We start from the raw sequence: 286,482 nt of genomic DNA, 5'->3' as shown, positions 1-286,482 counted from the left end.
ATATGAGTTTTCTTTGATTAACATGTCCAACAACTTCCTTGCATTCCTTGCAGCGCTCTTTGAAATTTGAACAAGCAAAGCTCTGTCCCAGCAGCCCCATTAAATTTCCTGGTGGAGAGAGGAGCAGCAGGAATGCAGGCTGGTCAAACAGCCTTTTGATAGACCAGACTTAGCTCAGAAATGCAGAGTGCAAGCTCCAGCCATGTCCCCAGACTGCTCTGGTCTGCCCTTGTCCTGAGGTCCTCCTTGGGAGGACTGTGTGTGACAGCAGACCAGACCCTGGTCCTTCCCTGAGTGGCTGCCCTTCAATTCCAGTCTTGCAGATTGTCATACATACAGAGCTCCAAAATCACACCATCATCCACCACCAGGAAGATATGGGGCATGTCAAGAGCCTAATTCTGAGTTGTCACATTCTGTGTTACCCTTGTGACCAAAACTCTCAGGTGGTTTTTCTGGATTAATACATATTAACCAAGAGCTGTGAATTCCCAGACTCCCCAAGCACTAATTCAGCCTGTAAATGAGCCAGGCAGGGGATCACTGAGACATTACCACAAACACCCTTGGAGTTCTTGCACACCTCATGAGTACAGCTTATCAGTGTCTGTCTTAACTAGGAAGCAGTTATAGGCTGTGAAATTCACATCACATATCCTGTTTCTGAGAAACTGCTCTTGGCCCAGAAGTTAGTTCAAAGGCACTCAACTCTCATGCTTGAAATTCAAGACCACCTCTCTGATTTCCCTCCACCACATGGTGAGAGGATCAAGTTCACCCTTTGCTGGGACTTACTTTTTTTTTTTTTTTTTTAACTGAAAAACCATTTAAAGACTGACATGCTGTTCACAGAGATGTCACAGCTCTGGACTCACTCTGGGCTTGTTGCAAGGAGGCCTAAAGCTTTACAATGCCCAACACCAGTGCAGTCATCTGCTTGAGAGAACTGATATTTATAATAAGTCAGACTCTACTAAAACCAGGAAGACTATTTGTCTAAATAGAAAGGTTTCTGAGAGCACTCAAAGATCACAGTATGAAAATAGAGCACATATCTGAATTAGCTGGGTCACTTATAAGTGGAGCTCAGTGCTGCTGTTTCTTGATGCTTCAGACCCACAGAAACTGCAAGAAATCCCCACAGGTCCCAGTGTGCTCAGACCTAGACCTACCCCAGCTCGCAGCCAGCAATTCTGTGGTGTTTGGAATGGCAGCAGCTCCCACATTTTTGCACTGCAGACCCTCAGTTCAACACCTCGAGCACCAATGGAGACACAGGTGCACACACATCTCTACAGTTCACTATTCATGGGCCTCTTGTGTTCCTCACTGGGGCACTGAGTGATAATTTTACACCTGCTAAGAATTCAACAAGGCATTAATAATCCAAGAGTCACGTGCCCAACTGGCACTCAGAGTTGGGCAAGATAATTATTTACAGTGATGGGCACCATCACTCCCTCTCCCTTTCACCTGAAAGCTTTAAATACACACTTTGGCTGGAAAACCTTGAAAAATTCCAGATTTTTTGAATCAGAACTGAAATCAGAATTGCTTTCATCAGGCAGCATCAAACTAAAAAGGTCATTCAGCAGTCTTGTGTGATTTAATAAATGTATATAATTTAACTGCCTGGGTTTCTTATTCGTGAAGTTAATTGCTGTATTTTAATTTTCTTGCCATTTCTTAACTAAAAGCATTCTTGTTCTTTACGAGTCAGTCAGCAGGTGTACACATAACTTTATGTCAACATCTGATTACTACTTATTGCTCATTTAACTCAGCAAAATATAAAAATTGGACCATGTCTCTAGGAAAATAAATAAAAAGAGAATGTTGTGGAGTTAGAGCAGAGAAGGTTTTTTTTTTTAAATCAAAACAGGAGAGGTTTTCTTGAATATTTTTTCCAAGCACTGTTGTTATAGGTGTTTCCTGAGGAAGTGACGGACTTCCCCCCATTCCATGACTTGCACCCTCGAGTTTCTAATTTTTCTTTTTTTTTCTTTAAGCACAGAGTCCAAGAGGTACAAGCAGGCCAGCACAGTGGACAGTTATTTCACTTTGCTGCTAGAAATGAACTGATAGGAAAAGAACCAGACTTTCTGTACTCCAGTAAGGCAAAGCAGGGCATAGAGGTAGTAGTGTGCCAATTTTAGGCAGATGCCTTGCTAAGCTGTGGCCACCACAAGCCACACAAATCCATCAGTGATGGGCAATCCATGTCAGGTGGAATAGGGAAGGGCAACTCTTTATACTGGCCAGTGATGGACCCAATTCTTCTTTCCTCCACCCCAAGCTGGTGATCCCAACAACTTCGCATCACCTTCCACAGGAGAAGGTTCTGCACCTGACCCACAAACTCCCCCAGCTGAGGCAGAGGGAACTGGATTTCTGCAGTTGGTTTAGTTCTTTTACAGAGAGGAGCAGCTCCTAAAGACAGAGCTTCAGGCGTGTTAAAAGCTTTAGAGAAAGGCAGATTCAGATCAGCAGTGAGCTCTAACCCACATGTGCAGATATGTAGATTATCCTCTAAAATTAACACCGAGGATGGTGCTGGTAGATTTGTAAAAAAAAGGAGAGAAGCCTTAGGCAGCTGTGCTGATGCAGCTATTGCAACTTAGTCACTAAAAAAATTATTATTTGACTTCTCCTTGTGCACATGGATTTAACTCTACAGTATCACACCTCAGAGGAACACGTCAGCTCAGAGGCTTCACTGCATTTCAGGTTCACACAGAAACAGCTTCAGTAGGAGCACAGGCAGATCCAGGGCACAGGCAAAATGTTCCCTCTAGGACTTCATTGCTGTGACATTCTCAGCAGTCACTGTGAATCTGCTGTTGCCTTTCCTCCCCTCATCTTCCTCCTCTTCAAAAACCAGCATGGCCCATTTCCCCTGGCTTTGCAAACACCTCTCCCAGACATTTACAGTGCAATATTTAGCAATGGGAAGTTGCTTCTTTGGCAAGTTTCCAAGCTGCTAAATGAGAAGTGCTGCAGGAAGGCGATGCTTTCTCCCATTGGGTTAACACCCTTCCCCTCAACTGTGCACAAGGGGGCTTGAAGCCAAGTCCTGTTTCTTGGATACTCTGAGTAACAAGAGCTCATAGAAAAGCTATTGCAAGGCATAAACATTGGTTTTCATGCACAGAAGATTCCACTTAGGCCTGATGCAGAGTATGTCCAGGCAGAACACAGGCCCTGGTGCCAGCTTATGCATCCTTAGCTGAGAGCTGTCCTTGGAACAGACCAAAGGAAAGTGTCAACAGTACACAGAAGCACTAAGCTGTACATCAGGGTAGAAAGCAAAACTGATCTCAACTTTGTGTGCAGGCACAAAAACGGGTAGCAAAGCTGCCCTCTGGTTTTACACTGTCACACCTGCTGCCAGTTCAGCACAGTCACTCCAGATTGGCACCACATTCCTGAAAAAAAAACCAATCAAGCCAGCAACCTCCACCTCAGTAGAGGCTGCTAGTTAATCAGGATAGGGGCAGCACATTTTGGGAAACAGACTTCCATGGGCTTTTACCATTGTTCCCTAGCCAGCATTGATCAGAGAACTAAAAAAGGTTGCCAAGTCCTCAAAAGATTTTAGTGTGAGAGATGCAGACCACATGTGCTGGATGGTAAACAGCTCTTGAGGATCAGAATAAAAAGGTCTTTATAGTCCAAGCAAACAAAAGTAAATTCCAGAATCTAAATGAAACAGAACTTTTCAAAAGCCTGAGGCTACCAAGATTTCAGAGCTGAAAGTGTAACCTTGTTTGTTTCTTAGAAAAACCTAAAGCACACCACGTTATCAAGAGAGGTGACCCTGTGCTGTTCCCAGCACAGGGCAGCACTGCCTTTTGATTCTCATCTCATTTCCAAGCACCCATCTGAGCACAGTCAGTCCATGACATTGCCTGAGCCTCCTATAAAAGCTGCATGTAGTTGGTTACTTTGTAAGAGGGTAAGCAGCAGAGAGGAATATTGTCAATAAGGCAAATACCATTTATGCCATTTACTGAATACAGCAATCCAGCCCAAGCCACAGCACCAGAAACACAGAGAAAACCTTGAAATACTTTGCTTTTCTGCTTTAAAAACGTGTGTGCTAAACCAGAGCTGAAAGAAGGAAAGAGTTTACTTTTGGGGATCACAAATCTGAGGACCAACTAAAAGCACACAGATTGGAAAGGAGTGCAATTTAGTCATCACAGACTGGTGCTGCTGGGTATGTAGAATGCTTCCACAAAGACCCTTGGCCCTGTTTCAAGCATCCTCAGAAGCACATCAGTGAAGCTTTGTGCAAAAGACTGCCTAGAATTTTAACCCAGTTGGGAACTGAAGGCTCCTGCAGGATAAATCCTCAGGCAAACGTCCCACTTGGCCCTGGGACACACTGCCTCTGTGAAGGCTGATGAATGCCTGCAGCTTTGAGGTTAGACAGATTTGGTTTATTTAAACTAAAGTTTTGGCTGCTGCAGCATAAACCTACTACTGCTCATGCAGTCCTTGGGCTGTGCAGGGCTGCTTCCCCCACTTGAGCACAACTGCTGCCAGCAGCTGCTCTGCTTCCTCCCAGTGTGTCTGCTCTCTGCAGATGGCTCTGCAGCACCCCTGCCATGGAGCAGGATCAAATGCAGCCTGGCAGCCTCCTCCTAGCCCAAAGCCCTCCTTCCCTGGCCCACTGCTGTGGGTCTTCCCCCCCATCTCAGTTTCTCTCCCAGGGCATTAACCAGCCCCACCCCGCTGGTTCCAGTGAGGCTGCTCTGTTTATCCCAGAGTGAACACACACATCCAATCTGTTCTGCAAGTCTCAAGAGCCCTGGCAAAGCAGGCCTCCATCTGGAGTGTCCATCTTTGCTGCCTTCAGCTCTGGAGGAGCAGAGAAGTGATGACAAACTTGGGCAAAGGAGAGCCAAAAGCATCTGAGTATCTGAATATCACCCCTCCTAGCTACCACACAGGTCAGCAGCCAGCATGTATGACCTGAATCACTTGGCTTCTGGTTTTTTTGGGGGTTTTTAGGTCATTCAGGAAAATTCCTGGGATTTATATATCCAGTCTCTACCAGGGAACTTAGTTTATGTGGGCAGAGTCAGCCAAATCAGGCGCAAGATGAGGCACAGTACATGGGAAAATGCAATGTCAGTAGAGAGGCTGGAAAAGATGTTTTGAGATTAGAGATGCTTTGACACTTGAAGCTCATCCCACCTCACACAATCCACACTGGTACCATGTAGAGAATACAGGGAGAAGGCCATGTCCCTCTCCAAATACTTAACAAATACACAATCCAATGATGAGAGAGTCCACAAATTTGAAAAGCTTGTAAAGCAGCACCAACACTTTAGTTATTTTATGGCCCCATGGGTAAACAGAAGAAGCATGGTTCACCTTGAGCCTCTTTTATTCCCCTTAAGAAATTCTTTCCAGTGCTGTTTTACAGGTTTGCACAGCCTTGCAATGAACAGACACTCCACAGCAAACCAGGCATTTAAAAAACACACTAAGCTACCATGAAGTAAATTACTGCCTTAACAGCCAGGCACCTACAGGTATAATTTGGTTTCATTTGAAGAACAAATTAAAGCAATGTGCATATTAGCTGTGAGTCTGCAAGGGGGCAGAAAAAGACAGCCTGGAAACTTTCCAAAGTGCACAAGATTAAAGAAGCCCTGCCAAAACAGCTCCCAGGAGACAGCAGTCACACCAAGAAGGACCAGCTCCCCGGGAGAGCCAGACCCATACCCAGCTACATCTGCATGCAGGCTCCCATCAGAGGGACGAGGGAAGGCTGCACTTCAACCATGAACTCTGAAACAGGGAAAGATTTGGGTCAACAAGAACTTTGACAGGGACAGAAAAGACCAGGGCAGGGTGAGCAGTTGGATGGATATTGCAGTTGTTGGGTCGTAATGCTCTTTTCCTTCATGCCCTTTTCCTAAAGCCCAGGGGCAGCCATACAGAATTCCCTCTCCCAGTATCAAATCTAGCCCTTCAGTATATTTTAGGGCTTTACTAGTACCTATAACTTGTGTTAAATCCCAGTTCCAAAGGCTTAAGTGGGAAAAACATGACCCCAAAGCACTCACCAGAAGTTTCTTACTACAAAGTACCCCACCACAGTGACAGCATGTCTCAGGCCAGTTTCCTCAGATACACAACTGTTGCTACTGCAGGAATATTTGACTAGATCCAGAGTCTCCTCAAAGGGACAGGGCTTGTTTCCTCACTAGCTTAGCCTCCTCTACCCACCCCTCTTCTGCTTGCCATCTTTTTGCTGCTGCTAAAGAGGAGAGCAAAGGATGAAAACAATCAACCAGCTGAAAGGGAAAATAAGTAACAGCCACACAGGGCTTCAAAGTTAAGCAAGGAAGTAATTAGTGGAGCAGCTGAAAGAGGAAGGCATCAAGAAAAGGCAAAATGGTAAAAAAGTCAGATGAAAGTAGGGAGAGATAATGAAGAGACTATAAGCAGCTTCAAGGCTGGTCTTGGATGTTATCCTCCAGGTATTTTTTTCCACTCTGTCCCTGGAGGAGTGCCTTTCATTCAAACCACTTCAATTTCTGAACTCTGTACTGCTCCCTGTCTAACTGCTGCTTTCCCTCTCCTGACTCTGAAGGCCACTGAAAGTCTCAGCACTCGCCTTCCCCAGACAAAGCACCTGGATTTCAGCTGTGCAAGCCAGTCTGAGTCGGGCAGGGAGTGTTCTCTGAGCAGCCCTGCTCAGTCCTGCCCTGCAGAGCCAGAGGACTCAGATGACTGCCCTGAAGAAGGGCACAGTCAGACCTCTGGAGCAGGGGAACAACTTGACATGAAATCCTGCTGGAACACTGCAGAGGGAGGCTTGGTTGGTGTCAGTTCAGAACATGAGACTGTAATAATATTTGCCCTCGGTTCAACTTCATATACTATGTACAAAAGCCTCTGTTTGAATGAAGGAATGGCCAGGGAAACATGAACTGAGAAGAGCCAAGAAACTCAAAGCAAAGTCCCAACTCTTTTTGTCTGGAAATCTAACTGTTTTGGAAAGAAACAAAAACACACTGAAGGTAGACAAGGAAAGCTCAAAACACATTTCTTTCTGAATTTTCTCAGCTTTCCTTGATGATATTTAAGAAGGAGAGAGCAAGCGCATGTGTGTTCCACAGAAAGAGTTCAAAAATACGCCTTTTTTTTCCTCATTCAGGGAACCAGTCTGGCTGTCAGAGCAGCCTTGGTCTCCTGGATAAATAAAATCAGTGTTTTTTCATAGCCTGCAGGGTGGGAAGTAAAAAAGCAGCAGTCAGGCAATCTAGGCTTCGCCCTGCCCCAGTTTTGACCTAGGACAAACCACTTGCTCACATGGCTTAAGAACAGCAATGAGGGGACATGTGCCACTGCTTTTGCAGCCATCTAAACCACAATGCCTTCACCATTCCCTGACCCACCTTTGCTTTGTACATTTTCAGGGTTGCTGTGCTGCACACTGAATGCCAGGGCCTTTAGTGGCACCAGATCCTGGCACTCCAGGAAAAAAAAAACAAAACTGATTGTCAAGAGAAGAGTAAACCTGGTCCAAGGCTAGAGAGATGTCAGAATATATTAAAGTTTTTCTCCATCCCTCACCTAGACCACATTGCTTTCAGTACAGCATTCACATAACAGCCTTGGCAGTTGTTTCTGCCACTGGCAAGACAGACTGGTCCACTGAGAGATTTTTGAGCCTGTACATACCATTAAATATTTTGGTTTGGTCATATGGATGCTTGTTACCAAAGCTTTCTGGGCAACAAAGACCAGTGCAGCAGTGCTGAAGCAACAATATTTAGGATTTTCCAGTTGACTGTGTTTTTCCAAATATGTTTGAGAAGGTCCAGGCAGGCTTACCTGCCCCAGACACTACCCCCTTTCTCCTTGAGGTGTATTTACCCAGATGGCAGGTGTTTTATATTTCAGAAAACATTCAAGTAGAAAAACATTTTTACAGGCAGGTTCACCTTAGAGGACTTATTTTCTTTCTCCCTTTTTTTGTGGGAATAAAGAGCCTTGCAGCAGACCCTGGAGCTACTCACTAGCTAACCCTGTGAGCACATGAGGCCACGCAGAGCCAAGGCACAGGTGGGGACATCTGTGCTGCCAGGTCCAGGCAGGCAGTGTGCTGGGGCATTTGGCACTGCTAGGCTGGGGCAGGAGGGTGACATTATGGATACCTTGTCTAACAATCCAGATGTGACTTAGATATGCACACATGAAGCAGCTCCTTACAGCTGTAGCTGCTTGGATGATTTAATTCGATTTTTTTTTTTTTAATGCTTAAGGAAAGGTCCTCAGCCTTCTGGCCTCTGGATGGGCTGCAAAGGGCAGGTGACCCGAGTCAGCTGCAGCATCCTGATGGACTCAGTAATGTGTCACCAACCCATGAAGCATCAGCTCTGCCAGACTTCTCCAGACACCTGCTGCTCCCCACAGACAGAGGGAAGAAAGAGCCAGTCCTGAAACAGGCAGAGCTTGAAGCAAATCTGGCCAGGAAAGCCAGTAAAGCCTGAGAATGCTGTGACCTGAAAGGCTACAATGATTCACAACAGCTCCTTTGCTAACTGGGCATCTCCTGCATGAGGCTTTGTCAAAAGCCTGCTGCTCCTTTCAGGAGAGGGAGCCAAACCCCAAGCAGAGTACCAAGGCCAGCAGTGCCAGGCCTGTGCCAAGCAGCCCCAGCATACCTGAGAGCAGTGAGCAGAGCAGGGAAGGTGGCAGCCAGCTTCAGCTGAATCCACAGCACAGCCTGGGAATGCAGGGCAGGGTCAGACACAGCGCAGTCAGCACCAAGCAAGGTCAAGGAACATCCAAGGTCAAGACAAGAACAGTCAATGATTCAGGGACCACATCAACAAAGTCCATGAGCAACCATCCCTACAGCACTGCTTGGAGAGAGGGGAGAGCCTCAGGTCTGAGCTGAACTGGACTCAAGGGCCCACCCCATAGGCAGAGTTTGGGTGGAGACCCCAGGTGAGGCTCCTCAGGGCCATTAGGGACCGTTGATGCCCTCAGGGCTAATGCCCACCTCAGGTGTGGCTAATCAGGGCAGGGACAGCAGCAGTGCAAGAAGGAAAACACAAGGACAAATTTCAGTTCTTGTGATGGCAGTTTGCCTATAAGCTACTGAAGAGGGGTTTCTTTATGTCAGGATGTATGAAAAAGATTTTCTTGTATTAATTAATCCTGCTCTCTGCCAAAGTCTGCTGCAAAAGAGCAGGATGTCCTCTGGAAAAGTGAAACACAGAGAGGTTCCCATGACCCAGCTAGTCCAGCCACCTGAGATCCCAGTCCAGTGCACTGCTACATCACGTTGCCTTTAATTTTATTTACACATTGCTCCCCATTCTTATAAGCCAAGATGTAAAATCTAAAATTGTCTTCTATGTTTGCTGAAGTTTGGAAACTGGAAGCAAGCCCTGTAACTGCAGCCTATGTCTAAAGAGCCAACTCATTTGTCTTGTCAGTAGCTTCTTTCTTTTGATCTCCAGAGCTATTCACAGCTCAATTGCTTTCCAGAGATGACTTGTTGCAGTTTGCTTTGGTTTGAACCAGGCTTTGAAACTAGTGACCAGAATGCACAGCACTTCTGCACAAGATCTTGAGGAAACAGCAGGATAATTTATGAGACAAACTACTAGTATTCAAAGGATAACATCTTTTCAGCAGAAGTCCCTTTTCTTCAAAGGAAAAAATGCATTTTGCTTTGTGAACTTGCGTTTTTATAGATACGCGTACAACAAATATTTATTTTACACCCACCACGCCTGTGGCATGATGTGTGTGTGTAGAAAGGTCAAATGAAAGGAAGAGATGTTGTCTGAAGGTGGCTGCTCCCAGCCCCTGTGCAGTTTAGAGCAGAGCAGACAGCACGCCAGCATCTGACCCAGGAATGGAACCTGTGGGGATGATCTGGCAGCCAGGAGGCTGCAGGGGAAACAAGCTCAGGCAGATAATTAGAAAGACATGAACGGCCTGGAATGGCCTGGATGTCCATGGTCATGATCCCAGTCCCATCCTTCCCTCCACACGTTCCTTGGATCAACTCCCTCACTGGGATCCTCAGGAAAGCTGTGTCTTTACACAAAGTGCCTTCTTCTGTGTGCTAGGACAATGAAAATGGATCACAGCTCTTGCTGGAATCAGTCCTAAGGTGGGAACTCAGCCATTCTGGAGCACAGATGGGGTCAGGTCAGGTTTTTCCCTACAAACAGGAGAAGCCATGTGGTTTTCGTATAATTTGGAACATTTTCTTACAGAATGAAGATTGATTAGATGCCTGGAGTTCCCCAGAAACAATGTTGATAGTGTTAGCAGCCTGCACACCACAAGAACCCATTCATAAAAAAAAAAATCCTTATTTTAAAATTATTTTTTTTAAACTTTATGTTCTTGGAAAAAGAAGCTTATTGAGTAACTATCAGAGTTCCTCTTTCATCACCTTGTCATAAATCCCACAAGCTCTGAATTCTTTTAACAATCTCTCAGTTAAATTATGACCTGCCTATTCTAATAAATAAACCTTTTTTTTCTTTTCCCCCCCCAAAAAAGCTGGAAACATCCAAGGAGTTGCTCCCCCTTGCCCTTGCCCTGAGTTCTACTAATTGAGACATCAAAGCAGATGGAAAATCAAGGCTGTGCCTGTACAATCCCTGGGCATTAACCTTTCTGTTTAGACCATTTGCAAACAGGGCAATTAACTCTTGCCAACATAGATCCCCCTCTGAAGTTTCAGCCATACATTCTTCTATCACTATTTATGTGAAGCATGGAACAGCTGCTGCCTTTCACCCTGAGGTGGCTGTTCCCTGGGGGTAGGTGAAGTGTTCCTGGGTGTATTTTGTGCACACTGACATCCCATCCCAACCCAGTTCCAAACCAAACTCAGGGTGCTGCTATAAGGTGTGGAGGCTTTTTTATCATCTACACCAACACTAACAGATAAATTTGATACTGACAGGTAAATTTGATACTGCAAACTGTCAAGGCTGGAGATGATATTGCTGTAAAAGGTAAACTAAAGAAAAAAACTACCTAAAATTCATAGACCACGAGATTGCACTTAAACAATGATCCCTGGGCAGATAGGAAGCAGTGTCACCTTAACTCCATTGGATTGGGGCTCTGCTTCCTTATGGAGCCCTGCAGATAATTTAAACATTTCAAAGAAACAAAGAACATCTGCATGAGGGCTGTTCTGTGCTCTGCATTTGCCCCACCCTAAACTAAATCAGAAAGCTCGGCTATGGAGCAATGTGTAATTCACACTGTGCCTCGTGGATGTAAACATTTCACTGACATCCTGAGAAAAGATAATGCCAGGCCTCCCAAGGGCCCCCAAGGATCCACAGCATTTTTGTAGCTGGTTGGACACAGTAACATATGTGTACCCATGTTATATGGAGCACACAGGATGCATAAATGAGTGATGCCCTTGGGCAAGAACAAATCAGGTGGTGCTTGTTTTCTCCCTAATTTGCTGGCATCGTTGTTCTGCTGGTGAGCAACCCCAACAAAGCCCCCTGGCACATTTTCACTCATATTTAGCTCAGGCCTCTGAACACTGAACATTCAGGAAGAGAGACTGAAATGGGACCAGGCTTCAATGAAAAGCTGGCCCCTAACACACACACACACACACACACACACACACACACACACACACACACACACACACACACATTTAAGTCCTCTATGCAGTGAACACATGATTGTGCTTAGGACAATATGCTGCTCCCAAAAAGGGTTTGCAGGTTTCCTTGTCGAGGAGGTGGTGGCAAAGTGCCAACAATAGACATGGCTCATAAGCTCCATTTCTCTACAATTCCTGCCTCTCCTTGTCAGACAGGACAGCCCCATTAAACCAGATACCAAATACAACCTTAGAATAACTGAATGTAAGGTGTCCCTGGGTGTCCCAGAGGACCTGGACTGAACACTGTAGATTCAGAAAACATCAGTGGTACAGGACAGAAAAGCATCTTTCCCTCTTGAGGTATAAAATTACTTCACATCCTTGGGCAATGCAGAGTGGAGGTGTGACATGCTGCCAGTCCAGAACGTGTCCCTGATGTCCTTCAGCAGGGTAATTCACAGTAATCCACAGGACATCTAAGCACATCCTGATTCTGCCAAGCACTTTTGGTGTGTGCTTCAGTTCTTCAGTGATGGGTAACCAGTGTGTGATGCTCCCTGCAATATGCGACCACACAAGCATCTGGAACCCAGCTTCTGTGTTTAGAATTAGCCTGTTTGACCAGTGGATGATTAGAAATGACCCCCACATCTGGCAGGAGTCCCCCAAAACCCCACTCTGTCAGGACCTCAGTTCTTCACTGCCCCACATGCTGCTCACATTCAGCCTGCAGTGACCCCCACCCACTGCTGAGACCCAGTCAATTTTGCTGGGTATCCAAGTCCTGGAGAAAGAGCCTGGCCATCACACTCAGCTTGGGAGGCGCAGATGAACACCAGAGCTTCTCTCCAAAGCTTCCTGGCAGGATCTGACTTGGAGCAGACGGAGGGAAAGAAGAAATTTGAAAACACCCTTTCCCCTTTCAGAGCAGTGAGCTGGAAATCAGTCTGCCTGCCAGCTCCTGTGGTGTAGTTGCCAGGCAGTAGTACTGCTCTGCAGGCCAGGATCAACAAACTACACATTTGTATTCTCACCAGGGCCAGCATTATTACTGCCACAACTTAACACCCTTAAACAGGGACTGCTGCAGCTGAGAGAGCTGTCTTGGGAATGAGGAGAATCACAGCAACCAGTTATGAAGGACCCACAGAAAAGAGTCATGGCTACAACCCTCATGGAGAGGGCAAACTCCTTCCTGTTGTGGACAGAAAACAGAGTATCTGATACCCAGATGGATAGAAAAAGATATATAGGAAGGAAATAGAACAACTAGTTGAAATGGAGCCCTTTGGATGGACTTCCTGATCACAGCCAGCAGCATTGCTCCAGCAGGATGCTGTCGCCAGCACTGTGGGAATTAGGACCACAGTCTGTAGGCACGAGCAAGCCCACTGCCACCTGACTAAGGGCCTCTAACTTTCTCCATCTTTCTCCCTCATGTGGCCACTTATACAACCTCAGCAAGTGACCAGTTGTTTGTGTTCAGCCAAGGGTTCATCAGCCAGCAAGCAGTACCAGACACAAGGAAACACTTGTGCCAGTAGAAATAAAACTGAGATGCTGGAAACTCTTTGCTTTTTCCACACACAGATCTGACTCAGGTCATTGTAGAGAGCTGGAGTGAACTCCAGGTGAAAGGGTTTAGACATGGTAATTACAGCATGATATTCCCTGTCAGAATTTCAGAGCGATCCCTTCATGGTGCACAGCGATGGTGAATGGCAGGATAGAGATTCATAATTACCAAGGGTTTTCTTCTCACCCTGGATTCCTCTGAATATCTCAGATCATGGACAGGAGACAAACAAGGAAAAGTGTGAGTTCTGTGCTTTGGACAGTTTTTCTTCCCTTCTGGCACAGCCCCTTTTGCTGGCTCCCAAAACTACTGCTGCAGACAAACTGCATCCTGGAGGGTCCTCTCCATTTCCTAGGACTGAGGATGACAGTCTTACATATTCCAGGAGCTGCTACTGCTGAAAATCTTCTCTAAGAGAAAACCAGATCACCCCTTGAGACAACACCTTCTATCTCAACCTTCCAGGGTTGATGCTTCACAGGAAAATTCTTCACCGAGAGGTCTTAACATTGAGCTTGTGGAACACTATCTTCTCTCTAGTTTATTTCAACAAACAGCTAAAGATTCTCTGGCCAGAGAGGAGACCAGATCATCTCATCACCTCTCTGACAAGCTCATACCAATGTACCATCATGGTGACTGAAAAGCTGTGGATGGCTCCAAATCAGGATTTATTTTTAGGTTTCCAGACTGTGCATGCTCTTGCCAAAAGAGCCTGGTCCAAAGTTTATTCAAGTCCACGATAAAAACGTCTAATGGCGTGAATGACCTTTGGATCAGCTCCAAACACTGTGCACTGATATTAGCACTGGGGCTGGCTGGGGATTCCCTTTGGGAAGGCTGCCCAGTAAAGAGGCAGTTTTCACAAAATTGAAATTTTCAGGGAGAAAAACATCCTGATTTTGAACCTTCTTTCCTTTCACAATAGAGAAATAAAAACACCCCCCCTTTTTTTTTCAATTAAGAAAAGTCAAGAAGAAATATTTTCTTCAGGGCCAGTTGGAACAAAATCAGAAACTATGTTTTGGTTTGAATGGTTCAATAAACCATTAAAACCTCATTTTCCTATAAGAACACAGTCCCAGTGGGCTGTGGTTTAGATGTCTCATCTTTTCTGCAGGCTGTTTCCTCGAGGACTCCATCTGCCATGGTGCAGACACTCTTAAGGTCTGTGAGACATCACAGCAGCTACACATTGTTCCCTGAAAAATACAGGTATTAAGTTACTGCATGAGAGCTGCTAGAAGGAAATCCAATTCAGGGCTGATGTTCAGCATTGAGTAGAGTTAAAGTGAAGCTTTTAGGGTTAATTGAACAAACTAAAGTGAAACACATCAATTTGGAGCATACCAGAACTTTTGATCAAAAAATGTTGGAGCAAAACTTATATCCCTCAGCAAAGCAAGATGTTTTGAAATTTTATCCTATGAAAAATTTGGAAACATGGGTGTTTTATGACAGCCAGAGAGAAAAACAAAGGTTTCAAGAGAGCAAATCTCCCTTTCACTGCACTGCTGTTATTAAGAAAGCAAGAAAGGTGAAGAAGGAAGGAAGATGTGAGAAGCTTATTGCTCTGTAGCTGAAAAGTCCTGCAGAAATGAGCACAAAACAGCCATGCTCTCTGCAACTGCATGCCTTTGTATTTCCAGGATCCTTTCACAGGATGACATGCAGCACACCAGGGAGGAGAGATTAAAGAATCCCCAGCTGATGAGAGAGAGTTTTGAGTAACCATTTCCCTGGGTGCCTCAGCTCCCAATGTGGCAAGAACACATCTCTAGGGCTTTGTAGGCTCTCAGATCTAATTTCACCTTCACTGCATTGTTATCTTTCCTGGAGATGTTCATGGTTCAGCTAAGGGAGGCCAGAATTCATTCCTGTCTCACTTGCCACCCAGCTGACAGGTGGTGTGAAAGTGAAGTGGCATGTGGTGCAAGCACAGGGAAAATCACCTTTTGATCTCACTGAAGGTGGTCCTCAAACCAGGTCATGCTTGAGAGAACTGGCAGGGAAAATAAGGAGAGGCTGGGCTGCAGCTGTTTTGGGGCAGTCTCCAGTACAGAAGAATATGTGCCTTTCTCTCACTGCCAATTTTAGAGCCTTTATAAATACCACACCTAAATAAAATGGAATAAAATAAATGATCCTCTTCAAGCACCCCACGCCCTTTGATCACCCACCCTCAGAACATCCAAAGGCTGCAGAGATGCACGAGGGCAGGAATTATTGGTAAAAATAACCAGTCTAGGGAGGAAAGCAGTTTATGCTGGGTCTGGAGCAGGGATGAGGTTCCACTTCCTTCTAAAAATCAAGTGAACAGTGTCAACCCAGAGCCTGCTCTGCAGCCATCAGTGACTTCCACAGCCCAACTCACAGCCTGCAGCAGCACACACAGAGTCAGGACACGGGTGGGGGAGCAGCCAGCCTGTCCCCTGCCACCTGTCCAGTGACAATATTGCACAACCATCCCATCCCATCCTCACTTGTAAACCTGTCCCTTGATGCACATGGTTTTGTTTGGCCATGAAGCACAAAACTTAATTTTCTGATTATTTGGCAAGATTGTCCTGTGAATGCTTCAGCCTCAGCACAGATTTAGGGCTATTCCCTGGGGTCTTATGCTCACAGACAGATATTTGCCAATTCCCAACACGTCTGGATATTTAGCCACCTTTTCTGAACAAGGTGCTTCAGCAGAGATGAGAAGCAAGACAGATGCAGCACTAATTAGCTCTGAACCAAGTGCAGTTCAACACACAGCTCTTAGAGAAGATAATGCCACTCACCTTTGAACTGGACCGTGCAACCTATAAATGTCAGGTCTGGAATATACACTACAGTGTGCTATTTATAACTGCCTTTTTACTATTGCTATTATTATTGTTATTATTTTCCTTTTTACCTGGGGACTGAATGTTTGGGGACTGTGGCAGGAGAGGTCTGTACATCTGGAAAGCGTCAGATTTAACGCCCAAAGTCATCAGTCCAGGTCAGCTAAAAGTACATGTTTGCTTCCAGCAGCAGCTGTGCAAACTCCTGTTGCCTTGGTTGTGCAGGGCTTATGTAAAGATTCCTCAAAGACAGTGCCCTCTTTGTGAGCCCATAGCTCTGCTGATCCCTGGCAATTCCAACCAGAGTTTCAAAAAGAAATGGGCCTAAAATGGCACTCCCACCGCAAACAGATGTATTTCAGCCTCTGTCTAAGGCAGCATTCATTTCATCATGAAAAGGAAAACACCATAATTTAGGGTCACACGTCTCCTGCCTGTCAGTCAGGTACTGCCAGCTATTTTTACAGCATCCCAGGGTGTTGTGGCAGTCTAGAGAACAAGTGACACACCTTTCCAAAGGCAGTTCAGAACAATACCATCCAGAGAAGCTTTGGGTTTGTCCCTGATTTTTTTTTCCCCTTGAACAGGCTTGAAATAAAATCTCTCTGTATTGCCCATTTTTTTCTACTGCACATTGATTTTCTTTGCTTTCCATTGCTTCATGGACTGGCCCTGCACACTGCAAAATCCACAGTGCAGGTTCAGCATTAGAACTTTTTCCATGGGGCTGTGGCATGTGGGTGGAGCAGATGTAGCATGAGAACAAACTCTCTCACACCAGTGGCCAACAGCTGAACAAAACTACACCTACTGTAAGAGAAGCAAAATTTCACTCATTGACTTCAGGAGCTGTCAGTTGCTTCTGTTTTACACTGAGATTGAAACTGGCCATTTCTTTTAACCTAATAAAAAAAACTATAATTAAAAACAATCCAGTAAAACTACCAGGCATCTGAAAGACACACAGAGAGCATAGAGAAAACAGTTCCAAGCATCCCTGCCTGGTAGCCAAATATTATATCTGCAATGCAAACAGAACAACTCCATATTTACAGTTTGGTGGGAGTTTTGATCAGCTTTAGGGTTCAGACCACTGCTAATTAAAGCCACCAAAAGTCTTTGCATTGACTTTAATGAGCTCTGAGACAAGACTGGAATGTACAGCATTCTATCAAGAATTCAAAGTGGAAAAAACCCAACTCTGGTAAAACTCTTACTTTGGTATGTTTGAAAGTTGAATGCCTGAAGGGACCGTACTGCTCTGGCTGTGCAGTTTCAGCCTGCATGGATAAAAAGCCCTGCTGAGCCCCTCCTGACAGTGCCCGAGTTCCTCACGTGGCAAAGTCTGCTGGCAGGTTCCATTACCATAATTGTGCAACAGTTAATAGTACACTGTGGAGAAAGTGGGCAAGAAAACACAAGGGAGCAAAATCCAGGTGATCAATCATCCTTTTCTCTGACACTGTCTTTACGTGGGTTGTTTTCACCAGGAATATACATCTAGTAATTGCCCAGATTCCTTGTTTTTTCAACATCATTTCTATGGCAAATGCCATTAGTTACTATACTGTGGTGATTTAAAGCTGAGAACGTACTGTGACCTGAATCAAAAGACAGATTAACTTATCTGCTTTAACAAGGAGTTGCTTGAAGTCTTATAGGAAACACTGTACGAACTTACATTTCATACAGGCAGTAATAGCTTTTCCTGTTACTTTTCTATGAGAGAAATACAAAAGGAAATGGAAGCTGGGTGCATAATGGGAACTGCGTAGCAGAGCTTTAAGTCTGCAGGTCATCAATTCAAGGTAATTTAGCTGATGACTCCAGTGGTCTCAGCCCAGCTGCCAGGGGACAGGTGACCACACTTGGCCTTCCACCAATGCTGAAACCTTGATGGCAATTCAGTGAATGCAGAGAGCTTTGACTGTCCAGCCTGGCCAAGCCTGAATCCCGTGTTGGGGGGTTTGGCTCAGCCCCATCTGTTGAGCAGCTGGATACAGCACGGGCAGAACTGACGAGAGGGACCCGGGTCAGTCCCTCTGAGCATCACACCGAGGTCAGGTTCTCTCTGCCTCTGATTATGGAAATCAGAAAAGGCTGAGTGAATTCCAGTGATACAGGCTCACCCCTAGGCAGCCCTGGAGGAGGGCTGTCTGTGAGGGGTCTGCTAAGAGCCTGCTGATGGGGATAAACAAGTAGGAGACTTCAGCAAATGACCTCCAACAACGAATTCACTGAGTTACAGCATCTATGGACCGATATCCTTCAGGAAGGCTCCATTCTCAGCTCCTACTCTTTCACTAGGAGAGATGTTCAGGTTGGTTTTCAGTGGGATATTAGCTTAGACATGGGAACCAAAGACTTTTAACTTGAAAAGTTAGGACAGTGAGTTCTGACTTTCCCCCCCATTTGTGGACTCTCAGCAGCAGCGCAGCTCCTCTACAGTGAATTTAAGCTGACTAGAATTGCTTTTCTTGGTTTTCTTCCACAAGTGACAGGTTGACAGCTACTGCTCTTGGAAGGAGACGGCCTTCCAATCCTCAGGTCACCATATGGTGCCAAATAATTTCTTTCATGTCATACCTGATTTAGAGCAGGAGGAAATAGAGCTAAGAGAACATCTCCCCCATTGTCCATCACGTGTCACTGCGTCATGCCGTTTTCAACGTGCCCCATCCCAACAGGCAATTTGAGAGCTGTTGTTGTCCTTCCAAGCTTTATAAATGTGCTAAATGGGGTGGATAGCTGGAGAAGAAATGTGCCGTTGACTGTTAGACATTACAGGAGGGAATAATGTGTCGTAAATCAAAGAGACACAACACTATCACAACAGGCTAGCCAAGAATACGAACTGTAAGAGTTCTTATAATGACACCTATTTGTTGAGTCAAGAATTTCATCTCTAAGCTGTTCAGTGAGGCTTTACATCTCTGCTCTGGTCCTTTGATTTAAATGATTGCTTACAAGAAAAATCTGAAAAAAAGAGATGTGTTTTATTTTCTAGGGGAGAGTTATCCTCAGTTATCCATGCATCTTCCATTTTAAAAAAATTCCAGAAAATGTTAAGCTATGAAACACTTGCTTTTTCGAAGAGTTTTTAATTCTGCTGATTACCTTTTGGTGTGCTCTTCTTCTTTATTCATGCATGGAACAGAAGCATCCTTCCCAATGTGATATTTTTCCGATATTTTCCCTTGCTTGTCACAGGAGTAAGCAGGCTAGAAAAGCAGAAGTAGGAAGCACAGTGTATGTCTAGAAATCAGGGAGAGTAAACAAACCAGCAGAGAGCCACCTTGTTTCCACTCTGAATGGAGGACTACCTGAAGGAAGCACAATAGATGCATACAGACTGTATTCCACCACTTGGTGTTTCTTCTTCTGCTCCCCTTGCATCTTCTCCAGGCTCTCACTGCTGGTCAACATCCACAGCAGGGAAGGCAAGAACTATGCAGTCTCCCTCCTTTCTTCCTAGCACAGCACTTGGTCCAAATGAACAGGGCAAGTTCATTTGGACCAAGACTCCAATTGGATCGGAAAGAAATCAGCTGCCCTCCATGTGGGGTGTTAATCCAGCCCTGCATTCCCTTTTTGGCAACAGACTTCACAATACCCTCACACCTTTAAGCACCGTGAGGTGCAAGTACAGTTAATCTCCAAATACTTTACTTGCACTATAAAACAAGGCACCAGTCTTAGTCCCATTCTGCAGTTGGACCCAGAGGCATGGTGGACTTGAGCCAAGAGGGGTCTGGAACATCTTGCCACTGCCTCCCAAACAGGCAGCCCATTTGGCCTCTGCTAGCACTGGGCAAAGCCTTAGTCCTTCATTTTTGCTGCCTTATTCCAATCCTGCTGCTGTCCCTCCACAAGCCAGTTTGGTGTGAGAACAGGCCCGTTGGGGCTGCAGAGCATTCCCTAAAAATGGGCAGAAGGGCCATGTAAAAATCAAATCCACATGACTGTAGTTAAAGACAACCAAAGAGAGGGTTGCTCTTCCAAGAAAAACTTTTCCATGTAAAAGAATTCTTAATCTCCCCTTTGACTGTCATTGTTGAAATGATGGCTTCACAGGCTTGAAATTTAAGACCCTATCGGCGTCTTTTCTGTTTGCTGTGATTTATGAATGGTTTCGCTGTTGATTATCCTCCAAGATTACAGCACAGCAGCCCTGACAGACAAGCAGAGGAAATTTCACAGGATAACAGGCAGCTCCTTCTCTCGGGCAGTAAGGCAGGGAGGTGTGTTTTGATTCAGGTCTGTAACAATATCTGGCTGGACACCACAGGCAATTGAATACTCATCATGTGGTACCCTACTCAAAGGCAACCAGGGTCAGCAGAAGTCTTGATAATTTTTCTGTGCTCCAGAGCCTTTGCTCATTCTGTAATACAGTGTTCAGTTGGGGTTTTTTGTCTGGATTGTGGCACAAATCTACACACTGCAGTCAAATATGAAAAGGCAACATTCTCATACAACCCTGTGCATGTTCTTCAAAGATCATCCTTCTTTCCTGCAGTCACAAAGTCTACTGCCTTGTCTGGGAGATGGACCGTCTTTGTTCAAGTCCAGGCTATTCAAAGGAAATTTGCTTCCTTTGATTTATTGCCAAGAACAGGCACTCCTGACCCCAGAAAAGGAGATTCTTGTGCTTTTCATTCCCATTTCCTGCCAGACAGTTTGTTCCAAGTCACTGCTAGGAGGGCTGTTTGTCTGCTGAGGGTAGCAGGGCCAGAGCAGGTGCAGCCATCACTTGAGGGGGCTGTGGCCTTCACTGCAGCAGACAGCCAAGGCTCGGGAGTCGAGGTTGAAAAAATTCCTGATGTAGGGGCTGCCTAAAAATAAACGAGTAGACCTATCAGGAGGTGATTTTATCTCTTGATAAATGGCCTCTGCTTTTCAGGCAGAAAGGTTCCTTTGATTTGAACTCTACCATGCTGCAAAATTAATCATTATTGGCATGTGGTTTCCAGGTCCAGCACTATGGATGTGCTTCCTGCTCTTTGTATCACATCTGGACCTGTGCAGTGAGCAGTGGTTTGCCGCCCTCATGCTTGGAATCATTTTGGGCTGAGGTGAACAACTTGCAGTGTGCCAGGCAAGGGTGGTCTGGGTCTGACAGACCTGGGTCCTGCTCTGTGGTCATATTCCCTTCAGTGATGCTGCTGCTTTGGTGCCTTTTAACACTATTGTCAGGAAGCCATGGCAGAGAGGGAAGGCTGCTCTTCCTTGGAGGGAACCAGAGAGCACTCTTACATCCTACCATGGCCCGAGCCATTCTTACTGGGACTGGAGTTACACTGTGGGTGTTCTCAGGGATCGGGTTCAACAGTGAACCAGAATGGACATTCCTAGCATTCTTCCTGTTTTGCCACCCAGCCTGCTTCAGAAAAAGTCCTGATGTAGGTGTTTGTATCCTGTCTCTTTCTTCCCTCACTGTATTTGTCTTTCAAGCCTGGCAGCAGTGGAAGGAAACTTAGCACGTGATGCTGACTCTCTGCCATGTCTGTGGGATGGCAGATTCCTAAAGTACTCAAATCTAGCTAAGAGAGCAGCTAGGAAAACAGAAGGCAGAGGACTCATAAAAGCATGGAGAGGCTTGAATCCCAGTGGATTTGAGGAAGGATACCAGTTTTTATCCAGGAGCAGGGCTGCTCACATCAGGAGGGCTGTCTGAGTTCCTGCCCCCACTGTCCACACAGTCCCACTCTTATGACCTCCCACCTGTTTCAGGACTGGGCCTGGGATTTTGTGTTTTATAAGAAAGAGATCAATGAAAAAAAAATTTGGAGAAGCTCTGAGAAATGTGTGCTTCAAAAAGCCCTCTAATTGTTGTTGTCAGGATTGCACCACTGCCTGAGAGTAAATCTTAACAGATACAGTCCTGCTGGAATATTCCCTAGTTTTCTGCTACTTGACTCCCTACTACTTACTTGCAGTTTTACACTCACATTCACAGCAAGGCAGGATTTTTCCTTTGGATACAGTGCTGGCAGTGGAGGCCACTCTCCCCGAGGCTGTGCCTTCACACTGCTGCCCTTGTACCACTGTGCTTGCACCTGTTTGTCTCTACTCAGCTGCTTCAGAAAACTCCCCTCCAGACTCTTCCTTCCTCCTTGTCCCACCATGCACACAAGGGCCCAGTTTCCCTTTTCCCAAGCCAAGACACAGGAATGCACCAGTCCCTAGTGATTCCTTCCAGCAAATGAAGAAGTGCAGAACTAAGGAGGGTTTCAGTAAAGCAACACGGCCTCAGGTGAAAAATTTGTTGTTTTTTTCCTTTTCCCATTTGACGGGACACTGTGCAATATTTAAATTCTGTTTCACCAGGCATAATTCTACCACACCATATATATACCTGTGTCTGCACACTGAATCCTTCACTAAGTTTCCATTCAGGCTGATTTTCACTGGCCAAGAGCAAGATACTGTGACTCCAGGAGGACTCTGACCAAAGTCTGAGTCAACCACCAGGACAGGAGCATTTCTTACCACCTGCCTGCCCTATGCTTTGCACAAGAGAGCTCCAACCTGGGGGAGCAACCCACTACTAACTTGAACCAGATTACTAATCATAACCACAACAACAATAATACCACCACAGCTCACACATGGGCTGCAGAACAACAACCACAATAACAATATCAACATTAGGTGTGTGCACAGATGCCTTGCAGAACCAGCAGCAGTTTTGCCATCCATAAATGAAGTCAGCATCCCTACCAGTGCTGGGGGATGCTCAGCAGTGCTTTGTGTCTTCAGCTGTTTGGAGCTCAGTAACTCCTAAACCGAGCTGAACACGTGTTGTACTGAAATCTACCTTTAGAAACATACATTATTTAGGTCCGGGAAAGGTTGGATTGTAGTTTTCTCAAAACAAGAAACAGAAAACCCAGTCTCCTCTTGACTGCTCCCCAAGTTAAAACAGGGCTTTCTAGGACAAAAGGACAGTGCACTCACCCCTGCCCAGTGTCTCTTTGTCCTGCTCCTTTTTTCTCCGAGGAGGAAAGCAGCTCTGAATACACTCCTTCCCCTTGCACACATGGTCTTGAGCCAGTTCAGGAGAGGGACGGGGGAACTGGGCTGCAGGGGAACTGCTGGGCTGAATGCCTGACTTCACAGTGTTAACTGGCCAGAGAATCCTATTACTTGATAGGTAGCAAGCCAGGGACTAATTTATGGAAATTTTGACCTTCAGTCCCCTTTGACATTTTCAGATCAGCCATAGCCTGTGTGAGACATGAGAGCCCTTACAGTAAGGGGCTCTAAATCTGCCTGTGCAGCTGCTGGAGCCGACGAGCGGGTCAGAGGTAAGAATTCACTGAGGTTCGTGTGTGGGCTGCTCGGTGCCTGTTTGACATTTACAAATCAGTGACATTCCTCTGCACAGCTCAGTGCATACAAATCGCTTCAGTCACTCTGAGGAGGGCCCCTCATTTCAGTCAAAGGTGGATTTGGGCATCCTTAGCTTCCCCTTTTGCCTTTAGTAAGAACACATCATGGGATCTGCTCCCTCAGGAGGATGCATTGGGGGCACTTTTAGGTTCAATCCAATTTACAAGGACTTAGCACCATCTTCGTGTTTGGGTGTGCAGCCTTTATCACTAAGTACAGTGTCAGACCCCTCACATTTTCATTCGTTGCTGCAACAAGCATTGTGTTTGTCCATTTTGTAGCACAAACAGACACAATCTCATTTCACTCAGTGCTGGGCCAATACCTCAGACCAAGAGAAGGCCAGTTGGATTTCAACAGCTTCCCATGGAAACCCATTTGCCATGAATAAAGCTACACTGAGCTGAGCCATATGAGTGGGCTTGCCCCAGATTTCTCACAGTCTAGACTCTATGTAGAGAGAAAACATGATGAGAAAAACACAGCCAGGGCTGTGGACAAGGTAACATTAGCCTCAACCGGTTATTGTGCAACAAATGACCATATTGGCTTCAGCCAGCCTGACCTGTTTAACCACTGCTGCTTCTCTGAACCCTGAGGGTTAAGGTGGACTCTTCATTCCCCTCTGTGCTGGCACATGCTGCTCCTCCTGGCTAGAGGCTGTGGTGCTGTGATTTGGGATGTCCTTTCATGGAGTTTACGTTGGTCTTGACCACACAATGGCTGGGATAAGAAGGCCAATTCCTTGCTTGTGGACCAGAAGCTGCGGAGCCAAAGAAAGAGGCGTGAGGGAGGCAGGAGGTGTGAGGGCTGCCATGAGGGGATATGGCGAGTTATTGCACCTTGGTAGCCAAGACTGCCGTGGTGACCTGCTGCCTTGGTGAAGCTGCCTTTTGGCACCTCGAAGCGAAGAGGTGCTTCGAGGTGCCAAAAGGTTCTCAAGAGAAAAGCTTCGAGGTGCCATGGTTCTCAAGAGGAAATTCTCTTCCCTCATGCCCACAAGCCACGACACTGAGGGGAAAGGCTACTTTGGGGGTGTGGGGGTGAAAAAAGGATGATGAAAAGGGTCAGAACTGAGAGGAAAATCAGCTCTGAGTGTGGGAAAACTTAGGACAGAGTGAGGGAATGAGTGGAGAGAAGCTGTGCCCCTGTGCTGGCGTGTTGTATGTGGCGAGGCCCCTTTCCCAGCCTTGGAGAGTGCCGAGATCGAAGAGGGACAAAACGGAGGGGAAAATGGAACATAACTGAGGGAAAACTCGGACAGCAGTAAGGGAATTACCAGAGGGCAGCCACAGCCCACGAGGAGGTGCGTGGGAACATCCCTCTCCCGCCGGCCGTGCGCGGGGGCTGCCCCGTCCCCTCAGGAGGGAGAGGGCGGGCGGGCGGCGCCGAACGCGCTCCGTGCCTGGGAAGCGCCCGAGAACGCGCGGCCGGGACAGAGCTGGGGGGCCGGGGGAAGGGGAGGGCGCTGCCCGGCTCCCTCCCACCCTCTCCGGATAAATGAGCCGCCGGGAGGCGGCGGGCGGCGCAGGCTGTGGACGAGCGCGGCGCATCCCTGTCCCGTCCCCGTCCCGTCCCCCGCCGCGCCCAGCGCTCCCTGCCGGCGGGGCCGCCCCGGGCGCTGCCGCGCGTACTCGGCCGCGTCCCCGCGGGGCTGGGCGGGGGGATCGGGCTTCGCTTCCCTCCCCTGGGAACGCCTGAGGGCGGGGGCGGCGGGGCGGGCAGGGCCAGGGCCGGTGGAGGGGAGGCGGCCGGGACACCCCGGTCTGGCTGATGCTGGCGCTGCCCCGCGCAGCACCGGGCTCCGGCAGGCTGGTAGCGGCGGTCGGGACGCAGGAGGGGCCCCCCGGGCTCCCTTCCCCTTCCCTCCCTCCGCGGCGGGCGGCGCTGGAGGATTTTCTCCCGCCGCGGCCCCCTCGCTGTCCCCCAGACATGGTAGGTCACCTCCAGCTGCAAGGGATGGACGAGAGCCTGAAGGAGAAGAGCCGGGAAGGCTTGCTGGACAGTCCGGACTCGGGGCTGCCCCCCAGCCCCAGCCCCCCCTTCTACTCCCTGTCGCCCGGTGAGGGCCGAGCAGGGGGCAGCGGCGGTGCGGACCCCCCGGCCCCGGGCCACCGGCGAGAAGCCAAGGACGGCAAAGTGGTAAGAGCCAAACCCGGGCACCGGGCTCTGTCCCCTCCGGGCCCCGCGGGGGAAAGGCAGGAGGGCGCCTGTGACCACTGCCCGGGCACCGCTGGGCTGAGTTTCCCCCGCAGTGCCCCTCGCCCGCCGAGGGCACTCCGGGCTGCCCGTGGCGGCTGCGGTCCGGTATTGGCAGCGCCGCTGCTGTGCCAGGCAGCGCTTGGCCCGGTGCCGGGCAGGGGTTTTGGATACACTCACAGAGTGTTGGCAGCTTGGCTGGGTGAACTCTAATAACGGTGGGGGAGTGAAACCCCCGAGTCTGAACCAAGCTCCCCTGCCCACCTTCGGAAGAGAAAAGCGTCGTTGTTTCTCAGTGACACTGCTCTGCCTGGTAGGTACAGGTTGGAGCTGCATCCATCCGGACCGAAGCAGGGGTGTCTGGCTCCCAGCCATCATTACGCCCTGGCATCCCGCATCTGTTTTGTGAGGAGCGTGAAGCCGCGTTTGCTGGAGCCGTGGCTGAAAGAGAGACAAAAGTGCCCTTTAGCTGGGGCAGGGTAGGGATGTGTGTCCGGGGAGATGCTGGGGACAGGGTATGGGAAGGGCTGCGTGCCTCTGCCCTTGCTGGAGCCGGGCTTTGTGGCATGAGCCTGTGTGAGAGGTTTGTCCGCTGGCGGCCGAGCGGAGCGGGGGTAGTGGTTTGTAAGCTCAGACAGCTGGCACAGCGCTGCAGGTCTCGGTCAGCCTGATGCAGCGCCAGTGGAGCACTTGAATGTGGAGTAGGATCTGGGTAGATTTATTATCACTATTATTTTGCTTTATTTGTTTATTTCTATCCCTGAGCTATAAAACCTGTTTTTAAAACACAGCGTTCAGAGCATAAGCAATGGTGGGGGAGGTTTTTAAAGGATAATGAAAGTTCTTCCCCAGGGCTCTTAAAAATTTTTTTTAAACATGTATAAAAGATGTTTGTAGGTGTATTCAACGTGGTTAATTGGCTTACAACTGCAGCACAAATCTTTCCATGAGAAAAATTTATCTACCTCTGGTTTAGTGACAATTTAGACTTCTTTCCCATAGAGACATTTTGCAATGACTCCTCACACCCTCGTGCACTTTCTCAAGTTCTAAGGCCTTTTGAGCATATTACTGAAAACTGCATTTTACTCCTGAACATGCCAAAACCTTCCCCATGAACAATGACTCCTCACAGTGGAGAGGGTGTGAGGGCTTATTATGAAAGTCAAATCTCAAACCTGCTAACGCCGCAGTTCCTAATATGGAGCCTTACCTGCAGATGCCTGGGCGTGTGTGCCATCCCGATGGGAGTGTTTATGTACAAAGTTACCCACACGCCTCTGATTTGGCAGCATCAGGCTTGTTCCTGTGTGTCTGTAAAATAAAATTGGGGAGGAATGTGAGTGAAGGCTGCTGGAGCAAAAAACAGCAGGGGTGAAGGTGTCTGCAAAACTCTGTAATGGGGATATGACAGTCACCATTCCAGTCATATGGCAGTTGGCCACCACACCATCCAAGAAAGTCCTTAGATATCGAAGAAGAAAGAACATGAGAAAATTTATTTCAGTTCATGGGCTGTTGGGATTAAGAGTTTTAGTGCTTGACTCCTACAGGGAAAAAAGTTATTCTTGTGATCTGTATAAGGTAAAGTTTTTCAGTTGTTTTGATCATTAATGAACATTTTAGACACTTCAGAAAAGCTTACACTGTAGATGCTTCCAAATTCTGCATCATATTGCAAGGGCTTCTGCTTAGAGTATGGGTTCCATACATTGGGAATGTATGGAATTCTATGCTCTTAGCAGGTACAGAAGTTTGCAGGGATCCAAATGCTGGAACCAGTTGGACTGTGTTATTTGGAGTGGTGCTGGGCTCTGCTCTTAACTCTGTTTGGATCACTGCAAAATAATGAACTAAATAGGAATTTTCACTCTATTTGACTGCAGAGAGTTTCACTTCCTCTCATTTCCACTGTGCAAATACTGTACTTGCAGCTCATACTAAAGCAGGAAAAATATGAAGAGTATTGCTTGCTTCATACTTCTAAATTGCAGTGTCTAATTAGCTTTAATTTTGCCATTTTACAAGGGCTTGCAGATCTATGAGCAGTTATGCAACCCATGAATGTGCTTCTGTTTAAGTCTATTCCTCTGCTGTTCATCAGAGCATGCAGAATTGGCAAATCAATAATTGCAGCTATTTGCACACCAAGAAATGCTGGTTTTAATCGCCTGTTATATTAGTGGTTGTTTTGCTTATAAACGTGACAGAGCCAGGAACACAACCTGCACTCTTTGTGTTGGAATACTATAAAACCATACATAACTCAGTCACCAACAGCCAAGGTTCTACTATGTACAGTTACAATAAATTGCTGTCAGGTGAAGGAAACAACATTCCAGATCTGAGTGAAGTATTTCATACTATTCTTTGCTGCAGAACTATCAAACCACCACTCTGAACCCAGTTGCATTCTTCTGCAGCCAGCTATTTTGCTCCAACTTCACAAATATGTTACAAAATTTTTCTGCTTTAGGACAGCCCTTCTCATGGAGACTAAAAGGAGATTGCATGCCCTTATCGAAGACTTTCTTGTGTGTAAAATCTGTGTTCTCTCTGCTCTGTGTTATTAACTGTGACTCTGAAAAAGTAAACTCTCTGCTCTTTAATAAGCACAACTTTGTTTCAAAGACAATGCACCATTTATTCACATTTAACCAGCCAGTTTGGGAACAGCTTTGGGATCCAAGAAAATATGAAAGGCAATTTAGGGCCAGAGTCATAAATACCACAAGTTCAACACCATTTAGGGACTTTTTTTTTTTTCATTTTACTTGTAGTGCAGGATAAATTGGCTTTTATTTCTTCAAATAAAATCCATGTAGGGAATTTGTCAAGTGTTTTGTGCTTAAGTGCAAATATCCTAAGGAAAATAGAAGGTGACTTTTACCTAGTTCTGCCTTTTAAATCTGAAACATTATTAAATTGATTCTTATGACTTGGGTTACTGAATTCTCTAGACTGTGTCTGTAAAGCTGGGTCAAAAGGAACAGAAATACAACAAAATAAATCCTAATAATATGCACCAAGATGCAGTTGCTGAAAGCGTAGGGAATGAAATGACATCAAAATACCCATATCTGCTTAGAGTTTTCCCTGTTGTTCTTGCCCTGGGTTACTGATTGGGGCTAGAAGAACTGCTTTTAGACTGTGCTGAAATAAGTGCTTTGTATCCATCACACAACTCCTAATGGATATCAGGGGACATCAAGCTCACATTCATCTGCAGGACTATCCATTGTGGGTTCTTGAAGCAGCAGATTTTATGTTCCTTCCCAATAGTGAAGGGAGCTTTTGCCACTGCAGTGAGTTCCTTTTACCTTGTAAGGTTTAAATATTTGTGCACTCAACCTGCCTCAGTGAGCAATGACTTCTGTGGGACTAAATGCCATTGAATCAGCTGTGGGGATGTAGGGAACTTCTACTCACATTCCGCAGCAAGAATGATTCAGAATCGCTCTTGGGTGGTGGGAGGAGATTCCAGCTTCATCTCAAGTATGGAGAAGGAGACCTTGCCCCTTGGCACAGCCTTCACAGACAGCAGTGGGGTCCCAACAACGTGGTCCAAGTCAGCAATTGTGCCAACCCTGTTGGATTAATGGCTCATATTAAAAAACCCCAAAAGAATATCTCTTCCGGACATGCAGCATTTTGAAGACCCCTTGGGTCACAGAGCCAGCATCTCATCCTGCACTGAAAGGGCTTCAGGAATGGGGCAGTATCTGTAGGGGCTGGGTGAGGAACACGGCCATCAAAGGTTTTCCATATGTAATTTCCATACCTGTCAGCACCTACACTGAAAGCACACGTGAGGGGGAGGCCCAGCACCCCGAGCTGAGGCAGCCTGCAGCCCACACACGAGGCAGGGGACGTGACTCCCTAGGCCCCGTGGGTCCCAGCAGCTCTGGGGAAGCCCCAGGCTGGCGCAGGGAGCAAGGCACCCATCTGGCAGCACAGCAGGGTTTGCCTCAGGGCGTGCTGGCAGCCTGGCATCCTGACCCACTTCTGAGCCACTCCCACAGGACTGGATCCTGCAGGAATTCCCCCAGCTTCAGCTCCACGCCTGTGTCCTCTCCTGGCAAAGGCTAATCCCACCTGGCTGTTCCCTGGCCCTCAGCCCCACCCAGTTCTGGATGTGCACCCGCTCCTCTTCCTCCTTGATGGACAGGGCATGGCTCTGGGCCTCACTTGATTGGCCTCACCTGATGTGACAGATGTCCCTTCTGGGCAGATCAGGGAAACAGGCATTGGGATCTCATCATCTGCTCTGAAAAGCGTGGCTCTGATGAAAGACACTGAGGGTGATGTCTTCTAGCTCTTGAATTTCCATTGTGTCCCTACGTAACCCTGTGGACAATAAGCAAAGTAGCACACATTTCCCACTTGAAATAAAGGAGGGAGATAAGCAGGAAGGATGTAATTCTTTGAAATAATAAACCCCTGCTTTCTACCTGAGCTTTGCATTTTCTGTTATCACCTCCCAATATAATCACATCCGGCTCTGGTATAAATTACTCGTAATGTGCAATACGTGCAGATATTGGGAAAATAAATGGTCTGTTAAACAAATATTGCTTATCTTCTAGAGCGGAGAATGTAGATGTGTGTCAAATAACTCAGCCAGATCTTTCATTATAGCTGTAAATAACAGCTGAGTAAAGTGACATTTTCATGGACCTGACATGTTACCATAGTGGGAAAATGTGGTGAGAGATTTGCTTATGCCCTAGCTCAGTTAGGAGCTGGGAATTTGGGAAGCTGTATCCTGTTTGTAGTCCTGACACTTGGAAAGCTGTTTCCCCTTACAGTCCCTAGAGATCTAATGCCACATCTTAGTGCCTTCCATATAATGACCATAGCAAAAGGAGTCAGTCAGTTCTGGTTCTTTATGCTCTCTGGGGAAAGGTTTTGGGGGTTTATTTACTTCAAGTCATGTTAATTTCCTTTCCTTTTTCTTGCTTTGCTGCCTGGAATTTGGCAGCTAAAGAACAGGCAATGCTGTCGATGGGCTGTAGATTGAATTCCATTCAGCAACCAATTTTATCTGTGTTTATCTATCTGCTACTTGCAGAAAGCAGAGTTTAGCTGCCCAGGCCGTTACATGCCTGAAAGGCATCAGAGTTAAGGCAGAGGGAAAAATGCAGCCAAACAAGAAAGCTCTTCAACTTATTAATACTACTGTAACTCTTTGCTGGTTGACACAAATTATGTACTAGAGAAGAAATAAAAATAAAAGCTCATTTACTGCCTAATATTCACCTTGGATCAAGTTGTAAACATGGGAGTCACTTTTTTGATATCTCCGGTATCTTTCATTTTGTCTTCTCAACCTTCCTTGCCAGACCCCTTCTGTCCTTAAAGATGCCAGGGTTGTGGTGTCTTTTGTGAAGCTGCATCTGGTAAGTGCCAGCACAGCTCCAGTTAGTGGGGACAGATGGACCAGGTCCCCACTGCAGTGTTCCAGCACAGCAACCCTTGGATAGACAGACCTCGACTATGGATCACTCATGGACAGCCTGGTCTGAAGTGATGTGGACTTCTCCTCTTCACCATCAGTGACCCCCAGGAGTGTGCAGCAAGCTCTGCTGCCTGCCAGTCTATCCATAGTGCAGGATAATACAGAAACCTACCTTATTTGTGGAGTGTCCGGAGATCACCAAGTGATTCCTAGAAACGAGCCAGGGGTCCTGATTTTCTCAAGGGAGCTCAGCAGTCCAGTGCTCCTCCTCTTTCAACCATTCCTGTGCAGAAGGAAAAAGAATTGAGTCAGTATTTTTTTGACAGGCAGAACATTTTTGGTTTTTTTCCTTAAAGCAGATTGGAAGGAGTCGGTGTCAAACTCTTGCCAAAAAGCCAGCTTTTGACATGTGCCAAGCATATAACATTTCAGCCCCAAAGACAAATCTTTTGGAAAGCTCATATCCCCTGTTCCTTGCTTCCCAGCTCCAGGTGACTTGCAGGAGCCGACATTTCAGAAGATCACTGGAGGGAAAACAAAATGTCACCTGAGGTGCCTTTCGGTGGCTGCTGTGTGAAACCTGTGGTTGCTGTTTAGTGACCCCTTCAAGCTGTGCAAGCAAATCAGTTGCTGTTTGGTGAGCAGCCTGCAGGATCTTAGAGATCTCTATTTTTAGGCCATGATTTGTAAGTTATTTACATCTTCCATGTGCAGACTTCCAGGTTACTTCAAAGTTTCTGACCTGCAGCAGCCCACAGAAGAGAGATCTGAGTCTGTAGTGGTCTTGACAGGCAGCAGAAATCCTGGCCTTGGCCTGCCAGTGTTCTCAGTTGTTCCAGCTTTCTAAACTAAGCCAAGCCTGCAGGTCTGAAGTTGGTGCTCATCCACAGCCTATGAAATGCCTTTTGCCACCCTTCCCTGCCCAGAGCAAGGTTAACTGTAACCCCCAATGGAAACAGTCTCATCACACCCCCTCCAGCACTAACCTGGAGAACACTCAATCCTGCTCTCACCAAGTTCAGCAGCAGATTTTTGACTCTGATTGATGTCAGTCGTGCACACCAGCACCTCTGTTTCTCTGTGCACACTGGTGTTGTTTCTGCAGCGTGTTCTTGTTTCCTGTTCCCTGCTGTGGGACTTGTGCTCTGCACAGACGGCGATTGCCGCCGTGCCCACGCTCTGACCGAGCAGCACCCCCGGCGCTCGGCGGGCTGGGAGGGCTTTTCCCATGCAAACACTGGGGGCCAGATGCCCCAGCAATGTTCCTGCTAAGCCACAGGAAGGACTTCATAACATCTCCTGCATCCTGGGGATGTTCAGAGCACACTTGGTGTCAGCATTTGTTAGCAAGAAGTGTGAAGGCTTATTTGCCTGGAAGCACTTCTTTGAAACTGCTTCTTTAAAGGAGGGACGTGTATCCCCAGCCTTGTTTCCTTCACCAGTTCAAGCAATCTGCATCCCTGTACAGGTGAACCCCCAAAGGGCAGCCTGCCTGCTGTTCACAAAGCTCATGGGCATGTGCAAATGGTGTTTGACGCCTGCACCCAAAGGAACCTCTTCTTATGTACAGAATGTCTGTAGAAAGAGCTCTGGCCTTGTGCAGACTGTTACAAGCTGGACATCTGCACCCTTGTGAACTGAGGCTTGTCTGATGTAAACAATTCACATTTCAGAAGCAAAGAGCTTTATTTATGACCAGAAAGGCTGCCCTTGCCCTCCCCTGTCAAGAGTGTTGAAAGCAATTCAGGAATGAACTTTGCCTTTTGGCCAGTGTTTGCTAGGGAGGGTGAACATATATTTTTTTTTTCTTTTTTCCCCCTATAACTATGCAGATACTGTTCTGTTTTGACAATGGAACAGTATTCAATCAAAAAGAGGGGTTGGCCATTTTACTTAATAGTACAACTTTACACAGTTGTAAAGTACAGGGAAATTGCAGTATGAAAAGAAGAAACAGCTTTGTGGCTTTGGGACACAGAATTAAATGGCTTGGCAAATTCAGATGGAGCAGTGACATTTTTTGCCTTAGCCTGAGGCAGAAGGCCCAAACCAGTAGAGGAAAGCAGACCTCAGCTAGCCATCTACAGACAGCACAGAGGCTGCCAGCCATCTCCTTTAAAGAGATCCTGTGTCCCTGTGCGTCATAAATATCTGCTGACAGAAAAGTTGTGGCAGAGACTGAAACCTGCAGTGACATTTTTCCAGGAGGGCAGGATTAGGCTGAATTAGCTGCTGGGTTTGGTCCAGGCTCCAGACACAGGATCCCCATATGTGGGAACTGGTGTTTAAGAGCACTCCAGTATAAAATCTAGTGGGATTAGTCATTTCTGTGGTGGGCAGAGGAGCCTAGGCTGGTCTGTGACAATTTGTCAGAGTAAGTTCACAGTGCAGTTAGTCTTAAAAATCCAGTTTTTGGTGTCATGAATTGGAGCCTCTCCATTCGTTATAAAGTGCTGGCTTGCAACTGGCTTCCTGCATTGCAGAGGCCACAAGGTGCCCCAGTGTCTCACCCCACCCTCAGTTTTATGGTTAACAGGAATGTCCTTTGGAGCACAAGAGCCATTTTTGGCACGGAGACTTCGGGAACAGCAAATCTATCACTTCCTCTGCTGGATTGTTTCAAGGGAAACATGATTTTATGTACATATTTGTATGTATATCTATAAAAATACATATACATGTCTCACTTCAGTAAACCTACATCCTTCAAGTCAGCAGCCTTAGGCCCTATCGCTGTCTTAGGTCAGACACGGAGCACTTCTCCATGCTGACACATTTTGAGTTTTTTAAGACTTGTTAATTCCTATCAGTAAAGGCAACATCAGGGCTAAAGAAAACTTGAAAACAATTGCAATTCCTATGAGGAGCAAGAAAGGAAGAAGGAAAGGCAGGGTTAAATTGCAACAAACAGATACTGCAGCAAGAAGTGAGAGAGATGTGGGCACAGTCACGTACCTGGGAGGTGTGCTGGGGCAGAGGGAGGTGTTGGTTGGTGAGGACAGTCCAGGTGTTCTGTTAGGCTGCTCAACTGCCAGCCACAGCACGTTATGAACTGTGCCAGCCCCACCTGTCGTGTTCCAACACTTGCTGTGCTCTCCTTCCCTGCAGATGCCTTACCTGCTCCTGAACCCGTCCATGCCAGAGATAAGGCCTCGAATGTACCCGGTGTTTTTTGGAGAAAGCATTGAGGTCAACCCTGAGCCTGTGCAGGAAATCAGGTACAGATGGGACTGGGTGGGTAGATGGGGATTTCTATCTTTTTGCTGGTGCTTCTGCCAAAAATTAAAATGTATTTACAAATGGGAGTCATGTTTTTTTTGATGGAAAGGGAAGGACAGGTGGGAGGGTAATTCCTGAATTAAAGCCACTGACAGCAGCACAAGCAGAGAGGAGGAGGCAAGATCTGGAGGGAGGTTTTAACAGAAGGCAGCTTTCCTTCCAAGGCCAGCTAAAATCCAAAGCTGTGAGAGAAAACCATTACCATCTGTGGGCTTGATGGCCTCCACTAAGTAATCTGATGGTCTTCGTACTGTTCCCAGATGACTTGTATCTTCAGAAGAAGCAACTCCCTTCTAATTGGCACCTGTTTTTGTTCGCTCTTGCCACAGAGAAACCAGTATTAGACAGCCCACAGAGACTGAATGAGCTCCTCTGTGTGAGGAGATGGTCCCTCAAGCCACTTATGGAGATGTTCTGCCCTCCTGTGGGGCTGGTGCTGTGGCCAATGGATAAATGTTGGTCTTCATTTGCTCTTTTGCTGATGTGGAATCCTGCAAACAGCGGGAGCACTTACACACAGCTTGGGTCAGGGACAGTGGAAGGACTGTAAACCCCCTCAACCTATGCAAAAGTCTCTCTGGAAATGTACCCCAGTAAATCTCTGCTGGCTGAGGAACTGCCAGCGGGCATGTTTTAATGGTGATTACATCGGAGTCTTGTTTTATGTGTGCTGAACGACTTGCTTACACCCTAGCTGTGCAAAATACATTACAGCAGCTCAGATTACACGCGGTGCACAATCAGTCAGCCCCCCTCTGGGTGGAGGTAATGACAAGCACACACCCAGCTTTTAATCTTTTTTACGTGGAACTGCACATTCCTTGGCTGCTGATTGCTGGAGGAGCATTTGGGGAGCAGGGAAGATCAGTGGAAGTCCTGTTCCCCATGGCTAGGGATTCCAGAAAAAGCCCTTTTTCTGGCCTGGTGTCTGCACATCCTTTCTGGATGGCTGCAGAAAAAAAGGCAGGGCCATGGCATCCTACCTGTTGTGGTTCTTCATCTGTTGGCATTTCAGGTGGCCAGTTCTTTTGAGACCAGTGGCTTGGGCAGCCATAGCCCACAATATCCCTTTAGTTTACCTGCTCTTTTAGCATTACTTGGATTTTTTGTAAACTCCAACAAGCATTCTCACCCCTCATCTCCCAGCACTTAGATTTTAGCTGGTTTGGGCATTTTTGTGCAATGATGAAAGAAAAGACAAACAGCCTTGACAGCTCAACAGGTCCATTATAGGGTGTTTGTCTGCATCCAGTGTAGCTCTTAGGGCTGAGCTGAGGCCCCAGTGGGACCCATGGAGAAAACCAGAGGAAGAAGAGTTGTTGCTTGTGGCCTCTGCAGCAAGGTGTTTTCTGCCCTGGTTCTGCTACATTGTGGAAATGCTGAGATGGATTCACAGCAAGGTGGGGTTCCAACAAGATTCCCCAGCAGGACAGAGAGTCCTCTTGGCTTTGGGTTGTAGAGTTGGCACCTCCCCAGTGTCTGTGCAGTAGGAGGTGGTAAATGCTGCCAGCTTCGAAGGGTTAGAGGAGAGTCCTGCCTGTCTTGCCTCCTTTGCTGCCTGGGCAGTGCTCCTGATCCCTTGGTGTCCTCTGCAGGTGCAATTCCGAGGTGAAGTACGACTCGGAGAAGCACTATCGGGACGACATCTTCTACGGCCCCATCCCCACGGTCACCACCTACAGCGAGACCATCATCGCCGCTCCCAACTGCACCTGGCGGAACTACAAGTCCCAGCTGATCTTCGAGCCCCGCCAGAAGCCGGTGAGGTTTCAGAGCACGACCATCATTTTCCCTAAGCGTGCCAAGAACATTTACCGGACCACCCTCAACTACAGCTTGGGCTGTGCCAAGCGCTGGTTTGCTTCCAGCGTGCAGCTGGAACTCTGCGAGGAAACCAGCCCGTGCGTCATGTACAGCGAGACCCTCTGATCCGCCCTGCTCTGGCACCCGCGCAACCCCCGCCGGGCCACGGCCTGCACGGGGCTCTGGCTGGGCCTCGCTCGGTGGCAACTGAATACTCATGGCTGGAGAGCAGCTCTCGAGGCTTGCAGGGCACAGGATGGTTTTGATCAGTGAGAGGCTGGCTTGTATTTTGCGACGTTCCTGACATTCATGATCTGGATTTTATTTTTGGGTTGTTTGTTTTTGTTTTTTTTTTTTCTCCGAGCGTATCTATTTTTGGCTTGTGTTTAGATGAAGTCAAGATGACAAAGGACCCTGTTACCCATTGCAGAATGATGCCTTATGAGCTCTGTAGGTCTTGTCTAGCACATAGGTGAGAGTCATTGTAAGCTTCAGAGCTATTTTGGTCTCTGCAAAGGGAAGACCAACTGCAGAGTCAGCGTCTGTTCGGCCCAGCACACACCAGGCCAGATCTCTTTGAGAGCTGAAATGCAGAGGAGGTGGTTATTTGTACCAGTACATCACAGCTTGCTCCAACAGCTCCTCTCAGTGAGAGCTGCCCTATTACAGCACCGCAGTCACCTCACTTCCTGAGAGGAGTGGAGACTGTCACCTCGAGAAAAAGAGGATTTAAACAGGTCCCCCAGCTCTTGCTGGCAGCTGGATGTTTGTATACCATAGCAAAGCACAGCACAACCAGGAGATGGGAGGAAGGCCTGCTGTGATGCACAGACACATCTTTTGTGAGCCCAGCCAGGAGCAAGCAGGGAGACTGAGGGAAATGAACAGCTGAAGGGCTAGTTTCTAAAAGTCACTGAGAGATTTAGGAGCCCAGCGCCCTTCTAACAAAAGTATTGCCATACCAAGTGTCCCATGCTGTTCACTGCCTCCAACACCTAATTTAAGGGATCTGTATGCACTTGCAGACCTTCTGAGTTTCAGGGTGTGGCTGTATTGCAGAGAGGAGTGTAGAGCAGAAAGGTGCTCCCTGGTTTCTTTGAAGCCAGGGCAGAGTTAACTCACCCTCTCAATAGTTTCCATATTTGTGGCATGGGCAGCTTTTCTGCCTGTAGAGGAGCAGCCAGACTTTCTCAGTGTAGAGCTTGAAAGATTGAAAGAGCCCAAATCCATCTGGGTTTTCCTAACTCAGCCAGGCTGTAGCACTAAAAACAGCAACTTCACAAACAGCTGAACTGTCTCTGCAACAGGACCAAGAAACAGTGAGCAGGAGTCAGTGCAACCATCCTAAGGTAAAACATTCCCCACTCATGAATCCCATCTCCTGGTATATCTTCACTTTGGTCTCTTGCTGAAAATCTGCAAGAGCCTGGATTCCCACAAACATGTAACTTTTGAAAATAGCATGGAATTGTCTCCAAAAATCTTACCAAGAATTTTTGCATGCTGCTCAGGCTTAGAAATAACCACACAGCTCCGGAAATTAATTTCCAGCTTTCTCTCTTCTAAACTTTCCATTTTGTTCCTGACTTGCTGTGAGTCTGATGGAGTTATTTCAGAACACAGCTGAGCAGCCAAGTCAGAAAGCCTATTAACAATGTCAACAAGATGTAGCTGATTGCCCAGAACAGTTGACGCACAAACCCGCTGAGATTTAAAAAAAAAAAGGTCTGAGAAACTTGAAAAAATAATAAAATTAGTGACTTATAAAGATACTTTTTCCATCAGTTTCAAAAAGCAGTTGGTAAATGTGACCAGAACTGTGACCTTTATGAAACAGAGTTCTCTTGTTTAAAATGTAGCACAGTTTTTCCACCAGAGGTAAATATAAAGTCTTTAAATACAAACTTCAATCCTGACAGCTGGAGCATCGTCAGTGCTGAAAGATGTGTGTTATGGCAGTGCTGAACTCTCCCTGTCCACTGGGAGTTAGGACTTGGTAGGAAGAACCCCTCAAAGGATTTCCAAGGCTTCCACCTACTGTTGAATTCTTTACAGCAGCACAAACAAGGACTATATTTGTAAGTGGTCAGATTCTGCTGTCACTGTCTGTCAGCATCAAAGCCTGGAAAAGCAGCATCTGCCTCCAAAGGGATTATTATGCCTGAAGCAACCCTTCTCCCCAGGGCTCCAGCAAACAGGAGAGCTGGCTTGGGCAGCAGGGAGTTGGTGCCTGGATGAACATGGCCCCAGTGCAGTGAGGTTGGTGATGCACTTACTTGCTGGTTCATCTTCAGGTCCATCCTGTTGGCCACGTGCTGCTGCTGAGCCTTGGGAGCAGGGGAGATGCCCCTCTGCCTTCCTGGGGACAATGGAGGCTCTGGAGGGCTGCTGCTGAGCCTTGGGAGCAGGGGAGATGCCCCTCTGCCTTCCTGGGAACACATGGAGGCTCTGGAGGGCTGCTGCTGAGCCTTGGGAGCAGGGGAGATGCCCCTCTGCCTTCCTGGGGACACATGGAGGCTCTGGAGGGCTGCTGCTGAGCCTTGGGAGCAGGGGAGATGCCCCTCTGCCTTCCTGGGGACACATGGAGGGCTCAGTGCCTGCATCCCCAAGAGTCTGTGCCGAGGGGCAGGGTCCCAGGCTGACAGCAGTGCAGTCCAGAGGAAAGGCCATACTCACACCCAGGAGATCCCTGCACGATGACAGAGGGCACTGATGGAGACAGGCTGACCTCAGAGCCAAGGGGATGCCAGACTCTCCCTGTTCTGACCACACATCAGGCTTTACTCCTTTGAACAGCTGGAGTATTCCCCTGCTTCAAGCACAGAGCTGCTGTGCTTGAACATGCTGGTCTTTGAGCAGGACGGTTTTTCCCCAGAAAAGTCCCTTTCATCAGGACTGGCTGCAGGTTTCTGCCCACTCTGTCCACTGGTAGTTCTGTTTCCTAAATATCAGCTGCAACAGTAAGGGAGAATTCAAGGCAAGCCAAAAAAGCCCAGTGTGCAAATACAAATCCAGCAGAGAGACTGAACCTCAACCTGGACTTTCACCACACAGGGAGAGGGGCTGCTGAGGCAAAGTCTCACAGGTGGATGTGACCCCAGGAGGGTGCAGTGGAGGGCTGCATCCTTGGCACTGGAGGGTCCCACACACCCAGCCCAGGCCTCTTTGAAGCTTCATGCTTTGTTTTCTCTGCAAATACACCAGAAGTGACCTAACATGCTCCTGCTCCTTTGAGTTTAAGCAGCTTTTCTGGTTTTGCCATGTTAGGGAAAAAAAAAAAAAAAGATAGAAAGCAGCTTGGGTTTCTAGGCTGCTGAACACACTTTGAGCTGTGTAGCCATGGTGGCTATGGTGGGACTGTCACCCTGGACCACATCCAAACTGGGACATTGCCAAGTGCCTGAGATCTGGAGAAATTTCTGAAAAATCCCTTCTTATATGGTATCTGCCATGGGCCCATCACAAGCTGATTTTCTTCTCAGCAAAAGCTGGTGTTGGAAAGGGACTTTGTTTTTCCTGAGGTCAAGGAAACCACAGAGGGTCAAGTCTTCACCCTTGCCTGGGCTCACACCCCAGCCTGCCTGCCCACTCTGTCCCTGCTGCTCCCATCTCTGTGGCTGGGTTAGGCTGTGGCAGAAAAGCCAAAGTTCATCTTACTCATGACTGGGAAAAGTGATGACTTTTTTTGTTTTGCTTAAACACCAGAAACTGAATTATGTTTTTGTGTTGCCAATGAAGAATCACTTTGGGCAGCCAAGAAGTGCCTTGTGCCATACCTGTAGTGTGTTTGTACATCTCAAAGGAACAATTAGTCCCACTAGGGAGGTGCTTTTCCTTTAAATGGAGTGTTGCTAATGTCAGCCAACAGATGTTTGTTCCTGTATATTTTCTCAAAGATACAAATGATAAATTTAGACCATGGAAATGTGAGTTTCCTTGAATAGCTGGGACTGTGGCTACACTATTTCTCCCCAGGATCCTGATGTGCATGTTGCCCACAGCTCTGCAAGCCTGATGGGTAAAGTCAGACACTGCCTTTATCTTTTTTGATGAGGGGAAGATTGGTTTTTTGCAATATGGAAAGTCCCTATCTCAAAGGTGGGGGGTCTCTCCCATTCATCCCTACGATTCTTTTGCCCTGGAATACAACAGAGTGTGCTCATGTCTGGCCTGCCTGCATTGCTGTCATTGCATTTGGGGCCAAAAAGATGAAACCCTGACCAAATATTAAACTTTTAGAAGCTGTGGAATATGTTGCACAAACTGCAGAGAACAACTTTGACCAAAAGTTTACTGCTTGTCTTTATTGTTTGCCTTTTTTTTTCTTTTTTTGTTTTTCTCCTTCCTAAGCCAGCTCTACTTTCATCAATGTGAAATACAGACAGATCTGCACCCTGGGTGCACACTTTCTGGGACTGTTGAAATGGTGTTTGGGTGTTGATAGCAGTGTTTGAGTGAGCTGCTGGTCAGAGAAGTGAATGCTATTTACTATTTATGTTGAGTGTGTCTTAAAAAAAATGGGAAAGGTCACCAGAGGGCTAATGAGCAAAAAAGACTTTGTAGAGCAAACTGAAGACTAAAGACTGTGTGAGTCTGACATAGAGGTGAATGGTTCTGTGTGTGAACACTGTGATCTAGGATATTTAGCCATTGTGGTTTTAACCTGCCTCTTTTCCTGTAGGAAAAGGCATCTTTGCCTTCTTTAGAGCTGAAGCAAAATCAGATCCATCCTCTGCCACAGTCACTCGGTCCTGCTGAAGCCTGTGAGCATCAGCCTTCCCCAGGCTCAGGAGGTGTTTCTGTGTGCATCAATCAAACAGGCACAGAGCTGTGCCTCTGTGAGATGGGGGAATGCTTTAGAGGGGATGATGGATCTTCTTGTGGGATATTCAGATTTTTATTGCCAGATAAAGTCTGCTCCCTGAGGATCACCTGATCACTCACAAATTGATCTGTTCTAAACATCTCCCCTAAAGCTCTATAACCATTGGATTTTATAAGTCTTGGGAGGCACTAATTCTTTTTCAGATACTGTAATGGCCATCAGAATGAGCAAAGTATCCTATCATGTGAATTGTGACCTGAGGATGGGATTGAAAGGTGTCTGAAGGTTAGAGAAGGAAGAAGAGAACTTATAAGTGGTGGAAATGCATAAGGATGTGTCATATTTTTATTTTTGTAAGTCTGATTCTCTAAGTGCTTGTAAAGTACTTTACTGTTGTATATGTGGTGATGCAGTAGCTCACAATATCCTTTTATTTTTGTATATTCCTTCCTCCACCATAATCCCTTTCTTTTCGACTCATAGAGAGTAATTTAAGAAGACAAAATTTATATGTCATAATAAAATGCTCAAACCCTCTTGCTGATGTGTGCAGAGTTTCCTTCCTCTTCCATATCCCTTGGTGCCTAATGCCCTTTTTCTGTTTCTGGTGTGTTCAGAAATGCCTTTCTGTGGATTTCAGCCCAGCTCCCGTGGATGGGTGGCTGTGGCATAGTCAGTGCTGTGATGTGCAAACCCTGCTCTGTGTGCCCAAGGGAAGCTGAAAAGCTGAGGAGGAACTCTCAGAGGCACTTTTACCTTTCAGGATTTCCCTGGTTGTCAGTTTGACCATTTCTTTGCTCTAAATTTCCCTCTCCAGCTTCATCTTGTACCCAGCTGTGAAACCTTGGTGTTGGATCTAGACAATTCCTCTCCCAGCTTTTCCATGGCCTTCAAGGGCAGGGAGAACCCACACAATGCTTATTTCATATCCAGGTGTCCACATTCCAGGGCACTATTGGGATCCCTCCTATGTCCTGGCTTCCCAAATCCCAGTGGTGGATGAGCTGCCCTGGGGCTGAAACCCCTCCTGGCCATGAAGTGCATTTTAAAGCCATGGCTGTAAATGCCTCAAGCTCACCAGCCAGCCCTTAGTAGAACACTCTTTTGTCTTCCAAGACCCAAGATGTCTGCAGGGAGAATCTGACACTAATCCTTATGGAAAAATCATTGGATTTATAGGGATGAAGTCAATAGGCTTGGATGAAAAGGGCTGTAAAACTCTAAGGAATGGAAAGGAGAAGCAAAGCCATGTTATGCAAGAATTTGCTTCAGCTGCAGCGTAAGTGCCCATGTCCTCATCCCAAGCCTTTGACAGAAATTATGGCTGAACTGCTCCTAGGATGAAGGATGGGAGACAAGCTCATGGCTAAGAACCTGAGGAAACACAACAACTTGGAGAAGGCAGGGGTTGTGCAGGCCGGGTGAGCTCACTGGCTGACACCCAAATGCCAGATGAAGGACATGTGCATCCACTCCTGCTATTTAAATAAAACCATAAAATGTGAGTGCTGTCCAATGAAGATTCCTGAGGTGGCAGCTAAATCCTCAGCAGCAAAAGCAGTATTAGATGCAGGATATGTGTTTTGGCAAGTGTGCTCAGATGAGCTAACCCCTAAGCTAGTGGCTTTTACTGTGCTAGTTGGATGTTGTAAATTTAAGCAGATGATGCTTGGTATTAGTTTTGCTCCTGGGATATTTCAGAGAGTAATTGCACATATCTCTGAGGGATTACAAGGTGCTGAAGTTATAATGGATGGACTTTGAATTTAAACTAGATGCCTTTAGGAACAGAAGGAAAGGTTTAGGCTGGTTTTACAGACAGCAAGAATGCTGAATATGAAATGCCAAAAGCCTCACCTAAAAGAATTTGCTGATTATGGGCAACTACAAATTAAATAATAATAAAACTCCACATGGCTGGGATCCCTATTCCACTCAACAAAGCAGAGCTGTAAGGAAACAAGAGATGCCTTCATCAAATTTCATTCCACAGCTATTTACAGTTAACAAACAATGGAAAGATTTGCTCGAGAAAGACCCTTACCTGATCCTGGAGCAGTAATAACGTCCCCCTGCTGCCAAACCATCAGTCCAAATACCATGTGCAAGACCTTAGGCTGGGTCTTTGCTCTCCATCAGCAGATGGCAATGTCACAGCCTGGACCTGCAGGAGTGGCTTTGGAAGTTCTAGGCAATGCCAAGCAGCTGGAGGTTATATTGTCCTCAAAAATGTCAGGAATCTCTTGCAGTGTGAAGGAGTCACCAGAAGCACGCCTTGAGTGGTGGCCACCTATAGGAACTGTCTCCTCTGGCACAGGACACTGAACTGTCACTTAATCCAGCTCTGTGGGGAGTCTGGAATGGAAGACTGTCAGAGCAGATCCATCTCTGTCCCCTGAGCTGACCCTGTGGCTTCACAACTCTTTCTCCCAGAAACCATTCCAGGATGACTGAATCCACCTGGGATGCTTCAGATGCAGCTCTGCAACCTCCTGGTGTCCTGTGTGGCAGGTTCAGTGCCCCAGGGGCACCTTGGCCTCAGCAGATGAGCCCCCAGGGTGGCTGCATGGGGCCTCTGGATGCTTGGCATGGTGGCAGGACGGTGACTTCCAAGGCTGGCACTGCCAGCTGCCCTCAGCAGTGTCTGCCCAGCCATGGGACGTGGATCCAGTTCTGGTTTCCGTCCCTTTGCCTGCAGGAGCAATTCCCACTGCAGATGCAGCCCCTGCAAATCCTCCACAGCCTGGCAGGAACGTGGCTTGGCCACCACCACACGGCCCAGCCCCAGCTCTGTTTCTAAATCCCCTGGTGTGGTGACACTGCAGAGGAGCAAGGACCTGCCCCAGGGCCGTGCATCTTCTGCCAAAGCACTGAGTCTCCTTCTCCTGGCAGCAAGCCCAGCCACAGCAGGGAAATTAACGCAGGAATGGCTTGTTCTCAAGTAGGATAAAGGGTCCTGGAATTGCTTTTTTGGGGTGTAAGGAGGGAGTTTTATGGGCTCTATTTTCTGCTTCTAATAATGATATTTGATCTAAACAGTTCCACGCCTTGGAGTCCACAGCAGATGGGGAGTTCACATCTACGAGGACGAAAATGCTCATCCTGCCAAGCCTTTGATTCTCATCGTATCCTTCCTACCCTGCAAACAGGCGGACAGCACATTTCTAGCATAAAAATATCCTCCTCTCCAGCTAACCACCTCCAGATTCCCTTCCTGAGCCTGTTCTGAGCCTGGTGATTAGACATTTCTATATACATAAACATTCAGATCATCTCCCCAAGGTTCTTCCTGTCTCACAAGCAAATCCTGAGACCAGCAGCTATTTGCAGCTCCTTGAAATACAAAAGGGCTCCTTCCAAGTTGACTGCCATGGTTGGGGCTCTCCATGCCCCTCTCCCCAGGGCTCCTGGCTGCATCCTCCTATCCCAGGACACTGAAATGCCCATCACTCCTTCTCTGGAGACCAAGCTGCTCCAAACACCCCATGTGTGGCTGCTGTTGATGGTCAAGGGACTGGGAAAGGGCCAAGCCAAGGGACTGTGTAGACTGGGGAATATTTTGGACTGGGGTGCAGCATGGGAGTGCCTGGGCATAGGCACACTTGCAGAGGGAGGTTGCAGACCCACGCCAAAACCCACACAAAGCAGTGGAGGAATGAACAACAGACGCACACGCGTGTGCAAGCTGCTTTCTCTTTGATGGAGGACTGTGGAAACATTACCTTCCCCTGGGGCTTTGCAGTGAAATAACCTGATTATTCATGAACCAGCCAGAATCATCAATCCCTCATTTATCATTTTCAACATAAATAATAAGGGCAGGAGAGGAACACGCCAGCAATAAACTAGTTATAGATGTAGTGTTGAAATCTGCCCATATCCTTTAAATATGCCCCCACTCACTGATAACAAACAGGGATCCAGCCGACTCCTCTCCTGATTCCTGAGCATTGGATTACAAAGGACCCAAGCCAGCACTCAGCTTTGTGTCAGTGAAAGTCCATTTGGCGCTCGCGTGGGCGGCCAGCTAGGAAATGGCAGCAAATTTTAAAAAACCCACATTTGTCTTGCTGACAAATGCCTCCAGGAAATAAAAGCCTTTGTATTCTTCTTTGACCTCTTCCACTCACAGATGGGTTTTGCTGTGCTTCCGACAGCGATTCTTTTTTAGCGCCTGCACTTCCAGGACATTTATTTTATCTGCTGACCAGCACGGCTCGGAGAGGCCACGATGCTCATCATATTATGGGGCTGCTGTGGATGAGGAGGATGGCCTTGGATGGGCAGAGCTGGGATTTTAACTTCAAGTCCAGCTGTGAATGAGACATTTTGGGATGGGAGCATCTCTTGGAGCACCCTTGGCTGGTTGAGCACCAGCTTTACCCTGAGACACATTGACCCAGAGGAGAGAGAGCACCCAGAGCCAGGAAGGTCCCTCAGTGTCTGGGAGAGGAGTTGAGCATCCTTCCAGCTCCAGTGTGAGCCTGTTTCCTAAGTGGACTGAAGCAGGGAATGGAGGAGCAGCCTTTGAGGCTCAGGGTGCTTTGCTGAGCAGAGCTCTGCCCTGAACTCTGCAGACTCTCCTTTCTGAGTCCCCCAGGACTTGTTCTGGCAGCACCAGCCCCGTGTGTGAGCCCAGCCGTGGCTGAGGCGCTCTGGTAATGAGCCACGAGTTCCCAAGGCCCCCGGGCTTGGCAGGGACCCTCTGGAGCCCAGCTCTGCCAATGGGCAGCCCCACTCAGCACTTTTGGGGAAGGTTTCCCTTGCCCTCCCTCTGCCACTCGCTGCACTCCTCCAAGGGTCTCTCCTCTATGTGCATTCTGAAAGAAGAGGGGAGGGAAATCACAGTATGTTTAAACACTGCCTAATGGTGAAAAAGAACATCTGGAGAACAGCCTTGCCCTTCACAGAGAGTCCTCCACCTCCACATCTCCCAACAGGGAACAGATCCAGGAGGAACCCATCAGCTCAGCACTGGGACCAGCTCTCCCTGTGGGTGCCTCTGACCAGGGGGCAGCAGGTACCCAAGGGCCTGGAGATGTGGCTGGCTGATCTCCCACTCACTGCTGGGAGATTTTAGAGAGCAAGGGAAGCTCAGCAAGGGGTGACTCCTTGCTCGTGCCTGTGCCTCCCATGCTGGCCCATCTCCCTCACTCCCCCAGGAAACAAACCTGCTTCATTGGAGCCTGCTTCCACAGTGGCTCTTCCAGCCAACATTAACACACTCTGCTTTACTTCCCAGCATGGCCTGGGGCAGAAAGCAACATCTGAACCTAATAAAAAGGCTGCCCTCCCCCTCAAAGAGACCCAAGAGCAACCTCTGCTATTTGGTTTCCAACCTCTGCTGTTTGGTTTCTCCTTCACCAGTGAATGGAGAAGGCAGCTCCAGTTCAGGGGCTCTGGCTGGCCTGAAGGGAAGCAGGATGTTCTGGCAGCCCATGGAGACTGGTAGCTTAAAAATGAGTCCAGTGGGATGGAGTTAGATGGGCTTCAGTGCTAAGGAGCCAGTTGTGACTTCTCACTAGGGTATAAGGACTTGTTCTTCCCTCGAACAGAATGGTGCTCTTTTTCATTCCAAAAACATGAAAGTTGGAGATGGCTCTAAGCCAAGGTCCAGGATTAACATCTCCATGGGGGAAAGCTCTGTTTTGGTCCAACTGGAATGCAGATCCAGACCTGGCACCCATCTTGAGGCACACACCAACCAGGTTCCTCGTGTCTGACCTCTGGCAGCTGCTTTGCTTTCTGGAAAGGGCTCAGAATGAAACAGCAGCAGAAAATGCTCCTGGGCCTTGGGCAGAGCTGGATCAGAATTTCACAGCTGAAGTCTGGACTTTTGCAAACAAACACCTGAGTCAGTGGAGTCCAAACCTCTTCAGAATCCCAGTCTCACTGGAGCTGATTTGGGGCCCATCAGGCCACACCTGCTGACAGCTGCACAGAGCAGTAGGAGGAACATGTACAATTAGGATGGAGTGTCTTCAACAGCAGCCTCCTGGATGGTGCTGCTTGGTTATTTCCTCTTCATGAAACCTTCCCTTCCTCCTGTGCCACTGGAGGCAGGAGAGGAGCCCCCAGAAGCTCCTGGCACTGCCCCTCTCCCATGGCACAATGTTTTCCACAAATACTGACCTGCAGCCTTATGGAACAGCTGCCTGTAGGTGAGACCTCAGAACAACCCCCAGGGCTGCTGCTGGCTCCATGAGTTTCCATGCTGGCTCCATGAGTTTCCTCAGCATCTGCTCAGGAGCACTGGGGCTGCCATGGCAATTAATAATGACTAATCTAGATGCACCATCGTTAGCATGGCCAGGGTGGCCAGCACCTCCTCTGCCCTGACTTACTTCAGCAAGTATTGCAACAGCCTCCTCCAAGCTGAACATGCATTTAGTCATCAAAGAGATTGCAAATGACTAATAAATATGAAAAGAAGTTGGGGAGCAGCAAAAATTTCTGGACCAAGATCAGTCTGTACTGACAACTGGTGCTTTCCCTAAGCAAAAGTACCCTGCAGAGTTTAAAACAGCATCTGACTTCAAAGCAGACAGCTCTCCAGATGGAGCTTACCACCCCTGCAACACCCTGTGCTCCATCAGGTTCCATGCATTTGCAGAGGGACAGAGGGACTATTTCCAAATAGGGAAACACAGCAGCCTCCTGGAGCAACGTGTGACTGAGGCACTCCCCACCGTGCTGGTGCTGACCCCTGGCAGCACCACGGGCAGCCCTTCCTGCCTCCCATCCTTGGACAAGGGCCAGCAAGGGGAAAGCCTCACCTGTCAGCTGTGTCTGCAGCTGAGATGAACACGGACCCTCCTCGGTGGGATCCAGACACCCTCCTGTACTGGAAGGCAGAGTCAGAAAGTGCTGTGCTTGCAGCACAAGGGTTTCACCTTTCAGCTCTGTTTCAGCAGATTCCCAGTTCAGGGCATGCAGGCAGATGCTGAGAATTTCACAGGGGTGGCTTTGGTCACCCTGGTGCCACCAGGGGAAGGGACCTGCAGCCCTGCAGGGTCTGGCAATGTGCACTGGGGCTGCCCAGGCTTCACCTCCCCAGGCCCCCCTGCATCCCTGCCAGGGGGTTTCTCCACAGCTGGAGAGCTGTGTGTCCATGGATTTCATTTCAGGGGTATTTCTGCAAAGCTGGCTGGTTGGTGTGTTGGTTTATTTGCTCGTGCTGCAGGCTCCCAGCACCTCTGAGCACTTGCCCTTCAGTAACGCCAACACCAACCTCAGATCACTCCAGATACAACTGCTCCAACTCCTGTCCATGGCCAGTGATTTATTACCCCTCCACTGCCTGGAGTCCTGACAAATCCTTTTTGGTAATTGCAGCAGGCCAAAAAATGAGAGGGTAAATAAACCTGACAATTAATTCAGCAGTTACTCACACATGCACATAGTGACACTCATTCCTAAGTCTGTTATGGGCCCAATTCTCCCCAGATGGCACAGAAGCCAGGCAGGGCTCAGCCAGCCTGGGCACCTCTGCCCAGCACCCTCCAGGGTCCCAGGGCTGATAAGAGCCAGGCATCCCACCAAAGGCTGCTCTATTTTCCTTCCAAGTCACTTGCCAGCCTGCCCTGTCTCATCTCCTGCCAAGATCAGCTCTTTAGCCCTCTGCACCATTATCACAGAGCATATATAATTTCATGGCAAATCACAAGAACTGATGCATGGCTGTTTGGATTGCAGTTGTCAGGGGAGTATAAAATGCTTCCTGCTGTGCAGAGCCCAGGAACAGCCTCTGGCCAAGGGCTCGGCTGGGGTGGTGTGTGAGGGCTCTGGGCCACCATCGTGGCAGGGCACAGGGCTGGGTGCTGCCAGCACAGAGGTCTGGCACTCTGCTGGGATTTTTTCCCTTTTAAAAAACAAACCCTGCCCTGCTCATGGCTGGGTACCCCAGCTGCATCCCACTCCCCTCATCACCCACAGGGCAGCTCTGGGAGGGTGCCCAGTGCAGTGTCCTGGGGTGCACAACAAGGACAGCCTCCACCTCGTGCCCTTTTCTCCCTGCTCCTGTCACTCAGACTGGCCTAGCTAAAAAAACCCCAAAACCACAAACATCTTCTTGTTTTAATTCTTTCCAAAAGAAAAAAAATCTCTAATCCTGACTAAACACTGATTTGTCACCAGAAGGTCACAATGCTCCTGCACCTTCTCAAAGGGCAAAGGTATCAGGGGCATCTTTTTTCTTCCCTTTCTCCTCAAAAATTCTTGTCTGCCACTTAAAATATAAGTGAGTGTGGATTGCTGGCTTGTTTTTATTGCTAGTTTTCAAAGCCATCTGCTTTTGTCCCATTTCATTTTCATCTCTTTATGTGAGAGCTTTGCAAGTAGACCTAAAGTTTCCATCATTAAATTCTAAGTGTTGGCCTTGAATTGAGAGTTTTCCCACCTTCCCCTTCTTCAGCATCAGTGTGAATTATTGACCAGGGAGATGGCTGTCAGCCCTTGTCAGCATTTAAACCCTGATGTGAGAGGTTGAACAGCCCAGCTCCTGTTTGTACTGGTTATTAACTTACTCTAATTGCCTTCAGAGTGGCAAAAGCCTTTCCATGAAGGTTTTTCAACAAAATCTCTGGTCTCAAGAGATCTTCAGGCTGATTTTTAAGAGGCAGGAGTATCTGCCTGGTGCATTGCCATGGCAGCTGGTTGCTGCAGGAGCACATGGAGACAGGAGGAGGCAGATTTGGTCAGTGTGGGTACATACCTGGAGGGATTTCAGAGGGTCCAGAGCAATCCAGAGGATCCAGGTCAATCTCAGCAGCACGGACAAAGAAACCTTTTGGATATCCCTTGGGCAGACAAAGCAGTGCTGGCAGAAGGCAGGGGTACACCCTGGCTGAAATGCTCATTGCTGTGCTCAGGAAAACATCATTTGTGTCAGATCCATTTCTGAGCCCCAGGAAAGGCAGCAGAAGGCCCTCAAACCACCTAACAGCCATTCAAGGGACTAAATTGCAGTCAGTCATCACTTAGTGCTTGTGCAGAGCCATCCCCCGGGGCTCAGTGACCCCCACCCATCACTCCCCCCTCAAGCACACCCTCAGCAGTGGAGGTGCTGCCCAGCCTCTGGCATCACTGTGGGAGGGGGACCTGGGCACTCCCCGCTGAAGTTGATCACACCTCATGGGACAGGTGTTGGAGGTAAAGACCCACAAACAGATCCCAGGGCTTCTCAATTAGGTTTTACTTCTTAGCTAGGCAGCCACTCATTAGCCTCCCCCAAAATCTCCTACAGCCCTGGGTGAATGAGACAGGGGTCTAGGGGTGCTCACTGTGCCCTCATACATGGAGAAACTCCTGCTGCCATCACCCCTCGGTCCCCTCAGCCCATCCTACCTTGGACACCCCATCAGTGCCAGCACAGGGGCCCCTTCACCCTCCCACCCCTCACCACGAGCAGCTCACCCTGCCCAGGCCCACACACACCCACAGCAGGAGCCGCTTTCTGCTGCCAAAGAACTTTGGGGTTGGGTTGGGTTGGTTTGTTTGCTCGTTTATTACGCAACCAGCACGGCAGAGCTCGCTCGCTGTGACAGTGAACAAACCCCACCTTGAGCAGAACCACCCCTCCCCTCTGGAGCAAGCTGTGGCATTATTTACACCGGGTGGGTTCTGCACAAGTCCCTCCACAGCAGCTGTGCACAGGCTGGGTACACACAGAGAGATTTCCCCCTCCCAATACAGTTCAAGAGACAAATTGTCCAGTGATTTGTTTGCGTTTGTACAAGTTACAAAGTTGGCAAAAGTTAAGTTTAAACTCTGGGTTTTGGAATAGTTTAAATGTGAGTTTCTCTCACCCTGCTGTGAGATTTTGGGGTGCTTGGGGATGCCCTGGTAGGGAGAACGAGGGCCAGAGGGGGAACACCACAACCTACAGGAGCAGCAGCTCCTCCTTTCCCAGAACCACCCTCCCCTGGGTCCACACCTGAGCAGGTAAAGTGGGGCCACCCCTCTGCAGCCTCCAGGTCCAGGGGGGATCCTCACCAAGCTGCTCTGGCTCTCCTGCCCACACACTGCCAGCTCACTGCTGTGACACAAATTAATTAACCTGCAGCAGGAGGATGCTCTGCTCCTGCACCGCAGCACGGGGGCTCAGAGCTCCCCATGGGAGCTGCTGCTGCTGCTGTAGTGCCCTCCTCAGAGTGCCCCATCCCTGTCCCTGCTGCTGCTGCTGCTGTAGTGCCCTCCTCAGAGTGCCTCCATCCCTGTCCCTGCTGCTGCTGCTGCTGTAGTGCCCTCCTCAGAGTGCCTCCATCCCTGTCCCTGCTGCTGCCAGCAACAGGCAGCTCCAGGAGGGGCTGGGGTGTGTGGGGAGACCCAGCAGTGGAGGCACAGCAAGACAGTGCCAAAACCAAGCAGTGCTGTGGCCAAGTGTGGGGCTGAGCTCTCAGCATGGGGAGATCCCCAAGAATAGGATCCCACTGGAGCAAAACCCACCTGTGCTGGCCTCAGCTGGTCTCCTGCATCCCTGGGCTGCTCCCCCAGGCTGGGGCAGGTGGGATAGGGGTACATGGTGCAGGGTCTGAGCTCCTGCACAGAGCTGGGAAGATCAGCAATGTTGTCATGTTCCCCCTGCAGGAACAATGCCCAAGGATCCCACTGAGCAGGGGGCGAGGCTGCTGGAGCCCTGCAGCGTCTCAGTGTCACCAGTGCCACCCCAGCACCTTCGCGTGCTCCCAGCCCACGCTGCCCTGCCCCGCAGGCGGGTGACATCTCCCCATCCATCCATCCACCCATCAGCACTGAGCCACAAACCCCACAAGGGCTGCAACACCCTCACCAATACCTTAGAACGCTTCTGCCATGCTCGTGGCACAGCCTCAGGTATTGCTGTGCTTTGGGCTCCTGGCCAGCCCCAGCCCCTCACCTTGCACACAGAGAAAACAGTGGGAGGGGGAGGAGAAGAGAAACACGGCTCTGGGGTGGCACTCAAGGGTGGCACAGGCCCTTCCCTGCATCCCACAGCTCCGGTGCTGCCCATGCTGCTGGTGAATGCTGCCCGTGGCCCTCGCTGATGTCCCCACACCTGCCTGCAGGGCTGGCACGGGGTGCCCACGGGGTGAGAGACCCGAATGCCACCGCAGCACCTGCAGCCCTGGCGTGCTGTGCTACCTACCCCTGGTGGGACCCCGAGGCAGCAGCTCCAGTGCCCTCCCTCTGGCCGGGCTCAGCCCTCGCCGGGTCACTGGCAGGGTCTGGTGGCACTGCCAGCTCTGCAGCCACCATCCATCCGCTCACAGCGCCTTCCTGACATCTGCAGACACCAAGCAGCACACAGTATTGCTACTGTGCCAAGTGGGAACTTTATTCTTTGTTGTGGTTGGGGTTTTTTCCGCTATTTTTTCCGAATCAGCTAAGGAGGCGGCTTTGAAGATGGGTCAGATTTGGATAATTCTTTTTTTTTCCCAGCAGAATCTGCAACATTTTAATAGCGTTTTGCCCAGACATCAGCTCTGTGAGTTTGTACAGCTCAGAGCCACAGAGACACCAGCAGCAATAACCTGGGAACGCAAAAACTTTCCACATCGCTTGTGCATTGTCTCGGATTTTTTTCTTAAAAAAAAAAAAAAAAATAAAAGCACAACGGAAAAGACACAAACATTGATGAACATTTAAAAACCTGTACATTGTAAAAAAACAAAACAAAAAAATAAAACCCAACAGGAAAAAAAAACAAACAAAACAAACCCCAAACAAACAACAAACACCATCATTCTCTTGCTTTGAAATCAGAATCAACCTGGGAACGTTGCAGGGGGAAAAGAAAGATCCGTGGGGAAGGTGAGGGCGCCTGAGCCCGCGGGGCTGCCGGAGGCTGCGGGGCTGGGCTGGCCTGGGGCTCCTCTAGCGTATAGAATGCAAAGCATTTATTACATTTTATTTTTTTTTTCTTTTTTTTGCCATTTGTTTTTCCCCCCAGAGCGAGAAAGCAGAAGTGAATGAAAAAAAGTCTAATATTTTTGTTCTTTAACCATGTAACTGCAGATATGAGCCAACATCATGGAATGAAAAAAATAATGTAAAGTAGAGCATTCGTGTGTATCACAAAAATACAATAAAAACTTTTTTTTAACTTTTTTTCCTTTTTTTTTGTTTTTTTTTAAAGTTTCCTGTGAACTCCCTGCCACGCTGGCCTCCTGCCCACTCTGCCCCTGCCCTGGCCAGCTTGGAGGGCTCTGGAGAATCAATGTCTACAACCAGCAAAGGTGTGTGTAACGGGGGGCCCTGCAACCATGGCAAGATTTTTGTTTGGTTTTTTTTTTAAACTAAGTACATACATTCTCCTGACTCCCAGATAACTTTGATGGATCATTGTTACCTTCTTTTTTTTTAAACCCTTCCATACAATGGACAAATGCATCAAAGCCTCCATGTAAGAACAGAACCTCTTTTACAGCATGTAATACTGTGTTTTGTTTAAGTCCTTCCTTGCGTAAAATATTGACATAATTCACTGAAGGTATCAAAAATATACCCTGTAGACCAATACAATTTACAATTGCCTTTTCTCACCATTCAGAAAACAATGCACTTAAAGCAACCGAGCCCTCGGTGGGCAGCGCGTGAGCCAGCCCGGGACGTCCCTGCCTGCTCCGAGGGACCCGGGATTGCTTCCATCGAAGGGACCAGGATTTTTTGTGGGTTTTTTTTTTTAAGAAACAGCTCTTCTCTCCCTCCCCTGCCCGCTCCTCCCAGCCATGTTCCAAGTGTGTCGTGGCGGGGCTGATCCGTCCTGTGACACGGGAATGCCGGGCACCAGCCCTCGGATCAGCCAGGGAACCGACCCGGGGCGCTCCGTCCTGTTTCACTTCTCAACCGTCTTTTTGTGGTTTTTTTAAAATCTTTTCTTTAACCCGCTCAAGGTTTTGCAATTCTGAGGCACATCCCCATGGCCGGGTCCGGGGGAGCATCCCCTGCCCGCTGCCAGCTCCGCAGAACATCCCGCAGCCCCCGTGGGACGGGGCCGGCAGAGCGTCCCAGCGGCCCCGGGACGGACACACGGCCGCTCTCGGTCCCTCTGGAGCACGGGGGACACCGCCCAGCACGGCTGCCAAGATCGAAGATGGGTTCCTTGGGTTTTGTCTCGTTAAGGCTTTTTTCTTTTCTTTATCAGACCGAAGAGGATGCAGAAATTTCCAGATGTTGAGAAAGAAAAAAAAAAATAACCCAAACAAAATTAAAAAAAAAAAAAAGAAAGAAAAAAAAAAAACAAACCAAAACCATCATCCCCACCGATTTGGCTGGTTGGGAGGGAAGGGATAAAAAAAAAAAGAAAAAAAAAAGAAGAGGGAAAAATGAAACAGCTCTGCTCCTGCATCTTCGCTCGTGAGAGCCGGCGGGGCCGGGGTGTGGGCGCTCGCCCCGGGTGTCCCGCTCGCTCCCCGTGCCCCGGGTTTGGTCGCCGTCTCCCTGCCCCTGGCTCCTCTCATTCACTGTCCGAAAGGGTTTCGTACTGGGAGCAGAGCAGGGGCTTGGGCTCCTCGTCCCAGGCGTGGTGCTGGCTGCCGGGGGTGCCCTGTGGCAGCGGGGCGCTGGGCGCTGCCGTCACCACCCCGCTGGGGAGCCGCATGGTCAGCGGGTTGTAGGGGAACGGCGTCGAACCTGCACGGATGGAGGAGGGAGCAGAGTCAGCATCGGGGGTGGCCGTGTCCCCGCTCCCTGCAGCCTCCCCAGGGTGGCACGGCCGCTTCGGGGACCGTCCCCTCCTGCCCTACCTGCGGATGACGGCCTGTCCTCCCAGACGCGGTTGGTGAGGGGAGTCCTGCGGTTGCAGTCGCCCTCCGAGTGCACCGAGGACACCGAGGGCGGCCGCTCGCCCGAGGACAGACCCGGAGCTGGAGACTTGGCCTTGCGGCTGTTGGGTCTGGCAGCGATCTTTGGCTTCCCCCCTCCTCCTGCAAAGAGAGGCACCCGCTGTCACCCGGCTCCTCGTGACAGCACTCAGGGCTTGGGGAAGGGGTGCGGGTTCCCAGCGCTTCCCTTTTAGGAGCTTTGCAAAAATGGCTCGTGGCAGGAGGAAAGCTCACCCCGGGCCGACGGCAGCACGGCGGGGAATGGCGGTGGGGCGGGTGGAGGAGGGTTCTGCTCCCTCCTGGGCTGCTCCACTTTGTGGGTTGATGCCACCGAGTGTCCCGTGGAGGGACGTGGGGCAGGAGAGGCCGAGTGGCTTTGGCCGTTTCCCTGCAGGATCTGCTCCCGGAGCTGGCTCGTGGCTCAGCCCACAAACGCGGCTCACGAACGGCTCCGTGTGCTGCCCCACACACACAGAACCGCCCAGAACTGCGGGGTGCCAGAGCCCTGAGCACACTCCCCGTTCTCATGGTCTGCATGGCCAGGATGGTCTTTCATCCCTCCTTACAGCAGAATCCCTGGGGATGTTTAGTTTTTAAAAGGTTTGAAGCCAAAGGGGCTCTGTGGGGCAGGTGAGCTCAGCTCCCTTAGGGAAGCTCCCCAAGGGGGAGGGATGGATGGGCTCTGCATCCCACCCTGCCATCCAGCAGGCATGGGGAGGCACAGCTGGAAGAAGCTGCTGGTTTCATGCAGGAGCCAGAAAAGCTTTTCTGCAAAAAGCTTTAGAGTGCCTGGTGTTAGCTGACCCAGAGAGGTGTGAGCTGACCTGGAGGAAGGTGCACGTGTGCACCCAGGATCTACTCCTGGGCCAGGGGCTCTGTGCCTGGATTCCCGAGGCTGATCCCTGGCAGTGGTGTCATGCTCTGTGCATGAAGCACTCTGCCCTTGTGTGTGGGGGACAAATGCTTCCCCCATCCATCCCTGGTCCCTCTCCTCCCTCCCTTTCTTAAGGGGGGATTTGTGCAGCCACCCTCTCATCTCTGCTCAAGTCTCCCCAAAGCTGAGCAGACCCTGCCATGGGGCTCTGCAAGCCCCACCAGGGCCTATGGGGCAGCTCATCTCCAGCTCTCCTCTCTTATCATACCTCAGGCATCACTTTTAGCTCCCTTACAATCTCCCTCTTGGTCCAGGCACTCCCAGATCCCATACCCCCATCCCAGGTTGGATTCTGCCCTGACACCCCCAGAGACTGGAGTGAGGTGGAAAATGCTACCCTGCCCTGTGTCCTTTACACCAGCCCTTCTCAGCACCTTCCCCTCTTTTGGCAGCAGTGATCCCACTCGGGGCTTAAAGACAGTTGGGGCTTGCTATTTAAGTTTATGCCTTTTTGATTTTTTGGGTGTGGGGGAGTTCCACCCCCATAAACTTCTCCATTGTGTAAAAAAAATATAGGAAAAGGAGATATTAAAAACCAACAAATAGGGAAAGGAGCAAGTCAGTGGTTTAGAGAAAGCAACAGCACCTTTGGAGACTATTAAATTAACATCAAACAGGATTAATCAGCAGATCCACAAAGCTCAAAGCTGGGGCAGGGAAGGGAAGAGAAGAAAACCAAAATGAACAAAAATGGGGAGGGGAGGAATAAATCCCCCCGTAAAAGGGGAGATAAAAGGGCTGAGAATTAATAACACAGAGAGAGTGAAGGTGGAGAGGGCTGCAGACCTGGCAAGGAGCGCACGTCCTCGTTTCGTCCATCAGCAGGAGTTATGGGCATAGCAGCGGGCAGGCTTGCACTGGCATTCAGAGAGTTAAAAGCATTGGCACTGAGAGGTGAGCGCTCTTCCCACTGCTCGTCATATTTACCCATTAGGGCTTTCCTAATTATTGCCTCCAACCCCATGTTGGTACTGGAATTCTCTTGGACCGACTGGCTCCTACAACTGATTAGCCCTGGGAGATACGGGAGAGGGAGGAGAGAGGGGTCGGGAGATGGGGGGGAGCCAAATGAGAAGAAAGATGGGGGGGACGGGGAAAGGGGGAGAAAGGAGACAAGGGAGAAGGGAAGAAACAAACAGTCAGCACATTCTCGCAAAGCAACAAACTTTGTCATCTTGTTCTTTAAAGCACTGCGATGCACCCGTCCTCCTCCTCCTCCTCCTCCTCCTCCCGCTCCATCCCGCCCCGGGGCTCGGCGGGGGCTGGCGTGGGACGGATGGGACTCACTCTGGGATCTGGGCTTTGGGAAGGTTCCCCGGGGCCAGGGGCTGGGACAAGGGTTTGTCACTGAGCCCCAGGGAGCATCTCCAAGGAGCAGGGGCTGTGATCCCAACCCAGCCAGGCTCGGCATGGGGGCAGGAGGAAAGTAATTTGGATGTGGGGTCCCTATGCACGCATAACAAAAGTCAGTGTGCCAGGAATTTGGAGGCCGGGGCGGTTTCCCATAAAGGAAATCAGGGAAGGAAGAAGGGGTACCCCATAAAAACACTTGATGAGAAAGATGTGCGTGGATTTGGCCCTGGGGTGGTGACAGGATGCAGGCAGCCCCCAGAGCTGCGGGTGTGGGCTGGGCTACATGGGGAGAGGGGAGCGTCCTGCTGTCCCTCCTCCAGCTCTCTGCAAGCCCCCTGCCCCCGCCCCCCTCTCTCCCAGGCCGGGTTCCCTGGGGCCCAGCGCCCCCCGGGCTGTGGGACAGGATGCAGAGGCGAGGTGTGGGGTGAGTCTCAAGCCATGCAGTTATGGAGCAGCACCGCACAGGGACCAGAGGCTCGGCCGCGCCACCGCCATTCCCGGGGTGGCGCTTACAGGGAACAAGCAAGGGCAAAATACAGACACGAAACTGCCAGGCCCCCAGCTGAGCCCATCCTGGGGTGTTTGCTCTGGGATCCCTGCCCCTCTGCTTGGAAAGGGACAGATCCCAGGTTCCCGGAAACCTGGTCTGAATATTTGTCTTGCTGTAAGAACAGGCAGGGTCTTTGCTGGTCCCCTCTAGCCTAAACTGATTCTCAAATCTTGTCTGCCAGGTCCCTTCAGTTCCCACCTGGCTGCACCTGCTCATCCCAAAGGCTGATGCCAGCTCACTTCTTCTCCCACACTCATTTCCCCTGGCAAGCAGTCCTATACCACTGGCCCTCCCACAGCACCAAACCCCTGCCCACAGCACCTCCTGCCCTTGGCTGTGGGAAACCTGCTGTTCTCCTACTTAAAACTAACAACCTGAAGGCATTCCTGCTGTAGGAGAGCATTAATTCTTAATCAATTAAGTAGCAATTAGTATTCCTCAGCGGGGATTCACTCCATCCGTGAGTGCACCCGGACATGTTGCAGGTGGCAACAGGGTGACAGTTTCCCACTGTCATTCCCCCTGGGCTGGTGCTGGGCCTGAGCACTCCTCCAACTCCCAGGAGACACCTCCTCCTGCCCCAGCACCCCTCATGTCCCTTTTGGTCCTCAACATCACCACTTTGCCCAGCACAGGGTGCTGCTCTTGCCCCAGTTTGCTTTTGTAACTGGCTCCTGCATCCTGCCCAGCCCAAAGTGACAGACCCCACTGCCCACCCTCACACTCCCCTTTGCCACAAGGTCCCACCAAGAGCTGGGTGCTCTCTCCAGGCGTGAGGTCCACCTTGGTAAGATGGTTTAACCCTCTGATGGCATCAGATGCCCAACCCTTGCTTGACCTTTAACCTCAAACTCTGCCAGGCTTTCCAAGGAATTACACTGCCCTTTCTCCAACCCAGCTGCAGGGAGTTATGGTGTGTCCCGAGGCTTCTGCATCCCAGCAACTGTTACACTTGGTTTTAAGGGAAAACAGAACAAAGGAGATGCTTAAATCTACTGAGCCTCCTGCTCTCCATAGCTGTAAGCCCTGTGGGAAACGAGGTACAGGTATGTGGGGAGTTACCTGCTCCAGTAATCGCTGGCATGTTGAAAATCTCTGTCCCAGGCTGCCCCACATCTGGAGAAAAACAAAGAAGCCCTTCAGCATGGAGAGCAGCACGTGCAGGTTAGTGGCTGGGAGGACCTGCCATGGCAGCCATGACAAGACTCCCATCCCTGCACAGCACTCTGGACAGCAGCCCAGCTCCCCCAGGCACTGGGGTGGGACTGTGGGTGCTGACTGGGACCAGGAATAACTCCCAGTGCCTTTGGGAGATCCACAGTGGGCACCTTCACCAGGTGGGAAAGGGCAAAACAGCAGAGCCCTGCAAGCCAGGGCAATGTCTTTGTGCTCAGTGCTGGCCACCCTCCCTTCCTGCCTCCTGCCCTTGGGATTACAAACTCCAAGGAGCCAAACCCTCTCTCCTGCCCATGGGATTTTCAAAGGCTCAATGCCCCCTATCCATGGAGCAGGTCTGGGCAGTGGAGAGGGCAAGGAGGAGGAAAAGAAATGTTAAATCAATATTTTCCCTCTTAGCTGAGCTGTTTGACTTGGATATTGCTTTCCTTAGAATAACAGAAATTCTCATCAAATAAGAGGCGTATCCAATTTCTATATATTTTCTCTTGATAAGGGAAAGTGTGGAAGGTCAGGGGGTTCAGCCACACGTCCCCAAAGGGGCATAACAATACTGTTGACTCATGGTAACATCATCCAGGAGACGAGACAGCTTGGTCCCTCTTATCCGATGCAGCTGTTGTAAGATGGATTCAAATTGAATTAGTATTGACTGGATAATGCTGGGCTAAATTAAATTATGATCCTATCTACTCTATTAGCGGTTAATGAACGAACGGGCTGAATTTCTAATCTGAGCCAGCCTGGTTAGTTTTACAGAGCTGCACCAATATTGATGTAGGGCTTAAAGTAAGGTTGGGGGGAGATGCATCTCAAGGAGGAAGGATTCAGCTTGGCTGGCCAGTCATTAAAATATCAATTGCTCTTAAGTGTCCTCCATGCTCAGCTCATTATTTCCTTCCTACTGAGGTTATCTGGTGTGGGTGGGATTGACAGCCTCAGAGCACGGAGACAGAGCTGGGAAGTCTCCCACTGCCCCCCCCAGATACACACAGTCACTGCTGGCACCAGAACAGAGCATTCTAGGAAACATTTGGACCTTGTAGTTCAGAGAATCACAGAATAATCTGAGCTCCAAGAGACCCACAAGGACCATTGAGTCTGACTCTTCAATGCAGACAGAGCTGTCTGGGAGCTCCCAGCCCTTTAACACAGCAGCACCCATTCCCAAATCTCCTGTGCTTCATGTGTCCTCGAGGCTTTTCCTCCCCTGCATTCCCCACAGGTTCTTACTGTACTCCGTCTCGTTTTTGTTGGTCGTGCTGAGCTTCTTGATGATCTCCTGCTTCTTGGACTTTACCATGGCAGAGTTGCTTTCAGTCAGCTTGCTGAAGAAAGCTGGACGCTGAGTGTTGTTTCCTGGGGACTTGGACCCCATCCTGCAGAGAAAAAGACCATTGGAAACCTCTGCAACGTCCACTGCACAAAGTCCTACCTAAAGAGCTTCTCCCCCCAGTGTGACTCTCAGGATCAGGCTGGGAGCTCCTGGGATACTCAGCACCTCCAACCTCTCTCCCTGTCCCAAGGATAAATGCACCCCATGGTACTGAACAGCCGTGACAAATACAGCCCCTGGGACACAGCTTTGGGCAGCAAGGAAAGCAGCCTGGCCAGGCCATGTGTGGGGCCATCCCCCCTCCCCAGCTGCCCCCGGGCCGTACCTCTGGTCCATGGGCTCTCCCTCGCGGAACAGGACGGGGTACGGGGCGCTCTTGGCGTGCTCAGCCTCTCCCGCGCCGTCGGGTGGGGACACGGGCTCGATGCAGCTGTCCGGCCCCCCTGCTGCTGCCTTGGCCTGCTCCGGGGACCTGGGCAGCAAGGGGACACGCCATCAGTGCACTGTGACAGCCCCTGTCCCTGTGCAGCACCTCGGGATTGGGAGGGGAAAGGATTCCTGCAGCACGGGCCACAGGGACAGCGGGGTTTGGGCAGGGAGAGCTGGGCTGAGCCAAGCCCTGGGACTGAACCCCCCAAAGTGGGACAGCTGAGCCACCCCAGCACAGGAGGGACCTGCTCATGGCAGGGACACATGGATGGATGCCTGTGGAGGGCTGTGACAGTAACCTTTTGGAGACACTGCTTTTGATTCTATTTGTGAACACAGCAGAGGCAGAACCTGCCACCTCCCATTCTCCTTGTCAGGGCCACACAGGAGCTGGGTGGCTGCAGGAGGGGCCTGGAGCTGGGGCAGCTTGGGGAGGATCACTACTGGCCCCTGATGCCTGCCTGTGGCCAGAGCTGGGAGACAGCCAAGCTCCAGTCTGCGAGGGATTCCTCACAGCCAGTTCTGGGAATTCACATCTTTGTTCTTTCTGTGGTTTCTCTTTTTTCCCCAGTTTTTTCATCACTGGGTGGTCAGGGCTGGGCTTTTTTCCTTCATGTTGTAAAGCCAAGTCCAGGACCATGCAGAGCTGGGAAGAACAATCCCATTTACTGACAAAGCACCACTCATTCCTGGATACATCTGGGTGGGTGTTTGGGTGGGAAGAAAGACCCATTTTTAATTCCATACAACAGCAATCAGACCTGCCTTGTAGCAGCAAGGGGATTTGAAAGTGACTTTAATACATATACAGGTGGTGCCTGAAATGAACAATGCCAGTTGTCAGGGCACCTGTGTCTAATAAACTGCTGATTCACTTTGAAAGATGAAGATAAAATTAACTTTGAACCAATGGAAAACATGTTGCTTCAGGTTTTTTGGAATCATCTGTGGTCAGGGACTGAGAACAGTGACAGGACAGGAGGCAACAGGCACAAACAAAACACATAAAATTCCATCCCAACACAAGGAAGCTCTTTTTTCCTGTCGAAGTGCTGAAATGCTGGGAACAGGTTGGCCAGAGAGCTGCTGTCTGCAACAGTGGAGATATTCTGAACCCAAGCAGCCAGGAACCAGGGTAACCTGCTCAGGAGAGCACTGCTGGGTGATCTCAAGAGATCCCTTCCCACCTAAACCATCCTGTGACACCGGCCAGATTGGGAAGAGAATTATGCATGGAATCTAAAGATCACCTCTAGGACAACAGGGATGGCAAGAGGCACCACCCCAGGGGAGAGATGCCCAGATGAGAAAGGAGCTGGGCTGGGTAAGCAGGAAATCCCCACAGCACCAAGCCTGGGAGAGCAAAGCCAAACTCCAATCTGCCCTGTGCAACCCCTCATGGCTGTGCCAGGCAGCCAAGGGCACCCACCCGACTTCCCCTGCGCTCCCTGGGTCCGTGTGAGCTCAGGCTGGCCCACGCCCACCCGTGCCAGCCCCTGGGCTCACCTTTTCCCCCCTTCTCCCTGCGGGGAGATGCGTGAGGCCGTGCTGTGCTCCTGCTGCTGCAGGAAGGCCTCGCTGGGCGTGCGGCGCAGGTCCAGCACCGGGCACGCGGCCCCGGGGAACGAGTACAGCGGCGCCTGCAGGTGCGAGTTCAGCTGCTGCGGGTGGTGCCGCGTGTAGTCCTGCGTGATCACCTCCTGCAGGAGAAACCACGGTCAGAAACGGGGCTGGCTTCAACCTCTGTCCTGAGGGTGAGCAGGGGGGAAAGAGGCTGATTTGTCCCCGCAAATGGAACTTCTGCCTCCTGTCTGCAACAGGTTGTTGGGCTTCTTGGGGACACAAATACCTGGGCTGAACACTCGTGATGCCCCCTGCTCTCCAGCCCCCAGCTAGAGGAGCTGAGGTCTCCAGTGTCACTCCCACATCCCCACCAGACATGTTTCACTGAGCTCCTCCCTCCCCCTGGAGCCCCAGCAGGAAGGGGATGGGGTGGATGAGGTTAGTTAGTTACACTGATGTGCTGGGCCAGCGTGACCACGCGCTGGTTCATGCCCTTGATGCTCTGGCTGGACTGCAGGGGCTGGCACTGGGGGCCGTCGGGCTGCCGCAGGTGCTGCAGGTGAGCGGATTCAGGAGCCGAGGCCTTCAGCGAGCCTGGGGGGCACCAAGGAGAGAGCAGGAATGAGATGACATCTGTGTCCCCTTCTCCAAATGCCATCCTAGCACTGGAGCACAGCCAGCCCCTGTTCTCACCTTGCTGCTTCTGCCTCAGGTCATGCTCCCCATGGCCCTTCTCTGTGTCCTGCAGCAGCTTGGCTCCTTTCTCATGGGACAGGCTGGGCGAGCTCACCGGACTCACTGCCTCCATCCGCTCGGGGCTGTAGCCTCCATGAAAGCCTGAAGAAATGAAGGGAGTTAAAACCAGGAGCTCACTTAGCTTTTCCCTAGCTCTGTTGCACCACTGCTTGTGGGTAGAGTCACATGTTCAGCAAAGTGTGGGAAAAAGAGATGAGGGAAGACCTGGCAGGGCCACCTCTGGTGTCCAGATGTGGTGATGGCTGCTGTGAAGAGGTGATGTCTCATTCCTGCAGAACTGGACACTCAGCAGCTCTTGGTGACAGCATGAGATCCAGGGACCAAATCCAACCTCTGCAGGTTCACAGTTTGTTCCCCCATTTTCTCCACCCACTGAAACCCCCACACTATGCCCAGAGAGACAGCGATACCCAGAGAGAGTGGAGGAGGCTGCACAAGAGGTCTCCAATGCATCCACAGTCCTGGAACACACTGCTAGAAGGTGCCAGGACCAGACATGACCGAGGGGTGGGATGGGATGTGGGACAGGAACTCCCAGTGCTGATGGCCAAGGCAGCTGCTGCAACTTAAAGATGGGGTCCCACCAACCTCCCCAAAGGCTGCTTGTTGCTTCTGCATGCTAGTGGGAGCTTGGATGAGTGTTCTGGTTGAAGGTTGGTCCCATCAAGAATGACCCAGACCTTGAAATCCATCCCCCTCCCTGCACTTTCTACTGGAATAACTAATCCTAGTGCTTTTCTCTCTTACACAAGATTCCTCTTAGGTGGTTCCAGTGGTCTGCTCTGGAAATGGCTGCTGAGCATGGTTGGCTGAGTGATCCCACGACAGCCACGGCGCCCACCTTGGGCAGCATCCAGTACCAGTACCCTGAGTGAGGTCACCCTGAACACAAAGACCCCATCCAAGCTGAGACCCACAAAGCCCTCAGAGACCCTGCAGCTCATGAGCAGGGAAGTGCTTGTCTGATGGCCAGCAGCCTTGTCACGCTCACAATCCCAGTTCTCCACTTTGCTCCTTTGATTTATTACCCACAACTGTTCTTTACAGACTGCCTGGGAATTTCTAAGGATGGGGAAATCAAAATTAGCAAATGGCTATTGTCTGTAAAAAGCAATACCAGGAACTGGACAACATTTGCAAAACAGGACTTGGCAACTGGAAAAACTAAAAGAGGGTGGAAGAAGGGAAGATCCTTAAAACGAGCAAAAATAAAAAAGTCTGGAATAACACAATGGCCAGGAAGCAGAGGGACAAGCACACTTGGGGAGCTGATGGAGTCAATATCCAAATGTGCAACTGAAAATAAGAAGTAATGAAATAAAATGGGTGTCAGGCCACAGGTCTCTCACCTCTGCCCTTCAATTTCTGATCATCACTAGTGGGGTGGTTACTCAGCGAGCCTCTTTCTCGCTGGCCCTTATCACAAGGCATTTGGTGCATGATAATCACATCTATGAAGTTGGCCGCTGTCATGGTGCTCTTACCGAGTGCTCGGAGCTCCTGCTCCTGCATGGAGAAGCGTTTACTCTGACTCTTTTCTCTACTGTGCTGCTCGGAGCCCGAGGCTGCATGCTGCTGGTCCAGAGGGTGGTGGTGCTGCTGGCTTTTCCCCTGTCCTCTGCCATAGTGATGAGAGGAGCCAGGTCCGGAGGCGGGCAAAGGTCTCGACTCCATGGCTTTAATGGGCGAAGGCGACTGCTCCAGGTTGGCCCCGCTGGGCAGCTTTGAGGTGTAGACGTTGTTGTCAGTCTGGGCTCGCTCTGCCTTGGCTTCCCTCCCCCTTGAGGACTCTTTCTGCAGGATGGCTGGGTCCAGGGGGGCTGCGTAGCCGTCGGCCGCGCTGAGCGAGGAGCGCAGGCTGGAGGCCGAGGGGAAGGCGGCAGAGCGGATCGGTGACGTGGTAGTGGTGGAGGAGGATCTGCAAGGAAAATGAAGGCAAGGCCAAGGTGAGAGAAGCACGTGGAGAAAGGGAATGCTGTTACCAGAGCCTCAGTGTTCAGCTTTGCCTGGTTGAGCTCCTTCCAGGCCTGCTGAGCATATGGCTGGGCCATGCAGGGCCAGTGAGGAAGGATTGGATGGAGCCTCCACAGTAACTGGCCACAGGGTATTGGGCCTGAATGCATGCATTGACTGGAGAACATAAAACCCATGGACAAGTCCCAGAGACCTTGATAACTCCACCACCAGGCAATCTTCAGCAAGAGGAGTAATACCCATATTTGGGCACAGGTACACTCCTACGTTTTCTCCTGGCAGCAGGAAAAGGAAAAGACTTGGGGCACCAAAATGTGCCTCTCCCCACCACAACTTCCCTGAAAGCCTCAATCCCGCTCCCACTGAGACTGAAGGGAAAACAACTCCCAGTCCTTCCTCTCAGAGGTGCTCATTAATTAAGTGCTGGTGCAGGCAAGCACTGGAAACCATGGTGGGGGGCACGTACCGTAGGACGGAAGGGGTGGGGGTCTCCGAGGAAATGATCTTCATGCCGGTGTTGTGGAGCACGCTGGGGCGCTGCTGGATGGTCTCGTGGGTGCGGGGTGACACGGGAGAGTGCTGGTGGCTGTGAGAGTGGGAGGACGAACGGCTGCTGGGCTGCTCCGTACCTGGGGAGAGCACAAGGAAGGGATTTAGCTCTCTGTCCAACAGCCCTAACCCTACCACCCAGCACAGGTCCCAGGGTGGAGGATGGACTCCCCCCCAGCCTACCTGGTCTCCAGATGGGTGCATGCTCCACTGTGGTGGAGGCTAGGATGGATTTTTCACGCTCCCTCTCTCGTTCCCGCTCCCGCTCCCGTTCCCGTTCGGACACCGACGATCCTGACTGTTTGGTCATGTGCGTGGGCCCTCCTGAAACCCAACCAAGAGGCAGTGAGAGGGCTGCAGACACAGCAATTCTCCCTGGGAATGCTGCCTGCTCTTCACATCGCTGTGTATGCAGAGCAGATAAGGAATGGCTCCATCCAAGGTCACCTGGAGCAGGACAGACGAGGGCAACCAGTGCGACAAAACCCAGACAAATCATGGAATAGCTGTCCTGGTGCTGTCTCCAGGGTATGACCTTCCACAGAACTGTTTTCTTTGGGGAAGAAGGAGGAAAAGCAAGGAAGCCCTCAACAAGCAGGAAGAGAGAGAGGGAGTCAGTCCCTGAGTGAGAATTAATTTGGGGTCTCCCAGTCTGTCCTGGCATGCTGAGCCCATGGCCTTGGATTGGTTATGAGCATCCTCCTCAATCATTTTCCCACTGGAAAAGCAACCTCCAGCATTACCTGGGGAGAGCGGGGAGCTGCTGTGCCGGCTGCCGAAGGTCTGGGGGGGTCCAGGGATGTAGGTGATGCGGTCCATGGTGGTGGCAGAGGTGCCAGGGGTAGGGGGCACGAGGACGGGCAGGTGTGGCACTTGGGACAGGTCGATGATGCCTGCAGAGAGAAGCGAGAGGACTGTCAGGACAACGCTGAGCTGCTGCAAGCTTGGCCGTGCTGGACCTGGCGGTGCCAGCCTGACCCAGCCTCCTTCTCCCCTGCTGCTCCCAAACCCCTGGGCAGTGCTGTGCTGGAGGACCTGCTGCATAGTTGAGGGCGAGGGAGGGCTCCCGGGGTGACAGCCCGCGCAGCATGTCTGCCCGCTGCGCCATGGCCGTGGCTGCGGCGTTGTGGTGCATCTGCTGCGACGTGATGTAGTCGTTGATGATGGTCTGGCGGTTCTCCATGGCCGCCGTGTCCGGGTAGCCCCGGATGAGGTACGGGGGGTACAGGTGTGGGTACGTGGGGCTTGGAGCCAGATGCCTTGGCAGGTAGTAAGCAGCAGCTGGGAGAGAAAATAATGTAGATGTGAAACCCCAGAGATCTCAGGCTTTTGGAGCATAAGGAAAATAAAAAACCGTGCCCCCAGCCCAGCTCCTACTTACAGGAGGCCTTCAACCCCTTCTACTGCTCATAGCCACTTGATGACTCCTAGCTAACTTAACAAACATGGCCCTCCCTCCAACAACAACCCTCATAGCAGAACTAACCATTGTAGTCGTACTTTTCAACTGATCCACCTTCAGAATTATCCTAACAGGAGCTGCAATCCTACTTCCCGCCTCATACACCCTATACATGCTAATAATGACACAACGAGGCACCCTCCCATCCCACATCACATCAGTCCAAAACTCCTCCACACGAGAACATCTCCTCATAGCCCTACATATAATCCCCAAGGTACCTGCTTCCAGCTGGATCCCCCTCGGGATGGCGGCGGGGTCGAAGGGCAGCGGGATGTGCCCTCGGTACAGATCGACGCCGCTGACGCCGCGGAGCAGGTGCTCGTACGGGGAGATGGGGTGGTGGTGGTCGGGCACGGGGGCGTGCGGAGACTTGGAGTTGGTGAGCTCTCTCGATGTGGGGGTGATCTTTCTGTCCTGGGACACCGGCTTCCCAGCAGTGATGCTGCCTGCTGAGAGCAGAAGGAAATGAGTCAGAGACTGAGCACTGCGGCCAAGCCATGTCCCTGAGGGATGCCTCTGGCCAAGCATGTCCCACAGGGACAATCGTAGCTACCCTGAACTTGAGGGGCCTTTCCCTCCTCCCTGCACTGCCATGCCCTGTTACACCATCAAGGTCAGGGTGGGCCAAGTCCCAGTTGCCCCTTGGGAGAGAGGCCTTTCCCAAATCATCCCTTCACCCCAGCACATCCATGCTGGGCAATCTGTGCATTCACCCTGGCCTGCACAAGCCGATGGTGGTGCAGCCTTGCTGCTAGCTCTTCAGCACAAGGAGGTCACTGCTGCTGTTAGTGAGAAGTGTGAACATCTCCCACCTGATGTCCCAAGCACTGCTATTCTGCCCACCTATCGAAAAAGAGTGCTATGGGATGCTGTTGGGACAGGGAGGACACTTTTGAAACACCAATGGCTTCACCAGCCTTGCCTCAAGTCTCCCTTTGGCCACCCTGGTGCAGGTGAGGTGCCCTCACTTCAAGAGTGTGAGCACCCCCAGGAAGGGCACTGAGCCCCAGCTGTCCCTGGCAGCCACCCCAGTGCCATGAGTCAGCCGTGGGTGTGGGGTGCTGGGAAGAACAGGTTCAGCAGGCACCTGCTGGGAATCACTCAGGCAGGTGGGGTCAGCAGCCACCTCCCATGCACCTCACCTGCTTGGCTGTTGGACATTTTACCATCAATAAAAGGTTTGCCAAGTACCTTCGTGCTGCCGTGGGGTGGACTCCCGTGTGGAGACTGGAGACCCTCTGTGCAAGTGGCTGCTGAAGGCCGTGCTGTGCCCTGCCTGGTGGTCCTCATAGCCCAGGGCACTTTGGTGGGGTTTGCCCGGCTCGGGTACAATCACAGGAGCCCCTCTGGCAATGGAGCCACCTGAGTTTGTCACAGGGCTTGGCCTGTTTTTCAGGCTCTCTTCATAAGCTCTTTCCAGATTCCTCGGGTCTTGGATGACATCCAGAGAATGCACAGAGTGAAAAGTCCTGCCGGGGCTGCCGATGATGGAGCGCACATCGTGCTTTTTGGTACTCGAGGAGGAAGAGCCGCTGTCATACTTCAGTGGGGTACCCTGGGGACAGGAGGCAGAGGGGACATCAAAGGGGCCTAGAACAGAAGGAGCCCAGTGACTGCATCCCACTGAGCTCCAACAGGACTCAGGGTGCCTCATTCAGTGGGTCAATACACAAGGGTTTCTCAGTCAAACAGCCAACAGCCGTCGGCAGAGCAGAGATAACCACTCGAGCAGGGCAGGGTGGAGGGCCCATCTTGCATGTCTTGTTGTGCTCCAACAAGATGATGATGATGAGTCACTGCCGAAGGCTGGCTGTGCCCATCACGCCTCTCTCCTACACACACTGTGAAATGGGACAGGACTGCAAGGTGCCATGGGAACCCTGCAAATATTTGGAGACCAACAGGAGATATCATGGCGTGTTTCATCCTAACTACTGGCCCTGCTGGGTTGCCACTTGCCCATGAAGGGAGGAGACCAAGTTTATGTGCACCAGAGTCACAAATGCTGAGGGCACAGAGTTGACTCTGTCCTTGGAAAAGAGGCAAATGTGTCCCCTTTTCTTTACACATGTAGATGGATCATTGCTTTCTTAACGTCCCAGGGGTGCCCTGGGCTTTGTATTTATCTGCAGGGAAGGATTAGAGGATGGTTTGGATTGGAAGGGATCCCTTCAAAGGATGGGGCAGGACAACCTGTACCCAAGCAGAGCGTCAGCTCTTAGCAGTGATGCAACACAAAGGTGTCTCTACTCTCCTTTTACCTTGGGAATGGCTCCCAGGATCTGTGCAAGGGCAGCAGTGTGAGCAGGACTGATCTCATCCAGTGCTCACTCCATACTCACCTGTGTGATGGAGCCTTCCTTCAGAGGTCTGGTCAGAGAGATGTCTGGTGTGCGCCTCAGCTCCTCCCGGGGGATCTCATGGATTGATCTTCCTGCTTCTTTCACTGTGGCTACCAGGTCTTCGTGGGCTGATTTCATTTTCAGAGGAGTCAGATCATGAGATCTGACCTTGTAGGCATCAGATAAGTCCCTTGGTGGAGTGTTTTCCCTCTTGAGCTGTTTGGCTTCTCTTCTGAGGTAGTCCTCATGGGCCTCCACATAGGACCGAGGTATTCCTGCAACCCCCAAGCAGATGATGGATGCAGAGGGTGACTCCCCAGGCAGACCCTGGACTCCCAGTCCCCATGCAGATACTCACTTCTAGGGGGTCTCTAGTTAACACATGTAACTCAGGGACTGGTACCCAACTGAGCCCACAGAGCAGCTATACCACTAATGCAGCTGGTCCACCTCCCATTTACCACCACCTTCTGCACCCATTTCAAACTAATTTCAAGCTGCTTCATGCGAATCACTGACAATTTTGTCCCTGACTTTGGCAGATTTCAGGTTGGTAGAAGCTGAGCAGGACTGAAAATCTCTCTGAGCACAAAGCAGGGGCTGCAAAGATCTGCAGCTGGACCTTGATGTGCCCATCCTTGCTTCCTCCTGTCCCATCCTGATGATGAGCCAAGTGGCCATGCACGTGAGGTGCTTCCCCTGCCCGTGCCCATCTTGTGCTCCCAGGTGTTACCTTGTGTAATCGAGCCTCGCATGTGATGCTGCTCCTTTAGGTTATGGGGACTGTGTCGGTCTGGAGGGATCGCTCGACCCATGAGACCTAGAGAAGAAGAGATCCAAGAGGGAAAGTCAGGCTGTGACACAGCAATTAATTTACCACGAATACACGACAGCGTTACCAGGGATGCCTGGGACAACAAGGATAAATACCAACAATTTCTAAATTATTATTTATTTTTTCCTTTTTTTAAATGTGCTTTTTTCTTTTTTATTCCTGGAGCTGGTCTGTCAGGACAGACACTCAAAGCAAACAGGCCAGTCTACATTCTGTTTTTTTTTCCCATGCTGGTCAGATGCTGTCCTGTTGGGATATCAGCTAACCACTGCCAGAACACTGGCACAGGAAGATGCACCATGCAGACAGGAGACAAGACGAGATCTCCACAGGTCAGTAACATAACCCAGGTGAAAGGTTTCATGCAGACCCACCTTCAATGCTGGTAGATAAGGTATCACGGGCTGATAAGCCCCGGCTGATCCTCCCCTCCATCATATCATAGGTCCGCTTAGTTCCTGTGGTCTCATGGGAAGCTCCCAAGCTCCTGCTGTCTTCTTTGGGACACTGAGAAGCAGCAACTCCACCTGCAGGGGGGAACACCAAGAGGCATGGAAAGTCAGCACGGGCCAGGAGAGGGTGTTTACTGCTGTTTGTGTGCGTTGCTGAGGGGTCAGATCTCATCCCAGCATCAGCCGCCGCTACGCGGTGCCAGAAACATTGCACGCTATTGGCTTCCAGGAAATTCAGCTGGTGTTCTCTCCCCTCCCTGCCTGCCTCAGACTCCAGATCTGTGCCTCCCTCTTGGGTAGGAGCATCCACCCAGTCATGTCCCATTCCCTCCCTCCCTGGTGGGGCCATCCCGTAGGCAGCAGGACAGCCCTGAGCCAGTGGGAGCAGCTGCAGTTCCACTGAACTTGACTCTGTGGGTCTGGGGAGTTTTGGGTTTTTTCCTTGTTTGTTTTGATTTTTGCCAGACACCTACTGTTTGGGATCTTGGCCAGCCTTAACATCTGCCGAGACACTCCCTGGGTGAGAAAATCAGGGAAAACGGAGGAGAAGCGAAGCTGAGCATGATTCCTTTGAAACAGCACTGAGCACACACAGGAACTGGGAGAGATGGTGCAAAGCAGGACTGATGGAGTGAGGGCTAGGATGAGGAGAGACCACTGACTGCCCTCTGATCCAAACCTGGAGCAGGTTCCCTGCAAACAGGCAGTGGACACCCGTCCTGAGCTACAGCCCCACCACCAGCACAGTCCTGCCTGTGCCAGGCAGCATCAGGCCCATCCCGGGCAATGGGCACCCATCATGTGCAGTGAGCTGTGAATTCAGCAGCTTCTGATCCAGCTGAATGCCTTGGGTTTGTGCCATGAGCTCCAAACAGGATGTCAGCTAGGAGAGACAAATGCCTCTGCCCATCATCCCTGGCCAGGCTGCCCTTGCCAAGGATTGCCAGTGCACCAATCCTCCTCTTTGTGGGTAGAGAAGGTGGCTGTACAATTAGAGAAAGCAGGAAAGTTAAAAAACATTCATTCTACTGTGGACAATCAGGAACAAAACTCCTCCTTGGCAAAACCAGTAATTAATAAAATGGGATTATTACAACTTCACACCCACTGTTGGTTTCCGCAATCAGCACCCACTCAATCCACAAAGTGTTTGGGGCTGTGTGTGGGGAAACAAGAGGGGGTCCGTGCCTGAGCCTTTGCTTCAGCTCCATTTGACAGCAGAAATCCGGGGGTGACATTCAGAATCAGCCAAGCACCATGTGGGTGATGTGCCTGCACCCTGTCATCAAGGCACATCTGTTGCCACCAGCCCTTGTGCAGGAGGGGACGCGCTCCCAGGCACCCTTTGTGCCACCGGGAAGCAGGGGGAGGGCGTGAGGGAGAAGAGAGACTACACAGAAAGAAAACCATTCCAAACCCACGTTCCTCGCCTTGCAGAAGCCATCAGCAATCATATGCAGGATGAGAATAACCAATCTAGCACAATTCAGCTCACACATGCTACAGGATCTCGTCTCATTACAGCTCTTTTATTTTAAGCACCCTCATGACACTAAAGAATTTGCAATTTTTTTTCTGCTTGCCAAAATTCATAATCACCAACAGTTTCAGTTTTCTTATTTAATTTTTTTTTTTAACTCTTCTGTTCCTGGGCTGCTCAGCCTCGCTGGGCTCTACAGGGGGAAGGAGAGAGGCAGGGCTGGCAAGGCTGCAGCAGCTCACGGGATCACTTGGGATGTGATAAACGCTACCAAGCATGTAAAAGGCTGCTGGGGAAAGGAAGGAATTAATTCCTCATCTGTGTTCATGGGGGGTAGCGTGAGAGGTGACACAGGCTGCAGCCAGGGAGACTCAGGCTAACACAAACAACAGGGGAGATTTTGGTCTGCAGCCCTCCCTCATTGCGTGGAGCAGGATCCCAGCTCTGGGCATGGGCAGCCCTCACTGCCAGGAGCGCTCCCCATCTGTCCCTGATGGTGCTATTTCTGAGATCAGCCCTGTTCGACCCCCAGCCCGGGCAGAGCTGATTAAAATAGCTTCTTGCACAAACAAGTCCTGAAACACTTCCTGAGTCCTCCCTGGTGCAAGCCTTGCCAACTGTCCCAAAGGGCATCCAGTCAAGTCCTCCTCGGTGACATTTCTTATCTGGGCTAGAGTTGACAGTGGACCCGGGGGGACATGCTGTGAGCCAGTTTCCATGTGGCAGGCAGGAGGCACAGCACAGGGCCCTGTCCTGAAAGGTCCCTGTGGTCCCAGGACACACACAAAGGTGACAACAGCTGGAGCTTGTCCCCATGGCCTGACCTGAACCCTCTGTGCCAGCCCTGGATAAGACAACCCAGCCTGTGATGAAAGGAGCTGCCTGCACTTGTGGCCATGAGGAAAGGGAATTCTGTGGGACACACTGCCTGCAGCACTGCCCACAGGGCTCAGGCTGCCAGGCAGGCTGGAATGGATACTGTGCCCCAGGGAGGGAGGCACAGGGCTCAGCAGCACAGCAGCTTCCCACAGACACCTACTGAAGCAGCTGAGGTTGGGATCAGCTCCTCAGTCATCTCCAAAGTCAAGTGAGAAGGGAGGTGACACATGAGGACAGCCATCCCTGTGCACACCAGAGCACACGCCAGTGCTTGACCCCAAGAGGATTCAGGGCTGCAGCATCTCTAAGTTGGCTCTTCCTGACTACAGATGCAAGCCAGCAGGAGTCCAGCTCCACAAGAGAGATGCCTGACCCAGCACACAGTGAAAGGCAAGAATGGGGCTGTTTCCAGCCTCACTGGAGAGCAACATCTGCTTATCTCCAACGGGAGGCACCAGGACACACAGAGCAGCTTTGATGGGCAAAGCAGGCAGGAGAAGCTGCTGACCACCTGCTGGCACCACTGATGCAGTGAGGCACTGCTGGCAGCTACTGAGGAAAAGCCTTCCCGTGCTGCAGGGGTGCAGCCAACACATCCCCAGACAGGCTCCTTGTGGGATGCAGGAATGGCTTTACCAGCTCCAGCAAAACCCACCAGACACTGGGGCTGGGTCCAGGAGGATTCCTGCAGGGCAGCCTCGTGCTGGAAAAGCCTCAGGGTGCTCAAGTCAATGCAGGTAAATAAACCTTCATTGCCTCCATCTTGCAGGTTGGAGTCCACCTTGACCCAAGAAGAGTTTGGGAGTGCTCTTGTAATGTTTTTCATCAGTCCCCCTCCACTACAGGGTGCTAGGGATGAAGGTAACACCTTCCTATCTGGTCCTCTCCTCTTTCCTGTTTCCCAAAATCATTGCAACCCTGCCTGCCATCTCTAAGACAAGATAATCACATGGGACAGACAGACACAGGGCACCAGGGTGGGAAGGGAGAGAAGCGCTGGAAGCAAAGACAGGAGGCTGGCCCATTGTACTTCATCAGCCTTTCCTCAAATAGCTCCCAAGTCCCAGCCACAGTGGCACAAACCCCTGGCACCTGCCCTAAAAAGGCAGAGAGGATCAGGACTTACCCTCGTAGGACAGCACGTGGCCTTTCTTGCCCTCGTAGATGACATGTCCTTTGGGCACGGCATCCTCCCTCGCCTTCTCTGCTCTGCTGGGGCTGTCTTCTCCGATTATCCTGGTAATGGTTCCTTTGTACAGCACTTCTGCCGGGGTGCCCTTGGAAAGCCACCAAGATCCATATTTAACAGTGTCACAACCAATTAAGCAAACGCTGTGCGGGGACTGGCTGTTCCTCGCGGGAAGCTGAGCGCAGGGAGCGCACCCGGCCTCCGCTTCCTGGCGCAGCCAACAGCCAGGGACTTGCAGCTTAATTATTGATGAGAACGATAACGAGCAGCAGTAAAAAGGTACGTGATCTGTGTGAGGCTGCTGGGAAGAGGCAGGGGATGAGGAGAGCGCAGACCTCCAAAACAGCAACTCTCACCCTGTGTGTTTTGGAGTAAGCTGCCTGGCCTGCTCCCTCTCCCCGGGTTTGGGGGACAGGGCTGGTGCTCCGCTGAGGACACCTTAGTGACAGCAGGCACTGCTCCAGCATTAGCTTTTTCCCTGCAGCCTATTTCCCCAGCTTGGCACAGGAGCCACAGAGATGTCCTGCCCACCCAGGCACATCTGCTGGCAGCAGTGTGACCTTCAGGGAGCTGCCTGTGTGCGGGAGCTGCAGCTGGCAGCGCGCCCGGGCGAGACGGCAGCGACAACGAAACCGGTCCTGCAGCAGGTCAGGGAGCAGAGCCTGCCTCAGATCTCCAACAGGAACAGCAGCAGGCTCCCCACACACACCCAGTGTGAACTGAAACCTCTCCTTCACCACGAGCAGACACAGCTCACAGCACCTGTCCCCCGAATCCCCTTCAAAACACACAGAGCTGATGTCCCTGAGGAGTCGCTGGTGATTAACACCCTTCTGCCACTGCAACCTGTCGGTGCCAGCTGGGAACAGCCACCATGGGGTGACAGCCCCCCTTCCCCATCTCTGGGAAGGCACAGTGATGCTGTCAGAGTGACACTCCTGACTGACACCTGCCTACTCAGCTCATTTAACCCCAGCAAGCCCTGGGACTGATGCCTGGGGGAAGCCTCGGGACACGATGCCCCCGCCAGCTTTGCTGGTGCTTCCCGGTTGTGCCACTCAGGCTCTTTCCCCACCCCTGCCTGGGGGTGCCCCTGCTCTCCACTAAGCTCTCAGAGCAGCAGCAGTCCCCAAAAGCCAGGGCATACCAGCATGTGGGTTCAGTGCTCTGGGCACCCACCCTTGCAGTGGATCTGGGCACCTGCAATGGCTCTCCCAGCCCCAGGTAAGGCACCTCCCTCCACAGATGTGCTCCGAGGGGATGTGAAAGCAAGTGATGACAGATGGCTTCAGAGCAGAGAGCATATATTCAAGATCTGCTTCCTGTGAACTGGATGACTCATCTGAGATCAAGTATCAGCTCTGGTACCAGGAGCTGCTGCCAGAACAGGGGGCTCCTTCTCCCCAGCAGGAGCAGAGGGATGCAGGCTGCTGGGCCAGCAGGAGAGCCAGGCAATGCCCTGGGTCTGGCCCTGGTACCTCAATCCCCAGCCAAACAAAGGAATCTGGATGGATTCATTAGCTGGCTGGATTCATTAACTGGATGCAAAGCAGTATCTCAACAAACTATGCTGATCTCCTCAACTGGCACATGGTACTCAAGGTCCTTCACACCCACCCACTGCTGCCCACAGCTGCTACAGGAGCATCTGAGAGGATGGAGCAAGTGTTTGCTCTGATGGGTTATTTACAGCCCCTGAGCATCCACTCCTGGCAGATGTTGGACACAGGGCACCAGGCAAGCTAAGCCTTTGCTCTGGGCCAGGATTCAGGATCAGGTCCCCAGGGCCAAAGTGAGCATGATCATCCTCCTTGAAGAAGGCAGGCAAAAATTGGAGCCTGAATGTCTTTAAATATCTGAATGATAGCCAGATAAAATCCCCATGGGAAACAGATTTTTATTTTTTTTAATGCTCTCTGCTCTGTTACCAGATGAGCAATAACTCACACTGCAAGAAACTATCGCCCGCTTGCCAGCTGCTCTTCTGAAGATGGATGGTGGAGATTAAGGCCAAAGTATCTTCCTGCTGAAGAGCCTTTGGGCAGGACCCCCAGCACAGCATGCTCAGCCCTGGCAGGAGCTCTTGCTGCCTTACCTGCCCCTCACAGCCTCCTCCCTCCTCCACCTGGCCTGGGCCCTCCACCCATCTCCTTTGCTCGCCTCCACTTTCTTGCCCTGACAAGATGATTTTGCCAGAGCCATTTACAGCTGCTTTTGCCTCTGTTCTTTACAGCTACAAAAGACAAAGCTGGGTTTAAAGGTGCTGTAAGGCTGCACTGCTATTTGTTGGGCTCTGCTCTTCTGCAATCTTCACTCACGGGACACCGCTCGTGCCATCCCGAGTGGGGGCTGCTTGCAGACCTCTCTGAGGGGCTCCATGGGGTGGGAGCACCACAGAGCTGCTGCACAGGCCTGTCCTGCACACCCAGTGTGCCCCACAAACCCCCAGTGCCCATGTCCAGCACCACAGGCTGCAGCTGCCAGCACCCAGGGGTGACAAAGGACTTACATGTGTGATGGAGCCTCGGTAGGTGATGGGTGACTCCGGAGGGGGCCTGGATGTGGGTGTTCCTTTGGTGATGCTTCCTCCCGAGGCAGAGCTGAGGGAAGTACCTGTAGGACACAAAACCTGTGAGCTGGGGGATGGACTTGCTGTTCAGCACAAAACCTGTGGGGCTGAGACTACTGAGTGCAGGATTTGACCCAGTCTCTGTGGTACTGGAGGGGACACCCTCCAAGAGCTGTCAGCGCTCAATCCCAAACCCTGCAGAGCCCTTTGTGCCAAGTCTCTTGAGGCTATCAGCTCCCTGCTGTCTCTGTGGAGGTGCTGGGCAGATTTATGAGCCTGGGAGAAAGCACAGCCTGGCTCAGCCTCTCCTGATGTGATCAGAGCAGATCTGTGGTGAGATGCAGCTCAGGGTGGCTTGAGTTCATTCACACAGATCTGTCCTGGGTTGGAGCCAGCCCACAGCACTCAGGCTCCTGACTTGTCTTACTGGGAGGTTCACAAACCAGAAACCTCTGCATTTATTTTCTTCTGCCTGGTTAATGGGGAAAGAAACCCATCAGGGCTGTATTTAACCAAAATGGGGTCCCTGATCAGCTGGAGCACCAACAACGAAGAGCATGAAAATACCAATTAATGTAATTTAAACAGGTCTCGCTTTGTCTTAAGCAACAGATTTTCAGGTGCCCCTTGAACACAAAACCTCCACCAGAATCAACACCTGAGGCCTCGATGTGGGGAGGTAAAGGGGCAAAGAGACCCCTTTGGCTGGGCACAATTCCAGAAGTCCAACCTGAGATCACTGGGCAGCTGCAGCCAGTGTGGCATCCACCAGGCTTGGCAGTGCCAGCATCCCTCCCTCCCTCCCTCCCCACAGCTGGGGCAGGTGCCCCACTCCGTGTCCTCACCCCGCAGGATGGAGCCCTCCTGGGATGGCTGCAGAACCAGACTTTCTGGCTGGCTGGCCTGGCTTCTAGGAGAAAGTTGTTCCTGCTTTACTCCAGGAAAAGGCACTGGAAAACATTAACCAGGTATCAGCATAGGTGCAGGACACGGGGCCACAGCCCTTGGCTGTGCCAGCCTGGAGGCAGCACCTCCTCAGCACCTTTGCCATTCCCAGCCCCTTGGGATGGGCTTCCCCAGGGTGGTGAATGCACAAATGCCATCCAGCAAAGCCAGATCCTTCACCCTGGCACTGCCCACACCAGGACCAGAGCTGACACTGGAAACCCTGTGCTGGTTTATAACAGTAGGAAACAGAGCTCATATCCCTCCTCCCCAGGCTTGATCCCTCACCCATTCCCTCCTGCTGTTAACAAGAGCTTCCAAATCTGCAGACTAAACACTTTCTTTGCTCACTTCAGGCCATTTACTCTTTATCCTACCAGCCTGAGGAACAACAATATATTTCCTTCCTTCGATCACAGTATTACCTGAAGGGTATTTATAGGCTGGGAAGTGTCCCTGACTGAGCTGTTGCTTTCCTATACTGCAACTGCACAAATTCAGCTCCCTGTGTCTCTGCTCCCCTGATGGACTAATCCTTTCATCCTCTTAGCAGTTCTCTCTGTGCTCCTCCTTTCCCCTGTGCTTCTGGCAAGCTTGCTCCCTCCTGCTTGCAAAACATGTGAGAAAACAACTCCTCTCCCAGTTCCTTACCCAGTTTCTTGGGATCCATGGTCAGTGGCAGGCCCATGGTGATGGAACCAACGGGGACCTTGGCGTGCTCGGGGCTGTAGGGTGTGTGGAGCTGGATGGGCATTCCCTGTGGGGCAAGAGGAGAGGTCAGGAGCAACTGATGGTCCCTGAGAGGCATCTCCACCTCTCACACCTTTCAGTGGCCTACCTGGGAAATGGATCCGACGGATCTCTCCAGCACGGAGGGGTGCTTGGTGGAGGAGATGAGGGGAGGAGGGTTGGAGATGCTGGCTAGTCTCTGCAGCCCTGAGCGAGAGCTTTCATGCAGGTTTAGTGGGATGGGGTGTCCTGTGAGGAGAACACAAATGTCAGTGAGACTGAGGGCAGGCAGAGCAGCTGCAGCCATCAGGGACAGAAGGGCAATGGGAGGGAGCAGGGGCTGGGTGCAGTGACCGGGCTGGCTGTGAGCCTGCACGAGCTCCAAGTCACACAGCCATTTTGGAAAGGACTGGAATAGTTTAAATTACTGCCTTGTCCCCTCTGCAGCCAGAGGATGAGCTGCCCTCCAGAGAGAGAAGGATAAAACCTGTTTGACTTTGCACCCACACTGCTCTGTGACAAACCACATCCCTACACCTGCCCCAGCCAGAGCTGGGAGACACACCTGACCACCCTGAGACCTTTAAAGAGCCCAACCTGTGACAGTGGCTGTAAGCACAGCCTCTGGGCTCAGTCCCAGGTCAGGCAGGGGAGGGCACATGTCACACAGCCAGTGGGTTTTACTTGCCTGGTGGGTTGTACTGGAACAAGTGGGGCTCCGTCTGGGGAGAAGTTTTGATCACATCCCGGGGGTAGGACAGAACAGGGGGCCAGCACGAGGCAGCCACTGACTCAGCACTCAGCTTCTGAACCTCTGCAATGGCTGAGAAATGCACAGACTTCTCTGCAAAGGACACAGAAAGAAACTGCATGGTCAGTGGCCAACATGAGTGAGGGGTCCCTGTGAGCATGGCAGGCAAGCAAGAGCCAGCTCCAAGCATAGGAGATGGCTTCAATTCAGTCCAACTTGGCCATGAGGTGAGGATGAACTCTCCAACCAAGCTACAAGGAAAAAGCTCAGTGTCACTGCCTGGATTTGACAGCACTTATTTTACTCAGATTTAAAGGGCAGTGGGGTGTCTGTTGGTGACTCTGCTGGTGCTCACTGCCCACAGGAAGCTCTGTGGACCTGGTGCCATCCCACCTCACCCAGGAGAGATGGCATTTGACATGCAGAGTCCAGGACTTGGCCATTACTGAATTGCTCCTGGGCAGCTCCTGCCTGTGCCCACAGCTCCACATCATCCCAGCATGGCAGGGCTGGAGGATTAATGATGATGCTGCCAAATCCTTCCCTGAGGTTAAAGCCAAGAAGCAGCAATGTTGGCACTCCTCTGGTGCATGGGGGACATCCAGAGGGTACCAGCTTCCAGGGTGACTACACTGTGGTGTGCAGCTTCCCAAAATTACCCAGTTCCCATCCTGGATACCAGGCTGGGCTCATCCTGGCTATAAAAAGGCCGAAGGGAGGCCAAGGAGAGTTTAATGATGGAGGAGCTGTGCTGGGGACACCTGAACCCTGCCATGTGCTGGAAGATGCTGAGGAAAAGAGAGGCTTCATGTGCACCAGCTCTATGCCAAGTGCATCCTCACGCTTGGCTAAGCAGATGGATGAGACAGCCTTTTCTGGATGGATTAGAGGCAGGTTTGGTAGGATTTGCTTGTGATCAATAAACACTTCATTTTGCACTGCCCTTCCTCCCCAGATCCACCTGTGTAACGTTTGCATTGACCAGAAATTAGAAACTGGGCAGTAAACAATGGCAATCGCAAATGAACCCAGCCTTTAACCATCAATTTTTGATAAAAATAGATGCTGAATCCTGCTAAGCCTAATAATAGGGCAAGTAGATTATCAGAGGCCCAATTTAATGAGGCTTTACTACATTATCGTTATTAATGCTCAGTGTACTCAGAAGCTGGGACATTATTCTTGTCTGCCTCAGTGAGAGAAGAAATCCATTCTGGGCACACAGAGGTGTGCAGGCACTCACACCTCTGCAGCCTGGTGGGACCAGACCTTGGCTGTGGCCTCTCCCATCCCCATTTAGGGTCCCAGAGAGGATCCCTTCATCCTGCCAACAGAGGAGAATCCAGGCACATCCTCCTCACTGATGGAGACTCTCTGGCACACCCACACTCCCTGATGTTCTCCCCTTCAGCTCGGCCCCATTCAGCTCTGCTCATGTGGGGGCAAACAGCGCTGGGATCTCCAGCTGAAGACGTTCCCTGAAGCCAAGGCACTGTCAGCCAAGGCTGTGTGCACCCTGGATGGCTCTCGGAGAGCCTCGTCCTCCTCCCCTCCCCGTGGGAGCCATCCCCTCCCCTGTGAGCCTCTCCAGCCTGTGAAATGTGGCCAGTTCCTAATTGCCCCCGCATTAGAGGGTGGCTATAACTCAGCCAGCTCTTGATAAAATAGCACTTACACGGGGAAGAGAGAGTTCCTATTACCGTTTATCAAGTCCCTGGAATGGGAGCGAAGGAGTCAGAGTTTATATGATCCGTCATCCAAATTAATGCTCTTGGCTCCCCATCGCCTACAGAGGCCAAATGAAACACAACTAAATCAACACCAAACACCCTGCTGGCTCTCCAGCCGCCAGTGATAACCAAAGATATGCCCGACAGCAGCTCAGCACCGGGCAAAGGGATCTGCCTGCCGGTGAGATCCAGGCAGGGCTAGGGCTGCCTGCCTCTGCCCAGCCCCGTGATTAGCAGCTCCTCTTGGAAGGCCAGGCAGGGCTCAGGAAGGTATGGCTGGCTGGCCACCCTCCAAGCTGATAGAGCCCCAGCCAGCAGCTGCGAGGCAGCCAAGGCCTGAGCCAGGATGTGTGCAAGGCTCGGCTTTGAAGCGGATCCAGAGCGGTGAGAAGGATGTTGATCTCCGCAGCGGCTGCAGGAGTTCCAGCTCTCTTATCAAGCCAGGGAGGAACAGGAGTACCTGCTCTGGTGGAGTCAGCCCCTTGCTGAGATGTGGCACAGGGCTGCTTTCCAGAGGGCTCTGCAGGCTGTGCTGGACTCTCCCTTTTAACTCCGAGCCATGTCTGCAGTCTGGATGCTTGCCACTCCACTGGGATGGCTTGGAGAGCAGGGGAGGGAAGGGATGCACACAGATTTGCCAGGAATATCTGGCTATCTCCCTTCTAACCCCTGACCCACAGCCAGGATGTGTTCCAAGAGGCAGAGACAGAACTGAGACAGTGCCTGAGTCCATACTTGTACTGAAACCAGGGCTTTGGGGGAGTTGATTTCTCCCCTTGAGGTGACTCATCACAAACCTGCTGCTTTTCAACAGGGACATGCGCTCCCACTATGAACAGGGGAGACCAGCCTATGTCTCCCTGGGGTCCACATGCATCCCAGACCCACTGTGGCACCCAGCACAGATGCACAGCCACACAGGGCTTGGAGAGCACACAGCTGGAGCCCAAGACCTACTGAGATGTTTGCAGGGATATAGGGAGGCATAATTACTTTCATTAACATGAAATATTCAGAGCTGTACAGAGAAGAGAATAAAGTGCTTCATGTCATTAGTGCTTCTCAGGGAACAAAGCAACAAAAGATCCACCTGGATAACAGATCCTTGTATTTGATAATGGTGCCAGCAGACCACAGAGTGGAGTGGGTGACTTCAACACCTAAAGCCTGCCTTGTACCTCATACCCACTCATCTGCCTCACCTCCTCATCCTCCTGTGGCCAGGAGGAAGCTGGAGCTGCAGCACTGGGACACGGGCAATGCAGAGCTCTGGGCTGGAGTGCTGGCAGTGGCACCCAGCTCACAAGGAAGCTGAGCAGTGCAGCATCAGATGTGCACAGGATTACAGCACAGGAGATCAAACCTGATTACCTGCCATTGGGGAGGAAGAGCTGGAGGGGAACTGCTCCACCTGGGCAGCAAACAGGAGCACAGCAGGATAAGATCTACTGGAAATGGGACTTCACGGGTGGCAACGACTTAGGGGAAACTCCCTTTCTTGCAAGGTGAGCAGTCACCTTCCTTGCTTATATGCAAAACACTCTCAAGGTGTGATGCACACATGGTGCTATTTATTGTTTGAAAAAATTGTGGCCAAGTGCCAACAATGCAAGCAAATCCTTCTGTCCAGAGGAACATGACAGCTTGAGGAATAACTACCTGGCCTGGACTCTGCACAGCAGGCTGCCACAATCCTGGCTGCCCCAGGGTGAACTAGTGCAGTGATTTTCCAGCAAACATCACAGCCAAGTCCAGTGCCTCCTCAGTGCAGTCATATCCACCCTTCTCTTCCATGCACAAGCAGGTGATTTTTGCAGCTGCAGCCACTCCTGTTCAGGATCCAGCACTGGTGGACACTGTACCCACGCAAGCCCAACTTCCCTGACCGTGCCATTGGGGACAGCCTCTCATCTTCCTTAACAACTGAGCCACGGGCAAGCTACAGGGGGCAGGGACACAGACTCTGAACTGGAACAGACTCTAACACTCAGATTAAAAACACATTTAGAGGATGGTTTCATCAGGACTTCCCGTCTCTCCTTAACCTTGATCCCCAGGTGCTCAAGCTAATAATGCTTCAGATGCTCTATGGTGGGAACCTCTGAATTGCTCATTAGGCAGCCAAACCACATCAGAGCTATTCCAGGGAGAAAGCACTGGGAATCTTTACAGGAACCTTTGGACTCCGAGTCACAGTATTAGCATTGATTTTAAATGAAATAATGGTCCCTGCTGTGCATTAAAAGCATTCTTTATAGAAAGCCAGCAAGGTAGAAAAGAGCCATTGTACCCAGAGCCTTGGCATGCCTCCAGGCCCCTCTGCTCTCTGGTGAATGGCAGATGCTAATAAAGGCAATCTTCACCTCCTTGGCGCTCCACACTGCCCGGCGTTTGCTGTGGGCTCAATGAGACATCATGTACTGTCTAATGAACATGGGAAATTAGCCATGCCTCTCTCGTCCTGCCTCAAGATGCTATTAAAGAGCTTTCAGGGGTTGAAACAAGCTTTCACCTAGGAGGGGGAAAGCTGCTGGCTGCGTGCAGCTGCACGCCCCGGGAGCTCCGCGCGGATGAACGCGCGCACAGCCCTACCTTCCTTCTCTCCAACAGCGGGGCTCCGGCTCTTCCCCCTGGGGCTGCTGCTGGGCTGCTGCTGCTCCTTCTCAGCCTGCTGCTGCTGGGACTGTGACAGCTTGCTCGGGGGCATGTCCTCGCGGGCAGACTCGTGGGCTTTTGTGATCTGCTGCTGGTAGAGAGCCAAGGCGTGGGGAGGCACCTGAGGCTTCGCGCTTCCACTCTGCAATACCCCCTCTGAGAAACCTTCTGAAATCTGCAAAGCAGTAAGAGTTGGTTACACTCATCATGTGCTGTTGACATCCGTAACAATCTTGAAGGCATCACGAGTTATGAGAAGCCCCTGCCCCACACTATCATGGCAAGTCTTAGCAGAGACCAAACAGGGCTTCAAAGCTCACTAGCCACAGGAGATTTTAAAAGCCCATGACAAAGAGTACCAGCTCTGTGCTGGTGATACTACAGCAAAGAGTCAGACTTGTTCAAAACCTCTTATCTACAGTTATGTGCTTGTAGCTTTTGCCAGACATTACATTACAGCAGCCACGTCTTAAGCTACGATATGGGAAACTGGAAGAGCATCAGAAATAGGCCCCCCTGATCATGCAAACCCCAAAGCAGGATTTCCTCCCTGCCCACCCTGCATTGCTGCTCCTCCAGTGCTGACCCTGGAGATACCAGGATGCTTCTTCTCACAGCCTAAACACTGTATCAGTACTTTCAATACATGGCTACTGAACAGTCAGAAAGGGGGACCAAGCAAAACTCGTGGGTGAGTAAGGTGATATCCTTCAAGCACAAGATGAAGTGCAGGGCTGGGAAGGTGCACTCCTTTTTAAAGCCATGGGAGGCAGCAGTCATGTGGCAGTGAGAAGCTTTTTCTGTCCAGACCTCCCACGATTTTCTGATAAAAGAGCTCAAGAGACATCCAAATGCTGCTGGCAGAGCTGCTCCAGCAGCTGGGAACACCCTCTGCACAGGGAGCACCTTGCCTGGCTGGGGGCTCACACCGCCCAGGCACAGCTCTCTGTGGACCAGAGGCCATCCCCAGGGATGAGCACATCCTTGCAACCCTGATGCACACCGTGGAGCCCAGTGGGAGAGTGTGCACGAGGCACAGGCTGTGCTCCCAGCCCCTGTCCTCTCCAGCAGGGTACTCACAATGGGAGGGATGGCAGCAGCTCTCTGCTTCAGCTGTTTCAGGTCCAGCGGCTTCTGCGGCGAGGAGTTGAGCCGGGCGTCGCTGGCGGTGTTGAGCAGGCTGGGCCGGGGGGACAGCAACCTGGAACCAAAACAGGACATCAGCCATGGACAGGCTCCATGGCCCTCAGCTCCCCCACAGCCTGCACCCCTGTTCTGTGCTGCCAAACCCAGAGGACATCCTCTGCATCAGAGAGGAGCGTGCTGGACCGCTGCTGGCTGCTGGGAATTTGGGCTCAAAGACAACCCCAAGGGACTACATGTTCAAACAAGACCCTTATGTCCGGCTCAAGAGGCTCTTGAGCCCACTTTCCCTCATCCCCATGCTATTTCTAGCAAAGCTGCTGTTGTCCAGAATAAACCTGAGGGAAAATGGACTCTGGAGCTGGGTGTTATGGAGCGAGGCGACCAGCCTGGATTTCATTTGGACATTATGTTACCCTCCAGAGCTCACACATACACCTCACCAGGGCTTCATGCTCTTCTTCAAGGACTGTCTTTTATCAAGGTGCTAAAGCCAGGGCAAGCCACCATGTGCAGGCAACTCAGGCCCTTGGGTCACTTGAAAGATAAGAGGCTGGATTTGGATGGGATTTGGCACTCAGCAGCTGTGCAGCCCTGCACCCTCACCACTTGCTCTTCCCCTTGGCTGTCTGAGCTGCCTGGTAACACTCAGGCAGCCATGCAGAGCCCCTGTGCAAACATGGGGGGCACCCCCATGGTGCCACCAAAATGGGGTGGGGATGCAGGCGTGCAAAGCCCTTGGGTCAAACCCTCAGCATGTCCAGCTCCTGAGCTCATGCTGAGATCTCAGGGACCACGTCTGCCCAGGCCATCTCTGCTCTCTCTCCCTCCTGACTCCAGTCTGTTGAAGCCAGTTCATAGTTTTCAAGCTTTACAGCTTGATTTGTTTATTTTAGCTGTTATTTCAGTGCTCTCTTCAGCCTATAAATTTCAAGGTCATTCCATGCTCACCCTTGGATGAATAAACAAGCGTGGCGGGGCCGTGTGTGGGGAATAAACTCATCATGGTGCTGGGGCTGCCCCAGCCCTCGCTCTGCACAGTGCCTGGCATCAGAGGGGAAGGGGACCCACCTCCACAGTGGCACCAGGGTTAGGCACTCAGAAAAAACCAACCAAGGGACAGCAAATTTGAAAAAATTCTTCCTTAAATAATCCCAATGATGTCTGCCTGAGGAGCCACATGGGTGTTGTGAAGCTGCACTCCTGGAAGGGTGCAGTGCCCCGAAATCTGCTGAGACACAAGGCTGGGGACAAGGGCACCTAGCACTTGCTCCTGAGACCTTCATCACAGGCTGAGCTGTGGGACTGCCACCCCAGCAGCTGCTTTGTGCACTCGTTGGTGCTTCAAGAGGTACACTGAAGCACCCTTAAAGTCCCTTTAAGCACCCTCAAGATCTTCAGGTTTCCTGAAGCCCTCCAGGATCCTGATGCTTGGGAAGCCAAAGTCAGTATTAAATTCATTAATATGCAAATTGCCTAATTTATTACGTCCCTCCCGGCAGATCTTGCGCCAGACAATGGGATGTCTGTTGGGTGCTTTGCTCTGGAAATCACCGTGTGAACAATTCTTGAACAATTCTTATCCACTTGCTGCCAACCCAGCACCTCCCAAACCCAAGGACCAGCGCCTTAAGATGGCTGATGGCATTGGGAAAGATGGGAAAAGAGTCAGAGCAGGAAGGGGTTGGCAGGCTCACAGCTAAACCTCAGCAGTATGGAAATGTCCCCTCCCAGGCATCAAGCTTTGGGGATGACCATGACACTGCATTTCCCATACTCTTTCTCCTTCTGCCACGGAGACGGATGGGGACTTATTTAACTTCCAGATGATCCAACACCCTGACACATGACCCAGCCAAACATGACTCCACAGCAGTTGTGCAAAGGCAGTGGCTATCAGAGCTCCAAAACGGGTTCCCCTAAGCCAGAGACATGGCTCCAATGTGGCACTGGCCTGGCAGAGTCCCTGCACCTACAGCAGAGCCAGCAATGGGACGTGCAGCACCGGCATGGTCGGTGCAGGTGTCTCCTCACCATGCTGCAGGTCTGCAGTGGTAGCTGTGTGTGGCCTCCCTCACATGTCCCCATCTGGCGTGACCTCCTGCTGAACCACATCTTGGCTGTGCTTGCAGCAGCCCTCCTGCAGCACTCGCTGCATGGAACCACAGACAACCAGCTGCCTCCTTCAGCCTGGATGAGTTAAGGCTGCGCCTCCTCAATCCTGGACATGTCTTTGCTAGCGCGAACTGCAGGAGGACCAAAAAAAGGCTGCCCCTACTCTGAACCCTTCCCTTTCTCACCGCGGGGACACCCCAGCCACCCTCTGTCCTCTTCTGGGAGATGCCGGGGACAGCTTGATGCTTTCACAAGCGCAGGGAAGAGCACCCACGCCCCGCTGGCGCTGGGTGGGTGGGCGAGCATCGGGTGATGCGGTGACGGGGCGGCTCACGCGGCACCACGGCCCCGCTCCGCGCGAGTCACGCTGCGGCAGCGCCAACGCCCGCGGCCCGGCAGCCCCGGGCCCACGGGGAAGGCAAGGGAGCACAGCTACAGCTGGCAAGGCCACCGAGTCCCCACTGGGAGCCAAAAGCTCTGAGCCAGCTGAGGATCAACCCTGTGGGTGCTTCTGGGTTGGGAAGCGCCCGATGCCAGCGTCAGCTGCAGCCTTCCCGTGCCAGCAGGCTCTGCTATCGCCCGCGCCTCATCACCACACCGGCTGAGAGGAGTGGCCCGGGAGCTCGGGACGCCTGTTTGGTGTTTAATATTCCTGGAAGCTGGTAACTGTTTGACAAGCGAGATAGGAGCTGACTCAGCGAGGAGCCGCGATGGAAAAGTTGTTCCCAAGAGGATTTGCTTCTTTGCTTCTCTTTGCTGCTGAGAAGTTGGTGCAAGCCACTGCTGCCCTGCTTTCGGTTGGGTTAATGTTAAACTGGAGGAGGACAGCCCTGTTGGCCTCACTCTCCCTTACTGGGAGGTTTTCTCCTGTCTGGGAAGCTGGGGAGGGTGGGGAGGGGTGGTGCTGGACTCTGGCCATTGCTGGAGAGGAGCACTGCAGCCAAGAGGCCTCAGCCCTGCCACGGGGCTGGCCAGCAGCACCTCCACCACCCCTTGGCACCGCCTGCACTGCTCCAGCTGCTTGGCAGTGAGGGGCTGCACCCCAGAGGATGCTCCCACACCAGCAGCGCTCATCCACTGGCTCCTGCATCAACCACAGGGGAAACACAAGAGGCCATGTGGAGCGGTGGGATGCACACCAGCTCCCTCTGACTTCATCTCATCACTTTGCTCAGTTGCTTTTTCAACAACCCCATCCACAGCGCTGCACACATCCACAGCCTGCCCAGCCTGGCAGCACCCATCTTGCTGCCACATTGCTCCCTGTGAGCCCACAGAAGGCTTGCAAGACACTGGATGCAGGATGTCAGCCTTCAGTCCCTGCCCAGCTCTAAGTCAAGGAGGGACAGCTGTCCCTACATACAATGGCAGGGTGTACACAGGAGTCCCACTTGGCCCAGGAGCCATCATAAAATTCAGTGCTACAAAGCTGTGTGTATTCACATGTATTCTTTAAAAAATGGAAAACCCTCTATCCATGTGTGAGGCTCTTGGGTGGGGAGGGCCCTGTGGGAAAAGCTGGGAGGGGAGCAAGATGTTTCTCCAAGGAGGAGGCCAGTGTTTCTCCTCCCTGTCCCAAGAGCCATCCATGAAGGGGCTGAGGCGCTCTTGGCTGCCAGACCTAGGGGTGGGTGGAGGGCTTGGGACTGCAGTGGCTCAGGTGAAGACCCACTGGCATGGCCCCAGGAAAGCTCACACAGACCACATTCTCCTGCCTTTATGGCCAGGATGGATAATTTGCCCCTACAGATCTCAGCAACACCTCTGCCAGAGGAGCAGCTTGCCCCCTCTTGCAGTAAAAAGGCATCCCTGACGCGACTTTTCTCCTGCCAATGCCAACTGAGACAGAAACCATTCCCAGCCCCGGATGCTGGCAAACCAGCACAACTCCACTGTCCCTGAGAGCACACCCTGCTCCATTGCGTCACCCAGATGGGCAGCTGCCACCAGCAAATGCAGTGGCTCTGCACCCAACATCTGCCCACGTCCATGTCCTAGAAGCACCCGTGCGTTGGGACATCGCACTGCTTGTTGTGTCACAGCCCCTTTGGAAGCAACAGCCAAAGGGCTGGGGGCACATGGGGACACAGCTGGGAAGTCCCTTTGCCTGGGAGAGCACCTGAGCACTGATACTCCCCAGGAGGAGCTCACAAAGGCACCCATGGGCACTGTGACACAATGGAAAAGCTCATCTGGCCCTTGGGTCATGCCCTTGTCCCCTTGTCCCCCGCTCCTACCTGCTCTTGTCCACAGCATCCTGCTCATCCATCTCGTCTGCGCTGCAGGTCGCGCTGGAGTCGCTGTCGGGGTTCACCCCGGGGCCTTTGCTGCCCTTGTGGCTCTCCTTCTTCTCAGCCTTGGGCGTCCCCTCCGTCCCTGCCGTCCCCGCACTGCTGACGCCGCTTTCCACCTTCTTGTCATTCCCCTTGTCCTTCTCCTGGCTCTCTTCGCTCTCCTCCTTCTTCACCTCGCTCTTGCAGGGCTCCTCGCTCGCCTTCTCCTCCGGCTCCTCCGTTTTCACCACGTCCACCACCAGCTCCTCGGGCACCTTCTCCTCGCTGCTGGGAGCCTCGGGAGCCGTCTCCGGCGGGGGGCTGGAGGCAGGAGCGGGGTTGGCAGGGGGAGCAGGGGGAGCGCCGGGGGGCGTTGGAGCCTCTTCCCACTTGACTGCCGGTTCTGTGCCGGCGTCACCTCCCGGCCCGGGTGGTGCCTTGGCCCCGTTTTCGCCTCCTTCTTTGGCTTCGGGCCTTGGCGAGGGAATGCTCTCGGTGTCGGAGCTGTTATTTACTGCAGCTGAGAAAAGGGAAGAAATAAAAATAAGGATCAGCCTGAGATTTTTGCTTCCCATATCGCTGCCTCCACCCCCTCCCCTGGGAAGAGAACGCCCTCGTTCCTCTGAGGGGGAGATGATCCCAGGGCTGGGAGAACTGTGCTGGGATCCCCAGATCCAGAGCCTGCTAAGCAAAGGGCTGTTCTGGGGGCCTCTCTGCTTGCCCAGCACGACTGTTAACCCCCACCCAAACACAAAATCACACGCCCAAAAGCCTGCAGACTAAGCGACTGGGAAGCTGGATGTTAAGGGAAAACCCTGGCTGCTGGTTGGTCTGGCAGGACAAGATCTGCTCCCTTCTTGCCCTCTTACCCATGGCACATGATCAGCTGCCTCAGACCAGGCACCCTACTCGCTGACTTACATCACCTGTCTCCCTGGCTCTGCCACCCCTGGAGCAGCTGGGATCATCCCAAAACACTACACGTGTTTGTTGTTGGTGGCAGAAGAAAGGAGGTCAGGGTCAGCGAAAGGAAAGCGCTGGCAGTGCTGCAGGACAGGTTAATTATTACATGGGAAGGATCATTCCCAGACCTGCCACCAGCAGCCTGATGTGAGCTGGAAGCACAAGCGTCCATGCACTGCTCAGGGTTAGGTGCTGCCAAGAGATTGTTTCTACAGCTGGGGAGAGGATCACTCCCTCCAAGGCTCGGCCGGACAAACATGGCCAGGGCCAGGAACACCAGGAGATTTCCACAGTCCCATCTCAGCGTGTCCCCACCGGACAGGGCTCTCACGCTCATGCCCCAAAGGCTTCCTCACATGCATTCCTTGACCTGCCTCCCTCCACAGCAGCTCAGACAACTTTCAAACGCTGGTGAGAGGAATGCCACAGAGGGACTGTGTCCTAAAAGCTGTACATCGGAGCACATCCATCTGTCCTCAGAGTGAAATCGAACCACACTCATCAGGAATCTCAGTCTTCTCCAATCTTACTCACTTGCAAACAAGAATTGAGGTGTCCCATCACCCAGCCAGGACAAGGCTCACAGTGTGTTTGGCAAAACTCTTCCCAACTGCCACTTGATGCTACTCTGAATGCTGTCCTGAGACACCCAACAGTGGCTCATCCCAAACTCAGCCAAACTCTAGACTACCTTGCATTCCCTCCAGATGCTGAATCCAGAGTCTACACCATAATTCCCATACTAAGTCTTTCCCCCTGTCCCTGGATTGGCCACATGGCCCCTGCAAATGCAGGGTATTGTCTGAGTATCCCCAAATGTCACCCTGGGGCCAGTGCCCATCTCCTGTGTAACACCACCCTGGCACTTCCATGCCCATTACATTTTTCATGCCCCTCATGCTTTTCCACAGCTCTGTAGGGCACCCCAGCAGCAGAGCAAGAGCCGATGCTTGGGGAGTAAGGCTCAGAAGCATGTCAAGAGATCTGTAATCTCAAAATCATGTTGTTTCCTCTCAGGCACTCTTACAAAGAGCGGTAACTACCTTTTACTTTGCTCCTGTGAGTCACGTATCACCTCGCACAAAGATTTACCTGGAATCTGCCTTGTAATGAGTCACTCACAAGGATGATTTGAAAAGATTTCCCATTTCAAGTCCCATTAGCCTGGGTGCTAAGGCCAGGAACCAGTGTGGTGCCAGAGTGCTGGTTAAGTTATTAAATTACTTTGACAGAAGTCAAATGGGCATTGTTGGAAAATTGTGCACATTTTCTCTGAACTCCAAACTGCTGCGCTTTCTAAGCGATAAATAGCTGAAAATTGTCACTTTCAAGTTCTTTCCTTTCTTTGGTATGGCTGGGAGGGAGAAAAACGCTGACTTAAAAGGGAAAGGAGGAGGAAAAGCCCACCAAGGTGCATCAGCCTGGTTGGTGGCAGACCACGGCTTCTCCTGCCTTCTCTCCAGTGCTGGGCTCTGGGAGCTCCACTGCCCAGGAAAGCAGCAGTGCCCTGATGAGATGGGGACAGACCTTGGTGGGTTATCTCTCCTTGAGCCCATGATAAGCTCCAAGAGAGCTCACAGTGGTGGATAAGAGCATGCAGGGACCCTCCTTTGGAGCAAAACACCAAGAAATGTGATTTACAGGAGGTCCTGGGAGCCTGTGTGCTCTTGGAAAGCGCACTGACGGAAATCAGAAACCAAAGGGCTCCCAAAATAGCCATCTGTCCAGACAGACACGGGAGGAGGGCAGTGATCCAGGGCACTCCTTGCAAGCGTGAAATCCAGAGGCATCCAAAATGCCACGAGTGCTGTGAGACACCATCACCTTGGTGTGACTTTGGGGTGACAGACCCCTTGAGAGTGCAATCCCAGAGAGGCCGTGCGCAGTGCCTCTGCCGTGACCAGGCAGCAAAGCCAGAGGAGCTGAGCCCGTTCCCTGCCACAGCCCCCACCTGCCTCACCTTCTGCCTCCTCTGCCATCTCCTCCTCGTTGCCACTCGTCCCTGACACCTCCATCTCCTCGTCCTCAGCTGCGGGAGGGAAGGCGGCTTCTTCGTTCTGAACAGCCGCGCCTTTTTTCTTCTTCCTCTTGGCGTTCCTTTCTTTCTCCTGAAGAAGAGCAACAATGGTGAGAGGCAAAGCCTACGGGGAGTTATGGGACAGCAGAGAGCACTGGTCCTGCCCAGTGGGTCAAGAGGGACACTGCCAGCAACCCCCTGCCCTGGGTAAACCCTCTGAGCACCAGACTTTGGGACCAGGCTCACCTGTTGAACGGCTGGCAGTGCGGTGTCACCTGGCCAAAAACTTTTCACTGCTCTGCAATGGTCAGCCTGGCCCCACAGGGAGCTCCAGCCTCAGTATTCAGGGGAGGAATGGCACAGATACGTGGACAAGGGGCAAGCATGCAGAGGTCACCAGTGCAGGGCTGGCAAGAGCCTGGGGGGTCACATGTCTGCTCATGACACACGTGTGACACGTTGGTCCTGCGCATTTCCAGGCTCTACCGCCAGCTACACAAACATGCGTGGCTGAGACTTGATGCTTATCTGCAGATAACAGAGCTGATGCCCCAGATATGGCCCAGCCAACATTTTCATGCACCTGCTTTCATGACCCCTTTGGCAGGTGCTGCCAAAGAACTTTGACTCCCATGCCAGGGCAGCTGTCACCGGTGGACAGTGGGCAAGCTCAGTGCAGCACGGCATCCCAAAGGTGACTGCCTGGTGTCCTGGCTTGCCCTGAGACAGCCCCAACCCTCCCTCCTGGCTGGAGCACGTGCCACAGCCACGAGGGTGTGGACAGCTGCTCCCTCCTGCAGACCTAAAGGAAAAGTCTCGGCTTTGCTATTGTTTCCTGCTCTTGTTGCTTGAGTAAATATTACCAGTAGGAATAGGCTCATCATCTCCGGCTCTCCCTGCAAACCCCACATGAGTGACGTGTGTAGGACGTTTATTTACATGGATGAAAAGATAAAGCCGTGGTGGAAACGTTAACTTTGCTGCTGGATCTCTGTGCTGGGAAGAGCTGGTCCCCCCCTTCCCCCACCCCCAACTTTTCAATCCTTTAGAAAACTTCCAGATAAAACAAACAAATACAACTGCTTTTTGCTTGGAAACGCTGCTTGCTCAAAATCTATTTTTATCAAACTGGGCAGGAGAGAGGGAAAAGAGGCACTTGAGAAGCGGCTCTGTGCAGGCACAGAGAGGCAGAGGGAGGAACGCCAGGCTCTGTGGTTCCCCTTCTCCAGCCCAGCCCTGTTGGTGGTGTCCTGGTGCTGCCCCGGCAGCGATTCAGCCCCGCACGTTCCTGTGTGAAGCAGCAGTTCCCCATCACGCTGAGGCAGTGACAAAGCGCCGACGTTACTATGGCAAAGACTTCTCTGCCTCTTACTCACGGGTCCGTGACTCAGCCGCGGGCAGGAGCGGGCTCCTCACTGGGAATTAGCTGGGAACCAGCCTCTACCTCAGCACCCTACTTGGCCGGAGCCTGGGGCTCGCAGCTGCTGGCAGAGCAGAGCAGAGCAGAGCAGAGCAGTGAGCGGCCCCAGAGGCACCGTGGGTCCCTCTCCTGGCAAACCCCACTGTTGGGGTTTGGGAAATAATTAAACTGGTATTTAGGGGAAATTATGTGAAATACAGGCAGCAGATCCTGCCTGCATCAAGAGATGTGTTCAAGTCCACCACATTGTCTCTTATCACGCCTACAGTTCCAGACTCCTTGTGCAGTCTTGCTCCTCTACCTTCCACCAGGTATTTCTTGAGGAGCACCCAGGACTTGGTGCTACTCAAGCATTCTGACTCACCAAGACCACTGAGGATATACACTGAGCACAGCAAGAACCCTGCACGAGGGGTCACTCCATGCCTCCTCTTCCTCAATGTCTTTCTGGGCCTTCCCGACAAATCTGGCCTCTCCCTGCACTCATCACCTGATGTGGCAGCAACAACCCAAACAGCTCCCAAACCCTGCTACCAACAGGAACCACCCTGATGGGAACCTCCCATCAGGCTGAGCCTGTCCCAACAGCAGGACCAAGGCAAGTCAGACGCACTCATTCCCAGAAGCAGAGGCCTACAGAGCACACTCCTGAAGCATTTTTGCTGTGCAAAGCCAGCATCATCCAAAAAAGCAAGGAATTAAAGGAATGTTGCTCAGAGGAGGTCCACAGGACTTGGTCTCCAAGCAGGACCAGCCCCAGCCCTGGGGATAACTGGCACAAGTTATCCTCTCTTTCCTGCACAAGCCAAAACAAGCCCAGCAGACCAAAGTGACAGTCACACCAGAGACTGCTCCCAGTGAAGACAGGGCCTATCTCCAGCCACTAGCAGAAGGAGCAGCTCCGAGGACAGCGTGCCTGCCGATGCCCTGCTTTCCTTAAATGCCAAGATTAGCGAGTGCAGTGTGCTGAAGGTCAAGGCTAAGTGACGCTGATGCTGGGACACATCTGAGCGGCGCAGCAGTGAAACCAAGCCAGAACACACAGCAGGGCAGATAAAGCGAAGCCTCAAGGTGGCCTGACCCTGCCCCAGCAGTAACAGGCTGCCTGTCCCAGGGTGCAGCCGGCTGGTTCCGTGCCTGTTTCCCAGCCCACACCGGTCACACAGCTCCTCAGAGCCACCTGCACGCTGCTGAATCCTGCTCTCACACCTACCTGGAAGAGGAGGCTACAATATTAACGAGCCCCATTTGGGAAATGAATGAGATCTGCTAATTAAGTTTACTCTCATTTAGCGTGAGGAGGAAAAGCAGAGCTGCTGCATTTCCCTGCACATGATCAGCAATAGCTGGTGGTGGTGAGGTCAGGGAATAATCTGTGGATGTCATGGCAAAATGATGCCACGCTACTCCACAAGTGCTTCCTCCACAGAGCTCATGGCTGATACTGGCTATAGGATGAGATTTGGAGGCTCAGTTTGCTTGGGATTATATATTTAGGAGTCAGGAAGGAAGGTTCATGGCAATTTAATCTCAGTTGTTCTTTCATTTTATTCAGCTTTCTGGCATCTGCTGTTGCCACAAAACAATAGAGTACAATAAATAACAGCTGAATGTTCATTGTTCTTCTCCACAACCGAATCCCACAGCCTCCAATGCTCGAAAAATAAAATGATGATGCTGATATAAACTGCAAGTGAGAGTGAGCAATTAGACTGGAGAAGTCTAGCGGCTGCCTTGGAGGGACGGATGCAGGGAAAAATGTGGTTCTGCAGAAAAACACTTCCGTGATATAATTTCTGCAACATTAGGGAGCAGAGTAAATGAATACACACCGGCTCCACTGCCAGCAAAGCCGTATGATCTTATTTCAGATTCTCCCCAGTAATGAACAATGATATCTTTCTAATGTAACTTTTTATATTCAGAGGGCTTGATGTACATTTCACAGAATATTTCATTCCAGCCTTTATATGGGTCTGGGGGTCTTTTATATAGTTTGTTTGCTTTGTTTCTAAAAACAATTCGGTGAAACATGGGAACACAGGAGTGTCTCTGTGCATAGAGAATTAATAAAAAAGAATCGCCGATGTCTTCTCTTTCTCTCATTCCTATAGACTGACTAGGATATTAAATTCCTGGGTGAGTCATTGAATGTTTTCCTGTCTTTCTTTTTACTCTTGCTGTAATAGCTTGCTTGGAAAGATTCCTGCATTGAACATTGTCCTTTGCATTTTCAAAGCACCCCTTGGGGGTTTAGCCATGTGAATTCTATTAGCCAGAAACTGGGAACCCCAGGATACTCTACAAATGAAATAATTATAATCTTTAGTGTCTCTTAGCAGTCCAAGCTATCTCCAGAACACCAAACAAGCCCCACTGCATTCACACCCTGCACCACATGCCAGGAAAGAAGCAGCATTAGCCCCATCTGAAGGGGAAACTGAGGCACGGAGAGGTGTACACATCTACTTGCAGTGCTGAGGAAAACCTCTTTCAGAGCCAGGCTTTCCTCACATTGTCCTAAATCTCTGATTTCCTTTGGGGCAAACCAAAGCAGTTTACTGCAGGTAACTGCAGAACCTGCAAGGCACAGACCCGTGTGGCCCAGCTGGGCTCTCTGCTCACCAGGGCGGAACTGCACAGTCTCACCAGAAACAAAGTATTTGCACAGCAATCAGAACTTGCATCCTGGCCAACACAGCCCTGCTCCTTATCTCCCCATGTACCAGCCACGCTCCAGACACTCAGGCAGCAGCTCTGCCTCATCCAGACCTCCCAGGGGGGACAGACGGGTGGACAACCCTTTCCTGTGCCACTCCACAGTCCCCACAGCTTTCACCCAACGTGATGAAGGCCGCCCTGGGCTGTGGGAAGCACCCAAGCCCTTGCTAGGAAATATCCCCAGTGCCCAATGCAGGTTGGGACAGGGCTCTCACCATTTTCAGTTTGTGCTGCTGTAGGATCTCGTCCAAGTTCTGCCTCTTCTTGTAGTTGAAGTAGAAGTTTTTGCACTGCGACACGGTCTTGGAGCCCACCATCCTGGCAATGGCCGACCAGTTCCGCCCATGCTCAAGGAGACCTGCAGGTGGAGGAGGCACAGAGGACAAAGGTTTGACACCAGAAGCACTCACACAAGGGCACCATTATCCACACAGGACGGGAAACCTCCTCCGTGCAAGCCAAACTCCACAGGAACAATGTGCTCACCAGCACCTGTCTGAATGGCTTCTAGACCAGGGGATGACCTATGAGAGCCTGTTTTTCTTTCCAAAGGGGAAAAAGGCGCTGTGCTGACCGTCTCTGGAATAAAACGTGTCCCACAGCCGCGTCTCGGCAGTCACGAGGCCCAGCAGAGCTCCCTGTCCCTTGGGACGGCTGCAGCAGGTGTTGGCACGCCCAGGAGAACTTGGGACAGCTGCTCTCAGCCCTGACCACGAAGCAAAGGCTCTTCCCACCCCAAGGCACACAGCCCTGGTGGGGAAGGGAGGGAAGCCTGGGCAGGTGAGCGGCAGCGTGCTGGCAGGGAAGCCCGGGTGATGTCCCTGGCTGGGAAGAGGTGTGCCAGGGGATTAGTGCTGATCACAGGCTCATGAGCAAAAGCAGCTTCCCAGGTCAGGCATCACACCAAGGGCTGGCAATCCTGGCCAGATGGTGCCACCCGAACGTGGGGCCAACCCAGCAGGGTGGAGGAGGATGAGGAGGAGGAAGGAGACAACCAGCACCCTGTGTCCTTGCCATCTCTGCAGGGATATCTGGGCACCCCTGGCCCTGCAGATGGAGGTAGGAGTTACAACCACAGCCCAGGGATGGGTGCAGTGGCACCCCAGGATCATGGAGGTGACCTGTGAAAGAGCCATCCAGATTTTCCAGACATTTCTTTCTTACTGCCTGCAGTTACTCCTGCTGTTGGCTGGTCCTTCGTGTGGTGTCTTGTGGGGCTGGAGCTGCCACCAGCCTGTGGGACACTGCCAGCCTGGCTTGCTCCCGACTGCCCGTGTGATGCCACTATCATGCCAACAGCTCCTTACCCCTTCCCTGCACCTTGTGAGGGCACAGGATGCAGAGTCTCTAAGTCCAGAGTTACTAAACTGCCACAGAAAGGTAACTTCAAGATGAAAGCCAGCACGGAATGAACCTGCTAAGAACATCTTTCTCCTTTGCTGAGGGACTTTCTGCCCAGAGGCCACCAACCACAGAGCCCTGTGAGGCTGGGAGTGGGCACTGACCACTGGCTCCACATCCAAGCCCCTCCCTGGCTGCTGACACCACAGGGCTTGGGACCATGGTGAGTCCCACACTGGGGCTCCTGGCATGGCTCTGTTCATGCCTGGGAACATTGCAGCTGTGCCCCAGCCCTGCTGCCAGCCTCCTGCCAAGCTGCTGCCATGTGTCAGCCTGGCCCTAAAGTGGCAGCCCAACCTCTGCTTCAACAACAAACCCCAGGGGATGGGCTGATCTCAGCACAGCCACACGCAACCAGGCCCAAAGGACGCACCCCAGGATCTGCTCTGTGAGCCCATGCAAGGGGAGGGCACGGCGTGGGGGCTGAGGGCATGGCTGCCCTCACACCATGTGCCCCCAGAGAGATGAAATCCCCCTTCCCTGCTTCCCAGGTCCTGGAGAAAACCAGCAGCACCCAGCACAGCAGGAGTTAACATCCAGCTGGTGCCTGTATCCTGCCCGTCCCAGCACCAGGCTTATCAAATTGCATGTACGAGGCATCACATGCACTGAGCACCAGAAAGGCCCTGGCAAGCCAAGAAACAAGTTTGAGCTTTAACTCTGCAACTCCCAGCCTCGCTCAGCCAAACCCACGACCTCTGTCACCCCGCTGATGGGCTGGGACTTCTTAAAAAAAATTATAAAAAAAAATCACATCCGGCCACCAATCCTGAGGCAACGAGTGGGGCAAGAGTCCTCCCCCTGCTGTTGCTGAATGCCGCAGGGGAAAACAGGACAGTCCCCAGTGTCACAACCCATCCCCTCTGACACAACCCACTGCTGCCTTCCAAAGCAAACAAGCAGCTCTGTCCCTCTGCTCATCAGCACACTGGTGGCCCAGCACCAAGTGTGACAGCCGGGCCAAGGCTGATTGTGTGCCCCGGACAAAGCTGAAACGAAGACACTGGCAGCGGTGTGGATGTGCCATGAGCACGGGTGCTGTGGCAAGAAAGATGCCAGAAGGCAGGAGCTGGCATGGCAGAGCTCATGGCTGGGGGGGTGATGGATGTCAGCGTGAGTGGTCCCCAGCGTGGTGTGACCTTTACCGGCCACAGGCAATGCCAGCTCCTGGCTGTCCTTGCCCCTGCCCAGGCTGGCTGTGCCCCTGCTCACCAGGACACTGCTGAAGGAGCCTGCAGCAGGGCAGGTGGCCACTGCTTGGGAGGAGGAGGAGGAGGCTGCCTGCAGCCCCTGCCCGCGGGACCAGCAGGGAGCCCCGCCACTCTTCTACATGAAACCAGAGCGAAGCAGCAACACCTGCTTCCCACACTGTAGTTATCTGCACACTCGGGAGGGACCAGCCGAGACACCCCCGGTGAGCTCCCGGCTCTCCAGGCACCCCATCTCCATGAGCTCCTCCAGCAGAGCCACCACTCCCAGAGCCTGCTCCCCCTGCCCCGCACTCCAGCCCGGCACGGCAGCACCAGCCCTTGGTTCCACATCGCAACTGAAACTATGACTAACCGAGTTATCAGATCCTCAGGAAGGCTGAGCTCCTCGGCTCGGGGCGGGGGCTCCGGACGCAGGCTCTGCCGCAGGCACGCAGCCACACACAACCTCGAGGTTAACCCCATCCTTCGGACCCCAACACCCGACTTACGTGCTCCGGCGGGCAGGGAGCACACCCGGAGTGTGCAGCGGGTGGGCTGGGAAGGACACGGCTCTCAGGGCACTTCTTCAAAGCCCCCCCGGGCACGGCAGCCCGCGGCAAAGCGCTGCGAGTGCTCCGCTCGCACCCTCCCCACGCATTTCGCTTTCGCTCCCTCGCAGCAGCCGGAGACAGAGAAGAAAGCAAAGCCGGTTCCTTAAATCCTGGGGGCGAGAGGATTTCAGAGCCATGGGCGGCCGGGAGCGGCGAGCAAACGGGCACCGAGGCTGGAAACCAGGTCACAGGCGGCAGACTCCTGACCCCGATGGCAGAAGTTGGTGGGAACACATGCTCCGGCCCCAGCGCTCTTCCCTTCGGAGCGAACAGCGTTCTCCGCTCTCCTCCGCTCGCCCGCCGGAGCGTTCCAGCCGGCTGCAGCCGCGGTTGTTAAGGTGGATGGAAGCGCCGCCAGTATTTTCTCCCCTACCTCATCTCCTTGCTCAGCAGCTCGGGGCTATAGGGAGACTGTGCAGTTTCAGGAGATGCCCGACGTTGCCAAGAAATAATAATAATTAAAAAAAAAAAAAAAAAAAGGCAGGAGAAAAGCGAAGGGGCGGGAGCGCGGCAGCTCCGCTCCTGCCAGCCCGGGGACGGGGAGCCGGTGCCGTCGGTATGTGGCGGAGCAGCGAGCAAGCTCTAATCTGTTCCTCTGGCTGACCCGGGGCTCGTTGCATCTGAATGTGACCTCTAGACAGAGCATTAATAACGAACGTGGCGCTGACCCAAGCTGACAAGGGGTGCGGCGCTTGGCACCCGCTCCCGCCCTCCCTCGCTCACTTTCTGTCTCCCTCGCTCTCGGCTGAATGTCAGCGGCAGGGGGAGGGATCCAGGAAAACAAAGCTTGGCTAATAGTTTTCTCCGCTCTCAAGTGAATCAAAGGCGCTTTTCTTTGGGGACGTGCGCGCCGGCGAGCCCAGTGCCCAGTGCCGCACCGACGGGGTGCCGTGGAGCCTAGGGACACCTCGGGACCGCAGCCGCTGCCCTGGCACAGCAGGGATGGACGGGCAGAGCTTTGGCACCGGTGTCGCCATGGGCAGACCGGGGCCTCTGCTCCCGTACAGCAAGTGGAGGCTGGAAGGAAGAGGAGCTCGGAGAGCGGGGTACCGTGCTCGGCATCTCGGGGAGCTGTGAAGAAACCCGGAGGGGCAGCGCGGCGGGCGAGGGCTGCGGGCTCGCACCCCCTCGGCTCTCTGCAGCTCGGGGTTTTTACTAGAGACATTCCAAGGCGCTCTGGCACGGCTGCCCAGCTCCACCCTGGGCTTGGTGAGGGCGGGGAGAGCCCGTAAAAGGGTCCCTTAATGGGAGCTCGCATGGATTAACAGAGCAAGGTTATAGGGGAAAAACTAAGTGATATCACTCCCTACGCCTGACGGTACCTGGTGTGATCCTCCAGTACCTCTTGCACCCACACACCCTCTTGGGAGTGAACATGGAGGCAGTTCTGGCTACGGCACCGCCAAAAAGTGCTGCAATTCTGTTCTGGAGAAAGACCAGCCCTACGGAGTCAGTGACACCACCCAAGGCATCCCGAAAGCCTCGGGATGCTTTGCAGAGGCTCAGAGAAGGTGAGTAACTTCTCCTGGGCCATGGGGCCATGGATCAGTGGGCGGCAGAGCCAGGTGCACGCCAGGCTGCTGATGCTGAAGCAGTGTGGAGGGTGTGTGGTGGTGAGCCCACATCCCCAAAGGTGCTGGAGTGCTGCTGGAGGGACCATGGCACAGGCAGCCAGCTCGGGGTGCTCTTGCCACCATGGTGGGTGATGCCCTTCCTTCCTTCAGGTGATGCTGGCACCAGCCTGCTGTGCTCCCAGTGGACCTCTCATTTGGTGGCTGGACACAAGCACACCTCTGATGTGTCCTACAAGGGAGCTTGCAGCTGAACTTCCCAGCACCTTTCACACCCATCATGCCACCTCTGCAGGGACGCAGTGTCACCAAACAAGGTGTGGGTACCTGACCAACAAGGAGTTGGGATCTTGGACCAGCTCAGTTCTAGAGCAATGTCCCCTCTCTGCTGGCCCTGGCTGGGGACCCTCAGCTCCCAGGTCTCCCCTTTGAAATGGATAATTCCTATGCCACTGCATCCACCTGCTGCAAAACCTTGAGCCCTGTGCCCTGATCACAGACCTGCCTGGTTTTACTACTCCTGCCACAGCCTTTCTTTTTTGCTGTGTCCTATCCTTTGACACGAAGGGGACAGGAAGACCCCCTCAGGATGCCCACTCCTGGAGATGTGCCATCCCCTCTGGTCCAGCATGGCAGTGAGTACACATGGAGCAGCCACTGCTGGCAGGCCCAGCTCTCTTCTTTCACCTGGTTCAGATACTATTCCCGCTCCCTTATTGTTGAAAAAATAATACTCAAAATTAAAATGTAGGCAGCAAATTATAGTAATTACCCAGCAGTTCCTCCTGACAGGCCTTTTGTATTCCATTCACTGACACTCACTAAGCAAATCCTCGCAGTTTGCTCCTACACACTCGAGAAACATTCAACCAATGGTGGCAGAAAGTGCAGCTCTGGGGGCACAGGCATGGTCCCGGGGGTGACACCTTGGCTGAAAGGCAGCCAAGCACCAGCCTGGGATGGCAGGGATGGGACTGCAGTCAATCACAGCCTCACTCAGGGCAAGTGTGGCTAATTTAAGCCTTGGACACAGTTGTGCCCTCCTGGCACCCAATCTGCCCCATCCAAATAATTTTCACCACGTTGCTTTGTACAGAGTTCATGACGAACACCAGGCACCCACGGCACTCTGGCTGTGGACACTGGGATGGCCAGGCTGGGCTCTCCTTGCTCTGGACTGCCCTTGCACCCTGCCTGGATACAGGACACCTGAGTGGGAGACCCCAAGGCACTTCTCACCCCAAAGGCCACCAGAAGGACAACGTGCAGTGACGGGCATGGGCTGCAAACCAGTTTCTCCAGCCCACTTTTACTACTATCAGCAGGTTTTTACAGTTGTAAATACCTCTGATGGGAGAAGGGAAGGCTCCAGCATGAGCACAGGGGAGACAAAAGGAGGAAGGTAAGGAGCTGCCAGCTCGCCAGCATCACCCAGCCAGCTCCTGCATTTCAGAGGTGATGCAAGGTGGCTGACTTTATTTTAGTTTTGTAAACAGAACGGGACTGGGGAAAAAATGGTTCAGGTCAGTCCAAAACTCAGATGAATTGCTGGCAGCACTGAAAATAAGCATTCAAAAGAGTGCCTTTGGTATCCAAGGGAATATTTTATATCTACCCAAAAGGAACTATATAGGAGTTTTCATGGGTTATTTAACTCTCTGTCATCAGTATTTTACAATCATGCCTCATCACCTGACTCCATCCCGTGTCTTCAGGGTGGGAAAAGGCATAAAGAGCCCCAGGCTGGCTGTGCCCTGAGGACAAGGAGCACAGAGCCTGGGCAGGGCAAGGGAGGACCTCAGCAAGGACCTGCCACTTGCACCCGCCTCTTTTCAAAGAACAAAACCACTTGTTAGACACCACGGGAAAACCCCGAGCCGGCGACAACAGGTACCAGACTTTAAAGACTAACAAAGGTCATGTGGAAACCTCCCGGTTCACCGAGTTCAGCTCCAGGGCGGCTGCCCTGAACCTCTGGCACCAGTGCTGACACTCGGTGTTTGGGCTGGGGGGGGGACAATAAACCCACCCACTGCCGAGGCTCAGCCACTGCTCAGACCCCCTTCCAGCCCACCCTGAACTCCTGCCTGCGTGGGCTCATCCAGCAGGTCCCCCAAAGGCAGGAACTGCCTCAACATTGCCTTTTAAGGAGCAGCCCCATCCTGCTGCTGAATGCCTCTGCACCCTGCCCGGCAGCAAAGCCGTGGGTGCTGCTGCTTCCCGGCCTGGGAAGGGAAGGGGGAAATCCTCCAGCAACTCCGGGTAAATCAAAACCTCCTGCTTTAAGGATCACAGCAATGGTGCAAGGAGATAATATCAAGAAAAACACATTCCCCCATCGTTATCCCAATCTCTGCACATTTTGACAGACTACTGAATCGAAGTTTATTGCATAATGAAAGTGTCATTAAGCAAGAACTTTCCTCTTGCTGGGTTTTTGTTCCCCTATTTAAGTTTAGTAACACGGTACTCCCCTTCATTGTCTCCCCTGGCAGACACAATCCTGCCTTCTCCTGATTGGAAACTCCCTGTGCAGCTCCGTGACTCTGGAGGAGAGCAGGCAGCTCTGCTGCCTCTCTGTCCCAGGGCTGTTTTCTCTCACCTCCCTGAACACAAATGACATGGAGTTTTATGCCCCACACACGAAACCCAGGCATGGACAGCAGGGCCAGGCTGATCTCCTGGTTGGCAAGTGCTAGGAGCAGAGGTCACTGACTGTCCCCATCTGCCAAAATACCCTGGGGTGGTAGGGCTGACCTTCCCTGGGACTCACATCTTGCTGAACCCCCTAAACCAGCCAGCTACGGGCTCTTACTGGTACCAGTATGGAGGAGGGTGCCTTGGGTGGCCGAGTCCTTATGATGACGAGGACTGTGCCTGTGTCTCTGAGCCCAGCCTGAGCAGATCACCACCCCCTCTGCCCCTGCCCAGGCGTGCTGGCAGCAGCTCTGCCACCGCCTCCTGCAGCCTCTGAGGTTACCTCCGGAGTTTCAGTTGCTGTGAGTCGGAAACCCCCAGCACGCAGGTCCCTGGAAATGCCAGACACAGCCAGTTTGAAGCATTAAAGCGGCTGCTTCCTGGCAGAGGGGAATTTGGCTTTTCTGTAGAAGTCTGGTGTTGCAATCTCAGTTTCCCAGGTTGTAACGAAGGGAGAAACAATCAGCCATTGGGCTTTACACCAGCAAATCTCCCTGCTTCCTCCTGGCCCCTGGGCTGGAATAGTGCTGCATGCTCCCACGCTTCATCCTCCCTTCACACAGGCTTTGGCAGCTGGTGCTGAGACTCCTTAAGCGCACCTCCACCATCCAGCATAAAACAACAAGAGGCACTTTTTAACAACCAGATGCTGATCTCCAAAATAAAGCAGTGCTCGGAAAATATCCCTCCAACGACCCTCCCCTGCCAGCATCTGCTCACCCCATTACCTGGCCCCAGGCCAGTTTCCTTGATTAAAGTCTATCTATTAAGTTTTGTGACTATAGAGAGCCCTGTTCAGCAATGCACAGGATTGGCACTGGGTTGTAAAAGAGGGTTGGAACAGCTTAAAGGCGAGCGAGCCAAGCACTTTGGGATATTCACAGGCAAAGTAATCCAAGTCCACAGCTCCCACCGGCACCTGGGCAGCCGGCGCTCCAGAACATGCAATCACCATCCCAGCAGCAGGTGCATTCTCCAAGCTGAGCTGAACCTGCTAACACGCCTATTTGCCTTTGCCATCCCTGAACAGCACTCATTTCCATTTTAATTTCCCATTTACAATCCTCTCCGGGCCAGGAGAGTCGGCAGCAACGCAAGCGGGATGCACGGGCTGGGGACGTGAGCTCGACAGCCCATCAACAGGACGTGACTTTGGCAAAAAATTAAAGCAGTGAAAGGGCTGGCGCAGGAGCGGCACGAGGAGGGGAAGTGGCAAGAAGGGCTGTGCTACACTCAGCACTTTTTAAAAACGGTCTCAGCAAAGGCTCTGAATCAGCTCCAGGATGTAAAGTCACCGCGCGCTGCCCTGGCTCTCGAGAGCTCCCCAACATGTGCCTGCGCAGTGCTGGGGTTCACTGTCCTCTCCCTGAATCCCAGAGCTGTGAACACAGGCAGACACTTGCTCTGTGCCTTGAACAGATCACACCGAGGCCGTAAAGCTCTGAAGAGTGGGGTGAAACTACACCCCATGCTACAGGCACCAGCAGCTCCAACACTGCAACGGACAACGTGCCTTCCCCATTTCCTACAGCCAGCTCCTGCCTCGGGGGACACACATGGCTCCAGCCACAGCCCAGGCATCCCAGGTGATGGCACAGCTCCTGGGGCTGGAGAAGCTGAGCACACTCCTTGCACCATTCCCTGCCTTCCCCACACTCTCCCTGAGGCACGCTGGGAACAAACCAACAGCAGGAGAGGCAGGATCCGGCCCCACAGCTCAGGATCCACCACACTGCACCAAAGCCAGCAGTCGGATTCTTTCCATCCCCAGTTGCTGGATAAGCTCCAGCATAGCCGATAAAAGAAAGAAAATGAGTGTCTCACCTTTTTTAGCCGTCTCCATCTCCTCTTCGGTCCAGCGAGAGCTTTCATTCATTTCCAGGGAGGCTGGGAAGGAAGAAGGAAAGAGAGCAGTCAGCTGTGAGCAGGAGCCAGCAAGCCCAGTGAGCTCAGAGGAGGTGTCCCAACACCCAAACCCTGTCCCATGCCCTGGCCCCTGGAGGCATGACAAAACCCCAAGCAGTGCAGAAGTGCTCCCACAAGAAAGGCTGTCATGGTGCGGGCTCATGAGGCTTTTCCACACCACAGTACCCCATGCACAACATCCCCTCGGGATGCACCTCAGTGATGCAAAACCTCCACTTTGGGCCTGGAAGCAAAGCCAGATGGCTTGAGAGTGGCAGCAGATTTCCTGCTGATGGTGGCATGCACGCTGGCCCAACAACAGGTACCTAAGATGGAGCTGGCTGGGGCTGCGTGCTTTGGAGGAGGCAGACGCAGGGTGGGACCATCAGAGACGGAGAAACGGCGTCACCTCAGTGGTGACTTTGGCCGACTGCATCTGTCAGGGCTGGCCACTGACAACACAAGGGTGTTGGCTGTGTGACCACGGCCTCCCTCTGTGCCATCCCTGGGCTCTTGGACAGCACCTCCAAGCCACTTCCAGCAGAGTGGGGGCCTATCTGGAGCAGTGCCCATTGAAGGGGACATGCTGCTCCAGCCAGGAGGCTGACAGGGGTGTCAGCATCTCTCCCCAAATCCAAGCAGGTGCTGGGGACACCAAGGTCCTGTATAAAGCCTTCACTATGCACTAGTCCTGCTGGCAGCCTGGCACAGAGCAAACCCTACAATAACAAACTGGGGTGTGAGTCAGAGACAAAAAACAACTCGGTAAGGAAACAGATTTCCGGCTCAGGCTGCCAAGGGGTTATTACTCTAAACAACAGGCAAAGCATTATTTCAACAGTGATGAGAGATGTTTTGACAGTGTCCTTTCAAAATGGAAAACAGGCTGATAGGTTCAGGATAAAGAATACAGGCAAGGAGAGAAAGAAGGATCTTCAAAGAAGCTCTACAAGAAGCTGAGACCCTGTGGGAGGACAGCGTGAGTTGCAATGCCCACAGCAGTGGGCAGAAGAATCTCCTTCAGAGCTGGCTGAGCACGACTGCAGGTGTCACCTCCCGGAAGACAGCACAGGTCACTGCCTCCCCCAGAACCGTGTTGCCCCTGGGACACCAGCCAAGAGGGAGGGAAACTGATACCTCACTGCTTCCCCTTGGCAGCAGGCGCAGCCAGGGCCACAGCGCTCGTTTACGTAAAAGCGAGCGTTCCCAACGCCGTGCAGGCCCTTGGCTCAGCTGGTGATGGCTGTTATTGTATGGTACAGAAATGTCACAGAAATGGCCCGTTTGGTTTGATTAATGGCATCGCCTGAGGTTGTGCAGTTATGAAACAGATGCCCACGGGGAGCTCCGGCACGCTGCAGTTAAACCACAATACGGTTTTGTGCTGGTTTTTAATGTTCAATTGGTATTTAAAATGCAATAACTTTCTTAGCCAACCTAAATTAAAGCGCTATTGGAGAGACATAAAGTGAAATCAATTGCTCAGATATGTCACTGGAATTGATCCATTCCTTTTTCCCAATTTAACATGGTCTAAAGGCTTTCCTCTGTGCTCGCAGTGAAGTTTATCAAGGACTCTGAGATACCAGGATAAAAAATCCCATCTAAGCTACTGGCATTATCTGCTGCTTCTCTGCAGCATTGCTGAACAAGTTGGAGGGAGAGAGCAGGGCTCTGTTGTGCTGGGGACTATTTATATCGCCTGTATGAAAACAGAGCGCTCGCAATCAAGGCTTCAGCCAGTTGTCAGCAGAGAACAGGGAGGCGAAACACCTCCGCGTGATTTATGGCACATGGAACAGCACAAGCAAGAAACTGCAGAGCAAGGAATCCGAGAGGAGTCACCCTGCTTTTATTTTTACCTGCCTTAGGTAGCACAGCAATAATTCTGTATTTTGACAGAGTAGAAAATATAGGAAAATCAGCCAAATTCCTCGATGCATTGGCTTCTGTAAGTCAATACATGAGCCTGCTCCCTGGGGTGGCAACTAGTGATGCTGCAGGTGCCAGAGGCAGATGTGCCCAGTGTGGGGCTGTGGATGCTGCCATGAATTCCCATCTAGCCCAAGGCCAGCATGGCAGCATGGCAGGGCTATGGCCATGCTGTGGGCTGGTGCAGTGCCTGGATGCCATGGTACAGGCAGCACCCTTTGCTGTATCAGGCATGGATGGAAATGGACCAGCCCAATGCCCAAGACCAAGGAAGAGCAGATGCCACAGGATGCAGCTGCTCAGGCTCCAGACAAATTTGAAAACAGAGCAGGTAGGAGAAGCAGCAGAGACTCAGGCAAGCCTGGGAGGGCAGAGCAGGGTCCCATGCAGAGGTTCAGGGGACTAGGAAGCCAGAGTAGCTGCAAAGGGAATCAGCTCCAAGTGTAGGAGGGACAAAACTTTGCCAAAGCACTGCTAAAACTGAAGGCTTCCCTTTTTCTCTTTTGCAACACTTTCCCTCTGAGGCCATAAAACGCACAAACACTCAGCCAGGAAAGCCTGGGCTTGCAAATGCCCCCACTTATCCTGGTGAACCACACTGAGCAATTCACGTGACAGAGACAACCATCACTGCTACTCCCCAGAAAGAAGCATTTCACAAAGGATTTCCCTCTTCTGCGAGCGGGGAGCAGAGCAGGCTGACGTCCCATCCCAGCACAATGGATACCCCAAAAGCCCAGCCCAGGGCAGGGTCCCCTCGTCCCCTACCCAGCTCGGCGCTCTGCTGTGGCGTGGCTGCCTCCTCGTTGTTGGCCTCGTTGGCCATGGAGCGGGTGATGCGGCCCTTGCGCCGGCCCTGGCTGTTGGCGGTTTTGCGGCCCTTGGACGTGACCGTTTCCTTCTCATCGTTGTCTTCTCCGGACGTGTCGTCGTTCTTGTCCCTGCAAAAACAGGGAGAGAAGGAAGAAGAAAAAAAAAAAAAAAAAGTTGTTTGGTTGTTCTGATTTTTAGGTCAAGCAATTAATTCTCTGCACGTGTCTGGGGATTTTTCTTTTTGTTGTTGGTTTTTTAGGGGGGCAGGTCTGCAGTTTTTTTGCAGACGCAGGCTCTTTTCCTGGCTGGGATTGGCAGTGGGGTGATTTGTGGTGGGGTTTTCTTTCTGCAGCTGGCTGCAGCTCCACCACCAAGTGCATGCAGAGACCTGACGGAGACAGGTTTAATACCAGACCATTCAAATTCATCCCTGCCTCCTCCTCATTTATCTTCCTGAAAGGGACCTGCTGGTAAATGTCTTTGCAGCCTAGATATAATGAAGCCAGATGTTCTTTTAAACCAAGTATTAAGCCCATTACAGATAGCGAGCGGTCTGCGTGCCAACCTTCCCCTGCCACGGCGCTGATGCTCGGTGTGAGGGAGGCAGGGCTGGCTGGAGCTCTTCATCTGGGAGTGCTCACGGTGACATCAATAACACCAAAGGTGAAGTGCTGTGCTCCGCTGCCCCCAGATTGCTCCTCCGGCTCCCAGAGGCTCTCGTAACAACAGAACAAGCTGGAGGATCACAGGAGCTTTGCAGATTGATTGGGTTGATATAAAAAACCCCCATATTGTGTTGCTTTCCCAGTTTGGGAGCAGCAGGGAAGAGGAATGAGGAGGAGGATCTGCCTTTTCCTCCCTGCAGAGGAGGTGAGGTGGGCACACACAGTCCTGCACTATGGGGTCAGGCAGCCCTGGACTATGCTGCATCCCATCACCACATTCCACCAGTGCAGCCCCAGCCCACTGGAGCCAGGCAGGGAGGGCTGTCCTTACTTTGTCAGTTCTTCTTTGTCATTTTCTGTTTCCTGCTTGTCTTCCTCCTTCTCTCCCTCCTTCTCTTTTTCTTTCTCTTTTTCATCTTTCTCTTCTTGGCTGCTCCGGGGCATTTGCTGCTGCTGCAAAACAAAGGACACAAAATAAACCAAGCCCTCATTGCTGAGGCGGACACAGGGCAGCACCTGGGCCAACCCAAACAACTGCTGTGAAACAATGCTGGGAGCAAGTGGCCAAGAGGAAAGAGCTGCAGGCAGAGGGTGCAGGCAGGGCACTGCTGGAGGCCACAGGGGCTGAGAGATCTCCTTTCCAGGGAGATCAGAGGTACCTCAGGATCAGGCATAGCAGCTGCACTCTGGCTCCTATTCTAGGCAGTGGGACAGCCCCAGCTGCTCCCCTGGGGTCAGGCAACAAGCAAGGATCTGACGTGGGGGTAAGGCAGGAAGGTGAGAACTACCCTCCTGTTCTGGCTTGGTGATTTGCAGCCATGCATTTTGCTGGAGCATGAAGGAGACAGGGCACCAGTGACACCCCGAGGCTCAGCAATATCAACACTTCTGATCTTTTCCCAAGTGTCTGACACAGCCCATGGGGAATGTTTGTGGCTCTGTAGCACCAAGCAGGGAAGGTGCCCTCTCTGCCCTCTCTTTACCACCTGGCACCTTCAGCAGAGGCCGTGAGCCCAACCACCCCAACGCCTCTGCTGCTGCTCAGGCACCGTGGTACCCCAGGGAGGGACACAGGGATTACTATAGTTCTGGATTTTGTTTCAACAGCTGCAGGAAGGAGGTTGCTGGGGAGGCCTGGTTCCCCTGACCTCCCTCCCCCTCTGGTGACCAGCAAATGAGAGGCGTTGAATAGAGAAGTAGAAATTAGAGACGGAAATGATTTATTAGACCATCCTGCTCCTGGCTAATGCAAGGCTGCTTGCTCCAGGAAACCCACCCAGGCTCACCCGGCCCCTGCCCAGCCTGCAGGGCTTCCACCACCCCCTTGGGAAAGGATTTGGTGATGTAATGGGGAGTAAAATTGCCTTAAAATGGATTTATCAGCAGAAGGTGGCTGGTCTGGCTGGCACGCAGCCATACAGCAAGTACTGATGAGGTGTCCTCACATCCCTTGGGCCAGCAGAGCTGACTGATCCCACTCTGCAGAACTGGGAGGCTGCTTCAAACATGGGCATCCTGCAGCAGCACTGGGTGCAAGCAGAGCTCCTTGACCCCATGGGCTGGTGCTAAAATCAGAAGCGTGGAGCTGTCAAATGGAGCAACTTAACGAGAAAACTGCTGATTCCTTCAGGCCCTGGTTGAACAAAATTCCTTCAAACCCATGCACAGCCATCACTGAAACCCCACTGACTTTCAGTTCCTCCCTGTACAGGGGGAGGCAGCTGTGCCATCAGGACCCTGGCACGCTTGGCCAGCCCCTGGGGCACCTCTGCACACGTGCAGAACACAACTGCAATGCATCAGCTCACACTCCTGCTGCTCTGGGAATTGCTCCGTGGGATGCAAGGCTGGGAGGTCCCAGGGGAGAGGGAGTCAGGGAATAGTTGGGATGAGCACTCAGTTGCTTTTGATTTTCCAAAGTCCACAGATCACTAAGGCTTGGGGAACAGGCTTTCTCATGCAGCAAGTGACCAGGGGAAGTGTCATCCCCAGTTACTGGGCACTGCCCCTGTCAGCCCCCAAACTGGGCGAGAAGGAGGGCAGAGGACAATTGGGAACAGAAGGTGGGGAAGCCTGCACTGGCTGCAGAGGAGCAAAGGGCATCCATCATGTGCATTTCCCCAGCACTGCCCTGAACTCTCTGACTCTGAGTCACTCCATGGTGAACCCTGAGCACGGGTTCAGCCCAGACTGACACCCCTGAGGTGAGGGCTGTGACCTCCAAGGGCTGGGCAGGCAGCAGGACAGGCTCTGCTGCAGCCCAGGCCATCACCACCCATCTGCATTCCCCTCACCAAAGGCTTTGGCAAGGGAGGGGAGCCCATGTGAGTTTCCCAGTATTTCCATCAAGCAACTGCAAATACTTTCCTTTGAGGGATGGGGGAAATCCTGCATCCCAGAAATCCCAGCTCTCCTTCAGATTTAAACCCAGCTGTGATCACACAAGTACCTGCCCCAGCTTCAGGAGTAAGCATCAAAGAAAGGTTCAGCATCATCTTATCCTGTCTCTACACTTGTCTGAACTAGGGGGCTGCCAGCCTGGGCAGCCATGACAGCTTCTCCCCATGGAATAGCAGTGATGCCAAGGAGCTCCCCGTACCAACCTGCAAACACAGGAGCAGGAAGGCAGGGAGAGATGACAGTGACCTTGGTGGCTCATGCAGCAACACAGGTGCTTCCCTGCAGAGGCATCTACCCAGCTTTGGCATGATCAGGATGGGCAAATCCCACTGGGCCACTGCACATCCCTCTCCTCCTGAATGTTTCAAGCTCAGCCTGGTAGGACATCTAATCAAGGTTTCTCCCAGTGCAGAAGCACATCTCAATCCAAGGTTGCCCTCTAGTGATTGCCCTGCTCTGGCCACGGCCGGGTGCCCGATGCCAGGAGCGAGAGCCAGGTGGGAAAAGCACCCTGCACCCAGCAGGACAGACAGGACAGGTCTCACCTGTCAGCCAGGTGAAATACATAAAATGGGCAGCATCATCACCACCAGGCCATGGTGGGAAAACTGACCCAGCTCCACCCAAGGCTGTGCTCATGTCCTCATCTGAGGGAAGGCTCCCAGCCAAATGCTGATCTGAACCCTGGCAAGCCCACAGTGATGGCTTATCTCCTGTACTAGAGGTTGGCTGCAGAGTAGGGCACCTGCCAAACTCCCCAGGAAACGCCTCTGTTCATGAATGTCCCCCTTACATCACACCCAGGGGTACCTGCTGGGCTGGAAGCTGTGGGGCCGTACTGAGCACCCAGCCCTGGGTGGGGAGCGGGCAGCCCGGGGTGCTGAACGAGGCCATTTCAGAGCTCAGCCACAAATGGCACACACAGACAGGAGGATCCCCCAGGGATGGACCACGGCAGCTGCCCCAGCCCATCCTTGCCATGTGCTCTACCCCAAACCCCAGACTGGCACTGGAACCGGCCCATGCCATGGCACAGCGGTGGGAAGGCAGCGCCGGGAGCCCCTGGGCCGGCCGGTCCCGGCGCGCTGCCCCCGCCGTGTGTGGGGAGGCTATTCTTAGTGCTGGACACGGACCAGCTCGGGATGATTCAAGGGACGAGACGCCATCCCAAAGCGTGACGGGCCAGGAAATGCTTCCCCAATTACCAGCTGATGTTTCCCTGTGATTCACACCGCCCAGGCTAGAGGTGGACTGGCAGGTGGGTCAGCCCTCAGCAGAACCCCCAAAGGCCGGCACCAAAACTGCTCAGCTCCCGGCTAGCTTAAACTTAAACCTCTCTCCACCTACAGCTCTGCCATCCTGGGGATGAGGCACGCCACTTCCCAGAGGTAAACCAGGTACGTGCTCCCCACCTTGCACAAGAGGGCGAAGGGATGTGCCCGAGGCCAGGGAAGATGCCTGTGGCAGAGGGCAGGGCTGGCCCACCCTCCCAGGTCAGACGCTCTAAGCCCGGACCGCCCTTCCTCCGCCTCAGCATCGCTGCTGCTTGTTTTTGCTGCCGACGCATCCTGTTTATTTAAAAAGGCCCCGGGACAAAATCGGACGCGGGACGCGTGAGCGAGAGGCCGACCCTGCCCCGAGTCCGGGGGGACCGGCGGCCTCCTCCGCTCGCTGCGCTCCGGCCCGAGCAGCTCGGTAATTACAAACACCTGCTCACCTCTGCCCCGCAGTCCCGCCGGGCCCGGAGCAGCTGGGGCGGCGCAGAGCGCTGCCAGCTCTCCCGGGAACAGCGCGTTCCGGGCCCGGGGCCCGCCGCAGGCACGCATGGGCTCCCGCAGCGCCCGGCTCCCGCTCGCCTGGCACGGCCCGGCCGGCTCCTCCGGGCACGGCACCGCGAGCTCCGCCACCATAGAGCTTCGTATCCAAGCGCACTTTCGGGGCGCGACGGCTTCCAGGTAGGAGCCGCACACGGACGGGCTGACCCTGCTGAGAACGGACCCACTTGCCGCGGGTCCTGACAGCGGGACGTGCTGCGAGAAAGCCCTGGCGAGGAAGAGGTGCAGCTCCTCCCACTCTGTTTACTTCCTCTGCCGAGGCACTGCCTGCTCCTGGAAGCGGGACGGAGGGCAGGAGGAGGTGGGGGAAGCAGCTCCCCACCTTCGCCCTCCCCAGCCCCGCCGGAGACGCCTGAGCCCGTGGCACAGAGACGGCGAAAGCGGCCAGAAAGCCCTCGGCAGCCGGCAGCGCCTCCGAGGCGCCCCGCTCGCACGTTCCCCGGGAGCTCCGGCCCCTCATGTCCCCCCAGTCCCTCATCACTCACCTCCCCGCTCCCCGGCTCCCGCGAGCGGCCGGTCCCCGACAGCCCCATGGGCAGCTCCCGGCCCCTGCTCACCGCCCAGCCATCCGGGCGCGCTGTGCCTTACGTTCTCCGGCTCTGAAGGCTTCCTGACGATTTGCATAGTTAAGCCGTAAACTAACCACAACATTCCTCTTATGATTTTGCAATCTGCTGGAATAACGTGGTCGCTCTAAGTCGAGCGATGAATCATCATCTATAAACCACAGCTCTCGTCACCGGGGCTCTCAGTGCTGGCTGCAGCCTGCGTGATTAATCCGCCAGGATGCCAAGCTTAACCTACAGTGCAGGGCTATTTATTTTCCAAACTTGCAAGCCTCCAGAAAACGACGGCCGCTGCCTTCCCCATCCCCTTTGTGGTGAGATGCCCCAGGCTGTGGCAGGGGACCAGGAACAGGGGGCCTCCCTTGTAGCCCACAGGACATCCCAGCATTAACCACTGGACCGTGCACCTTGCAACTGAGGCACCCACGCCCTCCCCCGGCTCCCCCCTCACTCCTTGTGCCACAGCACCCTCAAAACATGCACCAAAACATCACTTTTGCCAGCAGGGATGAGCTCATCCCTGGCAGTCCAGTTCCTGAATCAGAACTACCAGCTCCTGCCACCCCATCTACACCACTTGCTGCTGGATTTTCTAGTGGGGAACCAGGTAATGGGGTTAGCACCGAGAGAGAGCCTGTCCCGAGCCCAAGTGCCCCTGGGGCTGGCATCTCCTCTCTCCCACACCAGCTTCAAGGCCAGATTAGCTGCATGGGGGATGCCATTTGGTTGCCAGCAGATGCATCATGTCCCCTGCCATCATTAAGTGCCCTGGGCTCTTTCAGGAGATGGAACCACCAGCTCCTGTTTGTTCCTTAAATCGGGAGGGAGCAAGGCTGTGCACCCTGGTGCAGAGGGAGCTGTGCATGCCAGGCTGAGCTGCAAGGCACATGGTTTTGGTGCCACTCAAGCTCGTTCCCAGCTACTGCAGGCAGCGAGCTCCGGGTTTTGTTTAAAGCAGCTCTGCACCCTTGCCACAGTCTCACTGCGGCAGCGCAGGGACTTGTGCCAACCCTCTCCCCAGCATGTCACACCAGAGTCTGTCTTGACAGGGACTTTGGAGGGAGCTGCATCCCACCAGTGTGAGCCCCATACCCTCTGGCAGCTGGGAGCACCCACTCGGCTGTGCCGCCTCTCCCACGTGCAGGGCACCAGCTCTTCACTCCTCCAGCGTGTGACTTCAGATCAATGGCATTTATGATGTTCTCTGGGGCACTCAGCTGCAGAGCAGGCTCAGGCCAAGGTCATTGCACGCAATCAGGGAGTTGCAAATTAAAACCAGCTCGAGATAAGCTGAAGACAAAAGGCCAACACTACGCTAGCCAGGAACGCCTGGGGTTTGCATTGCTGCTTCTCCAGGAGCCCCAGCACAGCTGCCATGGCCATGGGCACGCATGGGTGCCTCCTGGCATCACCCTGAACATCCCACAGGGTCCAGAACTGGCACCACGGGGCAGGATGCTCTGTGCTCTGTGCAGCACAACCAGCAGGCTTGGCACTTGGCTCTTACCCCTATCCCCAGCCCCACAGATTGTCTGCAGGGCATCTTTGCCAGGAACAGGGCTGGCATATCATGCACCTGTAGCTTGGGAACATCCTCTCTCTGCCACCTACATCTGTCTTTCCACCTGCTTTCAAGCTCTGCCTCTGGGCAGGTCACATCAGTGAGAGCCAGGGCAGGGACTTGGCCACAGAGCACCCTCAGCACCAGCCTCCCCGTTAGCCACCACGCTGCCCAGGCACCCAAAGTGCCCATCGAGTTTCCTTCCTTGCCAATGCCACAGCAGAGGCAGAAGCACCCACCTCTGATACAGCCACTGCAAACAGTGCTCCCCACATGTCCCTACCACCTCCCGAGGCAGGCTGGATACACAGCACGGGGAGGATGGCTCAGAAATACATTTGTGTGTCATGTAACTGACTGGCAGGGCCTTCAGCCCCTGCTCCAGTGGTCTGGAACGCCTCAGGGCTGGCTGCCACCCACGGCCACGCAGCCTGGCTTCTCACGGCCGCGCGCGGCACCCTCCGCTCCTGGGAGAAACCACAAAGCAAAACAAGCCCCTGCCAAAACAACAACGGGAGGAAGAGGAATGTCTGCCGGCAACACAGCTTTGATTGCTTGTGTCCCAGGGCTGGGTTTGATGCTGTTGGCTGTGGAAGCAAGTCAAAAAAAAAAAAAAAAAAATCAAAGGGCCAGGCTCAGATTTCATAAGAATGATAGAGAGCATGGGGATCACTTGGTGCGGCTCAAACTGTGACAGCTCTGAGCTGGGCTGCTCCTCTACCAGCAAACAGCCACCTCTGCAACACAGTCAGCACATGGCAGGGATGGAGAACACTGAGGCTGTGCCCACCCAGTGTCCCAGGAGACGTGGACAGGCCCTGTGCACACTCACCAGCACAGCTCTTGGGCACCACAGGCCACAAAACACAGCCAATGCCAGCAGGAAAGCGCTGGCAGCTGCAGCCAGGCTGCCCTGCAATGCCACGGGAAAGCCCTGTGCCATCTCCCAGGCTGCTGGTCCTGGAGCAAGCAGGGTCCTGGGGGCATGCAGCATGTCAGGGACAAGGAGAGGGGCTGGCAATGGGACTGGAGTCATGCTGGACCCTGCATCACTTGCCAGACCACAGGACAAGCATGCCCAAGTGCACTCACCCGAGGGTGGGCTCATCTCGGGCAGCCTGGGAGCCTGCTGGGCACAGGAACCATCCAGGCAGGGCCCTGTGTGGCTCAGCCCAGCATCACTGGCACTGCTGCCCTCCCACCGCTCACTCTGTGATACCACAGAAGCACTGGATTGATTTTTACAGGACCCTGCTCACCAGATCCTTCCTCGCACCACTGAGGGCTTTTCCATAAGAGGAAATGTTTCTTTTCTGGGTCGCTGCTGAGTTTTTAAAAAAGTGATTTGATTGCTTGTGAAGGGAAAAATGACCCGAAGGGAAGAGAGCATAGTGTTTGGAAGCAGTGGAGATGAGCCCCCGCTCTGTCCCAGGCAGGGAACACGTGTTTTCTCTTCCCTGTGGTTTGCTTTGCCCTGCTCCCCCCTGCTCACAGCCCCCCAGCCACACGCCGACCCCTCTCCAAGCCCTGCCAACAGAGGAAGGTGCCAGGTCAGCAGTTTGTGGGATGCAGAGCAGCATCCACACACACCACAAACAACCAGGGGCAAAGCAAGCCCTCTATCCTTGTAGAAGCAGATTTCTGGGATTTTCATCTGTGCCTGCTTCAGGAAGCAATTTAGCAATGACATGACCTATTTCCCATGCATTCCTAGTCAAACCTGGATCACAACAACAGATAAAACAACTCATCCCAAAATCCAACCGCTCCTGTGTCCTGCAGTGAAGATGCTGCAGGTCCCTCGTTGGGACCAGCAAAGCCCAGCCTGGATCCCAGAGCCTGCCCCAGAAGTACTCACGTGGGCAGGGGTGTGGAGGAGCACTCGCTGTGAGGATACATCCACCTGCTGCTGGAGAAACACCAGCCCAAACCTGGGGGCCAGCTGGAATGGGGGTCACCTCACCCAAGTGACTCTTTTGTTACTGCTACCTGCAGATGTGATCAAGAAGCATGGAAGAGCCCAGCTGTGAGGGCCAAAGGGTCCATCAGCAGCCTGTGCCAGTGGCTGTGTGTCCCTGCCTGCTGGTCCCTGTCCCTGCTCTGAGCCCACAACCTTCCCTGCTGTCCCTGCACTGTCACCAGCCCACACGGGGACCTGGGGACCAAGCAGCCACCCTCCTGTGGCAATGCATCCTCTGATTTTTTTCCCAAATATGGCCATGTCATTCTCATTAAATCACCCCCAAAACTGCAGCTGGGATTTCAGGAATGCAAGTTTCCATTGTGTTTGCCCAATTGTGCTGCCTGGAGGGGCGGCAGGGCTGCAGGAAGGCTGCTGCACCCTTGTGATGGGGGAACAGGCACGATGGACCTTACAGGGCACACCTGGGGGAGCAACAGGAGTCCAGACTGAAAGAACAGGTGCCCAGGGGGGGTTATAGAATCAATCTCAACTTGAGCATCACTGTGTGTCACACCTCATCCACCTGCTGGGCAGGCATCCCAACATAACCCTCCCTGGTGACCACAGGTTTAAAGAATGACAGCCTGCACTGAGCACCCAGGGGACAAATACACTGTGAGATGTTTCTTCCTATGAGGCCACACTTGATCAGGACCAGGACCACAGGGTCTGACCAAGTCCAACTTCTCACTGGTCCTGTAGCCTCAGCCTCATTTCCTGGGCCATCAGCAGCCCTGTCACACTGCAGATTTGTCCAGAAAACCAGCCAAATTCAAGCCCTTTTACATCCCAGCAGTGACACTCCACTGGCAGAAGGTGAACCCATGCCCCAAGACTGACATCCCTGGCACCATTCCCAACCAGGCAACCTCCCTCACAGACCGCCCCTGCTCATCCACAGATAATTTCAGTGCTGTTTTAGATACAACGCTCCAGTCAGCACAGCTTTAAGTGCCTGCAGAATAATTTCTTGGTATTTGTGGCACAAAGTTTACTGGCCACATCCAGGGCTGTGTCTGTATGATGTGCTGCATGATTGAACCGGGATTCTGTGACAAGTATACCCCTGAGTCTGGAAGAGAAGTTGTCAAACCCTTTATCACTAATGAGAAGCTGCTCCCTGGACTGATGAAGATCAAATGGTTCCCAGAAACAAGGATCATTCCTCTCATTAGCTGCTGTGGTTACCGGAGTGGGAGCACTTGCACAATTTACAGAGTTAGAACAGTTTGCTGAGCTCTGGATCTGATCCCTGGGGAGGGAGGAGAGGCACTGGCATGGCAAGGCTGGAGCATGGCAGGAGATGTGCTCCTGCACTGGGGACAGGGTGCAGGGAGCCCTGCAGTCGTGGGCAGGCACTATCTGGAATCCCAAACCCTGCCAGCCCCTGCTAGTGTGACAGGGCTGCTGGTGGATAGGGAAACCTGCTTGGCCAGGTTTTTCCTAATGCTCCAGGACCCATGTGATATCAAACCTGGCCAGATCCTGCTGGGACGGTGCTTCTGCCAAAAAAGTAAGCGGGCTGTTTATAAAAAATCTGGGTTGGGGCTGTTTATCCTCGTTGGTGAGGGGAATGGTTTGTGTTTGGGGAGGGCGGGACAGACGGCGGGACGGATAATTCGATTTGGGTTTTGGCAGGGGACAGGGAAGAGGGTGGGCCTGGGAAAGGCCGTCGGGGCTGGCAGGGGACCGCAGTGTCCCAGCCAGGTCACACCGTGGGTCCCCGCCCTGCCGGCACGGCTCTGGCACCGCTCTCAGGGAGGAAGGGGGGTCCGGGCGGCTCCACTCCCCCGGGGCCACGAGTGAGTCCTCGAAAGTGTCGGCACTGAGACACGGCTGGCCAGGGAACGTCTGACAGCACTGCGAGGGCCTGGCGTGACGCTCTGTCCGGCGGCTGCGTCCCTCCACCATGACTTCATCCCCCTCTGAGTCATCCCCAGGGCGGGCAGGCGGCTCCTCCAGCTGCCCATGGTCCTGCTGCCGACAGACTGACCCTACCGACAGACTGACCTATGGTCCCACTGCCGACAGACTGACCCTACCGACAGAATGAACCATGGTCCCACTGCCGACAGACAGACCCTACTGACAGACTGACCCTACTGACAGACTGACCCATGGTCCCACTTCCGACAGACTGACCCTACCGACAGACTGACCTATGGTCCCACTGCCGACAGACTGACCCTACCGACAGACTGACCTATGGTCCCACTGCCGACAGACAGACCCTACCAACAGAATGAACCATGGTCCCACTGCCGACAGACAGACCCTACTGACAGACTGACCCTACTGACAGACTGACCCATGGTCCCACTTCCGACAGACTGACCCTACTGACAGACTGACCCATGGTCCCACTGCCGACAGACTGACCCTACTGACAGACTGACCCATGGTCCCACTGCCGACAGACTGACCCTACCGACAGACTGACCCCACTGACAGACTGACCCATGGTCCTCCTGCCATGACTGACCCTACCGACAGACTGACCCAACATCCCACTGCTGACAGACTGACCCTACCGACAGACTGACCCATCGTTATCCTGCTGAAAGACTGATCCATAGTCCCACTGCCGACAGACTGACCCTACCGACAGACTGACCCTACTGACAGACTGACCCATCAACAGCTTTTCCCAGTGCAATGGTCGCCCACCTGCCCATCACGGCAGTGTGTGGGAGATGATGGCTTTTCTCCCCCAAGGAGTTCACTGGAAGGAAGTGTATCTGGCATGCTGCAGCTGCTACACTACCACAAGGGCAATGTTACTCCAAAATCAATGCAAACTTACTCTGGAATAAAAAAATCTCACACTCCAAATGGAATAATTATGTGGAAGTAGAGTCACTTTCCTTCCAGCCCGGTTTCAGCCCAACACTTGTGTTCCCACAGCCCAGCAGAACAGCTTCCCAAACAATGAAGCACATGGTCAGATTCAGTGTCCCTGTTATAGAATTTAGAGGTTTCACAGAGAGACAATGAAATACCCTGAAGAGCAACTGCCACAGACCTGAGTTGTATGTACATCAACACAAGGGTTTGTCATTACAAGCTCATGCAAATTTATGCTTATCACTGTACACTGACTATTGGATCAGACTATTTTACCACGGCACAAATTCTTTTTTTGTTTTTCAGTGTGAAACGACGAGGAATCTATTTCTCTTCCCGTCAATTCCCCCCCTCACAGGGTTATATTGCCTTTTCATACACAAACACAGGATTATTTTAGAAATATCTTAATCTCAGGAGCCTCAATATCACGCATCATGACCCATTGGATGTGGTACTTCCACTGAGCAGTGCCATGGAAGGCGGAGTGCTGGAGCATCCTGCTCGGAGTGGGCGGCTGCTCCGTTTTCTGACAAACTGGAAGTGGAAGCATGTGAAGTCCCTGCTCTTGGCAGGAGATTTTTAGCAGTAAGTAGCAGCTTTATGAGGAATATCCTTTGCCAGGGGACCATCAGCCAGGGAGCAGTGGGATTCTTATTTTTTAATGGACTTTTAATAAGTAGGCCACAAAGATAGTCTTGACACAGAGAAGCTTTTTTCTCTGTGTAATTATCTCCCCTTCGCTCTCAAGCTCCCTGCAGCCTCCAACAGCAAATAAGACCACCAACCTCTCTGTGAGAAAAGGAGCAAGAAAGCAGCATAGAGCCACTTGAAATGCTCTTTGTAGCAGATCTCATCTGCTCTCCTCTCATCTGATACAAAAAACCAACCTCTCCTCCCCTCCTCTAAATTAATTAAAGCTCAGCTTTTGGTGTTTAACTACTTGAACCTTTACCAGCAGGAAAGTATGTGCTCAGAGCATGGGCAATGCTGGGAACACGATGCCATGCCTCCATGTGCTGCAGGAAGGCTGTCCACAATTCTGTCTCCTCCCTGCACACTGCCCATCCCTGGGTGTCCTCTGTCCTTCATCCTGTCACCATCTCTGGTTGCTGACACTGGGCAGGCAATGCAGAGCTGGCAGTGCCACATCAGCCCAGTGCTGCTGCTCCTCAGTCCCCACTCCTCACCAGGCCACAGGGAAAACAGAATGAGGGACCTGCACAGGGTTCCAAACAATCCAGGACCCCTTGGGAACAAGCAGGGTGCTGGCTGAGCCTTTGGAACAGGTTACTCCCAAATGAGCACTCCTGCAGCACAGGCAGAGTTTGAGCTGCTTCTGAAAAGACTCACAGAGCAAAATGCCTCCAGGAGCATCCCTCCATCCCAGCCAGTATCTGACCTCTCCCATAATGGTCTGTACAGTCACACACTGACCCACTCTGGTGTGTGAAAGCAGATCCCATCAGCACCACAGCCAGGGGAGACCCTGGCTCGTGAAGAGGTGCAAAGGAGATGCCTCACTGTTCCCACCAGCTTTAATAACATATTCATCCCTTTATTACCTGAAAATGCCACCCTAAAACGAGTCTCTCCCCAGCAGAGCCTTCCTCTGCAGCAGCATGCCCTTCCCAAGCCTGCACACAGGCTCTTCCAGCACTCCCCTCGTGCAGTCTTGCAGGAAATGGATGCAAATACTAGAGGTATCACAGCACAAAGTGTGAATTTCAAAACCCCCCAAGATCTCTGTGGGAGAGCTGCTCCAGGCTGAATGCAGCAGCTGCTGTTCTGCACCTCTCTCCTACTGTGAATCATGCAGCCAGTCCTTGGCTCTTAAAGCTTGTCTGAACATCCCACCTTCCACCTGAGCATCCAACAGCAATGGGAAACATTCCCTGTGCCGCTTCCTCCCAGACTCAGGGGGGCTCCTCTTTCAAAATCAACGACGTTCTGGCTGAGGTCTGCTCCAGGGGAGGTGCAAATTGTTCCCTTTGGTGCCATTCCTACTTGCAAAAACAGTCCTACAGGCGATGAAGCAAGTCCCTGCTTCTAGAGGCTGGCACTGAGCAAGGCTCCAAAGGGCAGCACACGTCCCCACTGCTCAGGCTGGATCATGTGGCTTTAAATCATCGTGGGAAATTCTGCAACCAGCGACACTTTGGGTAATTTCAAACCCCAAAACACAAACAGTCCCTGCTGGGTGCAGGAGGGGCAGGTCTGTGGCTGCTGGGGTAGGTAGGCAGATGCAGAGCAAAGCCTCTCACTCTCCACATTTGCTCAATTTAACACTGAAACCAGAATGAGCTGTGCTAAATGTCTCCACCGCTAACAAGAAACAAATGTGGCCTCATGTTCTAGTTGCTGTGATCTAACAAAACAGACCATGGTAAACACTATAAAAATGTACTGGAGGGAACCACCCTGTGTTTGCTGGGAGAGGGACTGGATCATCTAATAGGGCTTTATCCATCTCTAATGTCTCTGAAAAAAAGAAGGGAAAATTGGGCCCTGTCCATGACATTTGTCATGTGCTAGCTATTCTGATGTCTTAATGCTGCAGAAATCAAATTGGAGTGAGGCTACCTATCCACTTCCCAATCAGGATCTAGGCCCAAGTGCTGCTTTTTATGGCCATGCAGCGTGAAGATCTGCTGATGTCAGTGGTGTCACGGGCCAGGCCAGTTTTTCCATCCTTATTCCCACATTATCTGTGGAGACAGTCCCTCTGTGGCTGCCTCACTCTCCTTGTGACATGAATAATCACTCACTTCATGGACCTGGGGATCCACCAGCAGGACCTGCCTCTGGCTGCAAGCATTCATGCGGATGAGGCACCTTCCCAAAAGGTTAGCACTTATCTGTTCCTGGGTATCATGGTATCAGCAGCAACACTGCCAAGGTCATGTCTAGATCTGTATCTTGGCCATGGTAATGGTAAGGGTTGACTCAGTCACCTGTCCCCAGGCACCTCGTGGTGCCCTGGAATCTGCTCTGCCCTTAAACAAAGGCTGAAGGGTCTCCACTAGCTTTAGTGCCACATCTGCCAGCCCCACAGGAGACCCCCAAGGGGATCTCGGACACCCTATGGCACTTCAGGTGGATTCATATGCTTCTGCTCAGATGTCACTCCCATCCAAGTAATTTTCCTCCCACATCTTCACTATAGGAAGAGCCCTGGCAGGCTCTGCAAGGCAGGAGCCCCACCCAGCTCCCAGGAGCCCTGTCACCATTGTCACCTCAGCTGCCATCTCCAGAGGAATGAGACACAGACCCCACCTGGCTCTTGCACAGAGCTCAGGCTGCGTGGGAACCCCATGCTACTGACACAAAGCCAGGTTTTCCATCTCTTTTTTAAAGCATTTCAGATTTGTTTGTTTTTTTTTTTAAAGACACCGTGGCCTTGGCATGGGGATGGACAAACACCAACTACCATTAAACAGCACGTTCTGAAAGAGGACAAACACAACCCACCAAAGCCTGCAAGCATTATCTCCATGTGAGGAGGGGGCAAAGCACCATCTGGGGGGCTCAGACAAAGTGCTGCAGCTCCTTGCTCAGCCTGACAGATGACACTTCCACGCCTCCTCCAGCTCTTACCTGGCTCTTCCCGCGCCGCCGGTAATTCCTCCTCACGAGGTTCTTGTAATTCTCATTCTTCTTGGTCAGGTAGTAATAGAGGACACAGTCAGCCACCGTCTGCAATGACACGGGCACGTCAGGGAACAGAAGGTCCTGGCCTTGTGCGCTGCTGGTGGGGCACAGACTTCCAGGAGCAGCGCTCAGAACCGGTCATCACCAGGTCTCCTGCTGCTCCTGAGCACCTGCAGCCCAACAGCCTCCCCACACCTCCCTCCCTCAGGCTCCCAGAGCACTGGAGAAGGGGACAGTGCTGTCCTAGTAAAAAGGCTCAGCCCTTCCAAGGACAGAGCAGGGCGGTCCCGCAGGCATGCGGGGATGGAGATGGGGTGCTGAGCAGAGATCACCCCGTGCTGGAGGCAAAGCAGGGCTGACCCCAGATGACCGCAGCAACCAGAGGCAGAAGAAGGAGCTGCCTGTCAGCCTCTGTGAGGTTACAGGAGGCACAACCTGCCACAGCACTGTCAGCTGCTGTTATTTCCAGCCGCTAAGCTCGCTGGCTCGAGCGCGCGCCCCTTTGCTGCGGCCAAACCGAGATCCCAGCACTCGGGAGCTGCCATCCCAACTCCAGTGGCTGGCTCCACAAACACCACCACAGACTGGGCACCTCAGGAAAACCAGGAGTCACAGCCAGCACATATCCTGCGCTCCTGAACAGCACAAAGTGTGCCAGGCTGGGAGGAATCCTGTGCTGAACAGGGTGGGCACCTGAACGCCAGCCTTGGGTACACCTTCACATTCAGGATTAGTGGCTTCACGAAGATAAATTATCCCACAGATCCATCATGCCACGAGTCCTCAGGAGCTTGGGGCAGCTGTGTGTGCCCGGGGGCTGTGCTCACCCCATCCCTCTGCAAGGAGTGGAACCATTTGCAAAAACAGATTGCAACTTTTAAAGTGTTAATTGGATCTCTTTCTAATTTAGCCCTGATTATACACACACACACGCGAACACAAAAACTTACAGTCATCTGTTCCAAGGGCTAAGATCACTATTTTTTTATAATGCAATTTAAAAATCTATTAATTCATTACATTGAGCCATACTTTGCATCTCTCTCCAACAGGATAATGGATGTGTTCTGTATCATAATTACAGCCTGATTTACAAACGAGTACAAATAAAATTAGAAGACATTTTACAGCTTGGAACACAGACTGGATTGTGAGCATCATCCAAGTCCCACCACTTTCGGCTTTATCGAGTGAGAAAGGATGAGGAGCTTGGGATCTTACAGCAGCAGCAGCAGCATGAGGGGGCTGCTGGCCTTCCTTGCTCCTTTGGACAGGAAGGTCAAGGTCTTAAAAATTATCTCCCCAGCCTGAGTTACGAAGAATCAGAGAATAATTTAGGCTGGAAGTGACCTCTGCAGGCCACCCCTGAGAGCAGAGTGGTTCCCTCAGAGTGAGTGGACACTGTGTGTATGAAACTCTGCATGAGGTGGCCAGAGGATTCAAATAACTAAAAGGACCAGAGAAGCAGCAGCTTTCAAATGTTTCTTGCTCAGGAGAGCGTTCAAGTGATGGACATAGCTGTGTTTTCAGGCTGGGTCTGTCCAGGATCTGCCCATATGGCCTGTCCCATGGAAGGCACCTGGCCTTGCTCAGAATGGGACAAGAGACTCACTCCTCCCTCAGGTCTTTCTTTTCCTCAAACCTTTCTTCCATCAGCCCAATTAACAACAAAAACAAAAAGTCCAAGCAGCACAACACACGAGGTCTGGGAAAGGTCAGGCAGTTCCTGTGAACAACTCTTCCTAGCACCAAGGGGAGCTGTGTGTTCTTTCAGGACACCCACCAGAACTGCTGCATGAAATGGGACTCGGTGCACCCTCAAAAACCCCTCTCTCCCTGAACAAAGAGACCCCTCCACTCTGTGCCGGGCAGCTGGGTGCCCACCCCCTGTGTGACAGCCTGGCTGGTGCAGAATGCCTCGGGGAGAAGCTGGGAAGCAGCTCCAGGCAGATGACGGGGTGGCTGTGCCGCCCCCGCGCCAGGCTGGCTGCGTTCGCACCTCCCGAGCTCCCGCAGCTGACTCAGCCCTGGCTCTGCAGGGAGCCCGTCTGGACCCTGCCCGGGGCCTGAGCCACCACCACCACCACCACCCACAGGTGCTCAGCATCTGCTGGCAGCTCCAGCACGAGGGATGGCAGGAGAGGCAGCACAGTTCAGGTTAGAGCCAGGCTTACCTTCCTGTCCAGGAAGGATGCGATCAGGCCGAAGTTCTTCGGGTGCTGCATGAACCTGCAGAGCGAGAGGGAGAGGGTTACTGTGGGTGCTTGCTCTGACCCCCTCACAGCTGGGCTGCCATGCCCTGCGTGCCCAGAGCAGCAAGGCCAGCTCCCAGAGGGACTCTGGGCTTTGAGAAAATATTTGTCTGCTGCTCAGCTTCCCAGAAAGACAGGAACTTTAAATTTAGCCCAGTGGGGCTGGGCTGCTTGGGAGCTTCGATGTGCAAATGTTCATCATGGGGTGGGAGAGGGAAGGGGGGCTGGAAGTGCTGGAGAGCTGCTCATCAACCTGCTTGACCCCATGGCCACCCAAGCCTGTACCAAGCGCAGGCACAGAGGGCAGGCACACCTGGCCAAGACCTCAGGATCTGGCAAGAAAAGGGTGAGGAATTGCCAACACACTCCACATCATGGCCATGGGTGGCCCCAGCTCTGAGCAGGACCCCAAGCCCTGCTGGGCTGTTGGGAGCAGCTGCAAAGGACAGGAAGGGAAACACAAACCCCGGGAGGAAGCACAGAGCTGCCACATTGCTGAGTTGCTCAAGAGATCCCCAGTGGCACAGCAGCTCTGACAAACACCACCTCATGCCCAGCAAGTGGAGGAGCTGTCAGCAAGCTCCCCCCTGGCTCTGGCAGCCCGGGAGAGTACACTGCCTGCTCAGGGGAAGCTGTCCCCACTAGCAGAGATGCCTCCTGCAACAAATCCCTGTGCCTGGCTGGTGTGGAAGCACCGAGGGCCAGCAAGCCCTTGGCAGGAGGTGCTGCTGGCAGCACCGTTAACCAATGCACTGCCAAAGCATGGACAGCCCGGTGAGTGGTGACTTTGTGCCAGGAGAGGTGGCCACCAGCACGGGCTCTGCCCCAGGGAGCTGAGCAGGCAGGGAGAAGCACGTTCAGCACATGCACCTCTGCCAGCTCCCAGGAAATGACAGCCCTGGGGAAATGGATCAAGGCAAAAGGTGGGAGAGCTGTGGTGTGGGTGGAACATGGGCAGGACATGGTGAGGAGCTCATGTCTCCAGCCCTGCCAGTGCCTCCCCTGGGGCAACTGGCACAGCGCTCCCCTGCTTTTGCTGCTCTGTCCCAGTGGAGTCAAGGCACTGAGCTGAACTCAGGGAGGGCCTGGCCAACTCCAGCCATGGCAGCAGGACATGGGTGCTGTCACCCACATTGATGCACAACTCCCATATGGTTTGTGTGGCACCGCAAGATCCCTGTCACCATAACTGGTCACCAGAACAAAAAAGAAACCAGAAATGCTAGGGGGGACAAAAAAAAAAAAAAAAAAGGAAGAAAGCAAACCAGACAGGCTGCTCAGACAACCTGGGGTGAGGGCACAGAGCCAGAGCTGGCTCCTCACTCTGCACACAGCACAAACCCAGGGCTGACCACAGGATGGGGTTTTCAATGATGCTAACACACTGCTGGGGCAGTGCAGATAACAATCCACTCCTTTTCATGGGCCAGGCCATAATGAGAGATGGATGCTGCATTCTCACACTGCCCAGCACAACACAGCCTCAATGCCTGAGCAGCACTCTGCTCCTTCACCAGCAAACCACAGCTTCCCTGGGAGTAGGCCAGCAATGGGCTCTCAGCAGAGACCTGAAATCCTGCCCAGAAGCAAATCAAATCAGGTTCTTCCTCATGGTTATGTTCTGACAGCTAAAATAGTTCAGACCTGGAGCTTGTCAGCCTTGCAGTGCCTGCCTGTTTACTCCAAGAGCCCTGCCAACTGGGCTGAACAAAAGGTTGAACCAAGTTTTCCTGGTCTCAGGAGGAGGCCAGCTCAAGGTCACGATCACGGATGACACAACTCCAGTTCACCTTAAAAACCCAGGCCAGAAGCTGCAGCACAGCAGGCAGCTGGGCTTACCAGCACACCAGGCTGGGGGAGAGCTGGGGCAGGGCTCCCTACACCCTCCTGACAGCTCCTGAGTACCAATCTCTCCAAATGAGCTTTGTGAGAGCCCTGAAACCCTGCTGTATTTCTGCCTCAAGCTCTGCATCACCCCCAGTGATGACACAGAATGCACCGTGCACTGCAGGATGCACACACTGGGTGTGGATTCCTCCAGCCCCATTAGACAGGCACAGCCCTGCCATTAGAGACCAAGTAATTAGCCTTTGCGTCATTTGTGGCAAGCCTGGCTGTTTGGAGTGGCACATTTTAAGGCTAATTAGCAATGAGGATTCTCCTCTATCAAAGGCTTGGAGCCGGTTTGCTTGTTTTGTTCTTTTTCGGTCCATCTTGGCAATTAATTATTTCAGCTGCAAACAGGAGTCCTGACGAGCAGGGAGGAGGAGGGATCTTGGACACAGAGAGGCTTCCAGCATGGCTGGAAATCCCTGGAGCCATCCCCTGGTTGTCCAGAGGCCGGATTAAGTGGTAGTGCTGCTCAGGACAATGTGGTCCTGGTGCACCCATGCACCTCCATGTCCCTCAGGCCCACAGCAGGGAGCTCCAGCAGAGCTCATCCCACTGGAAACTGAACTCCAGCTCTGTTTTCACAGCACACTGGGGGCACCAAGGAGACTCCAGTCCTCCATGCAGACACACCTGGGTCCCCACTGGGCTATGGGATACAGGGGAATCTGGATGTGAGACCAAGCTGAGCCCCCATATCTTGGCTGACAGCACAGTGGCACCCAGAGAAGGAATCAGTGACTCCCCAAGTGATCTCACTTGATAGAGCCAAGCTGTTCTCAGGCACTGCTTGCAAACAGGAGAAAGCACCACAGCCAGAGTCTGCACGTGTGTGATGTGGGAACGCATCCATGGAAACAGCAGCCGGTGGCAAATCCTGCAGACAGCAGGATGGAGCACTGAGGGAGAGCACCAGCTGGAAGCTGCAGCCTGAGGGGGTCTACATAAGGGGCTTGGATGCTGACAGCCCCAAAAATCCCCTGGACACACAGTGCCCAAAGGACAGCATGAAAATCCAGAAAGGCAATGTGTATGGAGTGTTGGGTTTCCCTGGTGTTATCTTTAAACTGTCTGATACAATAGGGAGTGCAAAAGGTGAAAAACTTCCTGTTCTCATCCTGCCACAAGCAGCAGCTTTCCCCCCCAACCATAGAGCAAGGCCTGAAGTTTCTGTGCATCACCAGGTTCAAGGTAACACAGCAATTTGGGATGTGTCTGTGGGGACCAGCCAAGCCCTTGGGATATTCCTGCAGGGATCCTACCCACACTCCCCGGGGCTGCACAGACAGAGCTGTGGGGGCTGCACTCACTTTTCCCGGAAGGTTTCCTTCTCCTGCTCGCTCCACATGTTCATCACCTGCCTGTCCTTGTAGACCTTCATGGGGTCATCCATGAGGCCGTTCATGTTGATGAATTTGATGCGCTGCTGGTCGGCATCGTAGAGCATGGGCGGGATGACGGCGAGCTGGCGCATCTGCTTCTCCAGGTTCTTTGGGGAAAGCACACACAACAGTTGGTCAGCACCACAGCCCCGCGGGGACTGCAGGGGACAGATGTTCCAGAGGAAAAGGACAGGAGGAGGAACAGGAGAATTCAAAAGCAAGCACTAGACAGCTTTATTGCCGGAGTAATTGTAAATTAAACGCTGAAAGAGGCTATCGCTGTCAGCCAGGAAACAATTAATCTTTCATTTTGGAATAAAAGGCTTCAAGATCCTGTGTGGAAATGTCTGACTTAAGTGAATCCTGACCATGATGAGAAACAAGTCAAAGCAGCAGTGGCACAGGGAATGCTGATCCCCTCCCAGCCTCCTAAAGTCCCCTTCCAACTGTGAGGGAAGGGGGCCAGCTTTGCAAAGCTTCCTGAAAAGGTGGGCAGAGGCAGACATCATGTTTCCCTTGCACAGGAATTGTTCCAGGAGGTTTCATGTGTCACTGAAATGAGGCTGTCATTCCTTACTGCAACACCCCGGGACATAATCTGATGCCTCTACTCCATCCTATGGAGCACAAAGTTCATCCAAAGCCCCAGCTGCACACCAGGACAGGACAGACTGGGCACACTGGTTTCCTTAAGTATTTGCAACAGAGAGGCCAATGTGATGTCTCATTTGTGCTGTGTTCTGCTCAAATGCCAGGACTGTCCCTTTGGCTGAGCTGCTGGTGATCCCCTGGCACAGGCCACCCCCTTTCAATTGCACCATCAGTCTAAGTCCTCCCTGTCACCTGGGATGTCACTGCTCAAACTCCAACCCTTGACCCAGGAAGGCCAGGTCTCAAGTGCTGCTGTTTCAATTGACAGCCAGATGCTGGTTCCTGGGAGAACAGTCATGGCCAACCCTTCCAAGAAGCTGCTGACTCCAGCCTGCCCAGTGCTGCTCTGCTTCCCTGCGGTGCTGATCAGACCCAACCTCCTCCTCCTCCTCAAGCACATCTCTCTGCACAGATATGGACATTTCAACACGTGATCACCTTCCCCATCCTCACTAGGACACCTCCTGCTTAGAAACTGGCTGCTCCAGATGCCTCCTCATGGTGGGAGGTGAGGGACAGCTCTCAGCTGGAGCATCAACCTGGCTAACTGCAGACTCCCCCTGGTGACAGGAGAAGCCCCTGTGCAGAGCAGAGAGGATGCTGGTGGGAGCTGAGGGCACAGTGCCCCTCAGGGTGCTGAGTGCTGCCACTACACCCCACCAGCCAGACCCCCCTCCTCTCCAGCAATGTGCTGGGGCAGAGCTGGCCCTGCTGCCAGAGATGATCCCCAGCTCTCACCTCCCTGCTCCTTCTGACCCTGTGGAAGAGCTGGAAGCTCCTTAAGGCCTCCTCTGAGACATGCAAAGCAGATTTGGGGCTCAGCAGGAGTCTGTTGGGGTGGAGTTTAGCAGCACACTGTGCAGGGGGATGGAGGGGATCAGCTAACTCTCCTCTTGGCCAGCACCTCTGCAGGGCTGTGAAATTCCACTCTGCTTCCAAGATCCATGTCCTCCACGCTGTCACCTTAACTGGCTCAGAGCAAAGTGCCTGGGATCCCAGAGAGGGATCAGCCGTGGTGCACAGGCAGCAAACATCCCAGCTATTGCTGGGCAAGGGCTGCTCTCCCCTCCCAAACATGATCCATTCACTGCAGCTCGCCTCCGTGCCAAGAGAGTGGAACCCTTGTGAAACCAGATCCAAACGAAGCCGAGGTCACAGGGATGTTTCAAGATGAATGGAGCACTCCCAGAAGATGTGGGCCAACTGGCTCACGTACAAACCATTCATTCCATAGGATTCCCCTGTGTCAAGTCACACAGCCCATTCAAAACAAAACGAAACAGAAAAACCCCTCCACCCAGCAGCCTGGGTGCTGGCTTCCTGCCCCTTCCCCTTCCCATCTTCACTTCCAGGATAAACCACAGCCAGGAGGTGTTTGTGGGGTGCTACCTAGGATGAGCAGCACGCTGGGGTTTCAGGCCCCTAAGAGACATCCAAATGCTGATAAACCAAACCTACTGGCCACGTTTTGCTCCATGTTTTGCTCTGGCAGAACCACTGAACAGCTCCATTACATCTCTCACATAGCTGGGAAAATGCTGATGTGTATTAAATAAACCTCTGACTTTGGATCTCATCCAGAAAATGTCTGGGATCATGGCAACCTCAGTGGGACCTAAAGTTAGTGGGATCTTGCACAGGACTCCACCTGTGGAGACCTGGCAGTCCTGTCTTGGCTTCCTCAGAGAAGACAGAGTGAGGGGTGAAGAGGAGGAGGAAGGGGAAGCTGCTCTCACCTCTTGCTCCGAGAGGCCGTCGATGATTTCGGACACCTCGTGCTCGCTGCGCGCGGCTGACATGGAGAGCCCGCCACTGCCCCTCTGTCCTACCCTGCTGGGAAAGGGCAGTGGCACACTCAGGCACTGATGCTCCACTTCACAAGCAGCAAACCACGTTCAAGAACATTTGACCTCCACAACAGCCATATCCCATAACGTTCCACCCAGGCCACCCCCTCCCACACTGTGGAAAAGGCACCTGCGTTTGGGGCTCACAGGTCAAGAGCACCAAAACCACTTTCCTTACCTGTGTCAACTTCCTGGACTGCTAGAACACAAGGACATTTCACGCCCAACCACGCTCTCCCCCACATTTTCTCCTACTCACCCCACCACAGCAATGGCACAAAGGTGTTGGTGTCAGCACTGAGCCATTAGCACTGTGCCACCACATCTGGTTTGCAAAATGCTGTGGGAAGTTTCAAATCAAACCCATCCACTGACATTTTCCCCTTACAGTAACAGCCACACAACCCAAGGAATTACAACTTTTCTTATTAAGCAGGTAAAAAATTAAAGCTTTTCTCGGTACCATTTTTCCCTTTCTCTTTCAGACAAAATAAAGCCATCAGTTAGGAAGTTTGGACCCACCCAGTTGTTAGTGGGGCACAAGGATGGGATGTTGGCAGAAGGGTTTAGGTTTTCTGCGTATCAGGTGACCCCAGGCAAGGTGCCAGGGCTGAAATGGGAAGGACAAGGAGTTTTCAGCAAAAAGGGTGGAGATCATGAAATCGAGTCTTCTCCTGGCAGAAAACAACATGACCTCAATTGCACTTCCAATGAAGAAAATGGACAAGGGGTGGGAGAGACGGGGGACATCCCTTCCAGTGAGACATTTTGCTCCCTTCATATTGTCTGTGGTCATTTCAACAACCTCTGCAGATGTTTCTGCTCCCATCAAAGCATGTGCATGTAATAAATCATCAACGTGACCAAATGCACCTGCAAGTTTTGTACATCTTAATCTGGGCACAGCAGTGAGGCAGGAATTAGGGCTGTCCCAGCCAGCTGGCCAGCACAGGGGAGCTACCCCTGGCCCTGATATGGCCAGCTGGGAGGTGAGACAGGCAGTCACATTGCTGACATTTTTTGCTCCTTTTGGCTCTGTATTGAGCCACCCTGGGGAAAAAGCAGCAAGGCAGATGATTTGAGCCTTTGAGTTAAAGGACTTAAGCCCTTTGCATTTTCCGAGCTCTGCCACGCTAGCTGGTCCTTTTCTTGGACGTGGTGTGGTGTGATAGCCTTTTGTAATTTAGTTGTTTTCATTACTTAAGGCGAAGGCTTGCTTGTGGTATTGGCCTCACTTTTCCTATCCTTTCGTACTGGGAAGAGTTCATCATAGATAGAAACAGGGGAAAAAGCAGCAAGACTCTCATCTGTCTGCTGCCTTCTGCCTTTGACTGGAGAGGGAGAAAAGGCACCGAGAGCCACCCCAGCCCGCTCCTCCCGCTACCAAACCCACACCCATTCCCAAAGAGAAAAGAAAGGCTGTCTGATACCAGCTCAGCCCCTTCCTACCGCTTCTCCTCTAACCTCTGCATGCGCTCTTGCAGCTCGCGTTGCTTGCGGATCTCCGGGAATTGCTTCTCATAGTATTCCCGCACTTTGCTCTCCTTGGCACGCCGCCGCGGGTTATTCTCGATGCGCTCCACTTTCTTTTCCCAGGCCTCCATCAGCTGGTCATAGCGCTGGCAAAACTTCTGCTCCTGAAAGGGCAGAGGGAGAGAGGGAGCTCAGAGATGTGCCTGGGAAGGGCAACTCCTCCAGGCCTTGCCCTCGATGGCTGCTCAGGCTGAGTGTGAGTCATGTTGCTTAAAGAAATACAATTTATTAGGACATGGACAAGCTCCAGGGCCTGGGGCCAACCCAAGGGTGAATTCTCAAAACAGGCCATCAGGTACCCTCAGGCTCTTTCCTTCCAGACCCAACATGTTTGGTGGCAGCAGGACTCTTACCCAGCGTGGCTCGGCCCACCCCTCACATCTGCACATCTCACTGAGCATCCTCTGGCCCAACAGGTGCTTGGTTCAGCAGCCAAAGGCCCACACCCCAGCAGAGAGCAAGGTGCCTGCCTGAGGCCACTGAGCAAGGAGAGACTGAGACATGGCCTTGGGAGGAGGCACAGGGGGCAGGAGAGCCGGTCTCCATTGTGTGAACAGGGTGTGCAGGGCCATAATTTTGGAGCCACCAGCTCACCATGCTGGGGAGAGCTTGCCATGGTGCCCAAGGCCAGGCACCCCTTCCTACCCACACACACCAGCTCCAGCAGTCACAGCTCTGTGCTGGCAATGATGATGGGATTGGGACCATGGGGCAGCTCCATGCAAGGGCCTGGCTCCCCAAAATCAAGACCCAGGCACCCAGCCCTGGCCCACAGCCATATGGTGTGGTGGCCTGGCCACACACTCAGCTCCTTCACTGTCCTAAAAAGCAAAAGTACTTTTCCTGCTGCTGCTCCTCTTTCTTGGCCCATGTGACAGGACCAACACATCCCCACCAACAGCAAACCCAGGCTCTGCCAAAACATGGCAGTGCAAAGGGTTTCCACACCCTGACCCCCTGGGTGACATCCTCATGGCACACCCACCAGGTCCAGCACTGCACTTCTGACTGGTATTTATGGGACAAGCCTGACAACACTGAAATAAGATTTGCAACACAAATGAGTCTCCTCCCATTACACCCCAAATCTCTTCTCCCTCCTCCAGCCACACTCTTGCTGGAGGAGAACACCCACACACAGGGAAGGTCCCTGGTGGGAAGATCCCTGTCTGGTCCCTGAGAGCCACCACAGTGGCAGCAGTGCCCAGCCTCAGCTGAGAGCAGCTGGGGCACCAGAGGGGTTTTAGGGTTTCAGTTTGTGTCTGACAAATGCCTTCCAAGCCCCAAATCAGGAAGTGAAAGCAGATGTTGCTCTAATGGCAAACCCCAGGTCACTCCTGACCCTGACACCGCTTTCCAGAATGGGTGGCTCAGCACCAGCACACTCAGCACTACAACAGAGACACAGGGAATCCAGATTTCAAAGAAAAAAACTCATCTCTTGCCACCACCGCCCTATGACCAGAAGTCTGAGGCTGCAGGATTTCCCAGAGGCACTTTGTTCTCATCTCGTTTGCTCTTGCCCACAAAGAAAGATTAGGAGAGGTAAAAAAACCCCAAACCATGGGAAATGCACAGCAATCTGCAGCCCATGTCACACCAATCCTGGCACATGGCAATAATCCAAGAACAGCAACACATCTTTGATCTCCTTGGCCTTTTGGAGCACCTCAACAATAATGTGAGGCAGACAGAGCACCTCAAGCCCCAGAGCTGAGCCAGATTAACATTTTCCCCTGCAAATAAATCAATTCCCACTTGCGTGCCTGGAGCCAGGGACTGTCCTGCCCTGCATGGATGCACAGGAGGTGCTGGGGTTCCACCAGGAGCTGAAGGAAACAGCCACAAGATAAAAACAAGGAAGGAGAACAGAAATTAAAATGCCCTGAAAGCCCACATGGGGTATCTCACACTTTGGGCGAGGAGCTACAGGTAACACCAACAGCCTGCGGCAGCTTGGCAGAATCACAGCTGCTGCTTTTCACCTCTCCCAAAGCAATGCCATCAGCCCCCTGAAAACGAGAGCTCCCACCCTGCCAGAAAATCTGCTACATCCTCCTGCTTTCAGAGCATCACATTTGGGAAGAAGCTAAAAATACCCCATGAAGTTTGTGAAGCTGGTGCCCGGCGCTGCCAGCCCGCGGCACGGCCGGGAGAGAGCCCAGCACGAGGGCTCGGGCTGGTGACAAGCCTTGAGGCTTTGAAAGGTTTGTCATTCCCCGTGGGAATGAGCCAGTGCTGGGTCCCACATTGCCACCACCCCAGCAGAGCCACCTGGCACAACCCTGGCTGCTTCACAGCCAGCAGGGCGGCTCTTTTTCCTCCTTTCCTTCTACTCCTTGGAACAACTCGACAAAAGCTTTATCCAGAATTCCTCTTCTAAGGAACTGGCATTTGAAGATGGAAAAAGCAACATCAGTGTCACGCTGCTGATCCCCCAGGAGCTCACACCCTGGCAGCAGGGCAGCAGTACCAAAGCTTCCCCCTGGCACAGCTCTGCCCTCCAGACTATGGCTTCACAATGAACTGGCTGAGCATTTCCTGAACTCCCAACCATGCAAACTTCAGCTGGGCTGGGCTGCAGCATCCCCATCCAGTGCTTTTTTGCTCCAGCTGGGACATACGCTCCCTGCAATCTCCTGCATCCTTCAAAAGCCAAGATTACAGACATCCTACAGCCCTGCAAACTACTCAGATCATCACAGCTCCACCACCAGGAGAAGCTCCTGGTCAGGCACTTCAGGAACAGAAACATCTATTCCTTCTCTGTGCTTCCTCTGAGCAGCTCTAAGCAAGCATGTCCACTCCTGAGCAACCATCTGTGCTGGCTTTTGGCAGGGCTGCCCCCTCCGCTCCCCTCTCCATCACAGCAGTAAGTGACAGCGAGCCCAATGGGACCTGACAGGGATCTAAAAATGGATGGATAGTAACGCTGCCGTAGTAGCTGAAGGCAGCTCGTGGGCTGTGCCAAGCCCCAGCCCTCCCACAGCTCCAGGGAACAGAGCAGCTCTCTGGAGGGAGGAGAAGAGCGAAGGTGACAGGAGGAACCAGCCCAATTCCTCTGCAAGCCCCGTGGTTTTCTTCCCTTGGCTGATGGAGACAAACCTCTCGCACCCAGAACAGCTCCCTTCACCATTCCCTCTCTGCATCATCACCCTGGTGGCAATTAAATGTCTTCTGCTGTGCTGACCTCAGTGCAGGCAGGAGGAAGCCCTGTGGATCCTCTGGGATGGGGCTCTCGGGGCTGGACCCTGCTCTGACCCTGCTCCAGCCAGCCCCAGGCAGCAACAATGCCCCAGAAAGTAAAAGAGCCAGAAAGAAACACTGGCATGTGGATGGGCTTTGCTAAAAATAGGGTCTGCTACAAAATAGGCAGAAAAATAGCTAAGCATACCCATTTTGCAAACAGAATCAGCAAATGTATTCACTTTGCAAATTCAGCAACCGTATGTTGCCTATTTTGTAGAATAGGCAAAATGCTTCCCTAAACTGAAAAATCCCCTTTCAAGGACACTGAATAAACTGGCTGGCAGAAATTCACCTATTTTGCATGACAGGCGACTTTACTGCAAGTCGTATTTTAGGAACTGTGCTCTTGCAGCCTAATTAAACCTTTTCCCCCAGCTCCTTGATATTCACACAGAGCAACTCACTCCAGGTTTAGCACAGTAACCAGCCATTTCCACCAGAAAGCAGTTCCTGGGCACTTCCCTCCTGCTTCCAACAAAATCACGTGGTGCTTTGCAATCCCTTTTTTGAGGAAGGGAATATTGACCCACTTCCCACCATGCAGAGACCTCAGCTGCAGGAGGGGAGGTGCCCAGAGCATCATCCGACTGCCATGCCACATCCTGATGGAGTTGTAAGCCTCGTGGCCTCTTGCCCTGGTAGAAGCTTTATCATGAACAAGTCTAAGTGAACACGTATTTGGACACAAATGGGAGACACAACCATTCTTTGGGAATGCAAGGTCTGTGGCTTTTGGAATGCTGGTAGAAAACAGCATGAAAACAGAAAGCACGAGGAAGGAAAAGAATTATTCAAAATACATTAGAAAATAATGTGAGATCTGCCTTAGAAATGTACGTATTGGAAGTTACTTTTAAAGGTACAGCCTTCAAACCACTTTCCAGGCTTGTTATTTTGAATTTTTCCAACAATTCCTCCCAGTTTTGGCACTTCTGTCCAAAAGCAGCCCTAAAGATGCTGAGAAAACCTACACCATTGCCAATGCAAGACACTAACACTGGCTCTTGAGCTGCCTCAGGACAGAGAACACCAGTCAGGAGACAGTATTTACATTTTCCTTGTGAAATGTGAAGCCCTGTGAGCTGAATCACCCATCACTGAAAGACACTGCAAAATCCACCTGCCTGGTGGGAGCCACTGGTTTTCCTGGCATTTCCCTTTCTGTGCTGGCTTTGCCTTTCAGCTCCTGCTGGGAACCACTGCAAGTGTCAGCACCAAAAATGTACAAATTCTGTGAAACCCACTTGAACTTTCTCCTCTAAGAACTGCAGACTTGGCAACAAATGCCTTTGAAGCCTCATGATCAGCCTTGCCCCTTACCCAACCAGGACCTGTGTCCTTAAAGGTCACTGGAACTCTCTTGCAGGCAACGCTGCCTAGAAACAAACTGGCACGGAGCTTGAATTTTGTTTTTAAGCCACAAATTCCTAGAACATTGCTCTGTGGTCAGCTGGAAGGAGGCAGAGCAGCCTTCAGACCATTTACCCGAAGCAGAGTCAGCTTGTTTCACACCTCTCTTAGGGTTCAATTACTCACAAACCAGACATTTATGCTGTGAATACGCTTTCTGAGATCAGTGATGGGCTCTGCTGTGATTAAGCCATCCCCAAGTGTTTGCTCTGTGGGAGGCACATGCAGAGGGAGGTGCTGCCTGCAGCAGGCTCTGGGACCTCTCCTTCACATGTTATTTTAAGCAGGAGAGATTCCACAGTAATTTAACAGGCAAAGTACAGAGTACCAGCACCTCTCTGCTGGAAATCATCCTTTTCTTTCTCACATAATAAATTACGCTCTTTTATACATAGAAAATAAGGTCTGAGGGAATCACTTACCCACTGTTTGCGCGCATGATTTCTCCTCTTAAAGTATAAAATTAACTTTTTCCGCATTGCCTGGTTTCTGTAAAGAGAGAGAGAAAAAAAAGATGAGATCTGATTAACGAGGCGGCTGAAATACACAGCCTGGCTTTCCCCACTCCCAAAAGAGTGTGCAGCACAGTTTCCACCTTAACTTGGAATTGCATCAACTTGAGAACAGCAAATGCTCTTATCTCAGACCTGGAGCCAGCTTAGAGAAAGACCAACAAACCCTCTGAGACCAGGAACTTCACCCACATCTGTGGGCAAACCAGGACTAAAGTTGAGAACTAAATCAATAAAGTCCCACTGCAAACCTTCCCCGTGTTCTCAGCAGCACACGTGGGCAGACACTCAGCTCTGCATCTATCCATGGGTCAGGCTGGTCCTTCAATGATTTCACACTGTTCTGCAGAACCCCAGTGGGTGCCCAGGAGCTGGGGGGCTCAGGCCAAGCTCTGCATGGCAGGAGGTGGCACCCCCGAGCAGAGACTGGCACACCCCAGTGCCCAGATCAGCAGCGATGGGGATGTCAGAGCACACGCGTTCCCCCAAGGGCCCTGAGGCCCTGATAAGGAGGCAGGATCACAGCAGGGCTTGCAGCACTTATCTCCTGACCTCTTGCTTCCTTGGAGCTGTGCCCGACAGAGCTGCAAACAACCAGCCAGGAGAGTTCAGCCACTTGCAGAATTAGGACCTCAAGGGGGAATCCGGCCACCACAACCCCAACCATCCCGGTCTCTGCCCAGACATCCCCTCACTTTCTTCTTCTTTCTACTTTCTAAAGGCAGCGTGAAAGAACTGCTCAAAGAGAAGTAGCACAGGAGCAGAACAGTGCTGAAAAGGCTGCAGGAACTCCCAGAGCCTGCATGAGCCCCAGAGCTGAGCTCCTGTGGCTGTTCCTGTTGCTAATATTCACAGCAATAAAATCTCTAGGTAAAAGGTAGAGACCAGGGGCAAAGGAGTTTCCTTAAGTCTTTTATCCCGATTAAAGGCAGAGCTGCAGTGTGTAATTACTGATCAGGAGCTTAGCAGTCTCATGTAGGCATGTTCTGTGGGATTTAGCCGAATGAAGAGACACCCTTGCTGCTTCCTCATTCCCCTCCTGTGTGGCTAGCAGGAAGGGAAAAGCCACCCTCCTGCCCTTGTCAATCCCTCAGCATAATGAGCAGCAAAAAGGATTGTTTGGGAAGGGGCAGAGGGCCCAGATCACCTAGAGAGAACTGGGGACAGTCCTGGCTAAGTTTAGGAATGGAGAACATTGCAGAAAGCATCAACATTTTTCCCTTTTCAAACTCTGTTCTTGCTACACCACTGAACCATGCATGGGCACTCACAGGAATGACAGTGACCCCACAGCAAGGGCTGCCCTGGGAACCACAGCTCCCTCCAGCACTGGTTTGCCAGCCCCAGCTCTCCACACGCTCCTGCATCCCTTCACAGCACACACTGTGAGCTTTCCTCCACTTCCCCAGCACCGTGTGGTGCCTCAGAGGGCAGCAAACCCTCCCACAGAGACCCAGCCAGACAGATTTCCTTCCAAGGTTCAGCTCTTTGCGAGGCTCACTGTGCCCAACAAACACGTTCCTGTTTGTTTGTTTATTCCTGATCCTAATGGAAGCTCCAGCACAAGGGAACCTTTGGGGTAGTGCTAATGATGATCCTGTGCGAGATGGGTCCTGGATTGTCCCTTGGGGCCAGCCCAGCTAAATCAAGCCCTGCCCTCCCCATGGGTGACATCCAGGGGCATCCTGGGGTTCTGACACGCTGCTGCTGCTGCTGGATCTGCTGCACAAGTTCTTAGAAAACAGGAGAGCAAATGCAGGAAATCAGCAGCTCTTACGCAGCTGATGGGTTGCCTTGAGTTGTGCATCATGGCTGACCTTGAAAGTGCGAATACAGGCAAAGGCTTAATGGCTCTGCAGCTGCAAAAATCAGAAATGCCTTGAAAGCCAGTGTATGTTTACCACCACCAAGGCTGAAGTAATCAAAGAGTGAAAGGATTACAACAACAACAAACCCCCTCATGCCCTGAATGTTTTTGCCACTTTATCTTTTCGTTTTGTTTTGTTTTTGCATAAGGTCAACCTTTCAAAGGTTAATACAATCTTGGTAAATATAAATAGGCTTCACAGTTTATCTTGCTACACGTACTGCTGTTACTTAGAAACCATTTGCAGCGAGGTTAATTCGGGCCATGTGTCTCCCAAGCACACGCTGTGCTCCCTGGGCAAATCAGCCAGCCCAGCACGACTGCTGTGCACAGGGAGGAAGGTGAGGGCTGTCTGCTGGGAGCTGGGCATGGAAACAACCACTGAGGAGTGGCACATGGCAAGGGCTGCTCCTGCAAGGTGCCAGCCCTCCTCCCTTCTCCTCCTCCCCTGCCCGAGTCCTGCGGTTTGCTGGGGAAAGCATCAAGGATGGAGACCTGAACTGCATGGGGGTGAAGAAATCAGGCAGCTCCCAGGCAGGAGGAATGGGTGCTCCTTAGATAAAGCAACAGTGACTCTTGTGGGCAGTTGAAAGTATTGCTGGGCTGGCCTGTCACACCACACCGGGTGGGGAGGACGTGTGAGCTCCCTGCCTTATCCTCAGCAGTGTCCCTAAGGAATGGGCAGGCTGGGACAGACACAGAACCCCCCAGCTTCTGGTGAGCTGGTGTTCAGAGGCTGCCAGATGGCACATCCCCATCCTTGTGGTCAACAATTCATCTGTGGATGGAGCCCATCTCCACTCCTGACCTCCCTGTGCTGCAGAACTCATCCTCTTCTCCCTGCCCCACTGACTGGTGAGCCCCACAGAGGAGCACAGCTCTCAGAGCCAGTCCCCAAACCACCAGGTGAAACCCATCTCCCACTGCCAGCACAGCAAAGCCAGCCCTGGGGCAGGCAGCTGCTTCCACCTTCACTGGCTTGGCCCAAGGTTGCTTTTGTTTGGTGTCTTTCACAATGGAGCCAGTCAAGGAGAGAACCTGAACCTCTGACTTTTGAGCCACCTGGCCCAGGTCCACACGGGTCCTTCCTGGGGCTGATGTTAAAAGGATGTGGGTGCACGCATGCGTGTCAGGGCTGCTGTGTACCCACGTGGGGAGCTGCCAAAGCCCTGGAAAAGGCTCTCAAAGGACACAAAGAGCTGATGCACGGCAGCACACCTGGCCAAGCCTGGGGAGACCTTCAACTGGTGCGAGACGAGATGAAAGGAAGTTTGCTATTTGAGCAAAGCTAATCAGGGGTATTTAATTACACAGGAACGTCTTTCATCAGCCAGAGCAAACAAAGTAGGGACAAAACTCAAAGAGTGATGGGAAGGAGGCAGCGAGCAGCTGGCAAAGCCATTGTACAGCAAGATGGATCACACAGGCAAGGGTAGGAAACCGAGGAAGCTCCAGCCAAACAAAGCACAGGGAGATGAGAGATCTCCAAACCAGGAGACCTGAGGAGCACAGCAAGAACACTCTCCTAGAGGCAATGGAGACCCAAACAGCTCTGTCCTCCCCTCTTCCACGCCTGCTCGTGTGCAGGGTGGTGCCAGGATCCCCAGCTGCAGCTCAGGGCAGTCACTGGCTCCCTGCAGGCACAGGACTCCCACGGCGAGGGCAGGGAGCAGCTCACCCTGCTCACAGGTCACTGCACTCATTCCCTGCTTGCTCTGAAATGGCTGCAGCCACGGCTCCAGCTGCTAACACACTGTAACCCACTAACCCCAAGGCAGGGCACGCTGCTGGAAAGCCAGCTGTTCAGAGCAGCTCCTTGCAATATTTAGAAACACTTTCTGGGGAAGAAAAGCAAAGCAGATCTTTAGTTATTTACCCCAGAGCCCCTGGGCACCGGGATGGACTAAACCCCCAGCACCATCAGTGCCTCTGAGGGTGAAGTGGCAGAGGTTTGTAACTCTGGATGTACCAGGAGGCTGCTGGTGCCCAGAAACACCTCTGCCATGCCCTGAAGCCCAAACTGACAACACAAGCCCAAGTGCTGCAAGTTACTCCCCCCCCCAAACCAGTATTGGCTTTTTACTGGCAAGAGGAAGAAGCAGAAGGTAGCAGTGTGTGTCTCCATCATTTAGTAATTCATCACTAGGTAATCTGCTGCCTTGGTGCATGCCAATAGAGAATAAAAGAGATGAGAAACCTTGAATGGGATGAGCAGGGAGCTGCTAGGTGAATTTCTAATGAGGAAAATGTCTACAAGCACTAATAAAAAGACCTAAAGAGAATGCATTAGTAATGACAGGGTTTGAAAGAACATTTGTGTTACATGTCAGGCTTCAACTATGAATTTAGAGGCAATCCAGTGCTACTAAATCCCCTAAACAGCAAGTAATGAAAAGATGACTTAAATTTCCCAATGTGAAAAGTGATTTGGAAAGCCACAGTTTGAGATTTTCAGAAGACAGCTGTTCTGCTCTTTTGGGGGGGCACTTAGAAAACAAAAAGAGATTCAGAAGCCCTGAAACCTCTGTGAAAATCCTGACTTCAGATTTGGATTCTGCAGAGGCAGGTTTCCTGCCCTCTCCCCAAGAAGCTCTCAGCTGCAGACAGGAACCCAGATGTGCAAATATTAACAGTGCACTCAGCTCTGCTGCTGCTGGATCTGGGCACGTGAGAAAACCCAAATCACAACAAGCTCTCCATCTGCTTTAACTGTACATTCAGAGAGGTTCTCCAACACCTCTCTAAGCGTCTTGAGGGGGACACAGCCTGGTTTCACCCCAGCATTCCTGAATTTCAGTGTAAAGCAAGGAGAAGTTCTTGAAGGGGAGGCTTAAAGCAAACCCTGTGAACAGCACCTTGCATGCACTTACTCTGGGCTATTCCCTTTGCTTTTTGTCTGCTTTTTCAAGGCTCAGGGAAGCTCACATTTTGCTTTCAGATACAAGTCTCACAGAATATGATGGCAAGATGACTGCTTTGGGGAGGGGGAGGAGAGTCCTGCCGGGTGTTTTTCATGGCTGACCGAGCAGGAATCTCCTGCCTAGAGAGGAAGGCCCCCTTGGAGAATATCTCTTCAGACAGACAGCAGGTAATTGATCCTGCTCATGTGAACAACATCTTGTCATTTTTCAAACGCTTGGAGGAAAGAAGGTTAATATCTCTGGAGCCTGAGCCTGGGGAATGCGCAGAGTCACTGCAGTGGCAGGGTGGGAAGGGCAGCTCTCATCCTTGTACAAACCAGCTGGCAAAGCCCTGAAATAAAGACCTTGACCAGAGGCACTGGCGCTTCACTGGTGCACCAACATATTCTGCATTTGTTGTATTTCATCAAGATGTAGGAAAATGGTCTTTTGTAGCCTTCTCAACTGATGCAGAATCACTCGAGTGGTTTCCAGCTGTGCTCAGGGCTGTGATGCATCTTGGATAAACTTTTCAGTCTGCTGCAAAGCCAAAAAATTCTCACCTTGAAAAACCACAGGGGCAAAGCTCACCCCATCCCTATGAAATGAGGGCACTAAATGCCCTCTTGCCCTCCTCTTTCTTCATGAGGGGGTTGCAGAGCCCTTCTCTCCAACAATGCAGGAATTGAAAACAGAAAGGACACGGTCCCATCAAAGGTAGGTCAAGGCTTTGGAACAAACCACTCAAGGGTGCCTTGGATCCCACAGCAGATGTAGCATACAAAATTAACCATGTTTGCTCGAAGCCTGCACTCACAGGTGAACCAAAGGGACCGTGCAGGCGAGGAACGGAGCACAGCCAGGCAGCTAAATAGGACTTAAAAGCTTTTGAAGCTGCAAACACTGGAATGAACTGGGGCATGAAATTAATTTTAACTGCACTGAATAGGAGACAGGCCATAAAACTCCATGAATATAAGAGACCGGTAACATTTCAGTAAGAGTAGAAATTCTCCCGGTAAGTCCCCAGCCAGCTCTATTAGCATACGTGACTCATCCCAGCTGAAAAGCAAAGCAAACAAGAAGGGAGAATTAAATGAGTGTTGCAAGGCACAGAGTATAGCTGTGGAGAAATCGAGGAATCCTGGCTTTCTGATATTCAAATGCCTTCCCACTGACACTTGCAAACATTCAACTGAGAATAAAAAATTCACACTAAGAAGCATTTAAAAACAAAGCAAACAAAAAAAAGCTATCAAAGGTATTTGTGACAATACAGCCTGGCCATTTTGTGCCCATGAGACTCCAAACCAGCTTCACATAGGGGCAGTTCAACACAGCCAGGATGCAGTGAGGATTTGTGGACAGAATCACAACCCAGATGATTTTCCAGCAATCTGCCAAAAGGCTTTTTCATCATGGTTAAATCTGCATAGGGCGAAGCTGTTCTGGAGAATCTGCATCCAATTACACCTTGGCAGAATATAACCTGTGGTGTCCTGGCAGCTGTCCTGATGTTCTAATGCATCTGGCTGGTATCTCCCAGCACCCTGAGGATTTACTCCATCCTCTATGGAAACAGCCTCCTCCAGGCTATGGAGCAGAAGCTGCTCTTCTGGAGCAGAAAGGCACAAAGATATTAAGAACAAGGAAAAGACAAAAAATATCTTCAAATTCAGCTTGTGGAAAAATTGTAGATCAGATGTGAACATCCAAGCATAACTCAGTCAAAACAGAGGAGTCTGATATCTTTTGCTCTTGGTCAAAGGACCCTGAATCATTTGTTTGGAAGAATCACCAAAATCTTGATTTTCTATCTTCCTCCCAAGCATCAAAATGTCCTTTAAGGTGCAGCATGGACAGGGAGATGGGAGAAAAAACACACAGATTTCTCTGTGTGTCCACCAACAAGTAGCAAAGTGCAGACCAGACCCAAGGACCTCCAAGACAGACCCACAGCCAAAACCAGGCAACATCTGGAGCCCAGATTGCTCAGGGGCCTTTCACTGACCCAGATCTGTGACTGTGCTCGACTGGCATCAATAACCAGCTGAAGGTAGCTAATTGCCAGGTTTCTGGAAGGAGGAGACGGAGGCTTTTCATTAAAATGTGTGGTTTCCTTCCCGTATTTTTGCAGCATTAATCACAGCGAACATTAACCCCAAGCCTGCCTGTTCCAACCTCTCCTTGGTGTGTCCCTGCCACAGCTACAGCCACGTGGGGATAGTCACTGTCTGGGGTGGGGATAACCCTGCAGAGGCAGGGATGGAAGGGAACATCTGCCCTGCTGCCTGGTTTGATGGGGCTTCACCTCTCACCAACAGTTTTACTCCTGACCTGCGCAGTCAGTTCCCTCTTGTTTGTGCCCGTCTTTCAGGCAGCAACCCAGGACAGGAAATGGTTTAAATCACAGGAAAATGTGATCACAAACCCACAAATATTGGCAGGGGAGTGGAGAGTGGGTGAAGTATCTGCATCTACTTTTAACTCGTTCTTTCAAGGACAACACTAGCGATCAGCTTGAAATTGCCACCTTCAGCACCTGCCCTGGGATGGCTGTGGGGCCCCTCAAGGCATCCCCGAGAGCTGGTGACTTCCACAGCCCATCAGAGCTGGGGGTGAGCATGACCAGCAATGCACAGAGCACATCCTGGGGCCACACAAGAGGGGCTATCACTCATCAGCCTCCTGAACTGACAGGGACCCCCCAGAAGCGACAGGGACACCCTGAATTGACAGGGACCCCCTGAACTGACAGGGAGCCCCTGAACTGACAGGGACCCCCTGAACTGACAGGGACATCCTGAACTGACAGGGAGCCCCTGAACTGACAGGGACATCCTGAACTGACAGGGACACCCTATGCCCTGTGGGAACTGAGGGGCTGGGGGTGACACTGGGCTGGAAGGTTCTGCAGGGAGTGCACTGCTGGGATGGCACAGGAAGCTCTGGGTGGAGCAGGAACAGAGCAGGGCCTGGCAGTGAGCAGCAGGGTCACATCACCAAACCCTCCTCCCTGCAGCCCTTGGGGACAGAGAGCCCCTAAACATTGCCACCTCCTGCCATGCTCCCCTAGAGCAAAGGTACGGGAACTCTTCCCTTATAAACCCCCGGGATCAATTAACATACCGCTGAAAAGCAAGAGATTATTAACTTTTGTTAATAGATTATTAAAGATGATTATCACCAGCTGACCGAGCTGGTACCAAAATAGACTCGCTGCAGGCAGCTCAGAGCAATCATCAGTTCATTCAAGGCAGATAAAAAGTTTCAGATCTGGTTTGACTATTTAAATTTCTAACAATAATCACAATTATCGCTATTCTCATTAGCTGTTATAGTTCTTCTATGTTCAGGAAGTCACTGTGGTTATTAAACACATGCTGATGATTAAATCATGTATTGAGGTGATAAGTCAAATTAGATGATTGCTAAGTCTCAGTAAGTATCTTTGAAATAACCAGTTGTTATTAGACATTCAAGAGGTCCTTCATGAAAATCTAATTGTAATTGCAACTTTTCATTTTACCTCATCTTTCTTGCATGCAAACACACACACACACACAGGCAGCTGATTTCATATTTCAGTACAGGAGAAACACAGAAGAAAGCACTTAAGGTAAGTGTTGTCTGGGAAAACATCAAGGACCCACATCCACCCCACCCTGAGAAAAATCAAACAGCACCTTCAGCATCCACCTTCAGCTACAGCTCCTGACTGCTGAGCTCCTGGAGCCGGTTTGTGCTTCAGGCACGCAGAGCAGCTCCAACAGGATGCTCACAATTCCTCAGCAGCTTTAACTGGGGTCTGGGAGCAAGCTGGCACCCCTCCTGCTCCACACCACTGCCCAACCTGACATTTCAAACAGCTTCATCGCCACATACTTACATTTTAATGTTCTCATGGTACTGCCTGGTGTCTGAAGGCTGGTTGTATAACGGCTGAAACAAATAAGAGAAACGAAGGCATAAATGGTACGGTCTGACATTTAGGAACTTAAACCCATCAGCAGCGCCGCTGCCTCGGTGCAGACACCCAGCCCGTGTCCCAGCCCCTCTCCCGGCCGTACTGGAGGCTGCTGGCTGCCGGCAGCGCCGCTCGAGTCCCGCTGCATCCCGGTGCATCCCGGCGGAGCCCGGGGGAGGGAGCGCGGGCAGTGCCCGGGCTGGGCTCGGATCAGCGCGGCGGGGACGCGCTGTTATTCACCGATTAAAAAACGCACTGCGCCTCGCAACATATGACACGGGGGAGGCGAGGGGAAAGCGGGGCTCGGCGAGCGGGGAGAGACAGTCTGTGAGCTGCGAGTTGTTATGTCTACGCGCTAAAAGCCTGCCTGAGCCCGCCCAGCGAGCCAGGCACAGGCAACTGCGGGCAGGACAAGACTTTGCCCCTGGGGCTTCCAGCGTTGCCAGGTCCCCCAGCACACCTGAGTACAGCGATGCTCATCTGGCCATCAGATCTGTGCTTTCCCCAGGGTTGCTCTGCACCCCACACCCTCAGTGGGGATATGGCAGGCAGCTCCATGCGGAGTCAGGAGAGTTGGATCCATCCCTGGTCACTGCCCTGCCACCTCTGCCTTCCCAGGGATTTATCCTTGGGAATCTGGAGGGTCCCACCTCTGGAAGGGAGAGATGCCAGAGACCAGGCTCAATCCCACCCAGCTCAGCACACACTCCAGGGGCTGCCACCGATTGTGTCCATATCAGCAGGACGACAGGGTGCTCAGGATTAAGCCCTTCAACACTTCTATTCATTGTCTTAAGCTGCTGTGAACATGTCCAAGACTGGGATAACCAAAAGCTTGCCACAGCCCAACCATCACCTAAAGAGCACAGCTCAGGTCTGACCACAAAAACATCACCCAGTACTGAAGCAGTTCATCCACAAACCTTCCCCAAACCAGCTGTGAGCATCTCACATCTGTGACCAGCACAGGCAGAGGGACATGGGATGGCCTGGTTGAAGGTAGCATCCTGACCATGGATACACACACCAGCTCACCCTCCTCCTGTGGTTGATAGGGCTGAGGCTGTGCTCTGGGTCTACCCGATTTCACCCCAGATTAAACACAGGAAAAGAGCAAAACATGTGCTGAGCATCTGCTCAACCAGGTGAGCAGCACTGGAGGCGACAGGACGCGTAAACAAAGATGGGTCCTTTTCCCCTCCAGTTTGAAGAAGGTGTTACTCCCACATCCTCTGTGCTATCTCCCTATCACCATCACAGGTGCTTGGCACAGAAGCTTGTTTTTCCACACAGCCTGTTTCTACTTCTCTTTAAAACACAGATTCTGCTTCACCACTCTGCTGCCACACAGGACAGCCACATCAATCCTCACAGAACAGAGACTGGGTGTAGCTATCCCTACTCCATCACCAGCAGGCCATCAGCTTCTCTTTCTGGCTGCCCTTGGACGTGTCCCTCTCCTGTGTGAAAGCACACGTAATCCTGGGCAGCAGGGGCAGGCAGAGGCACGTAATCCCCAGGCAGACAGGCACAGGAGATGAACCCCCGTGTTCCAGGAGTGCTGACAGCCATCCACACACCCATCACCTGGAGAGGGGGTGAGGGCTGCAAGCCTGCCAGGGGACACCTGCCAGGGGACACCTGGCCACCGTGTGCTGGCAGAGCCAGGGCAGACGAGAGGGATGAGCAGATCCTGGTGAAGAAGACATTCTCAGTGGTATCCCTTCCCCAGGGGTGCTTCTATCAGGAATCCTCTCAGATCTGCTGGTGTGCTCCAGGCTCAGAGCTGGCTGTGCACTTCATGCTTGGAAAGCTCAGAGGAACACAGACATCCGTCTCATCACGTAGCTCCAGAGGCAGGAGAAACAGCCACAGCTCCAGAGCATCACATCCTCAGTCACCCTGGAAAGCTGGGAGGCTTTGACCAGTGACTGTCTTCTGGAAGAGGACTGCAGGAACTGGAAATACTGAAGAATGATCATCTCTCTTCCCTCCTTGATCATAAATATCAAAGCAAAGAAGCTTCCATGTCGCAGGTGACACAGACCTTCCTCCTGGGAGAAGCAGTGCAATTAACATTTTGGTTTGGACCTGGGTTGGAAAATGCTCATGTGCACATGAACATCACAGATGCCCTGATGCCAACCAGCTGACCAAAAGCTAATGACTCCTCTCAACTACAACCTATAAATGATATGAACACTTAAAGAGTCTTAGCTAGAAAACTTAAGTGTCAGCAGGCAAGAGCACATAATTTTAAAAGAAATGTCCAAACACTCAGAAATATGAAATTCTGGGACCAGAACCCAAGATCCACATGACACCAGCACCTCAAAGAGATTTCTATCTGCAAAATAGCCTCAGCAGTGGAGGAAACCCAGGAGACAAGTTCTACTCACCCACAGAGAACTTACAGACTAAATACTTAAAGAAACTTTATTCTCAGCAGGGCAGGGACTGAGAAACAGCATCTTCCCTCCGAGCCACCAACAACTCCTAATTCAACCTTTCTCAGTAAGTAAGCAGAAGTACAGCTCACAGGTCAGATAGGTAAGGTGATGTTCAAAACACACCCAGTGTTCCTCCAGGGTTAGGAACATGTAATACATTTCTCTGGAGAATGACATTTTAGAAAAACATAATTGCAATGCAAAGCTATTACTGGAAAAGCCTTGTATTTACTGAAAGCTCTTTAGAAATAAACCAGAAAGGTCTCAATTGCTTTCTAGACACTGCAGGGTTCAGATTATGCATCTCAAAACCATTTCTCCCGGGGAAAACATGCAGACATTTTTTAAATGGTACCACTACACTGCAGGGATGACATGAGCAGAGCCCTGGTTTACTGAGTCACAACCTCCTCCTGACCCAGACAGGAGCACCAGCTTCCCAGGACCCAAACTGGATCCCTGCCTCCCAGAAATCCTTGGCCTCCTGCTCCTGCCTGCCAGCACATCAGTACTGATGCCATGCCTGACCAATTCCCACCACAAGCTCCCATCCCACCCCATGAGCTCCAGCATGCTGCTCATTCCTGAGCCAGCGTGCATCCAGCACCACCACTGCTCCAAAGGCACCCACCAGAGCCCTCTGAACAGCCAGAACAGGACATCCCAGCAGAGCTGACAGCAACACACAGCCCTGCTGGTGACAGCCACACCTCTCCCTGCACAGACTGGATTGGCACCAGGATGCTCAACCTCCCTGCAGGAGACCCATGGGCTGGGGCAGCTCCAAGGCTGGAGCATGTGGTGTGTGTGACATGGTGGGGCAGGCATGAGCATCAGGCACAGCATGCTCTTCTTCCTGGAGCTGCTTCCTTTCCAGCTCAGAAGAAGCTGTGACCATTCATCTTGTCTCTCGTAGGCTGTTGGCAGGCCCTGGGCACTGCTGTGCCCAACACAGCGTGAGGGCTGGGCCATAGGAAGTGCCTCTCCCATGGCAGATGGACCAGACAAGTCTGCAGGATGCACACAGAGCCCAGCTGGGTTCTCTCAGTGAGGTTTCCCCTTTTTCCCTGTGCTCTGATGAGTAAGGCACAGAGACAGAGGAAAGGTTTGCACTGGGCTCTGTTACAGCCCCCACCGTGCAGTGTCAACACCCAGGGAGAAAACATCAACAAAATAAAAAAGGGAAAAACAGAGTGAAGAAAAAAAAAACAAAGAAAGGAGGAGGAAGAAAAGGAAATGCAACATCTTTTGGATGAGGAAGCACCAACCCTGGGCACTGCCAATCTTCAGAGCAGAAAGAGCAAAGGGTTTGACCCTGGTGACTCAGAGGAATAATTATGAGTGTTACCTCCTCAGCAAGGAAGTGGGCTTTGTCACGTGTGACCTCTCCCTTATGCACAGGGGAAGACAGCAATTAGTGCCACCCCCACAAGGCAAGTGCAAATTACAGCTGTGGAAGCCTGAGCTGCCTGCTCCCATCTCCTACAGACTCCATCCACTGCACCCCAGGCTGGTGCAAAGCAGGGGATTGCCTGTCAGACTGGCTCTGATCCTTCCAGCAGCATCACTGCCAGTGCACCTTCCCCAGGCACCTTTCTCCAGGACTCAGCCCCAGGGGTTGTTTCCAGCTGCCCCTCCAGCAGTCAGTCCTTTGACTACAGATGGATTTTTCCAGATGAGGGAGAAGCCCCAAACTGACAATCTGTCCTAAGCTGTTTTCTCAGCTTCCCTGTACATGAGGGGGAGTGCAATAGGAAGTGTGCAAGTCCTGATACCTGCGGGTTGTGGCAGCTCACAGAGCACCCTTGAGCATCCCCCTCCATTTTCAGTGGGTGGGACAGAGGCGAGTCCAAGCACCCATCCCTCCACACAGCACTCGAGGCTGGCTGAGAGGCAGCAGCCCCGCAGTGCTGGTGCTGTGTCTGCCACCAGCAGACGAAGCCTCAGCATCCCCAGTGGAGGCAGAATGCGCCAGAGCCCCTTCCACCCTCCAGCTCCACTGCAGCGTGGGAGGAGGGAGCCAAAGGGTTAAACCTCTGCGAGGAGGGCTCTGTGTATGTGTCTGCCTGCGTTTCAGGACTCGTCTCAGTCACTTCGCTTCCTGCTTTGGTGCTGTGCCAGCGAGAGCTCCGGGCCGGCAGCGCGTTTCCTTGCGACAGACACACGGACAGCGATCGCTCCGGGCTGGCCCGGGAGCCACTCCCCGACACGGGCAACACTCACCAGCTCCACCTGCGGACCCAGCCCTTCCAGGATCCGGTGGGCAGCCTCCGCCTTCTTCTGCAGGGAGGAAAAGGGACAGGAAGAAAAAAGTTACTTGTGCCATCGGTTACAAGTCGTGGCTCTCTGCTCAAACCACTCCTCAAACCTCCACGGAGCCGGCACAAATCCCATCCCTGCCTGAGAGAAAAGGTTCAGAAGCTCAGCCTCTGGACCGGCACTCGGGTTATCATGGCTTTAAAGGATCCGGGCCGTGCCCAGGAGTGACCCGGATCCCTGACCCGTCCTGTGCCAGGCGGGGGGACTGTGCCCGGTACCTCTGCGCCGCTGCCCTGCCAGGAGGAGCAGCAGGAGGAGGAGGAGGAGGAGGAGGAGGGCGGGCAGACCGGCACGCACGCAGAGATGATGCCCTTTCTAGGATTCATCTCTTGACGAGCATGTGATCATTAGAGTGGAGCTGCCCTTGGCTCCTCGTCGTGCTCTCGCTTCCCTCCCCTCCCTGCCGCAGAGCAGCCCTTCCTCGTCCCCTCCCGCCCCCGGCCAGGCTACCTAGTGCTTATTAAAGGCACAAAAACCACCCAGGAACACGTGTCAGGGGCTGTGCAGTGCTTACTAATTAAACAGGCCTGAAAAAAAGACATGGGTTGGCTGTAGCAGGAGTCTAAATAAAAGATGACATTTTCAGTAAAACAGCACTTCCTTGCAGAGCCCAGGCTGTTCAGGGGGGTTACTGACAGTCCAATAAATCCAGATCACTGCGTGCTGCTGACACCAGGGGCTGAGCTGCTCAAGCCAAGTACCTGACAGTGATGGGGATGAGGAGATGGATTTTCAGAGGCTCAGATAAAACAGGTAGTTTTAGCTATTTGGGGGTAAGGGAGAGAGAAAATCCCTGTTTAGCTGCCTAAAACAGGGAGCTAAGCCCCAGGCCTGGGGAGTAGGGGTGGGCAGGGGTCTGGGCTCCTGGCAGAACCAGTGGGGCTTGGCAAACCCTGGGGAAACATTCCAGGGAAAAGGGTCCAGCTCACGTAGCTCTCCAGCATCAGGCACCTCTCACACTGTCTCAGGGCAGGATGAGTTTCCCAAGGATTGTCTCACCAAAGGCTGGCACAGAGCCCTGCTGCTTTGCCCCCGCATCCACCCCCGTGGAGAGTTTCCAAAAGTCTCATCCATCCCCCCGCTGCTGGCTGGTCCCCAAAATCACTGATGCAGCTGTAGGTGTGCAGACTCCTCACTGGAGCCTTGTGCACCCACACAGAGTCTGATTTGCACACGAGAACTTTGGAAGAGTCACTCCCTCCAAGCAGCTGTGGGAGTCACCCTGCCCATGGTGGGGCTCAGGCAAATGGCCCTGGCCAAACCCAGCCCGGTCCCAGCTGCAAAGCCTGCAGCAGGTGCCTCACCACAGCAGGACCAGGAGAGCTCCCAGTTCCTGTATCTGCTGTACACAAAGCTTTTGTGCAATTTAGAAGTGACTTCAAGGGTGCTAAGAGAGATGTGACTAATGTGACCGTGCTCTGGCACCATGCCCACACAGGGCAGGCAGCAGCCCTGCTGTCAGTGCATCCTGCCTGGTATCCACAGCATCCCCACAGCAGACCTTGGTGGCCACAGATGTCACCATCACTGCCCACCTGATTCCATTAATGGGAATGAGCCAGGTCTGCCCAGGGACCTGCCCCTTTGAAAAATTCATCACACAACAGAGAACTCTGGGCCAGAGCTTAATATTTTGGTCTTCACGAGCGATAAAATCTGCTGGCCTTGGAGAACATCAGCACTGTGGCATTGGAAAGTCTTACAGAATTAAATCCAGGGGGTAAGATTTTCAGGAGTGGAAGGATCATTAAAACCACTAAAAGCACTCTACATCAGTGGCCAAGAGGATGATTTGGCCCATGCCCTCCTGCCTGCCACTGGTTGCTGTTGAGCAGGAGGCATCAGCTTACCAAAATTTTTTTGATGTGTATCTGGGACAAAAAGCAGCAAACGTATTAATTGCATTCTGCATAATTCTGGGTAGAAGACTGTAGCCTCACTGAAGGCAGACAGTCCCACCATGGGCTGGTGGAAGATGCCCTGGCAGCAAGGATGGCACAGCAAGGGACTGGTGATGCTGTGTACAATGAGATTAACTTTGAGAAAAAGCTGAGTATGTTCAGCTTGCTGCATTTGCCATGTTTAGACAACTTAATGAGACGAGCCAGAGGCAAACCACCACAGGCAGAACATGTGGCAAATCAAGAAGAATGACATAATTTGTCTTGCATTAACCAACTGCAATATACGCGTCTCCAGAACGAAGGATCAGGAGGAGAAGCTATTCCGAGCACGTCATATCTTTGTACGTACACAAAGAAATTCCTCTATCTTGAAAGCTGCCCAATTAACACTTGACACCCACTGTAATTGCTGATGCTCCTTGCTGCCTTTATCAGATCATAGCAGAACCATAACGAGCTGCCTGAAAGGCCTGGCAGACCGAGGTGAGAGCTGGCAGTGGAACTGGGAAGAACATAAAACACCCAGCAGAAGGTCCCCACCACACCAGGGCTCATCTCTAGGGACAGACAGACACAGGGAGGTGTGCTCCTGCCTAGGGACCCAGCAAGCCAGAACCTGACTGGAGAATTTATGCAAAGCTCAAACTGTTCAGGTACAAAGGCAGCCCCCCCAGGCCCTCCCACAGCAGCAGGACCTTTGCTAAAGACCACCAGCAGTCCTGGTAAATCCTTTCCCTTCCAAAGGCATGGCCACCTAGGACTTGGTTCCAATACTGGTTTTGTGAGGAGTACGTTTAGTGATGGACCCTCCAGAAGAAAACCACAGGGTTCATCCTGCATCTGCTGAATGACCCCACCGTGCCTGCATTCCTGTTGTTAACAGAAGGAAATTCATCAAGAAGCAAACCCCAGCCTTCACCTCTAGTGAGATACATGAAGATCCCCAGCACTTGTACAGTCCCTCTGCAGCTCCCCAGCAAACAAGCAAAGATCCCTTTTCTTGATCTGATAGACAATCCTGAAATATTGTCTGAGCAGTGGTGTTCATGAAGGGACCTACACGTGCATTTTTGGAGGGATCAGTGCCTGAAGAAACATGTCTGAACCAAAAACATGGTCACTGCAGGGCCCACGGATTCAGAAGGGAGCCCACAGATGTATCAGGCAGCAGCATTTGCCCCTACAGAATCTGTCTCCCCCTGGGCAGGGGCACAGGCAGGGAAATGGTGCTCTTACCCTGGCTCATGCTCCTCCAAAGGGCCTGGAGCTAAAGAGATCTTCACCAACAGCAAAAACCTCCCTGCAGACTACAAAAAAAAAATCTTCATTCTTGCCTGAAGAGCATTTGGCTTCCAAAGCAAACTCCAGCCCCTTGCTTTTCCTTTGAAGAAACTTAAAATAGGCTTGGGAGGGGAAAGCAGGCAGGAGAGCAACTTCCCGGCCATGTGAGCTCCCGTGGGGATGAGGAGCCAACCCCACGAGGCAGCAGAGCAACCAAAACCAGAGCAGGGAGAGCCTGGGATTTTGCGTGGGCTCTTCTTAAAGCGAAGTTTAAAAATGGAAGAGAAGGAAACACAGGAGTTATTTTGAGAAAGCGGATCTGAAATTAGGAGGCGGCACTTTCTTGGACCGGCTCCAGCCATGGTTCCATGCAGCACAAAGCTGCTGCAGCTGAACCGTGCTCCCGGGGTTATTTATAGCACCCCGTAGGCAGCAGGGCTGGAATGGGAGGGGTTCTGGTTGGGACCAGCCATGTCCTGCACACAGATAAGCAAAGCCCTTCTCCAGAGGCAGGAGACTGCACGCAGGACGGTGCTGGGAAAAGTTCCTGTCCCGGCACCACATCCCCCGGACAGGCAGGGCTGTGGGAGCAGCATGGCAAAGAGGCAGGCTGGAGAGGGATTTGGTTTAAAACAAAGTTCAGGAGAAGTGTGGCTGAAGTCAGCAGAAATCATGGAAACCCTCAGAGACACCTCTGTGCATGCAGCAGAAAGCAAACAGCACGGCCAAAATGTGCTGGGACCAAACCGCAACCTGGCAATGCCCGTTCCATAGGGAAAGATTTTCACTCCTATAACCACAAGCACTATTTTTTTCTGTCCTTTAAACCTCAGCATGCTCTCTCTGAGAGCCAAACCACCCCAGCAATTTGCTGCTCTCCACACAAAGCAGGTGGGATGAGCCCCAGTGCTGCGGAAGGGAAAGCAACACTCCTCCCTCTCCAGCTCCTGCAGCACAGTGCTCTCAGCAGAACAAGCACAAGTGCCCTCCCCTGGGCTCTCTCTGAACACAGATGCCCTGAGCACCAGGGAACCTCAGAGGCATGAGCCCAGCCCCTCTCACCTGGCCCAGGTGATGCTGTCCAGGGGTGCCCGTGGGATGCAGCTGCCCTGCAGGCTCCCCCACCTCCCTGTGCTGAGCTGGAGCCATCTCCCCACCCCACCAGCAGTGACAGAACACTGGTCCCCAAGGCTGGGGCCAGCAGGTGATGCAATGGGGGTTACAGATGACTCATCACAATCAGTAAGAAAACAGACGAAACTGGTGACGTGAGCTGTGTGCTCACACCAGTTCACACCATTCCCCATCCACCCCGCACAGAGTGTGACAAAACCACTCATCTCAGTTCTTTGCTACTCTCTGGCTTTGGCTCATCACTGCCAGACAGTTTCAGTCCTTGGCTTGCTCACACCCCATCCATGGCCAGTGGGGGAGCCCCCAGGCACAGCTGGGTTTCCACTCACACTCTCATCCCACTCTGCTGTCTGCTACAGAGCCCTTCAAACACACACCAAGGTTAAAGTGATGTGCCAGCAAGGTTTTGCCACTGCAAACCATGGCTGAGCATTCCACCACTGCAAAACTGCTGAAAGTGTTCGCATTGCACGGAAAACTTCCAGAAATTCACATTTCACCCCTGCAGCAGTTACAGGAAAGCTCCAGTCACCCAACCCAAGAGCCAGGGCTGTGTTGCATTCTGCCTTCCAGCCTCCAGCAGATTTGGGATCTCTGCAGTTCTCATCACTACTTCCAAGACCTGAAAAAGCAGGACATGGCCTTATCTGGTCTGGGTTAATCACAGACAAATCTTCAAAGTCAATACACCCGTTGGGAACTCCAGATCCTGAAACAGACACCAGGACCTTTAAAAAGCCAAAACAAATGAAAGTTTCCTTAAAATCCAATAAAAAATTATAAGATTTCCCAATGACTCCAGGGTAATTGTTTAAATTTTATCTTTTAAAAAAATCTTGTTATTATGCAGAAATGTCAATAGTATCTGAATTCTTGCCTTTCCAGTTTTCCTCCAGACTTTCCAAAAGCCCATTTTGCATCACCAAGCTCAGATGAGGCAGAATAAAAGTTATTAGAAACAAAAGCAAAACAAATAAGACCCTTTCATCAGCCAAATATGAAAAGCCCCCATCCCAACTACCATGTAAACCAGAATTTGAAAAAAGCCTTGTAGATTAAATGCTCAAAAGCACTTTTACTGTTAAGGTCTTATTTACTGCAGCAGCTCCATGCTGACGAGGCAGGCCCGATTCCTCCCTTTCTCATGTAAATCAGGAGTTCATAGAAAATCAGAGTTCTACAGACATCAAATCCCTGTAGGATCTGAGTCACACTCAGTGTCTGTGAGTGGTTAACAGCAAGATTATATTTTGCAATGCTAAAAACCTTCATTTATTTATTCTCTTATTTATGGATGGGGCATTAATGCTTTATGAAGGTATTTGAGGGTAAACTGATAGCTGGGAACGTGCTCTGCACAGACACAACAGCAGCAGGGGATGGAAAAAGTTCCAAACAGCCCTTTGAATTCCAATTTTACAGCATAATGCTGAATTTATAGATAGATAGCTGTGCCCTTTTGAAGGAACAAGCATCAAGACAGAAAACGAATTAAAATTTAATCTTATTGATTTCCACCAGCTCGATCTCAAGAGCAAGACAGACGCTGCTCCTGCTGCCTGCACTGCATCAAGCCCAGTTTTTCCCAGGGCTGACAGCAGGGCAGGGATGGGCACCCGTGGCTGCTGGCACCCAAACAAGGGGTGGCATGGGGAGACTGGTCCTGCTGTGGTGGGTCACAGCACGAGGTGTCCCCTCCCTGCGCGGTGGCAGAGGACGATGTCACGCCATGTCCCGACGCGACCTCTCCGCCCGCGATAAATGAGAGCAATGTTTCAGAGGAAGCTGACGTGAGCTGCTTTGTCTGCTGGCCTCTGAGCAGCAGTCCCTGCTGGCAGGGACCTCCAACCACCCTCATCTGGCTGGACACAGGCACCTGTGGGCTCCACATCACCACAACGGTCGGAGAGATGGCACAGGTACCTCCTGTGCACACAAGGAGGAATTTTTGGGATGCACAGGTGACTTGGAGGAGAATTCACCCAGCCAAGCCATGGTGGGCTGCTGGGGAGCAGCTCCCTCCAGGACACACTGCCAGCCCTGTATCCCAGGAAAGGCACAGAGCAATGCTGCTCTCCTCCCTGGGCTCAGCAAGGGACTTGGAAATTTCCATTTAAAGCACAAAAACATCTTCAAGCCCAGGTATGTTCAATTGATTTCAAGGGAAGGCAGGTGCAAGGAATCCCGTGAATGCCCAGTGGAATAAAGCTACAGCTAAAAATACACACAGATGATCTGTCCTGGTTGTGGGGATTTGAGATGGAAGAAAGGTAAATTCTGTTGATACAATAACACATCCCAGAGCTGCAAATTAAAGTCCTCAAGGAGGCTGTGTCACACAGTCACCCCTCTGAGGTGCCAGACTCAGCAGAGATCAGCTTTCTTCCACAGGGGAGACACTAAAATCACTCACAGAGTTTAATTTAGGAGATCCCCAATGTCTCCATCACTGTCAGCCTCTGGATTAACCAAGGCATCCATCCCAACCTGATTTTTCCAGGTAGTTCTGTGCCACCCTACCAGCACCCAGCTCCTAGAGGTGCCCCTGAGCACCCTGCAGCCAAAACTGTCCCCTGAGCTTCCCATGGCACTTTTCAAAGGCTCTTGGCAATTTTAGCCCCCATAACTGTTTTCAAACACAATTTTGTTTCTTCAAGGACTGAAGACACTTTTGAAAATATGACTCAAATGCTTCTGTCAATGCTGCCCACTGTCTGTTCTCAGGTTAGTCCACAGACAGTACCAAAAACATTAACTCCCTTTCTCATAATCCTTTCAGAAATGGTACAGTTGACACTTACAGCTGAAATTTTGGCTCAGATACACAAATGTGTGTTTTTCTGTTTTATACTGCAAAGATTTCCCAAAAAGTACATTTTTTGGGTGCAACTTCACAGCCCATCTTTGGACACAAGAGAAAATGGCTTTGGTCAGCACACAGCAGGGCAGAAGGCACCTGGATCTTGAACATCAACTGTTCCTCCACAATCCAAGTCCCCTAAAAACTTCTCAAATGCAACCACAGCCTCATAGTCCAGGATTTGACTGCAGTCAAGAGCAGCTTCTCTCCACTCTTCCCCAGCAGAATTTGTGCAGTCACCTTTTTTTTCTGGAAATCAATTACATGTCCAGCAGAGTGTGGCAAGAGGGGATTGCAGGTCACATTTTCCATAATTATCCTCTCTGACACCGAGGAACTTTTCAAATCATACGCATTAAGTAGGTCACAAGGGGGAACAGCAGCATGATGGGCATTTAGCATCAGAAAACCTGAATTTGGAGAAAATGGGATCCAGCCCAGCGCCACCCTCATCCCAACCCCTCATCCATACTCAGCTCGGTGGTGAGAAAAATATATAGACTTCCCTGATGAACCATAAGCTAAAATTAGAAACCATTCACGCCTGCAAAGCCACAGCTATCGCCAAAGGAAAGTAGGTCACAGAATGGCTGGCTAACTTGATTTTCCGGCTTTTCTAGCTGCCGTGTCCTCAGGTAACCCCTCCTCTCCCATGGCCCGTGCTGGTCCCTCCTTTGTTGGGCTATGACTGCGGGCAGTGTGCGGCTCCGGCAGGGGCTGGCAGGCGCGGTGGGAACGGGCAGGGCAGCGCCCGTGCCCGGGGGAGCACAGAGCCCAGCTTCACACAGAGCCCAGCCAGAGCCAGCAGAAGCCCCTGCACCAAGCTGCTGCCTCCCACCTGCTCGGGGATTGGCACAAGGGCTGGCTTGCTGCCCCTTCCACAGCGTTGCTCTTTAAAGATCGTTTCAGGCTTTGCCAGCACTTCTGGGGTGCTTTCCTTTCTCGCCTCCTCCTGAGGCCTGAATATCCTCTTTTTATTTGCATTTCTTAGCGTGCACTGCCTCCCTCAAGCAAGCCACAAGCCAAGCGATGCGAGTAAATCTGGCTTTCCTTCCCTTTGTGCATGGGCTGGAGCCCTGGCTCAGCCATTACCGACGCTTTTCCCACAAGTAGACCTCCAGGCATCAACTTCACTGCTTTTCCACGGCACAGAAGAGGCAGAAAAGCTTAAAATTTGGCTCAGTGACCTTCATCACTCTAAATCAATACATTTCTATCCGGCTCGCAGTCCTTTGCTGCTGCCAACTCACCTTATAATTAATTGCAAAGCTGCAGGTCAGCACAGGAGTGTCTGAGCCTCTCCCACATTCACAGAGAGATGGAAACACCTGGAGGATCTGCTGCCATCAAACCCATCCTATCACTGACCACCCGCCACTCTTTTCCACCACAATCTCAACTGACTACAATCCCAAGACCCTTCCTCTTCCAGCTTTCCTCCTCCTGGCCCCAAAGGCAGAGCAATCACCGCTAAAATGCACCCCAAACATTCAGAGGGGCTGAAAGCTGAGCCCCTGAATGTTCTTTAGAAGGGCAATTACATCCTGATTCCCGCCCTTGTCACTGGAGCTCTGACTCCTTTCCCCTGCAGCCCCAGCTCAGCCTCTCCCTGCTGTGGTGCAGGAAAGGCTCCTTCCACCCTCAGCCGCCCCAGCAGGCCAGGGATGCTGCCAGTGCTCTGTGGCCCACAGACAGATCCTGTCCTCTCCAAAGGAGGAACCTGCCTGCAGCCTGCTCTGGTTTCTGTCGAGCCAAAGGGAAGGTTCTTGGTTGGAGTCTCCTGCCCACAGATGGGCTCCTCACACACGGCACGCAAGGGAACTGTACAAGAACAGGGAAGAAACATTGTTTGCTCATCCCTGGCAGAATTCAGACATGAACACAGGGCCAGATTTGAATTTAAACAAACATCTGGTGTCCAACATGACCTCTGCTTGCTGGGCACCCACCTGGAATGAGTGCACCCATCACAAAGGCTCATGGTGAAACCCCTGGCACCAAGCTGGCTGAGATCCCCCTCATGCTGACAAAGGGACACACCAGCTCTGAGCACTGTGTGTGACAGTGTCCCAGGTGTTATGGCCATGGATTCTCCGGGATAAATGCAGAACTCCATGCCTGCCCTGCACAGTCTCTGCCATCACCCAAGGGACAGGGCAGAAATGCCAAGGGACCACCCTGAGTGGTGGTGAGGCGTGGAGAGCAGAGCCTGTCTGCTGTGAGAAGGTGGTGGGAGGGAATGTGTCACCCTTCTGCGGGCAGGGGCAGAGACAAGAGGTGACAGAGCAGGACAGGGGGTTGGCAGGACACCCAGCCCTGAGCTCCAGCTAATGGGGACTGCCACAGTTCAGGCTGCTGGGGATGTGAGGGCTGAAGAGCACCTTTCCCTCCTGCCTCACCACCATCACTCATTTCTTCCCCTTGTAATGTGGTTCAGCTACACAAGAGCGTCCAAGGAGGATGGGGCTCAAGTGAACAGGAATAAAAACATTTGAGAGCTCACTTTTTTTGAGCCTCCCCCTTGCACAGGAGGCACAAGCCATTGAGCCCAGGACCCCCAGAGAGGGCCCTTGGTGGTGAGAATGGCTTTGAGAACACACTGCCCCCAAAGCCCAGGGCTGTGCAGCCATCACCAGCTGGTGCTTGCTAATGCTTCAAACACATCGACCTCAGCCTTCACCCACTCACACAACAGACCGTGCCAGCTCTGGCTTTCCTACTGCTCAGGGAGAGCAGCAGATGGAAAAAGGAAAACCAGGAAAATTGCACTGCCTGGGAGCGCAGGGTAGGCGATTTTTTTTTTTCTTTTTAGGAGTCAGGCACCTGGATTTCTGCAGCTCCCAGTGAAATCGCAGGCCTCGCAATTCAAAATAATTAGCGACTGGTAGTTTTCCTTTTATGCAAAATCATCCTTTTTATCCAACACCTAAATGAAAATGAATATGCTTGATTATCTACCAAAGGGCCCAATTTCTGAGCATCGCTCCAATGCACACAGCAAAATTCATCCCTCCTCGGGCTGCTACTACAGGCAAGGGCTGATAAATGAGCGGTCAAGGCAGAGATCCAGAGCCAGGGATGCCAGCCTGACCTTTGCTAATGCTATTTACAGCATCAAATATCCACAAATCCAGCCATGGCTGCATCCACATCCTTGCTGCTCCAGCCTGGGGGGCTTAGGGACAGCCAGGAGAGCTCACAGCTGGCCTGCCAGTATTAGAGCAGCACAGATGTCACCCTCCATCCATGCAGCCCACCCACCACGTCAAAGCCCACCCCTTGAGGCAGCTTTCAAGCTGGTTCACTCCCAAAGGAGAGGATGAAGCAAACTGTTTAACAGAGAGGAGTCTGAAGCATCTCTAAGGCTGATGACAGGAAACCCCCCCAGGCAGGTTCTTCAGCAGACATTAGTGCTCATCTGCACCATCCTGACAGGGCTCCATCCATCCCACTCCCACAGCCTCCACCCCAAAGGTAACATCCAGGAAAACCCCCCACCTGGTCCTCACCAACCTCCCCCATCCCTGGCCACAGTGACATGGCACAATCTCACGTTTGTCCCTCCACCACCTCCAGACTCACCCTGTTCTCGTCGTAGATGATCTGCACCAAGCTGCGATGTTTGGACTCAATAGGAGGGGGAGAGATGGGTTTTTCAGGCTCTGGTGGTTTGGCTGCTTCTTCCTCCAACTGTTGCTGTGGAAGGAGAGGGGGGAGGAGGAGGGTGAGTCACAGCAAGGAACGCAGCCGTCCCTGTCCACACGAGACTCTCTGTGGTGCCCTGAGCGAGGCAGAAAGCGCCATGGCAGGAGAGTTCCAGCCAGCCAGGGGCTGGGGAGGCAGGGGAGAGGGAGGAGAGCTCAGAGCAGCCCTGGCCACGCAGGCGCAGCGCTGCCTGCCCCAGGCACCGGCCCTGTGCTCGTGGCTCGGCGTGCTTGGGGTATGGAGGATGAGGACCTGCCTCAAAGGAGCCTCCTGGAACGGGCCCGAGGCTAGAAATAACGATTTTAACTGGGAACACTTAAATGAAACCACAGCTCCAGCCCGGCTCCTTGCTGCTACCTGCCTCTGGAGCTGCTGCTGCGTGCAGGGAGAGGTGGAGGAGCCAGGGCTGAGGTGATGAGCAAGGCTGCTCTCCACCCTCAGCTTCACCTTCCAATGGAGTGGTCAGAGGACATGCCTTGGGATGACTGTGCTCCATTAAATGACTCGTGCACCAGCCACCCCTGCGCTTTGCGATATCACCTGGTCAGCAGCCAAACCTGACATTCTACCTGCAACCCGTGAGGTGGGAGGAGACATCCCAGCCCTTCCCATAAGTTTGAGGAACTGCTCAGCTGAAAGAGGAAATCCCAGATTGCTCCAGGCTCCTCCTGGGGCCAGCCTGTGAGGAGGGAGAGCTGCGGAGGGAGAGCGCAGCCGTGCGCGGCAGCTGCGGGGCAGCACAGGCACGGGAGAGGGAGCGCCTGTCAAAAACACTGAGGGTGTTTTCCCTGCTAGGCTCTCAATCTCCAAATCTTTGCTGTTGTTTCTTCCCTGCAGCTAAAGCATCCCCTGCTGAAGCATGAGGAAAATCCAGCGAGTCTCGTACTAGGGAGAAAATGCAGCTGGGACTTGGCTTGCACCAGAGCCCAGCAGTGATTTCCCAGAGACGCTGGTGGCTGTGGCCTGGGAAGCAGGTGAGCATCTCTTCCTCCTCCCCATCACCTCTGCTCCTGCTGATGACACCTTTAGCACACCAGGGCAGGAGGATACACTTGGGATGAGCCCAAGAAAGCACTTAAGCACCCAGACAGGTCGAATGGATTGGCTGAGAAAACTCACACTCCTAAAATTGTGTTTCAGTGGATGAAGCTCCCCATGCTGTGGACACCATCTCCCCACAGGTAGACACCTCTCCCCATAGAGGGAGAAGGAGCAGTATAGGGAACACCAAGATACAGCCAAAAAGGCTGCTGCTGCCAGCCAGAGTGGGGAGCAGGCTCTGGCAGTGCAGGACAGCCTGTGTCCCAAAAATTGGCATCACCAATGGCTTTAGAGTTACTCCAGTCACCAGTGAGAGCAGCCAGGAACTGCCCAGCTTGAACCATCTGCAGCCTGGAGGGGGACGAACCCTTCCCAGCACTGCAGGGATCTGTCCCTTCCTGCCTGCAAGCAGCCACACCACGGTGGCACTCTGAAGGCTCCAAGCACAGGAACAGCCCTCTGCTGTTCCCAACCATGGCCACACCTCAGGCAGCACAGGGGACACACCAAACCACAGCACAGGGGACAAGAGCTCCCCGAGGAGCCACTGCTGAAACCATGGGCTGCAAAGCTGTATTTGGCACAGAAGCAGCACTTCCAGGACCTGCCAGCTCTTCCCTGGTGTCCTCCTAAGGCACCCTATCACACATGCTAATTCCCATGTGATAAACTCCAAAAACTCCAAAGAACAAGCCAGCAAAAAGGATCAGATACATCTACTTCTCTTGGGGAAAATATTTGTGTTAAAAAAAAAAAAAAGTCAAAGCATCCAAAACTTGGCTACATCGTTCTGGAAACCCACAAAAATTCTGCCAAGTGGTCGGGTGTGCAGCAAGGGATTTCAGAGGAGAGGGTTTGACGGCCTATCAGGAAACGAAAGTTTGCCACTAAGTGGAGGCTCATTAAAAACAGCTCATTAGAAGAAAAAATACAAATCTAATTATAGCTGAAATACAGTAGAGAATTCAACCCTACTTGCTGTGGTGTAGCACTGCATGGATGTTAAAGGGCCAGATGCTGGGGTGAGGATGTGAGGAGGGGCTGGAGGCAGCACACCTGACTGCAGCCTCCACAGCTCCTCCTGGGAGCCGTGGGAAATGGCAAAGCAAAATAGGTCAGGGTTCCCAGACAGGGACAAAATGGATTTCTTAAAGGTCTGCCACAAAAGCCAGGCTGGGACTGTGACCTTTACAGGGAGAGAGCGGGATGGGAGATGAGTCCTGACAGCTGCACACTGCCTCCCTCACCCAGCAGTGGCTGCCCAAGACCTCCCTCCTCTCCCCAAAGGGAGAGGGATGCAAGGTGCCACCATTAGCCACAGCACCCACAGGGCAACCCATTCCCAAGTGGAAGAGGTGCCCCCTCCAGGAGAGACCCTTTGGCTGGACCATGTGCTCCAAAGGGACACTGCAGGCTGCAGCACTGGTGGGAAGGTGGGTGATACTTCAGGAAGGCCCCATCCCTGCAGGTACCAGCTCCATGCTGCAGACACCTGCCTGGTGAAGGTTGGTGTCTGCCCTCACTCGGGCGCTGGGATGCTTCACCTGCCCGGGCAGAGCAGAGCATTCCAGCCACAGGGCAGCTCTGAAAACCACCTTCAAAGAGAGCACGGAGGAAACTCAGCCCGATGGAAGGGGAAAGCCTGGAGCTCTTCCAGCCAGCAGCTCCACCTCCATCACCAGGTGGGAGTGTTGTACTCCCGGAGAGCCCTTGGCTGAGCTCAGCGCCCAGGGAGGCTCAGGCGCCGCTGCAGAGAGCAGCCCAGCAGTTTATTTCTCCTTCAGATCCCGGTGCTGCTGCCAGGAATAAATGCATAAGGATTATCCTTCCCGTCAGGAAGAGGGGGAGAGAGGACTCGGAGAGATTTGAGCGCATATGGCGCATGAATGAGCGGGGGAAGGCTGACGGAGGTGGCCTCCTGCCAGGGGTGTGCAGGGTTTGGGGAAGGTTTCTCAGCTTTGCTTCTTGCAAAGTCCAGGCAGAGCCTTCCCTGCCATTTTTGGAACAACCAGAAAGAGAGAGATGGTGGATTGTGGTTGGTTGGGATTTTTATTATTTTTTTTTTCCTTGCACAGCCTTTCCATACAAGTGTGTTTAATTACCCTGAGAAGGCCTCCCAAAGACAGAGGGGAAAGGCATTAGGATATTCTGGCTGCATGTGATTTCTCCCCTGCTCCACTGACGCTCCTGCAGGAGCAGTTTCTGTTCCAGGCTCGCTGCTTTCCCTCACTCGTGCTCCTGCACTGACAGCTCAGATGCACAGATGCACAAAACGTTCCTGGAGCATCTCAGACAGGACCCCCTGCTCCAAAATCACTTCTTCCCAGATGTGCTAGCTCTGCTGGAGGACTGGGATAGGGAAGGAGGCCATAGTGGGGGGGGTCAGTTTTGCTACCATATAACTCTGCCACCATGTGCCAAAAATTAAAAAAAAAAATAGAATAAAAGGAAGGGAGGGGACACTTTTACTGCCAACAGCCACTTTCACCTTCTTCCCCATTTAACAGAGCATTTTTTGTGGGCAGGAAGAATCATAAAATTTGTTCCTAGGGAAGAAATAAAGCAACTGAGCTGCCAACAATAAAAACCCCATTTCCTCACAGAAAGACAGTTTGATTTTAAGGGCGAGGAGCATATGCTGCTCCTGTCAGCACCAGCAGCAGCTCCTCAGCATCCCTGAGAAGTCAGGCAGTGGATCATCAGAGCTGTCACTCCTCCCAGCTGCCATGACAGGGACCCTCCCTGCCCTGCCCACTGGGACAGCCTTTTTCCAGAGCAGGAAATTACTGTGGTGGGCATCGCTTTCCTCAAATGTGAGTACGACACATGGACCAGCAGCCAGGTGTCCTCTCCAGGTGGGAGAGGGAAAGGGCTGCCTTCACCCCAAAACCAGCAAGAGGAACCTCTGTGGTTTCCATGGCTCCAGATGTTCCTCTGGGTCCCATGGAGCTGGCACACAGGGCTCTGCCTCACACACCCAGCACAGCTGCTTCTGCTCAGACACCTCTGCAGCAACACATGCCAAAAAAGGGTCCTTGGCATTAATTAAACCATATTGTTTGAAAACAAAATGAAAATATTCCTGCTTTGTCTTGCAGGACAGAAAGGAACTGTGTTTGGGATGGGAAAATACAGATCTGATGGGGAAGAGCAAGTGCATGTTCATTCTAAGGAGCTTCAACAAACAGCCCAAGTAGAGGTTCTGCTCCATTCCCAAATTCCAATGCAGCTACAACCCCTTGGGAAAGGTCATTTCTCTTGGGCAGTTTGGGACTAGCAGCCATCAGGGAGTTCAGAAACTCATCCCAAGCAAAGAAAATAAAACAGCCAGAAAAAGAAGAGGCGGTGATTTGCTTTAAAAAGTGAAAGCCTTTAAGTCTGTGGTTTTTTTCGCAGATGTCCCTGAAGGTTTTGTCATATTAATCTCTTAATGGGTTTATGGTAATTATGTACAGGCCAACACTGAGTGGGCCATCCTTTTGCTGGGGAGGGCTCCTGTGCAGGCTAGGAAGATCAGATTCAAATCCCTGCTCAAGCACAGCCCTGACTGAAGCTGGATCAGCTGCTGCTCAAGGCTGCAGAGCTGGCAAGCCCCAGAGGAAGGGGACTGGATGCACTGGAAGGGCCATTTGGTCATTAGAGCAATGTTTAAACAGCCCAGTACTGAATACTGGCAGCAACAGCAGCACTGGGGAGACACAATTGCTGGAAAGGAGAAATAAAGGACTCTGTGCTGCACTGGGCTGTCCAGATGACTCGGACAAGCCAGGCTGTGCTTCCAGCTCTGCTCTTCACCACTTGCACATTCACTGCCAAGGCACTGAGGACACATTTTTCTCTCTTTTAGGTTCTCTGACATGCAAAGAGCTACGAGCTGGGTTTCCAAAGCATTGTGTGACCAGCAGCTCCAGACTGCAGGCACAGCAGCCACCAGCCGTGTCACAGCAGGGACACAGATGATCCTGTGCGCTGGCACTGCCACTTCCCCTCCTGTGGCCACGCAGGGCCAAGGACAGGGCCTGTGGCAGCATGCAGAAGCGAGGACACGTGTTCCCCTCCAGACCACAGCCTCCTACCTGCTTCTTCTTCAGCTTGGAGATCTGCTGCTCCACCATGGTGATCTCGCGGTCCACGCGGTCCATGTTCTGGATCAGCTCCTCCTTGGAGAGCCGGGCTGGCAGCAGCTCCAGCTCGGCCTCGCCGTGGGCAGGGCTCACGGGGGACACGGGCTCCAGCTTGCCAGGCAGGCCACGCTCCTGGCAAGGGTAAAACAACCAGATCAGCTCTCTCCCAGGAGACTCCGGATCCTTCTCTCATCCTCCCACAGCTCCCTGGCCCATTCCCAGCCTCCTGAGATGCACAGAACCCTCTAAAAAACCTGCTAGACGAGGGAGTACCAGCTGTCAGATCACATCACCACAGGGCTCCACCACCTCCAGCAGTTCCAAAGAGAACCAGGTTATTCTCCCAGGGACACGACAGCAGCTCTTCCTCCTGACAAAGCCTCAGAGGCTCACACTAACCTTGAGTGCTGCTCACGTTCTTACAGGATCAATAAACCATCCATATTCAGGAGCTCCCAGCATCACTGTCCCTTCAGAGGGCTCAAGGCTACACCTTCTCTCAAGGCAAAAATGAGACACCACAATCACATCCTCCTTGTGGCACAGAGACAAGAGCAGCATGAACCATGCTGAAGGAGAAGGGGCTATGAGGGCAGCCCGTGGGAGGAAAGAAGGCTCCTAGCTCCTTAGCTCCTTCATGGCTATCTTTCTCCATCTCTTCCCAAACCCTGGGGATACTGTGAGTGTTGCATGTTGAATACATCCATCCAAATATGGAGAAAAAGGGGAGAGGTGAGTCAAGATAAAAACAGACCAAACTGACATTTTTCAAATTCCAGGTGAAGAGGCTCTCAGCTCAACAAGACCCTTCAAGTCAGAGAGACTGGAGAGATCAGCAAAATCTCCATGGCCATGGCAGGGAGCAGCAATAATGACCCAGGGCTGAGGGAAAAGACACTGAAACATCCAGCTTTGCCCCTAGCTGTGCAACAGCTTTGCTGAGCCCAAGTAGCTGGTATGGCATAGCATGCACAGGCACAGTGCCTCAGGTATGGCAGAGCATCCACAGCCACAGTGCCTCAGGGATGGCAGAGCATGCACAGCCACAGTGCCTCAGGTATGGCAGAGCATGCACAGCCACAGTGCCTCAGGGATGGCAGAGCATGCACAGCCACAGTGCCTCAGGTATGGCACAGCATGCACAGGCACAGTGCCTCAGGGATGGCAGAGCATCCACAGCCACAGTGCCTCAGGTATGGCAGAGCATGCACAGGCACAGTGCCTCAGGTATGGCAGAGCATGCACAGGCACAGTGCCTCAGGTATGGCAGAGCATGCACAGGCACAGTGCCTCAGGTATGGCAGAGCATGAACAGCCACAGTGCCTCAGGTATGGCAGAGCATCCACAGGCACAGTGCCTCAGGTATGGCAGAGCATGCACAGGCACAGTGCCTCAGGGATGGCAGAGCATGCACAGGCACAGTGCCTCAGGTATGGCAGAGCATCCACAGCCACAGTGCCTCTCCTGGGTCACCCTTCCCTCTGCAGCTCCCAGCAAAGCAGCACAGTTCTGCTATCCAAGCTGCCTGGAGGAGCCTGCCCACCACAGGTGAGCACACCTGGGATGAGACAGGTGTTTAACAGCCACTGGCCACACAGATGGGATCACAGCACACCACCAGCCTACCCTGACCCAGGACACTCCTCTCTGGCAGCCACCCAGAGCCTTAATTAAAAGTTTATCTATTCATTTGCTTAGTGAGTGGATGGATTTCTTTTCCTGGAGGGGGAGAAGAGTGGCTCCACTGGTAACCCTAAACCAGTGCCAGGCTGGGCAGGCAGCACAGGGCAGCTGCTGGGAGGGGAGGGAGGGATGGGGGAGGCAAACAGGGCAAGGAGCTCACACAACTCTGCCACCTTCATCACTGCAGCCCTTAGAAAGCCAACACTGCTCTGTGCTCTCACTGTCCTGCCTCAGCCCATCCACCCCAGGAGCACAAAGGCACCACAAAGGCTAAGCTGGTTGGATCCAGCATCCATTCAGAAGAGAAGCTAGAAGGACATGAGAGCTTTCTGGAGAATCCTGAAGAGAAGATCCCATCTTGTTTTACTTTCCCAGCATTAGACATCAAAAATGGTCAGTCTGCTGACATGGGAAGGCTTTGTCTTCTCCACAACTGGGTTTTTTTTGTGGTTTTGGTTTTTTGTCAAGTCAAGAGGAGCAGGACAACCACAAGAAGCAAAAGATAAATTAGCTGTTCATGAAATCTTGTTCAGATTAAGGCACAGGAAAGGGAAGTGGCAGTGGGTAGGTTTTTCTAAAGGAAAGGAAGCTACCTGCCAAAAATGCAGGAGAGAAAGGCTCCTCACTGTGCACATGAAACAAATGATACTTTCTCTTGTCTGCCAACGTGCAGGACAGGGCATCTGTAAACTCCTACTTGGAACAAAACACCTTGGGAACCTGGGTCCTGATACATTTTTATCTTTTTACCTTGCAGAATCTGAATCAAAAGAGCAGCAAAGCTGAGTAAGGGGAATAGCTGCAAGTCACAGCACAAACATTAACATCATCATCATCATCTGGTATTAGGAGATGATTACAGCAATAGAGAGAGGCAATGTCCTTGGTCCTCACATACTGGGCACTGTCATGTCACAAGCACCTCTCGAAATCAACAAAATGACAAGCAGCAAAAAGAATGAAAAACCAAAACTAAAGGCAAAAAAACCCAAAACATCTCATCTGTGCAGTGCTGACATCCAAAAAGCAGAGCTCATGGATTTATGCAAGGCATAAAGAAGCCCTTATAAATCACAAAAGTAGCTTGAAAAGAGGTGTGCAAAGACCAGAGTCTGCTCAGAGCACGGGGAAGACCCCAATGGTCAGAGATTTTCAACCAGTGCTCTGCTTCCTACAGCTCTCAAGAAACCCTCAAAATATATTCCCTTGCTCTAGACAGTGTCATACCCTGAGCAAGTGCAGTGTGAAATGTGAAATTCTCCTTATTAACGTGAAGTCACAGACTTCCCAACCAGCAAGAGCCAGGAGAGGTGGAATAAATCTGCTGGAGGGAAGAAAACAATTACTGCATTACTCAAGTTGATATTTTCTCAGTAATTATACTGTTTCCATGTGATTTGTTTTTACACATGGCTAACAGCTACTGCAGCTCCTGTTTATCCCTGGCCTTGTTTTGTGATTTATATGATAACAAGGGTGGGTGTGAGGGGGGCAGAGGTTGCACAAACCTCCCTGCAGCAAGAGGAGGTGCTGGCACTGAAGAAAACAATTATCACTGAGGAGGTTGTCAAAGAGCAAGGCCAGACTTTGGGGTCGGTTTCTTCTACATGCTTAGGAATAAAAATTCCCAACACAGCTAACGGAGCAAGCCTGCTATTCACTATTAAGCGGTGACTTTAAAAACATGCAAGAAAGAGAGGAAGGAAAAGGATAAGCCAACTGCCTACTGAGGCCTTGAAGAGCAACAAGTCTCCAGGTAAATGTGATGTTCTTGCCTTCAGACACACCAACATCTGGCCCACAGGAAAAAATTACACTGGGAACCCCAAGTGTGGTCCCAGGACACACTGGGACCTGCCCCAGCCCATCTCCACCTGCTTATTTTGCATTACTGACCCAGCTTGAGATACTCACAGAGAAGTCATGTGAGGTGGAGGGATTTAAAAACACATTTGTGCCCCACTTGAGCTCAGCACCTACAGCTGGATGCAGCCCAGCCTTCCTGCAGGGTCATTTTCTCAGCTGCTTCCCACCCTCAGGAGACAGCACATGGGTAGCTCTGCTCCATCTGCACCTAAATCTCACTGCAAAGTGCATTTTGACCTTGCTGATCCCTTGGCTGCATCAGCTGCCTCTTCAGAACCCCCCAGTGGAGCTTCCAAAGCTCCAGAGCCCAGCAGTGTGTCCCAGGAGAACAGAGCTGCCTGCCTGGATGAGCCTCAGGATCTCAGCACACGGTGTTTGCCCTACATATCATCCTCACCGAGCCCAGGTCTCTCTCTGCCTCCCTAATCCACATCATTAGTGATGTTCCCCCAAGCCCAGGACAGAGATTTAGGGATGCCAACATCATCTCTTCCACAGCCTGTTCACTTTCTAATTATCAGCCAGCAGCAGCATTTCCTGCTGCAGCACCAGGAGGGATTAAGAGGTGTTATCTCCAACTCCTGCCCACTCACACATCTCCTGTCCTCACGGGCTGGAGGAGATTGCCAAAGCAGGGAGGACAGGCTGGGGCCACTCCATTTGTGCTCAAATCAATCCCCAAAAAAAAAAACCTCACATGAACCTGGGGATCTCCCTGTGGGGATGGCTCCACCACCTGAGGCTCCCATGGCAGCACTGAGCAGAGAACATTCCAGCACTGCCCCGGCCAACACCCCTCCCAAAGCCCCATCCCTGTGGGGCTGCAGAGCCAGCAGCTCATCCTCCCTGTCCAGGAGCCCAGGCATGAGCAGCATCACACTCTGAGCCCCCAGGGCTTCCCACACTCCCTGGGATGAGAACCAAGCAGGAAAGCAACGCCCCAGTCAGGTTTTTAGGTAAAAACACACATATAAAACTCCTAAGTGAGCCAAATACAGACTAAAGGAATTTGGTTTTTTAATTGGAAAAGTGTCCAACACATTCTGACATATCTTAAGCTCCAGCATGACAGCACTGACAGAGGGAAAAAGTTATGGAGCTGAAAATTAATGTCTCCTTTCCCTGGGGAGGTGCACGAGCACAAAAAGTCAGGGAGTCTGAGCAGTGAAAAGTACATCGAGTTACTGCAATTCTTTTGTTCCTGGCCATCTGCTGTGCTAACGGCTCTTTCTGCAGCCTGGCCCTCCAAAGGAGTTGAATTCTTAAATTCTGCTGGGCTCTTGCTGGGCTGCCAGAATGGGATGGAGACCTGAGTGTGCTCTGGGGAGCACCTGGGTGTTCCCCTGCAAGGCCAAGCCCAAGGGATGCCAGGTGTGGGACCAGGGCATCATCATCCTCCTTCCTCCATCCCCACTCTCCATGGCACGGGCAAAACAGAGATCTCTCTCACTCACTATGTGCTCTCATGGGAATTCATGGAGCTGGAGACCAAGGAGCTGTCTGAAGACAAAGCCAGGTTGTTGTTTTTTTTTAAATTTATTTTTTTTAAATAGATCTGACTTTACGAGCAGGCCCACGAAATTCCTTTCCTCCGTAACCCAGCTGAATTCCACGCAGACAGAGCAGAAAACATCCCAACAATTTCTAAAGCTTGCACGAAAGTAGGTCAAAAAACTTCCCCCAATGTTTCAACAGCTTGAAGCAATTTAATTGCAAAACCAGTACCAAATGCTGACCCCTCCCTCCCTGCCTCCCCTCCCCGGCAGATTTACGAGGGTGGTAAAACCTTGCCAGCCAGAGCCTCAGTAAATGCAGTAACCAAAGCCTCGTATCTGGTTTTACAAAACTTGCTCATGCTCTCAAGAGCTGCTCCGTGGTGCTCAGTGAGCAGCTGCTGCCTCTGGATCCCACACTGCAGAATTCCACAGCAGCACCACCAAACCAACACCCTCAGGGGCAGCCTGAAATAACGGGGCAAATTCGGAAATCCTGACTCAGGCAAACTCCCAGAGCCGCCGAAGGCATTACCCGACAAATGGATGCTGTGCCTCTCATTCCCTTCCTGAGCCCCCCCATTAGTGGATAATAATTGCACTGAATGCCAGCGCTCCCCACTGACTTACAGGAGTGATGAATTCTCACCTACCCATCTACTCATTACCACGAGCAGCTAATTGCTCCACCTCTCATTAAGGATTCCCCAACACGGCCTATTCTGCATCCCTGATTTTCAGCTGACTTTGAGTTTGTTCAAAGAGTAACTGTCTGGACTGAAATTTTCCATGCTGAATATCGGCTTTAGGCACTTCTACTCTTCTTTCTTTTTTTTTTTTTTTCCTAAACAGGGAATCTCAGCCAAAACAACTCTGTCACTTCCAAGAACAAGTTTACAAGAAAATATGTCTTTCTGCAACATTCAGAAAAGATTCTGGGAACTTTTTCTTTGAGCATCTTCAGTACAGTTGATACATCTGGTAAGACTCTCTGCCAGCGATTTGCCTTTTGTTAGCACTGAATAAGTGTCCAAGTCAAAGGAAAAAAATTAATAAAAATCTCATCTTGGTGCTTGCCTTAGGGGAATGACTTGGAACTGAGCAGGCAAGCAGAGTGAGGTCCTGGTTCTGGGAAGCTGCAGGAAAGGTATTGCACTTTTACAAAGGGAAGGAAAAGGCTGAGATGGAAGAGATGCTGGCACGTGTGGAGCATTCCAGGCCAACAGCAAGTGCCCCAGAAGAGCAGTGAATAAATGCATGGTTTGGGCAGGTACAGAGAGCCTGAGCCACCCAGCAGATGAGAGGATGGAGCAGTGCAGCCAGTGACCCCCTCAGCTCAAGGCAGAGCCTGTCCCAGGCTCCATCAGAGACAGGGGCAGCTACAGCAAACACAGGGCCCTGCTGCTCCCAGCAGACAGGGGAGGACAAGTTAAACCCAGACCCTTCCACTCCTCCATCTGCAGCTTTAATGCTCTTTCTGTAATTTGTTCAGCCAGCAGCCACCCGTGCTGACACTGCACACATGAGCTCACGTTTAAAAGCTCCTAAAAAGGACCAAAGTGTGATTGCATGACGTGCCAAGGCAGGGGAGGAAATTTTTAATTGCCCAATTTGGCACTCAGCCAGGCAGTGGGGTCACCCCCGGCTGCAGAACAGCATTTTAAAGGTAATGGGGAGCTCATGGCTCCTCCTTGCTGGGGCTCAAACCTCCCCTGCACCCCCTGGGGTCAGCCCATTTTGGGCAGCTTTCACAGCAATCTCTGAATCACCACCAGAGCCTCTTTCTGCATTTCTATTTGTGCCTGCTGCTCAGGGAGTTTCTTTAGGGAGGCAGGCACAATCCCCAAACCTCCTCTGGCAGCCCAGGAAGGACCTTGTCACCCACCCCAACAAACCTCAGGGGAATGAACACTCACTCCATGCCTTTAAAAGCTTTAGTCTCCCTTTTTTTTCTTTTTTTTTTTGTTTTTCAATACCACCCATCCTCTTTCAATTACCACATGCAGTAAAGCAAGTTCTGAGTCTTCCCAGCACTTCAACCAGGCAGAGATGAAGCATCAAGGTCCATGTTAATCCCAGCAAGCAAGTTCCCTATGAGAGAAGGTGCTGGAATAGTCCCTGCCAAATCCCAGCTGCTCCTCAAGCAGGTAGAAAGTCCTCCAGGCCTAGGTGCCATGTGAAGAGCAAGCTCAAGTGTTGTAAAAATGGCTTCTGCAGAATAAAATTCCCTTTTTATACCCATGCAATACTCCAGTGAACAGCACAAATGCCACTGCACTGCTGGGACAGTGACATCCACACCCATCAGTCCTGCACAAGTGGGAGCTGGGCACTACATCCCATCAAAAAATACAATTTCACACCAGCTGGAAAAGCTGCATCAGCCAAAACAGCAGGCAGGCAACCAGCAAGCAGGACTGCAGCCACAGCAAACCTCCTCCTGTGCTGCCAGGAGCTCCAGAACACAGACAGGACAGCAAACCTCCTCCTGCTCTGCTCCCAGGAGCTCCACAGCATGGACAGGACAGCAAACCTCCTCCTGCCCTGCTCCCAGGAGCTCCACAGCACAGACAGGACAGCAAACCTCCTCCTGCTCTGCTCCCAGGAGCTCCAGAACACAGACAGGACAGCAAACCTCCTCCTGCTCTGCTCCCAGGAGCTCCAGAACACAGACAGGACAGCAAACCTCCTCCTGCTCTGCTCCCAGGAGCTCCACAGCATGGACAGGACAGCAAACCTCCTCCTGCCCTGCTCCCAGGAGCTCCACAGCATGGACAGGACAGCAAACCTCCTCCTGCTCTGCTCCCAGGAGCTCCAGAACACAGACAGGACAGCAAACCTCCTCCTGCCCTGCTCCCAGGAGGACTGACAGGGTGGGCTGTGCCCCAGGAAGCTCCAGCTCCTTCCTTCACTGGGTGATGCCAGGTGCATCCTCCAGCACATGGGCAAAGATGGGGGGAGGAGGAGGGAAAATCCACCACGGCAGCTTCTCCAAACCTCACTGATTTAAAAATAAAAAATTGAGGGGAAATGAAAAGACAAAAGCCCTTCTCAGCCTGGTGTTATCAAGCAGAGGAAATGAGACTTCTAAAGCTCCCATTCAGAGAGGAGTGGGGGAGAGAAATCCCACTCCAGACGCACTTGAACGAACAGCTTTTGAAATGGAAATGTTGCTCTTCAGAAACATTTAAATTTCCTCCTATTGCCAGGGAGGAGGCAGGAGGCCGAGCAGGAGCAGGGACTCCTCAGGCACACACATCCCAGCGGGATCCACACAGGGCAGCCCTGGGAAGCAGGGTTTGCCTGGGAGTTAATCAGGATGGCACACAACATCAATATTGGGAAGTTGGCTTGAAGGGGAATCAAATTTAGAGGGTTTGATTGAAGACAGCTCTGTTTAACCACTACTGCTGCAAGTGAGATACACTTAAAGGCAGCTCACACTCCCTCTCTCACAACCATCACCCAAAATTATTTTCCCCAAATCCCAGAGACTGAGCTGCCTACCAAGGAGGAGACTGACTGATGTGAAAAGGAAATGCAAACAAGATCTAAAATGGTTTGAGCAGCAGCTGAGGGACAACCCAGACCTCCTCTTGCATGCAAGAGCCATTGCACCAAGCCAGGCTTCCCCAAGTCTCCCAAGACTCACGGCACAGGATGGTGAGTCCCAGGATGATGTCCTGGATGATGTCCAGCCCCAGCAACTCCCACTCCAACTGTGTCACCTCCCCAAACTGAAGTAACTGCTCCAACGGAACCCAGAGAGCTGTGCCTGCCAGCTGCATGTCAGTGCCTCACTCCAGTGTCCTCAGGGCCACCAAGGCTGGCTGTGCTCTCAGGTGTTTGCAGCAGGACATCAAATCCCTCTCAGCTGTAAAAACCATGAGGGACACAGTGGGGACAACAGCTCTGCTGCCTCTCCACTGCCTGAGGACTCCCCCAAGGCTGCACAGAGCACATCCAAACATCCCAAACACCCCACAAGCAGCTCTGGGACACACAGAGGCAGGGATGTGGGACACAGCCCCAGCACCCCGGCAGGCTGGGTGCTGACAGGAGCACGGGTGGTGCACACACTGTCAGCTGCACCCTCCATCAGAGCTCAATGCTTCATTGTTCTAATAATTGTGCAGACACGTGGAAGGGGCTGCCTCGACACTGGCCACTTGTTTGAGGAGCGTTTTGCTTGTTTGAGGAGGCATTTCCTTTGCTGCTCTGCCTGGTTTTCCATCAGGAGGTGGCATCCTGCAGTGCCAGCCATCCCCAGCCCATGGGGCAGGACGGTGGGAGGAAACACAGCAGGATCTGCTGCTCCAGATCTCAGCTGGCAGCCAAGCCCTGCACCTCAACAAGCCCAGGAAAACACACAATATAAATCTTAACATGAGAGTTTTGGGTTTATGTGGAGATTTTTATGCCATAATAACCCAGCCCCCATTCAGCAGCAGAGATGGGCTCAGGGTTGGGAGCATCAGGGTGTCTCAAATGTGCCACACCTTCAGCATCACTGAGCTCTGCCATCAGAGCAAGACTGACCATGGAAAAACCAAATACCACAAGAGCACGGGACAGAGCAGTTCCCAAAGGCTCAGAGCAGAAACACCACTCGTACCTGTGAATGGCTGTGGGAGCTGCTCCAACCACAAACCTCTCCCAGCCTGTTCCTGCAGCAAACCCTGAAGCACCTCTGCTTCCCCAGACCAGGGAATTACACAGAAACCTGAACATCTCAGCTCCCATAGCAAGAATAAGCCCACAGTGAATTTGTTATTATCTGTTAGCAAAGCAGCAGCTTCCCACCAAGGCTGGAATTTCCATCTTGGTTTGGCAGGCACAGGGCTGTGAAATGATTACTGTGTTTACTTTTCCTTTGCTAACTATAAAATCCCATTCCACTGCCCTGCCAAGAATGACTGAAGCTAATAAAATTCAGGCATTTGGAAGAAAGCAATAATAAACCTCCCTTTTGGGGCCTTTATGATGAAATTTCCCCACTCCAATCAGCGATTATGCTGCATTCATGAACACTAGTGATGTCTCCAAGTGCACCCAGATTGACTCAAATCAATATTTAGCTTTGCTCGAGACTGGGAGTCTTTCTCCTTGTGGCAGCTGAAGGCAGAATCACTGAACAAGGCTGGAAGAAGCCTTTGAAAAAACAGCTTACAAGAATAGGAGGCAGCATACATAAATATATAGATATATAAAAAAGTAGGCTTTTCATTTACCTAAAAACCTACAGAAAATATACACACGTGATTTCACAAATTTACAAATCTCTCTCCAAATATATTGAAAGCCTTTCATAGAATGCACTGTATATATTTATATACACATACCTGCCTATTCTTTGGGAGTTTTTAGTGTTTGAAAGCCTGCAATGTTCCTGTGTTTACATCTGCCACTCTGTCTGCTGCCGAGGCAGAAACACATTAGCTGCTGGGGGCAATCTGTTCTACATCATACCTGAGATGGCTGGCATGAAATAAAATAACACAGACCTGGAAACCAGCTTGAAATAAAAGCCTGTGCTTGGTTTGGTCACGTAACCACGTGGGACAGCTTGATCTGCACGAGGCAATGGCTCTTTTTTAAGCAGTCATGGGAACAGCAGCATCCAAAGTGGAGATCAGAAGGCAGAAAGGATCACTGCTGCTCCTCAGGGAATGGCACAGGAGGAGAGAAATCAGCCCCTGTTGGGGCAGTGACCAGAGTCAAGCCTAGGGAGCGTTACTGTGCAGGCAGAGGAGGGGATGCAGTGCTGTGGCAGCAGAGAAACCCACTGTGGGCATGTGCTGGAGCAGGATGGCTCTGCAGCCCTGGGAGAATCCCTCAGCATGCAGCAGAGGACTGGGAAACACCACAAGCACTGCCCATCTCCTCCTCTCCTGCTTGGCACTGCCAGAGGACAGTGCTTCCTCCTCCCAGGCGCAGCACTAAGGCCAGATGAAGGCAAGCAGAACCTGGGCACAACACTGGCACCTGCAGAAAATGCTCTGTCAGAGCACTGAGATGACCAAAGAGCAACCAGACAGAGGTCAGGACTGCAAGGAGGTGGCTCAGGTCATTTCATCCCACATTCAGGTCATTTCATCCCACTAATTCCTACTTTTGCTCCACCAAACCTGGGGTAGGACAGAGCACACGAGCCAGCTCTGCTGCTGGGTAAAAGCCCATTTCCAAGGACAGAGGAACAGGCTCCACTGTGCTCTCGCTCCTTATCCTCCTGGAAAAAGGTGCCAAGAATTACAATTACATTTTTCGAGAGCGGCAGAACAAGCCAAGGGCCTGTCAGCTTGTCCTAAAACAACCCCTCTCTGCTCCCTGAGCACGCAGCCAGCATTCCTGACACACAGCAGCGTCCAGCGCCCCCCAGCCCCCCCATGCAGCACGGGGGAGCCAAAAAACCCTCAATGTGCTCTGCCTAAAACACGGCCAAGGAGCTTTTCTGCTTAAAAAGCAAGTTTAGGTCCAAAAAGAAAGGAGGTTTTCAGCGAGTGATTTTAACTAGGCCCTTTGGCACTCGGCAGTTCCTCTCTTGTTATGGATGCTGAGGGTGTTGTTAGGAGATGAAGCTCCACGAAGCACGAACGTGAAGTCACAGAGCTTTAGCAAGGGCTGTTGCCATGTTCAATATGTTATTACAGCTCCATCACCACAGGCACAAAGAGCAGCACCTCATCTCTGCCAAATCCATCTCTGAAATCACTCCCCCACTCCATCCCCTCCAGCGGCGGCAGGCAAACACCATTGATTGCTGTTGCATCTCCTCCTCAGCTTCCAACCCATGCTGGGAAGGAAGGTAGGAGCATGAAATGCTCTCCCCTCCTCAAAACACAGCACCCAGAATCAGTCTGAGGGGTGTCACAACTCACTGGCTTTCATTGTGTGAGTCAGGACTGCTGATGGGCTGCACTGCCCAGCCAGGGAGGAGTACACAGTGCCAAAAATGTGCTCGGTGCTGTACGTCCATGGAAAAATCACCCAAGTTGCTCCCAGGAAGACCCTTGGGCAGGAAGGGTATGCAGGATGCTGAACAAGGAGGGAGGAGCAGTTCATCTGTAAGATGTATGTGCTTGCAAATTGGTAACAACCTCCTGCTGCTTGGGCACCTGCACTAGCTGGACAGATCCCACACAATCCATCCCAGAGTGTGCCTGGATCTGGTGGGAGCTGGAGCAATGCTCCCTGCCTAGCAGCTCCCACATCCCCACCCAGAAAATGAGGGAAAAGAAGAAAACAGATCAGGAAGAGACTGCAAGGGGGAAAAAACCAGCTGGGATGTCCTTCTTGCTATCAGGACCAAACTCTTCCCTTTCATTGCAGGAGAGGGGCTCTTTTTAACACACATGAACACAACCAGTTGAGCAGAGGCAAAAATGGTGGCTGGCACACCCATCCTCATGCTCTGGAGACCAACATCAGTTCCTGCCATACCAACACTATTTCCTAAGTCTCACCTGAGGACTGGTAAAATAGCAAACTAGCTCTCCTCTCTCCTGCATCTCCAGGACAAACCAGGGCACATTAGAATTCTTGCTATCAGATAAAATAGATGCAAACAGCATGTACAAACACTTCCTAGATGGAGAAGAAAAGTGCCCATGAATGCACACAGCACACCCAGCTCAGCACACTGCCTACTGCAAGCACAGAGCCAGAAATATTTCTTCCAATTACAGGGGTGAGGCACACAAAGTCAGGGGACTTTCTTTCCCTCCAGCAGATCAGGTGAGATGTGGCACTGAGCGAGCCTTGTAATATTGACTGAGTGGAACAGAAAAGTCCAATTATGCAAATGATGAAGCAGGTTCCTGAGAAGCAGCCAGCCTTATCACACCGTCCTTCGCCACCGCTGTGGCTTGAAAGGCAATTTAAAAGGTTGTTTGGGATGTCAATCACCACAAACGAGCTGAAGAAGTGTGAAACAACCTCTGCTTGAGGCACCATCAGTTCTCCTGTTGGTTTTCCAGCTGCACTGAGCCTTGGCCCTTCTGCCTGTGGGCACTGCAGGCTGCGGCAGTCAGGGCAGGGGAGAGCCAGGCAGCTCAGGGAAGGGTCAGAGGTTTTTACATCCTGCCTCTGGAATGTCTCTGCAGCCACTGAGGGCTTTTCCTGCCATACCCGCGTCTCTCAGACCACAGTCCAGTTATTTGGCCACAGGAGCTTCAGCTGAGAAATGGAATAAAACCAGTGGTCTGGCAATCATGGTGCTCCTTTCCTTCGCCCCTCAGCCCAGGTCCAGATGGAGGAGCCAAACATCTCACAAGGACTATGCAACGCCCAAAAGCATCTGTTTCTCAAATGAAACCAGCACAAATCCATGCAGAGGACAGAGATTCCAGATACAACACTCCTCAGGCTGTTCCCTTGGCTTCCACACCGGTGCATGGCACGGGCTGCTGACCACCCCCTGCAGCCATCCTGGCACAGTGGGCAATGGGATGGACTGCCAGGCATGCCAGGAGAGCCACTCTGCTTGCACACCACAGGCACACACTCCCAAAAATGTGTGTTCACATGCAGCTGAGCAGGGCTTGACACACTGACACTCATCCCATCCTCCCATAATTTGGAAATTATCTTCAGAGCAGGGAGGAAAGCAGGGGGGGAAATCCAGCCAGAAGTGTTTGGGCTGTGGCAACGTGAACAACGCAAATATTTCAGCTTTTAAATATGTTTGGAATGACAGAGAATGCCAACACGTCCCTCATCTTCCCAGAAATAGCTTTGAATCATTGCTCCCCTAACGTAAATTCCCCACCCCACCAAATAGGTTTTTTTTTTTTTTGCGACCAGATTTTTATCAGGCACAAGTTGACAGTGTGAGCAAGCACATGGCAGATGGGTGGGTGTCAAACACGTCACAGGAGGATCCTCCTGACTCCACAAGCCCAGCTCCACTCGAGCTGCTGGGCTCCACAACCCCACGCCACTCGCTCCTGATGGACACCCAGTCCCCCTGGCTCAGCTTCAGAGGGAGAGCCCAGCTGCAAGGAGAGTTAACAAGAACTGCTGTGCTCTGCAGGGGAAGGAGGACAAAAGCAGGAAAGACGTAGGTGTGTTTGTACCCGCTAGAATTGTTTCATTTCACTGCTCAGATCTGAGGTTAGAGCTACTTCTGCAGAAGTCCACTCCTCCAAGAAGTGGTGGGGAGGCCACACAGCCTGTGGAGAACCCCACAGCCCCCAGGACAAGAAATTCTTTTCATGGCAGAGTGTTTGAGGAATTTCATTTCCCACAAGGCTGGTCAAGCCAGGCACCAGTACAGGTCTCTGCATCCCACTTGGGTTCTGGATAACTGGGATGGAGCTGGATGGAGCTGGGATGGATAACAGGGGGCTGGCAGCATTGGTGTGTCTGTCCCCTGTGCATTGGTGCTACCACATCTCCACAGGATCCCTCTGCCTGGGCATCCTGCAGGGCAGCCAGCCCCTCCCCACCAGATGTGGGCACAGCTGGCCAAGGCAGCATCTCCCCCTCTCCCAGCAGAGATGCAGGGCTGGGGAAGCCAGAGCCGCGCTGTCTCCCGATCCCTGCCCTCAGACATTCCGCAAAAGCCCAAGAAACAAACCCAGAGCTCTTTTGCTCCAGTGAGAAACAACCTCCCGTGGGGAAGGGAGAGCCCAGAGTGATCCCTGCTGCAATCTCAGAGGCTATGGCAGGACACACACCCAGGGACGGCTGACGCTTGCAGCTTGTTCCATTCTCCAGCCCCTGTGCGCTATTGTTCCACGGCAATAAATCACGCGGGGAGGCGCTGGAATTCCGGGCTGTTTCCTCCAGCAGGGAGCCTGGGGTGCCGGAACCGAGCTGTGCCTGCCGATTCCCCCGGCGGGCGAGCGCCGTGCTGAGCCCTGCACTCACTCCCACGCATCCCGTCGGAGCAGCAGCGGCTCCCCCGGTTCAAAGCAGGGCTGCGTCCGCCCCCTCCGCTCCCTTCCCCCAGCCCGGCATTACTCAATCAGAGATTATGCTTTTGCCAGTTACCTCCAAGCCAACTGGGGCCTCTGCCAAGGTCAACACAAGTTCCAGCCAGTTTCATTAATAACTGCGAGACCAACCCACTGGAAACTCTGAGAGGTTAATCCCAGCAACAGATCGATGTTCCCATAACAAAGGCACGGAGCAGAAACGCAACTGGTGATTTACCAGCCAGCCCAGCTATCTGTGCTGGCAGCTGCGGCACTGCTCCTCCGAACCCTGCTGCCAGAGACCTGAGCCTGCTGCTGCTCCTCTGCCCTGGTGCATTTGCAAGGGATGGAGCAGCTTCCAGGGACCAGCGGTGCCGAGGCTCCGGGCAGGGAAGGAGGAGGAAGCCGAGCTCCAGAAAGGCTTTTCTGCTGTCCTTGGTGCCCTGCCAGCCTGTGGCCAGGGCAGGAGTTAGCAGGCTGGCCAAGAGCCTTTTCCATCCCACAGCCTGTCTTCCAGGAGTTCATTGTAAATTGGGCTCTGGAATGGGCAGCCAGTGTGAAATTTGGCATGTACGCTACTGGCTTCAATGCATCATTAAAAAGGTATTTCAAATGTGTTAATTCCTCCTTTTTCAATTAATTGCTTTTAAAGCTGCATTGATATGCATGAAAGCAAAATACCCTCTGCCCTAATTTCTCTTTTGCCATACCTATTTCCTGACCTTAGCTCTGTCTTTTCCAAGACTACCCCCCCACACACATACTTTTCTTATTCCATTTTTCAGTCCGTAACAAAACAAAAATGCTCATGCAGAAAGGGAAGAAATTAAAACCTCTGCACAATGTAGAGTCCGACTCTTAACGACACATGGCTTCTTAATTGCCTTTTTCCATCCACAGTTGTTAATTATTTTACAAAAGAGGGAAGTGGCATTGTCCCTGTACAGATGGGGAAATCTGAGACAGAGAAAGGGGAAGAGACTTACCCAGTGACCAGCAGGCTGCCAGGGCAGATGGCAGCAAGGTTCAGGTTTCCTAAGCCTCCACCCAGCCCCATTCCCGTGGGATTACATGGCTCCCTGTCAGTGAATTCCTGCTGGAGCAATAGGCCACTCATAAGTGCAGCCAGCCAGCCCTTGCAAGGGGAATAAATGCAGATCACAACTGACTCACATCCTATAGGAAGGAGCAGCAAACCACGTACGTGGTGGGAGAGCAGCCTTAAAAATGGGAAGAACAGTGAAAGCACAAGAGGAATAAGAAAAGATGGCAGGGGAGAGGCAGGATGAAGCTCCAGCTCTGGAGAGGGGAGAGCAGGCACCGATTGACCAGATGTGCCATGCTCACCATCCCTGTGAGGCAGGATCACGGGCAGCACGTGTGGGCAGGGACAGGGATTGTGCTCATCACCACTGGCCTGCTCTGGGGCTGGCTGCTGTTACCTCAGGGAGGTCCATGACTTTACTGGAAAGAAAGCAGAATCCACCAAGGGTCCTGGGAACCAGCTCCTGCTTCTCTGCCAAGAAAACACCTGGTAAGGCCACATCATAGCAGCTTTTCCAGTGAATCCCACATCCAGGCTTGCAGTGACTGAAAAAACAGCCCTGCTTTAGCTGTTCTGGTTACTGTCAGCCAGATAAAGGGAGAACCTTCCTGGGGAAAAGCATCAGCCCCAGCTGGCACAGAGGGCACAGGGAGGTTTCATTTCTCCCCAGAGCCCTCCAGGCCATCCAGCAGCAGGAGCCCAGGACCACAGCATAACACACAACATAACGCACAACAGCAGGGAAAAAGATGTTGAAGTGGGGTAAAGTAGGCAAGAAAACAACTTTCTGCCTCCAGCTTGAAAAGAAACACCAGTGTTTGAGGATATGAGCAGTGCGAGGTTCATAAGGAAAGGTAATATCTTTTACTTGTCCAAGTGAGATTTAGCTGAAAGCTGCTGCTTTCGAAAGGCACGCTGCCCAAAAGTGTGTCTGTTTTCTGCAGGGAAAATGCACTGATCCAAGAGCTTCTCCTTACAGCCTTGCCTGGAGTGAGGCTGCAGTGATACTGAACGGGGCTTAAGGGGCCCAGCTCTCCTCCTGTTTGGGTGAGGTAGATGAGGAACAAAGGACATGAGAAATCCATTTCTCTTCAGGGGAGGAAAAACTCTGAAGCCTGTTACCAGCAGTTGCCCCACCAATTGTTCTGTCTGCGTTCAGAGCACGGATTATGGCTCTAAAGAAAGGCCCTGGGAATGTGCAGGAACAGTACTGACTTCTCTCCCCTGGGCTGAAGGTTGGTAAATCCAGTTATCAGTGGTTATCAGGGATGTGCTAAAATTATATCCCATCACAGACCAGATTCTGCATCTCGGTTCAAGGGCTGCTCTGAAACCAGGAGAAACCAAGAGGTATCCACTGCCTGGGAGCAACTTCCATTACATCCACATCCCCTGGGACAGCCAGGCTGGCGCCCAGAGCGTGTAACCAAACCCCTGCCCTTTTTATTGAGGGCTTTGTGGAGCTCTTACTGTGCAGAAACGAGCTCAGTCTGCAAAATCACCATGAAGACCAGTCCTAGCACTATTACCCCAGTGAGTAAATGGAGCTCCTCCCCAGGCAGTGACTGCAACAATGAGGAATGGGGTAACGGGTAAGGGAACAACTCCTGGGATCCTCTGCCTAAACAAGCAGCAGTGTTTAGCAATAGTGGCCTCACGTGGTGCATCTCACCCAAAGAGCTCACCCAGCTGCCAGAGCTGCCCTAGATAAAGTATTGAGTGACTTCATCAGACACTGAGTCAGCAGCACAGACAGAACAGCAAATATCTCTCTCCAGCTCTGGTCACTGGGACACCCGTCCTGCCACCATGTGTGTGCCACTGCTCCCTCAGCACAGAGACTCTCAGCAAGGTCCTTATCATCTGTCCTAGGTGCTGAGCTCAGCTGTGGCTGGCCTGGTGTGGGTGTAGGAAGGGCTCTCCCTGTGCCCACAGCCCAGATCTGCCAGTGCCCAGAGCTGTGCCCAAAGGGCAGCCTCAGCTCTCTGCATTTCCCCTGGACCCGCAGCCAGAGCAGCTCCTCCAGCATGCTGAGGCTCAGAGCAATGCACACACTGGCTTCAGGAGCTTTTCCACCACCTTAATGTCCACCAGCAGTTTATAGACTAGTCTGAGGACAGATGCTCAGGACTAACACCAAAGAACTGCTATTAACCCAATTTTCCAGCTGCAAAGGCTGATACATCCTGTGTCCCAGACCTGCCTTCTGCTCCCAGCCACTTGAACAGCACTGAGATCACCCAGTCTTGCAGTGAGCTCCATCAAATCCACTCTGGAAGCAGCTTCTGCTAGTTTAGAGTACCTAATCCCAGCTCCACTCAGGCTCTCACCAGTCAAGGACACCGCATTTTCTTCTTCCTTCCAGACTCTAAAAGTACAAATGGCTCCACTAAAAGCATAATCTTGTCTTGCTGAATTGCATCTCAGCTCTCTCTCTCTTTCACCAACCAATGTTTTAAGTCCCATAAAATGCATGTACTTCTTGGAAACATACCACAGACTGAGAAGCAAATGCAGCCCCTGAGCTGATGAACTAATTCCTCAAGAGCAGCTCTGCCTATTAGAAACAAATAGCTGAGACAAACCATGGTTTTCTGGTGAGAGGCAGAACAAAACTGCTGGTGGGAATAATGTGAAGACAGAAAAGTCAACCTGGTTTTCTCGTGTCTTTGGAGAGGGCTATTTTTTGTTTTGGGGACAACAGTGGCATCAGCCACCCAAACAACATCCCCTGAGGATGCTTCAGAGCCTTCAGGCCCCCCTTGGCATCTGAACTACTCCAAAGTTAAACATCTTCTCATTAAAGAGAGGTCAGAGGGATCTCAAGTAAAGTCCACCAGTACTGCATGGATAAAAAAGTATCTGGATATCCCAGCATTCCCAAGGAAGAGCTTTCTTGTCTGTGTGTTCTTTCAATCAGCTCCCACAGGGATACAGCAAACCATCCCCATCTTCCTGGCTATGAATGTGACTTCCCTTCCTTTCCCTTCACTGAGGGCTTGGGCAGCCCCCAAGCCCAGCCTGCAGAGCTGCACCAAGCATCAGAGCCCCCAACACACTGATCCAGCAAGGCTTTCCTGCCAACCAGGAGCACGTCCACACTGGAGGTAAAATCAAATACAATTTACCCCAAGAGAAGATGAAAGTAAATCCAAACAGGCACACAAGCAAGGGATTTCTCCTTGCAACATTTATTCCATGCACAGAGGGGACAATTGTAAGTAAACGATTTGCTTTGTTAAATGAGACTGGGACAAGAGAGGCTTTCCTGGGGAAGATTATATTAAAGAACCACCAGAAACCGATTCCAGCCCTTCAAACACCAATATTAAATAAAGAGACGTGATAAATGAGAAGCATCAAGTAAAAATCAAATCAAGGCAGCATATCCAGAAAAGCCAGATATGACCATCCTTAATTCAGCCTACAGGAACTTCCAAATTGTTCTGGTGCATCTAATAGCCCAGTGAAAAGAGCTCATCACTGTAACAGTCATGGGGAAAGCTGATATGCTTCCATCCCCCCAAAATGCTCATCCCACCTCAGGGAAAAGCATCCAGTACCTCCAAGCACTGCTCAATGCATTGGGAACCACGATCTGCACTGAGCACAGCAGTTCCACTGCCTGCTCCTCCATGGCTAGACAGCAGGGATTTATTTTCTCAGGATGGGGGAGGAAAGGAACCAACCACATGTAGCTGCACGCTCACCCCACCTCAGGGAAAAGCATCCAGTACCTCCAAGCACTGCTGGACACATTGGGAATCGTGATCTGCACTGAACTCAGCAGCAGCTCAGAGCCTCAAAGGCAGCTCTGCACAAGCCCAAAACGCAGGCCCCACAGGCAGCACAGGTCCCCAGCCCCTTACCTTGGAGAGGTCCTCGGTGCCCTGCTGGCCCTGGCTGAGGAGAGGCGAGTGCCGCAGCAGCGGCTCCTGCAGCAGCTCCAGGCGGGGCCTCTTGCTCTCCATGAACTCCAAGTCCGATGGCTTGGTCAGGTCAGAGAGATAGGAATGGCCCTCGGCTCTCAGGTGCAGCTCCTGAGATCTGGGGACAAAGGGAAAGCAGCCTTTAGACAAGAAACCACCTCTGCTCTCCCCTGCTCCACGACTGCAAACCGTTCGAGGAGGACAGGGCTCAGTTTTCCAGAAGGATCCATGTGGGGAGGCCAGCTGGCCCTGCACTCCAACATCTCGGGTCCCTGCAGACCCACAGGCACAGCCCCAGAGCTGGCTGCTGGGCACGGTGCATGTGCTGGAGCAGGAGCACCAGCCCCCTCCAAGGCCAAGGGGCCACCCTGCTATCCCCAGCACCGCTGCTGTGCCACCTGGAAAGCCCCACTGTCACCTCCTGTGCCACCAGTGCAGTGGGTGGCTGTCCCTACACCGGGAAAAAGCGAGTACGGCTGCAGGTCTGAGCCCTGACACACAGCTGGGCTGGTCAGAAAAAGGCAAAGCTTGGCAAGGCCTCAAATCCACCCCATAAATCCTCCAAGACCAGGCAGAGCCCCCTTCTGCCGCATTTGGCTTACTTAGTCAAAGGTACCTGCCTGAGTGTTTATATTTAGTGTCTTCTATAGGAATACCAAGGATTATATGCTGGGGAAAAAATGCCTACTCCTCTGTGGCTAGACAGCAGGGATTTATTTTTCCAGGATGGGGGAGGAAAGAAACCAGGCACATGTAGTTGCACGTCTCTGACACAGAGCTGGCAGGCTGTACGGGCACATTATCCAGTGATAGCAGCTGCACCAACGACTCACATCGAGCTCAAACACCTTTTACCTGCTAAATATGATGCACCTGGTGATACCTGGAGAGTGGGCTTGGTTTTGGGGTTTTTTTTTAACAAATGTTGAACTTTTTTTGTACTTCTGTGTTCCTCAGCAGGATTCTTTTGTGGGAATTGTAAAGGGATCCTACAAAAATACATTAAACCTTTTATTATGCCCTAGGATTAGCTTTGCTGCAGCAGCTCCAAGGCTGTGTTTTTAACACTTCAGGCAGAAGTGTCCTTTAAAAATAACAAAATGAAGCACAGGAGATTCAAAGCTTCTGAAAAAACATGGTTTTTTTCTTTTCCCCTTAAACATAATTGTTGCAATTCTCCTGAGCAGGTGGTAAAGTGTCTTCCCCAGTTACCAGATACTAACAAACTTAACAGCCTCTGGAACTGCTTGAAGGGAGGGAGAAAGAGCAAGCATAGGAGACAGGAGGTCTTATGCCTTGTTTGCCCCCCACCCACAAGCTGCAACTGCTGCCATTAAAAATCTCAGGGAAGATGGCACAAAGGGAAGGATCCAGAGTGCCCTGAAGCCAGCAGCTGTAATGGCTCTGGCTCACATCCAGGGAGAGGATTTTGTAGAAATCCACAGTCTCAGAGCTGCCACCCTGAGCACTGCCCTGTGCCCTCCCCTGGAGCAGCATGGCCACCTTAACCCAGCCCCAGGGAATCAAGATAAAACTGGGAGGGTTATTTTTTAATTAAACATCAACAGCAGGCACAAAGCACATGCATGCCAAGCTCTGCTGCTGTGGGTTTGGGGTTGGGATCAGGCAGCAGCTTTGCTGCTGACACACAAACAGAATCTGCCTCATCCTCTTCCTCCTGCCCAGCAAAAAGGGGACAGGAGGATGGGGAGGCTCCAGCACTGCCTTTGGTGCTCCAACATCCCAGACAGAATGTAGAGCTCACACAGCAAACCCTGCAGAGCCGAACAGCCCTGAAATCTGGCACTGAAGCGCAGCTCGCTTCACCTGCAAACACTTCCATGCTGAAGGATCCTCAGCTTCTCTCAGCAAGCCCAGAAATCTCTCCTGGCACCTCTCAGGTTTCCTGGTCCCTTCATGCAATCCCTGCCTGCCCACAGCTGCATGCCAGCATTTCAGGCTCTGCTGTAAAACCCACGAACAATAAGCAACTGTTGAGCTGGGCAGGTGCTAAAATATTCCAACACCCAAGGCCCTGCTCTACTGAGGCAATTAAAAATCAGATGTATTTATTTTCCCTTCTTCCCCTTATTAAGGCCATATTTCCAAGAAGCTGCTAATTGACAATGGAAGGCTCCAAGACCTCTGCAGTTGTCAGGAACTCGACACAACTGCTGCACTCAGAAAAAACCCCAAGGATTCTGAAGATAAGAGCACCACTGAGCTTCACAAAGGCAGTTACTCACAGCAAGGCAGGGGCCACGCCAGGGAAAGCAGCTGCAATGTTATAAGGTGCTATTTTATTTCCATTTCCACATCCACTGGAACAGCTATTAACTTTATCCACTGGAATTTCCAGCCGCTCCCGAGATTACTTTGCCCAACACAACCCGCTCAGCCTGTCCTGGCTGCAAACACAAATGCTTTTGCTTGAAGCCTTCACACCTTTCACTCCTCACATCCACACCTGCAGCAAGCTCTTTACAACAGGCTTTTATACAGCACCGACGCTGCTGTCAGTGCAAAAAAAACGACTCTGCCTGAAAAACCCTCCTTTACACCGAGTTTGGGGTTTGCTGCATTTTCCAACTATCTCCCATCCATCTGGTTTATTCCAGGGATTCCTACTTTGCTGAAGGGAAAGAGTGTTTTTAATTGCATGTGAGTTGTGCATAATTAAACGAAGCAAAGCAAATGCCAGCATTAATTATGAAGTGGGACAGGTTAGTCTTCACCTGAGTCCTTCACCACAAACACTGAACACTTCAGAGAAGCAGAGCAGCCTGAGATGTGCTGACACACAAGGCTGGGTGCCCAGGGTTTGCCCAATTTCCAACCACCCCCACACATCTCTGCTCAGGGTAGCTGCAGGTCCAGAAGACCAAGACAACCCAAGAGGAGACCTTTGGTTTATTACTAACCCTCCCAGCTGCAGAGCTGCCTTACTCATCCACCGGGGCTGATCCCTCAGCACACTCTCAGAGGGTGGAAGGAAGGCAGGAGCAGATAAAATCCTACAGCAGTGCAGGGAACTGCAGCTCGCCCCAGCAAGTGTACAACAAGATGGGCTGAAAACACAGGGTTTTGGGTAGATAGGTATCAAGGAATCAAAGAATCCTTAAGGCTGGAAAAGACATCTAAAATCTTTGAGTCCAGTCATTAAGCTGAGAGCTGGGGAGAGAGGATCAGATGAGATATCCTGAGCTGCCCTTGGTTCAGACTTGTAAGAGCAGTCCTGATGAGATCTTACCATGACGGATCTTACCTGTACTTTCCTGAAGCCAAATCACTGGGAAATGGGCAAGCACAAACTTTTCAGGAGGCCAAAGACCCTCCCTCCCCAATAATCCACTGTCTGGCTCCTCAGAGCAGCACAGCCCTCCCCTGGCTCTTCTAACCTTCCCATTTCTCCCTTACCAAGGGGCCAAACAACAAAACCAGCCTGGCAAACTGATTCTCAGTGTTCTCCTGGAACCAGAACCAAGACAAACCATGGCCTTGCTGAGGCTGTTTATTTCCTCCAGCTGAGATGGTTTGGTGGGAAATTGTCTACACAAAAAAAAGTTCTAAAAAAAAGTATCCAACCCCCACAGGTACAGGCAGACAACGAAATGCTTTTGAGAAACAGTAATATAGAAAACCACTGGTGTTGAAGTGAATTATTTATAGCCAATGCTAAGATTTGTCAGAGGTTTCAACAACCCCCTTACAGCTAATGAGAGCCAGAGTGTGAGACTGGGCAAATTGGGACCTGTTAAAGAGAGAAACTGGAGGCTTTGTTGGACCAAACCTGCCACCAGGCACCTACAGAAACATGTCCAGGACCAGCTGATATATTCCCTTTGTCATGTAGGTGGGGAGGCAGATAAACCACGGGAAGAGCTGCATGTCTGGGCGGGAAGATGGAGCTGCTCCCACGCCCTCAGCAAAGTCTGCCAGCAGCAGGACTGAGTCTTCCCAAGGCAAAGGTGTGGGACAGCCTGGAGCAGGATGCTCAGCTCGCCATGTGGCCCAGCTGAAGGACTCCCAGGTCCTCAGGAACTCTGACCAAGCACCCACGTGCATCCTCGGGATGCTCGGGCTGTGCATTCCCACACAAGGGCAGGGAGCAGTGGCTCAGCTGCCCTGCACAACCCCTCAGCCATCTTCTTCCAATCCAACTGCAATTTAGATAAGAGCAGATGCTTTATTTAAAACTTGCATATGAAGATCCCCATACACAGAGCCTGAATTATTCATGGACAGGACCAGCAGAAGCTTTAACACAATAGCACTGCCTCATTCAAGAGGAAGAGAAGGAATATTTGTCTCTCTCCACAAGCTCCCCCACATGCTTTCTCCAGGTATCCAAAACTGCAGCCTGCCAGTAAAGCCCTCTAGGCAGTCCTGGGTGGCTGGAATATCCTGAACCAATGGCTCCAGAGACATCCCATGCCTTTGGCCATCCTCCATGTCCATCCATGGACATGCCAGGCAGCCCACACCAGAGCTTGCAAGGTAAGGCTTGTCCCCAAGTGCCTCCACACCAGCATCTGCCCTCTCCAGATGTTGTTTTCCTGTGTTCAATTATGGGGAAGAAAAAAACTGCAGCTCCTGGTACATCATTTCCAGCGTGAGAGACACAGATAAACGGCTGGGGGGATTTCAGCCGCACCGCCGCTCACTCCTGAGAAAAGGATCACCTTTAAAAATGGAAACTTAATTAAAAACCATAAATAAAACCAAATTGGTCGTGCTGTTACCTTGGGAGCAGCTGGTGCCATTTGGCCCAGCACAGATGAGGACTGAGCGCTGTGTGTGATTTCCAGCACCACACACACTGCCCCAGCCTCCCAGCCCTCCCCGGGCTCCTGGGCCAGCAGGATTAATCCCAACAAGAGGCACAGTGATGCAGCCTGCTCTCCATGTGCCACACTGCACATGGCTACCTCAGATGGCTGCAGAAACACAGCAGCTGTTTAATGTATCCTAAATGTCACCCTGCAGATCCACACTGGGCAAGCTCTTCAGACTCCTTGTGCCTGTTAAGCAGAACGGCTCTGAAAGAGGAGCATGGTCTCCTGAACTGGGAAAATAATCTTCTATGAAAATAGTGACTCATTCTGGATAAAGGTGGAATACACTGTGTTAACACACAGACCATTTATTCCATTTATTTACAGCAACATTTTCTGCCAGAGAAGCAGAGAGAAGTATCCACCCTGGCATTCCTGCATTAATATGGAACCTTGCTCTAAAATCCTAACACATATGAAAAGTTAGAAAAATCCAGTTCCTTCATTTTTCAGATCCCTCACCCTCTGGCACCTGCCATTTAACACTCAACCCAGTTTTTCTCACTTCTTCTGAGGACCAAAATATATATAGAAGAAGGAAAAAAAGCCCTAATCCTTGTCACCTTGCCAGGACATTCCACTGCAAGTATTCATGGTACGACTTGTACCAACAGCAGATCCTGAAATACTTCTCTTCACTCCTGCAGACCAGTTGGCACAACTGAACAAGCTAAGGGGAAGTCTGCAGATCCTTCCAAGAAAAAGCCTGCTACCAAAAAAACCATCATGGAAAGCAGCACATCCCTGCAAAGACAGGCACAGCCAATTTTCCCTGCAGCAAGAGATTCAGAGTGGTTCAGGTTTTCCTTCCTTCTTCCAGCCAGAATTGCTGCACAGGGAGTTCAAATCTTTGCCCAGCCACCAAGGGGTGATGACAACATGGAGAAGGGCAGTCTGGAACTTCCCACCAAGCTTCTTGCTCAGGAAGCCCCAAAATGCAGGCCCATCTCAGCATTCCATTCCTTCCAGCAAGTTACCACTCCACACCTTTTTGCCAACAACTCTCGATTCATCTTTAACACATTGTGCTCATTGTACTTCACCTCTTGTTTCTTTTCCACTGAATCACAACTAACCACCATCCTGGTGCCTACAGCAAAACTGCAGCAGGAGAGACTGAAAATGTGCACAGCTCTAGGAAGACCATCCAAGCAAGCCCAAATGATTTCTGTGGGATTTTGAGCATCCCCAGGGTCAAGCCTCCAATACCACGTGTAAAGACAACCTGCAGAGGCTTTAGAGATCTGTCCAAAGGGAAGGTAAAGCCAAAATAGGGGATAACTTCCCAAAAGCAGCACATGGAGTAAAGTGAATCCCTGCAGTTTCCAGGACAGGAAGGCAAACAGAGCACTCACCAGGCAGGTGGGCTCAGAGGAACTGGGGTCCTGTGGCAGCTGCAGGCAGTGCCCTGGATGAGTGCAAGGCACGGTGGTGATGGCAGGGCAGGGATGTCCACCTGGGGATGCTCCCAGGGCTCAGTGCCCAGCACTGCCAGCCTGCCACATCCCACCTGCAGCAGACTTGCAAGCTGATATCCTTGAGGAGCAGAGAGATCCTGGAACCACAACCAAGAGCAGACAGGCTGCTTCCTCTGAGCAACGGGGGATTGGAAGGGCTCCCCTCTGCTGACACTGCTCCAAGGGGAGGATTGCCACGTGCCCACCATCCCTGAGTGCCAGCTGGGCTGTCAGGCAGGGAACCACAGCAAGGGCTTCCTTTAGGCCCAGCACAGCCCTGTGCTTCCCTCCACTCGCCCCTGTGCCATGCTGGGGATGCTGTTTGCCTTGGGCTCCCTCCTCCCAGCCCCTCATGCCGAGAGCCAGCTGCCTCTGCTCGAAACCATCAATCCCAGCCCAGGAACAAAGCCAAGGCTCTGAGCCTGCCAAGGGGGCTCAGCTGCAGCCACGGCTGCCATCACCACCCTCCCTCAGCCAGCCTCTGCTCTGCACCAGGAGGAGCCACAGCTATTTTTTGGGGAGGGCACCAATGACCAACCCAACCTGCTGCAGGGTCTTGGCCCTGGAACCCTCAGGGCAGTGACCACCACCCAAAGGGTTCCTCTTACAACACAGCAGGAACTGTGTTACAGCAGCTCCTCAGACCACCAGGGTGAACCAGCAAAGCCCCCAGAGAATGGATTTTTAAGTGTAGAGCTTAAAGATGCAGAGAAACAGCAGCTGGCTTTGAAAAACAGATTAAAGTCTCCCTAGCCCCAATGGTACCCAATCTGAATCACCTCAATAACTGATTACATTTAAAATTTCTTTACAATTTCTTCAAACATCCTCCCCTTTTTGCATCCCCAGATGTCCCCACAGATTTTCAATGTGTCTATGTCCCAGCACTCTGGCACAAGATGTCAACTGAACTGAAGCAGTATTTGTAGCTTTACTATGTAGTATAATTTTCTCAAAAGTACTATTTTTTGAATGTTAGGGGGAAAAGGGATTAAATGTAAATTATTAAAAGAGTTTCTTTTTACAGCATGCCAAAACATCACCATTCAGGTTGAAAATGAGGTACCATGGTAAGCATGTGGATGTGTAACATCCCCTGACAACTTTTATTAACATTTACCCACATTCATGTGATTGCCAACATAAAAATTACGTTTGGGATCTTTGAAACATTTGTAAGCCAAGGCAGATGCCTGGGTGACCACACCAGATCAGGCATGTAGTACAGCAGACACCAAGGTTTGCAGTTGGGCTTTTTTTTAGTGATACAGAAAAACCAAGATGCGTTTTTTTAAACAGCATATTACTGGAGAGCAGAACTGCTTCTCCACTTTGCAAACCATCAGTAGTGTGAAAAACAAAAACAGGCAGGAGCATGTTGCTGGGTCCTCTTTACCCATCTCCCCCAAATTTAGCTAAATCTGACCCAATTCCAACTTAACCGTGTTACTCTGTGCTAAGAAATCAAAGCACTGAGAAATCAAAGCGAGCCAAGGCAGTGCAACATGCTGCAATAAATTATGGGTTATCAGAAGTGCCATGACCCTCTGTACGTGCAGGTGCCACAAGAGTAACCCAGAAGGGCACATCCAGATGCAAAATGAACTTTGGAAGGTAATTTTGGCCTCCAAATTCTCACAGGTTTGTTTCTGCTGAGCACCAAGCTGAACCCAACCTAGTAGAAAAAGAGGATGCTGTCTGTATTTATTATGCATCCAGCACCCTGAGCTCTTACTCCTCTCCCCTAACAGTGATGATTTCAGAGAAAGAGATTCATCTCTGACTCTGCACTGGTTTTGTGCTTAGCCTAAGGAATAAGTATTTAAAGAATTGGTTTGTCTGTATCTACTGCAGCAAGGCTCTTATTTCACTTCCAGGCCAGTTTTTTTTCCCCAAACCATAAACATCAAATGCAGAAGAGAAACTATGAGAGAGAGCAGAGTTTTGCATTGAAACAGAGAGTGAGAGTGAGGTCCTTCAAACAAATCAGCTCCTGTGGTTAAAGCATGTACAGCATTCCCAGCCACAGCACTTGCCTGACTTGCACCTAAAAACTCTGCCAGCCTCCCATGAGGCCACGACAGGAAACAGGGACACGGAGAGAGGCACGAAGGGAGCAGAGAGGAAAAAAGCAGCCCAGAGAAAGTTGTGAGGGGAATGCAGAAAGAGAAACAAAAACAATGAAAGCAGGGAGGAAGAGCAGCAGCAGAGGAAGCGGAGATGGGGGAGGAAATGAGCTCTTCTCACTCCTTCCTGCAGCCTCGGGAGCCACAGACCAAACCCAACCACACGGCTTCACTTCCTATGCTGAGAAAGCCAACACAACCAGTCACAGCCACGTGAAGCTCCACAGAAACGAGGGGGTGTTTTTTTTGTTGTTTGTTGTTTTCAAGACTTCTTTACAACGCACGACAGTCCAAGGTAAGGAACCAGAAGGCAGAGGCGCCGCTTGCTTAGCAGAAGGAATCCAAACTGGTGGTCAGTACCCAAAAGCAGCATCCCACTGCCCAGGTGGGTCCCTCCCAGCCCTCCTGCTCCCAGCCCCAAGCCCTGCTGGGTGCAGGCAGGCAGGCTGTACCTTTCATTGCCCGGCTGGAACTCGGAGAGCAGGGACGGCCTCCGGCGCTGCGGCTGCATGATGGAGCCTGGCGGGAGGTGGGAAGCGAAATCCCTGGAATGATGCTGGTACTCCAACAGGGCCACGTCCTGCAGGAACAAAGAGCAGAGATCATCAGCCTGCTGCCAACTCTCAAGCAAACAGAACAACTCAAAAAACCCCATGTAGATGCTCCTCCTCTGAAGGGCCACAAAGCTCAGTGCTTTGCCCTCCCCAGAAGGCTCCCAGTAACTCCCAGTCCCACAACTGGAATGGTGGCTCAGCCCCTTGTTCAATCCAGCCTTTTCCTGAGAAAGGACCCCAGCAAGCCCAGCCCAGCCACTGAGCACCCACACGTGGATTTTTGGCATCCAAGCAATCCTGACGGCAATTGTGAATCCAAGAGTAAGAACAGGTAAGAACAAAATTAAGTCACAGGATACTTTCAGCTTCAATAGCCCACAAAGCAGCATGGAGAGAGAAGAAACAGGGGGGAAAAAAGGACAGAAGAAAAATCACAAATGTTATCTTGAAAATGTTCCTTTAAACACAGCTCCCCTGGGCTGAGCTCAAGGGGTTTGAAAGGACAGTTTGCTACTTATTATGTGTACGTCCCTTTTGTTCCTTGACCCTTGGAGAGTACAGTACAGTATGTTCCTGATTTTAATTAAATAAGAAGCCCTCCTGCTCTGTGCCACAGACCGATTCCAGCAGCAGTATTTTAGGCAGCTACATTCAACTGCTATTTTTTATTTGCAGATAGATACTTGACCAGCAGACTAATCATCTAATTAACTAAGACCTTCAGCAATGGCATAGAAAACCCTGTCACAGAATAACCCTGGTAACACTGACACACATTTACCTTAGAAGAACCAATTCCACCTGGGAGTCTATTTTTGAACAGTTCTCAACTGGAACAAGAAAGAAGCTTTAACTTCCTCAAAAAGATAAAAGGAATTTCAGGGTCTACAGAAAAAAAAATATTAATAAATAATAAATAAGACACCACATGCATGCAGCTGGTGTGGGAAGGGGGGTCTCAACCCCAACAACTGCAACAGGAATTATTTGATCTGATGTAGTGAAGATCAATATGACAGCAACAACCTGAGCCTGGAGGTGCCCTCTCCCAAGCTGGAAGGGAAAAGAGCCTCACAGTGGAGATCATGCTGTCCCCCTGCAAGCTGTGGAGTTGGAGTCAAGGTCCAACATCTTTGACCATCAGAGAGTAAAATGAGAGTTTTTCTGGAAAGCCAGGAAGAAAATCAGAGATTATAAACATTCAGCCTGGGAGAGCCAAGAAAAGCAGATCCCCTACCTCCCATCCAGCCTCTCTTGCACAAAAGCTTGAAAAGGCCAAATAACAAAGAGAGAAGGAAGGGGAATTGTGGTGTCCTATGGCCACCACTTCTCGTGCCTAGAAAGCTGTGCTGGTTTTTGGAACCAAGTTTATTTCTCCCCACTGTCAGGCAATAGAGTGGTGCTGCTCCTTCTCTGTTCTGACCAATGCTGTGAAACACCAGGAAGAAGAGAGTTCTGCCAGCCCCAGCCTGGCCATCCCAGACCCCAGCCTCTAGGCCAAGGGTGTCTGCAGACAGGTTCTTGTGACATTAACAAGGGCATGACTTGGACAGTGCCCACTCATCCTCCCAGGGCTGTCCTGCTGTAAATCCAGGTGTGTGGGGAGGATGCAGCCCCAAAAGCTGCTTTTCCTCCAGCCCTGGAGTCCATCCATGCAGGATGCCAGGGACAGAACACGCCATCACTCCAACCACAGATGGGACAAACACAGACATCTGAGGTGAGGGAGCCCATCAGCTCCTCCAGCCCAGCCAAAGCAGAATCCCTGCCTACAAACAAGCTTCCCCACGTTCACACTTGTCCTGGTTTTAAATTAAAAATAAATATTTAAATAGAAGAGTGATGCAGCTCCTGACATCCACCTACAAAACAAACACATCGTGTCTGGGAAGGCACACCAACAGGCCCAAAACCAGGACCATCACTTTCTGTGGGCGTATAAACAAGAATTACCCGTCTGGGAGGCTCAAAGGCTGTGCCCTTGAGAAAAAAAAAAAAAGGCTCTTGCATGCCCCAAGAACCATCTGTTTTTCCTTTTCCCCTGCCCACACTCAGCTGAGCTTTTGCCTCCTCTAACCCCACCAGAAAATGGCTGGTGGAGCTCAGAACCTGCTGGCATGGCCTGAAGTGACTCTGACCCACTCTGCCTTCCTTACATCCCTGTTGGGTTTTACAAGGAGGAAACAACACCTAAAATTTAGTGAGGAGGATTAAAATTGACAAATTTCTGTGCCCTGTGATGAACTGTTAAGAGGCACCGTGGAAGCCCTGGAAGATGTAGGTGGATTAATTGCTCAGAAAGTTACTCCAGTAGATTGCACTGTGAGCTGTGACAGCGTTTTTCAAATGCAAACACCAGAAAGGTTGATGAGTTGCCTTCAAACTGCCTGGTGGACTTGGCAGTGCTGGGCTGATGGTGGGATTTGATGATTCTATGGGTATTTTCAAATCTAAATGATCCTATGACTCAGCAGTGGCTTCAATTTTCTCTAGCAGAGTTTTAAAGACAGCTGCTGGGAGGCTCCTTGGTGCCAGCACCCCTGCACCTTCCTCACAGACACAGGAGCAGCACCCAGTGGGTGCCACCTGAATTCCCCACCACTGAATCACACTAATGTGGTGTAGCCCTCATGCTGACCTCAAATTTCTAACACCTGCTCATGGGCAACTCCAAGAAACCTGAAATAAAACAACTAAAGAACCCTGCAGCCCCAAACTACGTTTTGCTTCTTTTCCTCTCCATTGTTTTGCTAGGTTGTGCTCAATTCTATTTTTTTGCTCCTCCTCTCCCTCTCTTTGCATCTCTTCCTGCCCTCTGCAAACCTTCCTCCCACCCCACAAATCTGCTGATCTACCAGAGCACCCTCTCCAGACCTTTCAAATCTCCAACTTTCTCCAGTAAGGACTTTCTTTCTTTTACATCAACTTTCCTGTTGTTCCTTGTGGTTCTGGTGCTCCCACATGGATGCACTTTGGGAAGCTGTGCAGATTTCATGAATTCAGTAAATGTCATGACAGAAATCCAGGAAGCAGAAAGACCATGGATAGTCAGGGGCTCTGGCAAATCAGATTTGGGGGAGGAGGCCAGCACTGCCAAGGCCAGACAGACACCAAGAGTGCCACAGCACCACCACAAGCCACCCCAGCAGAGCAGGGCAGCACCAGGCAAACCTTTAGATAAATGAAATGCTAAAGACCCAAAAGTGGCCTCATTAAAACACTTCTTCATGCAGCAGACTGAAGAGGCACTTAGGCCCAGCCTAAGGGACCGAAAGCATCCTTTGCTGCCCACCAGGGAATTTGGACACGTCCCTGCTGCTCCTGTGTGGGGTGCTGGGAGGGAGAGCCAGGGAAAGCACCCTGAGTCTCAAGGCTTCTGTGCTATCCCTTGATTTGGCAGTGCCAAGAACACTATTTCCATCCCCTTCCTGGTAAATCCTCCTACCCCAAATAACCTGAGTCTACCAGGCTCATTTAGATTTGCTAATCAAACTTTCTAAAGCCAGGCTCCTGAACGCAGCATTACAGAAAAGTTCTATGGCAACACACAGAGAAAGCCCAACAGAATGAAAAAGGAAGAAGCCACCCGCCCCCACCTTTTTAAATTATTTTAAAGCTTCCAGCCTGCTGCCTTACCTCCCATCAAGTCTCTAGCAAACTCTTCAGTGCTGTCCCCGACCTCAGGGTAACCCCACACTGAGCCAACAACTGCAGGCAGCCCTTCTGCCTCTCTCGCTTTCTGTTTTGGACACGTGCACTTGCTGGTGTGCTTCATTTCTCCTTCCCTGCCTGCAGCTGCTGGGTCCTGGCTGCCTGATCTCCAGCCAGGAGGATGAAGGGGAGGTCTGGGAGCACCCCCAGGCACTGACCCAGGCGCTAGGAACACCACACTGCAGCCAGCAGCACCTCTGACCCTGCACTCCCAGCTCCAGCACCGAGCACATCCACACAGACAGGGTGTGCACTGACTGCTCCATCCTGATAGCCTTCCCATGGCTGCAAGAATCACCTCCGAGGAGAAGGCCTCAGAGACAGGAGGCCTGCAGAAAGGAAGCCTGGAGCTCTCTTGCAACAGAAAGGCAAATCGCTCCTCCTCTCTTCCTCCCACCCGCAGAAAAACAAGCACAAACACCCAGTGTGGCTTCCTTGGGAAACAGCTCTGGAGCAAACCCATGGAGAAGACCCAGAGCACAGCGGGATGAGAACCTGCAGCCCAGCTCCAGCAGCCCAAAGCACGAGATCCGTCCTCGGCGCTTACCATGTCCTCAACCCGAGAAAGCAGCCGGGAGCTCCCTGCCAAGTTTCGGTGTAAGACAGCTTTGTTTCAAAACCACCGGGGCTTGTTTTGCCGTGAGGCTGAGGAGGAGCAGCCTGGGGTCAGCCACCACATCCGCCAGCTGGGCCGGCTCCCGGCGGAGCGCGGCACCGGCCCCGAATCGCGGCACCGGGCGCGGGCAGCGCCGCACCTGCCCAGCTCACCCCGTGACAGGGCACTGCCCCGCGCTGTCCTCGTCACCTTCACAGCCAGACAAACAGGCCTGGGCACCGCCACGCTCCTCGAGGAGCAAATGCCAGCTCCTCGCCACCTCCACCATGGATTGGGGCTGCTCCTGACAAGCTCACCCAGAACTGCATTGCAAATAGTTTTTATTTTCTAACAATGTGCTGTTTCTGCTTAAATATTCAATGAGGCCAATTAATAACGGTGTGGCACAAACAATGCCAAAACATCCCTGTTTATTTCACTTCCCATGAAGGGGCCCTTATCTAATCTCACAAAGGATGCCTGGTCTGTCCCTGCTGCTCGTGAGCAGCTCGTGTGCCGCTCTGGGAACAGTTAACCACAGGGGAAGTGATGGGTGATGGCACAGGGCTGGTGCCCCCCAGACCGTGGCACTGGTGGCACGTAGAGCCACAGCTGGGACACTTGACAGCTGCTGCTCTGGCATGGCCACGTGGCCCAGAGCAAGACCACAAAGTTTTGGACTGCAAAGCCACCACATCCCCTGGGGATGCACGGGGTTTGTTGAGATTCCTGCAGCCCCAGAATGACACAGCCAGCATGGAGCAGCACATCCCAGCCTGGAACATGCCAGGGCCTCAGATCATCCTGCAGGTAATCTGTGGGGTACACAAAGCAGCACGGCCACCACTCTGGTGGCTTTGTCAGAGACAAGGGATGTCACCCAGCCCTGCTCTGCGCACCCTCAACTTTGGAAAAAGAAGTTCCCTAACATCTCTTTCTGCCAGCAGTGAGTGTGACCTATTTTAGCAATAAAAGGAAAAGTTCTCTGGTGCCTGGATACCTCCTGGCACTAGCAGCACAGCATTTGCTCATCAGACCGAGAAATGCACTTTTTAGCATTCGCCTGAGGAAAATAATTTTTCCCAAAGCCAATTCTCAAAGGTAAGAGGAAGGGGAAACATTTGGGAGAAACCAGGGTGGTAGCAGAGCTGTCACTGCATAAGGTCCAGGCACAGCTCGGGCTGTGAGGGGGCCAGTGTGGCACACAACCCACCACGCTCAGCCTCCCCAGCCCAGAGGAACCATCCCCTGCTGCTGAAAACCTCCTCTGAAGTGCAAAGGAGGTGATTATTGATCCAAACAGGTTGTCCACAAGCACAATGCTGTCTGCCCAACTTCCTCCCCAAAACCCTGTGAGAAGCTCACTGCAGGCTTAAGAAAAAAATACCAACAACATAAAGTAAACAATAACTCCTCCACAATCAGCTCTCCTGCTGAAGATAAGGTCAGTAATAAAAACCTGGCTGAATACATGCATTTTTATCTTGCCTACAGGGATGCAACATGTGCTGAAAAGACAAATGCCCTTATTGTTCCGAGACAGTCTCATTGCCATCCATCTCTCAGAAGCTGCTGACTTGGCCTTTTGTTTTAGGAGGTGACCACAGCGCGCGCGGCCCCTCGTTGGAAGGCACCGATTCCTGCTGCCATCCCTGCACCGGGGCCACGGCTGCTGCCAGCACTGATGGCATCTGTACCAGCTGCACAGCACTGCACCCTTCTCCATGCCCTCTCCCACCTCTCCAGCAAAGCAGGGCTGTCAGCAGTGCCTGGCTGCCCTGTGTGAATGTGCCATTCATGGAGCAGTCACGTCTCGCTGAGGACAGCTCTCAGCTGTTGTGGCTTCCCGGTCATCTGACCGGGGCCGGGTGCTGGAGCCAGCTGCCAGCCCTCTCCCCAGCAGCCAGAGGTGCCCACAGAGCAGCAGCACATCCACTACAGTGCTGCTTTTCAGCCTCTCCCCATCACAAGACTTTTGTCCCAGTCGCATCCAGGCGCCTTTGAGTCGGGAGCGACCCGCCTGCCCTTCCTCCAGCCCCCACGCCTGGTGCTTCCTGAAGCCATCAACACACACCCAGGCTGAGCAGCTCTCTTCACACAACAAACACTAACTTTCTACCACAAAAGGCACCAGGTCATTTAGCTCATCATCGTGTTTCTTCTGTAGCCCTCACCACCTCCTACCACACCTGCTCCCATACAATACCCACAGCATATCTGCAGGTCCAGGTAGGACCCTTTCAGCTTTCCATGTCCCCTACTCCTCCTTACACCTCCACAGCAAATCCTTCACGTGCTCAGTATTTTGAATAAATGCTGTGACAATAACAACCAGCAAAAGTCTCCAGTCTTGCAGAAGGTGCCTCCAGGGGCTGGTGGGGCAGTATGATCAGAGTCAGGCCTGCAGCACAGGAAAAGGCTCCAGAAGTGGCTATAGTGGCTTTGCCAAACCACATAAACAGTGCAAGTTCTTTCTTCCCCTGTGGATTTGCAATCATGAGATCAACCAAAAGCAAAGCATCACCTTCTGCATCAAATCATGTCCAAAAAGAAGATTAGGGAGCAACCACAGAGGTTTACTGTAGTTTGAAGTAAAAGAAGTGTTTTGGATAAAGGCTATATCCTAGAGAAAACAAGATTTAAATACAAAGTGCTGTAAGCCAACTTCTTCCCAGCAATAGGAGGGAGACCCTAGAGCAGGGAATTAGGTGTCCTGTTCTTTCATCTCCATGCTCTCCCAGTCCCAGAGCAGAAAGCCAATTTCCCAAAATCCATCCCTGAGCTGCTCAGAGCTAATGCAATCTGTCACTGCAGAGGTACTCAAGAGAGATAGCACTGAGTTCTCGTGACAGACCTGATCAGAGTCAGTATTTCCAAGGTATGCCTTTTATTTTCAGGTCATTCCTTAAAACATTAGCTGGAGCCCAGCAGGCAGAATGCAGGAGTCCCCTCACTCAGCTGGCAGCAGGAGTTTGTTCTTTGTGCTCAGAGGTGCTGCACCATAAACTCTTCTGTTTCTCCAGTTCCTGGACCACTAACACAGACTGGCAATTTGCTCCCAGGAGACAAAAGTGTGAATAAAACTACTCCAAGGAGAACCACCACAGCAGCAGTCAGGCACAGTGCAGTGCCCCTGTGCAGGCTTACCTGGCGCCACTGTGCCACACCGACCATGTCACCGTGGAGAGCAGCGAGCTCCTGCCATGCCCGGAGCCTCCCAACAGCACCTTCCACAGCAGGACACTGCATTGAACTCGCCCTGCTCCAACTGCTGGGAGGAGGAGTCTGGGCAGGGAACACACTCCATTCCCCCCAGGCCACTTTTTGGCTTCCACACCAAATCAACACGCAAGCTTGCACCAAGCTCTTGTCTCTGGTCCACACAGACAAGGAAGTTATTTATCATGGGCCAAAGCAAACGAGCGATGGGGCTGGGACGCTCCCGCACAAGGGCTGTGTTGAGAATGGGAGCTTAATGAAGGAACTGCTGAGCTGCTCCCAGCCAGGGGAGGTGGCATGGGAAAAGCACAATGGCCTCAAAGCTGGAGCAGAGGAATTCAGGAGGGCTGAAGCTGTGTGCAGGGAATGGGGGCAAACAGCAGGAAGGAGGCAAAATGAACCTCCTGTTTAGTAGGGAGGGAAAAGTGCTCACAAAGGGGAATTCGAGTGATGATGGAACACCAATTTCATATGAATGTGTACACACCCCAATCCCTAATCCTGTTTAGCATCTCTAGTACATGAAACACTTAAAGCACCCCAAAAGCAGAAGCTGTTTTGTCACAGAGGCTGCTGCTTGAGCACACCTTGTGTGCCCTGACCCCCAGCATCTCCAGCACCTGATACCACCCTCCTGGAAAGCCCAGTCTGCATCCCAAGCCACACCATTCCTGCTCTGAAATGCCAGGGCACTAGCAGGAGCAGGAAGGCTGGTAAGGAGGTCACAGCAAGAAACTCGATTCACACAGGAGGAAAAGAGGGGAACCCTTCTGTTCCCAGGGAATATTGATCATGAAGAGGTTTTAAAAAGAAAGGGGGACGTGCACTACGCAGGAAAATTGATCTGTTTACAGAAAATATCTGCAGGTTGCCTGAAAATGAATATCCTTCATGTGAAAGTTTCCTTTGAGAGAGCATGAACTTTGGACACATTAGAAGGTTAAGAGCGTAAGTAATGTGTTTTTTCACCTTTAGCTAAAGGTCATGGAGCATTCAAACAATTCCTCTGTTTCCAAGCTGAACATGACAGAAGTCAACTGCGCACCCCAACATTACAGCTAATGAATATGGAAAACAGAAATGTTTTCCCTGCACTTTGGCCAAGAACCACTCTGTGCCCTTAAGAAGAAACTGCTGATTATTGGAGGTTTTAGTTTTACCTCAAGAAAGTCAAACAAACCAGAACCTTTTCACTAAGCTTCCTTCTTCCCGTTTAAAGCATGTTGACTTGTCAAAGCTTTTTGCAAGTCATTGTCTACTAAGACAGAATTAAATTCAGGGTTATTATAAAATTTTGCACCCTTTTCACATCACACCCAGCCTTCCCAACAGCTATTGGGACCAGGTATCTCCCAGTGAGGAGGAAGAGGAGGAAGACACCTGAGTGTGTTGCTTACCCTGTGAAAGCACCCGTTTGCTGCGTCAGCCATTGGAGAGAGCTCAGTCTGGGTCAGACCCACGGGTTCACAGCCCTGCCCAAAGCTGGCAACCAAGAGTGAAACCAGACAACAAACATCCTCACTCAACCAGTACTGGTCTTCTCTGCCAGCTCCAAACTCAGCAGTAGCTCGTGGAACATGCTGCTGGGAGGAGATGCCCATGTGTACAAAGCATATTTCTGTTTGTTTACTTGAAATACACTTTTTTTTCCCCATTTTGTTGGATATTCCCTTAGGCTTTACGCGATGGGAGAAGAAAAATCCCTCAGCCTGCTTCCACTGCCTCCTGCCCCTTCACAACATCTCCTCTCACTTGCCTCATCTGTGAAATCAAACAGCTGCAATCCTTTAAATCACTTTTCATAAAGTGTCTCCAAGCCTAAAATAATGTCACGGCTCATTTCTGAGCTCAGCATTCCTGCCGCGCCGCATTTCCCTGGGTGCGACCGTCACAGTTGAGCTGTGATTATTTATTTATATTATAATAGCATTTGCAGCCCTGCTGTGCTCAGCCCTGCACACGCGCCCAGGAGGTGACCCAGGGCGTTTCCAGCACCAGGATAAGGATCCCTGAGCTGACGAATTCCCAGTTCTCAGGAAAGGATGTCTTGGAACGCAACAAACCAGAACGAGAATTTAATTAGATGCAAGACATGTTAGTGTCGGGTTGGTTTTGGCCTCTCTTGGTTTCTTCCAAACAAGCCCTCACTGTGCAAACACATCCCATGACAAAACTGACCTGGCCAAGACATGCAAGCAAATACCGCTGACTTTTAATATTAAACAGCGCAGCAACTTCAAAGGAACTGGGCTCTCCTCTCCCAAGCAATCCCACCAGAGATCAGCTCCAGCCCCAGAGCCATGGCCAGGCTCCAGCTCACGGCGCCGCCGAGCGAGAGCCACGTGTTTGTGAACAGCTGAGAGCGGCGGGGCAGATCATGCAGGGACACGCTCCCACAAACACTGCCTGCCCTCCCAGCACAGGCAAGGTGCGTCCCTTTGTGTGGGGCTGGCACGCTTCTGCCCACAGGAGCAGAGGCTTGCCATCTTCTGGCTTTCCATCCAAAAAAAAAAAAAATCTCAGCTCGGACCTCTCCTGCATCCAGACACCCAAAAGGTATCACATAACTCCGAGTGATTACATGTGCCTGTAAAAATAGCTTCTAGAAGTGAATGCCAGCAGCTTCTTCCAACATTAATACAACAGAACAGAACCAGTGTTCACTGCAGGCTGCAGAAACCCCCATTTCCAGCCCACTGCAAACAAGTGCCCTGCTCATCCTGCTGTTGCAGCACTAAGGGGAAGCAGTTGGGATTTTGCAGGAGACGAGGGCTCAGCACCCCAAAGAGGACCCATTCACACTCTTTTTAAAATCTGCCTCCACAGTGCAGATGGAGGTTCCTTTGGTTTGCTTTTAAACCACAGTCTTGCAACACTTGCAGACCGTGCTCACCTGGTCGCATCCTCCTCCCGCTCGGGTGTCTTATAAAAAGGAGAACTGGGATTTTCTTTTTGAGACAAATGCTCTTGGTTATGTTCCAGCCCCCAAACAAACACGCTCACAGCGATGGAAGCAAAGCTCCCATAAAATCGAACCAGGTCAGCGTGTCTCATAGCCAGGATGAAAAGCTCCTTTGTGCAGCAGCACGCAGGCCCCGAGCGATGTAGATGAGCCAGCAAACGCAGCCAAGAGCTCGTCCCGCGCCCTCCTTAACGTTTCTATTTCAAAGCCTTTCCAATCTCCAGGTCTGCTCCTTGTGCCACTCTGCTGAAGCCAGGCAAAGAGGGCAAATGAGGGAATTTCAGCCCTTCACTGGCATTTCATGGGTTTCCAGGCTCTCAAGTCAAACACTAAAACCAGCACAGACTGAATTTGACCATTCAGTAGCTGTGACTGTCAAACCTAACCCCCAGACAAGATCTCCTGCCTGCCTTGCGTTTCAGGGACCTTCCACCTCACTGTGATCCACCAAGAAGCAGCTACAAAGACTCTTGGAAGGGTGAGCCATACTCCAGCACCTAATAAGATTCCTTTAAGCAGCCTGAGCTGACTAAAGCTGTTCCACTAAGAAGAGTTTCCTCAGTTAAGGGCTTAAACTGAAAACATTCACCCGTCCAGGATGAGCAAACCCAGGCATGAGTGAGACAGCACAGAAAGGAGAGGCTGGATCCAGGTGAATTAACCTCTGTGGGTTCTGGTACATTTAACAAGGCAGAGCCAAAAAAAAAAGATCATCTCCAGCTTATGCCTTCATCCAAGAAGAGAAAAGATTACAGGTCAAGACTAAGGGGGGGAAAAGAGAGGGAAGGATAAAATGGAAAGCTCAGCAGCTCAGTTATCTTCTTGCTCACCAGGAGAGCTGCATAAAGAGAGGCAGGCCTGCTAACAGAGGGCAGGAGGCAGGTTCACTCTCAGCAGTTTGCCTGGGAAGCAGGAGAGCTCTCCTGCGGGTGTGAGGAACAAGGACTGGGCTCACTGGGAAGCAGTGAGCCCACACGTAGAAGATGGTCCTTCCCTTGTGATTCAGTGCCAAGGAAAGGCCACGGCAGAAAGGGCTGGAGGGCACATGCGCCTGCTCCGCAAGGATGGTCAAACCTTCCCCTTTGCCCTCAGGCTGGGTGCACCCAACCAAGGGTGCTCTAGCCAGGAGGACAAACAGACACAGGTGCTCAGAAATGATGAGCCAGAGCCCATGAACACCACCACAGCAAGTGCTTCGGAAAAGGCTGGAAAGGGAGAGAAAAACTGAGAGCACCATATGGAGAAACAAAAGAAGATCCCATGAGAGAGGAACAATGAAATCCTGTACCACAGGCACGGAAATTGTCTGATTTCTCTGTAACAGCCGCATCCCAGAGCGGCGTGGCTGAACCGCTGCCCCAGCCCCGGGGACACCCCATGGGCTCCCAGCATCAGGGGGATGCCCACATGGGCTCCCACCCTGCCAGGGGCTGGGGAAGGAAAGCCGTGGCCTATTGTATTTGTGGGGTGCCCCAATGAAGGAAGGAGCGATGAATCTGACTCCATTTCTCAGAAGGCTAATTTATTATTTTATGATACTATATTATATTAAAGAATAAACTATACTATACTAAAGAATACAGAAAGGATACTTACAGAAGGCTAAAAAGATAATAATGAAAACTCGTGACTGTCTCCAGAGTCCTGATACAGCTCAGCACTGGCTGGCCATTGAGTCAAAACAACTCACCAGAAACCCAGCGAAACAATCACCTGTTGGATAAACAACCTCCAAACACATTCCAAAGGAGCAAAACACAGGAGAAGCAAATGAGATAAAACTGTTTTCCTTTTTCTCCCAGGCTTCTCAGCTCCCCAGGATTAAAATCCTGGGCAAAGGGATTTTTCAGGAGATGTGGCAGCGTCCTTACCGCGTGCGGCCGGGCGATCTGCACCGGGTAGGACATGGCGTGCGGGGCGTAGCGCGGCTCAGCCGCGCGCCAGCTCTGCGTCACGGGCTGCGTGGAGCCTGACATGGCCAAAGCGCCAGGCTGCCTCCAAATCACCGGCCAAGGATTAGGACAGCAAAGAGCTCCTCTTCATCGTGTGCGCGCTTCCCACGTCGTGCAAGAGCTGGAAGGAAGCGGGAAAGCAGCAGGTTAAAATTCAGTCAGCCGCAGTCCTGTGAGACAACCGAGCGTCAGGGCTTGGGCTGCCACCAAAACCTCACTGCCCTCACAATTCCCCAGCAGCCCCGTTCCCCATTTGGCAAACCCCACTGCTAAGTTTCTTCTGTAGATTACTCCTATCACAGGAAGTCCAAATGTAAGATTTCCCCAAATTTATCCCACCTGATTTCCCCAGAAAGCCTTCACCCACCCCCAGCAGGACCAGGAAGCCGAACTGCCAGCTATTTCTTTGGGTCCTGTTGAGCTCTAAGTCTCTTGGAGATGGGTATTTTTTTGCAGGGTGACTCAGTCTCCAAAAACACAGTCTAGAGTTTTGGCATTTCAACACAAGGCCCGAAAAGGCACAAGGTCCCTCCCCAGCCCATCCCTTTCAACCTCCACACTCTCACATGTCAGTGCTCTTCTTTCCAAGCTGTGGCCACTTCTGCAGCCCTCTGAGCTAAGCCCTGATCCAATGGCAGGAGGGACACCAGACACTGACCTCGCCTGCAGCTGTGTCCATCCATGAAGCTACAATAAAACCCAGCACTGAAGCATGTCCCACACCTTTAGTGCCACCTGGATCAACCCCTTCTGAAAGGGCCAGAGTGCCGGAGAACACGGCACAGCCCCGAGGGTATTTTCACAAACACCCTGTCACCCACACGTTCACTCCTCCACCACCTGCTGCAATTCCTTTAGCAGCTGCAACAAAATCAGGAAAACCAACAAAGTGGGAAGGTGCCTCTTGGCCCCAAGGGGAGATTTACAAGTTACTGATTTTTGTAGATATTTCACACTGTTTGTTTGGCGATGATTTTAAGCCTCCTGGTTTTTGTCTAGATTACAATGAAAAAGTGACAAAGGTCTAAATGCTGCCCTTCATGGCTGTCAGTGTGAGGTGCATTAACTATTATTCTCAAATTAGCAGCTAGTTAACAAAGCATAAATTGCCTCTGCTGCCTGCCCGGGTCAGGGGATGTTATCAGGACTGATCCCAAGCAGGGATCAGCTCCCTGAGACCCATTCCCCATCCCAGCCAGGGCTGTGCACGCTCACACAGCTCCTCCCCAGCGCAGGTATGTGTTATATATGGATCTCTGCGAGGTTTTTGGCAGTATCAAACTCTTCCAGCAGCACACCAGGAACAGCAAAGGAAACTTCCAGTGCTCCCAGGAGCCTGTCCCCACACTTGTGGTCTCTGCGCATGGGGAGCACAGCCAGCCCCAGCCAACGCAATTTCAACTGAAACTGCAGTTGGCATGCACAAAAACCAGAAAGGGGGTGGGAAAGCTGGGGGAAAAAAATAAGAAAAAAGAAAGAGGAAGCTTTTCTTTTTCTATTTCTTTTCCCTCCTGCGAGACCACAGATGAGCCCGTGCTGATAAACCCCTCGCTATCTGCTGCAGGCAGGCACAGGGCTGCCTCTCTGCTTTGCCAGCAGCCACGCACCTCGCAGCCAGAAATAAACCAAACCAAGCAACTGTCCCTGGCAGCCAGGCACCACAGGCAGCCAGGGCAAGGCAGCCCTCCCACCCAGAGGTCAAATCTTACAGAAATCATCATCTCAGCAAATCCCCATGAAGCCCAAGGATGACAGACACACAAAGACATCACCACGCTGCTGATGGGGGTCAGGTGAGTCTCTCTGAATAAGGTATTTTACAAGTGAAAAATGGAAAAAGACAAGGTTTAGCTCTCCAGGCAGGGTGCAAAGGGACAACCAGGTCCCTCCTGCTTTCCCTTACTCCCTGCACAAGAGCTGGGATTCCCCCCATTTCTGGATCCACGTATCCCTGCTGAGCCCCAGGGCACCTTACCTGCCAGCCCAGGGAAGCAGCGGTGGCCTGGGAGCAGCCTGAGCCCCATCCCAGAGGAGACAGCCTCCCCTGCAAGAGCTTGGCGCGCTCAGTGCAATCCAGCCCGGGCAGGAAAGCCCCTGTGCACACGGGGGAATTCAGAGATACCCAGAACAGGCGTATTTATACTTCCAGTATGACTGTCCCACTTCCCCTTGTGCTTCCGACTGGATGGGATTTTGCTCACCCATTCCCACCCCAAGCTGGGGGCTGTGCCAGGAGCACATGGTCCCAAAAACCAGCCATGCTCACCATGCAGGGAGACACCAGCACCCTCCCAGCCCTCCTGCAGCCCAGCTCTAGGGGCAAGCCCTCCCTGCAGCTGCCAAGGACATGTGCACGGGGCTCTCAGGGGCTCTGAAAGCTCAGTGGGATCTGCAGTAATTTAAGGTACTTTCCCAATAACAGATTCAAACTCAGACATCTTGGCTTACAGCCACCTACAAGTTAATTAGCACATGTAAAAATATATACACACACACACAGAGACACTCCAACCCAGAGTCCATGGCAGCTTTCAGCAAGCCAAGGCTTCCTGGAAGCACAGCAGGTAGACCTGACCATGCTGAGGCAGCTGTCTACAGTAAAAGAAATAGGATGATTTTTTTCTCTAACTCTTCAGATCAGCAGTTCAGCTTAAAACACAGCACCAGGTGCAAAGCCACATGGTGTCGAGCTCTAAAAACACTTTAAAAGCTTTTTTGCCTTGGTCTGTGCAACTAAAAAAAGTTAACTGTCTGCTAGAGGAATAGAGACACAGGATGAAACACAGGGGCCAACAAAACCCTCCTGCACCAAGGCACAGCGTCTGTGAGCTGTGCCCTGCATTAATCACAAGCTTGCAGCAGCACAAAAGGATTTTTCCTTAACAAGGGCAGCAAACCACCTCTGCCTCTATTGAGGCTTCTCGTTAGAAGCCCCGGGAAGACAAAAGTAAAAATCACATGGTCCTTGCAGGCAGGAGAGAAGCACTGCCCATGCATTCCCACATCTGCCAACAGCAGGTCACCAGCAAGGTCCCAGCACAAGCCCTGCATGTTTCTACCACAGCAAGACTGGGCTGGAGCCAAACAAGGTCACCAAAACACTGGGGCAGCTCCACAGATGCCTGAGATCACAGCTCAGGTCTCATTTTTACACTCCGTGTGCCCAGCCCAGCAGGCAAAAACGTTATGGGGGCTCCCACTGGGGAGTAAAGTGGGAGCACATCCTGCAGGACATGCACTGGTGCCCTTCTCTGGGTGCAGCTGGGACGCCACCAGGCCACCTATTCCCAGCAGAAGACACCAGGGTGCCTCCTCCTCCAAAACTCTATTAATTATTTTCAAGAGAGGAACACAAACAATAGGAACAGATTAATGGAAGGAAGAGAGAGAGAGTGGGGCCAGGCTCTTTAAATCTTTAAAATCAAACTGTTTAGTTCTTACTTTCTCAACTGATTTTGATGAAGAACAGACATTGTCTCACAGGAAAGGTATTTCTCCCCCCAGTCAGAGTCTCCATCTGAGACTGTTTTACCCACAGACCTGCATTAGCCATTACAGCACTAGGTACCAGGAGATTTATGGTCTCTGATTAGGAACAGGAGAAAGCTGGAGGTTATCACCACAACCAGAATCAGGGCTACAACGTGAACCTGTGGAGGAGGTGAGTGCCTATGGAACCTCCTGTAGCTGTTTATACTCACAGGATTCCACCCCACTGCTAAAGCCTTCAAAACTCCCCCAATCTTTCCCCTGCCGCCACCCTGCTCTCCTGTTTCTCCTCTTCACGTGCCATTTACCATCTGAAATTGTTTCCCCACCACCTGTTCTCCTAATTCACACCACAAAATCACACTCCAAGCCACAGCAAGTTGCTGCAGGCTGGCCCACATGCCAAGGAGCTCTGCCCCAGCCAGCCAGCTGCCAGCAGTGTCCCCAGCCTGTGCTGATGGGGAGCACAGCACCAGGCCAAGCACATGCACATCCAAAAGAGGGGCACAGAGGAGTCCACAACACCCTGCAGCCACCTCTGGCTTCCCAGCCCACAGCACCTGGGCACAGGGGGCTGTACAGCTCCAGCCTGGCCCCTCAGCAAAGCCTACACTGATACAGGCAGGATCCTGCTAAAACCCTGCAGCTCTAAAATGTAAGGGGTTTGCAATTAAATCCAGCTGGAAAAAAAAAAAAAATTAATTAACATCATCCATCACACTTGTTGCTCTTCAAAGTTAGAAACAACCTTCCTGATTTGCTCTGGACTCCTCAGGGAGAGCAGGATTCCCAGGTGAGGTCCCTGGCTTGACTGGTGCAACACAAATGTGGGCCAGTGGCTGTAATTACCCTGGGCCTGAGGTCATCCATCTGAAAGGTGAGAACAACAAGACACTCCCAGCTCACAGAAAATACTGGTTCTTCTGTTCTCAGAGGAGTTTTAAAGATCCCAACGAAAACACATGGCTCAAGTTCAAAACACACTTTTTTTTTTTTTTAAACCAAGGACATGCTGAAATAAGATTAACAGAATATTTTGTTTCCTAAGCCCAGAGTAATGTTACTCAACTTGTGGTCTACGGACCATGGGTGATCTACAGAAGACGTTAAGAGGAGCCCACAAAATGCCTGCCATACCCCTTATTGAAAGGCAAAAACTAGTATCACTACACCATGCAGACATGGCAAATAAGAGAAATACTGTTGGCACACACCAGTGCATTTAACTGAAGAGTATTGACAACAAAGCTCGTATTTAATTACATTAAATGATGCAGTTTTTGGAAAAAACAACAAAGTCATCTTTAATCAAATGCTAAATACACGACAATTTTCCTCCTCAAAGAAGAAATAAAAGGTACATATCCTCCAGTCAACTCGTGTATTTTCAAAAAGTTAAGGAGACCTTTGTAATGATGCTTAATTAATACCAAGCTGTAACATCCACCTCCAGGAGCCCAACCAACCATGGTGCCTAAAATCCCCAGCACCCAGCTATGTGTGGCCCAGCAGAGTGCACTGCTTGTCAGCCTCCACCCCACTGACTGCAGCTCCAGATCAAAACCAGACCTGAAAAGCAGCTAAGAGATTTACTCACTCTTGCTTTAAAGGACTAGTGGAAGCAGAAATAATTTAGATGTGATGAAAATGGGTAGAGAGCTGCTCCTAAGAAATGCACCACAACGTGACGTTAATGGATTTGTCTAATCAATATGTGCATGAAATTTTCTTGGAAGACAGTTGACATTATACACAAATATTTGTCTGTACTGTATCTATGAAGTCCTTTCAAGAGGAAAGCAGGCTGTCTGCCACAAATTTAGGGCTCTATTCAGAACAACAAAGATAACAATGTCAATGTCTGCAGCCCGGGAATCCACAGTTCAATCACAGCAGAGCACAGAGGTTTTACATTAACATTGCAGCATGGGGTCAACAGGAAAAATCAGGCACATCCTGAGCTCTGTGGCATGAAGGAGAGGTTATTTCAACCCCAGGGATCAAGGCTTGTACCTGCATGTGATCCTAAAACATTCTCCTTGCTTTGGAGGAGTACAGAAGTCAAGCCAGACTGGCAGCACCCTGCACATGATGGTCAGACCCTGCAGCTCCTCCAACATCAGTACCCAGAACAGCCTTTGTCCCATTCCCCAGCTCACCCACTGGCAGAGCTCTCCTCCCTCTTCTCTTTTGTCCAGCTGACTTCTGAACTAGATTTTTCCTTGCCTGACCAACAGTGCGGAGCACAAGCAATCATGGCAGCAGATGTGGGGGAAGAAGGGACCTTGCAGAACCACCACAGAGCTGCTCAGAGCAGGGTGTTACCCTTGTAAGAAGGTACAACTGGTCCCTGAGGCCATGGAGGGGGTGACAGAAGCTCAGGAGCTGAAGTCTCCCATGCTGGTTTGCAATCAGGCTGCATCAGCTCTCCCAACCACGGGACGGCTCCACACAGAACCGGTTCCAAGCCCTGATGAAAGATGACTTCTCTGCCCTGCTCCTATCACTGCCCAAAGCCACAAAGCAGGATTTGCCACTTGCATTTCTCCTTTTCAATCTTTCCAAGCTATTTTGGGCATGGGACCCATGTTTAGCTCTGCCCCAAGATAACCTTTGCCAGCATTTGTGTACAGATCTTGGCACCGCACGGAGCAAGGTCAGAGTGCTGGATTTTGCCAGCCCCATTCCCAGTAGTGTTTGAAAAGCAGGTTTGCCAGGCCAGCTGCTCCCAGCCTGATGCTTCTGGAAAGGACATGCTGACTGTGCACTGTGATTCCTGTCCCTGACAGCCCTTGCTCAGACCCCAGCCCACAGCAGGAGAATCTGATGAGACACCTGCACACCTGCCCCAGCACTCCTCCTCGTCAGGGGAGCACTTGCAGGAGATTTCACACACTTTAAACACATCCCAGCCCTCAGCAGAGGGGCTGCAAGTGACCTTGTGATGGCTCCCAGAGGGACCTTTATGTGCTTAGAAGAACAAGACTGACACATTTCTCCTTGCAGGAGCACTTGGCCGTCACTCCCCAGCTGCAGGGACATTGTCTTATTAAAATGCACAAGCCACACACCAAGTGCCAGTGTGGCCATGGCTCCAGCTTCAGGTCAGCATCAACATGGCCAATCTGAGTCTTTGCTTTTCAAATCCAGTCCTAATGTGCCTCTTTTCCTTTAGTCTCCCAACTCCCATTGCTGGATTCCCCCCTTGGAATCAATCTGAAGAACACAAGCACCTCCCGATTTTGCTGTTGAGACTGGTAAACCACACAGACAAGGCATGGCTCTTTGAGCAGCCAGCCTGTCAGCAGGGACACAATGGCAGAGCTGCTCCTGTTATGCAACAGCATCCTTGCTCCTGTGCCAAGGCACCCACAGCCCTGCAAACCCATTCCCAAGCTGCTCCAAGGGAAGCAGGGACAGCCAGCACGCACACGGCCACACGCAACCCACATGCCCCAAAGGGACACTTGCAGTAATTAAAGATAGTGACAAAGAACAGTGAAACAGGAATCCACACTAAAAAAAAAAAAAAAAAAAGAAGTAAAAAAAAAAGTTAAAAAAAAAAGGGGGGGGGGGAGGTGGGATTTGGATCCATGCACAGGCCATTCATGGAACAAAGGAGTTATTTTAAGGCTGGGCTGGAAATAGAAAACAAATTAGACCATGCAAGGCCTTTGTTGAAGATGATCTGCAAAGACAAATGGAAACGCCTGGAGAGGAAATTAAAAAAAAACCCAAACATGAAACCACCCGGGCACTGGGACTGCAAAGGGAAACAGGGCAGGGGAGTGGAGAAGGAAAGGAAAGGAGTGACAATCAGATGCCAAAAAGGAGACAGATAAGAAAACCAGTGCAGGACAGCCAAAGCACATTAACAGAACTGACTGGTACAGCCCCAGGGATGGAAAAACAGCTGAAAATGGGTCCCATGCCCCATGTTGTGGTGGAAGCCCATCCCAAAGTCCCAGATACAGAAATGCAGGAGTTGAAACTAAAAGGCACATCTGCTGGGGCAAGGTGAGCTGTGCAAAGGAACGAATCAAATCCTCTTCCTCCTGCCCAACCCCTGTCTGGCAGCCTGGCATGCTGCAATATTCACCCTGTGCTGCCACATCCACCTGGGATGGGATCCGGGCAGTTTTAACCACGGTGCAAGTGCACACAGCCCGTTCCAGGGCAAAGCTCCTTCTCTCCCCACTTCCAGACCCCATTTCTCTCTTTTCCCTGCTCACACTGTACACCATCTTACATTAAACATGGACTTAAATGCTGGAATTGCTACGCAGTTCTAATCTCCGTTGAATAAACACACACCAGCAAGTTTAAATCAAAAAACTCCACGCAATTCCTTGCTGACAATGATACTGTGTAAGCATAAGGGAATTTCAGCCCCACTCCCAAGTGCATTGAACAGCACATTAACAACCATCACTGTAACAACACATCACCACTGTGTCCACTCGCTGCTCCCAGGAGCTAACCCAGAGCCCAGGCTACCCAGACAAACAAGGCTTTTAAAATGCAAGGCAGATTACAAAGCACCTGCGAGATTTATTTATATATTTTGCACAGAACACGCTGCTCATTTGATTTTCAAACCCTTCAGTTCATGTTGCTAAAGAGACAGGTCCTCTGATGTCTTGGGCACATTCATGAAAGCGAGGGGAGTCATCTCCTCCAGATCCTTTTGTTGAACAAATTACTCAGCTCAGGAGTGACATTTTCAGTTATTTACATCCTGAATAAAGAAGGGAAATTCATTTTCTGGAGTTCCTAAGATAAGTTCTTTGAGGAAGATTGTACCACTAAACATTTTCTCCTTTCGCACGTTCCCAGCTTTCAAAGGCGACAAAACATCTTTGCCTTCTAAATTATTCCTTTTCTTTCATGATCCTCTAATGATTCAGGAGTCTAAACTTCACACGAGGATCTTTGAAGAGCACCAACTGCCAGCATAAAAGCTGAACTATTGTGACAAACTGCACAATTTAATGCCTCCCTAGGAAGACACATGCAAAGGAACAGAATTACCCTAGGGAACCGAAACGAAGCCTGCAAATAAATTAAATGACCTGTAAACCAAGGTACTCAAAAATATATGAGATGCAATGCAACTGTGCCATAAAATATCACTAAAGGAAGGGGTCTTTTGGGAGCAGAGCTGTTTTAAACTAACCCATTTCACTCTTGGTTTTCACTGCAGTTGTTCCACACACCCAGCACAGCCCTGCACCCCAGAATCCAGATGGGAACTGAGGTAATGCTACCTCAGCCACTTGTGATGGTCTGTCAAATACCAGCTCTGAACCCTCCCCTGGGCCTTCCTCCTAACATCCTCCAGGTAATTACTAGCAGATAGAGTCAATTTTCAGCCCAGGTTAATAAGTGAATTCCAGCTATTTGTTGCTGCATATTGCTGCTGCTTTCATTTCTCCCCAGGAACACTGATGAGAAGTTCTGGCTCGCTGGTGGCCCAGAGAAAGGAGCTGCTCATTAGTTCACAGTCAGACAGGTCCAAGCAGTAGCAGCCATTAATTGGCTATATTCTGCTTTTCTTGTCTAGGTAATTAATAGCTTCTAGACAGAAAGTCAAAGTCTCTCTAGAGGCACCAAAAAATTCCAATGTTTGCATACAATGAGGGCAATTTGCTGTGAGGGAAGGGGAGCAGGAGATCATCACCTCCACCTCCATCCCCTTGTCAAATACCCCCTACATAAACCACAGCCCACTGCAGCAAGAGGCCTGGACTGCAGCAAGCCTGCTCTGAATCCACAGAGGAGTCTTACCCTGAAAAGAAGGAAAGGCTTGCACAGCTCCAGCTCCCTCCAGCTTCACTCTAAGGCAGACAGCACTTTGCAGGAGCCAGGCTTTGGGCTATGCTTCTAGAGACAGGCTTACAGAACAGCTGGGGATTCCTGATGTGTTTAATAACTGCACTCATGCAAGTGGGCAATCAGGATTTCACTGCTTCCCTGCCAAGCCCAGTCCTGCTCACAACACACTGTCCAAAGCTGTCAGTCACTCCCCAGCAGTCCAGGAGTCCTGCCCTGTCCATCAGGACATTTGTCCAACTGCAGCCTGCTCAGACCCTTTGTCTTTTACCTCTCCTGGCCTTGGGGCAATGGTTTCCAGCTTGTCATTTACAGGTTTCTGGGAGCCTGAGGACTCAGTTTGCAGGAGTCCTTGAAAGGTGACTGTAATTCATGCTGCACAGATGAGATATCTTGCAGAGTCTGCTGCTGCAGGGAGAAGCAATGAGCGCTGGGGTCAGCAAACTGCTCTCCCTGCCCTGTCACATGGCAGGGAGGGGAGACTTTTGCCTTGTGTGCTGGCAAAATGCCCAGTCCCTGGGCTATCAGTCCATCCTGTTTAGCAATTGCTGAACTCAAAGCTATTTAGTAATAATAATTAATAACTACTCTAAAAACCCCCTGAGCTGCCAATGCCATGCTATTCCTAAAGTGAGTCACTGGCCCAATTTGCTGTTGCCACTGCACAGGCACAAACAGGTACCTCCTGTCCCCCTCCACCTGTCCTGGGGCCAAGGTTCCAAAGGGCTCCTCACCCTCCAACCCTTCAGCCTGTAAGAGAAACAAAGAAATCCACGAGGGAAGCGTGTGACACAAAGCAATCCCGATGTGGGCAGCACAGCAGCTCTGTCCCTGACTCACTGAACTCACACCAAGCTGCTCTGGACAAGGGCACTGGGAATGCCAGCACAGGAAATAGGAGAGCCACAGCCTCAAGGTCAAATACTGCTTTTGTGGAGCTATAGAAACAAATTATGGCATAATAATCTTTCCAGAGTCCATCTGGGAGGTACTTAAGGATGCTTCCCAGTACTTCCATGCATTGAGCTAATAACCTTGATGAAGGCCTCAGATTTAAACTAAGATGAACACTCATCATGCACAGCAAGAAAAGACATGGCATCCAAAATTGTCTCTGCTGAGGCAATGAGTTTCCTGTGGTATCAAGCTGAAACAAGGCAGCTTACACAGGGAGAGCTAAGACAATTATTGCCCCCAAATCTCCACGACTTGGGCAGTTGAGCTGCTCATGAGACAGCTGCTTTCAACAGCCCTGCTGCTTACTGGGAGAAGCCAGTGATGGTGGATTTCACTGAAAATAGCTGTGGTACCACAGCACACAGCCCTTCCCACTGCTCCTGCAAAGCCCCTGAGCCCACCCAAGGAACACAAATCCAACCAAAAAAAAAAAAGAAAAAATGAAGCCAAATGCTTTTTAAATAGCCAAGAGGCCATCACAGCAGCCCAGGTGTAAAGCAGTCACATCAGGACTTATTCCTCTGCACAGCTGGGCAGTGTGTGTGTGCTCCTGGGGCCTCTGGCATGGCCAAGTCCTTATTTGTCCATCTTTGGAGCTGCAATTCCAGAACAATTCACACCACTGGGTACTGATTACAGCTCAGTAGGCACAGACATGCCACTTCAAACTGGAAAAACAGCAAGTTTCTGTATTTGGGTAACTCTCCAGCTTTTAAGTTGTACAGGAATTTTTATGGATGAACACAGCACACACACATTGTGAAGCTCTGTTGCATGCTTTACCCAGGAAACTCAGTCTGCTATAATACAAAACACTTGACCACAATTTCAACCAATGGAAGAACTGCCTGCCCTTCAGAAGGAGCAATGCTATCCTGCCAGCAGTGGGGAAACAGCAGGTTTCCCACACAACCACTGCCAGACTGAGTCCCACACAGCTCAGGAGCGCTGCCTTGCAGGACAGAGATGACCCAGGTGCAAGGCTGTTGACTGACTTAGGCAGGCAGGATAGGGAGCTCCTTAGTCCTCCTCCCACAGCTCTGGTTTAAGGGGTGTGGAATGACTTAATTATGCCCCTCAAGGCAGGAAGAAGTCGCTTGTCTTTAAATACTCAAACTTTTATTGAGTTAACAAGTTTTAACAAGGTCAAGGCTTGAACAGTAAACTCTTCCCCAAAGGGGAATTTGCTGTTTCCCCTCTTGCAATTCATTAGTGTCCCCCACAGTTTATTTCTTATCCCTGGGTTAAAGTGATAAACTTTACAGAGACAGAAAAATCAAGGGAAGAAAACATTAGAGCAGTTACACAGAGTAAATAAACCTTAATTTTCCTCATCCTATCACCATGTCCCAGAGCAGCACCCGGCACTGCACACAACACCCACACACATCCCTGTGGAGGGGCAGAGGCAGACAGGGACCTGCACCCTCCTCTGTCACTCCTGCCCAGCCCAGGGGTAAGCTCTGGGAATCCCCCTCTGTTCCAGCCACTGTGGTCCCTGCACTGCAAACAGCTGCAGCACAGCTGGCTGGGAACTGAACAATGGGCTCAGGCCACTGGAGCCCACCCCTTCTCCCCCCATTTCCTACAGCATGCCTGATTGCTAAGGAGTAGGAAATCTCCAGAAACAAACACACAAATCTTGCAGACAGATGCTAGAGGTAAAGACATGAATGCTGAACTGTTTAACAACATGGAAAGAGAAATATTAATTGCAGCCTTCCACAAAACCACCTCCCTGCTCCACAGCCCAAGCCTGGAAAAGGCTTCCCAGTTTTGTTTTTACATCAGCCACCCACAGGGCAGGACCATTCCCACGTCCCCATGTGCTCATTTACATCATCAGCCTTGCCTAAATATTTCCAAGTCCTACAAGCTCAGACTGCCAAGGAAAATGACAGCACTACCATCCAAACATACACCACTCACCAAGATCCTTTAACCATGTGAGCACAAAGTCACCACTAGGCAGGAGTGGGGACCAAGGAAAAGTCAGCCCTTGCCAAGCTTCACCTTCCTCCCACAGCCCTGTGAGAAGGGCAGAGCATCAGGGATGTGCCTTGCTCAACCTGCACTTGAGAGGTTCTGCTCCTTGTCCACTTGAGGATCCCTCAGCAGCAGTTACTGACCTGAGCACAAGTGCCATCCATTGGACATAAAGCAGTTTTAATTTCTCCAAGCAGGAGTTTGTACTGGTTTCACTGAATTTGCTTTTAAATCAGGTCTGCTTCAACTGGAGCTGGTTTCCTGCTGCAATTCAGATATCCCATTACACAGCTCATCCCAGCTGCCAGCTCTGTACAGCTCAAGCAAATGGAAAGTTGAGCAGTTCATGGAAAAAAATGCTTTTATACACAGACAAAGAAGTCAGATTTGAAAAAGCCTGTCTTCTATAATCTTGTGTACAGAATTTACCTCTAGGTTCTGGTACTTGGTTAAATAAAGGTAACTAAGATGATCTTGAAGGTCCTTTCAAACCCCAGCCATCCTGAGATTCTAGTAAAACTCAGAAGACAGCACATTTCTGGACATGGAGCAGGATGCAGAGCTTTGCCTGCACCTCTCCTCTTTCAAAGCAACCTTCCTGCTCTGCCACTCCAACTCAGCCTCTTCAGTGAAATTCCAGTTTGGCATCCCATGGCTCCAAACAAACCACCCTGATCCCTTTACAACTTTTATCTCCCTCAGCCTAGATCAGACAGGGCCACAGGGGAAAGAAAGTGCAGGAGCCCACCTGCTCTAGCAGCAGCCAGGTCAGCTGGGATGTGAGTGAACAGTCACCAGCACCACCAGGGTCTGCTCCAAGCCAGCAAAGAGCTCTGTCAGAGCTGCTGGAAGGACAGAAGCGAGGCAGCACATTGTACTTCTGTGCCTTGAACACACTGTAACAATGTGCTTAATACTTCAGCACATGAAATATAATTTCTGTCAACAAAATCGGTGTTACAGGTCCGCAGCCTATTTTATTAGCTAGACGCTAATGGAGCTACAATACATCAGGTCCCATTTTAAAAGTTGCAAATAGTTTATAAAGGCTTAATCAATCATTAAATAGGTGTTTGAATAAATGGCTAAATCAATCATTATAAGCCCTAACTCTAAGTAAGCTATTGGACTTTGTAATAATCTGCAATATCTCCAGCTGAGATTCCCACACCTACGTTCAGGACCCCATCATGTTACAGATCTGAAGAACAGAACATGCAATCTATCATTTCTTAACTATTTTGCATAAGCTTTAATGTAAATATAGACCATATATTGCCACATTCCATGTAGGTGATGTTAAAAATACAGATGAAACACTGCAGAGCACTAAAAAACTGTCCTTTGGGATGGCACTGGAGAATATTTAATAAAGGCAAAAACTGCAGGCTAATTTCCCCTGGGAGTTCCCATTTAGAGCCTGTCGCAGTGAGAATCCATCACAGGCAGCACTGATTCACCCAGATCTGAGAGGAAAAACCCTCTTCCTTCCCTAGTGGCATTCACCAGGACATCACCTTTGGCAAACGAAGGAGCAGTGCCAACACCCCTCCCACCCTCTCTGTGGCATGGAGAGGGATGGAGCAGAGCTCTCCCCAGTGCCAGAGCATCCTCAGAGCTCCCACCCCAGCCCCTCTCATCAACCTGCCTGAGAAGGGTTGTGATCAAGCTCTTCTGTTTGATCCTCCTGTAATTCATGCCAGGTAACTTCTGTAAATGCTGTTTAGCAATCCCAAAGAGCAAGAGATGCAGTTTAACACAGAGTGATACATTAAAGTCACTCACACCCTGCAGCACCGCTGTTCTCTCTGGCACACCAACCCAAAGGTTAGCTATCAGCAGGTATTCAAATTTCAAAGTAAAACAGTTAAACTTTAAACCATTTAAAGTCCGTATCACACCCATGTGTGCTAAGTAGAGAAGGGAAAGGCATCCTGTCCAATGGTTTAAAAAGATTTCAGGTCACTGTCCCTTATGCAATGAGAGTTACTCAGCTGGATAAGATCAGCCATTAAGCAGGATTACAAATTTATCTTCCCTCACTAGTGTGATCTTCTACTAATAATGGTATCATGAAAAATAACATAGAAAACGTCCAAAGAATTGCCCTTTGACACAAAATGCTCGCATGGCAAAAGGCAAAATCTTGTCTTTTAACTGCAAGGATGCTGCAAAGAACCGAGGTGGGCAGAGAGGCAGAAAAGAAAACACCACACGAGAAAACTCTGGCAGTGCTGAGACCCTGCAACTCAAACCAGGGGCTCAGCTGGGAGGGAAGAGGTGAAGCATCAGCAGGTGACTCACCCCAAGAAGCTGGGATTTGTTACATTCTGCTTCTGATGGCACCTTTCTTACATATAGGCAGTGCCCTCCTGCCCCAGGACAGTAAAAATAAATACAGACACAGTCTAAGACATCCTTTGAGAGAATTAAGACAATTTTTACAGTCTCACCCCCAGCCCCAGTGCAGAGCATGGTGTGTAACAGAGGCAGCTCCAGGATCAGTGCTGGCCAACAACTGCCCCAAACCTCCCAGGATGCGGACATCCCACTGCCCATCCCCAACTGCCCCCCATCTCCCAGGATGGGGACATCCCACTGCCCATCCCCAACTGCCCCACACCTCCCAGGGTGGGGACATCCCACTGCCCATCCCCAACTGCCCCACACCTCCCAGGGTGGGGACATCCCACTGCCCATCCCCAACTGCCCCACACCTCCCGGGATGGGGACATCCCACTGCCCATCCCCAACTGCCCCACACCTCCCGGGATGGGGACATCCCACTGCCCATCCCCACCTGCCCCAAACTTCCTGGGATGGGGACATCCCACTGCCCATCCCCAACTGCCCCAAACTTCCCAGGATGGGGACATCCCACTGCCCATCCCCACCTGCCCCAAACTTCCTGGGATGGGGACATCCCACTGCCCATCCCCAACTGCCCCAAACTTCCCAGGATGGGGACATCCCACTGCCCATCCCCAACTGCCCCAAACTTCCTGGGATGGGGACATCCCACTGCCCATCCCCAACTGCCCCCCATCTCCCAGGGTGGGGACATCCCACTGCCCATCCCCAACTGCCCCACACCTCCTGGGATGGGGACATCCCACTGCCCATCCCCAACTGCCCCCCATCTCCCAGGGTGGGGACATCCCACTGCCCATCCCCAACTGCACTGACACTTCAATCCCATCCCACTAATCACTGCACCAGGGAACACTGGACCACTCCAGCAATGACATCATTGGCAGATTTGATTACAGTGCTGATTACATCATCACCCACAAGAGATTATGCAGCTTTCCAAATGGCACCAGCAGCGTCTAAATAGCTTAGGTGGAGGAAGCCACGAAGGACGTATAAATTTCAGAAGTCTCAGGTTGTAAGTTTAATGGAAGAACTTTCAACACTATCTTTTGGAAATATCCGTGCATGGACAAAGTATTTTCACATGCTGTTGCTCATGTCAGTGAGCCAGCACACGTTCAGGAGAGTATTTTGGTTTCTGGAGAAGTCACAGGCACGGTGAGTGAGGGCTCTGCGTGAGCATAACCAGAAGAACGTCACCGCTGCTCAGGGGGCAACAGGAAACCCCAGATTGGCCAAGAGCACGACAAGGAATGTGTGTGCTCAACCATCTCTCTCCAGGGTGGGAAAAATACTTTTGAAAGCCTATTTAAATGACTTTCAGCAGAAGATAACGAAGTTTAATAACAGGAACTCAAATGAGAGGCAAGCACCCGTTAGAGAGTCTGGCACTGTGATCCAGGAGCGTGAGAAGGACACTGTTTGGCTGTCCCCATGCCACACACCAGCATTAGCTCTGTCACGGGGTGCTGCTGCTTGCTCAGCCTTCCCTCCTCTGCGTGGACTATTTGCAGAAACAGCATTAAAGAAACCATCAAGCAGATGCTTAAAAAATGCAGAATGACGTTCAAATGACATCTATCCATAAATCAGCCCAAACCACAAACATCTGAAGAAGATTTTCACTTAATCCAATTTACTGTAATCTCTCTCTTTAGTTAAAATGACAGAAATGTCAAAATGGGACTTTACTCCTCTGTCAAAGCATCTCATGGTGAAAAAGGAAAATAAGCAGGCTCTCGCACGCAGCGCCACTTATTAGGTTAGAAATGTCAAAACTGTACTTTGATTCTCACTATTAGCAGTCACATCCACATGCTGTGCCCTTCTGTTGTACTTCATTTCCCCCAAAAGTGAGCACATAGCATATGCTCCACGCCAAGCATCATCCAGGCAAACCCACAAGTTTCCCATTTCTGTTCCTGATGACCCCTGTGCTCATCCCTGTCTGGGAGCAGGCACACCCTCCCAGATCACACACAAACAGTCTTATTTGCCATCAAAGCTCTCAGGAGGACTGTGCTCTGCTGCTCCCAAAAAATAAAACAATGACCCAAGCCTGCTTAGCAGACCAAGCTCAAATTGCTTTCCCCCATCTCCCCTCATTAATTAGCAAATGGGGTAATTGACTCTCTGCCTGGGAGTTAAGCATGTGTGTGTCCACATACATATTTCCATGTGTGAGAGTGCATATTGTTTTCCCCAGTGGTCACAAAAATTAAGCCATATTCCAAGAGTCCAGGGAAGTGAAAGAAAAATACCTACTGTCAGGAGTGGGGTCTTCATGCATTATTTAACAAGAACTCTGTTGGCAAAACTGGTGTTGTTTTTATATAAAAGCTAATAGAAATTGTACCTCCAGGTGTCAAAACACTGATGGTAATTCCTGCTGCCTCAGACATCTTGATGTTTCAATTTTAGCAGTATGAGGAGCCTGCAGGGAATCCAAGAGGGTAAAGTGCTTGTACTCAAAGAGAAGCAGAGAGAAGGAGAGCCTTTTTATTTCTTTATAAAGGGCTCAGGGGAACAGTTCTACTCACTGGAATTATCAGATCTGGTTCCCCTGCTCCTTCCCTTCCTTGAAAGAGGAAAGAGCAAGATAGGCTAACAAGGAGTGATTGTATTGTGTCGACAGAGAAAAAAAAAAATCCACGAGGCTGCTAAGGAGAAGCAAAAAGACAAAGAATTGGTGAACAGAAGATATCACTGGGGTGCAGCAGCACAAGAGCAGCTGGAAGTAACAGGACACTTCAATGATCTCCAGGGAACAGAAAAGCTGCAATGAAAGAGCAATTTTAATACAGGTTGGGTTTTATTAAGTTTGTGCCTAAAAGCCCAGTACTATGTAGGACCCCTCCCTCCCTAACTTCCACCTGTACTTCTCGAGCCCATCACACCTCCACAGAGCAATGACAGGGCTGTGAAACAGTAAGAGACACATCAAGAGTCCTCTCCCTGACCACCCCAGAATGTACTCCAGCCAAAATCAGAGCCACAGCAAAGGCACCAGGCAGTAAAAAGCTCTGACATTTCAATAATCAATAATGGCACCTATGGAATAGTGGTTTCAGGCCAATGCTGCACCTGAGAACAACAGACAATGCAGGCCACTGTCCCCAGGTAGCCCAGTGGAGGCTGTGGGGAGGAGGGTACAGCTCTCCAGACCCACCCTCCTGGGCTCAGGGTGTAGGAAAGCCCCAGGTTCCACCTCCTGCTCTGGGCAGTCCTGTTTCCCTATCGCTTCCACCATGGGATGGTGGGGGGCACAGACAAGGAGAAAACAATAGCTCAGGAATCCACACACAGCTCAGCATGGAGTTCAAGGGAAAAGAAAAACAGCTTCTCCAGGCAGCCACTCAGCCAGGGACACAAAGGTCTTGGAGAGATCCTTCATTGGGTCATGAACTTTCGCAACCCCGCTGCAAAAACAGCACTGAGGAAATTCCCGAGGAAAAGTAAATGGACACAAGAGCAAGCTCAGACAAGGAATGCCAGGACTGCTGCTGATGCCATCACACCAAAGCACATGCCTGGTCTCCTTCCACCTGGCAGCCCAGCAAACAGCACGACCACCCCGTGGATCTGCACCCAAAGCAGCCCAGATCCCGCTGTGCCGGGTACCGGGAGCATGGCAGGGCTGGGGAGTGACCAGGGCACTCCCTCCCGCACAAATCTGATCCTGCGAGGTTTTCCCAGCATCTGCACCAGGCCCCCCTCCCCACTGTGCCTGCCCAGGTATCACTTACGGCTGACTAACACTTCAGGGGCGGGCGGCCATCGCTCCCACCGGCTCTCAGAGAATCATTTGTTGCCTTCTTGCTCCTCCAGCCATGTCTCACAGTGCGTGGTATAAACTTTAAGAGGCAATGACCTCATCGGAGCTGGGAAGAGGGAGGCGGGGAAATTGGCTACCTGCCACCTTCTCATTTTTCACATAAGAAAAATAATTTATGAGCGAAAGCCCATTTTATTCATCTGAAAAAAAAAAATCCTACTAAAAGCAGCAGGCCTGCCTTGGAGTGCATCACTCATACAGCAGCTCCTGGAGTAGCACCCACCTGGGGGGATGCAGAGAGGGACCCCCAGCACTCCCTGCACCCCCTGCTCCAAGGAACAAACCCCCAGACACCTCACTGATCCACCAACCCCACAGAGCACATCAGGCTATGGAGCAAGCATCCCTCCCCTCTCTGTTAAGGCTGGCTTCCGTTAAGGCACAGGGAGGGACTTCCAGCTCTCTCGAATTTGTAACTCCTCCAAAAGGACAATTAAGCAGCCAAACCATAGCTGTGACTGGGATTTCAGCTCAGCTCTCTGTGATGAGGCCATCAGACAGGGCTCTGCAGCGAGCAGGAACTCCAAGGCATGTCATTAATTTTGCCCAGACATGTATCACACCCCATTTCAGAACGCACACGGAGCATGTGTGCGGTGCTCTGCAGACACAGGACACACAGATCCTGCACACTCACACATTTTATATACTCGTATTACTTATGTTATAGATTCACACATACATTACTCATAGCTCTTACGAACAGAACATACAGTTCATCTTGGCATGAATCCCAGAGAAAGGAAAAAACCCCAAAAACCCCTGCAGTAACAAATCCAACTTGCATTGAATCCAACAGCATCTGTGGTAGGAGTTAGAGCAGTATTATGGATCATTAAATGATTGAATTATTTTGTGTAACACACCCATGTGTCTCTGATAACAGCAGGCAAACCTGCTGTTTCAAGGGACATTTCCCCAGGGAAAGCATGTCACCACTCTCCCAAGTTCTTACCCATAACTGTGGGAAACTGTGGAAAAAGCAGCTTATTTCTGCAGTGTGCATTCAACAAGCTGTTGTGTACATCAGTTCCACTGAGGGACTGTGTTTCAAGACAGAGCCCAAATATGCTCATATGGGACTGCAGCTGCCCTAAGAAGTGCAAGATCTCTAAGTCACAAGTGCTGGTCAACACTGGAGTCCACTCTCAAGAGCAGTCTGGCACAGCAGTTGGGATTTTTGATCTGTACACACCACACAACAGTGGCAAGAAGGCAGATTAGCATGGACTGAGAAGGTAACTGCTTAGTAGGATGCTGTGCAATGAAAGAAAACTTAAATATTACAGCACACTGCAGATTCCATACACCTTTGAAACCTCTGCAGCAAGTTTGCAGCATATCAAAGCATTCTCCTTCATCCCCTCCAAAAACAGGCTTAGTTCACTCTTTGGAGCTTTACACCCAATGTTAAAGAGATTTAGAAAGTCACAGCTGCAAGATTCTCATTCACTGAAGGAGAACTGAGCATGATGAGGAGCAGCACAGCTCAGCCCAGCTCTGACTGTCCCAGCACAGCCCTCCTGTCCCACCCGCAGCATCCCTAAAGCCCCATCTCACCATCTCCCCTGGAACCCCCACCCCACCAGAAGTGTCTCCCCCAGGACTACAGGACCACGACCCTCAGAACCAGCAGAACCACCCACTCTCAAAGTTCTGCAGGAGAGTTCTCCAGTAGTAACTCCCTGTATGTGACAGCAGCACCAGAGCAGCAGCTGCAAACTCCTACCGGCCTGACCCAAGTCAAAACACACCGAGCGCCGCTTTCCAGGCAAACCCAAACTACAGCATCATCTGCTGACTGCTCCAGGACGAACAAACCCACATTAATTACAGGCTGAACTTTGCAATCCACCTCTCAAAAGCACAAAACATCAGCAAAACTACTTTGATCCCACTGACAAATCCCCTCTCCAGCCGACACGCGAGACCAAAGCGTACGGGCAAAAAAAATAATTTCCAAACTTTTTCTCTCCTTTTCCCTTGTTGCTACCCTCCCCATAAAATTACACGCTCCCCACCAAGGAGGGCTGGAAGGGAAAAAAAAAATCACCTCAGAAAGCAGCAGGGGCTCACAAAACCTTGCACTTCACCTCCAGCAGCAAGCACCCAGGCGAGCACAGGAGTGTGCTCAGCCTCCAGCACTGAACGCCGCCGCTTCTGTGTCGCCGGGCCAAGTCCCAGATTTTCAAAGCAACTTCTTTCTGCTGTGGCCTAGTTTAGTTCTCCACACAAAATGCCACCAAAACAAAAGCCTCCCAGCCAGGCGGGGGAGGGAAGTGGGGGGTACTTACCTAGCAGCATCCCCACATCACCTCCTGCATCTTTAGCAGCCACTCTCTTAACTTCAAAATAAATAAATAAAGCGAGGCCACACAGCCTTAAAACCAATCTGGAAATGAAATGGAAAGCCTGTAATTATTTCTCAATGCTCCTGCCAGTCTCAGCCTATAAACACAGTGGATTACATAAGTCCACCCCTCCTGTTTTGAAGCCAAAAGTATGAGCTTTTCCTCCAGCTCTGGCAGCAAGTAATAATTCCTCGTCGGCATGGCAACGCTGGCTGGCTTCCAGCAGACAATGGGCGAGTTGAAATACTGCTACGGCCTTTTTATAGCTTAGCTCTGAAAAACCTCTAAAATATTAGCTATCTGATGGCTAACCCAACTTGACAACCTCTCCTCCTTTAACCGTTTCCTTCCTGCACCCCCAGCAGGAATTGCCCAGACGGTCCAGGGTCACGGGGCAGTGGAGCAGGGGATGCTCCTCTTCCCAGGGACAGCACGCAGGAACCGTTTCCCATCTACTGGATTTGTTGATTTGTCACAGACACAGCATCTGCAGTAAGTGCCACAACCCCATCTGGGCTCTTCTGGGGTTATTTCAGTCTGTTACTCAGCAGGTACATTTGCTCTGCTCGCTGCCTCCAGCGAGCTGCGTGCGAGGTTCTCCTCCAGCTTACCTGGCCTGAGAGAAAACAGACCACAAAATAACACTTTGTGCATGTGGTTCTGTCACTGCCCTCCTGGGCGAGCTGTGAGCAGGCTGGTGGGGCTCTGGGTGTGATATGCAGAGCTGCAGGGAAGCAAGATGCTTCACAAATCCTCCCTCATCAAATGCTGGGAGAAGTCATGTGTCCTTTTGGGACAGCATGGCAGGGATGTCCTGGAGAACCAGCTGCACTCAAAATGCCCTGTGCCCCTGGGGCAGTGTAGGGCAAACTGCCCATACAGCTGGGGCTTGTTCTGAAGCTGAACAAGTTAAAAGCAGTAACACAGCCTGGCAAGACTGAGAAACAGCAGCAAAACTCAAACAGAAGAGGAACAGACACTCAAGCCATCATTAATGTCAGTGGTATAGGAAGACTGATGAAGTTAAGGAGACTTATGATTGTGTTTCAACCAAATCCTACTGAAATGAGCAGCTAACACACACACAGAGCAACCCCCAAGATCATGGGAAGTTAATAATTACCCTGACTACCCACACACTCTGTCCAGGATGACCCCACCACCTCCACACCCTGGCACAGACCCTGACCACCCTAAGGCCAGCAGGTCCCAGCTGCATTTACACCTCTGAGCATGAGCTCAGTGAGTGCCATGCCCTGAGGAAAACTCACCCCAACGGCTGGGAGATCCTCTGCAATTTGCTGAATTTTGCAAGTTAGCAAATAAGTAAAGAAAACAATAGAAATTAAAGGGAAAACTGAAGAACAGCAGAGCCAAGGCCACCACAAAAAAACAGAGTTAACTCCATTCCCAATGCTCAGTTCTCAAAACAGTGTTGCCAGTGTTCACAATCCAGCTCCATTTCTGGCAAGAATGCTGGGAAACCCAAAGGCTGCTGCTCTGCACTGGTGGCTCTCCATGGCCAGCCCTCTGCACAGAGCAGCCCACTGCCCCCTGAGCTCCAGGAAAGACTGGAATGCACGACCCCTGGGAGTCTTTAACACTCAAAACCAGAAGCCAAACAAAAAAAAGAACATTTCTTTCTAAATCTCATTAAGTTGCAGAGCATGATTATGATTTTCTAATGTGTAGAGGTGATAACACTGCTTGGAGCTCGAGTTCAATTAATTATTTTATGGGAATAAACATACCAGGAGAGACTAAATGCAAACCATAAAGGTTCCTTGGTACATGTCAAGCTCGCAGCTGCTCAGCCTTTGATACAAGGCTACAATTCCTAATGCCACAGAAGAGCCTAATTCCCTCAGTACAAAAAAAAAAAAAGTCAAGCAATCATCTCAGCACAACCCAGGATGCAGCACACCCTGGCAGATGCTGGTTCCTATACCAAAGTGTGCAAGATGGCCAAGAGCAGCAGCTGTTGCTGCTGATAATTAAATACACGTTATGCTACCAGAAAGCCAAGCAGAGCCACACAGGAGAGGAGAGAAAACCAGACCTGTCGTGGAGCATCTACTTGAATCTCATGAGCTCTGAACGGGCTGAAGTTAAGAGCTGCTAATTTTAATTCTCTTAATGTTGTATTTTTCTAATGAGGACTCTGTCATATGACTGGAACATTTGTGTTTTGTAGGTGAGAATAATTTAGTCTCTTTTTAATGGTAAATTCTCTGGGTTTCACCCCAGTAGGTTACAGGTGAATGAGGCACAGAGTACCCTAAGAACTTCCATGGGGATGGGACTTAGCCCTGCTCTGAATGGCACAGACACAGCTCTATCTCTCGCTCCTCTATTCCAGTGAAACCTCAGTGTGTCTCAGCACACCTCCCTGAGCAGGCTGCATTTGATCCCAGTCTCCTGCCCCTTTCCCCAAAACCTCCATCCCAATTTGCTGTTACCAAGATGACAGCTAAGAACATGACTCTCCCCAGCTTGAAGAAAAACCCCAAGCTATTAGGGAAAACCAAAGCTGGTTTTCCTGGTAACATACCATGTACCTGCAAAGACAGCACCTTAAGTGGGCATCAGGAGTCACAAGAAAGAGAAAATAGTGAAGCCAGGGCTAAAACATCTGGAGAAACCTTCCTGCTCTTACACAGACCAGCCTCTGTTCTCTGGGTAAGGAACACCCAGCCCCACCATGACCCCAGACACAGGGATGGATGATGCAAGATGAGGAATAGCAACTACAAAACCCTGCTGAAACTTTAAAATGGCATCACACTACACACGCTCTTCCAGCTTAAACCCTTAATTAAACAGACTATTCTTTATGGTGCTGGAGCCACTCCAAGTCCCATTGTTAAATTTAAAATAAAACCCCAAAACCCCACAGCATCTGTAAGACATTAGAACATTCAATACCAACTTCTTTATTCAGCTTTAAGACATCATTTAATAATTTTTCCCCTCAAACCCCAAATCTAAGGATTTAAAGGAAATAACTACCAGCACCTCTTACAGAATGTTGTTTTCTTTTTTTTTAAATGAACCTTCTGCAATAATATCCTTGACCTTTAACAATTCCAGAGCAATTAGGTGCATGTTTGATCGTGTACAGCCTCTGGACAGACTGCATGGCCAGGGCACGTTCAGTGCTGGGTGTCAGGATGAAGCAGACTCTGCAGCCTGAAAGCCAGCTCCAAATACAATCCATTCATGCACAGGGACAAAACAAGAAGGCAGATTTGACCACAGAAAATCACTGGGAGCACAAGAAAAATACATTAGAAAATCAATTTTGATCACTGCTAATAAAGCTGGAAACACAAGCCAGAACCTTGTTGTTATAACCTCCATTATTCCAAGGTGGGTCTTTGCTTCTCCTGCTCTCCCTGGAGAAGGAGCCACTTGCAGCCACTTACAGCTCCTGTAGCAGCCCTCAGGTGGTTCCCATGGCCTGGAAAACACATGTTGAGCCATGCCAAGGGACCCAGCCATGGTGACTTTCCTGACACCATGGACCAGGAGAAGAACTTGGGCTGAATGCCAACCTCTGCAAAGTCATGGGGAACCTCTCTTCACCCATTCGCTGCAGGGAGAGCAAGCTGGAATATCACCTGTTAGCAACCTCTGAAAACAAGCTGGCAGGCCATGACAAACCTCCAGGTTTCCATAAAGCTCCTACAACTTGAACACCAGTGCTGACATTCCCCCTGTTACCAGTTTCACAGCCTCCGCCATAGTCTGAGCTGTCAGGTGGAAGAGGAGGTGACCCAAAGATGAACAATGTGCCCAAGGTGCACCTGGGTTACACGAGCAGCCTGCCCAGGTGGGGGTACCAGAGCAGGGACTGGTTCCACCATCAAACAGCCAGCCTACACACCAGAGTCAACTGCACAGGCACTTTGATCTCTGCTCAGGTGATAACATCTCACCTGGGCCACATCCTCGGGCACTCCTGCCTGCTTGCTCACAGCAACTCTGCTGAGCCAAAAACATGAAAAGGACAGCAAGGTTTGCACAAAATCCCAGTAAGTTCTCCCCCACAGTTAATTAAACTGTTCAATCACGCATGCTTTAAAGTCCATGAAATTAAAAAAAAAAAAAATCCCCAAAAGAAATACAAAAGCTGGACAATTGGTGGAAGCAGGTTTGTTTGATCAACTCTCCTCCACCTGCCAAGCAATTCTGTGGCCACAATAAAAAAATCCTTCAGGCAACTCAGTCCTGTGTGCTGATCCTACCATGCAGCTCCAAGTCTCCTACACCCACAGCTGCATGGCCAGGGCTAAACCATCCCTCTGCTCCCCAAGCCAGAGCCTCCAAAAAACACACCCACCCCAGGTACAACTGCACACCGGGCACACCTGCCTCTACCAGAGCCTGCAGCAGAGAAAAAGCTTTGCAAGGGCCAAGCCACATCCTTCAGAACAGGCTCCAACGTCAGAAAATTCTGTTAACACAGGCAAAACAAAGGAAGCATGTGGCACGTACGTAGGAACCAAAGGATGTTGGATGAGGAACACAAAGAAGGGAGGAGGTGGAAAAAGACGACTCATTCAAGGATCTGTGCAAAAAAAAGCTGACATTACCAGGCAATGCCTCTCCAAGTGAATCAAGAAGTCCAGTAGCAGAATATACCCCGCAGACAGCAGAGAAAGGGAAAAAATATCCAACAAATCTTAGTAGGGAAGTAGCTCAACACATCTTTTAGGGAAACAAAGTGGAAGGGAATAAAAACCAAACCAAGAATCTGATCCCAAGCCGTGCTTTACTCCAGTAAGAGTCTTCTCTGTTTCTGTGAGTTTTGGACCATGTCCTTGCCAAAAGCACTGCCTAGGCAATTTTAAAAAATATTTTAAAAGCATCAAAAACTAGACCTCTGGAAGGTACAACAATACAGTGTGCAGAGCCCTGAGCATCTTCCTAACACTTGGGAGAGAGCTGCAGACATGTGAAAGGCCACATGGACAAACAGATCCTGAAAGCAAAGGAAGAACATGGTGACGACACTCAACAGCAAAAGTTATAAACAAAGCAAACTCCTCTAAGATAAAAAAAAACCAGCTTGCTCAGCCTGGATGTGGAACCAGAAGGAAAGATCAGTGGAGACACAAAGCATTCCTGTGCAAGCCAAGAAGTCAGGGAGAAACTGGAGGACAAGTACTCAGCCACCGACTGGCAGAAGTCACAGGGGCTTTGAAACGTGGCTGGAACCTGTGTAAAGTGTGTTTTTTAACTCAGGAAATGATAAGTTCATAGCCATCCAACCACCACACCAGTCCTCTTCCAGAGGATTCAACATTTCCTGATTTTCAGTCTGAAAAAGAAATATCCTGTCAAGGAAAAAAAAAAAAAAAAGTCCAAATAAAAAAATCTAAACAAGAGGGCCGTACCCAGGCCCTGCAAGTCAGCTGCTTCCCAAACACACACCACTGTTATCTGTTTATTCTCAGCTGGAGCTTCCCCTCCACATCCACCTCCTCCCTCCTTTCACTTACAAACTGATATGCCATTTAAGATCTCCTATCTGCTGGCTCTGCCCACTGCATCCTCAGCATTTAAAATAAGCTGTGACAAGCTGGGTAAACCCAGGCGCTATGAATACTGCAGAGCAGAGTGGCTGAGGGGTATTGCAGTCTAGTCATATGCTTCAATATTTTGTCCCCAAGAACTCGGCCAATCCATTTAGCAATGGAGCAGGACTCTAATAATAGACACAAGGATACACAGGAGATAAATGTACACAAGACAAAAATAAATCCCAGCCTTGTTATAATTTTAATGCGGGAGCTAAACTGGGAAACGATAAATGAAGACTGTTTCCACCATTGAGTCAAGAGGAAAATTTAACTCCCAACAGCCCAAGAGTGAACACAGACATTCAAAACTGGATAGGAATTCTCAGGAAGTTGGAAGAGCATTAATCGTAAAATAAGCTTTTCATTATTTCGAACTACACCAAAAAACCCAACACTTTAAAGAAGCAAACTTTAAACAACTGTGCATGTTCTCAGTCAACAAGCTGTGGGGCCACCATCCATCTCAAAAAGTTGCTCTCAGCTCTCTGTAAGTGGTTTAGCTCCACAGCAGCTCATTCTAATCTCAGTCAGTGATCTCAAATTGAAGTTCTAATACATGCATATACATCTATAAACTCCTACATACATTTTTCCTTTATGAGCTTCAGCCTGTCTTCACTCTACATGGTTAACCACGCTCCCCCACAGCCCTGCCTTCGCTTTACAAAACAACCTCTGGTGTTTATGAGATTAACTATTTCCCCATGGAAATTATCTGAGGGATAACTCTTCCCTTCCCACAGGAATACCCAGAAGAGCCTCAAAGATTTCACAACCTTAAGCCCTATGTCATCATGAGTTATGCTTTTGCATACACAAACATCTTCTGTGTGATCAAACGAGGAGGCAGAGCAGGGGCTGTGGCCAATGTGATGCTCTGATCTGACCCCTGGCCAGATGTCTCCAGCCCAGGGTTTCACCCAGCAGCTCTCAGACACTCCCCAAGCCTCCAGAGAGGGGAAAGCAGCATCTTCTTCAGCAATCTGCCCCAGCATTCACCACCCTGCCTGTCCATCCAGCCCCTCCTACGCGCGACCGCATTCACAACCAGGTGCTCCGGCCCTGCATGGAAGTGGCTCTGTGACAGGGCTTTGTGACAGGGCTCTGTGACAGGGCTCTGTGACTGGCCATGCTGGGGCCTCTCACAGGGCAGCTGAAGGGGACTCCAAACACTCCTGGCAGTCCTCCCATCTGATTCCCCCAAGCTCTGCCTCTGCAGCTCAGCATGCACAGGATCACAACCAGGAGTGATGCGAGCTGACCCTGAACAGATCTTCAACCACATTCAAGCCCATCCTCTGCTGAATGACAATTGCTTGGCCCTCCCCTCCTCCCTTAGCAGCCACCCCTGCCCATGGCTTCAAAGCTCATTAAAAGGCTGAGCATTCTCCTTCAGGTGACTCCCAGACTGCAAGGAAATCCATATTGGTAGAGGAGTAAGATTGGACCAGGCTAAATTTCACTGCATGCTTATCTCTGCTCAAATCATCCTACTAAAAAGGAGAAAACAGTCATGTTCCAGATGGGAGAGACTTTTTATAGCCAGCCATGGATATCTGGCACGCTTTACTGAAGGTCTTTCATCATGCACACAAGGTATAATGCTATCTAGTAATCTGAGGAAACATCCATGGGATTTTCAACCTCCTCTAGAAATTGAGATTCAACAGGAAACCACAAATACACCACGCAATTAATTTTTCTTTACCAAATGTTTCCAGTCATGTCGCAATTTTAACAGTAAGCAAACTATTTGGGTTCCTTCCAGTTCTTGTGCAACAATGTTCCTCATTTTTCATTTTATTTTTTAAAGAATCTGGCTGAGATTTTTTTTTAGAGGAGAGTTTAAAACAAGTTAGGAAGTCAGTGTGAATAGATCATACTCTCCCTGTTAAATACTCACGCCACCACCCCCCAAAGTTTCCATACCACATAGCAGAGGTTTTGTACAAACAAAGTAAAGACTTTTCCCAGCTAAAAATACAGCAAGCAGCCTAAGAAATAAGAACAGAACAACATCTCTACCAACACAGGCAACGCTGAGCTATCTGAACCACATAAATAAAAGTCTCATTCAAACATTCCCCCACTCCCCTCCCAACACCATTCCAGGAGAACAAAGAAACATTAAGTCTTACTTTCCTGGTGTATATTTGATCAGACCTTCTGTTAACACAATATGACAACAGCAATGAAGGGAAGAATATCACAGCTAAACAACCGTCTACCATTCCCCTTCCTTCTGCCGAGTCCGTGCTGACGCAAGGATGGAGCAGCTGCTGTCTGTTTTTAAACAGCTCCATATTTCATAAGAAGCTGCTGATTTCTGAAAGGACAGAAAACCCAGCCAACGGCTTACAAAATAAGAACCAAATTAAAGCAATTCAGGACACACTATTTAAACATGGTGTCCCTTTGCTCAACCTCCCTCCAGCGTACCACCGCAGCTGAAATTCCTAAGGCACGTCTGTCCTCTGTCTCAGCCTGCTCCCTTATCACCACAAGCACAACTTTTAAGTATTCATCTAGCACAGAGCACAGGACAATGGAAAATCCCTCCCACAGCTCCAGATAAAACAAATGCTTGAAATATGGGAGAAAACAAACTTGTGTCCAGCTTGATGCAATCACAGAAACTACTTCACCAGATTAACATAACCCTCCTCTAGCTGTGTGTTCTGCTGCTGAGGGATGCTTTATCAACAATAAATAGACATTTGGGATGGAAAGACTCTCGTTGTAGGACATAGCCATGTCTCAAACTTTTGAAAACTTACCCAAAAAAATATATAGCTATTGATATAAATTTGTATGCAATCAGGGATGTATCAGGTATCTGGGAAACCTCTCATCACCACTAAAATTCCACATTTGGGTCTTCTAAAAAATCTGCATCATAGCATACAGGTCACTGAGTATTAGGACCTCAAAAGAAAGAAGCTTAAAGCCTCTCTGTTCTGACTCTGCAGCTCTCACTCTGGCTGTTAAAAGCAGTGGGTTATAGCAGGCGAGTCCCTCCCGAGGGGCTCCAGACACCCGCTGTCTCCTTTCTAGTTAATAGCTGCTGTAAGAATCCTGCTTTTTTGGCTGTTTGTGTCATGTTGATTAGCTTAGATAAGGGCTTGGGGAAGGAGCAGGGAGAAGAAGAGAGCATGTAGGGGGAGGAGGATTTAAAGAGGAAAAAAAAAAAAAAAGGCTTTCATCTGCTCTGATAATTAGCAGGTCATGCTGAAAATGATCAGCATCCCTTTAACGCAACTGCGCATGAAATGTGCAGAGCCCTGCTCAGGTCACTGCACCCATGCAAATCACTTTGTTATATCCCTCACTACACCCTGTGGTTTACCAAACTGCTCTGTCTCCATAAGGACTGCAGCCAAGATCCTTCTACTCCCACGTGGGAGATGGGGGTCACAAGGGTCTCCAATCTTGCTGCTCTGTCACAGGGGCGCTGGGCATGGAGGTGCCAAGGCCAATCAAGGACTAATTGAAGGTTTGCAAAAGACCTCCAGATTCTCTGATAAAGCAGCACAGGGGGAGCACTCGCCATTCCTGGAGAAAAAGTGGTTGCACGATCCTCCTGTTCATCACTTGGAGGTTTTCCCAGGGAAACCATCAACAAGGAAGAGTCAGAGTGCCCTGAACGTGACAAAAATCTTCTGTTGTTCATCACCTGTAACTGCTGTCCCAGGTGTCTCCCTGCAGAGCATTTACTGCTTCATGCAGAACAATCTCTGCAGCTGTGGGTCCCCAGGAGCACAGCCCCTGCACCAGGCAAGCTTGGCTACTACACTGAAGACACCATCTGGGATTTAGCACATAAATACTGGTGCAAAATGAACAGTGGGGCAGGGGGGAAATTCAAAAAGCAGCCACGGAGCTCTGGTCATTTGGGCTGTCCCTCCTCCCCGCACGTACTCTCGTCTTCAGAAAAGTCAGGAGTCATCTCCTGGAGGGGCAGGACCAGTTCTGCTGGAGCACAGGCCCTTTAATAGACCTGCCCTTCTCAAAAGGAGGTGAAAAGATGATAATGACAATGACAATTCTTCCTCTGATGTACTCACATCCTCCTATTAAGGACACATTACCTCAAAGGTCAGTAATTGCCAGCCAGAGCCAGCTCTGCCTTGACAACCCATCTTCAAAATGCACTGAGTGCCTGAGTGTGCCCAGGACAGGGAGAGACTGCCCTCAACATGCTGGCTGGAGAAAGGAGAATTCCCTTTGGCGGCTCTGAGGGCTGCATTTTCTCAAATGTCTTCAATTTCAGCAGCTTTTCCTCACTTCAAAATTGTTCTTCTGCCTCAGCTTAATGTTTATCCCCAAACTGACACACACCTTCAAAGCACTGCTGTTTGAAAGAAGCCCAGGAGGATGGAAATGAAAAGATTATTTTCAAATAAAGAAATGGGCTAAATCATTGTGCCCAGAGTTACGAGATGTGTCATCCTGCTTGTGGAAACAGGAGCAACGTGCCAGGCACCACAGGGATGGGAAGGACAGGGAACAGTCCCACCAAGGAGATCAGTGGGGCACAGGGACCAAGGAAACAGCACTAAGGCTGGTCTAGGAGCAAACCAGAAACCCTCTGTAGCAATGTAAAGAACCATCATATAATCAGCAGAGACTGCTATCACTCAAACTCCCTCCACACAGCTCAGCAAAACAGAAAACAGCAACACTGCAATGGTCACAAGAGCATCAGGCTCTGAAGCAAACTGAAGTGTAGAACACATCCCTCAGTGGTACCAAGATTCACCTGGGAAAGGGGAAGCTCCAGCCAAGAGGGCAGTGTGGAGTTCCTCCATGACAAACCTACAGCAATTATTAGAAAGGCATCATCCATACATAATTTTGAATTTAATTTAATTAGGCACCCTGCTAACTTCATTACTTATTTAACTGGACTGCTCATTCAATTTACATTACTACTGTTCCAGATAACTGCTCCAGGCCCCATGCAGTGGGAAATGCACAAGAGGACACATTTGGGAGTGCTGTAGCCCCAAGCCACAACTGGGAACGCTGTAGCCCTAAGCCCATCCCCTGACACTCAGCATTTCTCCTGGCACAAAGGCATTGACCATGCCTAAGGTTTTATTTTTCTACCTGCATGCAAAGAAGAGCTCAAAGAGTTAAAAAAAATAGGCAAAAATCCCAGGTAAACCCCCAGATTTATCATTTTTAATGCTTGTGTACACCAGTCAAAGCATCAGCCTCCTACACAGTTGCCAGATTCTTCTTTTTCACCTAAGAAGTACAGAAAAATAATACTGCATAGGGCTTGGGGGAATATATATCAGAGCACTTCACTCACCACCAAGAGCATCTTTATAAAAGCTCTCCAGAACACGACACATCAGGTCAGGACAGAAATCAGGAAAGGTCTCACGCAAGCAACTGCTCGTGGCACGCTGCTGGGCTGGGGAGGTCAGCAGCCTGGAGCCAAACCTTTCACACCAAATCAGCGCCAGAACGGAGGATCCAGCTCCCAAAGCCTCACTGGTCAGTGTGTGCAGCCTCCTCCCCACTGGGACTGCTTCAGACAGTCACATCCCTCCTCGTCTGGCAGCTCTGCCTGCCCTCACCAGCTGCTCAGACACAGCAGAATTCTCCCAGACAACTTCAGGAGTCTCCTTGGAGGACTGAGTCCAAAGCCTCAATTCCCTGCTCGATCAGAAGGGATGCAGCAGCATGGCTGTGAAATGGAAAAGAGGCAGCAGCACCTCAAGCAGATTCCTGACACAGCCTGAAGTATGTAGGAAGATACCTCAGCCTTAGATTGCAAGGTCTGTCTCAGAAAATTAAAAAGACACATTTTAAAAGATCCCTGACTGACAGGAGTAAGACTGTGACATGGTACAGACACCAGTCTCAAATTAGGCAATCCTGTGTTGTGTTTGGATTAAGGTTTTTTAATACCTTCAGCTCAACATTTCTTCTTTAAATCAAGCTGCTCTGAGAATTCTGACCATCTATTTTAAAAAAATATGTGAACAAAAAGCTGGAGAGCAGCACAAAGCCAGGAGCACCCCAGGACAGCCATCCATTCCTTGTGCAACAGCCCTGTTAGCAGGGAGGTGCTGCTCACCACAGGGCCTGCACAGCCTGGAACATCATTACCTCAGGCAGTGTCTTCAAGACACTTGTGACATCCATTTTTCACTCTCCAAATCAACTCCAGACCTAAAAATAATTTAAGAACTCAGGAGTTCAATGTAATTTGCTCCAATCAAGGCACAAGCCCTGTATGAAGCATCAGAAGTTCAGAAGAGTGTAGACCAATCCTCACCTGGCATTTTGGAATCTGCTACCTCAGTGGAAAAGATGCAGACCCACTGGTAGTGGCTATTTATTTTGAGGTTACCTGGTAAACAAAAGGACTAAAATCATCTCTAAAGAGACCAATAATCATGATCAACAAAAGTCATAAGTCATGAAACCAACACGTAACCAACAGCAGTAATACCTCAGTCACTACGAAACCTTCAAGAAGAACAGCATCAGAAGTGATGAGTTTTCCAGCCACCTCCCATAAAAATGACACTGTCTAGCTCACAACCCCCCTCTGATCTTGTCTTCAGGAAGTTCAAAATGAAACCTCTCACCAAGGCAATCTAGTATTTGGTTTCATTAGCGTGCAAGTGCAGCATGGACCATTTGCCTGTTCCTTGTGAAATTAAAGTTGCAAAATGACCTGCACAGCATTAGGGGAAGTGTAAGCATTACAGTTCCCACCAGTGGGGAAGGAGACTGACAGTCCCAAAGCCATCTCTGCTGACCTGCCCTTGCAGAGTGGTGGCAGAGGCAAATCACTGCAGCAGAAGGACCAGGCTTTGCTCTCTGGCAAGGCTGAAGTGGCAATATCAGCATTATTTCAGTCCTCACAAGGGGAAGGGATCACATGGACTCCATTGAAACACAGGATCCTGGCAATTCTCATTTCCTACGGCAAACAGTTCTCAGGGGCCTCCTCCAACCTCCTCCAGCAGGAAGAGGGGAACTTCCAACACCTAATCGCTGACATTTAAGAATGTGAAGCCTCAGACATCAAGTTGACACTGCAGCAGGGAATGCAACTAACAGGTATACAGTTGCAGGCTCCCAGACCGTGGATTTCAATTTACAGTTTAAAAAAAAAAAAGAGAGGAAACTAGCCTACAAAAACAATCAGCTTTATCTGGGCTATTTATCACACAAACCATGTGGCCACACCATAATGTGAACAACTGTGTGGATTACGCATTTTTCCTCCACTAGCAGTGTCCAAGACATGCTCACATCTGGAATCCTTTATGTTTTAAATGCTACTTCTGCTTCTCCCTGGTGCCAAAATGCCTTGAGCAAGCAGCACACCCATGGGGGAGGAGAGGAGCAGCAGAAGAATCAGTAAGGCACCAAAACACTTCAGGTATCCACATGATGAACACAGCAGGCAACTGGAGGAGCAGACATCCACCAGTGTGCCTGTAGGCAGAGATGCTGTGGCTCACAAGAAGATCACACTATGTGAGAGTTGCTGTTCTCCTGTGGCTAACAATGAAAAGCAAAGTCACACTTCTCCTAAATAAACCCAATGTTTGTTATTTCTGTTCCTTTGTTTGCTATGTAGAGCTCTAAAGCCAAGCAGGAACATTTCCTGCCCAGCTAATGTCATTTACTTAAAACTTACCAACCTAGGCTTGCACCTGGACTTAGGAGTCACAGAGAGTGTCACAGGAAACCCCTGAGTCACACAGCGCTCCACAAAGACCCAAAAAATGCCTTACAAGTCCTCTCCAAGGCTGCCCCAGCCTGGCTGCTGCCATTTGAGGTCCTTTTAAAGCAAGAACTTCGTAATGCATCTCTCGCTGCTCTGGGAGACAGCATTAAAACACAAAGGCACACAGTGCTCATGCTAATGTTTCCATCTGCTCAGAGCCTGGGTTTTTTTAAGGACAAAATAAAACCAAGCGTGTTGTGATGATCCTGTGCACAGACACTTGGGTGCCTCAATCCTTTGAAAATCTCTGGAGATGCCTGAAAGTGCCCCAAGGACACACACACACACAAACAAACGTTTCAAGGGGGATGCGTGTTGAGAGATCCAGCAGCAAGTCTGTAAGAGATGTTTGGCCTAAGAACTCAAGACAGAAGGCCATGGGAAAGCCCTCTGCCTTCAGTCACATGTGGGCTGACCCTCCCAAGCCTGCCCCTTGCCTTTGCTCCAGTTACCCCAGCAAAGGCTGGGGTGACCCCAGCTAGCCCTTCGCTCTTTGCTTTCAATGTCCAGCCTTCAAAGAAACCTGACCCAAAGTCCAGCGAGGTTAAGGGACAGGCACACGCTGACGTCAGTGAGGTCCCTGGATAAGGTCACTGCAGTGTTTGCCTTATCTTGAAACTGGCACTGCCTGGAAGGCAAGGAACAAAGTTAACACTGATCAGAGGTTTGCTGTCTTCGCCTCTCCTCTGCACACACCTCTGGCAGGGCTCGGGCACTGGTATTGGAAAGCTTTTTCAACCATCCTGATGGATTTCTCCACATCAAGCAACCAACATGGCCAGACTTAGAAGTCAAACCCCAAAGGCAAGACAATAGACTGTGGGGAAAACTGCACACAAAATGTTGGTGCACATTTCATCTCACGGGCCAAGGTGCCAAAATCAAGTCTCTAAAAGACTTGGGTTCCTCAGAGGTTCAAGGGTCACTCCCAGCATTGTCTTCCAGAAACAGCAGACGTGACCTCAGTTGAACACAGCACATAACGTTGGGACTCACAGTCCCAAATATTTGCCTCATAAGGCCAGAGGTTGCAGAGACATTATTTACTTTGCAAGTTTCATTCTACCCAAGGCAATTTTTGGGCTGCACTCCAGAGACATTTACCTCCTGCACCAGCCTACCCTGCCAGAGACACCAGGAATCCAGTTATTCATCAATCCCTTAGCTGAAAAAAAAAAAATTACATCATTACTAAAGTCAGCTCTTTGATAGAGACTCCCTGAAGATCTTCACGTGACAAGAGACAGGAGCTCAGAGACAAACACTCCTCTGCTCCCATGCCAGAACACCTGTTTATTTCTATGCCAAATTCTGATGGATCAAAAAAAAAAAAAAAAAATTATAAGTCATCTTTCTCCCTTGCTTCTTTTGAAGATGATGGATGCATCTGGTGGGAAGCTGAGCAGCACACAAACAGGCCTTTCTAACACCCCCACAGCCCACAAGCAAGACACGCAAAGCAGTCACCAACAAAGATCAAGTCCTCATAAGACCTGAAATATGAAGGGATCATACAGAACAGCATTTCTGAGTATTTGTGTACTAAAGCTACTTTTCTACAGCAGCCAAAAAACCCAGAGAGCCTAAGGCAGTCCCAGGCAGGACGTGCAGGCTCAGAGTGAATGTTCACACTAACTAACAGGGAAAGAGAGTAAATCACCCTCCTCCCCTGTAAATAAACACGTGCAGCTCAGCACAGAGGCTGGGGCTCCCAGGCCTGTGTAACCTGCCCCAGGCTGTCAGTGTGCAAAGGGATGGTGGGTCACTGGGTGTTAGCACAGCCTGCACCCAAGTCTGCAGAGCCTTTACATAACACAGGAGGCACAGCCAAGGGAGTCTGGGGGCTCTCATCGGGCTGTGCTCAGATTCCCCAGCAGCAGCCCAGATGTCAGCAGCAGTCAGAAGCTTCAGGCATTTCTCAGAAGGAAGTGCCTTGCTAAGAGCAGCAAGACTGACCACTCCAGAAGTCATAATCAGAATTTTAAACAAGTCACTGCATTGGTAAAGGTCCATGACTGCCCTAAGATCAGGACAACCACTGAACATCCACCGGTAACCGTGGCACCAACAAAGAGCGAGGTCTTCACCCAGCCCTCAGTCCATCTGTAACACCCCAAAAGAACTGTGTGGTGATTCTAGGACCCTACCCAAGGCCAGCAATTCCTAGAGCAGAGCCTGAGGAACAAAAGCACATTAACCAAGCCACAGAACTGCACTTTGCAGTGCTCACAGCATCACACCAAGCCAGCACAGCTTTACCAAGAGCGGCTGCCAAGCTCTGCCCACGCCGGTGCTGAACGCGCTCCGCAGCGCTGGAGGCGTCCCCAGCCAAGCCCATCCCAGCCAAACCAAGAGGTCACCGAGGGGAGGGCGGGAGCTCTGCTGAAAATGTAAGGCATTGTTGGGAAAGCAGCAGGAATGTGGCACAAAGGTAACTGCTACAGCCTAGGGCCACCAGATGAAAGCAGGATCAATACTGCACTATGTTGTTTAACCCGTTTATTAGGGGGGAGGTGGAGATAAATGAGGATTTGAGTTGCCAAAGGGTACACTTTCACCCCAATCTGAGTCAGCCAGAGCCGAGTTCCTGCCCAGCAACACCATTGCAGCCAAGTGATTTCAGCCTTACAGTTCACTTCACCACAGAACACAAAGAGCCAGTAACCCAGCAGTCGATAATGGAATAAACTATAGGTCAGCGACCAGGAGAAAACACACCATTTAAAATTATTCCAATATTGACAGGCACAGGAAACAGGCCTGTATATTTATTTGTTTGTTTTAACCAGCCTATCTGCTCAGAGGCAGTGCTGAGCCAGCTGCTAAAATTACAAGGTTAGATTCTCAAAATCTGTGGGGGAACTGCATGATGCCAGCACACTCTTACAGCCTTCAAAGCACAGCACTGGCAAGCAGGGCTGAGTGTACATGTGATCAGCCCCAACACAGCATGCACACACTTGCTTATCAGAACATCAGCAGGCAAGGGTTAGGGGGTACCTGAGCACGAAGCACAGCTCTGCCAAGCTGCCTTTGAAAGCCTGGCCTGTAGCCAAAAGGGAGAGCACAAACTGATTCAAAACACTCAGCCAGGAGCCCAGCCAGGCTCATTTATAGCTCCATTTCTTCTCAAGGCTGCTTTTCCCTGGAAAATGCTGCAATGGCAATTTGCACCTAAGGATTAAAGATCATTGTGGCCCTGTAGCAGCTGAAAGTACCCAGAAAAGCCCCTTTCCCCTCCCAAGTCTAGGGAGCATTTATTCCATTGCACGTGAGCAAAGCGAGGAGGAGGAGGAGAAGTGACACCAACTCCTGCACAAGCACCAAGCAGGGAACATTTCAGCTGCAGTTCACATGGCTCCACAAATCAGCCCTATTTCCCCAAAATGGAACAAGACAATGTGAGCTTGGCAGGGCAGTTCAGACAGGCAGTAGGCATTGCTCCTGGCCAACCTCTTGCTCCACTGAGTAAAGCAAAACCATCTGCACCATGAGCACCAAGCAGAGCTTTGAGCCTGCAAGACCAAAGAAGAATTCTGTAGGACCTGATGCTTACACTCCACCAGACAAGTAAGATTAAATTACAATTACAGTTAAATTTTAACACATTCAGACACGGAGTGTCAATTCCAATTCCTCCTCTTTGCAGAGCTGGCCAACTTCCCCACATTGAAAGAGATCCAGAGTGCTCTTTATCCATGCTGGCACCACCACAGCCATGGCTCCCTGTGCTAACCAACCTGCCCAGGCTGAGGCAGGCAGTGCCAGCAGCATGGCACCAAAGCATTATTTCTCAACAGCAGCAAAGGGAATGCAGAGCCAAGACCGATGACTTTTCCAGGAGAGTACCAAGGAAATAAATTACACTGCTTCCAAAATCCGTTTTTCCTCAAAAATACTTGCTTACCAGAGGGGAAAGACTTCAAGGCTAAATTTAGTGTTCAGGAAAAAGACTGGATTAAGAACCCCAGAGAGCACTTGCTCTGTTTTTTCTCCAGCAGAAGTGAAATAGAGCTGCAAATCCCAGCCAGGCAGATCTCCTGCACACCACCAAGGGCAAGTGACCGACAGGATGGGCCACAACAGAGCTCAGCTTCCCATCCCAGCCTCTCCTTGGCATCTTTCTCACCACTGCTAACAAGGCCACTGCAATTCCCACCAGCAGGAGAAGCACCTGCCCATTTAACAACTGGATTCCTGCCACCCTGTGCCATGAGACAGCTCTGGCTGCCCACTGCCAGCCCTGAGCCTGGCAGACCCCATGGCTGTCTGCTTCCCTCCAGAGCAGGATGAGAAAGCACAGCCTTTGTTCAGTGTCTGCTCCTTCCTCTCATTTGCTTGGGCAATAACCAGCAGGTAAACAACACCCAGCATCTGTTTACCAACAAAGAAAACCCTTACCTTTCAGCTTTTATTTCTTGACTTCTTTTCTGTTGTTGTTGCTGGGGATTTTTGTTAGTTTTAATTCCAGTAAGAAACAAAGCCTTAACCCAGCTCAATAAAGCACTGCAGAGCCTGGCTCAGCTCACTTTGGCTAGAGGCAGATCAATAGCTTTCTTATATCTCTCTGCTCTGCTTGGGAGGGAAAAGGGGCCACTTCTTTCCCAGCCAAGACATCTGCACAACGCATCTATGTGCTGTGAGCCAGGACCCCTCACAGGGAGAGCTGAAAAGAGATGAAAGAGTGCTTTGGCACAGCAGAGCCATCTCCTCTCACCCTCATCTCTGCTGGCACTGCCAGCGCCTTTTTATGTGGGAAAGTTTTCAAGTCCGGTTTGGCCTCCCAACCACCATCAGTTCTGCACTGGTTAGTTATTCACAGTGGGGTGGGGTGAGGTGGGAGGAGAGGAAAAAATCCCTTGGAGCAGAGGGGTTCAGACATTCCAGGTAGGACTGCACAGGCCTCCTGTGCTGTCCAGGCAGCTGCTGACAGAACTGATTATTCTGCACATCCATAAGCTTAAAAAATGAGCTCCAGAGGTGCTGAGGAAAAAGCATACAGGAAAGGCAGCCCTGGAGTCAGGAATGCCTCAGTCAGTGGAAATCCATCAGTCCCCAAAGCCTCCCTGAAGGTCATGATGGGTGCCTGCTGTTTCTTTGGGGAAGAGAGCGACATCCAAAACAGCACCTGCGCAAACATCCCTGGGCTGGGGAGCTTTGACTTTTTGAAGTGAAATGAGCCTGGACCAGCCTTTCACCTCCACCCATGAGCCATCCCTGGGCTGCCACCATGTTGGTCCAGGAGAACCCAGCTCCACAGAGCATCCTCAATCCTGCAGAAGAGGGGAGCTGGCTTCACAAGATCAGCCACCACCCCAGCAGTAAAGCATAAACCCCACAGCTTTAAAATAACAGTTCACATAAACCCATACTCCAAACATGAACAAAGCTCTGTCAATTGCATTAGGCTCTGCCTTATCCATCATGTTTACAAGACATGTGAATGCTTTCTAAAGAGCAGATGCTTTTCAAGTTTAATAATTCAACCGTTTAGAATTGAGCACTGAAAGACCCTGCACGCGAAGAAATAAACACGCACAACTGAAGCCTTTGCTGATTTTCAACTTTTTTCCTTTAAACAGAAACTACCAAGAATGCCAGAAATGTTTCCTTCTGAAGAAATGACTGACAAGGAGGATGTCTAATAAACAGAAAGCATTTGAAGAAGGAAAAACAAAAAACAAGATGACCCTCAAACATATTCTTGCGGGAAAACTTCTGAAAACCACATGAATAAGTAATGCAGGCTTCCCTTGAAACAGCAACAGCACAAGCTTCAATGGGCAACGTCACCAGGACCCGATCTCTGCTGCAGATCAAATGCCACACAGCAGGAAACAGCTGACACACAGCTCAGCCCAATTATATACAGTGCCCTTTGCATACAGGGCCTCCTCTTTAATGCATCTTCAGCTCTGCTCTCTTTGCTGGCAACCAGCCCCTTGTGCCCCTTGAAGGAAAAAGGCAAAGCTGGATTTGTGCACTCTGCCACACAGCCCAAGGGAGCACAGAGCTGGCATGTCTCAGGCTGTCTAACCTGTGCTCTCTCTGCAGGATGTTCAGCAGCACAAGCACAAGATGGAAAGCCACAAAACACCCCACGGCTAATCTCAGCTCTGATAACATCTTCCTGGAACATGTCACTTAAGGTCTCCAAACCTCAACTTCTCTATCTGTTTAAAAAAAAAAAAAAGGAACAGAAAAAAAAAAAAAAACTTTGCCAGTGCAAGGGCTAAATGGAAAACACCCATAAAAAAGATTTTCCAGGTGTGCCCTGCACTCTTTGTACTCACTGTTATCAGGGCTCAGACTATGAATTGTTCAGAGCCTCATCTATTTGCATTACCTGGTGAAAACAGTGCAGTCTGTTGCTAATGCTCAATGCACGGTATTTCCTACACACCCATCTCATCATCTCAGTCATTTACACCATGACTAGTTCTTTTACATGTACTCACACATAACCACCTCAGTTTGGCATTTACCGCATTATCACTACAGAGAAATGACTGCAGGGGACAAATTAATTACCTATGCAAAGCAGGCTGAGAATAGTCAGCAACATACTGTACCACTGAAATGCTAGACAAAGCCTCAAACAGAACTTCCCTCATGTGGAGGATTATAGGCTCTACCCACAAAGGACTCAAGTGTCTTGTCTTATCTTTTTTCCATTTAAAAGGAAAGAGACTTTCCTGAAAACCTGATAGAAACATGCCTTTACAGAACAAATGCAAATGGATTAACACACTTATCAGCAGTAGGCTTGAGGGGAGGCAAAGACATACTTCTCCTGCTGCCTAGATATTCTAAGATGCTTTTAATTAAATTACAGAACATCATTAGCTAATTAGATATTCTGGTCCATCATGACACATCCCTACGCCTCCTGCTGCTTTGCAGACCCCCATGGTCTATGAACCACAGAACTGGTCAGAGCAAATCATCTGCTCCAGCCTCAAGCAGGGTCATTCTGAAGACCATGGGACAGGACTGCATCCAGACAGTTCTTGAATACCCCCAATGAAAAATTCCACAACCTCTCTGGGCAACCTTCTCCAGCGTGCGGTCACTCACACAGTAAAGTTCTTTCCTCACATTTAGGTGGAACTTCCTATGCATCATTTTCTGCCTGTTGTTCTGTTGGTTGGCACCACCAAGAGAGAATCCACATATGCATTTCAAAGACATGGGCACTATAAAGGGAGTTGTAAAAGAAAACCTCACTGCTCTTCCTTCCTCCACAGGCCCACTCATACTTGATTCTGGGACAAAGAGAATCCCCCCTTAGGCATCTTGTACACAACCCTAAACAGCAAAACTGCCTGAGCCCAAAGACAAACAGCTCAGCCACACTTCTCTGCTGCTCCCAAGGTGATGTGAAAGCACAGGTCCCTCCCTGCTCACCCATCTGACCCCCAAGGGAAGCAGGACCCCCAGGTCACACAAGCCCACAAGAGTCTGCACAGGCAGAAGGTCTCACAAACTGTTTGGCTTTCAACGCCTTGCACTGGCTGAAGGGTTTAACAAGTATATTCCAAAACATTGCCTTGTCAAGTTCTGGATCGTCAGTGTTAAATCCTTGAGCAACCAAGTGAGAAATGAACCTGCAGACAGAGAAACGTGCCTCGGTGTTCTTTCCCTGCCTCGCCCTCTCTGTCAGCCAGTGCATGTTTGCTTTTGCTTCTAAACTTCACTTCTCTGTGCAAACAGTCTGCTATGAGAGGTATTTGCTCAGTCCACAAGTTTCCTGCATTTTTTGTCCAGCTCTGGGGCCTGATCATCAGGCATTTCCAGCTCAGAAATCCAGGCCATGAACGACTTCAGCCCCACAGAAGTGATGCATCAGAAGCAGAGACACTTCTGCACACAGCTATCTGAGGACCAGAGCAGATGACAGGGATGCTGCAGAGGACCTCAGGGTGTCAGAGCCACAGGGCAGCCCAGCCCTTTCACCCAGGAACAAAGACACCCAAAGCACTGCATCTTTGAAGCCACACTTGAAAAAACATCAAGCAAATCCACGGCACAGCCTTCTCTCTGCTCTCCTCTCTGCCTACCTACTCCCAAAGAGACTCTGCCCTTGGTCACGCTTTGTAGGCTGGCCACCTCTGAAACTCAGACTGCTTAAGATCAGCTTTTATACCATCATCTCTGTTCTACATCAGAGTTTACACCACACTCACCACCAGTCCATGTACCCTGCATTTGTGTTCCCAGCCTATGGAGATGTAGTAACTTTCCCTTTTCCAAAGGCCTCTGACACCCACTCTTCAAGCATTTGCTGCAGCTCTGCACGACACTGCTCCTTGAGGAGCCTGTAACATGTCCAGTACATTGAGCAGCTTTGACCTGGAACAGCACCAAGCACAAAGGGTCCTCAGCAGGCTCTGTATGCAACAACAACACAACAAGGAACACTCCAGCCCAACAGAAACCCAGGGGACACAAACAGTTGAGCAGGATTTGGTGGATGGAGGTTATTAGTGCATTACAAATAGAACAGAAATTCAGGAAGCAGTTATCTCCAGAAAAGAAAGATTCATTTCCTTATGGTGCTTGCAAATCACACTGCTAACTTCAGATCGGAAGAGCTGGTGCTCAGTAGAATGAAATTAAGCATGTTGGATCACACAGGACACCCGAGTGGATAATAGCAGAAAATTAATGGAAGCATATGTGCCTCAGGCAGAGGACTGGAAGACCAGCAAGAGAGCTGTGCTCAACTAAACTTCACCATGATAAATGAAAGCCAGAAAACATACTGCAAATGCAGAAATATGATGATTAGCTCTACACCGGAGGTTCAACGTCTTAAACATTAATTTTCTTTCTCCATGAGCATCACTCCCAGCCAACATAAGCACATGTACAGTTCTCCTTCAGAGACAAAAGGGTACAGGGAAAAAACAATCACAAACTTTTGGAAATCACTGGCCTCACACAAGGATTTTATTCCTGGATCATCTCCAAAGAAAACCTTCCAAAACAACAAATTAAATGGGACTGCAGAGACAAAGCAATCTGCCACTTAACTCCTGACAGTCAACAGTCTGCTACTTGGGCACCTGGTGACCCTCTGGCACTGCACAGCTCACCTTTCCTCAGCAAGTAAAATCCTGAGACGGGTCCTCCCACCTCAGCACCACCAGGGTGGGGTTCAACAGAAAGTACAAGGCACTAGCACTGACTCAGGCCACCATTCCAACAGGGTTGAAGCTAGTCTGTGCCCTTGTACCACGTACCTGACTGTTCCCACCGCCCCTGCCACGCCGCCTTCTCTCCTCCACCAGAGCATCAAGTACTTTGCTTGCACATTTCCAGCAATCTGTTGTTTTCACTGATGCCAATTCCCTCCTTGCAAACCTAAATCTTGGAGTCTCCCTATGACTTGCCTTCACAAGAATGCTAATTAGGTCTTTACTACCCCCAGGCTTTCTGAGAGAACACAAGCATCTGCCATGTGCACTCCCACTCCAGCTATGTTTTCCCACTCCAAATCAACAAAACAAGTGTGTTACTCGGTCAGTGACATGCAGAGGACACAACCAGATTTTTAAGAAACCTGGGAACGGAGCTGCATCACCCACCACATTTCACTCTCAAACACCACGAGGAACATCCCTTCTCCTCCAGGAGACCATGCTCCTTGTGAGAGGCTGCAGTGCCTGGTGGCTCTCTGTGTGCTGGGTCCTTGCTCCAATGGTGCTGGGCTCCCTCAGCATTTCCAGAGGAACAGGCAGCTACCAAACCTCAGCCCACACACAGGCTTTCCAACCTACACCATTCCCTTCCCGTGACACCCCAGTATTTTTAGCAGGAGGTGCACAGAGTGAAAGGCAATCTGCTCCCATCAGCTGGTCACACTCATTACATCCAGCCAGAACTGTCCTTCTCCAGACAGCCCACACCCAGCAACACTCAGGTTTTCCAGCCAAAGAACCTATTCAAGGACAGCTGCCAAGGTGGAACCAGCTTGTTTCTCCTGTTCATGTTGGCTCCTCACTCCTTCCTAAAAAGGGGGCATTTCCCAGGACCAGGCTGCCCCCAGCTCTCACACACAAATGAACAGCCACAGAATAACAGAAGGAGGGGACTGCTGCAAGATCCATCTTCTGCACGCTTCCTAGATGACAGACATGCCCTCCAAATGCTAAACCCTGCAGGTCTCACCTTCTGCCTCAAGTACAAGAGAATGCAGCACTCCCTGCCAGACTTAGGGAAGGTGTCATTTTGAGGAGCAAAACTATCTTCACACTGAAGGGCCTCTGATGCAGGAACCCAAACACACTGAAATAGATAATCAAGCATGTCAATGTGAATTAGGAAGATACCACAGGTCTCCCGGTTTCCAAACAGGTAAACCATCATTTTAATGCTTCTTTTCAGCTTCTCAATTTAGAAGATGGCTCACAGTGGCCACTGCCTACCTCCAGAGGGACTGGACATTTTCCACAGCTTATCTGTATAGTACTTGGAACGTAGGGAGCTGAAAGATAAGGAAATATACTCAGATACAAAGAATGTGGTACAAGTGGCTTTGGGGGAAGCATTCTTTAAATGCAGCATTTTACAAGCAGAATAAATCCTAGACCATGTGGCGACAACTGAGCTGCACGCAGCTGCTGAGCCAGCTATCTCTTTCTAGGGGCAAGACTAGTTCCCTGCATAAATGGTTCTTTAAACTTTATAATGCCAACTGCATGAATAGGACTTTTATGGATTCCTGCAGTGACGCACAAAGCCATCCTCAACATTTCAGAGCTGCTCTGTGAGCCCACACGCTAGCTGCCTTCAGCAGAGCGCCCAGACCCCAGCCCAAAGCCAGAACTCTTCCAGGAAGCCTGTCTCACCAGGGACATCCTGCTGCCTCCAGGAGGTCAGCACTGCCAGCAAAGTTTGGTTAAAGTCCAAACAGATCGGACTCTGCAGCTCTGGTTCCCAGAGGCCACACCAGACCCTGCTCCACCACCACCACCCTCCTCAGACTGCTGCACAGGGCTTCTTTGTCCACACAGTTGTGCCTTCCAAGAGAGGCACAAAAGAAACTGAGATGAGCATGTAATCAATAGGCCTCACCCTCACAGCTCTCCTGCTGCCCCTGCCATTTCTCAAAGGGAACTTTTCCTTCCTCCCTCCCCTTCTGTATCATCTTCCCTGGCACCCAAACCGACAGCTGTGGCTGTGCTAAGCCAGCTCTGGCAAACTGCTCGGTGGAGCTGACCCTGGCCATGCCCTGGGACAGCAACGTTCCAGAGCTGGGACCTCTCCATGAGCTGCTTGTTCTGGTGTGGCCAGGGCTGCTCAAAGGCACCCTCCCACCCCAGTGGACACAATCCAGAAGCATGGCCTTGGGAGAGGCTGCGACCCCAGGCACAGCACCATGAATGCTCCCTCCTGCTGAGAGCAGCCACAGCTTCAGGGCATGGAGGGAAACAGTCCTGCTCCTCTAACAGCAGCCAGGGCACCAAAACCACCCTGCAACAGATTTCTGTGGCTATCCAAGGAATGCCTCCCCCTCAGTTTCCAGGACAAGAGCTTTACAGCCCGCTTCTCCTGAAACTCCCTGCTGCAGCCCAATCCCACAGCATGTCAGCGAGCAGCTGGCACTCACTCCGCTGTTTCCAGCTGTGCTGCTCCTGCAGAGCAAGGCAGGGAAGCCTGTGGTCTTTCCAGGACACGTGGGAGGCTCAGCACTCAAAGAGCATCAGAAATAGGCCCACTACAGGGAAGCGAGGAAGAGCTGCATCTCTGTGAAGGCTGAACAATCCCATCTGTCCTGCTGGAACTCCTCAAGGGATGGACACAAAGAGCACAACGACACAGAGAGATAAAAGGTATGATCTCAAATGCGCCAGTGTGGCTGCAAGACACAGAGAACAGTCTGTACTGTGCTTTCAGGAAATCCTCTCCCTTTTCCATATTCATATTGATCCAAAAACTCCTACATGACATCTCCTCAAGCTCAATGCAAGCTATTACAGAACTCTGGAAACACAGACAAAACCTTGAAGACACTCTCACAGCAGATTTAACGAGGCTGATGGTTTATCCACCTGACTTTAATCTCCCCCGCTTGTCTTCAGCAGCTCTCAGTAACACACTCAGAGACCTTCTGGGACTTTTTCCATGTGCAGAAAAAGTGCTTTTCACTGAAAGACCAGGCTCTCAGGATGGAAATTCAAGTACTAAGGCATGGAAATACATAAAACAGCAAAAGCAGCAGCTAATATCAGGCACATCTCACCCGGTTTTGCACGTGACAACCAACTGAGCTTGACCATATTCACAGGGGAACCCCATGGCCAGGGCAAGGCAGCCCCCCACATCACTCCAGACACTGTGAGCTCAACCCAGTCTCACTGGCAACGAGCACAGCTCCCAGCTGCCAGGCTGCTGCACAGAAACCTGGCAGGGTATGTGGGAAATGAAGAAAATCAATACCGGTTGGGTTGTTTGCAAATCTGTTTCTACCCTCACCTTCCCGGTCTCACAGAGGACAACTCATTAGGTGCCTGGAGAGCTGCCAAAGCCAGCAGGGCCTGAGCAAGCCATGCTGCAGGGCAGATCCCCATAACCACAGCCTCTCTCCCCCTTTCAGCAGCCCTCTCCCTGAGATGGCAGGTGAAAGTGGTGCAGACAGCAGATAAAAAGGGTAAATATAATTCAGGCCCATGTGCACCTGTCCTCCAGACAAAGCCTGCTCCCGGAAGCCAGGCTGTGCCTCTCAGCGCACAAAGACGGGTCTAAATCTGTCTGTAATAGAGCTTTTCAGGCTGACTGAACAGTAATGTTCACAAGCTGCTCCCCTCAAGGGAATACTGTATCCTCCTCACTGCATTACCCCAATCAGAAAGATCAGTGAGCAGCTCAAAGGCAAAGGTGGAAGAGGCACCGCTGATGTGATTCCATTTAGAATCTATCAGAATATTTTATTCCTCCCTTTGAAAGCGACAGATTAGGTATTTCCACTTCCCTTTGAAGTCAGGCAGAACAATTCACACCAGTGGACCAAACACCCCTCACTCCTCTCCGTGTGCCAGGTAGTGCAGATGGGAGAAAAGCCTCTCTGAAAGCCCCCCAGAGCCACCCGAGGCAAAGCTACCTCTGCAATCAAAGGCCAACCTCCAGCCAACAGGGTAGCGATTTCTCTTCATCACAGCAAGCTTTATTTCCATTCCAGCTTCTTTATTTTCAGAAAGTCTCCTGGAAAATTAAGTGTGGTACACCTCTATTCCAAAAATCTCTCCTTGGCAAGTGCTGGCTTCCCACTTTCTGGCAGACACTGAAATTAAATGCAGCCTCCCTGTTTATTTCCTTCTTGCTGGGGATATGCACATCCTTGCTGAGCTCTGGAAGCAATTTTTTAGTTGGGAAAAAAATAAAGATTCCAAGCTCTTACATAAACAATGGCTGGTGACGAGAGGAAAGACAAGGGTTGGAAAATTTCTCACATTTTATTAAAGCGTCTCTCAGTGCAGCAGATCAGACAAAAAGAACAAACCCAAACAAACAGATTGAAACAGCTGAATATTAAAATGGCACTGGAGGGATCAGCTGCAGCATCTTTCCATGGCCAGGACCAGAGCCTCCACCAGACAACATCACAGAGACACAAACAAGGGTGGATTTTGCTGTTCCATGGTACAGAAAGAAGCCTTCTAGAAAGAAGGTGCTCAGCACAGATCCATAATGGAAAAGCAGAGCCCAAGGCTGTTGTACTTGTCAAACACACCTCTGCTGCTCTCAAGTCTCAGTGCTAGAAGGAAAAGGAAAAAAAAAAGAAAGAAAAAAGAAAACAAACTTCCTGCACAAAAAGGGAAAATAAGCAACTTTGTCAGTGCTTCCTCCACCCTGAAGCACAAATTGATAGGATCACACTGATCTAATCCAGAGGGCATTCCCCTAGAGATTACAACAGTCTCAAAGTAGGTCATGCTCGGGCTTGAGCTTCTCAGCAAGCCCAATTCTGACATATTTCCAGAGCCCGTGTAGGTGCGTGCATGTTTTCCCCTTCTCTGCAGCAGCTCGCTGTGCCACGCTCGCTACCAGAAACCCCAATCAGACAGAAGTGAAGTTTAAGGGCTGGATCTCTGCTTGGAACAGCAAGAGATGGAGCTCTCCAGGCCAGTGTCCCTCCTCTCCACACTCTGTTAATGGCCTAGGGCATTCCCCCCACTGGGGTTTCCAGGGGATTATGCTGAAATACCAAGGAACCCACACACTGCCCATAAAGGGGGAAGCAAGCACGGATGTTAACGGGACCAGGGCTGTGCTGGCCACGAGCTGAGCTCAGGGGAGAGCAGGGCTGTTCAAACCAGACCTCAAGGGAGACACACTGAGGTTTTGGTGTCCACACAGGGTCCTGTTCCTTCCTCATGTTCTCCCTTTCTGCACCAGCTTCAGCACAAGGAGCTCATGTGGACACAGCTGCCACTGCTCCCTGCTTTGGATATTACACAAGGCTGCTCCTCCAAGCTGTAGCTGACTCCAGGCTCACCCTCTACCCAGCCAACCTGCTGCACACTTCAGGCTGGAACAAACAAACAAAACCCAGGGACCTTCACCAAGCTGCGTTTCGTTCAACTACAATAAGAGCTCCTCCACTCCAGCACCTCTTCACCTCTCCCCTTATCCTGAACACCAGAACCACATCCAGCACATCACAATCAATGTTTGCAATCAGACCCCTACAAAACAAGGGATATAAGCACTGCAATACTTTTGATTGGTCACGACACCAGCACATCCCTGTTCACCCTTCATCACCCTGGAACAGCTACAAAACAAAACACCCATCCATACCAAATTGCTTTTACACTCATGCACTCAGAGCCTTTCCCATAACTTTAATTTCAGATCCTCCCAGCTGTCACAGCACTTGCCTCATCCTCCAAGGACTACAAACACAGGCTTTCTTCAGGGTCCTGGACTGTTTATGTGCAGAGCAGGGAAGAGAATTGCATTTCCTGAGGCTATGAATGATTTATCATCGCACTGAATGCGGGAGGAGCGGGGTCCCAGGGCTCGCTGCATGACCGGAATCTCACAGGCAGGCTGCATCTGCAGAGATGTTTGTGTGCACTCCTCAAATCATCATTAACCAACAGGACCCTCAAGAGGAGCATTTATTTCCTTGGGATTGTAAGGGAGATGGCTGCTGAGAAAACAGCTGGGCAGGAGGATTTCAGGATTTAGCTCCATTATATCCATCTATCTCATTCCACTCTCCCACCCCTCCACCTCTCAGTTTAGCTGAATACAAAAATAGAAATAATAATGAAAATTAAAATAAAAAAAAAAAAATAAAAGAAAAGAGAGGGAAGTGCAGTACACAGCACAGGCCAACTGTGGGTCACAGCTCTGGTCAGTGGAAGCACATGCAGCTGCACAGGGCAGGTTTTATATTTCCAAATACCTCCTCCCCCCCGGGGGTTTAAGTACTCATCCCATTCTCCAGATGATTTGCGCAGCGCTGTAAATGCAGGTGTTATAAATAAACAAAAATATGCCCATGCTGGCACGCAGCTTTCAGCTAGTAAAATGGGCATCAAGGATTCTTAATGAAACGGTTCTGCAATTCCCAGCAGTTCTGCATTCTCTGGAGACAGAGTGATTAAACAAATACACAGAGCAAGAGCCCAGCCTTGACTCCATCGATGGGAGTTTTGTCACAGGCTGAAATGAGGCAGGAATGCCATCCCATGGACCTCCCCCAGACAGCTACACAGGCTGTAACTTAATATTATGCCTCTTGTTAGGTGTTCATACCAAGAGGCAACCATATTTAATACAGTACTCTGTATCTAGGGATAAAGCAGGATGGAGCCAACCATCAATCACTCAGCTTCTCTTTCCTTGTAGGATTACACAGGCCAACCCCATGGCTAGGAAGTATTTATAAAGTCTTTTTTTTAGTTCTAGATACTGCAGACTTTTTTTATAGTTACTATAGTCCTCTGTTTTCTGTGTACTATATTTCCATGCACATAATCCTCACCTCAAACCCACTCATTAAAAAAAGTACTGCTCCCTTGAAAAATAGTCCTCAGATTATCCACAACTCACCCTCTCTCTTCCCCACCAGCTAAGAGTGGTGCCATCAATTACCCCAGCAAAAGCTCCCAGGAACCAGGGAGAAAACTGGAACTAGGAAGAGAGAGGACCAGGCAGGGGGTGGGTGGCCTTGGAGTAAACTCCCCTATTTCCTACACTTGAATAATTTCCTCCTTCTTCCCCAGGCAACCCATGGATTAGATGCATGAAAGTACAGCAGTTACCCTCTCCAATTACCCTAAAGACTCAGCAAGAATAAATTGTTTGCAATGGAGAACCCTCTTGCCTTCTCCCCCCTCAAAGCCAAACCCATCCTCCATCATCTACAGGCAGCCTATGAAATCTGTATGCTCTGCAGACCGAGACCATTGCTAAGCAGTCAGCTTTAATTTCCTTGGAGTCCTCCAAATGCAGCACTGTGGCTCAGACAGAGTTATCCAGCACTGCCTTTGGAGGCTCCATTTCTCCTCTCTCCCTCCCCAGCTCACAGCCCACATATCACCAAATACAAGCAGGAAGAGAAAGGAGCAGGGAAAGTTCTCTGCAAAACCACCTCTTTATTTCAGGTTTCTTGGATGTGGTGCAACACCAGTCTGGAAAATAAATCCTCGGTCCCCACAGCCTCCCGAGCTTCCAAGGGCTGTTTGGAGAAACAGCACCAGACATCAGCTGACACCAGCAATTACATCCAAATAGCAGATACAAGTCTGTTATCGATCTGTTCCTAGAGGGAAGGACAAGCTATCCAGTAAAAAGGGGTGTCACGTTATTAAATTCTGAAAGGATAATAACCCAACACAGAGGGCACAGCTGTTACTGGTACACTTCAGGCTTCGTTTCCAAGCCTGACAGGGAGCAAAGATCAGAGAGCTTCAGTGTTCAGAGACAGGCCTAGAAATTAGAGGAATAAATTAACATATCCATATCCGAATTATTGGGCTAAGGGGGCTGCAAGTTCTACTGGCAGGAACTGGCCTGGTGCTGCCAGTTGCTCCCAGCAGCTGCTGAAACCTCTTCTTAGCCAGTGCACAACACTCAAGAAGAACTTTGACCTCTCCAAGCTCTGCAGCTTTGCCCCAGAGCAGAAATGTTAACAGCCCAAACACTTGCAATAGCCCATGGAAAAGGTGCAGGGAGGTTGTTTCCTTCAGTAACCTGAGCCAAACACCCTGGTGAAGAACAGCAACAGACAGCTCTGTGGAAAAGCCTGGATCAATTTTGCTGTGAAAAAGAAAACATGGCTCAGGGTAAGCGAACAAGCCACAGCCTTTCAATATCAGCAACTCAAAAGAATGGGAGAATTTAACCAAGCTGCTGCTGGGGAAAAAAAAATCCACGAAGAGTTATCGATTTTTATGAGCTTGGAGTCAAGAGATCCATAAATTATTCACAAGGCAACAGAGATGGCAGATTTCTTGGACATTTCAGTGCTGCACTGCACAGAATTACGAGCTCAGATCATTTGGCCAGACTGTCCCACAACTGAGCCTTTAGAAACAGCAACAGTGATCTCCAAAGGGGCCTCTGGATGTGTGGCAGACAACTGCCCTGCTAGCAGCTTGTGGGAGGGACATGCCAGGGGCTACAGGCAGAGCTGGACAGACAGAACCACAACAAAAAGTGGTTTCAGAGCATACTTTGAGGATTTTCCACCCCACTGCAGACAGCAGGTCTCCCTGTCTGCACTAACAAAATTACAAACATAACACTATGAATTAGAAGTGAAATACACCCATATCCCTCCCCAAACAGACTTGGCCAAGGAATCAAAGTCCCTCCAATCACCCCAAAAGGCACTTGGAAATCAAGGTGTGAAGAGCACTACAGACACCACTATTTATCTCAGATGCAAGTCTGGGCAGAAAACTCAAGCTCAAGAGCTCTGTGAGGTATCCCAGCTTCATCACAAGCCTCAGGTGCAGCCTCTGGCAACTCATCTCTGCAGGCCCCTTTGCAAAATAGAAGGCAACAGTTTTCCTCCTGCTGCCAGGGAGAAGCATTGATGCCCCCAGATGTGAGAGCAGCCAAGGCCAGGCAGGGCCTCAGATGCTGAGCTCGTCTGCACAGATCCTCATCACCACAGCCAACCTCTGACACCAAAACAAAGCAGTCCCTTAGATTTGCAGCACTCAAAGCACTGGAGGGATTATCCCTTCACACAGCCAGAAAAGCACAGGCTGGAACAGTGCTGCTGAGCCAGGCAGCAACACACAGCCACTGCCTTCCACTGGCTCCAGCCACACCAGTCCCTGGTCCTGGCTGGGAACTGGGGAGTCTCTGGTTCAAACTACTCCAGAGCATGTAAAAAACCTCAGCACTGGAAGGATTCTTGTTTAGGAAGCAGTGGATTGGAAACTTCAGAACAAGGTAAGTTCTTATGAAATCTAGTGGGAGAAAGATCAATATATTCTTTTGTAGGTAACTGTGGTCATTGGGAACACTAGAGCAGCAGCTCAGAAGACAGATTTTCTGTTTATCCACACCACCAAAAGCAGAAGTGAGAACAAAGGCAGCTGTCCTTACCCACCACCCCAACACAAACTGAATCCAGGATTCCAAGCCTTTAACTCACAGAAAAAAAAACCCCATAAATCTCATTGTGCTTGTGTAGAAAGAGCTGGAGGTTTTTTCAAGTGCTGGAAAGGAAGCCAGCATTTGTCTTCACCCTTTCCAAACCCAGGGACTGGGATGCCTGGCCAGTTGCCCATAACAGCACCTAAACCCAAGGCAGTGGTGCAGCTCTAAACACCCAAATCCCCAAGTGTACCAAGGGTAAGCCAAATGTGGGTTTCCAGCCCAAAACCCCCCTGTCTCTGTGGCAAACCCAGCAAGATGCTGGAGGCAGGCTGATGGGAAGGCTTTGGGGCTGAGCTGGCTCACACTAATGACCCCACAGCAGGATCTGGCAGGCAAAGGCAGCCCCCAGATTTAGCCAGAGCTGCTGGAGTTTCAGATGGTGCAGAACAGCACATTGATCCATTTATCGTCTCTGGGTTGCCATGGAGACCACAAGTCATTCCCCACCATCACCACCCCCCTGCAGACCCCCCCACTGCTTTTCAATTGATAGCTGGGCACTGGGGAAGCATTTGCAGCACCGTGGAAATTAAATCCACACCAGAGGAGCAGAGGATTCAGAGCTGACACAGCCAAGGGACCTCAGCTTGAGGCAGTCTGTCCTGCTCTTCCCCACCGAGCAAGGCCAAGCAACCAGGCACTCCAGGCCTGAGTATTATGGGAAATTAACAATAATAAAGTGGGATTTTAATGCTGCTCCATGGGTTCCCCTCTGACAGCTCTCACAAGGTAGCAGGGAAGAAATCTCTCTAAGTGCATGTGCCAAAACAGGTTTTGGTGTATCCCAGAGGGCATCTCCACCAGGGCAAAGCACCAGGGAGTTCCCATCTCCCCAAACAGGGTAACATCCAGTAGGACAGCAGGCTTCTGCTTCTCATACAGCAGATCCACTCATGAAGGATCACAGCTGACCCTGCACTGAAGGGAGCAGAGCACCAAGCAAATTGTGCACACTACAGACAGCAGGATGAGAGTGGGTGGATCAAACTCCAGCCACCTGCTGCTGGAAAAACATCACTTCTGGGTCTGTAGGAGATACATGAGCCACCAGCTCTGGGGGCAGCAGAGCAAGGCTGGAGCACATCCTGAAAGCCCACCCTTCACATATACCTTCCCCAATCTTTCAGCCAGGAAGCAGAGAAAATACCTGAAGTGGTTTTGGGGCAAATGTCCCAATGGGGTGCACAACACTGCCTCCCCACACCTACCCAGTCCAGGCTCTGGCACCACAAAGCATTCAGGTGCTGTTCAGCACTGTCATTTACTAGAACCAGATAGTATCACATTTCCTTCCTCCCAACCCATGTAGGATAAAAAAATACCATCAAGACAACCTGAGAAAAAATTTTCAAATCTTAGTGCTTAGGGTTTGGCTTTTAACTCCACACAGAGCCACTCAAGGCAGTCACCTGCTCAGTCAAAAGAGCTGATCCTGGGTAATTCCCTTGCATTTTAACAAAGGGCTGCTGTGCAAGGGCTGCACTTCTTACCAGCTCATTCCCTGCACACACCAGTGTGAAAACTTGGTGCTGGCTTTACCCCAAGCTCCAGAACTGGATTATGACAAGCACCTTTTAGGAGGCCAAAGGACAGAGGAAGAGCTGGTGTCACCAGGCCCCCAGCATGGTGGGCTGCTGCCAGAGGAGCCCAGCAGCCAGAACCCACCCCAGGCACTGGAGCATGAGGACACAGGGCAGGTGGCAGAGCACAGAGAGGCAGCTGCAGGCTGAGAGCCTTCAGGGAAACTCAAGAAGCGCGGTGTAAATACTGTATGTGCCTGGAGCCAGAAAGCTCAGCGAGGGCTGTGTGTGGCATTTCCTGAAGGTTACCTCTAATAAGTGCTGTCAGCTTGCCAGCCTTCGACTGTCTGCTGAGTCCTTCTGTGGGAAGCACGGCCTCTGTGGCATTGTCACAATCTGTGACAGCAAGAGCTCAAAAAATAAAATTCCTCCCACGCAGCACAGTCAAAGCAGGTGTAGGACACCGGGGCAGGCAAACCCACTGTAACCTGGCAGGGTGGAAAGGCTCCTCTCTCCTTGCTAATGCCTGCTCACAGGGCTGCTTGCTGAGCACGGTGGATCCCCCTTTAAAGGAGAGGGGGCAGAGGGGCAGGTGGCCCAGGCTGTCCTGCTCTGCAGCCCTGCTGTGCACGCAGCTGCTCAGCCCATCCCAGCACTATCAGAGCTGGGATGCTCAGGCCACTCTCCTCCTCCAGCAGCTGCTGGGTGCTGCAGCAGCTCCTGTGCATCCACCTGTGCCAGAGTCAGCACAGCCAGAGCACAGCAGTGCTCATTTGTCTGCATTCATTTTCTAGCTGCCACCCAAGAGATTATCCTGGCCCTCCCCGCTCATTTACTTTTGCCACTGGGAACAGACAGGGCATCTCCATCTATTCCCCGGGTAAAATTCACTCACAACTTTGGAGCCTTTCCAGCCCTGTGCTCAGAGCCCACTGGTGAGGTGGATCTGCTCTCTGCTGTTTTTCAAATCACCTGCTGAGCTCAGTGCACCACAGAGGCTTGCAACCAAGCCACATGGCACCAATCTCTCCAGCAAGGACACCAAGCTTTCTGCAAAAGCACAAAATGCCCACAGTGCCTCTTGCTGAGCCTCTGCCTCAACCCCTTTTTCTTTTTTTCACAGGACAGCTCCAAACACAGCACTAGAAATGAATGCCAGTGCTAAGCAGACAGTACCCACCAGATAACAAACACTGCAGTTGTGAGCAGAGAACTCAGGAGATCTGTCATTCCAGTTTCCAGGAAAGAAAAAAAAAAAAAAAAAGCCACAGTTCAAGGCCTCTTTGGTTACGTAAACTTCATTTCCATGTCTTTTATCACTGATAAGATAAGCCATTGCTCAAGTTCAAGTTCTGTATCAAGTAAACCATGATAATCCTCTTAGGAATTCCCCATGCCCCAGCTTGAACAGACCTGCAGAAAAGAGCTTAAGGGGTTGCCTTCAGCTTAAAAAAAGAAACACACAAGCACACAGCCACAGACTTATTTATAATGTAGGCAAATTTGGGGCCTAGTGTAGAGCACTGGAGGCTTATACAGCTCTGTCTGAATAAGGGATCTACTTCTGCCCTAGTTCATAAATGCTACAAGCTGCTACTTGGTCATGCATCGCTCAGCTGAGCACCAGCCTGGGGATGATTGCCTTCCAAGGAGGATTTCTTGCAGCAATAGGAATCCAGAGGGTCAGACCCCAGAAGAAATTAAACTGACTCACAACCAGTCACACACACTTTGTCCTGGATTAGAGCAACAAGACTTTTCCAGGCAGCAGTAATTTTTTTTATTTATTACAGCACAGGATAATTTTATATCCTTTAATGCTGGCAGCAGAATTACAGTGATTTTAAGCAATTATTGCCCTGCTTTGGGTACAAGACGTTAAACTCACTAAGACCACCTCCTCCTGCACTTTACTGTCAAAGCACCCAGATGCAAAACATCACTGTCTATATTTGTTAAGAGGATGATTTGATCCAATCTAGCAACTGACTATATTTACTAACCACTTAAATATGCACTCACACACCCCACACCACAACACAAAAGGCCATTTCATAAATATCTGATTGCAAGACAGATGACAGCAATAAGCAGGCACACAAACTCTTGCCCTCCTCTCTGCTGCTCATCATCAGGACACAAATTACCTGGGCCAGCAATTTCATCACAGCGTCTTCCAGGGAACTGACTTAGCCTGGAGGCAATGAAGGCCAACATTTGATGCTTTAATACTTTATTTCACAGGGCTGCATCTGGCCACCGCCAGCGTGCTTCAGCAACGTGCAGCTACATGCTGCAAGGGCACAGCATTAAACCCTTCTAAGCCAGTGGCTGCCAGAAGGTCAAGGCACCAGGCAGTGGGTAACATCTGAAATTGGTGCTTAAAATGCAAATTTTCTTCAGGTCTATCTACTTCCTCAGCCAGCCCAACGGGCTCCAGCACCCACAACTGTTTCTTACACATTTCCAGCTACCATGACTTTTATCCCTCTGCTAGCTCCTCTCCATTAGGGTCTTTCTCACATCTCTCAGTATTTTGTGACACTCAAACTAAAAGATGCAGCATATCAAACAAAACACATCTCTCTCCTTCCCACCAGCAACTTCAAGATCCCTCAGCACTGACTGACAACCCACAATATTGTGGGAAAGGCTGTTTTCAGATCAGCTGCTGGAAAAGCTCTTCCAAGGTAGCAGCTGAATTCAAATCACACACCAATTAGCTCAGGGGGATTTGTATGTTTTTCTTTCAGGAAACCTATTTGAAAACAAAACAAAGAGGGGGAAAAAATTGTTTAAATCTCATTAAAATATCTCAAACTGTGTCACAAGAATGCCACATTTTCTACCGAAGAAAACAGGAGCAGCTTTAACTAGTTTCACCTCACCAGACAGAATTTTGTCCTTTAAACCCACTTGCTGTGTCCCCCCACCTCCAAGAAGGTAACACAGAGGTCCAGAGCAGCTACAGACCTGCTCAGCAGCACACAGCAAGTAAACCACTGTGCCAAACTGCCTGGGTCTGTCCCAGATCTTTCCCACAAGATGAGGTTTTCCACCCTGCTCCCCTTAGGTTTTCTCCTCCCGCCTCAAGGCCACATGCAGATGACCGTGCTTTTTCTGAAGCCAGTGCCAATGAGGCCGCTGCATTCGTTATCCAGCAGGATAATGACAGAGTGCAATTCAGTCAACAGCAAATCCTCCCCAGGGAGATGCCCTCTGACCCTCCCTGAGCTGGGGGATGAACGCAGACAGCCAGATCTCAGACAGGCGGCCGGGCTGAGTGAATAATTCCTAATGAATCCTTTCATCTCTCCTTTTGTTTTGGGGAAGGGAGGGAGGGGGTGAAAGGAAATAGTTTGGTACTATCCACCAGCAGAAAATTATTTTCTAGAGCTACCCCAAATCACTGTCATCTGAAGAACATTTTTCATGGCTTCTGCACAGTACGTGGGCACAGAACACAGGCTGCTCTCTGCAGAGAGCCCCTGGTGCAGACAGCCAGTCTGGGAGCCACAGCCAAAGACACAGCAAGAGCAGGGATGCTGCTGGAAACCTCGCTTTAAAATCACCCTTAGGCAGGCAATTGAGAGTTAATCGAAGATATCCACTCAAACCACATTTTTGCCAACGAAATTCAGTTCCACCGACACATCAGGAAATGCACAAAGGACAAGAAAGTTCACGAAATGAGGCCCACAGAAAGCCAGGATCTTACCTCTCTCCACATGCCACTCAGACCTCACTATCAATTTTCTCTCATTTTCCAAGCCACAGGCTGTAAGGATAACAAGGATGTGATAAAAGCAGATTTATTTTTTCCCCAACAAAAAGAAGCAATTCTCATTTCTCCAGTGTGAATTCAGCTGTAGAATTCAGTTTAGCAGCATCTGCTGAACGCTCCGTGTCACCCAGAGGTACCAACAGTAAACAAGGGTGGAAAAACAACTCCCAGCTCTGAGATCTCAGAGCTGCTTCACAAGCTTTTAGTCATTCATGCAGCACCCTGGCCCATGGGCATTTGTCCTCATCACTTTTAGCCTTGCAGTTTTTATCCCCATCTCTCAACCGGTCCTAAAATCAGCCATGTCTGAAGCAGTCCCTTCCAGCTGCACCAGCGTTTACAGGGATTGACCCTCAGCAGGTTGTGGGTTATAGTGGGAACAGAAATCACACACAAGGACCATGGTGCTGAGATGCTCCCAGCCCCATTCCCAGACAAATGAACTGACGTGAACCTGCACACTTCAACCCAGCTTGGCTGGTGTATTTATATAGATGCCAAATCCCAGGGATATCAATGACAATCTCTTCCCCAGTAAAACCTGATTACAGTGCTGGACTCTCTAAAGCCCCCCTGCCACCTCAGACATCACGGGGAGCAGCCAGCAAACCCCTCCAGGTGCCCTGCACAGCAGGGGTTGCAATGCCAATGATTAAGCAAATCTTCAAAGGAAGAAAAAACAAGAGTCCTGGTCAATGACTGACCAGTGTAATAGCTCAGGCTACTATCATGTGCTCTTCTCACACCACATTTGTTTGCTGGGCTGCCCAAGAGGTTTCCAAGGGTCAAACACGAGGTCATCAGCTTTGCTGAAAAATATAAAAAGCTGGAGCAGCAAGTAAGGAAGGTCCTAGTACTTACAATTAAGGCTAAAAAAGACATGAAAATGCAAATCCTTTAAGTTTAAACATACCAGAGGCAGCATCAAAAAGGAGAAGAAAAAGGATTTTATGGTTTTTGAAGATCAGACCTTCGCAATATTTAGTAATCCACCAAAAATTCTGACCAGCCTCAAGGACCAAGAGTGGCTGTGGAAAGCAAAACCTTGCTTTCAGGCTATTTTGAGAAGCACTCACAAGGTTTATCCCAGAAACTGCTTTCTGCCTACTCAGATTTCTCAACTGAGCCAATCACATGGTGTTTCGGTGGACTGCTGGAGACACTTGAGAATAGCAGAGCTGCCTGCTGCTATCTGCCTGGCACAGGGTGGTTTTTAATTGAGGCTGAACTCTTAAGTCCCTGCTGCAGTCTGCAGCTCCAATCACTGAAATAATAATTAAACCCAGGAGAAACAGTGCAAAGCAGCAATGCCTTTCACTAGTACATTAAGATGAGGGGACCTGAAGATGTGCACAGACATCTCCAGCATGTGCTGGTTTGTTTCATGCCTGAGGATTTCACAGATTTTTAAACAGAAAGTCAGGGTGGCAGAGATCCTGCAGTACAGAAACAGCAGAGATGCAGGAAAGCATCCACTTTCACCTCACCCAGTCCAAGCAAAAAAAAAAAAACAGAAGAAATTTTTGCCATCTGAGTTTGGGACCTTCCTTCCATGGGAATCTGAGGGATTACCCAGAGAAGGGAATGAAAAGCAAGAGATCAGACTGATCCAAGACATCAGACTGATTTGAGCCATCCTCCCCAGTTCAATTTAACCTGTGAAACCTGTGAAAGAAACCACTCTGAAAAAGTCTGTGCTGGCTGATCAGACAACACAAGTTCAGCTCTGAAATCCGAGGGGAGAGACTGAGCCTGGAAACCACTCTCCATTAGGTTAATTAGTCAAGTTTGATGTATCCAAGTCGGTTACCATGGCCACAGGAACTGAGGAGCAATGCTTTACACAGATTTCCTTGTGTGGGACTGGGGACAGGGGAGCCCATGCAGCCCCTCCAGGCCCCCAGGGCAGGCAGGGAGGAAGGAACTTGCCACCCTGGGCTCTGTGCCAGCCCCTGGGCTGGGCTGCTCACAAACCCTTTACTGGAACTGCTCCCTGTCCAGAAGGCTGCTAAAAATAGCACCGAGCTCAACCAGGTTAATGACACATCAAGAAGATGCATTTGCACATAAAAATAAACAGAATGCATGCGAGAGCTCCCCTCCACCTGGCTTTTGGCTGGCTGGTTTTGAGTGGGGAGAAAAATCAAAAAGCTGCTCTGTTTTCTCTTAAAAATTCAATGCCTATCTGTCAAAGAAGTGACAGAAAGCTGCCCAGCTCTGCAAACACTATGCCAAATACAGCTGAAGCTTGTCTGTCAATCCCAGAGCCTGGAAAGAGACCACAGCATATCACAAACAAACAAACATTTTAAGTGTCATTAGTTACATTATGATCAACATCACGTCAGTTGCTTACAACTCTACTCTGCAGCAAACGCTCACCCAAGCACTAGCACCCATGAGTAAAACCCACTGCAACTTCAGGAACAGCAGCAGATTTAGAAAAGAGTGGGAGAGAAAAAGCAATTTGTAATTCAGCAAGGCTGCTGTGGCAGAGCAGGTTTAAACTCCCTTGAGGAAAGGGCTCTCCTCTCACCCTCTGCTCCTCAGGTGCCTGGCTGAGCCAGGTTCACAAGCTGCACACAGCATAGAGGATGGCTTCTGCCCAGCTTTGCTCTCCATCAGCTGGCCCTGGGCATGCAGGGCCACAGCACAAAAGCACAGAGCACTGGAGTCTCCTGGGTGCACAAGAAGACTCCAGGAACAAAGGTGCTGCAGCCAGCACAAAGCAGCAACAATGTGAAAAACCCGAGCCTGAGGCAGAGGAACGTTCTCAATCACCACTCCCAACCAAGTGCTTCATTTCCAGCTCACAGAAAAGGAGCAAATGCCACAGACCACGGCAGAAATGACTGGAGCTGCTACAGCAGTGCCTGAGCTTGACCCCAAGCTGAAACTGCTGCAGGAACACCAAGAGAACCCTGCCTGAGGGTCTCTATCACCTGCTCCAAAATTCATTGGTGTGTCCCATGCTTGGGACAGACACATGGCATGTCTGCAAACAGGTCTGTGTACAAGGTTGGGGGGAATATCTCCCCTCTTAGAAGGGAATTTCAGTCCTGTGGAATTTACTCCTACAAAAGAAAGGCTTGAAGCACAACCAGGTTGTGCAAAGTACAGCAACTCTTCCCTGATTTCAGGCCCTGTGTCCCCTGGCTCCACATCTGTCACTGCAGCACCCATACTTTGAACTGACTTAAAACCATGACTTGATTGGTGAAGACATTCATTCAGCTACTCAGGTCAAAAATAACAGGAGAGAGAAGTGCTGTGATAGGAACATGCTGAGAGGCAGGGAGGTGGCAAACTCCTTCAACCAGCACTGCAGCCAAAGTCCCCCAATTTCAGAAATAACAGCTTAAAGAGAGCAAGGTGCTGTGGAAAGGGGAGCAGCAATCACCACTGGTTGACAGCCCCAACCCCACCGAGAGCTACAATCAGCCCCACCTTTCTCAGCAGGTTAATGTTCAGCTGTCAGCTTCCCCCCTTCTCTGCACATGCCATAAATAGTTGCTCTTACAGGTTTCTCTGTTACACTTACTAAAAAACTGAGAGTGGCCATGTGACAGGAGCACAGAACATGGAGAAGACCATTGACTTCTCTAACTAATTGTTCTGCCCCCTCAACACACACCAAATTGACTTGGCAAGGTTGCAAAGCAAAGCTGCTGTATTTATTATTTATTTACACAAATTTTTTTCTGCTGGTTAAGAAGCTTCATAAAGCAGATTGCAAATGGCAAAGACAGCACAGGCGCTTGTTTCAAGTTTTGCATAAACTGGAATGAGTGAAGAATAGCAGGGATAGCAGCATTCCTGGCTGTGTCCTTTACAATAGATATTTTAGCCTCAGTTACCTAAGAATTAATTGGCAAAATGCTCAAGAAGTTTGTAAAGGCAAGTGTGAACACTCATTATTTCTGGGTATGGTGCTCTTACCCTGGGGATCAGCCTCTAAAACAAAAATCAGTGTGTGCAGGCTGGCTGCTCAGAAGGCAGGGGAGTGCCTGTGTTAGCCAAACACATTTTGTGCCTGGAGCAGCAGCGGGTGAGCCCGGGCTGAGCAGTCGTGCACGGACACGCTGTTCCTGGAGCAGCCACGGGCCTGACTCTGCAGCCATCACCTTCCAACTCAGCCAAAGGTTCAAGGTGTTTCCGCATCAAACAAGGAACTGGAGCGGGCAAACACAATAATACATTGTGTGGGGACTGAAACCTCCTGCTGAGAAGAAATCCACAGACCTTTAAAAAGCACAACCGAGCAAAACGCAGAAAAAAATAAGACACAGATGGAGCTTAAAGCTCTCGTCTCATTGAGCCAGACCAAAACTCACTCCGCCTTTGGCAGGGGAAACAGGAGCAACCAGGGTGCTTGTGTCTGCCTCTGCAGCACGACTCCTCCACCTCAGGGCAAAGCAAATTCCCCATTTCTCAGCCTTCTCTGCTGTTGGCAGAGTTTAAGGACATTCTCTGAAGTGCATTAGATTTCACGAGCACCACTCTCAGTGGAGAAGATGCAAACCTCAGCTCTGCACAGTGAGAGAGTTAAATAAAAACACAACCCTTAAGGTACATGCTGACTTCTCTCTTTACTTCTGTTTCATAATGCTGGAGAAAGCCCAAAACCCTGCAGTGTTTCTCACTCCAACACCACACAGCCCTCAGGAACGCTGCTGGCAGCTGGCTGGGTTCGGGACCAAAACCACAGCAGCTCTTTATGTGCATCTCAAGACACGTAGACATCAAAAGCCAAAAAAAAAAAAAATCCAACAAAAAAAACCAACCCAAAAAAAAAACCCACCCCAACAATTTTTAAGTAGCAGCCCTGTCAAGATATCAAAGTAAAGCCAAAACTAAAACCTACAAATGAAGCAAAAAAAAAATAGAGAGGAAGAAGAAAAAAAGGGCTGGCTGACACCTCCTATACATGCTGCCAGCAGGATCATTTGCTCCAAAAATAAGGATGCTCAACACATCTTAACTGATGACATGACAACTGCTTCACGTCCCAACACCGAAGTTGCATAAAAACCTCTGAATACCCATTGCCTTGCAGCTCAGTAAAAAAAAAAAAAAAAAAAAACTCTACTCACTCAGAGCAAGCAACAGACACCGTGTGCCGCTCCTCAGAAAGATTTCCAGCCCTTCATTTCCACTCAAGCATCCACTCGGGCTGCAGAGAAGCATTTCACCCCTCCGCCCTTTGCCAGTCACGCTCAGCAGCTCCAGCCACGAGGCTGCAGCTGAGCTGGCTGCCCAGGTGCTGTGCCCACAGCATGCAAAAATACCTCAGCTGTAGCTCTGGATCCCAAAAAACTCCCTAAAGGGAGAGCTTCTGACTCCAGGTCCCCCCAGACAGCAGCAACCAACCTCCTGCAGAGCCTGGATATGCTCAGGCTGCCTCAGCAGCACCTCCTGAATAAGGGACATTTAAGACTAGAAAGACTTCAATAAGAATTCTGAAGGCTTTTTCCACTGCCACTTCAGAGAGTTCTCCCAAAACACTGAACACACAGATTCCTGTAATGCAGACTTTGCTGCATTTTATTTCTTTGACAGTTTTTAATCACCTCTGGTCTAGCATTTGGAAATTATTATTCACACACACAACAGGAATAAGGCTGCAGGGAAACATGAATTTCACTGGCCTGCCTGGTTTTGTCTGTGGACACCACCTCACATATTACCAAATCAAAACAAGCCGGCCAACTTGAGCGTGAGGGGGAAATGAAAGGGCAGACCGGTGACCTAGAAATGAAGCTGACACTCTGGCATGAGCTTGAAACTCTGCAGCAAAGGGGAAAAAAAAAAAAGCTGTAACTGCTTTCAAGATGGAGCTTGAAAAGTTTATTAATGGCATTATGTGACGTGGTACCCACAGAAAAGCAAAGACTTGATCAAGGAAGTTTTTCCAATAGGAAAGAGAGGACGTAGTTATTTGCTAAACACAAGAAATTCTTACACCAATGAGGGGACATAGTTATTTAAGGTTCAGATGCCATAAAAACACCCCTACCAAACCACTGGAGGAACTCCCTGAGCATAAAGTTCTGGTACCAAACACCACTGCTCTGACAGACACCCAAGATTTACACACCACACCATGTCGCAAATGTATGATGGTAACAGCATGGGCTTGAGGAGGCAGTAGACAAAGCTTGCTCAAGCAGTGATTGGGAACGCCAGAGTCTCAGCACTGATCCAAACTCACCCTGCCAGGTGTAATTGGTTCAAAGAGGGTGTTCACAGCTACCTTTGTTCCAGCAAGTCTCAGGCTTGAGCGAGTAACGTCCACATCAGCAGCATGAACAGCCACAGGACCCGCATCGCCCTCGGCAAGGCTGACACAGAGGCCTCCAGAGCCAACATCCAGCCCAGACCCTGCCTGCACCATCAGGTAAAGCAGTGAAAACCACTGGGGACTCACAGCCTCCCAAAACCGGCTCCTTGCAACATCACAGCACGGAGATCACGCGGCCTCAGCAGTAAACACTTACACAGAGCTTCTGCTGCAGGAGCCAGGTGCTGCCACTGATAAACCACTGCTCTCCAGGGCTTCTGCAGCACTGCAGGTACGGCTTGGAGAAGTTTGCAGAGGCCAAGGACTGAGCTATTTATGAAGTGATCAAGTACCATGCAGCTGAGAGCTGGTCTTATAAAAATTTAGCCGCTGGAGTAATTTTATAAGGTTTTAAAATATTTTCAGAAGAAAGCCAACTTTCCATTGTTTGCCACAGCTTGTTAGAAGCCCACACATCCCGCAGTGCAGAGGAAAAGACACCCTCCACCCTCTCCAGCCAGCGCTGCACGGCTGGAGGCACAGGCAAATTTTCAGAAAGCTCTTTGCCTGTCATCCTACTCAGCAATTCAATTCTCCCACCACATCCCACTGACACCCAAGCACGGGGCTCTGTCCTTCACCGTGCTCTGTTGCAATAATCAGGCTCGAGCTCTTTACACAACCACCTAAGCCTCCAGACCTCGCAATTAAACACTCCCCGAGGAGGATGAAACCTGCCCACCTGGGAGGCAGCAAGTCCTCAGGGGCTGAAGGCAGACGATGGGACGATCTGCACCAGGAACCTTCCCAAATCCTGTCATCCTCCACCCACGGGCTGACACATTTCTTTCCTTCTGCCTTCTTCAACACAGAGACAAGGAAGAGCACACTGCAAACGACTCTCCTGCCCTAACATGCACAGGACAAACCCAAACTGTGTTGCTTAAGAAGCTGGTAGGCAACATTCAGGTACCAGCACAGAGCACCAGCCAGAGCCTGCAGAAAACAGAGTTTAGAGGACGCAGAAGTCCCAAAAACTACATGATAGATTGAAGTATTTATTCACTGAGTATTTATTCATTGAAGTATTTATTGACTGAGTATTTATTGAGTTTACAGCCTGTTCCCTGAGCAGGCAGAGAGAAGCACACCCAACTGGAAGAGTTAACTTCCCACACGTTTGGCCAAAGCTGCATTCTGGGCACCGCCGCTCTGTCCAGTGTTACGCCAGGGAAACAATGCTAAATAAAGATTACGTGGAGTGGTATTATGTAAATAATTCTCTTCCACAATGAAAGGATAAACCTAGACTGCCTGGTTAGTTATTAACCCAGGAGCCAGCGCTGCAGAGAGGAAATCCTGCCGGCTCTGCCTCCCTCCCTGACACACACACCACCCACCCAGAGAGCCACAGCCAGGCCTGCAGCCTCCAGAGACAATACCCACACCATCCCTGGCCTCCCTGCATGCTGGCACTCTCCCTCACATCACCTCCCACAGGAGGAAACTATTTGGACCCCATCACACCATCTCCTCCCAGGGCAACCCCGCTCCCGGCCTCATCACTGCTGCCAATGCTCAGCTTGGCCTCCTTCCTCCTCCTCATCCTCCTCTCACCATCAGCCCAAGACACAAAGGGTTCCCTGTGCTATGATGGGAACGCACTCCCGGACACATCCCTCCTCTTGAAGGCCTTCCCTTCCCATCCCAGCTGAACCCACTTTGCTTGCACATCTTCTTCTGCCCAGAATAACTTACTCGACCTTTCTGCCTCCATTTCTCCCTGCAACCTTCCTGCTGCCTTGGCCTCACGTCTCAATGCTTTATGTTTGTCGTACGATTTTAAATCTGTCAGCAATTCATCCATCTGCCACCTCCTGGGTTTTTAATGCCGCAAAACGTTCTGGGATCCAGCCTCGCATAAACCTCTTGGTGGAAAATTAAGCTGTACCTCATTCAGAAACCAAACTGGCTTTGAGATCATTTCTTTCCAAGGTGCTGGGCTATTTCAAAGACTGGCTTCTTCCCTACAGCGAGCAGAAAAGCCATGATGCTATCCGGTCTAAAATAAACATTATGGGAGCAGCGATAAGGGGAAATATTTCAGCTGACTAAGAGCAATGCGGGTTCAAATCCAAGCGTAAGCTGATATTGCTTATAATTTGTTCCCCAGCCAAAAACACAGACTGGGAGTGAAAAAATGGAAGGCATTAAACAACAAGCAGCGTACTCAGCGACTCTGAAAAACTTCAGCATTTCCATTTACGTTATTATTTTTTTAAATAACCTTCAGTTTCACGGATCATAAAGTTAATTTGGAGTAACTTCCCTTCTCTGTAACTAGACAGAGCTGCTATCCTTTACATTCATTAATGTTTGCTCAGTGCTCTGCAGCTATAAAGAGAGCACTAACCATATCAGCATCCTGCACGCACCCAGCAGGCACATAACCACTGTGCTGTGCTCTCCCTGTCCCCTAATCCCCTCCAGCTCTGGCACTGTGGTCACAATCACAGTCATGGACAACCACCTCCACCTTTACTGCTTTTCTTCCAGTGCCAGGCAGCTCTCCCCTGCAGGCAGGGTTCCTCTCTGGGCCTCTCCAAGCCAGATTCAGATCGTCAGCAATCAGTGCCTCCTCACCCTCAGCCAGGTGACATTTCTCAGCTTCGCACAGTGAAGGCGGCAGGGGAGATGCTACCGTGTGAGCACTGCCTGCTCATGAGAAACATCCCCTCCCGGGGACCCTGCTCACCTTTAGCAGGAACAGTCCATACCCCAGAGAGACTCCAGCTGCCAGAGGCAGGTTGGCAGGAACAGAGAACTGGTGGCCTGAAGGAGGGAAGTGACAAGTAGGGTGGGCAGCAGGACTGGGGGTGCAGCCCAGATTTCTCAATTCCCAGTAAAGTCCCACAGCTGCCTCGTGTTCAGGTCAGGGATCACTTCCCAAAACTGATGAATCACTCATTTCCTTCTGCTCTTCTGTCCTCCTTCCCTTCCTGCCAGATCCATCCCTCACTCTGATCAAGCCATTACAGGCATTTTCGTGCCCTCTGTTCTGGAGCTCCAGCTCCCTCTTCAATCTTCCTTTTGGGAAAGCAGCTCTGCTCTAGTCACGCTCATTAAATGCCACACATTTCCATTTTCTACTGCAATGCAAAGATCTATCCCTTGACATTACAGGGCAAATCAGAGACCTCAACACCTGTGTGCCAGCACAAGCCCAGCCATAAATAGCAATTCTCCGCTGCTTCCTATGTTGATACACAGCAAGGGCCCTTCAAAGCCGTGCAGGAGCCTGTGCCACAGCAGCCTCGATGAGAATCCATGACCTCACAATGCCCAAATCCTTAAGCAGCTGCAAAAGCCTCAGTCACTAATCAGAGAGGCGACTGGGTGCTGCTATACCTCATTTCCAGCTCCATTAGAGCTGACCCTGCTCTCTTGCTGAAAACTCTCAGCGAAGACTAAAGCGAGCCACAGCTCCTAAAAACGCAGCTGCACAAAAATAACAGTGCTCCAAAGAACACACTGGCCTGGATTCCCATCCCTGTGCACCCCTGCAGCCAAGCCCAGGGGCTGCATTTGGGGACCACTGCTCACAGCCACAAAACCCAGGGGGGAACCAGCACTCTGCCACTGGGAGTAACGAGCCCTCACGGTGAACAAGCAAAGCACTCATGGAGAAAGAGACTCTTCACCAGCTCTCCAGCAGACTTGCTCTGACACATTGAACTTCACATAACCCCACCAGCCTCAGTTTTCTGACTTGTGAAGTGATCTGGTCAGAACGAGACCCTTGGTTAGGGATGGGGAGTACTGCACCCCAAAGGCCCTCCTCCAACCCACTGCCCTTCACAGCTGCTCAAATCAGGCACCCAAAACCCTCCTTGGAAAAGTTACCGATTTAATCCTCCTTCTGTAGCCACTCATCTAGAAAATGACAAGATCGTAACTTTCCTCCCCCCGCAGGGACACAACGATGATGGTATCTCAGGCACATCAATTATACTCAGTTTCAAACAGGTTTCTCCCAGGACAACCAGATCGCAAAAAGGATTATATTGCAGCAGAGGCCACTAAAAACCAGAACTAGGAACACTGGCAGCCATCAAGGGGGACAAATAATTGACAGCCACGTCACAAAAGATGAAGATATCTCCTATGACCCAATTCCAGCCGTGGAGATGAGTCGGGGAGCTCTCACCACGTGCAGCTATCAGCACAGCTGCATGCACACCAGCCCTGCCAATCACAACAAAACTGCCTTTACCACGCTGCATCTCCTAATTACAAGACGTGAACACGGCCTGAACCAAACCCTCTTTGGATTTAGCGCAGGATGGCTCCAGGGATTAGTACAACCTCCACTGGAGGCAGCTTGGTTCAAATCCAACCACAGCCATTAGCAAGTGAAAAGTATTGCCAAGCAGCAGCTGGCTGGTGGCTTGCACGAAACAAGTTTATGGTTTCAGTGCAGATCCTGTCGCAAAAAAATGCCAGTCACCTCCCTGGAGCTGCAAGGTGCGAAGGCAGAGGCACCCACCTGCTTCTCCAGGGCTGGAGATGCTGATGTGGGAGGCGTTCCCATGTGGGCCCAGGACCAGCTCCAGAGCCAGCCCTGACCTCCGCAGGGGTTTCAGAACCAGGTATGTTTTGCAACTTGGCAGAAACACACAGCTAAGTAACAGAAACCACCACCCACATGAAGCCAGGAGAACAAAGTACCAGTGTTTTCCTGCCCCAGACATGTGCGTGCCCCATCTCCTCTCTCACACCAAAAATAGCTTCTACTTTTTCCCTTTTGGCAACAACAAACCGAGGTTTGAGTGCATTTGCTTTCAATAAACTAAACACGTTTTGCAAGAGTCTCTCTCACAGCGAAACTTACTCAACTAAAGTTATAAAATATTTGTCACGGGCAAAACTTCCCTCCCATGGCATCGTGGGACTCAACCCCACCAACACACTCTGCGAGCCTTGCTCACTGAATTCCTCACCCAAGGCACAGGTCCTGCACAGAGCTGCAGACCCAGGCATACAGGAGGTTTGAGCTGAATCCCAAAGTCACCCATCATTAGCACTGAAACTCAGAGAATTAAGCACTGTTTGATTAAAACCATCCAGGAATACACAATACACGGCTGCACTAGAGCCCTTGAAGAGTTTTGTCACCACTTCCAGAAGAGAGGGAAATGCTCACCCAGTTGTCCCAACTCACACTGGCTCCCTTTATGAATCAGTAGTAGTACCAAGTGTTTATCAGTAAAGCACACGGCAAACTTAAACTTAACCTTGCTGATAAAACCCCTATATACTAAATGAAAAAACTCTCACCCCACATGACCAAGGAACACCAGTGGAACGATATCACACCCACCAAACTGATTAAAAACATCAGATTCAGCAAAAAACCCTGACGGTTTTTCAGGCATCCAGAGCGCCAACCTTTGCTTCACGGGAATACCGAGGGAGAGTTCAAACCATAAACGCCTGTGAAGCGAGGGGTTGGGAAACACCCACTGCACAGATCACCTCCAGCAGCACTGTCCTCTCCCGCACATTCCTGAGCTGACCCAAAACACAAAGTTCAGGGAGCAGCCGCAGCCTCGGGCGCAGGCAGCAGCGCCTGCAGGCGTGCTGGGCTTCCCGAGGGTTCAAAGCGCTGCAAGCAGCGATGCCCTGGTTGGGTCAGCACGGCCCCGGGCAGCCCCAGCCCGAGTCCTGCAGGTTTTGCTGCTTCAGTGGTGTTGGCAGCAGCCCACATGGCAGGCAGCTGCCTGCACCCACTGCAGCCTGCTCTTTGTGCGTTGTCAGGGCAAGGGAGCAGAAGGAAGGGCCGAGGGAGAAGGGGGAACAGGAAATTATAAGAATCAACAGAAAAAAAAACCAAAAAAACCAAAAAGAAAACAAAAAAAGCGATTACTTCAGAGACCTCAGCTGGGGTTCAGAGAAACGTGCACTTGTTGCCTGCAGACACCCGGCTCAGTTACCTCCCGTAAATATTTACACGGCGAACAGCACTCGGCCCGAGGAGCCAGCCCTGCAGCTCGCGTCATGGCCGGGACCGGCCGTGCCCCCGCACCCCGGGCACGGCAGGGCCGCTCCGGTGCCCCTCGGATGCTCATTCACTGCTCCAACCCACCGGCCCCCAACGTGCGGGGGGCGAGAGCCGCAAACACAGCGGGATTGAACGAAAAGGAGGAAAAAAAGAGGAAAGGGGGGTAAGAAAAAGGCCCTTGGGTGCCCCCACCCCGCAGAGGGGTGTCCCCGCCAGTCTGCCAAGTGCGGGGCTCCCCCGCGCTCCCGAGCCCCGCCGCTCCTGGGCGGCGCGTTCCCTTGAGGCCAAAACCAGCAAAACCAACAGAAAAAAAAAAAAAAAAAGAAAATAATAAGAGAAAGTTTCTCTCCGGCGAGCAGCTCCCGTGGCACATTTTCATTTTTACGTAACGCGGCCGCCTTTCCCCCACCTGCGGAGAGCGAAGCGGAGCGGCCCCCCCAGCCCGGCCCGCCCGCACCCCGGCACCGGGGGCTCCCCTGGGGCTCCCCCCTCCCGACTCACCTAATCCCGCCGGCAGCTGCCGCCCCCCATCGCCGCCGCCGCTCCCGCTTCAGCGGCCGGCGGGGCAGCGCTGGGCGCGGGGACGCGGCCCCGCCATCTGCGCCGTGTTTATAAATCCAGAGCCATGGGGCTGCGAGCCGCGCCGCCCGCCCGCCCGTCCGTCCGTGGGGCCGGGCCGCCCCTCGCCGCAGCGCCGGCCCCGCAGCGCCCAGCCCAGCCCTGCCCAGCTCAGCCCAGCCCGCCCCGGCGCGGCGGGAGGCGGCGGTCGCTCGCTCGCTCGGTGGCTCGCTCGGTGTCTCGGTCGGTCCCTAAGGCCGCCCCACAGCCGGCCGGGCGGGGCGGGGCGGAGCGGGGCCGCGCCGCCCGCGCGCGTTAAAGGGGCCGCGCGCGCCCGCGCCGCCCAGCGCCCGGCGGGACCCGGCGGAGCCGCGGATCGCGACACCGCGACAGCGGCTGTACCGCGACACCGGCTGTACCCCTGTCACCGGCTGTACCCCTGTCACCGGCTGTACCGCGACACGGGCTGTACCGCGACAGCACCCCGACACCGGCTGTACCCTGTCACCGGCTGTACCGCGACACCACCCCGACACCGGCTGTCCCCCTGTCATCCGCTGTACCCCGCACCGCCGCATCCCCGTCCCCGCCGCTGCCACCGGCTGCACCCCTGCCAGCGCTTTATCAGTGCCACCGGGTACCTCGGTGCTGCCGCCGGTGTTCCCAGCGTTACCGGTGCTTTAGTGTCCCTGCGTGTCGTGGATGATGTTTTGGGTACAAATCAGGGATTCTCACTTATGGTGTGAACTGGCCACTCGTGCCGGTGGTTTTCGGACACTTCAGAGGAGCAGGTCGGGCACCGCTTGGTTTTCTGAGCCCTGACAAAGGTTCAGCCCCGAGAAATTGTCCAGAGCATTCCACGGCGACATAGTTAAGCATTCCATGGTTAAGAAAGTTCCGTTTTCCCGCAAAAGGAAGGTGGGGGGCTTCAGGAGAAGACCCCGTAATGCACATTCCCAGCCCTGGGTTAGTGTCTGTGCTGTGATCCCGATTGCATCAAAAACCTTCTCGGGGTGCGATCTTTGCAGGAAAATCTGAATAATTTAATAAGCAAATGCCCCCAGGAATCAGCACTGAGGCAACCCAAGTCACTGACCGATTTGAACTAATATCTTGCTTTTCCACACTTTTTCTTCGCCTCCATCCTCCCCGGGGGGATGAGGAAGGTCACATCCCCTCAGCCACCACTGTTCCCGCTGCTCTGCTGGGTGTCCCTCCCCGGGCAAGCCCACCCCTCTCCCTGCCACCAGTGATGCATGACCCCAACAGCTGGAAAAGCATCCAGAAAACCTCCCCTGCTCCAGCAGCTGTAAAAACCTCCGCGTGCCCTAACCCTAACCCCCGCTGCAGCAGCAGATGCGGGCATGCAGGGGTGCCCTGCAGCTCGCTGCTCTTTCCCTGCATTTCCCCGGCGGCAGAGCGGGCAGCTCTCGGCATTCCTTGCCCCAATACGGCCGCAGGGCACAGGCACTTTCCCAGGCCCGGGCTCGGTCTCCTGGAGTCACCCCACTCGATCTGTAAGCACGGGCGCACGCCGCGGTGTGAGCACAAACACCAGGAGCAGCAGGCAAATGGCCTGAAATGAGCCTGGCGCGTCACAAAAAGCAGGAAAAGTTGCCCTGCCGTGCCTGTGGCAGTTGTGTGTCTGCTGGCTCAGGGCAGCATCCTTTGTGTAGCTCGAGACTTTGGTTTATCCACAGACTTGTCTTGTGAAAGCAAAGGAGCAATCAGATCTTTCTCTTGAAAATATGTTTGTCTTGGTAGGTAAAGGACCGAATTTATCCCTGTTGCATTGCAAGGCTTCTCTGCTCCAGCCATTTAGCATTTTCTGAGCTTTTTTTATTTTTTTTTAAATATCTGTGATGTTTCACTTAATGAATGGAAGGTAAGTCCCGTACCACAGCAAAAAGTCTCAGGACTTTAATTTTACAGGAGCCAGGCTTTTATATCCCAGTGACCTTAGAACAACATTAGAATCAAATGTACCTAAATAAACCCCTTAGGGTTGAACACACTTTCCAGCAACACCAAATACCCTGCCAGAGCACAGATGGATTTTTTGCCTGTTTTTGCAGTCCACAAGGCCATGGTGCCAAAGAGAATCACCAGGCTGATGTTGCAGTGGGAATATGGGTTTTTCACAGTGACATTGCCCTTAGAACAGTGGGGATTATTCCCTTGCGCATTTCTAGCTCTTGGAGACTCGAGGATTTTTGTTTTCAAGCTTTTTCCCCTGGAAACTGGAAGCTTCTTGAGCTGGAGATATCACAGATAAGATTGTGGCAGCATCTCAAGGCTCCGGGAGCTGAGATTTCAGGGTGAGCCTGCCCGGAGCATCCTGGAGCAGAGGGAGAGCTGCCGTGGGTGCTGTGCTGCAGAGGGACACCAACACTCCCGTTGGAGCTGGGAACAGAGCCTGGCTGTCCCTGCAGTCCCGGTGTGTCTGTGCTGCAGATAGCTTACACAGATTTTCCTCAGCGTTTCACTTGGAAGCTGCCGTTGATAGCTATTCCATCAGATAAAATGGTAATGCGAGCCGTCCGGCAGCCAAGAGGGGGATTTCAGCCCTCAGTGGAAAACCGGAGTCCTGCCTCAGATATTTGAGATGGTCTACGTTAAACCTGCCGCATGCCCGGTACAAATGCAAGGAAATCGGGGTGTTTTCTTGCTTAGATTGACCTCAACTCCTCCAGGAAAAGAAGTGAGATGCAAAACAGGAGCCACCCTCCCTTTGAAACCACCCTCCCATAGAAAGCTTCAGGGGAAAGTGATTACATCTAAAGCAAGCCGTAGCCTTTAGCCTCAGTCAGCCTGTAATTGACTTTATCGAGCATCAGCCCACCAGGACCAGTGTGAGTGAAAACTTTGGCGGGGGTTTACCCTCCATAACCACCCATCCAGGCACAGGGATGAGGGCTCTCGGAGCTGCTGGTCTCAGGGAGGGACTGGGGGCAGCTCTGGCAAGGGGTGGAGGCAGCAGGAGGTTTGCAGCCCTGCCCTGCATGATGCAACGCAGCTGCCTCCACAGCACCTTCCCACCGCCCTGGTGACCTGCCTTTACTTGCTCCAGGCATGACAGGAATTCGGTGGGACTCAGGCGGTGTGAAGGGATGGAGCTCACCTTGGGGAAGCGGATCTGTCTCAGGGAAAACACCAACCAAACTAAAAACCTCTGCACGTTTCCATGGGGAAGGGGGAAAGGCAAAGCCCGAGGATGCAGCTGGTGCCATGGGGTCTCAAACCCACTCCCCATTCCTGCCTTTTTCTGTGCTCACCCTCAAGCTGCCAATGATTTGCAGGAACAAATTATGCAATGTGAAATACACCAAAGTCAGTGGCACCCAGCTACGTGCAGAGAGGTGAAATTGAAGTGATCCTGGATGGTGGCTGTAAATTGGGAATGATTCAAGCAACACCAGGCTGCCTTCATCCCCGAGGTGCAAGGGTGATCCCACCCTGTGCATCAGCCCCACCAATGGAGAGGGACCCCATCAGCACCCTGACCCTGCAATTGCAATGAAATTCTGCTTTCCCAGCCAGTCCTGACCCTGCAATTGCAATGAAATTCTGCTTTCCCAGCCAGTCCTGACCCTGGCCACAAGGCTTGGCCTCTGTTTCCCTGGCCATTTCCTCAGCTCCCTCTCCCAAAAGGCTGGGCTGGGGGGTCCTCAGCAGCTGTCCCATTCCCTCCCTCGGTGGGTTTGGGTTGTGTTTGGTCACCCTGTGCCAGGGCCAGCAGTGGCTCATGCTCCATCTGCCTGCCCTGACATTCCAACACATCAGGGGACAGACAGAACCCCAAGAGGGTCACGTCCCTCCTGAGGGGATCACCTTTTAAACACAGACAAGTGCAGGGGCTGGTTTTAAATCCAGCTAAAAGCAGCGAGTGCATTGTCCCCTCCCACAGGTGCATGGTGACCCCAGGGCAGAGCTGCTGTGCTGCACAGAGGCACCAGGAGCCAATTGTGAGCCAGGGGACAAAGCTGTCCCCGTCAAAGCCACCTGTGGGGACAGGGACAGGCAGGACACAGGCTCAGTGACCAGTCCCACTGCATTTTGGCCTCCCCAGCACACACCTCCTGCAGATGGTTGCTGCCTCCCACGGTGACGGGGCAGCTCACAGAATAACTAACTAGTTTTTACCACAGAAATAAATGGCCACAGCTTTATTAAATCAATATTAATTCATAATCTTTAACAGACAATTATAGTTATCTCACACACAAAACTACCCACCTCTTCAAATCTCTGATCTGACAGGGTTATAATTAGCTTATTACTGGCCATACATCTGCTAATAACTTTTCCCTCAGCCCTGTGAAGTGAATTAAGGAGCGCTAATAAACCATGGCTGTTAATCCATTTATATGTCTTATGCTTTTGTCTAGGCACCGAATTTAAAGATACATAAAAAGAGGTTTTCTCCTTTTTTTCCTCCAAGGTCTGAGTACCCTGCAGCCCTGAGCTGCTGGCTGTGGACAAGGTGGCCTTTTTCACGTCCTGGAAGATGCCATCTTCACTGGGAGCAGGGCGCAAGGGAAAACTTGGGAGGGCACTTTACAAGCTGAAAACCCTCAGAACATTTAAAAGCAGCAATATTTCCCCCAGTGGTTTCCTATTCCAGATGTCAAATGCCATCCTCACTGGGAGCAGGGCGCAAGGGGAAACTCAGGAGGGCACTTTACAAGCTGAAAACCCTCAGAACATTTGAAAGCAGCGATATTTCCCCCAATACTTTCCTATTCTCAGCCGCAGAGCCCATTCCTGGCATGAGGCAGAGGGTATTTGGGGAAGGTCCACCGGTCAGAGTGTGAAACCCCAAAAACACCCCGTGGCAGGGAAGGATGGGCAGGCAGAGAGGGGAGAGGTTCGGTTCGGGGAGCAGCCCCAGCGCTGCCCGCCGGCTCCCGGCACAGCCCAGCACAGAGCCAGGGTCATTAGCGATAATGAGAGCGAGATCAGAGCGGGGCTGGGGGAAACGCTGATCTCAGATGACGGCCGGTAATAAGGGACAGCGAGAGGCACCGTGTGATGGGGCCAGATAAAAGCAGATGGCTGGCTGCTGCTTCTAATTATAGGGCCCTGCTAGCGAAGAGGGCGCGGATTAGGCTGACATTGTCCTAGGATGCGTTTTTCTAGAGGGATCTGGCACCGGGGCTCGGGGTTTGGGGGTGATGTGATGGGGATCCCCACTGCCTGCCAAGACCTGTCCCAAAACCTTCTCCTGCCCCGTCTCTGCCCACACCCCCAAGGGAAGTTTGGTCCCACCATGGAAGCACTCGGGTTAGGCGTAGCCATGATATTTTATGAAAAATCCCTTTGCCAGGATTTTTCTCCTGAGCAGCTGAGAGGCCTCAGAGGAAAAGAAAAACAATGATTATCTGCTGCTGCTGTGGAATGCAACAGGAGTATCTGTGATTGGTCCGTGTTGGTTGTTTCTAATTAATGGCCAATCACAGCCCAGCTGGCTCGGACTCTCTGAGAGTCACGAGCTTTTATTATTATTCCTTTCTATTCCTTTCAAGCCTTCTGATCAAATCCTTTCTTCTATTCTTTTAGTGTAGTTTTAATACATCATTTACTTTTAATAGAATACATATCATAAAATAATAGATCAGCCTTCTGAAACGTGGAGTCCAGATTCTCATCTCTCCCCTCATCCTGGAGCCCCTGTGAACACCAGCACAGTCAGGGGCTGGGGGGATGTCAAAGAGGAGCCAGCAGTGATGTCCCCATGTGCTCAGGCAGCAGCTGGTGGAAAAGCCCTGAAATCCACCACCAGCCCAAGAGGCTCTGGGTTCCAAGGCCCTGAAGAGGAAAGGAGGCTCCTTTTGAGTAAGAAATGTGGTTGCATTCACTCATGGGTGAATAATTTATGATGCTTACTGTAATGAGACATAAAAAAACATTCAGTTCTGGTTTCATCATGTTTTTGGCTATGAGTAAAACAGTAGAAAATGATGAGGGCTTCCCACAGCAAAGCTGAACCCCTGAGACTGAAAGTGGTAGCCAGGCCACTTCTAAATGGTGAGTTGATCTTATGCATATTTTTGGTCGTGTTGGCACTTTTCCTCCTCCATGGAAGAGACCTGAAGTGTATTTGTGATGACAGCTCTGTCTCTTTCTCAGCTGGGGATGCAGAGAGG

At 51.1% G+C, this 286,482-nt stretch overlaps 2 protein-coding genes and 1 long non-coding RNA gene across 13 annotated transcripts; 1 reads left to right on the top strand and 2 right to left on the bottom strand.

Moving 5' to 3' along the window:
• The first annotated feature begins 24,957 nt into the window (after positions 1-24,957).
• RFLNA (refilin A) lies at positions 24,958-41,546 on the top strand. Its single transcript, XM_054646035.2, has 3 exons — positions 24,958-25,585; positions 34,209-34,318; positions 35,975-41,546. Exons 1-3 carry the CDS (start codon positions 25,217-25,219, stop codon positions 36,306-36,308), a joined length of 813 nt encoding a protein of 270 aa, XP_054502010.1. The 5' UTR covers positions 24,958-25,216; the 3' UTR covers positions 36,309-41,546.
• On the bottom strand, positions 26,869-34,894 carry LOC143695456 (uncharacterized). The gene is made up of 5 exons (XR_013184661.1): positions 34,582-34,894; positions 31,273-31,383; positions 29,845-29,989; positions 29,072-29,229; positions 26,869-26,956 (listed from the first exon to the last, which is right to left on the bottom strand). It is a non-coding gene; the product is annotated as an uncharacterized LOC143695456 (long non-coding RNA).
• A 10,754-nt stretch (positions 41,547-52,300) lies between the features above and the next one.
• NCOR2 (nuclear receptor corepressor 2) lies at positions 52,301-280,550 on the bottom strand. Of its 11 annotated transcripts, none has more exons than XM_077188048.1 (47): positions 280,280-280,550; positions 209,250-209,451; positions 196,790-196,917; positions 187,860-188,037; positions 167,938-168,117; positions 162,698-162,811; positions 151,841-151,897; positions 147,090-147,142; positions 138,344-138,410; positions 133,179-133,366; positions 131,619-131,715; positions 129,160-129,338; positions 125,882-125,936; positions 123,654-123,752; positions 109,219-109,340; positions 108,178-108,350; positions 105,397-105,459; positions 96,318-96,460; positions 91,905-92,052; positions 88,946-89,501; positions 84,531-84,651; positions 83,388-83,625; positions 79,003-79,158; positions 78,424-78,563; positions 78,237-78,342; positions 77,486-77,590; positions 76,581-76,684; positions 74,009-74,159; positions 70,446-70,598; positions 69,970-70,056; positions 69,237-69,511; positions 68,086-68,449; positions 67,113-67,340; positions 66,465-66,710; positions 66,173-66,322; positions 65,613-65,753; positions 65,347-65,509; positions 64,391-64,824; positions 62,844-62,987; positions 62,602-62,744; positions 62,094-62,287; positions 60,484-60,630; positions 60,056-60,201; positions 58,709-58,762; positions 56,530-56,757; positions 54,732-54,911; positions 52,301-54,618 (listed from the first exon to the last, which is right to left on the bottom strand). In XM_077188048.1, exons 2-47 carry the CDS (start codon positions 209,352-209,354, stop codon positions 54,443-54,445), a joined length of 7,479 nt encoding a protein of 2,492 aa, XP_077044163.1. In that variant the 5' UTR covers positions 209,355-209,451; positions 280,280-280,550; the 3' UTR covers positions 52,301-54,442. The 11 variants fall into 11 exon arrangements, with proteins under 11 accessions (XP_077044163.1, XP_077044169.1, XP_077044168.1 ...); XM_077188054.1 differs by having other exon boundaries at positions 133,194-133,366; XM_077188053.1 differs by having other exon boundaries at positions 131,619-131,712; positions 133,194-133,366.
• Positions 280,551-286,482: the final 5,932 nt, after the last annotated feature.

This window comes from Agelaius phoeniceus, chromosome 18 (assembly GCF_051311805.1).
Source record: "Agelaius phoeniceus isolate bAgePho1 chromosome 18, bAgePho1.hap1, whole genome shotgun sequence".
Taxonomy (NCBI): Eukaryota; Metazoa; Chordata; class Aves; order Passeriformes; family Icteridae; genus Agelaius; species Agelaius phoeniceus.
The sequence above is the reverse complement of the archived record's forward strand: the minus strand, read 5'-3'. Positions and strand labels throughout refer to the sequence as shown.

Excerpts from the sequence above, each read along its gene's own strand:
- NCOR2 (XM_077188044.1), bottom strand. The coding sequence starts at position 209,354 with ATGTCAGGCTCCACGCAGCCCGTGACGCAGAGCTGGCGCGCGGCTGAG. Across the intron at positions 151,898-162,697 it reads TCATCTACGACGAGAACAGG|AAGAAGGCGGAGGCTGCCCA; the intron begins GTGAGTCTGGAG and ends TCCTCCCTGCAG. Across the intron at positions 62,988-64,390 it reads GCAGGAGCTCCGAGCACTCG|GCTTTCATGGAGGCTACAGC; the intron begins GTAAGAGCACCA and ends TCATTTCTTCAG.
- RFLNA (XM_054646035.2), top strand. The coding sequence starts at position 25,217 with ATGCTGGCGCTGCCCCGCGCAGCACCGGGCTCCGGCAGGCTGGTAGCG. Across the intron at positions 25,586-34,208 it reads AAGCCAAGGACGGCAAAGTG|ATGCCTTACCTGCTCCTGAA; the intron begins GTAAGAGCCAAA and ends CCTTCCCTGCAG. Across the intron at positions 34,319-35,974 it reads GAGCCTGTGCAGGAAATCAG|GTGCAATTCCGAGGTGAAGT; the intron begins GTACAGATGGGA and ends TGTCCTCTGCAG.